The following is a 288358-nucleotide window of genomic DNA, read 5'->3' as shown; positions in this document are numbered from 1 at the left end:
AGGAATTATTCACTATTACACAAGAATACAGGGCTAGAAATCATATCCGTCCTCTTCCCTTCTCAATCAAGGTTCTGGAAAGTGGTTTGTTTTAGGACTCATCATCTGTATCTCCTCATTGTTTCACTGTTGCAATGAAGCAGCCCGTGTTCTGGTCTCCAGGGACATCGTTATTGCCCAATTCAATCGATTCTTTACATTTTCACATGGTGTTCCTCTGTATCATTTAATTTTAAGTGATTAACCATTCACTTCTTCATACTCTCATCATAGCTTCCATGACACCTGGTTCTCCTAATTCTCTCTGGCTCTATCTTCTCATTTGCTCCCCAGACTCCTCCTGCTCATGAGGGTATGTTAGAAAGAGTAGAACGGCTCAGGTAAGTCCCAGTGCAATGTCCTACTAGGTTTCAAAGTCTGGAAAACTAAGAAGCTACATATTCCGTGCTTCCACACAGCATTCTAGACATGTTTTAGATTCTGCCAATTAGATGGACTCACATGGAGACCTGGGGAGAGATGGGGGTGGTAGTGCAAGAAAGTTTGGAGAAGAATCTAATCGAGACATTTATTGGATTCTTAAGAAAGTCCATAATTTTAAAGTAGGTTAAGAGTTACTGCTTTACACAGTTTCCTTAGAAAATGCACCTACTCTCATATTTCAATTTCTTTGTGTATGTAGATGTGTTAGTAGTCAGTTATGGATGCAACACTGGTGCATAACAAAACACCACAAAGTTCAGTGACTTGTAACAACAGCTTTTATATTTTTTTGCTCACAGCTCTGCTTCAGGTTTCTGGTCACCTGCTTTTAAATGGGTCCAGATTTGTTCTGTGTGTCTTCACATTCTCCTTGATTGGCAGTTACCCAGGGTGTGTTCTTCTCATGGCAGATCACAGAAGCCTGGGAGAGAAGCCAGATCACACAAGCACATTCAAAGCTTCTGCTCTCATCACATCTGCACACATTTTGTTGGCCAAAGCAAGACACCTGGCCAAGCCCAGAGTCAGTCGGGTAGGGAAGTATACTTGTTCTCCAGGGGTAGAAAAAGGGGGATTCGTATTTTCTAAAGATGAATCAAATTGATTCCAACTTCCAATATAAATATTTAGCTTGGTCTCCAGGTGCTGCCTGCAGGACATCTCTGTGCTGATGCTGCTTCCCAGGCGGCCTGCAGAGATAACCATGGCCTATTGTTTAATCACTGCCAGGTCACAAAATAAAATGGAAAGGTTAAAGAGACTGAGCTGGCTTCTGCAGAGAAAGGATGTTCTAGAGAGAGTCTGGGCACCCATGTGTGAATGACTAGAGAGATTCCTTTCAGTGTAGATAGAAATTTAACATTTAAAGCCATAGGGAATGCAGCCTATATCTAATTTTTCAGTTTTCTCTCTCATAGATTCCCCTCTTGAACTTTCTACTTTACTCAAACTACAACGGATGAAAACAAAACCCCATTTAGAAAAGGAAAGAAAAGTCTTACGTGAATACTGATGTATTGCTGGAAAGACAAATTCAATCTCCTTTGCTACTTAAAAGATATAAAGTTAGCAAACAGCCTGATGTAACTCTTACTATGGTGATGGAAGGAGAACTGACTCTGGGTGGTGAACACACAATGGGATTTATAGATGATGTAATACAGAATTGTACACCTGAAATCTATGTAACTTTACTAACAATTCTCACCCCAATAAATTTTTAAAAAAATTTTCAAATTAATCTCCCATATTAAATATAAAAGTATCAATATTTTGATGAATTTTTCATCTGGAAATGCATCTGATTTTGAGCATTTTTTTTTTCTGAATAGGAAATAAAAAAGGAAGTTCAGCAGCCTCCCACTAACCTTTAACCATGGTTTCTGCTAATGTATATAATTGCTTCAGATGAAAATATGAAACCTTTGGAATAAGCTCTTTTTGGAAAATCTATTTAAAAATAGATGTATTCTTTTTTGCACAATTGGTTTCTCCCAATTGTTTCTCTTAAGCTGAGTCAGGAAAACAGCCGACTCAGGTGAGAGCAGCCTGCTGAACGCCAACAAGGAGCCGTGTCCCAGGACTTCCTGGGAACTGAGGGAAAGATGCAGGTTGAAGGCCCCTTAGTCTGCGCCCAAGTTTGTTTTTTTACCTTTTCAAGGCATCTAATGTGCCACCGATCAAATGGATGAATTTAATTCAGTCCTCTAGACACTACAACCATCAAAATTACCCCAGCTTCCCAGCTTCTTATCTAAGAGATCTAATCTTTTTAAAAACTTTGTATTATGGAAAATTTTCAAATACATACAAAAGTAAAGAAAAATGTTTTAAGGAACCCCATGTAGTCATCACCCAGCTTAAACAATGATCTACCCCTGGCCAGTCTTATACAATTTATATGTTTTTCCACTGGATGGTATCGAGGCAAGTCTGAAACACCCTATCATTTCAACTGTAAATATTTCAGTAGGCATCTCTAAAAGATACGATTCCTTTAAAAAATCCAATGTCATTGTCAGGATCAATATTATATATTAAATAAATGTAATCTTTACATTGCTATTAAAGAGAACATTCAATTGTTTTGTTTTGGTAAGACACAGTTTAACCACAACAAACCATCTTCTATGAGAATCAGAACCTGTAAACCATAGAAGCAATAATCTATAAAATTTGGCACTGAATATATCATTTCAGCTACTCACTTTAATTGCAACAGTTTGATTCTATTTATTTTAAAGAAATTCAAAACAAGAGGTTTCCACATTCTGCTCAGCTGCCAGTTTGTTAAATTCATCCTATTTCTGCTCTTGAATAATTTTCTAGGGAAATATCTATTTTAGAAAATTATGTTTCCCTCCCACATTATCTTAGTTACAATGTCCTTTCCTGCAAAATAACTCTTTTCTACTTGTACATTAAGGTGGATTTTTCAGTGTTTTCACTAGCCAGCCATCAAACTGTAAGTCTCCCACTGTGGCATTCTGTTGTTGCCTCGCCGACAAGTTTCAAATGTTTAAATTCCAAGACATTTAATACTTTTATCATCAGCATTTCCCAAGTGGCTTATTGAAAATGAGGTGGTGGTGGTGGTGTGTGTGTGGTGTGAGCATGTTGTTGGAGAGGTTCAGGCTGATAAACAGGATTTCCATTTTAGCCCTAAGCATTGGTGGCTTGTCCACTAATTAAAAAAAAAAAAAAAAATCATCACCACAGCAAATTTTCACTGCTATAGGACACTTCTTTCTTGGTTTTCTTTAAAATTATTTAACCTTTATTGCGATAGCCACTCAGAAATTATGAAGTTGACATGTTCCTTTATAAGGAAGAAATATATCTTTTAGAAGTTTTTTTAATTCTCTGCCTTGCTTGTCCACTTTAACGCCAAGCCTCTTGCTATACTTAATTCCTTATTTTAGTCTGTTCGGTCTTCTATAACAGAATAGACCAGGTGGCTCATAAACAGCAAACATTTATTTGCATAGTTCTGGAGGCTGGGAAGTCCAAGATCAAGGTGCTGGTAGATTCATTGTCTATTGAGAGCCTGCTTCAGGTTTCCTGAACCACTGACTCTCAAATGGTCCAGAAAAAAAAAAAACATTCTTCCTTCTGTACCTGCAAATTTCTGTAAATCTGTGATTGTTTCAGAAAATTGTAAAGTAAGAACACTGATCCTGGTCTCACCTGAAACTGTATTGTGTGTGATCAGTGGTTTGTGGCTAGTGCTTTGGTGAACTCTGGCCTGGATGGGCTCTGAGGTCCTTCCCAGCCATTAAGTCTTCAATTTCCCCATTTTTCTCTCTAGCATTCCAGCCCCCCAAACACCCCACTTTAGTAAACCACTGGTGTTTCTAGGAGTGGGTCCTGAGGAAGAAACAAGGTTTAGCATCACCCTCCTAGGGCTTTCTCAGAGGGCCTTCTGGAGACCACGGCACACAGTTGAAGCTTTCTAATCCTATTGGGGCAAGACAGCAGGAGAGCGTAAGCTTGAAGGGGCTGCTCCAGAAGGCAAGGTGAGATTCCGGGGCAGGACCAGCCTCACTGCCTCATGCCTGAAGCGTAGAGCAGGTCCTCTCCTTAGGCCAGAGAGTGGCAGAGACAAGTAGAGAGAAATGTGTGTTGGTGGCACAGAGCAGGTGATGGTGCAGTGGAGCAGGTGCAGTCACATCTGGCCGTATTTGGGTCCAGTTTGGCACTTTCCCACATAGATGGATTTCCACATTTTCCTAGAAAGCAACAGGGGTTCATACCTGCAGTCTCAGCTGCACCACAAATCCAGGCAGCACCCACTTCAGTAGTGGCTCTCAAACAGCAGGCTGGTGGGAGAACTCCCCTGGGACCCTCATGTTTGGCAGCCTCCACTCTGCATTCCTCAGGCTACTTCACACCATCCTGCCACCGGAGGAAGGACTTTATTCCAAACATGGCTTCAATTTTCATGCCTTTGTAATGGAAACTCTGCTGCTTAAACCAGCATTGTCACTAAGCCTGTCTCAGCATTTCCAGCCCTCAGTTTTTTCCTCTATAAAATTGATAGTTGTCAAATTGTTGGAGATTTGCTTTTTGTTAGATGGTTTTTTCTGTTTTTTCAAAGAAGCTATTTTTGGAACTCAGTTTAATGAGGGACCCCAGTATGGCTTGCGGTCATGACACCAGAGCTGTCATCATGTTACCTTTGATGTCCTGAATGTCACCTTGCCTTCTTGAGCAGCCCCTTCAAGCTTATCCTCTCCTGCTCTCTTGCCCCAGTAGGATTATAAAGTTTCAATTGTTTGCCGTGGTCTCCAGAAGGCCCTCTGAGAAAGCCATAGGAGGGTGATGCTAAACCTTGTTTCTTCCTCAGGACCCACTAAAGTGGGGTATTTTGGGGAGGGCAGAATCCTAGAGAGAAACTGTATGTATACTTAAAAACCTCCTGAATGTCATCAAAATGTCTTCCTTTCAATATTTCCTTTATCTTAGGCTAAAGAAAGAAGTCGTTGGGGGCCAGATCAGGTGTGTAGGGAGGGTGTTCCAATACAGTTATTTGTTTACTGGCTAAAAACTCCCTTACAGACAGTGCCGTGTGAGCTGGTGCATTGTCGTGATGCAAGAGCCATGAATTGTTGGCGAAAAGCTCAGGTCGTCTAACATTTTCATGCAGCCTTTTCAGCACTTGCAAACAGTCAACTTGGTTAACTGTTTGTCCAGTTGGTACAAATTCATAATGAATAATCCTTCTGATATCAAAAAATGTTAGCAACATCGTTGTAACAAGTTCACAAACTTAATTGTCCGACCTCACATATATGGAAGGGAGGGACTATTCCTTCTCATAAGAGGACGTGTAGAACTATTTGATTCTTGTCACCGGTTGAGTTGTCTGGAACTCATCTATTGGTGGAGTGCTGTTGAGATCAGTGCTTTTGGACGAGACCTGAATGAAGAGCAAAGGAGCCCATTCTCTATACACTTTAATAGACCAGCCCTTATGGAGAGGGGCAGGGTCCTTCCTGAGAACAAGCAGGCGCTAATCAGCACACAGAGCATGTTCACGCTCATTTTACAGGAGTTGGAGAATAGTATCTTCAGCTGTTTTAACTGTCATCCCAGTACATTTAATTATAATAATAAAGATATAGTATTGTCATACATATGCTTTAATTTGGTGGTGGTTCTGCACTCAAGTATCCTGCTCGTAGAAATCTCCCCTTCCTCCCTGCCCTGAAAAGATGTATGGGTCACATAGAAGGGATCTGAATATTCTTGCAGTGGCAGGGGTTGGGGATTAACTTTATTAAATCCAGTGTTTCCCAGATTTATTTATTCACAACCGCAGTTTCAAATCACATGATAGCTATCCTAAGGAATACACTTTAATAAACTTAATTAATTGTGGTTGGGCTTTCTTCAGGAATGCAGCCTCCACATATGGCATCATTCTTAGAAGGAAATATGATCCCCTTTATGATGAAAGATTCCAAGAACTGACTGATTGTGGCAAAAATAGGGTCTGCCTTTACATGTCTGAATGAGCACTATCAAATGCAAACAAAACAAAACACACCTAACTAGAAAGAGGAGAACCAGGGGGAAAAAAGAAGGGAGAGAGGGTGGAGGCTGTTTTGAACCAGGTTTGAAAAATACAGTAAGCATCCAGGGGAATTACAAGAGCCCAAATGGGGAGCAGTTTGTTTTTTAAAATGAAAAATAGAGTAGGAAGACTTTAATCCCCAGGACACTGGACGGAGGAAAGGAGGTACTTTGAAGAACCGGTCAGATAGAAGCCAGGAGAGGCAGGCAAAGGGACAGGTTCAGGGGCATTTGAGCGTTTGAACTCAACTGGCTGTGCGTGGGTCAGCTAGAAAGCAGTAGTTTGAGACCTGCCAGGGACTCTGCTTCCAGAGGAGCCAGCTAGCCTGGGGGAAAGGGATAAAAACTGTACAGAATGACTTAGGTGTTAGGCTGTCAGTAAAGGTCAAACGACTCTCAGTGTATCTGTAATGTCTCCATCTGCATCTCATTTGTTTGGTTAAGTTTTCTCCATCTGGGCTAACTTCACACTGTGAAACAGAAACTGTCCTAAGTTGTTACCCCGTTGCAAGTGGCCTGAGGTCCAGGGGAGCGGAAGGTTGGGAAGACAGGCTGGTCTTCTGATTCTAAGATGACCCTCTACAGAGGAGAAAAAGTGTACTTATCTTTCCCTCAGTCCCTTAGGAGGGGGTGAGGGAGGTAAGTTGGGGTGAACATGAAGTGTCTTGCAGTTCAGCAAGCCTGCAATTCAGCAATTCATCTCACAGGCTAAGGTGGGGATCACCTTTACGTGTACTAAGCCTTCTTCCCTTCCGAAACTGAGTTTTTTAAAAATATGAAATAGATACAAAAGAACATTAAAATATGTATAGGTCAACAAAATTATAGTGATAAAAACAGGCAAGTTGTTGCCAGGGAATAGGTTTGGGGGAGGGTATGACGATCCAGTTTTGTTGTGGTGATGGAATATTTCTGTATCTTGAACGTGGTGGTTATTACACAAATCTATACGTGGGATAAAACTTGATAGAACTACATGCATGCGTGTGCGTGCACACACACACACACACACACACACACACACAAATAGTACATGTAAAAACTAGCAAAATCTGAGTAAGTTCTGTACTTTATAGTATCGCACCAAGGTCAGTTTTCTGGTTTGGATTATTGGGCAAGCTAGGGGAAGGATACATAGGAACTCACTGTGCTCTTTTTGAAATTTCTATGAGTATAAAATTATTTGAAAATAAAAAAGTTTAAAAAGTTGAAGGAGTTTAAATAAAAAGAACACAACAGAGCTCCATTACCAACCACCCACTTTAAGAAAGAGCATTACCATTATTTTACAAGTCTTCAAAGCACTCCTTCCCTCTCTCTCTCCCATCAGAGATGACTACTACTTGAATTTTTGTTTACATCATCCCTTTGGTTTCCTTTATAGTTTTATTTCATATATTTATATCCCCAAAGATTATATTGTTTAGTTTTGCATGTTCCTGAATATTACATAAATGAAATCATTCTGCATCTATTCTTCCATTAGCTGTTTTCCTCAACATTTTCTTTCTGAATTCCATCTGTTGTGTGTAGCTTTTTGATTTGTTCATTGATGTATTCATTGTGAAAACACCACAATTTATCTATTGTTTATTAACATTTGTTCTGGTTTCAGTGTTTTTTTTTATAATTACAAACAAATCGTGCTGTTATAAACATTTTTCTACATGTCTCCTAGCACACAGGGCAAGAGTTTTTCTAGGAACTATCCCTTGGGCTGGCATTACTGGGTCAGAAAGTTTAGCTACTTTTCTCATTTACTAGCTGATGCCAAATTATTTTTCAAAGTGTGTAACTATTGCTGTGTATTCTCAGTACCATTGGCTATTGTCAGGATTCTTATTTTTTATGTGTATAAGTATAAAATGGTATATGATTATTGTGGTTTTAAATTGTAGTTTTTTTCATAAGTTCTAATAAGATTGAGCATTTACCATATATGTTTGTCCATTTCTTTCTCTTCTGTGTAATACACATTTAACACTTGGTCATTTATCAGTTGGCTTGTCTTTTTGTTATTGATTTATGGGAGTTCTTTACATATTCTGAAAATCAATTATTTGTGTGGCAAATACCGTCTCCCAGTTTCTAACTTTACTTTTTCTTTCATTATGGTGTCTTTTAAGGAACATAAACTCTAATTTGAATATAGTTGATCTCATTTTAAGAATCATTTTATTTATAAAACATTTTTTCAAAGAAATATTTATAAACCAGAAAAATCATAAAATTATTCCACTTATTAATCTTTAATACTTTTATAATTCTGCTTATACATTTAAGTGTTTAATACAGCAGAAATTGGCTTTTATGTGTGATGTGAAGGGTTCAATTTTGTTTTTAAACTATATGGGTAATTCATTTTCTCCATACCCATTTATTGAAAATAAATTCATATTTCCCCCAGTCATCTGCAATGTCAGCTCTAGAAAAAAACCCAGATTTCTATGCGTATGTAGACCTGTTTCTGAACTCTATATTGTGCTGCACTGGTTTGTCTATATGTTTTCTCACCAATACTGCACTTCTTAATTGCCTTAGCCCTAGAATAATATAGTATCTGAGAGATAACTTCTCCCATATGGTTCTTCTTTTTGAGTGTCTTGTCTATTCTTGGTCTTTTGCTCTTTCATATGCATTTTGAATCAGCTTGCCAAATTTCTCCAATGCCCAGGGGAATTTTGATTGGAATTATATTGAATCCACAAAGTCATGTATCTTCACATGTATGGGCATATATAGTTGACCACATTTTGCTGTCAAATAGATCATTTGTGCAGCGTTATACTTCATTAGATCATTGGTACATACCAGAGGCTGGGAGTTGGTTCAGTATGCAGGCACAGCAAGCCACTGGGTTTTTCCCAGCTCTCATATATCACTATCTGATAACAATATGCAAGGAGATGCTGTGCTCAAATTGCTACAAACAGAGTTTTCTCTTACAAAGAGCTGTTCCCTAAGTCATAAGATATCAGGGAATGAAATTGCTATTAGATAAATACATCACTATAAACCAATGAAAATTGTATTTCTGCGTCTGCGTAGTACAAAACATTGCAACTAGACCTGGAAGCAAATGCTATATCATATAGCAGTTAAAAAAGCCTTTTACATCTGTTCATGTCTTCCCATCTATAAAGAGTTAGTAAGAATTTTCCATCAAGGACTATTGATCCATTTCAGATGAGACTATGCAATATGGCTGCAGCATGAGCATAAAAAATAGAAAGAATGTAGACTACTCTGCTCTTAGGTTAAATTAATATTCATAATCTTCTCTTTTGCCGTTCAATTAGGACTTTAAATTTAAAAAAGCCACGTGAAGCCTAGAGATACTAGACATATGGAACTTGTCAAGTTGTTTTGCCTACCCCCAAAGCCTGAGCACAACCTCATTTATCTTGGTCAGTGAAACGCAAGGAAGCGTTGCACTTTGGCTTCACCTTTAAAAGTCTTGTATGTTGAGGCGCATCCCAAGTCTTCGAAGATAAAGTGCTGTTTCGCTGGCATTACTCATTGTGTCAAAGGCTTTCTGGTAAATTCTTCAGGCACTCACCTTGCGGGAAAAGACATCAGTTTGCCACTTCCTAAGAAATAGGCTGTTCCTAATGTTGTGTTGTAATTTGATTCTCATGGGACATTGACTGAAGATGATAATGGCCCAGAGTCAATGACAATGCACAGAGGCTGACCCTTAAGAGATGCTCCAAAAGTTAAGACTTGTTTTCATTTGACTATAATGTCAATCCAGTTGACTAATACTATCTGACTTTGAATCATATTAATATAATTCAGAAAAGGCATCCCTTTCCAAATTGTCTAGGTGTTTAATCCAAAATTACATAACAGTGTATAGTTGTTTGGGGGCATAGAGTAGCCCAGCAGGATCGTTGCACTCAAGGAACTTGCAATCTAATAAATAAAACATGAATGAAAGCCTTATTGCCATAGGACCAGTTGGGAAAGTTTAGTGGATCAACCTGAGATGACGCTGGGATTTGGAGAGTGATCATAATGGCAGATGAAAGGAAACCACAACCCCAAGTGTCAATCAGCTAATGGCATTAGTTGAGCATCCATTTAGATCAGTGGCCTTTAAACTTTTTTACATGGTCCCTCCTAAAAGAAGTTTTAAAAGCTGTATGCTTCCTTCTGTTACTGCTGCCAATGTGAGGATAGCCAAAGAAACTGTTACTGAGGGTAGCCCCACAGGCATAATTTGCTAGGCTAGTTAATGAAGATTGCTTCAGGTGGGAAGGAAAACCAAGCTTGGTTTATTAGAGTGCAAGGAAATTCGGGTTTGTTCCTTTAAAATTCTAGGATAATAAAACACTAGTTAATATTTATTAAGAACCTGCCATGTGCCAGGCCTTATCCTAAACACTTTATATGGTTTTTCTCACTTAACATTCACCAAAACCCTGTGAAATAGGTACTAGAATTATTCACGTTATGTAGAGACCTGAGGCAGGGCTTAAGTAACAGAAGCAGACATGGAACCCAGGCATTCGGCACCAGAATCCATGTCCACAACCTCCAGGCTCTCCTGACCCTTTAAAAGGCAAAGCCTGTCTCTTCCCAATGTGTTTATCCAAACAGCTTTTTGTCTGGAAGCTTAGATGCATCCCTGAGTCTCTGTTTTCCTCAGAGCTTTGTCCATCTCAGAGGGGAAGGGCTTCTCCGGCATTCTGGGCAGGGCCATGTCCATGTATAGTTAGGGTATACCTGGATTGCTTGATAAGCTGCAGTTCCATCATGGTGGCAAGAGTTTCCTCGTGGGCTGGGTTTGTGGGAATGGGAAGCTTCACCTCACTTTCTTCAACCCAAAGTCGCACACCGACATCGTAAAACTGTTAGATTTCCCTTGACTGAACTCTACCTAAGTTTGCCTATAGAGCCTGTCCCAGGTGAGCCTTTGTTCCCTTCAGGACTTTTTGGCATCATCCAGAGGTAAATCTGACCTGGGAGAGAAATGAAAAAAAGGAAAAGAAAAGAAAGCAGGAGAAATGATAGCTTTGTCAGTTTAAAAATCCGTAACTTTAGGCAGAATCAAGTTCTTCTTGAAGAAAAAAACTGCATAGTCTCAACTGTTAGGGAAAAAAAAAAAGCAAGTTTAAAGAACTAAACTCTTACCCTTGTAAGTTTTGATTACAATTGCCTTTGGGCCAGATTTTCTCATTAGATTTAATAAATGTTTTTCATTATGTGCAAGAAAGATTTTGTACAAATTCCATTTCCCAGAACTCTGTGAATGAAATGGAAACCCCCTTTTCTGGTTGTGGAAAAAAACAACAAAATACTCCAACAAAACCTCCCATCTCAGTGTTCCTAGAGTACCCTCTGGTTTTGCTAGGTGGCGCTGCAGACTAATGCACGAGCCTGCCTTCTGTGAGAGGAAGGGAGTGAAGAGCAGTTAGGAGCGTTCAGCTGCGGTTCTCCTCCAGAGATAGGGAGTTCACTGATACGAGGTGAGATCCGTTTGCCAAGGCTCTGGCCTCTGTCATTTTAGGAACTGTTCCCCTTCCCATCCCCTCACCCCCCCTGTTTCACCTTCCTGGTTGGTCATAATTGGCAGTGAGGGGGGTTCTAGGCCCTGGGTTTTGGCTATTCTTGAGGAAAATTCCGGGACATCTTAAACCTGATCCTAAATATTGTGCTCCTCTCTGTCTGAGTGTCCCAAAAGTTGTTCCAGAACTTGGGGAGGAAGGACCAAGAGCATGCTGAAGAATGAAAGGAGAGGACAATAACTCAAAGGTTTGCTCCAGCTCCCTCCCAATCTCCTGAGCGCAGTCGGCATGTGGGGAAATCCCCACCCTTGTCCTCCCCCGAGAGCCCCAGTGTTTCCAGCCTCCGTGGGGCCTGGGCCGACCTCTCTCCATCCCTGCAGCTCTCAGAGCCAGTTTGTTGCGGAGGAATAGAAGGCCCTGTTGGGTTGGGGTGAGATGGAGCACAGGTGCAAGAAGACCTGGATGGTCTGGAGGACACCAAAGGACCTTTGGCCTTAAAAGAGAATGTCTTCCCTCACCTCTCCCACCGGGGGCCTGAAACTCCCAAATTACTGACTCCTTTGCCTGAAAGCATTAAAGACTCTCCTTAAAACACAAATGTGATGGAAATGTTTTAATTGGAAAAGTTGGAGGAATAATCCATTGCACAATGGCACTGCTCACAGAGAACCTCCTGAGAAGCCCGTAATGGGTGGTGGGGGGCGAGGGGGCAGGGGCAGGTGGTCTGTGCAGAGGCCAGAGGAAAGAGCTACCGTGTTTCCCCGAAAATAAGACTAGGGTCTTATATTAATTTTTGCTCCAAAAGACACATTAGGGCTTATGTTCAGGGGATATCATCCTGAAAAATCATGCTAGGACTTGTTTTCTAGTTAGGTCTTATTTGGGGGAAACACGGTAGCATGAAGACAAACTTCACATACTTAGCATCTTTGTGGGGCCATAGCTTCCTCTCCACCTGCACCGTTTGTTACCTGGGAGTCGTGTATAGGCCTGTGTCCTCTAAGGTTTCCAAGAGAACCTGGGTTTCAAATACTGTCCCAACATCTCCATAAGCACACACATACTAGCCTGCGTATGTGTCCTGGTTTTGGTTCCCCCACATTCTTGCCCTACTTGCCCTCCCCTGAAACCTGATTTATGCTTAGGGGTACCCTAGTGGTCACAGGTTCTGGTTGAGGACCCAAGGCTGAAGAGAGGCCTCAGCCGGGTGAAAGGTCATCTGCATATATTCCAGGAAGGAAGCCTCATGGGAGAGGGAGAAAAGCTGAGAAAGAATTCCATTTTTCATATTTCACAGGAAGGTAAGAAGAAAGACCTAAAATTAGAGGGAGGAAAGCCAAGAATAAAAACATACACCTACGGATTTTTATGCCTGCATTGTGAGTTTACTTGTTCTGAAACTGCCCTAACAACATTTATTTGAGCAATTATAGGAACTCTTACAATTCCATGTCCATCTTGATACCTCTGTCTATTTCAGCCTTGAAGAATCTATCAGCCCTTCTTACATTTATCTCTGTCATAGCAATGATGCTTCTTTTGGCAGTAAACATCAGTAAACCTAAGTGCCATGAGTCATATTTTCAATTTTTAATTAACTCATGGTCTAGCTAGAGTTTGATTTATTTAGGCCTGAATTAATTTAGACTCTGGCCCACATAAATTTACATAGTTTATTTAACAAGCTCGTGATTGTATAAGTTTAAAATCCCTTAGATAGATAACAATATAGATTGTAAAATCATTCTCTTAGCTTATTAAGCAGAGTGGTAGAATATAATTTCTACGGGTGGCATTTACTTTATTCTTAAAACTAACATTACAAAGAAAAACTGTTGTATTCCTAAATAAAGACATTTATGAGATCATGTAAAGATATTTCATCCCATATGTTTTCACTCAGGGTTTTAGTGATATGGCAAAACCCCATTAAGAGCTAGTGGTGCTGATTTTTTTTTTCTTTCCCAGAATGGTTTCAGATGGTCGTAAACCCACACAGTAAGCATCTAGCAAAAAAACTCATCTGCCTCAATCAAATATAGTAAATACTGTTTTGAACTGCAGAAGTGTGAGTCATATATGGATGTCAGTTTCCTAGAATTCTAATTAAAAAAAAGCATCATGGCTAATTAATGTTCTCCAGAAAGGGTCACAGCTTACAGGAAATGAATCGGAAGGTGACAGACAGGAAGGCAGGATGAGGAATGCAGCACCTCTGGCTACGGATTGTTGGTGAGATCCTTATACCTGCAGCCAGAAAGTGATAACAGCCTCAACGAGGAGAGCAAATGGTGCTCACATATTTAAACTCAGATTTGACCAGACTGGAAATGCAGGGGCGGAGAGAGAGGGAAGGATGGAAAGGTGGGAAGAATGAGAGGAGCAGCTGGCTAGAGGGGCTGGCGGGGTTAAGGGAAGTGGTGGGATCCCCTTCACTCCTGATCCGGTCTGGGCCCTGCTGTCAAGTTGCTTTTGTGGATTTAGAGTTTCATAGAACTTCTGAGTGCTCAATGTGGGCACATCTGGCAATTCAGCACTTGTGACTCAGTTGAATTTGTGGCCTAGAGTAGGACATCATGTAACCCTCAGAAGGAAAAATGAGTCAGATTCATCCTCTGCAAAAAGCAAAGTGAACTTGGCCCAGTGGGAAGCAAGCAGGACACTCCCCGTGGCCGCGTGCATGCTGGAGTGGAGTATAGACCTTTGCCCTCGTGCCTTTGGTGACCTGGGGACTGGGGCCAAGGTGTGGGAGGAACCAGAGACCAGGCCTGTATGGAGGTGCTCAGCTGCTTTCTCATCTTCTAGTCCATTCTTTACACCTGGTTATACCCCCCACATTTCCAAGCGACCATCAGGATGAAAGATCCAACACACCCAGGATTATTTTTTCTGATGAATGGTTTGATGGACATGAAACCTTTACAAAGCTCTAAAAAATCAAAGCAAATTTCATTACATGCTTAATGAACTTATTTGTCAGAAAGAAATCAGGATTTTTCTGGGAAACTGGAAAGGGTGGGTGTCATACTTCTAGCAATTCCTGAAAATCCTTATGCATTATTCATTTTCCTGGCAGGAGGGGCTGTGAGGGCCTCTGCTAGTTTCCAGCATCAGAGGCATAGCTGCATTTGTCTCAAGGAGGTATGCTATGCTTCTTTTATAAAAAGTCATTTTCATGTGCCTGCTTGCACTTTTTAAAATTTATTTTGCATTTTATTTTATTTTTGACATTCAATATTATTCTATACCAATTTCAGGTGTACAGTGTAGTGGTTAGAAATTTATATAATTTACGAAGTGATACCCGTGACTAGTACCACCTGGCAATATACATAGTTACTGCCATATTATTGATTATATTCCCTATGCTTTATTTCACATCCCCATGACTGTTTTAAGGCTGTTGTAAGGTTTAGTCGCCAATAAAGCCTTGTGCATGTGGTACAGAGTTGGATGTGGCCCAGTCTCAGTGAATCACCAGGATGGAGCAAGTGGAGCTCACCAGACCAATTCAGATTGACATTTGGTCATAGGTGTGGGGGAGGGCTCAACATAGAAAAGATGGTGTCCATTGGCCGGCTGCTTGGAAGAAGGACCCCACACAGCAAAAATGGCGACTGTCCTCCAGCCCTTGCCTAAAGCCACACACCTCAGTCTGCCCCCTGTATGTCTCCGGCACCCCCCTCTGACCCCGAGTCACTGTCCCTTTGCTGAAGCCCAGGGTAAGTGCATGTGAGTGAGTTTGTGCAGGTCTTTTAAGAGGACATCTGGGTTTTCCGCCCCCTTCCATCCCAACCAGACGGCAGGAATCCCCACTGTTTTTCACAGCCAGATGTGTGGGGACTCCTCTTCCCAGCACCAGTACTCCAGGCTGTGGAGCCTGGTGTGGGGCTGGGGTCCCTGGCTCCTCCAGAGGGAACCTCTCTCTGGTGGCCGAGATATCCCTCCCAGTTTTCATCCACTACACAGAGGTATAGGACCAGCTCATTTTGCGTCTTCACCACTCCTACCAGTCTCGATGTGGCTTCTTTTTTATATCCTTAGTTATAAAACTTTTGTTCAGCTAGACTTCAGATGTTTCTCCAGGTTGATTATTCTATAGTTTAGTTGTAATTTTGATGTATTCACAGGATGAGTCAAGCACAGTGTTTATCTACTCTACCATGTTGGATGGTTCTTCAGTGAGTGGTCTCTTGAAGGGCCAGGCAGGAGGTGCATTTCCATATCACTACACCCGTGTCAAAGGCTGCTTGTTGTTTACCAATCCCCCCCCCCTTTTTAGGTACCTGATTTTTATCTAGACACTTAATAAAGTGTCTAAGAACAAAGACTGCATTTCCCAAGCTCTCTTGCAGCCAGGTGTGCCTTTTCACTTTCAGCCAATGTGGTATTAGCAGAAGTATGTGTGTGCAGCTTCCACCATGCATCCTTAAATGGAGGAGTAGGTGCTTCTCTTCTCTCCTTTTTCCTTCCTACTGCCTGGAAGGCAGATGCAATGACTGGGGATCCAGCAACCATTTTGATCATGAAGTTTCCTTGGAAATGGAGATGACATATGGCAGAATAGCACGGAGAAGGAGCCCGTTTCCCTACCCCCGTAGATTATTTACCAATCTTGCTTTAGCTACCTTCAGACTTCTTGAACATGAGAGAGAGGGAGAGAAAGAAACAACCTTTCTTATTTAAGTCATTCTTATTTGGAAGTTTTGTTTCTTAAAGATGAAACTAATTCTGATTTATACTCTCATATCTCTGTTTCTATACCCTTTTTCAAGGTAAAACACACAACTCCATAGCAAAATAATCAAGTCCTACACCATTTGGTACTTCCGTGTGTTTTGCATCTTCTATAATGACCTTTCTTCTTGGCCCAACTTCTGCTGGTTTAGCAGCGAAAAGTGTGAATTCTGCTCCTTGAGATGACTGGCTTCGAGGAAGGCAGTGCACATATTGGGGTGCGCTTTGCCAGTGGGAAAGAGTGCAAGGGCTCCCACTCTGGTGTATAGTTTACTCTCTCTTTGAATGTCCAAAATTAAACCCACCTCATTGTAACAAGGATTCATTTCCTTCGTAGTATAACCATTTGATTAGCCTGAAAAACTTGTATTTCTCCTATCACATGCATTTGACTCTGTGTCATGCAAACTAGTGCTGAGGCCTTTTTATGTTAAGGGGGGATTTGACCTCTTTTTGCTCGGGTTATATTGCCAAACTGTATTACTTTAGTTGACAATGAAGTTCTTCTGCCCAAATGCCTTTCCCTATCCTTAGTGTAAGGGTTGAGGGTGGAGGAAATTTTACTTACCTTGCACTCCAAATTTGGGGCAACTTGGGGAAAGAGTGGGAGGCGACCTTGACTGGGAGGTGGAAGTAGAGGTGGGGAAAGAAGAGGGAACAATTAGAAGTAGCAGCAGGGGAGGGGGTGCCCACAACCCATTGTGGAGGACAAGCTCTAAGCTTCATGATCTTTGCTTCCTGCTATTCATGCCCGTATCCCTTCCCCTGAGTGTAGGCAGGCCCGGTGGCTTACTTCTAATAAATATGACAGCAAAGATAACTAGATTATGATTATGTGTAGGTGATCACATTATATACGGTTGTAATTCCCATCTCGCAAGGAGACCGCCTCCTTTGCTGCCTTTGAAGAAGAAAGCTGCCATTGTTGTGAGCTGTTTGTGGAGGATGTGGTGTGACAGGAGCTGAGGGCAGCTTCTGGCCAATAGCCAATCGAACACTGAATTTCTGAATCCTATAACTGCAAATAATTGAATGTTGCCAGCAACCAGAATGAGCTCAGAGCAGATCCTTCTCTAGTCAAGCCTCAGATAAGGCTGCAACCCCAACCAACACCTGATTACAGCTTTTGAGACACTCGGCAGAGGAACGAAGTTGTTCCTGCACTGCTGACGCTTAGGGTCTGTGAGATGATGAATGTTTGTTGTTGTCTTAAGCTAGTAGATTTGTGGTACTTTGTTATATTACAAGAGATAATTAATATATCCATATGAGTTTGTCCTTAGAGAGGAAAAGAACACGCAAATTCCTTTGATGAAGACTCTTCAGAGCAAGGTAATCATGCTCTGGAAGACTGGGGATGGAAACACAGAAGATGAGGACAAAGGTTTGCCTTGTACTCTGCTGAATATTTTTAAGTGGAAGGAGGCTGGATGGCTATAAAGAAGGCTAGGAACTCAGCAGTTCAGGTACAAAACTAGCTAGAACCAGAAAGGAGATTAATAGTGGGAATTAGCAAGAAAAAGGCTATATCTAAAGACTTGTGACAGAGAAAGGGGACAGTTGGTTTCTTTTAGGGTGAGGGAATTGAAGCAAAAGCAAAAAAAGCTATATTTTACAAGAACGACCAGCACTGGGGTTTCGGTCACGGTGCTGGAGAAGGTAGAGGTGGTGATAGTGGTGATGGTGGTGAGAGGTTGGAAAGAGTTCTGCCTTCAGATTATGAGTGACAGGTGAGAGAAGCATTTCTGAGAAAGGCTGCTTCAGGGGGCAGAGCTGTGGGATGGACTCACGGTCTGACTCCATGGGCTCTGGGTCAGAAGGCCTGTGTCTGAGTCCTGGATCGTTTGTACCTTATCAATGTCACTTTGGCCAAATGACTTCATCTCTCCAGGCCTTAGCTTCCACGTCTGTAAAGGGGGGCTAATTATATGACTCGCCTCATGGAATTATTGTGTTGGGTCAATGATGTTAAGTGTCCTGGCTGGCACATAATATGGACCTAACCAATGATAGCTTTAAAAAAATAATGACTTGATGAGGAGTCATAAGATTTGGTCAAGTTAAGGTTTTCCAAAGTATTTGTAGTGATCAAAAGCAAATTGCATCACCTCTGTGAACTGAGATGGCCCTTTAAGGTGTCACAATTCCTCCAGACAGTGATTCCGCGCCCCCATCGCTGCATATTCAAATTGCCTGGGAGATTTAAAATATATTGATGCTTGCGCTCCACTCCTAGAGGTTCTGACTTAATTGGTTTGGGTTTCAGGATTTTGAAAAACCCTCCAGATGATGCTAATGTGTAGCCAAGCTTGAGAATCACTACCTTATCCCTCCAGCTATTCCTTAATGGTAGCCCCTGATTTTTTCAGGTGTAGTGCTTTTGTTTACCCAGCCAGATGCCAACGACTTGTGAATTTAACCCATGTGTTATCCTTTATTTTCTGGCAGCGTAACAGGCACAGGGAGGCCGAAAGGCTTGCATTCTCAATCTGGTTTTTCCTAACTGGCTGTGGGACCCTGGGTCATAATGAGATGGAGCCTGTACTATGTATAGACTACTCCAAGTACTTTGCATGCATTAGTTCATTTATCCTACCAGCCTAAGTGCTAATAATAACACAGAGAAAGAAGATGGCAACTTGCCAAAGGCCGCACCACTGAGCCTCTGTGTGTAAATCTGGGAGGCCCGAGAGCCCACCATGAACCACTGTACCCTCCAGAGCTGATATCGGGCTGCTTTTGAATGTATTCATCCCTCAGTGGAGGAGCTGGGCTGTCCTTGGGTCCCTTCCAGCTCTGATGTTCTGCTGCTCCCACCTGCACCTGGCGGGCGGTCTGGCACTACTCAGCCTTGGATGGTTAAACCAAGGAATTTACCTGAGACCAGAATGGGCACAGCAGAACAAGGAGGGCAGACACGTGGATTCATGACCTAGGAGGGTGACAGCTGAAAACAGTGACCAGCTAAAAAGAAAATGTTGCATTAACCACTGTTCGTCCCCTAGTGCTTTTGGCCCTCTGTTTAGCCACGCGAATGACAATAGGGATATATTAAAGTCCCCAGAGGCTAGTTTAGCCTAGAATGTTGAAAGGGGAATTTCCCTGCGTTATAACATGTGGTGCCAAAAAAATGTATACACATTTTAAGAAAGGAAAATAACTGTATTAAAATTATGCTGATGGTAACCACTTTGAGCACCTCTTGTAGTTGCAGAAGTCAAACATGACTTGTATTCATCTTTTGTTATTGGTGTATATTGAGTATTACAACTTTAATACAGTTTTTTCCTTTCTTAAAATGTGTATACATTTTTTTGGCACCCTCTGTATATGTGTATATATACCAGGAATTTGGAGGAGTAAAGCCTAATAGTGAGAGAGAAAAATGAAACATCTCTTGCGTGGCTGTGGCCCAAGAAGTAAAAAATAATTCCATGTGATTGGAATTTTCCATAGCTGCTGGATTTTAGGGTGGTGAAGTCTGATGTTCAATTTTAAGTTGATGCTTGCTGTTCTGTGTGGTAATACCCTTCATTAGCCCTCAACTATGCACAAAATTACACTCACAGTCTTTTGCTCATGGTGCTTTGAGGGAATGAAGGAACAAGGATGGTATCAATCATGGAGAAAAACAATGAGGAAGACAGATGGTGGTTGCAGGATATAATACAAAAAGGAGAGAGAAAAAGTTTAAGGGAAGCAAGAAGAGGTGACATGGAACCTCAGGTCCCCCAGGAGTCCTCAGATATATTGGCGAGCACTAGGCTTACAGAAATGTAGTTTAGCATGTTAAAGGGCAGGGAGATCCTGGAGTCTGAGGGACTGGACACCAGGAGGTATTCGAGGTATTGGAAGAGATTGTGATAGAAGAAGGTGCAAAGTATGGTTTCCGCAGTGAAACACAGAGTAATAATAACATGGAGACTCCCTAATCTACATAGATTTTGAGAAAAAGAAGAAAAGGGAGGTAGAGCAACTAATTCACCCAGGCAGGGGTTAGAAGATGCAGTGCCACCTGGGGCGCGCTGGGGGTCCTGCAGGCGTCCTAAACGGAGCCCTCGATTGATGAGGAAAACTGGGAACAGGAACACAAGGGTTTCCATAATACTGATGTCTCGCCCCACTTCAGGGAGAAAGGCTGATGTAAATGGCCCTGGGGGGACCTGGGCACAGGACTTTTAAAAGTTCTGCACAGGATTTAAAGTGCAGCCAAGGTTGGGAACCACTGTCCTGTCTGGAGAGCTGCGTGGGAAGTGCATACCTGGGGACAAAAAGGGGGCTGGCAGTTCCACAGAAAGGGATTTGGTTGGGGCTTAAAGCTTGTATGTTTCTACACTTTTTAGTTTTAAACTTATTTGTTGGTGGTCACCCTGCATTAGGTCGCACTAGGAAGTTAATATTAGGCATTTAAGGTGTGAATAGAAACCAAGAATAACGCATGTAGCTTTCCTTGCATAAAATTCTAGCAGGACCTTTCCCAGAGAGAAAATCTGCAGACATTGGATCTCAGTTGCTGGAAGGTGCTTTTGGATCTCTTGGCATCTAGATGAAGGAGACCGAATATGTTGTGATTGACTTAGCGACCTGGGGAGGCTCCAACTCTCCTCAAATATCCACCCTCTAATATTGGGAATTCACAGCTTTAAGAGAAGGAAGAGGCTTTAGAAATTATGTAGTTAAACCTCTGATGTTATAGAATTAAAAAAAAATTTTTTGACACTAAGAAGTGAAGTGCTTAGCACAGGATGCCCAGCCGTTTAGCACAAAGCCAAGACTAGAGCGGAGTCCTGAACTACCAGCCAACGGATCTTTCCCTGAGACCTTCCCACACTTCACATGCAAGGGTTCATACGTGGGAGCCCTTAGGAGAAGTAATCTGACTTAAATTCATGCTCAAATGTGCATGACTGATATCGAAGTATGTTCTTTTCGGCAGGTTATAACTGGGTGAAATACATGAGACAGGAACCTGAACATGGAGAGAGAGAGGAAAGTGTCCAGACTGATGGGGCAGGTCAGAGAAAGGGGACTGGGCAGGAGGCTGAGGGCAGACAGAGCCAGTTTCGGAACTTAGACTAACACTGGGCCTCCAGAGTTGAACAAGAGGTGGACCCTTCCGGGACACTGGAAGAGGAGAAGAATGACTTTATGTTGAATGTGTTTCTTGATGGACACATTTTAAATCAACAAATGCCCAAACCACCCGTCCACCCAGAACTCAAAGGACGCCCCTGACAGCTGACCTAAGTGACTCAATCCATTACTAAGAATCACTTGCATTAGGCTATTTCTGTTTTATCCAAAAGGTTTTCAGTTACCTTCAGAGTCAACAGGAAATTAATCAGCAAGTAGAAAATTGAAAGAAGATCTGCATCTCACTGCAGGAGTCATTAAAATAAAAGCAGATTTGGCGAAATGGCAAGGTGCTTTTTTTGAAAAAAATGTTTTAATCTCTCTCTACCCTTTTATTTAATAAGTCTAAGATTCCAAAATCAAAAGCTCAAGGAACAGATGCTCCTTGGAGGACGGGGTACACACTGTGCTGAGACCTGCACCCCTCTGCTGAGCGCGCCAGCCTGATCTCCATCCAAATAACTTTTCCTTTGCTCTCTCCAAAAGCCCCTGGAAACCTGACCACACTGCGACACGGTCTATTTAAAACTTCCTGAACTCATCTAAGGCCATATCTCTGTCCTGTGTTGTTTGACTTACCTCTCCACTCTAAGCTCTTGGGGGGAAAGAGGTTTTTTTTTCCTTCTTCTTGTTTTGGAATGATTTTATTTATTATTGTAAGCCTGGGTGGAGAATGTACTTCCTTGCTTATCGCACAGTTATGTAGAAATATTAAATAATAATAATACCTGGATGCGGTAGAGACCATAAAATCTGCCTATCATCTAACCTTTGCTCTGCCATCCTGAATATCTGGGGAAGCAGCTTCTCTCAGTCTTCCTTGTTGTGGAAACTAGAAGTCTAGAGACCCTAAATTTGAGAACTGATATGTGGAAGGATAGTGAGAAAAATGTTCTCATTCTCTTCCATTAGCTTCTGATCTATTGATCTTAAAATGTTCCCCTCCTCCCCCTGCCCCAAAGTGGTTGTGAAGAGAATGGGTACGGAGTCAGATGTATTTCATATGGAGTCTTAGTTATGACCCTTGGGGTTGCAAATAACAGAAACGAACTCCAGTTGGCACAAGCAACCAGGAAGTTTACTGGAGTGCCACTGGGGTTTCTCATAGAACCCACAGGCCATTCTCAGGGGCCTGCCAGGAACTCTGCCATGTTGTTTTCCTTTCTCTCTCTGCCTGTCATCTTTGTTTCCTGGCACCTACTAAATGCAAGTTTCGCTAAAGCAAGGATTTTGCCTGGTTTGTTTCTTGCAGGTTCGCCCATGCCTAGAACAGTGCCTGCCAAATAATCACTCAGTCAGTATTTATTTCTGTATTTCTCTGCAGAACAGCTTCCTGTGTTCCTCTATGAGCATTTCAGAAGGCGGTCACCCCACAATACCCAAATTCAGTGTTGTGTCATGTGTACACCCCGATCTGTCAACTCTGGCCAAGGGATGGGGTTTCGTGCAAATATAATGGAGGCAGAAGTGCTGTTTGCGTGGCAAGAGAGTCTCTTTGGAGTTAGGCAGACACCATCACACGTGTTTACAACAATTTGGCAGGTGGTTATCATCAGTTCAATAGCTTGTGGGAAGTGGGTACATGATACCTCCCAAATAGAGCCATCTTTGAAATAGAGCCAACAAGAGGGGAGTCCATCTGCTCCCATAGCATGAAACTTTCTCACAACTTTGCTGATATGTTGTCAGCCAGTCTGCTGAACTGGCCCAGACCAGTCTGATCTTGCTTGGGCTTGCTCATGTGTCCATCAGTGGCAGACTGGGGCTGGCTGGTCTTGGATGTCCTCGCTCACAGGCCGGCAATTCGCTGGCTGTCTGCTGCGTGTCGAGGTGATGTTTCTTATCATACATCAGGCTAGCCTGAGCTTGTTTATACACTGGGGGCAGAAAGAAAATGGAAACACGCATGGCTACTTAAGGCCTAGGTTTGGAACTGGCATTCAGTCACTTCTGCCCCGTTTTGTTAGCCATAGAAAGTCACCAGACCACTTCATTCAAGGGACAGGGACATCTCTTGATGGGAGATGGTGCAAGATCTTGATGCAGAAGAAATATATCTAGGAAAGGGTGAGTAGTTAAAACCATTTTTGCAATCAATTCAGCACAAGGAACTTAGATGATTGGAATTTCTCTTGACAAAGACGAGGAAACATCAAAATGATATTTTATTATTAAAGTTATATTATTTTAATGATTAAATTTATCATAAAATTACATAAAAATGTTTTATTATTAACATATTAAAATAATTTAAAGTTACTTTTTTATTTACATGTTATATTAAAGCATATTTTCCCTCAAAAAAAGGATATCTGGTAGGGCTAAAGTCTCCTGACAACCATGTCCTTGTTGAGTAGAAAGGTACGGACAATGTTTCCCTGGATACCACCTTCCAGGTCCCCTCCAGGTTGATGGGGACCATTCCTCAGCATCCTTTGACTCTGTTGGCCAACTAATTAAGAAACCACATGAATCTCTTTGCCCCCAGACTACGTTCTCTATTTCCCCACAAGGGTATTGTTAGAAACTTTATCAACTGCCTCATGACGTCCAGATCCAGTGTGTCTACAGCATTCCTTATTGATTCTTGGTCTAGCAAACCTGTCAGAAATGAGAATGAGGTAAATCGGGCCTTGGCTTTCTAAATCTCCTTTTTTAGTCACTCAAATCTCTAATAACTTATTCCAGAAAGTGGCTCAAATTCCATACTGAGGTGACTAGTCCATGTTTCCGTGCATCCATACTGATGCACTTTTTGAAATTTGGGATTCATTTCTCCTTCTATGGCCAAAGTTCCTTAAACACAATGAACAGTGTTTCCACCATTTCATCCACTGGTCCTCCCAGTTCCCTGACATAAATTCACCAAGGCCTGCCTGATATCGTTTAGTTCTGCCAGGCACCTAGGCCAACTCCTCTCTTGGCTGGATCTTCATTTCTCTCAGACCAGTGAGCTTCAGTCCTACTACTTGATACGGGGGAATGAAAAAGAAAGACAGGAAGAGGTGGGGAGAAGGGGGGAATAATTTAAAGATGAGGAAAGATGGCACAAAATAGTTCTGCAACTTGTCTAAGGCCACATGGCTACCAAGTGTCAATATCAGGGCTTACTCCCCGTTCTTTCTGACTCCATAGCAAGGTTTTATCCACCCTGTAATGATAACGCCTTCCATCTTTTAATATTCTTTTAAAATTTGGGGTCATCAGAGAGCATCTCAGGCAGTCACATGACTTCTTGTGGACACCCCTCCCAGTCCTGGGCCATTTGCTCTGAGTGGAAGTGTAGTCCACTCGGAAGAATGTCTTCGTGGGAACCTCCTAACTTTGAAAGCCCGTGTCTGACTGAGCTTGTGCTATTCCTCCCGCTTTCCCAAAGTTTAAACTGCTACTTTCTGCCTGGTTTTCTTCTTAACTCGTTTGTTGCAACTGTTCAAATTTCAGGGCAAAATAACGGTTCCCCTTATTACTCTTTTAACCTTCTGGGAGATGAAATGGACGTAAACCATGTGAAGAATTTATTGTGTATGTTGTTCTTAGCTGAACTTAACCCGTCTTGCCACATAATAAAATGCTCTGAGTTCTGCATTCTGCTGGTTACTTTGGGTTTTGTTTGTTTGTTCATTGTTAACCACAGCTGAACTTTAAGTCTGGGAATAGTTTCCAAGTTTCTGGAACTAGTAAGTGCCTCTCCATCTTTCTGTTGTTGCTATAGATCAATTTTAAGGAGAAATTCGACCTCAAAATCTTTTTGGTTCCTCCCTCTCATTTGCTCCCCCCCCCCCATATTCAATTAATGACTGTTCTCTCTTCAAAATATCTCTTACATCCTACTTTCATAACTATTTTTACCACAATAAATAAAACAAGTTCATGCTTTTGAAACCTCGCCACCTACACTATGGCAAAACCTCTTAAACTGGACCCTTCGCCATGCAGATTTTCTTGCCAGCATCCATCCCACCCTGAAAGGTTAATCTAAATCAGCCACCCTAATCCCATTCCCCTTTCCAGTGATAAGGAATGACTTAGGAATGGGCATATGTGAGGGGATGTCCACTATGGACCTTCTGGGAAAGGTTTTCTTGTTCCGCAAAAACAGAAGGGTTGGCTTCTTTGCTTCTTCTGGATGTGATAGCAGAATCTCCAGCAATCATTCCTTGTGTGCGGCACATGGACTCTGCCCTATGTACACACTTCCTGTTATATGTAATTTCAGCTGTCCATATTTTAAAGTATGAAACATCATACCTTATGAACCTGTTTGCCAAGTCAGTTAACTTTACAATTCCATCTTCAATTGAGAATTCCACAAGGACATTCTCATACTGTTGTGAAGTAAAGAGAGCAAGAACTCTACACAACTGAAATCGTTTTCAAATCCTTAAAAACATCAAACACACCATGGAATTAACTTCAGAATTAGAACAATATGTAGACTACTGATCAATCCAGTGAGAGTCAACCATTTACTTCCTAAAAAGAAGGAATTCTATTTTGGCTTCTTAGATTTAGTGTATGACAGCAGAGCCCTTTGATATCTACATTTATTGATCATGCCTTCAGTTACTACAAGAATTTCATGCGCACAATTCATGGTGTATGGGTGAAAGACACTTTGCACATTGAAATTAAAAAGCAGATCTTTCTATGAAACAGGTATTTACTGAGATACTTGAGCTATTAGTGTCAGAGTGAGATAGAGTTGTCAGCAATTATCTAGTGAATTTTTGATAAATTATGCCATTCCCAGGCCATATATATATATGTATATTAGCTAAATACAAAGCATCTCAACAGATACACTAGCCTCTTTGCCTATAAATTTCCCACTTTCTGTTTTACTCATTCCAGATTAACCACCCTAAAACATAAGACATCTTTTATGACTTCATTCCTCTCTTCAAGTTACCTTCCATGAAAAGATTTGAAAATTAGAGGCCAGGATCCAAGATTATAAGAATCTATACAATTCTGTAGCTTTGTTACTTCCTCATACTTAAGTTTTTAATATTATTCCATACTTGGTCTTTTTTATTCATTCAACAAACATTTTGAGCATCTATTCTCAGATGCTCTGTTATACCCTAGAGGTACAAAAAAATAAGTAAGAATCAATTTCTGCCACCAGGAATTTACAGTCCACTAGGGGAGTATGGCAGGCACTAATGCTGCCCACTCAGTAGATTGCCCTGGTTCTTTCTTCTTAACAGAATCCTGATCTTGTTCAGTCAGTGATGTGTCTGGCCAGAGGGGATGATTGTAATTTGTCTAGTAGTGAGCATATGAAACTTAATGGGAAGTCTACTGGGGATTCAGGGAAGAATATGCTTCCTAATAAAAGGCATGAGCCAACCACCTACTTCCCCCAGTCCCAGATTTTGGGAAACCAAATCTCAGGTGGCACGCCAGCTCAGGTGAAAGCCAGCAAGGAGCAGCTGAGTCCCTGGAGCTTGAGGCTAGGTGGAAGGGGATCCCAGGCCAGGGTGAGCGGCCTGAAGCTGAAGGCTGTGGTCTGCTTCTCGGGCACACCAGGCTCAAGATGATTGGCCAGCCCAGTCCCAGGTCCTCATTGCGTTCTGATTGTCAGCAACATAAAACTCTTCACAATACATAGTTTTTACAACACTATTGAGTACATTCCCCGCACTGTACTTTACATCCCCCTGACTATTTTGTAACCACCAATTTGTACTTCTTAATCCCTACACCTTTCTCACCCGGCCCCCCGACCCCCTCCCATGTAATAACCATCAGTTTGTTCCCTGTATCTATGAGTCTGTTTCTGTTTTGTTTGTTTATTTTGTTCTTTAAATTCCTTATGTAAGTGAGATCATATGGTATTTGTCTTTCTCAGTCGGACTTACCGGGAAGGGATCACTCCCTAAATTATATAAATGTCTAACTATGATGCTGTACACATGAAACTACTATAAAATAATATTGAATAGCAACTATAATTAAAATATGTAGTCATGGGAATATAAAGTACAGCATGGGGAATATAGTCAATAATATTGTAATAACTATGTACTGTGTCAGAAGGGTACTAGGCTTATTGTTATCACTTTGTGAGCTATATAAAAGTCTAATCACTATGTTGTGTAGACCTGAAACCAAAAAAAAAAAACCCCACCTTTTTCCAAGCCCTTGAATGTGCTGTTGCCTATTTCCATACCTTTGTGCACGTTCTTTGGTGTGCCTAGAATGCTCTACCCTGTGTTGGATGAGTTTCAATTTACACCCCACCCCCAAACCTGACATAATATCTTTTCTGGGAAGCTTTCCTGACAGACACAGCTCTACTTCCTCCAGTAATGCTGATTTCTCCTTTTCTGTAGATACTAGTTACAGTCCTGAAAATGAGCATTTTGATGATAGTAAACATTTATTAAGTGCTTCAATGTGCCCAGGATTGTGTTGAGTGCTTTGTATTAATTTCTTCCCTTAAGCCTCATGGCAGCCCTACGGAACAGATACCATTCTTAACCCCATTTTGCAGATGAGAAATGTAAGTAATTTGTCCAGGTCCAATAGCTGGTATGTGGCACATAGGAAATTGAAACCGGGCTCTGTCTGATGTCACAGCTGGCCATATTTACCACTCTACTGTATCACTTTTTGCCAATTATTTGTTTGCAGGATGTTTCCCTACTAGAATGTAAGTTCTTTGAAGGCAGTGACAAATTCTTGTTCTTCTTGCATTTCCAAATCCTAGAAAAGTGCATACAAGGTACATATTGTTGAATGAATGAATACATGAACAACTCAAACACTCACCATTCCCATCGCCTATAGGATGAGGTCCATTATTCAAGGCTTCTTACTGATTTATCTCCTACATTCCCCTAAATGGACTCTCCTGTATATAGAAGCCAGTGTCTACAGAGCACAGCTTGCATCATCAGAACGTCTGGTCTCTTATTTATGCTATTCTTTTTGTCACGAATACACCTGTTTTCTCTCTATATTTCCCAATTCAGTCTCATTTAAATAAGTGATCTGTCTCTCTCTGTAAAATCCAAACGCCCATATCACTGTGCATTCCTAATTTAGCATGTATATACGTGTATTAGGGTGCATCATATGTACTTTGGGGAGGTGATCACATATTACGTGTCTTAGGTTGTCACATTGCCTGTCACCTTGGAATCCTATGGCAATGCTATGCAAGTAGATGGAAATCAGTGCATGTTTGCAAAATGAATGAGTGAATGACAGGTAGTTATCAGTCCTGTGAGTGGAAGGTCCTTGGGAAGTCCTCTGTCATCCCAATCTCTCTACGCAGGTAAGTTAGGTTCAAAATCTTACTATTAAGCATTTATTCTTTTGGCTTCCTCTGCATTTATCTTCTTAGTCTAATTCTTAATTCTTATTCTCATTAATCTCCTCACTCTGAGATGATGGAGATGTTTTCCTCTTGGTTCTTTGGGACTTAATGGTAGGACCAAGTACCCCAACTATGAAAGACGTCGAGGGCTTCGAACACCGAGCAGACAGGCCCTGAAAGTCACGTCCAGAACCAGCAGGCAGAGGACAGACTTCATGTGGGCACTCAGACAGTCTTTCAGCCCCTATTACAGAGAGGAGCATTGTCATCTGTGACAGGACGAAAAGAAAAATATGCTCACCTCCGATGCTGTGTGTGGGTTTGAGCACAGTTAGTGTAGCAAACAGCCACGTCTGTCTTGTTACTTCTGCTCCCTCCTAATGGTTTATTCATCCAAAACAATTCTCCATTGACCTGTTTAGGGCTAGCTGAAAGGTGTTTGAAACACAAACCAACTATTATTAGTGTTGGGAGTAAAATCTACCATTCAAGCACAATTTACCCAGGACGTTTCTCAGGAAGTTTGGAAACTACAAATTACCAGTTGAGACTTTTGTAGGTTTTATCAGAAGTTTCACCTTCAAGGGCCCATCCTGTGTCACCAAAATGCCAATTCCAGCTCCTGGATCTGAAATCACCATCCCTGGGCTGCCTTGATGTCTTTCAGAAATCCAATGGCAATACCAAATATCAGTAAGATGAGCATTCCTTCCTCAAATTATTTTCTCTTGTAACTTAGCTCACCAATTTTCAGTCAATCATCTTTCCATTCCAGTGCATATATTTTATGTAAACTCTCTCCCCTTTGGAGAGTCAGGGAAGGGCTTTCTCCTCATTTCACTCCATTTCATCCCTGGCCTCTCAGGGTCTGCGGATCCCTGGAGCAAGGAGCATGTGGGCACTGCAGAGTACTTGCCCTGCCAAGCACAGTCAGCACATGCCAATGAGCTGGGGAGCAAGATACAGCTGAGACCCATGTAAGATCCATTGTACAGGGAGGTATGATTGTTGGCTGAGGCCAGCTGGGCACAGAGACTAGCAGTACTCATCTACTGATTCTGCAGAGAGGCTCCCCTCTCCTCTGTAGGATATTCTCACACGACTGAACTTTCTTTGCATCTTGTAAGGCTTCCCTTTACCAATCGCAGCCCACAGGGCTGTCAGTTAGTCAGCCCCGGCAGTCTCAAACTGTACCCTGTAGTCAAGCAAATCAGCTGCACCACAAACCCGGCTGATGTTCAGTCCAGCTTCACATCTTATCAAATTTTCCAACAAGCCCCATGAGGTTAAGCGATGTATCCCTAAGTTACAGAGTGAGTCAGTCGCTCAGCTATGTTGTAAAATGTGGGGCCATTCAGGCTTCTCTCTAACCAGCAGACCACGTGGTTGCCCTTCTGCCACAGGAGAGGCCAGTCTGCAGAGAAATGGAATTAAACTATTAGCAAGTGGTTTCTGACTCTTGCAGAAACACCAGCAACAATGGCCACTTTTACATAATGTTTAAAGAGAGCTGTTTGTTTTGGCAGCGCTTCACTATATTACACATTCCTGTCACTTAATTGTCCTTGTAAAGATAAACAGAGACCTTCTGGAGCAGGGCTGGAAGTTGTATAACTCAGCCAACCAAATGTTTGTTAAATGTTTGAGGAGGGAAAGGGGGTGAGCTCTATATATTCAGCTGTACTCTAAAATGACACCATTTTCTCTACCCAGCCATCCGTTCCCTAAACTTCTGTATCCCTTCCCTACTGCCTCCAGTTCTGAAAGGTTTAAAAATGTGTTCTAATTCTTGATCTCATTATGATCAAACTGCTTCCTCTGACCTTCAAAGTTGTTTGGCGAGTTCAAAGCTCACACAAGGCACAGTATCCGTATTTTTTTTCTTGCTTTTTAAATGTATCACATCATTAATATGAAGAAATACCTTCAAATGTCTTAGTAGGCATTGATAAAGGGCCCTCCTGAGCTAAGACCTGTTCAGAACGTGGACCTAAACCAGGGTCGTTTTGTCTCTCAATAAAGGCAAAAAAAAATGAAACACAGCTGTTGATACACATTTCTTTTTTCTTTGCCTTGTATGTCATTTCTGGCTGGAGAGAGAAGGCAGATGCAAGTGAGGTGGAGGGTCAATTCCTGCCCACAGCGAGTTAATGATCTAGCAGGATACAGAGGTCATGCCCATGTTAGAGATAGCTAAGACCTTTGCAACGGAAGCATAAAAATCATAGAGTGGCTTTTCCAAGTCTTTGGGAACATGGAAAATTAAGTCACTTTCTGAAGGTCATGTTTAGGGGTCGAGTGAGGGTAAGAGAAGTATCCATTTTGGCCACAACTTCTACTTCTGGAAACATGTTCATGTTGGTTCTGTCCTGTGTGTTCTATCAGGACACTCATGAACTGTGGAGAAACTACTTTATAAAAAAGGGCATGTGAGAAGTGGAAACGGGGACTAGGGCTCCCATCTCTAATCCTCAGCTGCTGATTCTTCTACTAAAGAACATTGTCAGAAGAGAAAGCAAAGAAACTGGTTATGCTAAAATTATGCTTTGCCCTTTGAATTACTAGTAAATATGTACAGAGCACTGCTAAGCACATGGTACAGAAGAAAAGACATTTTGTGCATCTCATCAGTTAGTTGAAGGAAAACAAGGGTGTTTTAAGTGCTAAGGACCTGAGAGGTGAACTAATTGCTGCCTTTGCTCCTGCCTGGGATACTACTCTGTCGTGCGAGGAGTCATGCGGGGTCTCTGCTCCTGCTCCCCACGTAAGAATGCAGGATATGGCCAGGCCCAAAAGGAACACCCATGGAGCCATAGGTAGGGGAGTCATACCACTGTGGTCTCACTGGAGTCTGGGTTCACAGGACGTGCGACCTGTTGTCTGCTTTTCTGCCAACCGACCGACGACTCTCCTCCACTCTCCTCAACTCTGCTCCTCCACTCTCCTCGACTCTCCTCCATAGCCTCAGCAGTTATATTAGTGGCTAATGGCTCAATGGCTACAGCTGATGGCCAACCAGCCACAGCTGATGGCCATCTACCACTCGAGCTAGCACCCCTCCATATGAGGCCGAGAGCCTGGAAACTGCTCTTTGGGGCTCTGTCCCCACATACTCCTTGCCTGGTTCACCCTTACTTTCCATGCAAGCCTCAGATTCTTCAAGCCTCCTTGAAGAAGCCAGGCTTTGTCCTCTCAAATTCATACCCCTCCTGTGTGATCTCATAGCCCTCTTTCTCGGTCTCATAATACATACTTTAATGTATTTTGTTCGAAATTACCCTGCCAAGCACTGTCCACCATTGAGCCAAGGTCTTCCAGAATAAAGACACTGTCCATTTGACATGTTTATCCCTAGAGCCTAACACACAGTGGGCTTATATCTAACATTTTTTAAATGAATGAATAAAATTATCTCTCTCCATGAAAGAGGGCAACAAGAAAAATGTTTTTTAACATTGTAGCTGAGAGAAGGGGTGTATTAGTTTCCTGTGGCTGCTGTAACAAATTACCACAAACTAGGTGGCTTAAAACAACAGAAATTTATTCTCTCATAGTTGTGGAGGCTGGAAGTCCAAAATCAGTATCACTAAGTAGAAATCAAGGTGTCAGCAGGGCTGTGCTTCCTTTGGAAGCACTAGGGGAGAACCTGTTTCTTGCTTTTCCCAGTTTCTCACCACTGCTGACATTCCTCAGCTTGTGGCTCCATCACTCCGGTCTTCTAGGCTGGCGTCGCCAATCCCTCTTTGCTGTGTCTTCACATGGCTTCCTCCTCTGTGTGTGTGTCAAATCTGCCTCTGCTCCTCTCTTAAGGATACATGAGATTCCACTTAGGGCCCACCCAGATAATCTAAATTAACCTTCCTATCTGAAGATCCTTAACTTAATCATATCTGCCAAGACTTTGCCACATAAAATAACACTCTCAGGTTCCACAGATTAGGACACGGAAATTTTCTTTCTTTCTTTCTTTTTTTGCCCATTTTTCAGTCTACCACAGAAGGCTTAGAAAGAAATTTTTTTCCATGATGGTAAAGGAGTTAACAAGAAGAAGTAATTTGATCAACAATAATGTAACTGAGAGAATGAGCAAAACCTTTGAAAATGAGGAAGTTGATAAGGAGGAAATAGAAGAGAAGTTATTATTAAAAAGTAACCAAAATATTTAATTTGGCCATCTAGGGGAGACTGACTTCGCAGCCCAGCAGTTAAGAGCATAGATGCTGGGACTCACTTGACTGGTTAGATGCGGGTTCCACCAGGTACTAGCTTTGTGGTCTGGGATAAGTTACTTAACTTTCCAGTGGCTTAATATCCTGATCAATAAAATGGGAATCATACTAGTATTTCTCCATAGGGTTGTGGCAAATGATTAAAAAACTGAATATATTTAGAGCATTTGGAAGTGTTTGCTATTATTTTATTATTTTAAGCAAACCAGAAATGTACAAGAAGAAATATGAATTTAGAACAAAACAAAAAGCAATCTGGGAAAGCAATACTTGATAGGAAAATGAAACTTTAAAATGGCTGACCAAGAAAAAAACAGAGTAAAAAACAAATGCTGCATAAATGATGTAAGATAAAATATAATTTTTAAAAGCAAATTCAAAACATTTGCAACCACAAATTTGAAGGAGAAATAGGGTAAATATGTTACATATCAGAAGAAAGACCAAGACTATAATTGAGGACATCAGGAAAATTGCAGAATGCAGAAAAGAATGTTCCAAGGCTAACAACAGCTCTTCTTTCCTTTATATGTGGTTTCCTTTATATGTGGTTGGTAGAGTTTTTTTTGTGGGTTTTTTTTTCTGATTTTCTATGTCTTTGCTGATTTTTTTTTTTTTTGTCTATCTTTATTCTATAATCACTGAGAGAAGACTGATAAAATATCTAAGATTGTGGAATTGTCAATTTCTCTCTTTAATTCTGTTTTTACCTCATGTATTTTGAAACTGTTTTATTGGTTGCATATATATTTATGATTATATTTTCCTCATGAATTGACCCTTTTATTATAATAAAATGTCCCTCTTTATCTCTGATAATATTTTTTCTTTTGTGTATTAGTTTCCTAGGGTTGCTATTTTAAAAAGTACCACAAACTTGGTGGTTTAAACAACAGAAATTTATTTTCTCTCAGTTCTTGAGGCTAAAAGTCCAAAATCAAGGTATCAGCAGGGCCATTCTCCCTCTGAAAGCTCTAGGCAAGAATTCTTTCTGGCCTCTTCCAGCTTCTGTTAGTTGCCTACAATAAATACTTGCTTGTTCTTGGCTTGTAGATGTATTAGTCCCATCTCTGCCTATATCATCACATAGCCTTCTTCTCCGCGTGTGTCTGTCTCAGTGTCCAAATTTCCCTCTTCTTGTAAGGACACTTGTCATTGGATTACAGCTCATCCTAATCCTCGAAGACCTTGATTACATCAGCAGAAACCTTATCTCCAAATAAAGTCACATTTACAGGTACCAGAGGTTAGGACTTCAACATATCTTTTGGAGAAATACAATTCAACACACATCTTGAAATTTATTTTGTCTGGTATTCATATAGCCACTTAGAATAGTACATATATTTTTCCATCCATTTACTTTGAGCTATTTGTGTCTTCAGATTTAAAATGTGTCTCTTGTAGACAGTAGTTTTTAAAATCCATTCTGACAATCTCTGTTGATTGAATTGTTAATCAATTAATATTTAATGTAATTATTGATATGTTTGGGTAGATCTACTTTTTTGTTTACCTGTCTCCTCTAATTTTTAGCCTATGTTTTTCATTTATTGCCTTTAAAAATATTTGAATATTTAAAGTTGCATTTAAATTTTCTTATTGGCTTTTTAGCTATACTTCTTGGTATTTTTTCCTTAGTGGCTGAGTAGTGATACCATTATATATCCTCTACGTTTACAGTTAACATGGTAACACATTGTGTAAAATATGGAAACTTTGCAAATATATACAGATATATCTGCCCCTGTTTTTGTGTGTGTGTGTTATAGTTGTTATATGAATTACGTATACCTATGTTATAAATCCTACAAAACAATGTCATACTCTTTTAAAACAGATTTATTTTCAAAGTTAAGAGGAAAAAAAATTGCATTTCCTCAGCTATTTATTTTCACCATTTCTGATTCCCTTCATTCTCTTCTGAGGATCCAAATTTTCATCTAGAATCTTTCCCCTCAGCCTAAGAAACTTCCCCTAGCATTTTTTATAGTATGGTTCTGCTGGAAACAAAGTCTCTTAGTTCTCTTTTATCTGAAATTGTTTCTATTTTGATTTTATCTTTAAAGGATATTTTTGCTGGATAAGATATCTTGGGTTGATAGTTTGTTTTTTTCATTTTTTACTTTCAGCACTTTAAAGACATTTTCCATTCTCTTCTGGCTTCTGATGGTTTCTGATGAAAATTCATTTCTTAATTCAATTCTGTTCCCCTGTATGTAATGTGTCACTTTTCTTTTGCTACTTCCAGGGTTTTTTCTTTATCTTTGGCTCAACAGTGTGATGTATTTCCATGCTAGAGTCTTCATGGCATTGACGAAGCATCTTGAGTATGTACATTTCTGTTTTTCAACAAATTTGGGAAACTTTTGGCCATTATTACTTCAAATATTTTTTCTTTCTCTATTCTTTCTCTCTTCTTCTAAGACTGCCTGTGTGCTGAACCATTTGGTATTATCTGAGAAGTACCTTGTTCATTTTTAAAATGTTTTTCTTGTGCATAGATAGATTTATTTATTTATATTCAAGTTCGCATACTTTTTTTTTACATCTCCATTTGGTTATAAAGTTCATCCAGTAATTTAAAAATTTTGGTTATTGTATTTCTCAGTTTTAAAATTTCCACGTGTGTTTTTGTTGCTTAAATATCTCTGCTGAGTTTGCCTATGTTTTCATTCGTCACATGCATATTTTGCTTTACTTTATTAAGGATAGTTAAAATAGCTGCCCTAACATTCTTACCTTTTAGTTTCAACATCTGGTTCATTTCAGGGTCAGATGTGATTCAGTCTCTTTTCTCTTGAAAATGTGCCCCATTTTCTTGATTCTTCACATGTCATTGTGGAATGCATCGTGTATATTATGAAAGTGAAGTTATGAAGATTCTGGTTTTTGTTATTTTTTTGTAGCGTGTGTTGTTTCCTTTGCTATAGCAGGCAATTTTCTTAGCAAGGTTTGAACTGCAAACTCTCTTTCTTTGGGCGGCAGCTCTCGTCTTGAGTCAAATCTTTTGCTGTAGTAGAGCTGCTTTATTCTATTCCACGAGTGCCTGGTTCATAGATCAGCCTGAGACTTGGGTAGACAGAATTTAGGGATCCTTTCTCTGTCTCCTTTCTCTTCTCTTCCAAAATTCCTCCACTCACTTCAGTAATCGTTTTCCAGCTTTACATTTCTGATTCTGCTAACCAGCATGCCTATGGGTTTTTCCATCAGTGCCCTTACCACTAGGTGCCAAATGCTAAATGAACCACCTTGATCCCAGACTGAAAGCTGCAGAAATGGGGAACTTACATCATAGAATAAGAATTAGTCTAACTACTAAAAGGATAAAAGAATAAGATTAGTCTAACTCCCAAAATGGAGAGATGTCTAGAACATACTCTGAGGTTTAAAAGCATGTTTCAGAAGTGTATTTGTTGTCTTTATAGTGGGTGCCGTGTTGTGCCTCCCAGGTCCTCCCTTCAGGATCACTGCACTCATTTCTCCAGCAGCAGGAGCGTTGGCTCTGACGGATCACAGGGGAGTCCCTCTTTAGGAATTGCCCTCAGTTAAAGGGAGCCATGTTTAATAAAGTACATTCTTTCTTCAGAGGCAGCTCTCCTTCAATGACTGGTCAAAGTAAGAGTACAGTGTCAGCATCCAATGGCCCTTTGTCTCAGTTTGTGTTCACCTGAAGGCCTGTGCTAGTCCTGGAGGACCCCATCACTGTGGCTGAGACGTTAACTGTACTTGCATCACAGTTCAACTTGTTTTTCTGCCCAGCCCTGCTCCCTCTCTCCCTTATAGGTGTTGTTCCAGCAATTCATTCCCCCACCCCCTCCCTTAAATCTCCTGCATACAGATCTCCATTTCAGAGTCTATTGCTGGAGAACCTGACCTAAGACAGCCATATACCTTTCAGGTAAACAAACAAACAACACATAGTTCTGTAAGTCCATCTATTTACGTTAAGACAGAGAAAAAGTTCTGGAAGAGTATCAGTGAAAGCGACAATAGCAGTTACCTTTAGGGAGAAACTAAGATGGGGGAGGGTATTCCAGAGATACTTTGATTTATGTGTGCTCTTTCAATTTGTTACAACTGAAATATATTTATGTTGTGGAATTAAAAACAAATGCAATCATGAAAACCAAAAGGTAACTGTTGCTCTATATCTTCATCCCAGCTCCTTCAAAACCTGAGCTCTTGGACCATATACCCAATTGTTTATTGTACACCTCTAAATGAGTATCGCTCAGAATCCTCACCGTCTCCCACCCCCAAGATGCACCATCCCCTCTCTCCAGGTTTTTTCTTGTATTTCCTCTCTTGGTGAAGGAGAGCATCAGCCACTTACCCGATCACACAGGCGAGGAACGTGGAAGTCATTTCTAACTTTCCTTTCTGTGTCCAGCTCCCCTTGTGATCCATGATCTAGTCCTGTTGGTTCCATCTCCTGTATATTTCTCAGACCCCTTCAATTCTTTCAATCCCTTCCCATTATCTTGCGTCTGGTTAGCATCCACTTTTGCCAGGATCATTGTTTCAGAATCCTGACTTTTCTCCTTGGCCCCACTCTTGCTCCTCTGTAATCCACTGTCCACATTCCAGCAAGGGCAATCTTTCTAAAACATTAAGCTGTTCAAATGTGACAGGGTAGGAGTTTGCATGGAATCATTTATATTCTTCCAGTTGCCACCCAACCCATTTTATGACCATTTCCATGCTGGGTCTGAGAGGCGGCCTGTAGCCTGGAAAGAACGGAATGCTCCTCTTTGGACTGGGAGACACAGACAGTGCCATTGGGCCTAACTGGTCATTGCCAGTAACATTTCTTATGGTTCCATGGAACCCCTGTGAATTATGCTGTGTCCATGGACTAACTGAAGGGGGTTCAAAAAGAGTAAGAATGATGAGTGGGATGGAAAAAAAGATATATGGAGAAAAGTGGGAGTTGAAAGTTAAACTATCTAAATCTATCTATATCTATAATTTTGGCAGTCTGACAATGAGCTAGGAGGTCATGTCCTTAAATGGAGATGGAGGCTGACAACTCACTTTGTCTTAAAGTAGAAAAGTGATTATAGAGAAAGGTAGAGAGGCTTAAAACCAAATTCTCAATGTACTGAATGGGCCAGTTACTCTGAGGTTTGAGATTCTTAATTAAGCAAATCTTTAAAATGCTGTTTAAAAAAAGGAAAAAAGAAAGAAATTTTTTTCTTGAATGGCAGAATTGTAGATATATCTTTTAAAATGTTTTGATTTCCATTAAAATCACTTTAACATTTTCAATGTATTAATAATAATAACAACATCAAGTTTAAAAGATTTTTTTAAAAATGACCATCACCTCTTTATTTAATCTTAATTCATATTATAGAAAGTTTCCAAACATATACAAAAGTAGAGAGAATTTTATATCAACCCTCATGTATGCTTCACCTAATTGTAACAATTAACCCCATTTGCCAACCTTGTTTTGTGTATCCCCCTCATGCCAGCTGTTAAGCTATTATGTCAGCTCCAAATCTACCCTTCTATGCTCTCTTTGAGATGCTAGGGGCTCTTCATGCCTCATTTCTGTTTTGCCAGCTGACTCCCTGTTGGACTCTGCCAATGGTGGGTGCTAGACGGAGACTGAGGCTGGAGGACGGAGAGGGACTTGCCTCTTCCTGCTGACTTCCTGTTAACACCACTCCTGCAGTGCTGCTTTCCCCTGGCAGTGGCAGTCCCTTTCCAGAGTAACGCCGTGTTTCCCCGAAAATAAGACCTAGCTAGATAATCAGCGCTAATGCGTCTTTTGGAGCAAAAATTAATATAAGACCTGGTCTTATTTTACTGTAATATAAGACCAGGTATAATATAATAAATATAATATAATAAACATAATATAATATAATACAATATAATATAATACTGGGTATAATATTATGTAATATAATACCAGGTCTTATATTAATTTTTGCTCCAAAAGACACATTAGAGCTGATGGTCCGGCCAGATCTTGTTTTTGGGGAAACATAGCAGTAGTATCCAGTTTACACTTTTTCTAACACGCAATCAGCCTCATCGCCCTCCTCAAAGACACCAGCCCCTGTCAGCCAGAGCACTGTCTGGAGTTACCCTGCGCCTTCAGAGGCTTCCGAACCTCTCCTCAAGCTCCGACACTAGCACTCTTCTCAGAGGTCTGTGTTCCAGCTGATGGGGCCTCAACTCCAAGCCTCTAAGTTTTGATAATTGCAGCCCCTTTCCTTTGTTCCCCAATACTAGGGGTGTCACTGCTTCCTGCAGTTGCTACTTCTGTGATATCATACATTCTCTCTCTGCCTTTCAGTGTCCTGGTTAATAATTCTTTGTTAAATTCTCTGTTACAATACATTGTGTGGCTTTTGTCTCCTGACTGGATCCTGACTAATATACCCCTCCTCTTTTTTTTTTTTTTCCTGAAGTATTTTAAGAGCAAATTCAAACATTATGCCATTTCATCTGTAAGTGCCTCAGGATATATCTCCAACTTACATGCATTGAAAAATTTACATAACCACTGTGGCATGAACAAACAACAAAATTAACAGTAATCCTTTAATGCCATTTAATAATTATTTTGTATACAAATTTCCTTGATCTTCCTAATGACTTCTGAGATCTTCAGAAGTGTGAGATCTTCAGTGACAGATGACCGAGAGCTGGAGGGAGGAAACAGGAACAAGAGACATGACAGGATGATTTGCTGCTCCAGGTGAGAATTCCCAAAGAACTAGAAAACCCCTTTAATTTTCACTTGTATTAGGGCTCTACCTGGGGGAGAAAGGAGTCCTGGGAAAGGGCAGGCACGTTAAGGGGAGAGCAGCGGTAGTGGGAACCGGAATCAAACAGCAGGAACTGGCTATGTGGGCCACAGCATATTGATCACCTTTGGGCGCTGCCTCCTCACCTCAGCCTGTTCAAAGAACACAACACACTGAAGGAAGTGTCTTCAGATTTACCAAGAGAAAAGTTGGAAAAGGCATCTGGGGAAAGGGAGAAGGTGACCGGCAGAGTTGAACTGGACATTTCACTCAGTTCATTCCATGACAGGAATGCTACTAAAGCACAGAATGCTCAATTGGCTGTACCCTTCCTCCTGACATAAATCTTCATTGCTTTCCCAGGAGAACCATCACAATCGCCAAATGGCGGTTTTCATAATGAAAGCTTCAGTGATTTATTTATCTTCCTAAGATTCTCCAAACATAAGAAACTTAATTGGACTTGTCTAAACACTGTCAGTCACCCGCACCCTTGAAGACCTCTTTACTCCATGTTTAGAACATAACTAAAATTAATGACACAATTAAGATGCCAAAACTCTGGTCTCTGGTAGAGGCAAAAGAAAAGGAGTGAAAAATGATTGCACATATTTCATAGCTGTGCTGCCGTGTATTCCAGCTTCAAGGGAGGAGGTGAAAGTGAACCCACAGAGGGTAACGACACGCTAGCATTGACCATTTTCTTATGAAGGCTTATTGATCCTCCAAGCCGTCCTCACACCAGGCTGGGAACATTTGGGTTACAAAGAAATTGAGGTAGTTTTAATTGACATTTGGAATTAATCGGTGCTGAACCATTAACTACAGTACTATATTTGCACATTACCATTTTCTGAACATACGAAATTAGCTGTTACTTTCACAGCTTGATCAAACCACTGCTGATATTTCTCTTGACCTTGGAATCCAGGCTGTGCCAGAATTTGTTTCTTGGTTATTTTCCATGAATTTTATAAGCTCAATAACAGCACAAGCCCCAACTTTTAAAGGTCAGGCTGCATTCTCCTTCATCTCAACCTACACAATTTCATCGAAAGACCGGGAGAGAGAAAACCAAGGTTCCACTTTTGCTCTGCTGCTTTTAGTGAAATGAACGGCTCATGTCAAGCTCCCTGGGATAGCAATGTCCTTACCTGAAAACGGAAATGAGTGCAAACACTTGCCTTGCTTTACTTACAGGGTTGTGCACGAATGAAAGGAGATAGAGTCCTTTAAAAAATGTAAACAACTATGTACTTGAGAGGTCTCCAGAATTATCTAGCAATTCGTGTAAGACTTAAGATTCCTTCTGCCTATGACCTTTAAATCCTTCAACCTTGTCACAGTTTAACCCAAGGAGAAATGAGATTATTAATTCCTTTCCCTTTCTCCCTCAGAAGAAAGGTGTGGGAGATACTAAGTGGAAAATACTTTGTAAATTCTAGATTTCTTTCTGAAATTGTCACCAAAAAGCCTGATAGAGTCAGAAGTAAGGAACTTATACACCATACAAATAACATAATCCTTTAGCTCCAGGGAGCAGCCACTGTCTACTGAACTTGGCACCTTCTCAGCTGTCTGTGTGACTTCTTGGATGCACAGTAGAAGCTAACCCAAGTCTAGTCACTGTTCTCTTATAAGTCTTACTTTTGCTTTTTTATCTCCATGGTCCGAAGCCCGTTGCGTTAGTTGGTTTCTGCATGCTTCCCTTTCAAACGTTCCTTCTGCCTATCTTCCTGCTCCATATTCAGCTCCCCTTGCAGCAAGAGGGGGTTAATGCAAACTGACATGTTTCATAACTTAATTGGGGAGTGTTATTTGAATTTAATGCAGATGATATTCTGGCGCTTCTTCATGGGTCATGTACAGATATGAAAGTCTAATGGAGAGTCACTCTGTAAACATCAATTTGGTAGCATTTGTTGTTACTGTAACTCCATACTGTCTTTTAAAAAGCATATTAGACAATTTGATTTGGGTTTGATGTCCTTGATAATCAGTACATTATTGGATAGTGTGTTCTTTAGAAGCAGAACTGAGGTACAGCTGTCATAAATGTATCACTAACAGGCCTGGAAACAGCCAAAAGCTCCAGAAAGATTCCTCAGTTTCACTTTCCAAATCTCAAGCAAATGCATCTAACTAGTGCAACCTCATTCGGATCTGTGAAACCCCTACTGCAAGAAATTCTGGAAAGGAGACTTCAGTTTTTCAATCTTTCCAAATAGATCTGTCCTCAACTCTCTCGATATCTCAGCAGCATTTGACACAATTGACCACATCTTTCTTGAAGCCCTTTCCCTTAGCATCAGTGACACAGAATTCACCTGTATCAAGTAGGGTTTCTACCTACATTTCTGGACTCTCTTCTCAGTCTCTCTCATGGTTGTTCTTCCTCTGCCCTTTCCTTAAATGAGGTGTTCCTCATATTGATTATGCCTCTGGCCCACTTCGTTTCTTATCCTATATGCTTTTTTAAAAAAGATAATCTCACTTGTGTTCATATTTTCCAGTTGCCATCTATTTGCTGTTGACTCCCAAGTCTATATATCTAATACATATTTCTCTTTAGAGTTTCAAACCTGTGTAGCCAACTCCCTACTAAAATTGTGTGTCCAAAAGGCAAAGCAAATTCAACATGTCCAAAGATGAATCTATCCTCTTTTCTCTCTTATGTATCCTTTCTGTGTGTTTTCATTATCTATGCAGTAATCCAATCCGAACCTTTATGTTTCAGAAGATTATTCTTTCTACCTGGTGACTGGCTTCCAAGAGACAGGAAGCAGAAACTGCCAGATCAGTTAAGGGCTATGTCTGTAAGTGGTGCATCATCATTTCTGATAAATTCTATTGCTCAAACCAATCACAGAGTTTACCCAGATTCAATGGAGTGGAGAAATTGACTCCTCCATGATGGGCAAGTGGCAAGTTCATATCGCAAAAGAGTGTTTGAATGAGCGATATCACTGTGACTGTCTTTGGAAAATGCAATCGCCACAATGGCAAGATTAGAAATCAAATTCAGACTCAAGTAATTGCAAACCAAAAGCAAACTTCACTTAACCGTGAAGTTATATTCCTTCATATGTTCAGAAAAACGGTTCCTTCACTTCTGGAAAGTAGCTGAATTAAGGAAATATAAGTGCTTCTCAATCATTAGTTAACTGCTCATTCATTTATTTATCCAATACCTTTAAGAAGCTGCAACAAACCCAGGCATTGTTTGAGTGCACACAATGACTAGAATAGACACATTACTGGTCTCCTAGGGCCAGAGTTCTTTCTTCTACCATTGCATTAGTAGTTTCATTTTGAATAAATGAAATCAGAATCAGTTGTTTTTAAGAGCAAGGAACAATCAATTTTTGATCCTAAGGAATGTTGGAATGAAGCCCTACAGGGAAGTAGAGGTCTGCACAGAGTTTAAAATTGAAGCTTGACCCAATAAAAGTTTATAGCATCATAAAATATTTAGACCTCTTGGTGTGGCATGTATACAGGGGAGATTGTACATTTTAAATATTTACAGCTGGTAAATACTTTTCATTATACGACAGTACTTGATACATAGCAGCTTGTAGGAAAAAAATGCTTGAATTCAGCATCCAAGTGAATGAATGTCACATCCTGTCCCAGGGTCAAGCTGTGGTGCTGGCTAAATGGCCAACAGTTGGCAGGCTAACTGCCAAAACAATCAATTGGCTCACTGTGCAATCCAATTCCCTCATTAAGACAACCGAAACAATAGCAACCAAATCAGATTCACTCTATGGAAATCTAATCAGTTGCTCCACAATCAGATATAACAGCTCTCCAATCAAATTAATTTTATTTGGTTTAGTTAAGTGACATCGGCACAACTTCATGGGTGCCTGTTCTCCTCTCATACATAGCATGACATAATATTAGCATTTGAAGGGATCCTAGAGACATCTGGTTCTGTGCTTCTCATGGGGGAAAATAGTGTAGACAGTAAGTATACAGAGTCACTAGATAAATGTGGTATGTCTCTCTGGAGTGCTAAGTGTATCCTCACCTTTGGAGGGGGATGCATTTTCATATTTAAACATGTACAGATGGACCATAGAATATGTACTAGTCACAAGAGATTCAATTATGCTGTGATAAAATGTTCCAATCTCAGTGATTTTAAAACCACAAAGCATAGTTTTCATTCATGTGACATGTCCACGAGGGTCAGCAGGGACCTGTGTTCCCTGCTGTCCTCATTCCAGGATCCAGAGTGATAGAGCAGATTCTGTACAACTTTGCGTATTGTCCTTGTGGTGGAAAAGTCAACTAGTGTAAACCATGGACTGGATTTTAATACATTCACCCAGAAGTGGCGTATGTCATTTCCACATACACGTCGTTGGCCAAAGCACATCATATAGACCCACCTGTCTTCAAAAAGGGCCAGGGAAGTGCGACCCTACTATGTGCCGAAAGAACTAGAAATATTTGGTCAATAGTATTAATGTCTACCACAGAATGGGGTGCAAAGTTCGTGTAAACTTTAGGATGAAACGAAAGACTTAGAAGAAGTTTCTTGGAATCTGTATATACCCACTTAAATGTTGATTAAACAGGAGTATCCTAGAAAATAATGCAAACTTGTCTGAAATGTTTTATCGTAAAATATAATATATATATATATATATATAAATATATGCATAATATAAACAGTATATAAATGTATATTAATTCCCTTACCTTTTGATGTCAGTCTTAGGGGATTTCTGTGAGAGTGAGTTCATTGATTGGAGTTTATTATTGTATAATATCCCTAAGTGCTTGGTCTATGTGAGAATCGAAAGCCACCAGAAAAGGCATCTGAGTGAAATGTCCTTCATGATGTTTTACAATTCTTTTACTATTGTCTCTTTCACACATTATTTGGAAGCAGTTTTCAAACGCAACTGACTTGCATTCCTTAATTATTTCCAAAGCTTTTAACTTACCTTTCCAGCATTCACTATATATTTTTAAAGATTTCAAACATATCAAGTATCCATCCTTGTATATCTACCACCTACTCTGTACAGTCCTCATAGAAACAACAGCTCTAGTTTTTGTAGTCAGATTCTGTGCACTTCAATAATATTGCATTGAATTCTGTGAGTATAATAAATACAAAAGTCACAAACAGGTTTGGAAATGATATAACTCAAGTGGCAGGAACAGAAATGCAAGGGCATACTAGAGTATGTGGGCCACTGGCCCCAGCCATTCCTATGTATCAGGTAGGACATTTTAAACAATGAATGGAGAGCATTTGATAATAATCTGGTGAGGTGATTGGGTAAGAACTTGTACTAAACTCTGGGGGAAAAGTTTTGGAGCACTGTCCAACGTGCTCATACTGCAATTAATAATCCTGAAACTCAGAGCCTGTGAGCTACTGAAATTCGCTTATTCATTCACCCATTCATGAACTCATTGATTTATTGATACATTCATAGGCAGTCTAGCATAGTGGATAAGAACATGGATTCCGGCACCAGACTGCCTGGATTTGAATTCGTTATGCTAAGTGACCTACGGCAAGTCTCTTCACTTCCCCTCATTGGGTTGTTGTGAAGACCAAATGAGACAATGGGATGCAAATACTATGTAAATGTTAACTTACAGTAAACTCATTCATTTGGTGAGTATTTGCTGATAAATACCATGTGCCATGTATTGGACCAGCTGATGCAGAAAGGTGAACAGTAGCATTCCCTTCTCTCGTGGAGTTTATAGTCTAATGTGGGGAGACAGATATTACATAGAGGTTTGAAAATAAGAGTCCAATTTGGGTACATTCTGTGAGGAAGTATAGGATGGTTAGGAATTAGCTTTTCCTCTCTATTTCCTGAGGGATTAGTAGAGTCTGGCGCATACTAAGTGCTCAATAAAGTATTTCTGGAATTGATGAATAAATACATGTATACTTACCCAAAGAATAATACCCATTTAATAGATGAGAAAGTACTAAAACTAAAGTCATCTAATGTATAGTTTTTCTAATTCACTAACATGAACTAGAAAAGCAGGTTTTCTAGGATTTGAACTTAGATTACTAGATTCAGAATTCTAACTTTTATATGATTATAAGCATGTCTATGTTTATAAGTTTAGGAAAAATGCACATAGAATATCATTATACATTTGAACCACTATTTAGATTTGCTTCAAAGTTAGTTTCTTTATTTGAAGAGGTTTAATATATTGAACTGTAGAAATCTTTTGACTAGCAAAGGACATTATTAAATGGTAAGTAAATGCTAAAAAGTGCTAAGTTCTGTTGCGCCCAAAACCTAATTAAACTGACCTACCGTTTAGCAGGTATCTGAAGCCTTCTATAACTTTAGTGACAAATACATATGGGAAAACTTGAGTTCTCTGGAACTCCTGGGGGAGAATAGATGGGGATGCACCATTCTGGGGAGCTGCGTTTTAACTGAAGGTTTATCCCTATAAATATTAGAATTTTTAAGCAGTTTAGATAGAACATTTTTCAAGATGCATTACATGTGCCTGATGATTATAAAAAGAAAAAAAGAGATGCATTACATGCTTTCCTGCCTTCTTAGATAGAATATTCTGAAAATGCAGTGTCCAGTTTTTTAGCATAATTCAGTACAGCTAAAGAAATCTCTCCAATTGAAGTTGTAAAGAAGAGAGTGGGCAGCCCTGAACTGTTTCTGTTTGCTCCTATTTCATCTGTTATAGTCTCTCAGATGTGTAAGTTGGACATGACTGACAAGGGTCAAATATATATCTATATATATATTTATATATATATGTGTATATGTATATACATTTATATATATGTATGTACACATATATAAACATATATATAGTTATCCCATTGTCTGTTATGTATAAATATATTTATAAACATGACAGAGCAAAATATTTTTAAAAATTTTTTTATGAAATTATAGTTGGCATATAATACTACATTAGTTTCAGATGTACAGCATAGCAATTCAACATTTATGTACCTTACAATGCAATCACCACAATAAGTCTGGTAACCATCTATCACCATGCAAAGTTATTACAATATTATTGACTATTCCCTGTGCTGTACATTACATCCCTATGGCTTGTCTACTTTATAACTGGAAGTTTGTACCTATTATTGCCCTTTACTTTTCATCCATCCTCCTATCCCCTCCCCTCTGGCAACCATCAATTTGTTCTCTGCCTCTAGAAATCTGTTTGTTTTGTTTGTTCATTTGTTTTGTTTTAGATTCCACAGCTAAGTGAAATCATATGGTATTTGTCTTTCTCTGTCTGACTTATTTCACTTAGCATAGTACCCTCTGGGTCCATTCATGTTGTCACAAATGGCAAGATTTCATTCCTTTTTATTGCTGAGTAACATTCCTGTGTGTGTGTGTGTGTGTGTGTATCACATCTTCTTTATTCATTCATCTATTGATGGGCATCTAGGTTGCTTCCATTTCTTGGTTATTGTAAATATTTCAATGATTATAGAAATGCATAGACATTTTTAAATCAGTGAGTTATTTTCCCCCTTCAGATACATACCCATAAGTGGAATTAATGAGTTGTATGGTAGTTCTATTTTTAATTTTTGAGGAACCTCCATACTGTTTTCTATAGTGGCTGCACTAATTTACATTCCCACTAGCAGTACATGAGGGCTCTCATTTCTCCACATCCTTGCCGACACTTGTTATTTGTTGACTTTTTGATAATAGCCATTCTACAGGTGTGAGATGACATCTCATTGTGTTTTTTTTATTTGCATTTTCCTGACGATTAGTGATGTTGAGCATCTTTTCATATGTCTGTTGGACATCTATATTGTTGGCCATCTATATGTCTTTTTTGAAGAAATGTCTATTCAGGTCTTCTGCCCATTTTTAAATCAGATTGCTTGTTTATTTTGTTGTTGAGGTGTATGAGTCCTTATATATTTTGAATATTAAGCTATAATTGAACATGAATTTTGCAAATATCTTCTCCCAATCAATGGATTGTCTTTTCATTTTGTTAATGGTTTCCTTCACTGTGCAGAAGCTTTTTAGTTTGATATAGTCCCATTTGTTTATTTTTGCTTTTGTTGCCTTTGCCTGAGGAGACATAATTTAGAAAGATATTGCTAAGACCGATGTCAAATATTTTACTAACTATGTTTTTTTTTTCCTAGGAGTTTTATGGTTTCATATCTTACATTTAAGTCTTTAATCCATTTTTAGTTTATTTTTAATTATAAGAAAGCGGTCCAGTTTCAGTCTTTTGCATGTATCTGTCCAGTTTTCCCAACACCACTTATTGAAGAGACTGTCATTTCCTTATTATAATTCTTGCTTCCTGTGTCATAGATTAGTTGACCACATAAGTGAGGATTTATATCTGGGATTCCTATTCTGTTTCATTGATCTATGTGTTTGTTTTAGTGCCAGTATCATACGTGTTTGATTATTATAGCTTCATAGTATAGTTTGAAATCAGGAAGCGTGATATCTCCAACTTTATTCTTCTTTCTCATAATTGTTTTGGCTATTCAGGGTCTTTTGTGTTTTCATATATATTTTAGAATTATTTGTTCTAGTTCCGAGAAGAATGCCATTGATATTTTGATAGGGATTACAATGAATCCATAGGTTACTTTGGGTAGTATGGACACTTCAATAATTATCCTTCCAATCTATGAGTATGATGTATCTTGCAATTTATTTGTATCCTCTTCAACTTTTTTCTTCAATGTCTTATAGTTTTCAGAGTACAAGGATTTTTTTTTTGTTGTTGTGTGTGTTTTCTTTTCCCTTGGTTAAATTTATTCCTAGGTATTTTATTATTTTTGATGCAATTGTAAATGGGATTGTTTTCTTAATTTCTCCTTCTGATAGTTTTTTTTAGTGATCACGGCAATACACAAGCTCATACGGCACTGTCTGTGAGGGAGTTTTTAGCCAGTATACAAATAACTATTGGAACACTCTCCCTACTCACCTGAGTGAGTAGGGTATGTAACTCGCAACTAGGTATGTAACATTTTTTCTGGGATGAGTTCACGTACTTGATTGTCTGACCTCGTATAATCCTTTTAATGTATTGTTGAATTCAGTTTGCTAATATTTTGTTGAGAATTTTTGCATCTGTGTTCTTCGGGGATATTGCCCTGTAATTTCCTTTTTTTTAAATAGTGTTTTTGTCTAGTTTTGATATCAGGTTAATGTGGTCTTGTAGAAGGAGTTTAGAAGCATTCTTTCCTCTTGAATTTTGGAATATTTTGAGACATATACATCTTAATTCTCCTTTAAATGTTTGGTATTAATTCTCCTTCACCAGTGAAGTTGTCTGGTCTTGGACTTTTATTTGCTGGGACTTTTTAAATTGTTATTATTGCTTCAATTTCATTGCTAGTAATTGGTCTGTTCAAATTTTCTGTTTCTTTCTGGTTCAGTCTTGGAAGGTTGTTTGTTTATAGAAATTTATCTATTTCTTCTAGGTTGTCTAATTTCTTGGCATATAATTGTTTGTACTATACTTTTATGATCTTTTTATTTCTGTGATGTCTGTTGTAACTTCTCCGCTTTCATTTCTGATTTTGTTTATCTGAGCTCTCTCTTTTTTTCGTGATGAATCTGGCTAAAGGTTTGTCAATTTAGTTTATCTTTTCAAAGAACTAGCTCTTAGTTTCATTGGTCTTTTCTATTTTTTTTTTTTTTTTTAGTCTCTATTTTGTTTGTTTCTGCTTTGATCTTTATTATCTCCTTCCTTCTATTTATTTGGGTTTTATTTGTTCTCCGTTTTTTAGTTCATTTAGGCATAAAGTTAGATTGTTTATTTGGAATTTTTCTGGTTACTTGAGGTACACATGTATTGTTATGACCTTCCTTTTAGAGCTGCCTTTGGTATATCCCATAGATGTTGGAATGTTATGTTTTCATTTTTATTTTTCTCAGAGTAGTTTCTGATTTATTCTTTGATCCATTGGTAGTCTAGTAGAATGTTGTTTAGTCTCCCCATGGTTGTGTTTCTTTTCCAGTTTTCTTCCTGTAATTGCTTTATAGTTTCATACCATTGGAAAAATAGTTTCATACCATTGGAAAAAATACCTGATATGATTTTAATCTTTTTTTAATTTGTTGAGCCTTGTTTTGTGGCCTAACATGCAATATATCTGGAGTATGTTCCATGTGCTCTTGGAAAGAATGTGTATTCTGCAGTTTTTTGGATGCAATGTTCTGTAAATATGTATTAAACCATCTGGTGTAATGTGATGATTAAGGTCATTATTTCCTTACTGATATTTTTTGTCTGGATGACCTACCCATTGATGTGAGTGGGATATTAAAGTCCCCTGCTATTACTGTAATACTTTCAATTTCTCCCTTTATGTTTTTCAATATTTGCTCTATATATTATGTGCTCCTGTGCTCCTATGTTGGTTGTATAGATATTTACAAATGTTACATTCTATTTTTGGATTGATCCCTTTATCATTACGTAGTGCCTTTCTTTGTCTCTTTTTACAGTCTCTGTTTTATAGTCTACTTTGTCTGATATCATTATTGCTACCCCACCTTTCTTTCTGTTTCTATTTGCATACAATATCTTTTCCATCCTGTGTATGTATTTCGATTTGAAATGAGTCTCTTGTAGGCACCATTTAGATGGCTGCATATGTATTTTGACCTGAAATGAGTCTCTTGTAGACAGTATTTAGATGGCTCTTGCTTTTTTTTTTTTGCTGGTTTGTTTTTGTTTGTTTGTCTGTTTGTTTGTTTTACCCATTCAGCCACCCTATAAAAACATAGAAGCATTTAGTTCATTTACATTTAAAGAAATTATTGATAGTATGTACTTACTGCCATTTTAGTGAATTGTTTTTTGGTTGTTTTCGTAGTTCTTTTCTGTTGCTTTCATTTTCTCTCAATTTCTTCCTTTGTGGTTTGCTGGTTTTCTTTAGTGTTTTGCTTTGGTTTCTTTCTTTTTTATTTTTTGTGTATCATATGTAGGGTTTTGGTTTGTGGTTATCATGACTTTCATATATATTGATCTATATCCATAACAGTCTCTTTTAAGCTGAGAAGTGTTTAAGTTCGAATGCATTCTGAAAGTACTACATTTTTATTCTCTCCCTTTACACTTTATGTTTTTGACATCATATTTTGGATCTTTTTGCCTTGTGTATCCCCTAACTATTTATTGTAGTTATAGTTGATTTTGTTGCTTTTGTGATTTAACCTTCATACCAGATTTTAAAGTGACTGCTTCACTGTGTTTCTTACATACTTGCTCTGCCAATGAGATTTTTTCTTTCATGTATATTTTTTAATTTACAGTATGGCCTTTTCTTTTCTGCTTAAAGAAAACCATTTAACATTTTTTGTAAAGCTGGGTTAGTGGTGATGAACTCCTTTAGTTTCTGCTTGTCTGGGAAACTCTATCTCCCTTCAATTTCGAATGATAACTTTGCCAAGTAGAGTATTCTGGGTTGTAGGTTCCTTTCTTTCTGCAATTAAAATGTATTGTGCCACTCCCTTCTGGCCTGTATACTTTCTGCTGAGAAATTAGCTGACAGCCTTGTGTGGGGGTTCCCTTTTATGTGACTAGTTGGTCTTCAAGATGGTCTCTTTATCTTTAAATTTTGCCATTTTAATTATAATATATCTTGGTGTAGGTCTCTTTGGGTTTATCTTGCTTGGAACTCTCTATGCTTTCTGGATGTGGATGTCTGTTTCCTTCCAGGTTAGGAAAGTTTTTAGCCATTATTTCTTCAAATAAGCTTTCTGCTACTTTCTTTTCTCTTCTGGATTCCGATAATGCAAATATTAGTGTGTATGATTGTTGTCCCAGAGGTCCCTTAAATTATCCTTGTTTTATTTATTCTTTTTTTTTTTCTGTTCTGAATGGGTGACTTCCACTATCCTGTCTTCCATGTCACTAATCTGTTCTTCTATACTATCTAATTTGTTGCTGATTCACTCTACTGTATTTTTCATTTTAGTTATTATATTCTTCAGTTTTTATTGGTCCTTTAGCTTAATTTCTATTTTTTATTGAAGTTCTCACTGAGTTCCCCTATTTTACTCAAATTTGGTGAATATCCTTATGATCACTGTTTTTAATTCTTTCTCAGGCAAATTACTTATGTCCATTTCATTAAGTTTTTTATTTGCTTTTTTTTTTCTTGTTCCTTCATTTGGGACAGATTCTTCTGTTTTCTCATTTTGTTTTGACTTTCCGTGTTTGTTTCGATGAATTAGACAAAACAGCTATCTCTCCTGATCTTAAAGGAGTGGCCTTGAGTATGAGCAATCTCTGTGTAGACTGTGTGTTGGGTGTTTTTGGCAGGCTAGCTGGAGCCAGAGCCAGTGCATGTGGCGCCTGGGGCACCCTGGGGAACTGGCTGGCTGGGTTGGAGCAGGCTCAGTGTGGGCGGCCCAGGGTATGTGGGTGTGGTGATGCCCTAAATGTCTGTCTGGAGCTGGAGTGGGCTTGGGTGGGGTGTCCAATGGCTTACTGAGGCAGCCTTGCGGGTCAGCCAGAGCACTTGGACAGAGCTCTGCCCTGAGCTATGCAGGTGGAGCATGAACATAAACAATGGTGCTTAATGGCACTCTGATCCTGGAGAGTGCCCACAGACCCCGAGATTTCCTGCAGTTCCCCAACATTATTTATGTGACTTCTCTCTTTTTCTCTTATTTGTTATGCAGAAACTGTTCAATCAGCCTTCAGGTGTTTTTCAGGAGGAATTGCTCTATATATAGGTGTATATTTGGTGTATTTATGGGAGGGTGTGAGTTCAGGGTCTTCCTATGCCATCATCTTAGATAACCCCTTCGCCATGCACATACACACAGTATTTAATATTTGCGATGTTTAGTGTCTATTTTTCTGTAAGCACTGAGGTGGATGTTTCGCAGTTTTTAGCTAATTAGTAATTGTTGACAGTTACCATAGATAATTAAGCTTTCAAAAGTCTATTTTGCTTGTCTTATAGACTACTGCGTTGTCCTCTGCAAGTCTGAACTACATCTGCTCACTCCTTCCTTGATTGATTCTATTTGTCTTCCTTTATTCTTCTCTTCTCTGCTTGTCTCACTGTTTCCCTCTTTCCCCCTATCATGCTCTTTTTTTCTATTTCATTCTTCTTTTCCCTTTCCATTCTTCCCATTTCTTCCCACGCTTCATTCTCCTTTTCCCCTTCCTCTCTCTTTCTTCAACTCCCCCTGCCACCTTTGCAAAATCTTACTTCTTTTTTCCCCCATCAGCAAAAACCTACATAGGTATCTTATAATCTTTGCAGTTGCCCTGCAATGTAAATCACAGGGTTTCCCTTAGGTGTGTCTCATAAGCTTGCCAACTATTTAGGACGTCAGATCTGGAGATAGAGTGATGCATAGTTAAAGAAGAACTGATAAGAACAATCAAGTACAAGCTGCCAGTCAACACTTGACAGCTTGCAGAAGAGTTCTCTGAAAAAGAATGGCAATTATGCTGTACAGAAGCCAGAGGAGGTAAGAAAATTTCAAACTATCATCCTGAACTGTAGGGCAGATGGAAAGACAATAAGAGAAGCTTAATTTAAATGTAGCAAAATAAAAACATAACATTGGATCTGGGCAGAACTGATGATAGCTCAACTAAAAATTAGTAAATGGGTTTGAAACTTCCTGTGGGAGCCCTGAGTTGGCCTGTTTTCTCACTCTGTGGACTCTGTGCCAGCAAACACATCTCTTTTTCATTTGTCAGTGTTCATTTTCTTGTTAAAGACTGGGATTCCCGGCAGTGGGAGAGACTAGCACTGCTTAAAATGCAGGACCTGTGTGCCTTGATCTCTGCACAGTTGCACCTTTATACTTTGGAGAGGCTGCTGGTTGTCCCAGCCACATAGGCAGTAGCTAGGTGTCTTGCAGGGTCTGGTGGCACCTGAGGACAAGCTTTTGTCTTTTCCCAGTGGTAGTTCCCTCATGTTGTCTCCCTACCTTTCTCCCCCACCCCCAATTTTTTTGTCTTGGACCACTTCCTTTCTCCCTGAGTTTACCTGGGCTACCACCTTTTTTCACATAGCCAAAGAGTTAAGCATTCGTGTTCTGTGCCCTTTGCAGAGGAGGGATGCTGGGAAATTGACTGGGAGAGGACACGAGAAGCTTCCTGGAGTGCTAGAAATATTGTCTATCTTAGTCTGAGTGGTGGTTGTATGAGGGTATGCATATGTAAACATTCATTGAGCTGTACTTTTAAGATTGTGCACTTTACTATGTGTAAGCTATAGTTTAACAGAGAGAGAGAGAGAGAGAGAGAATGAGAATGAATCTAATCAGCAGATGTGGGTTTGCATCTGCTTAGGGTTGTGTGACATCTGCTCTTGCCAACATAACATTTATTCCTGTAAACCGGAATAAATATAGGAGCTGCCACACAGGGGGTTGTGTGGAAGTAATGAAAAAGTGCTCAGCACTGTATCAAGTCCTTGGCACAGGGATAGTTCTCAATAATAGATTGCAAGTATCATCATTATTGTTTGAGAAAATTATTCCCTGAACATGGTAATAAATGCAAATGTTTTGATTCAAAATCCCTTTCTGCATATTGGAGCATCTGGAGACCATCTTTCAAGGCCTTAACTCAAAGGTGTAACTAATAGCAGAGATTTTTGGCAGGGCAGGCTAGGGTCCTGTGGGTGCTCTTTAAATTACACTAGCCAGGCAGCCCCAGTCTCCTGGCCGGTCTGTGCAGGCTGGCCTCACCTGTATGTCACACCCATTACAGCCACATTTCTTGAGTCCTGGAGGCAAATTTGTGATGAATTCATTCTTAGAAAATAAACGCCACTCATATGCAAAACGTAAACTCTTGATATATGCACTCTACCACCAATGCTGAGAAACACAGCAATGACTAATGGCATTATTTCAGCTCAGCAGTGAAAAATCCGAGCCTTCCTTATTCTTTTCCTGCCATCATTAAAATCTGTTTTACTATGCCCAGGGAATGGATGAGACCCCGGGTTTTTATTGCTGACCTCTACTTTGCACGTAACTACTTAGAAATCTATAGAGCTACAGAATTTCAGAGCTCTATGAGGTCATAAGGATTAGTTAAGTGAAAACTCCTCACTTAATAGATGAAGTCGGAGGAGACGTAACTTGTACAACATTCATCCATCTTCAACAAGTATTTATTCAGTGTCTGTGTACTGATTTGTGGTAGACCCTGGTTACATAACCTGTCATGGAAAATTTCTTCAAGCTCTCTTCTAGAGTTCTCTCAAGCCAGGCTCTTACTTGAATCTACTAACTGGCTGATGTGCATTGGTATCTTCAATGAGACAGTAATGCAGACTGTGTATGACGGCTGGAGTGTTGAGTTAAATAATCGAGGGAGAAGCAAGGGCTCTGCCAGCTGCCACTGCAAACCATGCAGGCTTATACGGTGTTTTCCCAAAAATAAGACCAGGTCTTATACAATTTTTACTCCATAAGACGCATTAAGGCTTAGGTTCAGGGGATATCCTCCTGAAAAATCATGCTAGGGCGTATTTTCCATTTAGGTCTTATTTTCGGGGAAACACGGTACACAGGTTAAGACCCTCGATTGTGACTCTAGGCTCCTGTGCTGAGCTGGGTGGGTAAGTGCAGCCTTTACCAGTCTCTCTACATTCCTCTTATAACCTCCTCTGTTGCATGAAGCTCTTTGGGGCATCACTTTTGTTTCCTGACTTTTGCTCTACTCTGGATAGTCATTCCATTCTGAATTCAACCCCCTAAATGTACTGGGAAAAGAAATGGAGTATGCCAGAGGACCGGCCCGTCTCCAAACCCTAAGCCCTGGGCCCTGACTGCATTTGCTATGGGGCATGAAACCACACTTCATTACCATCCAGGCAGATAACCTAAGCTAGTGAACTGGACCGGGTAGAAGGCACCAAAGAGTATTGAGAGCTGTCGCAAATTCGCGAGGCACATCCTGCAAAAAGGGACAGTCACTACTCAGCTCAGCGGGTTTTTCTGGGGAGATTACAGACCCAACATTGAAACATCTTCAGATTTTTCAAGCTAATCCAGAAATTTCAATTTTTAAAGATGATATTTTCCAGTTATTTGAAATCATTCTGTAGGTCAAATAAAGATATGTGTGGGCTCCTGAGCTGTTTTTTTTTTCTTTTTCTCCATCTGCTATTCTAAGTGATCGGCCAGAGATAGTCTTTCAAATTCAAGGTTAGCAGATGGATAGAGTATGAAGATGGGCAGGAAGGTGTTTGGATATTAGAGTCGGGTGCTCATTGGTTCAGGAAAGACAGTGCAGATATTATGAGAGGGAGTTGTGGTCACGAGGCAGCTCAAGTCCAGCCACGCTACGCACCTCTCCTTCTAGCAAAGCCATTAAAGTAACCTGACCCTCCTTTTCTCCCCTGGTGATATGGGCTCCTGCCATCTTCTCAGGGATTTGTCATTCAATCAAGAGAGTTCATGTTGTTGAGGTTCACCATCCACTCATTCAATCCTTCAAATATTTATGAAGAACGTACCAGGCCACAGACACTGTGCTAAGTGCTTGCATTCAGGAATGAACAGAATAAACACAATCCTGGGCCTCCAAGAGCATACAGTTGAGAGGGAAAGGCAAACAACTTAGGAAACAGTGTGACAAACATTGTGATGGGGTGGAGAGTACTATGGAAGCCACCATGTGATCTGGCTTCATCTTCCTCGCCTCTTCTTTGGCTTACCTTGTTCCCACCACAAATCTCCAAGCTACTTCGTGAACATAGCAAGCCTCTTCCTGCCAACCTCTTTCCTGTCTTAACATCTGTATCCTTGCTGTTCATTCACTGTTCCTGAAACTATCTTTCCCCTGAAATTATCTTTTTTTCCTCTGAGGAGAAGTGTCCTCCAACTGTCCTATCTAACTTAACAGTCCCACGTCCTCTTCTATTACCCATGGCTTTGCTTTATTATTATGTTTTTATAACACTTGACTTTCTAGTACATATTTGTTTTGTTGTTGTTATTGTTCATTGTCTGTCAGCTTCATGGGACCCTGGACTTTTGTCTCTTTCATTCACTGCTCTCTCCCCAGTACTTGGAACAGAGCCTAGACGCTGGCTGTTATTCATGAAATGTTTGTTGAGTGAATGAATGAGGGAAAAACATAGAGAGACCTAATTTGGGTCAGGGAAAGTTTCCTGGCAGAGGTGATATCTAAGCCAATTAGTTGGTCAGATAAACAAGTTGTTCAGGTAAAGAGGGGGAATGCACAAGTATTTGGGGCAGAAGACAACATGTGGAAGGTCCTAGAGATCAGTAAGAGCTTGTCACAACAGTGAAAGAAGTTGAGTGTGATTGAGGGATCAAGTGTGGGATAGTGGAGAGAGCTGTGGATGGAGAGACAGGCAGAGGCAGATGTAGAGGGCTCTGAAGACCTAATATGGAGCTTGGACTTGATCCCACAACATAGGGATGCAAAATGGTACAGCCACTTCGAAAACAGCTTGGCAGTGACTTATGAAGCTAAATATACACTTAGCATAGAACCCAGAAATACCAGTCCTAGGTATTTACCCAGGACTGAAATGAAAACTGACTTCCACACAAAAAACTCTGTGTGACTTTTCATAACAGCTTTAGTCTTATTAATCACCAAAAAGAACTGGTCTATATTTTTAATGCTGTGGTGGTTACATGGTTGGGTGTGTTTGTCAAAATCTGCATAATCATACATTCAAAAGAGTGATTTTTTTGTGCATGGAAATGACTCTTTAATTAAAAGAACTGTGGGAAACCACTGGAGGGTTTTCAGTGGAGGAATAACACTGAGCTCTGTGCTTCCAAAGGATCACTGTGGCAGGCGGACAGTGGAAAGGGAACCCAGTGAGTGGACCGGGCGAGAGATGATTGCAGCTTGGACTATGCTGGTAAAAGTGGGGATGGAACACAGTAGTAGATTTGAGACATACTTAGAAAGTAGAATCAGCAGGGCTTGGGAATTCATTAGATGTGGGATGAGAGAAAGAGAGAGGAGTCAAGAATGATGCTGAGGAATTTGGCTTAGGGGCAACTGAGTAGATAGTGGAGCCATTTGCCACAGGACATGCAGGAAGAGGAGAAGCCCTAGGAAAGCACGGGGAGAGGAGTGAGGATAACATGAGATAACTGGGTTGGTACCCATCGTGAGTGCACTTAGTGTTTTCATTGGTTTGATTGGTTTGTTTTGTTTTGTTTTAGCTACGTAGCACAGACCTGTTTTTAGGGGTTTCTTTGCAGCCATGATCAAAAACCCGCCTATCTTATAAATTACAATTGAGACTTCATGTTCTGTAGCATCAGAATCCTTTCATCCTCCAAACTTGGTGCTGCCACCATTTGACTGGTAAGCTGTTGTGTCTGCTCAGTTTACGTGGGTACAGCCATATCATCAAGAGAGCTACTAAGTCAGATGGTGGGCCGTTCCCCATGCCAACTACCATTTTCAAGGCACTTTAGAGGTATATCAAAAAACAAAAGAGAAAAAAACCAGGTCGGCCCAGTGGCTCAGGCGGTTGGAGCTCCGTGCTCCTAACCCCGAAGGTTGCCAGTTTGATTCCCACATGAACCAGTGCCTGATGGCTTAGTTGGTTGGAGCATGTCCTCTCAACCCCAGGTTGCCAGTTCGACTCCCACAAGGGATGATAGGCTTTGCCCCCTGCAACTAACAACGGCAACTGGACCTGGAGCTGAGCTGCACCCTCCACAACTAAAATTGAAAGGACAAAAACTTGACTTGGAAAAAGTCCTGGAAGAACACACTGTTCCCCAATAAAGTCCTGTTCCCCATCCCCATATAAAATAAAAAACAAAAGAAAACAAATAAATATAAAACACACACACACACACACACACACACAAAAGCAACAACAACACAGAAACAGATTTCAAAGAAGAGCCAATACAAATGCCCCAGAAAGAGAGCTGTCTGCCTCCCCAAACCTGTCGCACCTGCACATGGGTGTGGCTCGGTGGGTCTGACCGTGTGGAGGAGCAGTGAGCTGCCACATTCTCCGCTGTGTCATCAGCCCCTTTCATTCTCTGGCCTAGATAAAGCTGGAGTGAGAAGCTCTGGCCAAACCACCTTCTACTATTTTCATGGGGCCCAAATTCCATGTGGTCTGGCCTGGCGAGAAGAAACTCACAACTGAATGAATGTGATTCATGGCCTGGAGATTATATATTTCTTTCAGAACATTCAAAATTCCCAACGAATGTCATATCATTGATCCCAACAATATTCTTGTGAAGTGAATTGGAAACTCTTGCCTATACTGGGGAACAGGGAAGCTGAAGTAAAGAGACATTTATTCTAGACACATCAGCCTCGATTCTAAGAGAATAATGGCAGAATATTGGTGCCTTCATTTTTCCTAAAACATCTTACCCTTGCCTTCACGGCATGTTACAACTTTATGGGCTTTGTAAATGTCAGGTTCAATGACATGGCTTTTTAATGGTTCCTTCGTTGTGGGTGGGATTATGGGATGGTTTTGATGTTCTTTGTGATTGCTCACGTTTTCTGTTTTTTCTATAATAGGCATGTTATTATTTTTATAATTGTAAAGAAAGTGAAAGAAGCTTCATTAAAAATAGTATGCATAGTGTGAAACCAATTTTTGAAACAATCATACATATGAGATTATACATCCAGATGTTAATAGCAGTCATCAAGTGTGCCTGGGGACAAGGGTGATTTTTCTTTTCTTCCTAGTGCTTTGCGCATTTTTCTGACTTTTTTTTTTTTATAAGTACAAATTACTTCTGTAATCAGAAAATAATAAACCACTTTTTAGAAAATGCTATGTAGCATTCCTCCCCTCAGCTAAGGCCTCTGAGGGAGAGCAAACCAGGCTTTCAGTGCTGACCCTGAAAGTTATTAGCTATGTGACTTGGGGCAAATCCAATCCAGTGGAATGATCCATTTCCTTGGCCTTAAAGAGGGGTCTGAATAGTAGTGTAATTGCCCCCATCAGTGTCAGGCCCCAATAAGCCAACACATGCTAAGAGCAGTTGAAAGGAAGGGACTGAACTGGGTGCCACCACTAGAACTGCTGTTCCAAAATATTCTGTTCAATATTATTAGGAAACATGTCATTTGAAGGCACATTATTTTTATTTTGAGGGAAAAGGCTAAATCACTGTAATTAAACCAATCTCCTGTACTTTGGCACTTCTTGTGCCGACTGATGTCATGTGAGAGCAGAAGGGGAAAAGGTTTGTCTCTACATGCCTGGGCATCCTGCCATCATCCAGGCTCAGGCAAATGGATTTGACTCTGGGAGGGCCAAGAGCCTGTGGGGGTGCGAGAGACCAGGGCACTGCCAGCTCTGGGAAAGGGCTGCTCCCTGGGCCAGGCTGAAGCCCCATTTGAACAGGGATTCTGGGAATTTGCAGCGGGCTGCCCCTCTGCGTCTTGTTGCTTGCTGTGCCTAAATCTTCCACGAAGACAGACAGTCAGACCCTCTGACTAACAAAGCAAACTCTTGGCTACAATTGACAGAAAAATCTATGGCTGAGTAGAGTGACTCCAACAGGGAACTAAAGCCATTGTTCTCTTCCAGTTAAAAGTCTTATAATTATCAGTGTTCAGTCATATAGTTTTATGGCTATAATTATTCACACAGATTGTCTTAAGAGGGAAAAAAATGACACGGAAAGAATGGCTTATAGATCAACCTGTTCAAAAAGAGGAGATTTTATATATAAAATCAGAGAGAAAGAGATTTATATTTCTTTGAATTTAAAGTTTCACTAAGCATTTAAATATAGGTTCTCTTGATACTCCCCTCCCTCTCTCTCTCCAGGAATGGAGATGAAAATTATTTAGTCCTAGAGGTCAACTTAATTCAAGTATCTTCTGTGGCTAAGCACTAGTGGGGAAGGGAGGGCTGCTTTCAAAAGCTTATATTCTGATCACACTTTTGTTAAGACTTCCGTATTGTTAAATGATTGGTGTATTGGTAGAACTAAGGTTCTTTGAATTGTTTTTCTCCTTTATATGTGGCTTATTTTTCCATATGCCTAAAAGAAAGAAAAGCATTTTCCCCACTTTTCAAGCAATTGTAGGAATTGTCCTATGGTTAGAAAAAACAACAAACAAAGCTTACGTTGATGAATATTAAAACTGAATGTTGGAAGACATCTTGACGTAATTTGTTTACTCTCAGTGTGACTGCATTTAAGCCGGCCCAGAGAGGTGGCCAGAGAGAAGAAGATGGGCCTCTTGTCTCAGCTACAAAGCTGAGGGCAGTGGGTGCTAGACCATCGGCAGGACTAGTTCCATAAGAGGTGGGAACCAGTTGTGTTACTCACAGCACATCACCCACCTTCACCTACTCATAAAAAGGTTAACAACGATACTGAAAGAATAGGGTAGTGAGAGAGGATATCTGAACCCAGAATATTTCCTCTCCTCGTGGAATTGTTCCCAGTGGTAAAGAGAAAGGGATGAAGGAACAGCAAATAATACTTTCTTCAGTAGTGGCAAGGGTGGATATCACCCTGTCAGCCATGGGTCAAGGGAGACATGTCAGATGAAAGCCAGACTCTGGTTGCTTTCAAAGGACCCTGCCCAAGGGGTCTGCTCGCAGGAGCTAGGTAACCCAGCAGAAAGAGACTGATGTGTCACCTGCCATATAGGAGCATCTTGAGTGGTCATCCAGGAAACACTGCTTTCCTCAGGCAGATGCCCTCAGCAAGGATGTCACCAGAGAACCCACAAAAGGACAGATGAAAGAAAAAGCCAAGGTTTGCTATGTAGAGGGCAGCACCACCCTAGCTACAGTGCTGGTCAAGTAAGACTTTTTGCCCCTTTATTTCTCCTCTCTCCCTTTGCCCTGGTTCTGGAGGATTTAGAGGCAGCAGAGTAAGTTGGGGGGAAGATATTACAGGATGAATCAGGAACTGATCAATCCTTGCCTCCCTTTCTTAAAGCAAATATTTGAGCCCAGGTCAAGTCTGTACTGGGGGAGGAGAGGAGCTTTGAAATACATGAGAAATTAAAGTTATGGGTTAGATGAACCGGACTTTTTAGTACCTGAAAAGGAGACATCCTTGATCTTGACTGGAAAAGATAAGGGACCAGCCTGAGATACCATCAAGGTGTGAGGAAGGAAGATCCAGCAAAGAAGATTAGCGGTCAGTGGGTGGGAAAAACGAATTTGTTCCATGAGAGTCCAGCCTTTTGATATTTCAGTTGCCACAGGAAGGATTGCAGAGTGACGTGTCTTTGCATACTGTGGTTTCAGGAACAGTTTCGGACACAAGCAGTCTTGGTTCTTGACATATAAAAATACGTCTTCATTCCTATAACACACACATTCGCAAACCTCTATCTTTGATAACCTGATCCAGTCTACTTCTGGATTTGAAGAGCTTTTCCCTTCCACTTACTATGCATAGACTTTAAAAGCTGTGTAGATGGTCCAGAATATAAAACTGAGGTCTCGAAAGGCAAGTTTTCTATTGAAATATAAGATATAGTATTTGTAAAGCATGACTGGGAAGCCTTTCTCCGAAAGGCAGGTTTGATTTTAATAGAGGCCCTAGTATTTGATAACTAATTGCGCAATGATTAAAACATCAAACTCAGAGCCTGGCTCTGTCTCTTCCTTATTGTATGACCTTGATAAAAATCATGTAACCTCAATTTTCTTTCTTTTAAAAATGGGGGTGGTAATAGGCACCTACCTCACAGAATTGTGAGGATTAAGTGAGTTAATATGTGTAAAATGCTTAGAACAGTGTCTGGTACCGTGGTAAGCACTTCGGAATGTTCATCGTGTTTTTCAGACACTGTTAGAGTGAGCTCAAATCATAGCTCCTAGGCCTACTCCAGAATTCCCTGCGATAGCTCTCGTGCACACCCATAGCTTCCCGTCCCTTCCTCCTCTTCCTGAGGGTGTTCCCTGGCAGCAGGCGCCAGCTCAGCTCAAATGCACAGCAGGTCGGAAGTGCCAGGAGTTAAGGGTCTCTCCCAGAAGAGACCCATACTCAGGGAGGGCTGGGAATAGGAGGATAAACAGCCCAGCTCCCATGCCCCTCGGTGAGCAGATTCTGAAGCGTGTTCCACTCAGTCTCCCAGAGGGTCCCCCGTGGGACAGAGCCTCGGTTATCCGTGGCAATAACTGTTCATTTACGCATCCTGTGTTGGCTTGCTTCCCTTCTCTATCTCACTTCCCACATTCCCTTTTCATGTTTCCTAAGATCACCTCCAAAATAAATGACTTAACCTCAAATCCTTGTGTTACTGGGAAGCATTGGGGCGACCAACACTAAGACAGTTCTTTTGTATGTAAGTCTTCTAGACGCTTTCAATTCTCTTAGATATTTTTTGTATCACACACAGCCCATAGGCATTGCGGAACTCACAAGAGGACCTCAAATGCTTGTTGATTTTTAATTCTAGATTATCTCCATTATTCAGTATCTCTTGCTGCATCTCCATGAGTTCCTAATTAGAACTATATTCCCAGAATTTCAGATGGATGGCTCATTATCGTTTTCTTAAATCTCTCCATTGGGAGGATTCTGTGTTTGTTCACCCCTATGCTCCCAGAGCCAAACACAGCATCTGTCAATAATACTACTCAATCAAAACTCGATTGTCTTACCAACCGAAACCCTACCTTTCATGTTAAATCAGAATCCAGCTTGCTGTAAATCAAACTCCAAATAATGATAAAGCATCATCACACTAATTGTACATAGTAAGCACATCAGTCTAATCATTGTGTTGAGGTTTGCTAGACCTGCACTGGCCATACCGTAGCCACTAGCCTCGTGTGGCTCCTGAGCGTGTGCGCTGTATGAGATGTATGCCTGAAAACAGCCTGCACCTTTTCTAGTCTTTGAACTTAACCTTTCTAAGCTTCAGTTTCTAACTCTGTAAAATGGGGGTGGGGATACTTGATTGTGCATTTCATAGAATTATTATGAGGAGCAAAGAAGAAAGTGAGAAGGCTAGATTTATGTGGACCAGACTCTGAGATGAGTTCCTGAAGTCACCCCGTTTAGGGAGCTGCAGAAGCTTTGACTCTGAGCGACTGAATTATGGCAGAGGGCATCACGTGGCTAATGCACTATGCTTCTTCCCTTTGTCGAATATCTCAATATAAAGTCTATAATAGAATAGAGACTTAAATATAGATTATGACTTAATTCACTTAAGTTAGTCTGACATATTGGTTAGTATGATAATTATCCCTATGGGTTTGTTTGTTTTTATAGCTATGCACACATTTTCATTCTTGAGAACCCCAAGGAACAAAATGTTATTGGCGTCCTCTCCAGAAACAAAGAACAGCTGCATTTGTTTGGGACATTTCCGAGGCTGCTCCTTCCTCCATGTGTGAAGGATGCTGTTGCTCTGTCAACTCAGTATGGAAGAGGGAGACTGGGTGCTCACTACCCTCCTTGAGTCACTCTCATAGATGCTCCTCTGTATCTTATAACCCTATGGCAGTGGCTTGAGGCAAAGGGAACACTACCTGCTTTGGCCTTTCCCCGAAATACGCAGTGATGACCATGGAGCCCCAGTGGAGGAAAGGCCTGGAATATCCCTGCTTCTACCAGCACTGATCTATTCTGACTGTGCTGCTGCACATGGAAGGATCAGACTGTTAAGCCTAGAAGAGTCTCAAGCAGTGGCTCTCAACTCTGACTGCCCGTTACAGTCTCCTGGGGAGATTTAAAAAGTACTCAATGTCTAGGCAGACTTGATCCTGATATTCTGAGTTAATTGAATTAGAACAGGGTCCTGGCATTTGGTACTTTATAAAAAGCTTTTGAGGGTTGAGAACCACTGGTCTAAAATAGGGACTAGAACTACTGTCTCTCAATTTCTTATCCACATCATTGGAGAGACCATGGGTTTCAGACTCAGATACGCTTGAATTTTGAATTCTGCCCCATTTACTTACTCATTGAGGACTTGAACAGACTATTGAAATTCTCAATTTCCTTGCTTGTAAAATGGGAGAAATAACACTTATCTCAGAGTATTTGGGGAAAAATTAAGTGTAAAGATGTATGTCTGTTTTCTCTACTCATTACAAGCAACTTAAGGATAGGGACCATCTCATAATAAAAATAACATTTAATTGAGCAACTACTTTGTGTCAGACACTATACTAGACACAGCAATTGTAACATTTATATTGTCTCACTTAAACCTCACAAAACAGCTATATGTGCAATAAAGAACCATGCCATGCTGTGAAGTAAATAAGACATGGGTAAGTTAACCATGTCTGCCCAGAATCTCACAAGCTACAGGGAAGCCAGGGTGTGCATTAAGATCTTTCTGATTTCAGAGTTCATTACCTTATTCAGTGCACTACAGTGTCTCCCTAGCCTGTGCTAAATGCTGTTTCTCTAGCCCCTAGCATGATGCCAGCCACATGGAAGGTACTCAGTGAGTATCCAGTGAATGGATACAAATGAAAAGATGTAAGTGAATGAATGAATGAAGTGCCTACCTCAATGGTAGACAATCAGTTAATGTTAGGTCTCTATTTCATCGACCAGACCTCTCTACTAACACTATCTAATAAAAAGGGTTTATCTGCAATAAAGTCTGCACGCAATATGCAAAATTATAATGTGCCCTATATTGTTGCCATAGCAAAATGAGAAAGTAGACTAGCAACAGATCAATCCCATTCTTCCACATACTATTAGGCAGGATACGATTTTAACTTGGAGTATGTTAATAGCTCCGGATCAGAAAAGCAAATATGAATTCATGTCTTAGACTCCTGTTAATCTTCCAAATTATTATTTGAACACTAACTGTGAGCACATTTTATGTATTTCCCACATGTATTCTGAACACAGCTGGGCTAAAACTCCGAGGGCTTAATTTCACACATTAAAGCAGCTTGGAATAGTCGGAAATGCACGGTATGTGGAGTCGGCCAGTCTGAGTTCAGGTTTTGGCCATTCACCTACCAGCTGTGAAGGTTTAAGCCCAAACATCTCAGATGAAGTCCTTATGCCCTAGAGGTTTGGGACAGTGTGCTGCAAGGTCTGAGATGTAAGAGAAACACAATGTGTTCATTCATCCATTAAGCAAACATTTACTGAATACCAGGCATTGTGTTACAAGTGAAATGAACAAGACAAATCAGGTCCCTGTTCTCAGGGAGGCTTAGATTCTTCAAAGAGAAACATATGGATGAGATAATTTCAGATACAGGTTACTACTATTGAAAAAAAAAAAAAGGTTACATGACGTTATTTTTAAAAGGCAGGTAACAAGTTCATTTTAAAAGGCCTGGTAATGGATTATTTTTAGTGGCCTACGCCGAATCCATTTTCCCCTTTCCAATGGTGTGTTGTTTTCAATTAGATGTCTACTGTTGCCTCACACCACCCATGGGGTGGGCACTGGTTGGCTTATTTGAACATATTCAGTTTCCCATTGGTTTTGGGTAGTGATGTAACCTAAACAGTCCAATCAGGGTAAACCTTGGGACTCTGGCATACAATCTTGGCATCAAAGTTATTTTTTCTGCTCTTCCTCTCAGAATCAAAGAATGAATATGTAAAGACAGAACTGTTGGAGCATTTTGACCATTTGGCAAACACCACAGTAATAAGATGCATCATAAATGCTAAAATTTGTGGACCCAAGTATGATGAGAAACAGGATATTTACGTAATCTCAAAGTCTCTCCCCAAAAGTTTCTTTTATATTACAAAGGGGGAAATAACAACATTATAATAAGAACCATGGCTGGCACCACCTTAATTTAGTGATCACAGTTTTCATCACTGTAGTCATCCAGGACATCATCATACGTGTACGTCTCTGGTTGTGATGCACTCAGATGGATACTGCATCACTGTGGTATTTGGTCCATAACATAGATCGCCTGATGATAAATCATGAAAAAACGTCAGGCAAATCCAAATTAAGGGCCATGCAACTGACCAACTCACCAACACTCTGCAAAAGTGTCAAGATTATGAAAGACAAGGACAAATGATTCAGGTTAAAGGAAACTAAGGAGCCATAACCACATGCAAAGTAGGATCCGGGATTAGGTCTTGAACCCGAAAAAGAATATAAGTGAGAAACTTGGTGATATTTGAATAAGGTCTATAGATTAGAGGACAGTCTTGTATCAGAAAATGTCCTGATTTTGATCGTTTTACAGATGTTATATTAGATGTTAACCTTTGGAGAATATGGGTGAAGGGTACTCAGAAAGTCTTTGTACTTTATTTGTAACATATTTGCAAGTGAAATCATTTCAGTATAGAGTTTAAAATATTTTAAAATTAAATTTTTAAATGTGAAAATAAAATCCTCAGCCTTTAAAATGTTGCCGTGGTCACCCCTTCCTTAAAACCTTTCCTGACCCCTTAACTATTGTAATTCCATACTTATGTTTACTTCTATATTAAAATGGTTTCTACTGTGACTTAGATGTTCATATACTGGCAGCCTGTGGGCTACATTGACTTTCAATCCTTTTCACTTTTAGCTGGTGCAAAAGTTCCCCCAATCCCGCCCTGCATATTTGATTTGTCACAGCTTCCTACCACTTCTTATTGTCTCGGATATCAGGCTGGCTTTACTCATTTCTATTACCAGATTTTTTCTTTTCTTTTTTTTTTTTTTTGGTAGTAGTTTAAACATTTTTACCAAAATCTTGAAATCCTGTTTAACAAATGGAGGAAAATATCTTTTCATAGATAACTTGACTTCAGAGTCTGTTCAGATAATCACATTCACTGATTCATAGGGTCTGAGTTAATGTTCACTTGATTTTCATTACATCATGAAAATAAATGCTGTTTCATTTTTGAGTCAGAAATAGCCATTAGTCACCAAATTCCTAGCACTGCTTTTAGAGTTTAGTAAGCAGTTGAGATTATATATGAAAATGAGGAGGTTCAGAAAGATTTTGAATTTATTACTTATTTCTCAGAAACCTGATGGGCTCATGGTTTCCCCAACCCATAATCCAGTCACCTGGAAAGTTTTTTACAATATTGATGCCTAAACGTCATGTCCAGAGATTCAGATTGTACTCCAATGCAGTAGGGTCTAGGCATTCATATTACTTCTTTAGGTTTCCCAAATGGTTCTAACGTGCACGGAGGTTTGAGAGTCACTGATCTTCCTTGATTGTGTTTGAGGTGATCGAGCATCCGTTGTCCTGGGGAAAGGCTGTGACAGCAGCTTGGGAAACTTAACAAAGTTTACCCCTTCCAGCACCCCTTGCTATGTAGGGCGGGTCACTGAGAAGAAATTCTACAGTAAAAGTTCCTGGGTAGATTTCAGGGTCTGACCCTCATAGATTCCCAATCAGTATTTCTACTGCACATCTCGCCAATTACCTCTTAGCCACTTCATAGAAAGACCTACGTCTTTCTATTGTTCAAAGATTTTGAATCTCTTGTCCTGACCCATTTATTCCTCCCACCATTTTTCCTCGTCTTAATCCTGCAAACTTCCAAATTTATTGCTCATGCTCCAGTTTGCATCTTCAACTTTCCTATTGGTCTTCTGCCATTTTCTTCTACCTGACCCCTCGTTGACCATAGTATAGTCTCCCTCTGTGAATCTGCTTTAGGTTTCGTGGGAAGCTGCCCACACAGCTGGGTCCACTCTTCCCAGAATTTTTGTCGACCTCAGTGTCACCAGTCCCATCTTCCGTATGCTAGATTTATCCCTGTTTGAGCCTCCCTGTGTTAGCTGTTTAAAAGCCACATTAAAACTTAGTGGCTTAATACAACAAACATGATTCTATGGCATAACTGAATGTTTCTTCTAATTTGAATCAGCTGGGCCAAAGGGGGACTCACTCAAATCTTTGAGACCTCAGAGGGGATGGCTGAAAGAGCTTGGGGCCTCTCTCCATGTGGTCTCTCATCCATCAATTGGTCAGCCGGGACTTCTTCATATGGCAGTGGAAAGGCTCCATGGAAACAGCCAGAAAGAGCAAGCCCCAATGAGCAAGTGTTTCTTCAAGCCTCCGTTTGCATTATATTTCCATGATATGTCCCACGGGCCAAAATAAGTCACATGGCCAAGTCCAAAGTCAATGTGGGAAGTGGCTACCTGAAGGCATGCCATTACCACAAATGCAGACCACAGCCTTCCCCCATTCAGGTTATTCATGCCCTTTTCATATGCAGAATATACTCTTTCCTTCGAGGACCTCCATAGCCTCATTCAACTAGAACATTAAGCTGAATTCCCCAGTCCTGTGATTTCTATCAAGTCCAAATGGGGACTAGGCAGTTCCCAGGCTGTGGCTCCTCTGGAGCTAGAAAACTTTAAATGACACAAGTGATATGCTCTGCACACATTCAACAAGCAATGGGAGACAGGGGCAGGACAATTGCAGTAAATACTTCCATTCAAAAAGGGAACTAAAGGAATCCACATAGCAGGCATGGGTTCATGAGAATTCTGGAATCTTGCCAGGCGCGTGTTGCCAAGTCCCCTTGGATGCAGTTCAGCAGGACCCCCATCCATTGTTCTCCGGTGCTCTTGGCCCCTCCTTCCTGGCTCTTGGCTTTGCCTTCTGAGACAGCCTTCCTTTTCCATAAGAAATAGCTTGTGTTGGCCCCTGAGGAGCTTTGCCAGCCAGTTTCTTACTTCAAATGTTGGGGGCCCAAAGACCCTTTTGCAATTTGTGAAATCTCAGATCCTTTTACTCTAAGCTGCCTATGTTTTTTACTTGTTCATTTGTTTTTAATTAACACTTAATTTTTAACAGCAGTTTTATGTTCACAGCAAAATTGTGGGAAAGGTTCAGGGGTTTGCCAAATATTTCCTGCCTTCGCATTTGCACGGCCTCCCCCATCATCAGTACCCCCCACCAGAGGGGTACATTTACAACTGATGACCCTATACTGACACATCAGAATCACCCAAAGTTCACAGTGTATTTTGAGGTTTGTTATTGGCATTGTGAACTCTATGAATTTGGACAAATGTTTAATACTTTGGATCCATCATTATGGTATCTACCGTACAAGTACAGAGTAGTTCCACTCCCCTAAAAATCCTCTGTGCTCGGTCTATTCACCTCTTCCTGCCCTACCCCAATCCCTGGTGACCACTGATCTTTTACTGTCTCCATAGTGTTGCCTTTTCTAGATGTTGCTGTATTTTTTTATTTTCAGAACAACTCTCTTTCAAATGTGTAGGTGTTCTATTATTTTCACTTAAGTCCACTACGTGCTCCAAACCCACATTTGTAATTTTTGTGTGTGACTGGCCTCTCTCTACTTTGAGCATACCCTTAAGATTCTCAGAAACCCTTTGGTCTACCTGAGATGTTCCACTGGCAACCACCTTGTAAAACCCCAAACCCCAAATTCAAGCACCAGTAATGGTAAAAAAAATTAAAACAAAACCAAAACAACAACAACAAAAACAGGAAGGAAGGGGTTTCTTTCTACAAAGGTAGAAACCAAGAGAGAGACCAGCCATTTGCATTGGCCAGATCTGGGACACTCAGTTTTGCCTGATGATGTGGGGATGGGTTGAATCCTATTAAAGGTACAGAGCTGGGAAAACATCCAGAATTTGACAGCTGCCATCCCATCATATACTCAGTTTCCTGAACTTTTTTTCTTTTTCACTTAAATTATTTTGTAAGTACGTTTGTAGATTATTTCATGGTGTTTGTAATATATTATTTTAAATGGTTGGATGGTTCTTCATCAAGTTAATATGTTCTAATTTACCATTCCTCTATAGTACCTTACTTAAGCAGTTTTGGTTTTTTGCTGTTAAAATAACTGCTGTCATGATCTTCCTACATTTTTACTTTAGAGTTCATTGATTATGATATCGTTTTCAATCTTTCAAGAGTTGGATCACAGAATAATAGCACAGAACCATGTTTAACACAAGTGAGCTAAATATTGTCTAGAAGAGTTGTACCAATTTATAACACTGTTTTCCCTGAAGATTTGTCATCATTGAGTTTTATCATTTTTCTTTCTTTTCTAGAATTTAGCTGACAAATGGCATCTCTTGGTTTTCATTTTCATTTCTTTTACTTCTAAGTAGGGCAATTATGTTTCCTTTTGTTAATTCACCCAAATTAATTTTTCTTGTGTAAGATCTGTTCCAGTTGTAGAGTGTAAAATTAACATTAAACAAACAAAAAAATGCAAACAAATTTAACCATGGCTTATTTTCTTTCTCACATAAAAGAAGTCTGGGACAGTCCAGTGCTACCTGGGCTCTCCACGTTGTCAGGGATCCAGGCTTTGTAAATCTTTTTGCTCTATCATCTTCAGCAATGACTTCTACCATAGGATCTGCATTCCAGTTGGCAGGAAAGACATGGGGGGGTGGGGGTAGAACAAGCCACTGTCTTTTTAAGGACATTTTCCAGAAGATGTGCACCACTTCTGTTTATGTCCCATTGATCAGCACAAAGTTTTACTTACAGAAAAAAGGGAGGACAGGTGTCAGGTTGACGAGCTGTCTTTGCCACATACAGCAAATCTCCTTCTTCCATTAGGGCTGAGAAAGTGCCAGCACCGGGAGGAAAAGATGGTGCAGAGCAGCAGGGCGAGTACAAGTGAGAAGAGCAGCAAGCCTCGCTGCCCAAAGAGATGGTATGTGGTGGTGGGAAAACACCGCTCTGTGAAGTCAGGTGTTCTCTGACCCTGGACTCTTTCTGATGCTTCACACTTAGCCCTCTCTCATAGGCCTTGCATCTTCTCCCCTAGTTCTCAACATTTTCAAGGCCCTGCTGAGATCTCAAATCCTTCTGCAACCTTCCCTTAACAGCCCAAGCATTTGTGACTCATTTGAACTGAGACACCAAGATGGGTCTTTTAAGTTATCATTTCTATATGTATAGTCAACCCAAAGAAATTACAAGTTTATGGAAAGCAAGCATAGGACCTTACATTTTATCGGTGGCCAGCACTGCCTACCTATCTAGTCTTCCATATTGTCTTATCTCAATTTAAGAATCCCAGCATACTCCCAAATATCCTGTTTTTGGTAATCCAGAGTGTCTAATTTGCTCACGAAGGTATCAAGTGTTTCTTTACACAATTAGCTTTCATGTTCTTCCAGTTGGTAAACAAACATTATAACACTAGGAGAAGAACATTTGGGACTTCGGATGTTTTCATTTTGTGTTTTGATTGCCACAGACCTGCTTTATAGGTAACTCAGAGTTATCAAAGTGTGTATTCCTGAAAATTGTTACATGTGGCTTGAAACTATATATCAGGGATACATTAAGTATATGACAAATTGGAGGATGGTGCCTGATAATCAAGATGCAATAATCTGTTTCATAAAAGGGGAAAAACTGTCCATTTATTTACAAATGTGTAATATGTATCAAGTGCTTGCTACCTACAAGGCACAATGCCAGGTACTGTGGGAGAGTCCAGATGGCTCAGGATAGGAATCTGCCCTTAGCCTTAGCTTTCAGCCTTATAGGCAAGAAACACAGACATGCATGTTCGTATGTAACATTTTAGTTTCCCTTTTAACTGTTGGGGTGGAAAAAACTCCATTAGTAGAAAGAAAAATGTGCTGTGGGTTGACCAAGCACAAACAGGCAACCTGACAGCGGCTCAAAGCAGCCCTGGACTTTGCCCTGGAGAGAACTCTCAGTCCACGATAAGCCCCCTCTGGCTTGCTCAGGTGCAACCCTGCCCTCTGGACTCCTTCCCCAGGTTCTTCTCTGTCTTTTACCCTCACCTTGTGCCTTTCTATTATGATAGCTACTTGTCTTTCCTGGTTGAGCTTCAGAATGCATCACTTTGTCACTCAACAATCATCTGACCAAATACAAAAAAAAATGAAATCTCCAACTTGCTCTCGCTATTGTGGACAAATAGCATTACCCCAGTGTGTTATCATGCGAATAGAGATTCTGTCTTTTTTCCAAGCATCAGCTACATTATCTACTTTTATATCCTACCTTGATAGCAAACAGCTCTAAGAGAGAGGGTTTGGTCATTGAGAACCCCGTCCTGCCGTAGTGGGAAGCAATAGGCACATAAAGGAGAAGGTAATAAAGGGCCCGGGGAGTGAGGACAGCATGGACCCACATAGGATGGCAGACATGCATGGGCATGTGCAGGGCTGAACTTTGGGCCTTTGCAGTAGGTCTGTTGGGGGCAGCCATGTTGACTGGTATGTATTTTGGCTCTTACCCCATAAGAAGGGGTAGAAGGAAAAGAAGGCATGAAAGGTGGGAGAGGGCCAGATTGTTGAGCGCCTAGGCTAGGAAGTTAGGAGGCAGTGTGGAGCCATAAACAAGCGTGGTCTTGGAATCGGATAAAAGAAACACCCTAGTTCACATTTCCTCTCTGTTAGATAGCGACTGTGTGAATTTGGGCAAACTGCTTATTTCTCAGATGTAAAATCCGGATAATGCTGACATCACATTCAATACATAGTAACATCTTGTCACTCCGCAGACATCATTAAGTATTTTTTTTAAATATAGTATGCTGTAACATGGCTAATGGTTTTATTAGGCAGGCTGTAAACGACAACTTGACACAATTATAAATAAATTAGTTCTTTGATGGCTACAAAAGTATTCAACAGATCACTCATTCAGATCCAATGGCTCCAGTTCCAGAAAGTTCTTGACACTTCTTGACTTGTCAGGCTGAGGCTTGAAGAAGGAGGAACCCCAGGATTTCTGAGTCAAAGAAACCGCAGGGGATCCAGGTGCTTGGGCGTTCCTCTTCTCTGGTTGCCAGGCGGGACGCCCCCAGCCTAAAAATATCTGCACAGGGAGCTGGGGCAGGGAAGGGAAGAAACAGTATGGGACGCGCAGGGGGAAGATTTTGGCAAAGAAAGCGAGAGGATGCCAAGGAAAGCTTATTTTGCTTCGAGATATGGCTTAAGGCCAGTCTCTTTCCTTCTCCCTTTGCCGTGGAAAGTAGAACTCAACATTGAGCAGTCACCACCCTCTTCCTTTCCTCTTTCCAACTCTCATTCTGCTGCTCTACTCTGGCAGGAGAGAGGTGAACCCCAGCTGGGTTCCTCGGTTTTGATACGTGAGCTGCTCACCTGCTGAGGGATCCAGCGCCCTCAATTCTATGCTTATATCATGACCATAGTTGAGAAGCCCCATCCCTCATCCTATGTCGCTCCACCTAGAAATTGGGCTTTGGAGAGCCTTCTGAGCTAGGCGCCCAGGGCTAACTCTGCCCAGCAAACTGAGGTTATATTCGAGGGGGTGTTTCTGGTTGGTACCTTAGGCATTGTAGCTTGTTGGGTATAGAACCCCTGATATACTGAAGAGGCTCCAGGTGGAGGGAAAGAATGAACAAAGAATATAGAAGGAAAGAAGGTAGGCATGTCCTCAACCTACTTCACCAACCACAGGCAAGGCCTTTAAAAATTGTCTGCCTTTGGATTGCAAATAATATACCGGGATTATCTCAGCTCATCACATCTCATGCGCACTTTACTTTGTGACAATCCGAAACCAAGACCAGAGGTCCCTGGGAATGAGAACTGTGTCTGGAAGACTGAGGCTTGGGAGACAGGAAGAAGAAATGAGTAGAACTTGAAGGAAGACAGCTCTCACTGGCCTGTGGAAATGGGGACCTTAGGTCTTTGGCATGAAGGAAATGGATATTGGGGCAGGAGCAGTCAAGGGGTGGATGATGGGCCGAGGGTTAGAGGCACACAAAGTGCCATCAAGGAGCACACAGGCGTGGGTCATTTTAATGGAATCAGTTTCCAGAGTCTAGGTCCTGTATGTGGTGCTCTTTCCTAAAACTGATCCCTCTGAGGCACTTCCTGGGCTAGTTCTCATTACCCATCTTCCCTTTTGCAGTGGCCCCCCTGGCAGGAAGGTCTACCTGACATGCGGGCTGCCTCACTCTGAGGCTCTGCCTCCCTGAGGAAAATCCTCAAGGTGCCAAAGAAAGGGTCAGCTTGAAATATTGATGTCTGCATCACAAGTATATATTTTGCATTGATTTCAAGTAGGGGCAGGTGAGAGATTAAGATTATAGTTTCAGATTATATTATATGGAGAATTTTCTTAAACATTTACTCAAACTCATAAAGGAACAATTTCTTCTAGCTTTTGACAAAAGATTGTTGTGTGTTATAAGCCCATATTCATTTCGTAAATGTGGGGGAAAGTCTTCTACTTGCCTCAACTTTTCCGCACATTTAGTGCTGGTAATTTCAACAAAATACTGTCTTATTTTAGCAATAAGCAATATTCATCCATGATAGATAATATTTTTTTAAAAAAAGATAGTTTCCTTTTCTTTGTGTAATGATGACTATAAAATTTTATGTTGTAATTATTTTATTTCACCCAATTATGTACTGATATAAATTGTAATGGTAAATCAACCTAGAATATTGATTAACATGTAGAGTCTTATGGTGACAAAAAATGTTAACTTTTTCAATTTTGAATTAATAGTAATCACAATAAATCACAATGCCCATGTACATGGAAATATGAGTGCAAGGAGGAATAATAAATGATGGGAAATTTCTGGCTGTTAAAGAGCTTCTTCATGTGCTTTTGGAATAGATGAACGTGGGTATTTAACACATTTAATCAAATGATTTAATAATTTAAAAGTCAGTGTGTCAGAAATTATATATTTCCCAATTAGTTAAACTTGTAAGACAAATTTTATGTTAACTTAAAAATGTGTGAAGAGGATACATAGTTTTTCCAAAGATGTCAGGAGATCCCAGAACAAAGGATTTTGTAGACCTCTGCCCTATGAAGTCGGAAATGAATGCAGAAAGGGAAGGGGGTGGGGGAAGAGGTGTCAGCCCACTCGAGATTTGCCCGGAGGTGGGGTTGGGCACCTAGTCTTTTCTGGGCTGTCTCTGCCTTGCTGTAAGGTTGTCTTGACTGGCTTTCCAAGAGAATATAAAGCAGGGGGACGCTGAGTTGGAACGCTTCACTCTCCAGAGTGTTTGCTCAGGTGTGAACTGGAGTGATGAGGGACTACACTGGTGTATTCTGACTGTAGTGTGCCCTGCAGTTCATTCTGTGATGGTCTCAACTGTGCAAGAGAAACAGGTGGTGAAGTGGGACATGGCAGTGGAGTAGCTAATCAGACTTCCTGTAATGCTACCATCTGATGAAGCTGCCATTTAAGGGAGGAGATGTGGTACTTAAAAAGGCGTGATGGACCGTGCAGATTATCTCCTAGAGCCCTGGAAGACTCAGAGTATAGGATTTAGGCTTGCTCAGGCTCAGCTCCCAGGCAGAGATGGGGTTCTCCATCCCCCTGTTAGTGGCGATGGCTCGCCACTCTCCTTGACCTCGTTTACCCTCTGCTGGTGCTCACTGCGGATCCATTTCACCCTCCTCTCCTGTAGCTCTTCAGAGAGTCATCACTTGCTTAAGCTGTTTGCCAGCAAAGGCTGTTTGGGCAGAAGCTACACTGGGTTCTCAGGGTTTAAGGAAAAGCTAATCCCTTTAGAAGCCAGTTTCTCCGCGGCTCCAGTTGTTCTGTATGGTGTGCCCAGTTCTCACAAGGACAGGCTGTGTCCTGGAGTGTTGACTCTGGGGCTGGCCTGGCGGGAACAGTGCAGGTGGGAGGGACTATGTGAGGCCTGCTGAGACGCCCTGTTGGCAAGTGGAAATGAAGGGAGTTCTGAGGCAGCCACAGCCTGTGGTCCTCACAGCGCAGAAGGCCGGAGAGAAAGGCTGAGAGTGTGAAGCGGCATCTCCAGTTTAAAGTTAAAATAATAACCTTCTCAGTTTGCTTTTCCTTAACTAAACCTAATGTTGCCTTTATGATGGGAGGGTATCACCGTAGTCTTCAAGGTCGGGTGTGAGGTCCGTGAGGTCAAAACGATTTCCCTAATGATCTTTAGACCTTTTTTTGTTTTTTTCTTTTAATGTTTATTTTCTCATGAGTGTGTAGGAGAAGAAAAAGTTTTCCTCCGCCCTCTTAGGGTTCCTGGTTGGGTCTGAAAATTAAACTGACAAAGACAAATTAACAGGTGAAAAGCCTACATATTTATACTGCATTTTTACAACTACATGGAAGCCTTGACAGGAGAATAAAGCAGGAAGAAGTGACAAGAGCTGGAAGCTTTTATACCTTTCAAACAAAGAAACAGTGAATTTGCAAAGAATTGATAGGACAAAGAAGTTTGGGCTAGGAGTGGGAATGGTGAAGAAGTATCTAAAAAAGAAAAGAGTGAGTTTAACATTTGTTTCCAGAGCCCTGTCTCTGGGCTGATGAATCCATCTGCAGTAAAAGGAGATTTATATCCTTCCCGTAGGTGGGGGAAGAGAAGGGAGGAGGTTTTTTTCTATTTACTGCTTCTTAATTGCCTTCAGCTCAAAATAATTTTTAACTCAAAGAGGCATATTTTGAGGTGACATATTCTGGTTTCCTTCAAGTACATTGTGGAATTTTCCAGAAGCCTCGTGACATATGATGACATCTTTGCTCTGATGGCAAACAGAATGTGTGTTTTTGAATTCTCAAGTTTTAAGATTTCCCAGTTTTAATTTCTATTACAGTAAACATCCATACATATAACTGATAGATATAGCAAAAGCTCATTGGGGCTTTCAGTAATTTTTAAGAGTGCTAAAGAGACTTGAGACCAACATGTGTGAGAATCGTTGCCTTGGCACTTATATTTCAGCACCTGTTTTGTAGATTGGGTAAGAGGTCCCAAAGAGAGGGGATCGATTGCTAAAGATCACACAGAGTGTGAGGCAGAATCGGGAAGAAAACTGTACACACGGCACTGCCTAGGTCACTTTGTGATTAACCACTGGCCACAGCAGTGAAACATACAATTGCTTCTTTCCCTCCAGTATTTGGGGCATCAGCTTACCTGCCCCCTTTACCTCACTCAGGCCTCCCTTTCTACCACCCATGGGGAGGAGGGGGTCTTTCAGTATGAGAATGCAGCAAAACAACACTCCAGGAGGCCGGGAATATTAGCCAGATTGGCAAAGTAGGGTTGGTTTGTGCTCCTCCCTGAAGGATGTTAGGTTTTTCTGGATGGAGCCAGAAGCAGGTCAGTTTGGGACAGGAGCAAATGAGATTGAAGCAGCAGAGCAAGGCAGACTCTTCTGCAGCAGACTCAGTTTGGACTGAAAGGTGACCGGATGGGAACAGTCAAGGTCTGTTTTAGAATCCAATTGCGACCCTTATTTTGCTGTGACTAAGATGACCTTCTTTGTATTAATAGACTGTTCCCATGGCCCTTTCAGGTACATTGTGGGACATAACAGTTGGGGCACACATAAGAGGAGCTTTAGAATTATCTAGTTCATTTGCCCATGTATTCAACAGTGTTTGATGAGTAATTGCCTTGTGTCCCATGCAGGTCTGGGCTCTGGGCATGCAGTGACAAGACAGACACAGGCCCCACTCTCATGGAGACCACCTTCTAGCAGGATGGTCCAACCCATCCTTTTTAGATACCAGAGGCTCAGAGAGGTGCAGTAACTTGTCTAAAGTCACACAGCCAGGTGAGAAAAGAATTTACTGAGTATTTACCATGTGCCTGGTCTCCTGGGGGATACATCAGAAAAAAGTGACCCAGTCTATGTCATGAGTGAGCTTGTTAGAGAGATGAGACTTATAGCCAAGATAATATTATGAGGCTTTACAGGGCAAAGGCTAGGTGAGTATAAAGTAATTGTTTAAGTGCTTTAATGACTTAAGGGCAGTTTTTGTGCAAAGAAAGAAAAATCATTCAAGGGGGTTAGTTTTTGTGTTTGTTATTTTTTCTTTAGGGTTTAAATCATCAAGCTACACATTTAAAACTCAAGTTCTTAATCTTAAATTCTACTTAAAAATAGATTAAGATTTATAAATCTAGCAAATTTGAAAAATCATTTTTGAAAATCTTAGATTAATACGTTCTGTCACTTATAAATCCAGTTAAACTACTTTACACATTTTAAACTGCATGTACAAATTTAATACACTTAATTCCCTTTTTAAGTAACTCATTTGCCTGACTTAAAACATCCTGAGTATACAAATAACCTCTTAAAGAATGAATAAGTCACAATCTTATAAGTATGGCGAAGCTTAATTTTTCTTAGATATTTCAATACTATATAAAACTTAGTGAGACTTCTCCTTAAAATCAAAAGCCTTGCTTCGTTAATTAAATTTTAACTTGAAATTCCAACACTGACCTATTTATAACTTTAATATGCCAAATTATCCTAAATGTTCACATATCTAAAATACCGAATGTGCACAGATTTGTAAGGCAAAATATTGGTACTATTGTTTTGATACTCTTAAACATAACTATGCCGTTTTAAGTCTTTCTGAAATCAGACAAATTAGAGAATGATTTAGATCATCCAACCATATTCCGGGAATGACCTTCTCATAGAATTTTAGGGGTGCTTTCTCAGCTTGCTAGGGGTGGCACAGCCAGCCGAAATTTGGGCCAGACACTGACTAGACTCTCACCTGTTGCCTTGATGTCAAAACACTCAAGTCGTGTCCCTCTGCATGGTTTTTACATTCAAGTTAGACAATCACTAATTCTACTGCTGCTCAGGGAAAATTGTGACCTCCACTCTGGTCCTTGGATGGAATTTTGCTTTTCGTTGGATCTTAAGATGTGGAAAAGTATTTTATGTCAAACATAAAACACTGTCGAATTGAGAGAATCCTGCACTGTTCGATCCCCCCTACTTTTAGAACCTCACGACTCTTAGGAATAGTAAGATGTTGATGTGTGTTCTACTGCGGGTAGTGAGTCATTTCCATATGTGACAAAGGACTAGCCTTACCCCTCCTTTAAAATCACATTGTCAGAACAGGAGGCCCTGGCCTTCAGGGGATTTGCAGTTACGCATTCTTTCCTCTAAGTCTATCATGAGCTACTTAAGTAGTTACATATTGTCAAATATGTGTCTTGAAATCCCCTCACCCCTGAACCTAGCACAGGAAGCCCCATACATTTATTAGGAGTGTAACAAATGTTGGAGGAATTAAATAAGCAACCTATGATGAAAAGGTAGAATCAAGTGGAAAATTGATTTAGAGTTGATTGAGTAGGGACATACAGTGAAGGTTAGTTTTTGAAGAAGTTTAGCAGGGAAGAGGGTATAAGCTGATGGAAAGGCAAGGTCTAAGTAAGAATTCTGTAGGTTAATGGGAATGAGTGAGTTCAGAGAATGTAATAATAACAAATTTATTGAGTACTTACTATGTGCTTAGCTCCATTTTAAATGTTTTATAGGTATTAACTCATTTAATATTCCCAACACCCCTTATAAGGTAGATATCATTATTATCATTATTCTTGCCATTTGCCAGAATGAGGAAACTGAGGCACAGAGAGAAGTCATTTACTGTTATCCTGTTTGTGTGACGATTTACTTTAAGATATTTAACTTTGGTCCCCCTGGGTAGCTAGTTAGCAGTTGAAGTCTGCTAATCAGGAAGCCACACGCTAGAGGTGGTCCTGTCCCCCAACCTTCTCTCCCCAAGCTTTCTGTCTGGTTCTGCTGTCAGATTATTGTTCTGTTTATGTTGAAGTGAGTCTTCCATGCGAGGACCTTGTTGGAGTTTTTGAGCATAGAGCAGGGCCAAGCCAAGCTTACAAAAACAGATTTGGGCCAGCAGTTTTGTGTCTGCTTGCCAATAGATGTTTGCACCTTTAGCGGAATTTGATCCAAGACTTGTTGCCATGGTAACATGCACCTGTTGGTGAGGTTGACAGGGATTGCTGTACCCTCTGATCGCCAGGGGTTTCTGTGTCTGTCAGAAACCCAGACAATTGCTGAGGGCAGTGCAACAGCCTCTGGTTACACAGTGGGGAGGTGGCAGCCAGTGCTGAGCCCCTGTCCTCCGGCTCCCTAATTAGCACACCGTGCTGCCTGTCTGTAAGAGCAGACTGAACACAAGTGAACAGGGCATTAGTGAAGGGCAGGGCTTTGAGGCAAAAGTCATAGCTAGAGGCGGTAGTATTTTAAGAGGGAAGATTCCTTCAAGTCAGAAAAGGAAGAGGTGATGGGGTGAAGATGGTGGGTGCCTCTTTGGGTATGTTAAAGGGCAGAAGGAGGAAAGCAGCTTCTGCCTGGTGGACTCGATTTCTTTGGTAAAGTACGAATCAAGGACTTGGGTTGAAATGAAGGGGGTGGGGTTAGTACAAGGGTAAGTTCAGTGGTGATGGGGACAAAGTCCCTTTTGTTTCTCCTTCTTCTGTGCTTCGGGAAGCAGGGTGGTCCAGGACCAGGATGGTGGAGCTTCTCTGAAGGGAAGCGTTGTGTGGCCTGTCAAGGCAGGGCATTTGTCCCAACCCTGGTGCCTATCAAGATGTTAAGGTCTTCCAAGGGGAGGCCTATGGCCCTGCCTGTCCTTCTAATGATCAGTGAGAAGAGGAACAAAGAGCAGCCTGGAGGACCACGTAGGCAGAGACACCCACGCAGCAGGACTGGCCAGTCTGGAAGGGGAAGGGGCACTTTGCTGTCCCTTCCCAGAGTGCCTGGGAGCGTTCAGGATGGCTAGGGTGAATTTTAAAATTCCCTGAGGTCAAAGATTAGGACAGTCAGTTCTGGAGACGATGCAATGACTCTGCCTTTTGTTTCTCTGCAAGAGCTGATGAATAATTCAAGGCCATGGTAAAGAAGTGAGTTCTGTGAGACAGGCCAGCCCAGAGCAGGGACATCTTGGTGGGTTGCCATGGGACTGAGTTCTCTTTCATGCTGTACACTCCTTAGTGTCCTTGGCACTGATCCCACACGGCTCCCCTGGAGCCATGCTCCTTTTCAGCCAAGGGGATGAATGTCTGCTGCTAAAAGGCCCTGGAAGAACATTAAAACTCAGGCAGAGACAAGCTGGCAAGAAGAGGCCAGCTGACTCCTTCTCAGGCATTTGCATTGACCCACAAGGACAAATGACGGGCGCTGCCACGGGAAAAATGAGGGAGAATCCCAGGGACCTGCTGGACCTCACTCCTGCCTGTCCTGTGATGGCCGTGGGCGTCCTTCCCCACTCATAGGAGACAGTCTCTTCTCGAAGGACAATGCCTGCTGTATAAGCAGTCCTTCTCAGAGACTTGCCTTTGATCTAGATACTCTCATTTGAAGGAGTAGACGTCAAGAGTCCTCAAATGCAGCAGATGCTCACTTCCAGCTAGCAAAGCAGACACCTCAGTCAGAGAGATAATAATCAAAATGTCTGGACTTTGCCTACAAATCCAGCTGTCAGGATATTGTCATTGTGTCCCATAACCCTAAGAAAATACCTTTGAAGCACTTGAAATGCACAAAACACCACGCTGTTTCTCTTGTGAGAGCAGCTGTGCAAAGGTCCTGGTACCAATACCCAATTACCCAACGGGAGACCTGGCTTCTGATTTCCGCAGGCTTCTCTCTGCTTTCCTTACCATATGGAAGACTGTGTAAGGCTGCCACACAGGAAGCTAAAGAAAAGAATGTCTGTTGACTATAACTGAGCTTCAGAGTATAAAGTTTTCACATAGTTTTCAGTAAACACTATTCGGCTTTATACAAATGTGTTGTAGCAACTCAGTCACAAACTAATTTGAGAAATATTGGCAGCGAGATCACGGTCTTCTGTGGTGGGGTAAGGGAGTGGATGTTGATCTCAATAACGCTTCATTAATCTTTAGCAATATGTCCCCAAAATGCAGCGTAAGGAACAGCTGTGTGATTGCAAATCCTACTCAACAAACAGTCAACCCCTGGCAACTTAGACTCAGAATCAGTCATTCCCTGGGGTCAGTGTGGTCTGATAACTTTTTGGTCACTCAAGGAAAATTGAGCATCTTATTTCATTAAAACAGATGTCCTCACTTTTTTTGTAAAGTAGTGCTCCCTGTTATTTTCCCAAAAAACACGCACGTGGGGGTAGGCGGAATGATGCGAGCGAGGGAGGTCTTGAGAGAGAGAGAGAGAGAAAGGGAGAGAGAGACAATGTGCGTGCGAGTATTGGAGGGTGGGGGAAGGGAGCTGAGCGTAGGAGTTAGTTTATGAAGACAGAGCATTGGAAATCCACTCATTGGTTTAAAGCCGTGATCAAGCACCCACAGAACAGCTAGGAGTTATTAGGTTGGTGCAAAAGTAATTGCGGTTTTTGCAATTATTTTTAACCTTTTAAACCGCAATTACCAGCCTAATAGGAATGAGATAAATTGAGACAATAATAAGAATGATAACAGAACACTTTGTATGACTAAACTCTATTCCAAGCTGCTATGGTGTAAGGGAGCGTGTCCCCCCACAATTCATATGTTAAAACTTAACCCCAAAGTAATAGTATTAGGACGTGAGTCTCTTGGCAGATGATTAGGTCATGAGGGCAGAACCCTCATTAATGAAATTAGTGCCCTTATCAAAGCAACCCCAGAGAGTGCCCTTGTCCCTTCCTCCATGTGAGGACCCAGCGAGAAGACAGCTGTCAGTCGGCAAGCGGGCTCTATCAGACATCAGATCTGCCAGCGTCCGGCCTTGGCCTACCTGGGCTCCCGAACTGTGAGAAATAAGTTTCTGTTGTTTAGAAGCCACCCAGTTGGTGGTATTTTTACCACATGAATGGACTAAGACACACACCTTTACATGTTGTGGGCAACGTGTGATCTGGAGGAACCTCACGTCCCTATTTCACAATACAATGCAGGAGAATGGAATCAGTAAGGAAAGAAAAAAGCTGGGGACCCACACCGGAGGGAGACATGAATTCTGCCGCTGGCAGTGGGAGATGGGAAAGGCTTCCTGGAGAACATCTGTGTTGGCAGCCCCAGTGCATCTACCTTCCAACTCAAGGGGCTGGTCACCTGGCAGCGCTCTCACCTCTCAGCTTAGGATTCTGTGGTACATGTATGAGTGAGCACGCTCCACCCCCGTTTTGCTCTCTTTTTATGTGGAGGGGTTGGAAGGTTGCAAACGACTCTCCCAAGGCTTCCTTGCAGCTAGAACTTCTGCGTGAGAAGGAGAGTCTTCCCAGGAGCTGCCCTTGCCTGAGAGGTGGACGGCAGACGTGAAGCAGAGTCTGTCCTCCATGGTGGTGGCCGACGAGTCCTGTCCAGCAGACCTGAGTGTGGCAACAGCTGGCCTCCAGGTGCCAGCTTCACAGGGTGAGGCGGTGGGGGCAGCAGCTGCGGTCATCGCAGCAGCAGCAGCAGCCGCAGCAGCCTGTTCTCTGGATGCGACGAGTGGTTTGATCTCAAAACCAAAAGCCCGTTGGCAGCTCCCTGACTTCTGCTCCTGCAGCGTTTCCAGTCCAAAGTGCCTAGAGTAGCTTCTGTGTCCTGCGCTGAACCTTGAGGAATCGCGATGTAGTGAATGGCAATTAACAACCCCCACAGATAAATATTAATAGTAATACAGAGAGCGTTACTGCGACCTGGTCACGGTCACATTCACTTCACCCGTTTGTTAGCCTCCCACACGTTGGCTCTGTCCCACACCCACGGTTCTGTCATTGATATCCAGCAGCCCCATCCTGCGGAGACTCACCTTAGTTACCGCTCTGTTGGTTTGTTGCCTCCCTTCCCTTCCTTCACACTGTTTCCTTCTGCCTCTTCTTTCCACAGCTGTTCCTTCTCGGGCTTTCCCTCTGCCGTCGCTTTTCTTCTACCCACTATCAAACTGCATAAGCCCTCGGCCCTTTGCACTTCTATCTCGGTGCTCTCTCCCTTACAAAAAAAATGTATTTGTTCTTTCTTTGGTGACTTCCTGACTGTCAAGTGTGTGCTCAGTGCTGTGGCCAGTGTTAAGATGAGTGGCAAGCCTTATGCTCAAGGCATTTAGGTTAGTCAGAGAGGTAAGTCGGGTATGTAAAATGCACATGCTAGAATAATGAGCCTTATAGGAACGGTATCAAAAAGGGCTTTGAAATGGAAGGTAGGAAATGAAGGAGGTCTCATGAAGAAAGCAGCCTAGGAGCTGATCTTGCGAGCGCTTTGGTAGGTGAAAATAGACTTCAGAGAGAGGAAAGCATTTCAACAAGAGGAAAAGCCATGAGAAAAATTGCACAGAAGTGAGAAAGTACAAGATACATAGGAAAATTTTATACTCAAACGCTTAAAGCAGTCTGGTAGTTAGGCTGTAATCTCCATGAGCTCAGGAACCTTGTTCACCGCTGTCTCTATGTCCAGGACTCAGCGTTGCGCCTGGTACACAGCAGGCATGCAATATATATTTGTTGAATGAAAACCTAGAGTGATGAGTCTTCTCTCCCATCGTGCCAGTGGATGAGTCCAGGTTAGAACCCTGAAGCTCCCTCTGTCCACCTGCTACAGCTGGACAATAGGCCTGAATTAAGAACTCCCAATGTCCACATGTTCCATGCACCCCAGCCAAAGAGCTTCCTCCTTACTTCACTTTCTATTCTTCCATAGTTAACCAATCCACGTGGCTAAAGGCACCACCAACCATCAGCTAATTTGATGGTTCTACCTTCCAGATACATCCAGAATATGACCGCTTTTCACCACTTCCTCTGTTTCTCTCCAGTCCATTGCGCACTTTCCACTCTTGACCCCTGAAAAAGACGGCAGCCGGAGGGATCCTTTGCAGGATGTAAGCCAGCAGCACATCATTGTCCCCGTGTTCTCTAAGGCCTTACGTGAGCAGGCCCCCTGCTGACTAGGAGGAGCCCATAGGTTCAGGAGGAATAACTCGCCTACTTCTGTTAGTCCCATGCCAGCAAATTTCTTTCTCATCTGTGGTGAGACATGCACTTTAATCTTTTCCCCACTTTCTTCCAACTCTTGTCTATTACACTGAACTGTGTTTTTCCTTCTCCTTTCTTGGTTTCATTTGTGAGCCAAAAGACAAGCTCTACTAAGTCTCATAAACCTAAGAATAGATATACTGATTGAACTACCCTGGTGTTTGGAATGAAATGAGATTAAGCTAAGAACCAATGTTGGCATCCTCTGGTTTGCTAGAACTTCCTGTCTGCAGGGTCCTTTAAGCACCCCATAAGATGTTTCTATTGCCTCCTCCCCCTCTCCAAAGTAATCTGCTATTCTTTGATTTCTGGCCTCATTCAAGTTATAGAATTGTTCCAAAATAAGTTCTTCCTCTTTGTCTAGGGATTATTATTCTTGTATTATGTTTTGTTTAAGTATTAGTATTAAAAGAAGGTTTTCTTCGCTCTTTCCTTTGCAATAAACAGTTTTCACCAGTATTACTAATTAAATAGGCATTCGTGATGTTACCCTTAAGATATAATCACCACTTATTACACTGTTTCTGTGGAAAAACCAACTAATTTATTATAAAAGGAAGGAAGAAGCAAAGAAAGATTATTGCATAAAAAAATGGAAATTATTTAAAAAACACATTCATTAACTCCTTTTCCTTTTTTTTTTTTTTTTTTATTCATTGTTGGAGAGGAAGGCAGAGTGAGTGTTCGTCCCTAACATCTATCAATTCACAATATAAAAAGGGAGCAAAGCAACTACACACAGACACACACACACACACACACGAAACCGCCACAAATTTCAAACTAGAGCAGGGCCCAAGAAGTCCATCTTAATTAAGATAAATGGCTTTGCCAATGGAAAGCCCTCACCTCTCTGTCCAGCACTGTGCTCTCAGAAGCCGAGAAGACAAAAAACTTCAGAGAGCTTAAGTCAGACTTGCTCTGAGGAGGAAACACTCCGGGGAACTCACTGTTTCATTTCACAGCACACCTCCTTGTGCTGGGGCCGAGGGCCCCTAGGAATCTATAAAAAGGAGACAGGACATTCGTTTTGATTTTGTGAATCCTATACAGAGAATCCTGCCAGGCTAGGTAAGTGGAAATAAAGGGATGGGCGAGGGCCAGGATTTAGAACTTGAAAATATTTTGCTGCTTGAGAGAGTGTCTGTAAGCTGACCGTGATGACAGTTGGAGGAAGGCCTTAGCAGATGCATTTCCCAAGCATTTGCAGACTTAATTAACCCACAGAGCATCCCGTGGGGCAGGGCAATCACGTTATTACCAGATTACGGCAAGGAAGTGGGGAAATCTAAGGGTGTAAGTGAATGATGGGACATCAGGAGAGAGCATCTCAGTCTGAGTTTTCATAAACACTTTGGCTTCCAGGAGGGGCAGGGAAAAAGGATGGCTTCAAGTGTGAGTGCGGCGACAGGGAAGACGGAGGTGATGTTCCAGTGTACAGTTAGTCCCTTGCCTCTGTTTGCATGGGAATGCTGCCTGCTACCTCTTGCTGGACATCCATCTTTGCTGTGTCATGCCATTGGCTGCCCAGCACTTTCCAGGACCCTTCTTCAGTTTGAAAATGTTCAGATTTATGATCCCATTTCCCCAGGAAGGAGCCAGCAGTTCATTTTCCCTTTTTTTTTTTTTTTTTTTTTTTTTGCAACGGGCGAGAGGCATGGGACTGGCCTCCTCAGATGCACCCATGTAAGACTTTGATTAGGAGAAGAGTTTTCAGAGTCAGGGGTGTTGAGTGGAAGTCTTCTGACAAAGCTGACAGACATTCGGTCTGCAGAGGTAGAGGTTGTGGTGGTCCCAGTGGTCCCAGCAGCCGTTCCCGCAATGCTGTAACAGCAGAGTTTCTTCTGGAACAATAATTAGAGTGTTGGTCCTTGCTGAGTACCTCCAAGCCTAATCCTCTAGCCCCCCAGATATTCTTCGTAATAGCCAATAGAGTCCAGTGAATACAATTGAGGTAGCTGCAGTGAATTCTGCTGTTTGCAACCCGGAACCCTTACTCATATTCCTTGCTCATAAAAGGGATGCCAAAAAACTCAGCAGTCAAAATGAATATTTTAATAAGCATTTAGGTATTCCAACCTTGCAAAAAAAAAAAGTGTGCATGTGTTTACCCTGATGTTAAAGTCAAAGGAGCAGAGTCTCAGAGACGTCTAGAAATGTACTCGAGTGATTTAGTACACCCAGTTTAAAAACAGAACCAGTTATTTTGACTCCTAGTTCAGTGCTTTCTCCACAAAAACCTGCCTCATTAAGTGAGGAAACTTGAGTCACATTCTTGACTAAATTTAACTAGAAATTCTCAAAAACATTTTAAAAAATCTGCTAAATGGCTGTTGGCTTGGGGTATTGACACGGCCGTGAACAGGGCTGGGACTGGGAAAAGAAGGACAACATTTAAAAGGGTGTCGAAAAGTGCAGTGGTCAAGATAATACTTTAATGCAATGATTTTAAAAATCAAAATTAATGAAAAAACGTCTTTGAAGAATGAAATATCAAAATTTTAAATGAAAACAGGATCTGCATGACTGATTTTTCTCTTTATCTCAAGTTCTGACATTGTTACTGATCCTGTCTTTAGGGAATTTATAAATGCATTATTTTCAAATAAATTAATAGCACAGATTAAGCTACCCAGCTGCCTCCTCAGATATTCAAAGTTTGAATCTTTTACCACCTGGTTTGTGAATTTTCTCCAACAGAACACACAGCAGAATCTCTCTATGAGCATTCCTGAGCTCACAAATTTGGATTAGATCAGAATAGCCACGTCCAGACCTGTCTGGATCTTGCAGAAATATTAGCTCTGGCTGAATATCTAGAATAACAATGTAATGGAGACCAACTAAAACACAAAGAGACATAAGATTAAATTTTAATGACTCTCTGTGCTGTTGGCTGTCCGGCACCTCTAAATAGACGCCTTGATAAATCATAATGATGATGATGGTGATTAGCATTGATTTGACTCAAAGTGCCACAGACTGTGTTAGACACTTTAAACAGCTGATGCTTCTTGTAACAAAAAGTCTGAGGGCATCAGGACTGGATTTTCCCAGCAGGCCAATGGACACCGTGAGACTGATGGCCCGGGGAAAACTTTACTTTCTCTTGGATGAGTGATGGGAGCAGTGGAAAGAGAAAGCAGTGAACTTCAAACCTGCAATGTCTGTCCAGTGACCCGGCCCCACTGAGTTATCCCTGCCATGTTGTCAAGTTGGTCCAGTCCCAAAGGATAGCCTCACATACTTTTATGATCATTACATAAACCTAGAAGTTCTGATGTGGGAAGAACTTTTCCTTCCCCATTCTAAGACAGATGGGAAGACTGAGGCCCAGGTAACTAAAGCAATTTCAGTAGTAAAGCTGGGACTGGAGCCCAGTTTTTCTGGTCCCAGGTGGAACTCCATTCACTGCATCATACAGCCACTCAGTAAGTCCTCCAGTCTACATATCCCAAGGACATGCTTCATCAGCGAAGCTGATAGACTGCCCTTAAAAGATGTAGTCTGTAGAGCAGGGGTCAAAAACTGGCCTTTTGTGGGCTGAATCTAATTTGCAGATGTGGTTGTTTTCTGGGGTTTTTGTGTGTGTTTTCCTTGATTTGTAGTATTTTTCAAAAATTTGAACTAGTTGATATCATTTAAGAGTCAAGAGTTTTTACATACAAATCCAGATTTCTGGCTTCTTTTGAAAAATTCCAAGATCAGGACCCACTGGAACCATTTTCACAGATGGCAGCTATTGGCTAGAGCTGGTGGTGTGTTGGAGCCGGCTCAGACTGGCTCACAGGAGCCAATTATAAAGTGTCCAGAAATGTGGACCACTTGGTAAATAGTTGGGAGCCTGAAATGAGCGATAGTGGGATTATTTACACCATGGGTATTGGCTAAACTACAAATTAGGGCTTTTATTTCTCCTTCCCTTCCCTTCTCTTCTCTGCCCTGCCCTACCCTCCCATTCTCTCCCTCTCCTCTTTCCTTCCTCTCCACTCTCTCCCTCCATCTTTCCCTCCCTCCCTCTTTTGCTTGTGTACTCTCTCTCTCTTTTTTTTTTCTTTTTTTTTTTTTTTAAGTGCCAGTTTACTACCACATCATTGGCTAGAACTAGAGAACTCAGCCTGTTTAGAAAAACACAGTCCTGCTGGGCCATCTTCACTTATTAATGTTGCCCCCTGGCTAAGGGAAGGAAATGGAATTTGCATCTCTTAACAACAGACTGGATATAAATGTGCGCTTTCTAATGCAAATTTGCATATTGTTGTTGAAGAAGGGAAGCAGGTCAGTCATCACAGTCTTTTGGTTTCCAACTCTTTTAAAACATTTTTTTAATTCAAGTATAACACAAATGTACAAAACCTAAAAGCCCAGCTTAAGAAGTTCTCATAAAGTGAGCACCACTTAACAGTATCCAGTTCAGGAAAGAGAATATTCACAGACAATGATTTAGTGGTTACCAGAGGGTAAGGGGGTTGGGGGGTGGGAGATGAGGGTAAGGGGGATCAAATATATGGTGATGGAAGGAGAACTGACTCTGGGTGATGAACAATGGGATTTATAGATGATGTAATACAGAATTGTACACCTGAAATCTATGTAATTTTACTAACAATTGTCACCCCAATAAATTTAAAAAAAAAGAGAGAGAATATTGACAGTATAACCAGAAACCCCCTCATAACCTCTCCCAACTACAGCCCCCTTCCTCCTTCCCAAAGGAAACCACTCTTCCGACTTCTAACACTGTGATTTAGTTTTGCCTGGTTTTGAAATGTACATAAATGGAATCTAGAGTATATATTCTTTTATATCTAGCTTCTTTGATTCAACATTATATTTGTGAGAGCCATCTGTGTTTTGGAATGGATGAATTCAACAATTCTTTCTATAAATATACCACAACTTATTTATTCATTCTACTATTGGGTAGTTTCCAAATTGAGCTATCTTCGCCTGGGTTCCCCCAAAGGGAGATCCCAAGACAGAGGTTTGCCTGCCAACACTTCATTTGGAAGTGTTTGCCCTGGGAGCAGGTGTGCAGGCCAGAGAATATGAATAGGAGAAGGGAGGCCAATATACGGATGTGTTATTAAGTTAACCACCACTGCAGTTAGCTGGCGGTCAGTCTTCTAAAGGGCCAGCTGAAATGCATTTTAGAATTGTTCACCAGGGAGAACAGAAGGTGGAAACATTTTTCCATTGTCCGTGGGGTCCTGCGTCCCACTGGCCAAGGGTGGTCCCGCCAGCACAGATTCTCCTGTTCTCCTAAGTCACGCATACATAAGTTTTCCGGGGAAATCTCAGCTCAGAGAAGCTGCGATGCAAAAGTCAAATGTAGGTAGGATAGGCCCCAGGCAAGACTGATTGCACCTGCAAGAAGTCAAAGCCTTCAGGACATTAGTTGTGACAGCAAAGGTGAGACCAAGAGGATATTGAAGTTGTGCAAAAGAGGTGTCCCTATTTGGCTTTTTTGACTAGTGTGGCTGTGAACAATCTTGTGCATGTGCCACGGTGCACATGTGTACATATTTCTGTTAGGCACATTCATAGGAGTGAATACGGAGCGTAATGCAGTTACACATTCCACCTCAGGTGATACTGCCAAACAGTTTTCTAAAGTAGTCATATTTGTTTACATCTCCACCAGCAATATCTGAGAATTGAAGTTGCTTCAACATTCTGTGTTGTCATCTCTTTTAAAAATGTGACTTTAAAAAATATATATCACATTCTAATGGCTAAAGATTACTGCCAGATTGTGTCTCAATGGTTTGGTTCACTTAGCACCACGTTTTACATCTGGTCATCTGCGTGCAGTGTCCTAGGCTGCAGATGTGTTCATGTGTTCTGAGCTGTTGGAGTGAGATCAACAGCTTCGCACTTGACCTCAGTAGCTATCCAAAGTAAACAAAGAGAAAGGAACAAGACATGTAACATTCCCAAAAGAAGTTACCATAATTGATTACATTTCATTTATCAGGAAGCCCTTCCAAGACTTTGATTAATTTGAGACTCCCTGTTGTGATAGGGAATTTCTTCTTCAATGGGGTGTTATAATTCTTACCAGTAAAATCCAGGCGCCTGCCTGTTTTTTCCTGCTCAGAGTCTAGGCTGCCTGTAACATGTAATTTTGATGGAGAAATAGGAAGGAGAGACCACTTTTCAAGGTCTGACTCCAAACTCCGTTTGTCCTTAGTTCCAACCCCAGGTGAGCCCCCACCTGACTCCTCCATAATGCGACAAACCAGCCAGTGCTGTCATTCTAAAGTGCTCCTGGCTTCCACTGGTTACAACAAAGTTTCCTCCCTGTGGTCAACTTGGCCTGAGCTTCAGAGGAACACCTAGGAGATGCACCAAGTCTAGGGAAATCACACTTAAATCTCGCTAGTTTTTAAACATCCTCCTAAGACAGGGAAGTGGAGTTGAGTGAATTATAAAGAGTTTCTACTCAAGAAGCCTCCAGAACCTCCCCACGTTTCTCCCCCTCTGAGGCCTCTGTGACCATACCACTCTTTGACTGCTACGAGCAGAAACTCTCCAATCCTGCTTCTACCCTTTTGTGGGGGCCCAGCACTCCTGGCATCTGATACAGATGGCTCCTGGGTACACTGTGGCCTACCATGCTCTGCCAGGCCCTGGGGACCTGGGGAGACCTCTTCTCTAGAATGATGTTCACCCACTCAGGAAAATGGTCTCTTTCTTTACGATGGGCAAAGGGAGGTCAAACTGATCCCAACTTCTTGCACTGAGAAGCATCCAGGAGACGTCCTCAAGTATCTCAACACCCTCTCATCTCCTAAGAAAAAAGGCCCTAAGTTGCGGCATTTTCTTTCACACCTCTTCTCTCTGTTTCAGGGCAAAGCTGGCTTGCTCTTGAGTACTTCTACATTTCCTAGACTCAAACATGATGATCACCACACTTGTGAAGGGCAGGCTTCCATGAGGGTAATAGGGAGCCAGATTTCAGAGCTTTGTCCTACAATTCCTCTTCTGTAACAACAGCCAACTTTTATCGCAGGATGCACATGTATACTTACTAAGCACTTTCCGTGCATCTCCTTTAATTCCCATAGCTCTTTGAGGCAGCTACCAGAATTAACCAGTGTTATAACTGAGGAAACTGTGCCTTTGGATATAGTTAGTCTGTGGCTGAGGCAGGATTCAAACCCAGGCAGTCGGTCTCCAGAGCCCACACCCTCAGTAGATATGTTGTATCAGGATCTCTTGTCCAATCACCCAAATGTGGATTCTCAACTCCCAGCTACCCGCTTTAACCTACTTTCTTTGTGATCCCGTCTCCTAGCACTGTCTGCAAACGACACCAAGGAATTTGGTTGGGAATTTGGTTATCAGAAGTCTTCGTTTCCCCTTCTACATGACCGAGGTAAGTTTTATCAACCGTCTGAGCAGTGCTACCCAAGAGAGGTATAATGAGAGCCACAAAAGCAAGCCTCACATATGTAATTTTAAGTTTTCTAGTGGCAATGCATTTTAACAAGGTAAAAAGAAAGAGGTGAAATCATTTTAATATTTTATTTAACGTATTATCCAAAATAGCATATCAACAAATGTATATTTAACGTAAAGTTATTACTGAGATAATCTACATTCTTTTTATATGGACTAACCCTTTAAAATCTGGTATGTAGTTGACACTTACAGCACATCTTAATTTGCCCTGGGCACATTTCAGGAGCTCAGTAGCTACACGTGGCTACTGGCTATCATATTAGACAGAGTAGATGTAAGCCATTGGTCCCCACGATCTCAGCATCCTTAGACATTTCTTATGAAAGGTCTTTATTCTAACCGTGTGAGCACGTAACACAGTACCTGGCACATAGTAAGAAGGCAATGCATGCGTTACTCGTTCCTTCTAGATTTTACTTTTATTAAGTCATCCTCATATTGACTTATCCTTTTCTTCTTATCTTGTTATATTTGTTCTCCTTTTTTCAGGGGCTTGGAAGGGTGTTAGATGACATCCCTAAGGCCAAAAAAGCTCATTTGTCCAGAACTAAAACTAGATATCTGCTCAGCAGACTCTTCAGCCAGCCCTTTTGGAGTTTGTACTTCCTTAGTCCAGAGCTTGACTTTGAGCTAGGTAGCCCCACAGGCAATGGAAAACACTAATGAACAGTGTTAATGTACAGAAAATGTATAGACATTTTATCCAAAGAACATCTGTAAGCTATCCATTAGAGTTGGCTTCTGATCCCAGAAGTGCTCTGTTGCTCATGTCAAGGACACATTTTCTTGTCTCTTGTCAGTATATATAATTGTGGTTAAATCTCATACTTATACTAATGCAGTGGTTTTTAATCAGGCAGCATATCAGAATTACACATCTGAGGAGATTTCTCAAACATTTTTTTCTGCCCCAAGAGTTTAGCATAAATTAAAGTCACAGAATCAGGGATACGTATAATTTAATTCTGACACTGTCCCCCCCCACCCCCCTTCCAGATTCTGCTACCATCTTCCTAATCGAGAACCATCACCAGGTGGCTTTTCCGATAGATAGTATCCAAATGATCAGTTCTGAAATGAACCTTGAGAAAATCCAAATAGTCAAACTTCTGGCAAAAGCCATTCTATCTGCTCCTTGCTTCTCTGCCTTTTCAAAACAGCCTCTTTTTTCAGTTAACACAGAAAAGCTCTGGCTTAACTTTCTTTTCCTCATTGTCATCATGGTCTTCTCCAGCGTCAGTTCCTTCCTCCATATATTTCAGATGTGGCATATGAGACATAGCATAGCTAAGTACATGTAGCAAACTAAAGGATGGAGCCCAAATTGAATCGAGGTCTCCCATATCTTATCAATTTACCCAATAACATTGTCTTTCTCTGTAGAGGTTACTCTTTTATGCACATAAATGAGAATTAGAACATCTCTGCCCTGCTCCTTTCAGCAGTACAGCTCTGCAATGAGGCATGCTGCCGTCCATTTCACAGGAACATTTGCCATAAATTTGCTTTTAAAAGACATTCTCTTACAATACTGTCAATGGCCCTTGCATTAAAAATGAGGAAAATATGGAAACATGCATTAAAATATTCAGAAATAAATGGCTTCTTTATTACATAAAAGCTCTCATGTGTCTCAAAGGTACTGAGAATAGAATAATTTATCGTAAATGAGATTATTATTGCTGGGAAAAGGTCTATTTTAATGCCAGTTTTCTTGGGGATTAAACCAAACCCTAACAGTCCACTGGGGGTGTTCATAAATGTGTAAGTCAAAATACTTAAAAGCTTTAAGTGGAAAATATATGCCGATGCAGCAGTCTTAGGGAAGGCAGAACACATTCTGTTTGTTCTTATCTCTGGGGTTGAGGGGGAAAGGGAGGGTAGTCAGCTACAGTGTCCAGAAAAAAAAAGAAATTAAGATAATGACTTCTCTGAAACCAACATGAAGATCCACTGGGCTTTGGGGGTTTGAATTACAATGTCCGAAACTCAGACTGTCGGCCTCCAGGGTCCCCAGTACTGGGTGGTGTCCAGTAGCAGGGATACACTCTGCAAAACAAATATTGTCTTGAGAAAATTGTATCCTGTTGTCCTTTTGGACACATATTTTGCAAGAAGATAAACGGGGACTCAAAAGGAAAACTGCAGATCTGGAGTTAAGAGAGAGTGAATTGTATTTTTCTGATACGGACAGAAAATAGGGTGTTCTGGTTGATATGCACAAAAGACATGTGTATGGCTCATTTTCAGAGACTCAGATCAGATGTATTTCTCATGAAAATTATATGGACTATTACTTGGTGTGTCTTTTTTGAATCAGGGTCTTTACAAGCATTATCACTGTATAGTAACCGAGCAGAGTCAGTGATTGGAATGTCACTTAAACCAGCTTTTATGGAACATGGTTTGAATGGTCCTGGGGTGGGGGGTGGAAAAACAAACTTACACTGACCCAGGGTGTCTAATGACTTACGCAAGGTAAGAGAAAAGTGATGGGCATTCATTTTTGCTATCATGGTAACTTGTATGGAGGCCTGGCCCGCTGGTGATTGTATTTCACATTCCCTATACTTAGAATGGCTTAATTACATAATCCAGCATTGTGATAACAGATTGAGGGAATCCTATTCATAGCTGTACTTCCCTTCCCATTTTCATTTCCTTCCCAGTACCCTTTATCCCATGTCCTTTTGCAACTTCATTTCTGTTCTGTGCCTTGTTACCCCTCTGGAAAAATCTGTGGAGTCAAGTACTAAAATTGCCATGATTGTCTTTTGTTTGGCAAAGGGGAAGGGGGGGGGGTAGTTGGGGCAACCAGGGTCCAAAGCTGGAAGAGAGGAGCTGGCAGAGAGGAAGTTGCCTTAAGGACAGGCCCCCCAGGACTGAGGCCTTGGCAGTTTATTCAGCTCCTTGGATGTCTGCACTGGGGTTATAACAGAGCTGGCATTTATTAAGCATTTTGTACTTGCCAGGACCTGTGCATTATCTCCTTTAATCTTTATACAACCCCACGAGGTAGGCACTATTACCTCTGTTTTAAAGATGAGGGCTGAGGCTTAGCAAGGTTAGGTAAACTTCCAAGTCCACACAGTAACTGAGTGTCTGATCCATCTTGTGTCTTAGCTCAGAGCCTGCACTTAGACTACGCTGCTGCCCACCCCACTATGAGACATGGCTGCCTTTGTCACCGGTGTCCCCTTTGGCTCTCTCCTTTTTAAGAGGATGACAACTTCAGAAAATGTGTTCATATCATCTCTATTCTTTGTAAACTCTTAAAGAGCAACATGGCAGTTCCTGGATCAAGACTTATGGGGTCCAAATTCTTACCTCTGGCTAGCCACCCACTCACTGTATCGTAGTGACATGGACCGTTAAGCCTCAGTCTGCCCATCTTTAAAATGAAGGAGCTGGACTAGATGGTATCTGAGGATAATTTGGCCTCTGACATTGGGTGACTGACTCTCTGGAGTCTAAGAGGAGCTGTGGGGCATGCCTCACCTGGTTGTCCCCTCCTGGGCTCTGAGTACGGGGCGGACAGCACCTATGATTGCAATGACTGGATTTCCAAGTCTCAATCAAAACACGCATCCGAATCATTGAGTGACATAAGTTATAATAGTAGCATCTATCTTTTCCAGAAATTCAATAACATGGAAAATATGGCGGATAAATCCAGACCCACCCTCCTGTGAACAGTGAGACACCTCAGGAACTGCTCTGTTGACACTCGGGCCCTGAACTGGTCCCCTGCCCTGAGTTCCCGCAGGCAGAATAAAGCTCAGAGCAGGGTTTCTGTCCTGTTATGAAAACATTCCTAGGATTCTGGGTGGTATAGCTGATTTGCAGATTATTCACATGTGTTTGCATATTGTCTTCTGTTAAGTGGTTCCAAGACTGGTTTGGAAAATAAGAAATTGCAGCCAATCAATCAAAGCAGATAGGGCCACTGCATTCCCATTGGGAGCAAACACTCCCATTGGAAGTGTGTTTTTAAAACCAGGCCATGGAAACCCTTTCTACTTTAGAAAAAAACATAATCAAGCAGATCTGCCATGGTGAGAGGCCTGGCTTTCCTCACCATTAATGGGGATAGAGGCACTTGGAGATGAAAAGGGCCAAATGGTATGTGATTTCTAAAATCTTGTATTTAATAATTAATACGGTTTTCCTTCCATTCTTCCCCACTCCACAACTGCTACTCAAGTACAGACCTGTGATGCCCTCTCAGGAATTAGAGTATCTTTAGATGTTTGCATAACCAGAGATTTAAATCCACTTTTTAAGAAGAAAATTGGGCAAAGAAAAGAATTGTCATGATAAGAAAACCAGAAATGTTGTGTGCGTTGGGGTAACATTCTCAAATTCAGTCTTAGCAGCCTCAGAGAGGCATCTGGTAAAAGTGTTTTGGCGCACGCACGGGTTGCGGGCAGGAGCGCTTGACTAATATTTGCAAAGCTGGATTAATTGAAAGCAAATGGAAATGACACCTGGCCTCCACTCTGGAAGGGATCGGCTGTGCTTCTGAGATAAGATAAAGCTCTAATACAAATAATACTGATTTCGTTTCTCCTCTTTGATACTTGCTTGCTCTGCTGTATTCTCATTTTTGTAGGCTTGGTGCCAGTACAGTTTGAAATTTTCTAGTTGTTGCATCTTTGTGCACGGTGGGCCCTGCGCATGGAAGGGATGTAGCCTAACCCTCTTCTCCTCCTTCCCCCTTTCTACCTACCACCTTCTCTGATGAGCCTACCTGATTCTCAGGCAAAATGAGCCATTATTTCAATAAGCCATTATTCCAAGTGGATTGGAATGAAGAGTACACACAGTGAGCTGGCGTCAGCCTTGTATTGCTAATAGTGAAAAAGCAGATGGGGGTGTGCAGGGAGGGAGGAGATGCAGCAAGATAGATTTGGGGCACCTCCTGGGGGAGGATGGAGAGGGGAGGACTGAGCAGTAGCTGGTGCTACAGTTGTCAGTCTGGGTCAGTGGCTCTTGACCTCTGGTGGGATCAGGTGCAAAACAGTCAACTGGGCTGCTTGTGAAAATGCAGATTCCTGGGCCTTGGCTCCAGAATTCTGATTCAGTCCATTTGGGGCTAGTCTTACATAATTCTAATGCAGGCAGTGTAGGATCAGTGACACCTGAAGAGTAATGGGCTGCCTGCCAAGGGGGAAAGGTCCCAGAGGAGAAAGAACAGAGAGTATGGAAGTAAAAAGGTACCTGAAGGCAGCAAAAAGTAAGGTCGTTGGAGTCAAATTTAGGTTCCAATCTCAGTAACATTCCCATTTAATCTCCATCGGCATTCTTCCTTCATGTGTAAAATGAGGGGACATTATGGTAATAATAGGTAACATGCAGTGAGTTCTTACTTAGCACAGGGCTATGTGTTTTTGTGGATTAGCTTATTGAAAACTCACAATAACACTAAAAGTGGGGCGTATATCTTTACCCTCGTTTTACATGTAGGGAGACCAAGGATAAACTGATGATATAACTTGCCTAAAAGCCCTAACAAGTGTTGGAGCTGGGATTTGAACCCAGAAAGTTCGAATTGGGGGGATTCTGTGAGAAAGCGTAGAGGAAATATCTAGCCCCTGCCTGACACACGGTGGGGGTGGGGAGTATGGGGGTGCACTGGATCTGAAAACCATCTCTGCAGTTTAAGTGAGAACCTCCTCTTGGGGAGAGTCAACCCAGACCCACAGTTAGGAATGTGGCAAGAGCCACAGTTTCTAGACTGGACAATAAAAGCAAACTAAAAAAACATGATTACTTTGAGTGACTGTCTGCCTTTTCTAGCAGTCACCTCATCGTGGTTCTTAGAAAAACCTCAGAACTACCAAAGAGAAATACTGATAATTTTACCCATAATGAGAATTTGCAAATACATTCTGTGTGAAATCAACACCATCCCCCCACATAGACCCATACATACTTCCTTCTGGAAGAAAGAGGATAATTTTCTGTTGAGAAAAGTAGAAAGTAGACCTGGGAAGAGCCCAGAATTAAAAAAAAAAAAAAAAGAAAGAAAAAATCTCTCCCACTTTCTGACAATAGGTAGAAGTCACCTTTTTGAAATCTATGTCTCATCAGGTAAGACCCTCTAGTTAGGTCTTCTCTTTAAGGTAGACCAGAGTTTGGGGAGGGAAGGAGTGGAATTCGCATTTAAGGAATTCAATTTCATTCCTTCCCATTCTATTCTATTCTATTCTATTCTATTCTATTCTATTCTATTCTATTCTATTCTATTCTATTCTATTCTATTCTATTCTATTCCCTTCAGTACAACTTGATAAACACTAGGGAACTGCTGTAGGTCAGGGCTCTGTGTAGATGCTGGGAGGCAGAAATGGAAGGAATCAACTTGCGTTTCTGATTTTCTGGATCCAGACTGGAAATGGGCATTGCTGAGGCCAAGGGCTGCTCTTCTTTGAGCAGAATGGGATCAGAGAAGACAAAGGAACATAAAGAACCAGAATCAAAAAAATGGATTTAGACTTTGGTGGTTAGGCAGAAGGGACTAACGGAAGAGAACACAAAGACTTACTCTAAGCAGGCCATCTGGATGCAACTTTGCGACTGTTGTTTTTCAATGAGATAATAGAATGTGAGAGTTTATCATGTGCTTTCACATACGTTGCTTCATTGCATCCTTAAAAGAACCCATGTTATCACCTTGATTTCATAGATGAAAACACTAAAGTGCAGTCATGACTTGCCCAGAGTCTTGCCCAGGTTTCTACATGGCCAAGATGGGACATTGAACTCTGTCTCTGTCTCCAAATCTATCACCCTTTCTGCTCTATCACACTCTCTATGAATACCTTGAATTCATAGACCATCTTGCCCCACTAAAAGTACTTTAAGTTATATTGTCCTATGTGTATTTCATTTATATTTTGCTAAAACCCTCTACCAGGGATAAAGTAGCCTCCACGAATTGTGGTTTTTACAGTTGTTTTGTTACTTAGGAGGATAAGACAAGCCTTAGTTTCCTCAACTTTAAGACTTGGGTCTGGACTAGGTATGTCCAGCATTGTTTAAGTTCCAGTGTTCTGTGATCCTGAAATCTGTTATTACATTAGTTCACACTCCATTTTTCTCAGTCTTCCAAAAATCACATTTTGTGGAGTGGTGTTCATGCCAAATTCATTAGAGTTTGAAAACAGAGCTGTATTTCAGCTCTTTGGAGGCCAAAAATGAACTTTGATATTTTTGCAAATGTGAGAGTTCTTTCAGCCATGCCAAATTAACTCAAAACATCTGAATGGTTTGCCTCCAGGTATCATAAAATATTCTCTTTTAACCTTGGAATTCTATTTTAGAGAAATTCTATTCTCATAGATATTGTAGTCAGAGACTGAAAAGTTTCAGAGAACTCTGGTAGAATGATATTTGCTGGGTGGGCTGAGAGCCAACTATTGTTCTTGCTGATACTCAATAGAGAAGGAAAAAGTATTTACTAACTATCCCTGGAATCCCTGTCAATTAGCTTGGAATTTGTGGGATTTTCCTGATGTGTTTTGTGAAGGTCATTTAACTTGGAAGGACCCAGGTGACAATTCTTAACCCTGCAGTGGAAGGTAGGCTGGTTCGGAAGACCAGCTGAGAATGGAAATCCTACCTCATTTTAATCACTCAGCCAGTGGTTGTGTGGAGCAGCTGCCTTCCCAAGCTGAGCTCTGTCTGATGCTATGGATGACACGGAAGGAGTTTAAGACCTGGTCTACACAGATACACAGAGTAGCATCAGAGTGACTTTCTCAAGTGCCGTCCTCCAGCCTAGGTTCTCAGGCCCAAGTTCAGACCAAGGATCTTTTAAAATCTCTGTGGGTGGTGGCTAGAATCTATGTTGAACTCGGTGCCCAAGTGATTGTTATGCATGCTGTAGATCCACAGCCACTGCAGTCTAATGAGGGAAACACAATTTATACACACACAGAAAACAGAAAGCAATGATCACAACAAATCCCACACCTTATGGAGTGCCAGACAGCAAAGCAGCAGCTGGATGACCAGCTCCCAGGGAGGACCCTTCCACCTGCGAGAGCTTATGAGACAAGACGCACCAAAGAGGCAAAGAATAAGACGGCAGCAAAGGGAAAGATAGGCGCCTGGTGGTGGTGGGAGGAAAACACAGGGATGCAGCAGAACTCAGGCTTGGCCTTGGGAAAGGGAGAGGATATGGATGGGGAACATTCGATTGAGGAGGTATTCAACGTTTTAAAAGTTTTTGATACCTTATAGGCTGTGGCAAATATGTTAACAAGACATTCTGTTAAGTAGCTGCCTTCATAGACTTTTCATACTCGTTGTTGGGGGGCCTTGGGGTGTGGGGGAGAAGAGGGCAAAGTGTTATGAGCAAATCGCTGCAGGATGTAACTAACAAAGGAGACAACTAGAGATGCCAAGAGGTGATCTATAAAGGCTCAGACAAGAGCCAAGTCATTCAGAGTCTCAACCTGTGAAGTGAGTGAGAACATGAGGGGTTCACAGGGATGGTGAGAAAGTGGGGGAAGGCTAGAGGAAGCTGAGCTAAAAGCTTCGGAGGTTGGGGGGAAGTTACATAAAATAAACAGGAAAGAGAAGGGAATGAGAGGGCCCCCCCTTGGAGAGCAAAGGCTGGGAGGGGAAGCAAGGGTTCCGGAGGGGTATGCAATGCTCTCCTCCCAGTTCGGCTGTGGCTTATAATTCTGAGTTTCCACCATCTTACACAAGGAACAGTTTCTTCCAAGACTGCAGCCCCTTGCTTTCAGGCTTGGGTGGGCCGAGCGATGCTTTGTTCTGTGGAGAGCCAAGCCTTGCAGTCTCGGACCTGGGACCAACCCCAGCCTCAGTTTACACAGATTCAGCTTTGGAGGTGCGTGGGTGTGACACAGCAGCCCACAGCCGCCTTACAAGCTTTCCTTCACGAGACCCAGTGGACAATTTATCATTTATCTCTGGCTCCTACTCTGCAAAAGGGAGCCAAAATGTTAATTAACACAAAAGGTTAAGCAGTTGTTTGACCTCCTAGTTCTGCAGAGTCGGGGGAGGAGGTGTGGGGGGTGAAGGGGGGAGGAGGAAGGCCACAGGATCTCTGCTAGCCTTTGTTTATAGGAAGCGCCCTCCACTCACTGAGTTCCAGCCTGACTGTAAAAGACGAGAAGGGTGTGATTATCAGGCTGGCGGTAAATGGGAACACACTGTGGCTTTGTTTGGGCTTGTGGGGAGTTTTTGGTGAATTTTTTTGCTTTCAACCCCCCTATAAAAATATTTGGGGATTCAGTGATGCTGACTCTACATTTCTCACCTCAAGCCTACACTTTCTCTTCCTTAAATATATGTGTGGTGGTGTGTTTTTTCCTTCATGTGTCACTGAGAGTTTCTCAGTAGCCCTTGCTGCCCCACTGGGCCCCCTTCTGCTAACTTTACGCAGACCAGATGTGTCTAAACAAGTCACCACTATTGCACACAGGCGAGGCTTCCCTCCTGAAAATGAATGAGAGTTAGGGAATGTTGGTTCCTGGAAGTTCACAGGAATTCCTCTAAGCAAAAAGGACATGTTTATTTTATCATTAAAATTTTTTTCTTTATTGAAAAGGGGACACTGCTCATTTTCAGAGGCTCACTCATGTTTTCAAGTCAGTAGAGTTGAGCAGGGCTGGAACCGAGCTCCTGTGCAAAGCCCGTGGCCCTCGGCGTGCCTGCACGTGGCTGGAGCACTTGCCATTGCAACAGGTAGGGCCCGCGTGGGCCAGCCTTACCCTCAGACTCGGGGTGCAGTTGCCAGTTACTGATTCCCAGTGTCTATGTTCAGGGATGAAGAAGATAGGTATTTGAAGTCTTTCATTTAGATTTAGCTAAAACTTGGCTCTGGCTGAAACCAACTTGGGTCTTTGTCACCCAGCTCATGGGACATCCTGAGAGAACAGCTGCCCTCCGTGGGCACAGACCTCCCTCCTGCCCATACCCAGCAACTTCTCCCACTGCCCTTTCCCAGAGCCTGGCCCGTCGTGTGGCCCCACTCATCTCCTGGCTTCACAGCATGCACACGTGGGTTCCAGAGCGTCCTGCTTCTGAGCTTCTTTGAAGAAAATGTGCCTGTTGAGAGCAGGTCACTTTAAAGGTACATAGGCTTCCGGAAGTAATGCATTGAGTTCCCTTTACTGTGAGTCTACTGAGGGTTGCCCCTGCCTACGAGACATGTTGATGAATCAGTATGCTCTCCAAATTTTTGTTTTGCCTTTGTCTATGATCAGTTCAACACATCTGTATAATAAATGACTATAACATGCAAGGTGCCAGATGCTGACAACTATCCCTTAATTTGTATTTTACTTTATAATTTTCAATGCACTTTACTATCTGTGGTACCAGGGGATTTTCCTCTAATGTTCAGCAGATACTAAACCTCATTTTAAAATGAGCTTCTGGAGGCAAGTGATGGGTATCTGAAGTCACAGAACCAATAAAAGGTAGAGTGGGGTTGTGACCCATATGTTTTGACTGGGAGAACAGAGCATCTTTCACTAGACTACAGCCACTGAGAGGTCGAAGCCTGAAAGTGTATTAAGAGATTCATTGTGATGGACCCTTAGAAATTGAGGACAGTAAAGTTTGGAATAAACATGGGCCATGAGTCAGACCTGAGTGTCTGGCAATGCCCACTGCTCCCTCCGCGTGCCTAGAGCTGACAGCAAAGGCTTAGTGTACGGTTAAGAGCTGGCTTGGCTACTCACTGGCTGTGTGACTTGAGCCACTTACTCAACCTCTCTGTGCTTCAGTTTCCCACTTGTAAAATGGCAATAATAAAAACTGTCAATTCTTATAGTTATGAACATTAAATTAATTGATCTGTGTATAGTCTTAGAACAGTGTCTGGCATACTGTAACAGCCAGATACGTGCTGGTTAAATAAATCAAAAGCTTTGCTCCCAAGCTGAACTTGGCCAACAGCTGGGGATGAGGGTGTGAGTGGGGTCACAGCACTCTGTCAAGCGCTGGCCTGGAGGGCTGCAACGGAACACGTGCAAGCAAATCAGCCTACGTTATTGTCGACGCTGAGCAGGAGCCCCTCTTGAATTGGCAGTGTTTTCTGAGTAAAAATTGTGCTCACACTTTGAGAGTTAGAGAAAACGTTTGAAGACTTTGCTGTACTGGAAAATCCAGGATGGGCGTGAATGCCCAGGGGCACATGACTGGCCTGGCCTGGAAAGAACTACTTTGTAGAATCATAAAATCCTCATGATGGAAGAGATCTTAATGAGCAACTAATTAATTCAGTGTCCTCATAGATCCAGCCCTCTCCTCCACAGGTCAGGAAACCAAGGTCCAGAGAGGGTGATGACTTGCACAGTTAATATGCCCAGGTCCCCCAACTTTCAGAATTGTTCCTTTCCTGTCTTAATTGAAGACCTAGCATTCTGGTCCTTGGGAAATTGGCTGAAGGTACCTGTTGTCCTGGCTTTGTGCTTATTTTGGACCCAACTCTGAAGACTTTAATGGGTTGTGGGGTTCCCCTGGAAGTTAGAGATCTGTTTATTCTTGGAGGAATAGTAACACCTCAGTGGGAGAAGAGTTCTGGATCTTTCCACCCCATCCCAAATCCTGCTGCTTGTGGGCACTAAGGTAGCCTACTATATTCTTAGGGCATCTTAGCAAACCAGGCACAAATTCCAAAGGTACTTTGGGTGTCTTCATAGCTTATGGATAGGCCCAGAAACCTCACAGATCTCTGAGTCCTTGAGTCAAATGGTTCAAGACAGAGATGAATGTACAATCTACTGTTTTTTTCTTTGCCAGAGACCCCCTAGCAAACACATACACACCTGTTTTAAAAATGGTGGTGATGGGCGGTAGTTAAATAAGAGTCTGTATAGTTATGCAAGCTTTGGTAGAAAGATTCTGTTTCATAATCTAGCTGGAGCCAAAGAGTCGATGATAATAGCTGCTAATGTTGCTGTCATTATGGGCTGTTATCCCTGCTTTACAGATGAGGAAATTTGGGGCTCAGAGATGTTAAACAACTTGCTTGTGATTACACAAGTAGAAAGTGCCAGAGCAGAGCATTCACATTTCCGCTGGTGCCTCAGCCAGGACCCTTGGTCTCCGTGCTATACTCCCTCTGCAGACATATGGCAGTAAATGGACCACCCAGAATCTACAGTGAACATGCAGAGGAGAGACCTGAGACCATTCACATCATTGCAGACTGAGATATGCAAAGCAAAGGCAATTTGAATAGAAGGAGAGGGAAAGGAAGGCCCAATTAGAATCCAAGTGTAGAGGAAGCAAGATGCAGAGAAAATTGCAAAAAGTCAGGCAACAGAGGGACCTTCAGGAAGAAGAAGAGAGGACAAGAAAAGCACAGGAGAAACGTCCTCTACAATCCACCTCATCAAATATCTCGGGAACCAGTTTTTATCTTCATAAATTACAGCTGGCTGCAGCCAAATGTTTAAAAAAGTATGTGGCTTGAAATATTTTATTGCTTTATGGATGCTATAAAGTAAACGTGATTAAAGGCAGCAATGAGACCTGAGTTTTGGTGAAGGAAACTGTAATGCCAGAGTCTGCGCTTTATCTGAGCAAGGTTTTTTCATCAGAGAGGAGGAATCTGTTTTCTATTCTTGTGCTGGGAAGACAACATCAGAATAGATGGAGGTTAAGAATTTTTAAAGAGTCAGGATCTCAAAAAGAGCTGATGAATGTGTTCCATTGGGGGTGGAAGGCAGAAATGGAGAGGCATTAATGACTCAAAACACGAGGGCAGGTTACACAGGGTATGAGTGGCCTGTTAGAGGAAATAGATGTGGGGTCTGAGGCATACAGGGAAATGAGATGAAAAAATGCCTTGAGCATGCTAAAATAATAATATTTCCCAAAGGCATTAGGGTAGAATGTTTCTGTCCCAGCAAAGGGAAGTTCTGACAAAAGGAAATGAGAAGAATTTGGGGATTCAAGATGAGATAAGGCCAAGAGTCCACTGTGGGAAGAAAGGGAAAAGGAAGTGACTTTAGGAATTGGCATTCCCAGATGGAGGGAACAGTGAGTTCCAGGACCTGCAAGCTCTAGGAAAAGAGCAGCTTTCACTGAGAAAAATGCAAATTGAATCTGCAAATATTGATAGTGAAGCACTGTGCTGGGTGCTGAGGGCCAGAGGAGAGAGTAGGTGGGGATAATGCTACAAAAACAAATATGATAAACACTTTCCAGCTTCATTAAGGATTTTGTACCCTGGTGAGGGAGTGATAGCAACATCTCCCTTTATTACACAATTTAGGAAGCAGGCAAACAAGTTAGGCAATTGTGAGAAAATGGGAATAGCAAAGGGGACAAGCATGAGAAAGCATGAATAAGAGCAATCTGCACGAATGGTGATTGATCAGACCTGACAGAAGAGGAAGGAACATAGGAGGAGGCCAGGTTTCTGATCTGATGGAAGTGATTAATGTGGTATAATTCACAGAAGTAGAACTTGACCTAAGACAGGTTTGGAAGAGGGGTATGGCAGGCTGGAAGTCAGAGGTCATGGGTGCTGCTCCGAACCCAGTGAGGAGGAATTCTCTGCAAGTGATTTCTAGTAAACAGTGGGACACACAATTCTAAAGCCAAGACAAGAAGCCTTGACTGAAAGTGTGGAATTGGGAGTCATCCTCTTCTGTTGGTGGTTGAAGCCAGGAGGGTGAATCAGACCACTCAGCGTCATGTGAAGGGAGAAGAGGGCCAAAGACAAACACTTGGGCAACAGGCACATTTCAGGGCTGGGCAAAGGAAGAGGCAACTTTGAAGGAGACCAAGAAGTAATACTATTGGGGGGGGGGGGAGGGGTAGGGAGTTAACCAGGGTGGAGCTGTGCCTAGAAAAGGAAGGACTTTTTAATAAGGAGGGAGTGGTCAGCATCGCCTGGATTAGGCAAGAAGCTGGAGACAGACAAAAAAGAAGGCTCAGCCAAGCCCTCCAATGTGTGGGACTTTAGATTTCAGCAGTAAAGAAAGGAAACATATTCATATGTTGTGAATACTGTGTGAGGACAAAAATAAAAATGATTTAAAAAAAAGGAAGGTGCGATATTGTGATTTGTAACAAGAAATATGTTTTGGGTCTTTGTCCCATTTCTGGCACAGAGTTCCTAAAACTCTTGAAATTTCCTAAGAGCAATAAAGGTGTCTTCATATTCATAACAAACCCCTTTCAATCACACCTGGGTTTATGTAATCTGGTGACTTTTGGAAAGCACCTAAGGCTGGTTGCCAGGGAAATCAGCCATGTGATTGAGGGTTAGAACTTTTAATCCCACCCCCAGACCTGAGGATGTGGTGGGGTGAGAGGGGATGTAAGTTGCATCAAACACCAATTGCCAATGGTTTAATCAATTGTGCCTGTATAAAGAAGCCCCCATTAAAACCCGAAAGTACTGGGTTTGGGGAGATTCCAAATTGGTAAACCAGAATGCTTCCATGTACCACTGTGCTGGATCCACACTCCTCGGGAACAGAAACTCCTTTGTTTGGGACTTTGCCTTATGTATTTCTTCATCTGATTGTTGATTTGTATCCTTTCATATCCTTTGTAATAACTAGTAATCTAATGAGTAAATGGGTTTCTTTGAGTTCTGTGAGCCACTCTTGCAAATAAATAGAACCCAAGGAGGGGGTCTTGGAACCTTTGCTTTATAGTTAGTCCATTGATGCACAGGTGACAATCTAAAATTGGCCTCTGAAGTGGGGAAGGGGAGCAGTCTTGTGGGATCCAGCCCTTGACCTGTGGAATCTGATGCTTTCTGTAGGCAGATAGTGTCAGAAGTGAGGTGAATTGTAGGATAACCATCTGGTGTCAGAAAATGGCTTGGTGGTGTGGAGGAAAAAAAAACACCCATTGGAATTGGTGATCAGACTCTTAGAAGGCAAGTTTAATGGCCTAGAAAATAAGGCACTGTGAGAAACAGGCAGAGGAAAGTGCTGTAAAAACAAGACAACATTCTGAAAGAATTGTTATAAATCAAAACACACCATCAAGATATTCATATTCTCCTGCTAGGTGAAGTGGGGGTGGGCAGGAGGCAGAGGAAGGAAGAAGTGCAGCAAGAGTTAACACCTCATTGCAGAAGAAAGGACATACTAGCATGATTGATGGGAATTTTGGAAGCTGATGCCTAAAAGGAAGAATGTTGTGTAACTAATGGCATTGAAAGTGGGCTAAGACCACAGTAGAACTTGCAGGTATTTTAATGAATATTTAAAGATATCTGTAATATCACACCCCAAAATTTTGGGTGTAAAGAGTTTTTAAGAGTAAATGATGGCTGCTAACATTACAAAAAGAGAAATAATGATGTGCCTCCTGAAGACTGTACACAGCACCATCTATAAAGGATTTGCAACAAAAAAATGGAAGCTGGTAAGGATTAATAGTCTGCATGATGAAGTCACTTCTTGAGTTAAAACCGACCCATCGAAAAAAAAAAAAGGCACCAGAATCTCATGACACCTCTAGATCCAACTTTCAGTTTATAGGCAATAAGGGGACAGAGGAAAATTGTATACAACAGCATGGAAATAAAATTAGCAAAATCCAGACAGTAGAAAACTCTGCAGGATAAGTAACTTGGTGTCCTCAACAAATGAATTGTAAACACAAAAGAAAAGAGAAGAGGGGGCTACATAAACTATGAGACTTGAGACACATCAACCAAATGGGTAGAACTTTTTGGATCCCTATTTCAATAAAGCAATTATAGAAAGAATTTGATAAAACAATGGAGGAAAATTTGAACACGAATTGGATATTTTATGACTTAAGGAATTATTTCTAATGCTTTTATGTGTAATTTTTAAAAGAATACTTATATATATGTATATATGTATATATGTATATGTTTATATATGTATATGTTTATATATATATATATATATATATATATATATATATATATATATATGGTGCCAAAAAATGTATATACATTTTAAGAAAGGAAAACTGCATTAAAATTGTAATACTCACTATATACCAATAACAAAAGATGAGTACTAGTCACATTTGACTTCTGCAATTACAAGAGGTGCTCAAAGTGGTTACCATCAGCGTCCAGATACTTCTGATGATGGCGAACTGCTGTTTGAGCAACACTGACCAAAGTGTCCACTTGTATAGTTTTTTGGCACCCCTATATATAAATATTTAAGGATAAAGTGACATAATCTGGGATTTGCTTCAAAATAATCCAGTAAAAGTAGGATGGAAATGTGTAAGTGTTATAGATGAAACAGGATCGATTCTGACTTAGTAAATGTTGAAACTGTATGTTGGGTTCGTAAGGATTCAGTATACTAGTCTCTCTATTTTGTGTATGCTTGAAGATTACCATAATGAAGGGTTTTAAAAAGTCAAAGAGTAAGTGTGAACATACTCATGATTTCCTGTCACAACTGTGAAAGACTCCAATAAGCTTAAAGGGTTATTATTTCAAAATTGTCTCCATTTCCTTTTGATGTCGAATCTCTTCTGGTTTTAAATGTTCCTAATTAAAGAGCTTCCACCAATTCTTACAAGTTAGATTGCTGCTGGCCGCTGTCACACAATGAAATGTGTGAGGGGTGTTTGTGTGTGTGTGTGTGTGTGTATGTAATGTGTAATTATGACCAAAAAAGGGAGGTAATATTCTCATAAAATATGGAATCTACAAAAACAATAAATAGGACAGCTATCTGAAGACTTTAGGGAGCTTAACAAATGTGTCATTATTACTCCTTTGGCGGTCGCTGAGTTTCCTTATTTACAGAAGTCAACAAATAGTTGCTGATACCTTGCAAGTAGCAAGCCGTTTTCTAGGTTCTGAGGATATAGGAGTAGACCAAACAGACAAAATTCCTCCCTCTTGGAGCTTATATTCAGATGGAAAAGCATATCTAAACCTACAAAATGGTTATGCAGATCTGACCCAATCATGTGCAAAGAAAGAACTTGACAGCTGCAAACACTCTATACAATGTCTGGTATTGTTGTAGTGAGATGCCAGAGGTAGGAATGAGAAATTGATTTGAGATATCTAAAAAATGTCTGGCAGGACCCAGAGAAATGCTGTAGTGTGGACAAATGTAAATCGCTTTTTTTTGTTGTTGAATTTTCCTCTGGGTCAAATTCCTGGAAAAAGTTTCCTAAAACTTTTTATCTTAAATGTTTACATTTGGCACTATGCACTCTCTAGAGGTAATGGGAAATGTGACTTTAACGAGTATCATATTAGAACTAATGCATTTTAGTCTTCAAATAGTCAACTCAGCTTGAGTTAATCTAACCTTAAAATCAAATGTTCTTCTGATATCCAAATATGTAAAGTGCAATTTGTTTTCCTTCATTCCCTAATTTTAAAGTTCTGTCCAAAAGAATTAACAAATTTCTTTGGACTCATTTTCTCTTTTTAAATCCCCAAAGTAACTTATTTCTTAACTGGTTTGGGTTGCGTTATGTCTGCATCTATTGGCTCTTCCTATCCACTTGCAAGTTGGCTGCTTGACAACGTTTAAAGGGTCAGCTACTCTTACTTGGGAAATTATTGCTTTGGTGACTTTACTGAAAAAATACCCTAGTGGTTTGAAAGAGTTAACGTAAGATTTTAAAACAGCCTGATTTCCAAACAGGGAATAGCTTATGTGCTGGGATACTGTGTCAAAAAATGAATAGTGATGAATTCATAACAAAATAACTGTCCAGAAGACTAAAACCAGAATATGATATATAGAGAGAACGTAACATACTGGAGCCAAAACGTAAGAGGAAAGATGTATTAACCAGGCCTGCACATGAGACAAGGCCATATAACTTTAGCTTTCAGACCCTCTGCAAATGAGTAACTGGAGATGATGATTCATGACTTCTATATTGCATCGCGTGCTTGTCTGTCGTTCCATGTTTAGCTTTGTTCCTTGGGATGTTGGTTTCACTGCTTTACTAAAGAATCCACGTTTGAATATTCGTTTTACTTCATCAATTCTTGCTAAAGTACATAACAGGTTTGTAAATTGTGCTTCTGTTTACAGGGTTATTCTAAAGAAAAGAAAAAAGAAAGGAAAAGAAAAGAAAAGAGAAAAGAAAAGCTTTAGGATTTCTATTTTGATTAAATAGCAAGCAGATGAAATTACTTGCTAAACCTAACTACCTGGAATGAAATGCAAGGCTTTTATATTTCAAACATGGGGTAGGAATATAAAATGATTCTTAAAAATAAATCTCCCAGAACTTAGAACCCAAAGGAATGTTGTCTCTTTTCAGCACGTTCTCACTGGGAGGTCATATACTTACTCTAATTGTGTTGTTTTTCCTCTAAACATTTGGAACTCCTCTTGTGGAATTGTCTGGGGAGCCGGCAAAGCATTTTTCTGAGAGTCCTGCTGGTTGCCAAGTCTTCATCCTTTGGGGTGGGGTGGGGGATGGGAACTATGGACGGGAGTGGATTTAATGATTTTTGGAAAGAGCCAAAAGTCATCCAGAGGCCAATCTGGTAAATGGCGTTGAGTATAACCATTTGGGTTTTAAAGAGAAAAAGAAAAAAGTCTGTCTATAAAGTGCGGAGCCTGGCTCTGTCATTTGGCCCATGAACCGACTCTTTGAAAGCCGTCCTCAAAGAGGCGTGTTCCCAAGCAGCTTTGGCCCGTGACTGGCATTCTTGGAATAAATGTATAGTCTCCTAAAGTGGCTGCTTTTGAAGTAGCACTTCAAGCACTCATTTTCTTATATAAAACACAGGGCTTTTTGCACAAGCTAGCATGGTCATGTGTAGAGAAGAGCCATCATTTACTGAGGATCTGGAATCAAGATAGAGACTTGTTAGGTAAACATACTTTCTCAATAACACTGAGGAAAGAAAGAACTTGCTGTGAAAGTGTTGGTTGTTCTCCTCTCATAAACTTCAGTTAGGCTTTGGGCAGTTGTCTACATATCTACCGTATATGCCCTAGTATAAGGTGATGCAAATGTGAAACCCTCTGCCATTTTCCAGTAAGTCCTCCCTTTCCCTTCACCAAAAATTTTAGAGATGTAGCTAAAATTCACCAATCATTTACTTATAAATGCTTCATTTATTTAGTTATATATATTTAAATCATTTTATAAACTTATAAAATTGGTATATCAATATTTTACATATTATTTTATAGTGTATATATATTATTTTATATAAAAATATGACTATTGTCATATTTTTTCTACTATCATGCTTCAATTTTATCCCAAGCCCCAGCACAGCATTATGACAATTGTTTTCTTTCCTTCTTCCTGCAGTTGCATATTCTTAACATCCACTTACTGTAATCCTTTAAAAAGTGATATTTAAAAGGTTTGTTCACAGCAATACCCACTCTTGCAACTGTGAAGCCATTCACCCAAGTGAAAGAATAATTAAATATGTATTAAAATTTACCGATTCCACTTATAAACATCAGAATCTTGCATTGATTATGGGTGTTTCAGGATAATATGTCTTCTCTGAAAAACACTGTGTTATTTGAAATAAAATAGTGATGAGAACAGCCAGTAGTAGGAGACGATGAATATACGATGATTCTTTTTCTTTTTCCCCAAGGAATAATTTTGGAGCAAAACTTGCTTGGCGTTTAATTGTGCACAGAGTTAGTGATCTGCTCTCTGTTACCCCGCAAAGAATGAACACCTCTCTGAGTTGGTAAAATGGTAAAAACGGGTTACCAGCAAAAGTCTGAGGAAGATATTTGATAGAAAGACAGTGTAACGGACAGAAAACAGTACCGCTGATTTTCTCTTAGCATGCAAGCAGGGGAAAAACAAAATACGGTGCAATTATTTTTCCCTAGGGATGGGAGCATATGCACTGGATTACAAAGCAAGTACTAAGAAGCTCTACATTTTTGCATGTTAAAAAAAAATAATAGAAAATAGCTGAAGGAGAGAGGGATGAGAAAAGTAAGCAAGAAGGGCAGGAGTCCGTTTAGTTTAAATAATGTCACTTATATCAGGGCATCGTCAAGATTCTGGAGCTGGGCTTTCAAGCGTTGGTTTCTTGTAAACCATCTTGTTTTGATGTTAATTCCCGTATAAACTCTCACCGTTTTATTTAACATTGTGGCTGAAGCTGCTGCTCTAATCCTGGCTGGGCCCCCAGATTTTATATGGCCTTGGTGGCTCTTCTCATGTGTTTAAAATCGTTCATGGTTGACACCTTCACAGAGACAGCAGTTTTCTAGCAAAATGGCAGGCTTCTCATTGCTGGCAGAAGCATCTAGCCTCCACCTTTGATTTTGGAAACAAAGAAATAAAGACATTTTTCTGAAAGAAGAGGGGAGAGCCCTGGTTTTAAAATTTCTCTTCCTTTTCTACTTTGCTGGGTCTCGACACGATGGTCTTCAAGGTATGTCCACAGCCTGGAGACCTGGCCTTGGTACACCGGGCTAATGACCTGGTTCCTCATTTCCTCTTCCTAACGCTGTCGGCATCTTTCCTCCTAATTCTGGACTGTCACTGGCATGATTTAGAGGTTGCATTTGGAGATGCATTGGGAGAGGATATGGACAAATAGCTTTTTCTGTTTCTTATATTTTTTTTATTCCCTTCACACTGCTCCATTGGTCAGAAATATGGACACCATGTGGATTTAAACATGTCAGGAATAAAAATTCCTCTTAATCCCAGAACAGTGAGTTTGTATATATCTTTTTGTGGAAGCCTGAGGTGGCAATGACTGGTAGTGATGAATGAGTGAGTTGGCATCTAATTTCCATTGTACTCTTTATCTCCACACTGTGGACGAGTCACATAATTCCTCTGGTTGTCCAGTCTCACAATAATGATACAAGAGTTGACTCGTTCACCTCTCAGGTTTTGTCACGTTCTAACATTCTGCGCTTCCAAATGCTAGTGACTGCTGGGTACTGAGCACTCTCTCTGCACCACTGTTGGAGGATGAGCAATGCACAGCTCTTTTAATCCACCCGGTAAGCCTGGCAGAGGGGCACTGTTATTTACAGGGAGAGACACTGAGGCTTAAGAGTGAAGTGACTATCCCAGGAAAAACACCTTTTCTTTCACTGGGTCCTAGCTAATGGGTTTATTCTTTTCTGAAGAAGAGAGACGGACAAGACAAATGTTTCCGAACACCGAGACAGAGATTGGCCAGAAGGGTTTCCCAACACTTTTTTCCTTTCCTTTCTTTGCTTTGTCTTTCTTAGACCTCAGGTGGGCAGAATTGAGTTATTAAAACTCTTCTCTCCATGATCCGTTATCAACATCAGTCCATGTAAGGTCCTTCTTATTTTTATGCTTTTCCCTCTTCATCTCCTGTATCACTTCCTTCCTCTATGTGCACTCTCAGATTAAGTGTACTTAATCTGTTTTTGCAATCTGTCTTCCCTATGTTTATTTAGATATGTAGATCCTTAAAAAATGTTATTTTGTATCAGTGTTTTTGATTTACATAAATACTATCACGCTTTGAATCTTATCCTTTTTTATTCTTTTTTCACTCTATACTTTGTTTTGAGATCCATCCATGTTGTTAGATGTAAATCTTGTTCATTATGTCTGATGGTCACATAGGATCCCATCATATGAGATCACAGTTTCTTATCAATTTCCCTTATCAATGGACATTTAGATTGCCAACAAATCCTTGCTACCACAAACAACTTGGCATGAGCATCCTCTTTGTACCCACTTAGATGAGAGTTTCTTTGAATAATATACTCAGGAATGGGATTTTAGGGTCACTATGCGTATGCATTCTTAATTTCAATAAGTATTGCTAGGCTGCTTTCTAGAAAGGCTGCATTGCTTTGTACTGCCTCCAGTGGTATATGAAAATTACTGTTTCCCCACATCCTCACCAGCACTTGCTATTTTCTGGCTTTCTCATTTTTGCCAATCTCTATGTATTAAGTGGTATATTATTTTTGTTCTCATTTACATTCATCTGATTACTAGCGAAGTACCGCATTCTTCACATGATTGTTAGCCATTTGGGTTTTCTTCGTGTGATTTGTCTGTTTATGCCTTTGCTCGTTTTTTTCTTACTGTGTTTTCTAACTTGGCTGACTTTTATAATTATGGCTTTCTAATTCAATTTATTATATTATCTGATAGGGTGGGTTGTTCTCCCCATATTCTCTGCTTTGAACTTCATTTTCAATATTGATTTAACTGAACTGCAAGAGTTTCTTTATATATTTTCTTTATATTTTTTTAAAAGCTAATTATTTGTGGGTTTTACCTGATATTATTTTCTCAGAGTCTGTCACTTTGTTAGCTTTATTAATAATATGTCTTAATATCTGATATGTCTTTTTTTTTCAGTTTTCCCTTAACCTTTGAGAACTCCTATTTTCTCATATAAATTTTAGAATCTGTTTTATGTTTTAAAAAAATCCTTCTGGGAGTTTGATTGTAATTGCATTGAATTTAGAGATTAACCGAGGAAAAATTAACTCTCTATATAGATATTATATCGAGCTGTTAATTAATATGCTTTCAATGTTCCATTCATTTAGATTTTCTGGTATGTGCTTTAATAGTTTTAAATTCATTCTCTGTAAAGATCTTGTATTTTCTTTGGTCAATGTCTATATACTTTATAGTTTCTGTTGTTATGATGAATATTATTTCATATATATTCTATTATATTTTCTTTCGGATTGTTGCTTGTTTATAGGAATACTATTAATATATTGTTTTTAAGCCTAGCAAACTTGCCGAACTCCCTTTTAATTTTAGTAGTTTACTGATTTTCTTTGGTTTCCCATGCATTGGATCGTGGTATTGTAACTGCAAATAACAGTTTGGTCTCCTTCCTTCCTGGTTTTAATGCATTGACCAGAACTTCCTGGACTCTGTGAAAGAGTGGCAGCGATACCAAGGCATCATGTCTTTTTCTTAACTTTAAAGGACATTGCATCTAAATTTTTAAAATTGAATTTGATGATCGCAGTAGATCATTGATAGAAAGACTTCATCAGGTTAAAGAAATTCCCCTCTATTTCCAGTTTTCATTTTTTTAAAAAAGATGTAGAATTTTATCCAGTGCTTTTCATGCATTTGTTGAGATAATCATGTAATTTTGCTTCTTTAGTCCATTAATGTAATAAATTATTTTGATAGTTTTATATTTTCTTTTGTTAAACCATTTTTCTTGAATTAGCCCTATTTGATCATGCTTTATGTGTGAAATTCATTATTGAACTCTTACAGCTGGTCTCTTAATTAGGATTTTCATGTTCATGTTCATAAGTGAAATTGGTCTATAGACAATTTTGTGTTCTTGAACTGGATTTGGTATTAAGACCATACAAGTCCCACAAAATGAAGTAGACTCTCCTTTATTCCCTTATCTGTGTAACAACTTGTTTAAGGTAGGGATATTCGTGGTAAACAGCCCTTTTTTCCTGTTTTCTCTACATGAATAAATTGCAGCCAGTTATCACAACAAAAGCACTGACTCCCTCTTTCTGTTACACCCACTTTCGATTTCTGAGAAATCAGACTGGCTGTGCCTTCACAGTACCTCTCAACTCCAGCCACATCTCCCACCACCACTTCCACTCTCATCTATGTGAGATGATGAGCATGTCTGGATGATGCTACATCCCCCTATCTGGTCTTGTTTTTCTTTCAACCCCTTTGTAGTTCATTCTCAATACTAGCCAGCATCCGTTTAAAGCATAAATCTGTTCGAGTGACTGTTATAATTGTCTCTCATTGGTGAGGGAGATATTCCCGCCTAAGCTTCTGGGCGCAGCTAATGGTGAAACACATGACACCCAACACGGGACAGATGAGATTAACAACAGTTTATTAGTCATGTATACTGACAGTCTGGGGGAGGAGTACACTGCACACCATGTGTGACCACAAGGGACGAGTACTCAGAAACAGAGTGAACACCCAGAGGTGGAGGAAGGGGGCTCTGTAGCATCGGAGGGTGTGGTGCCCCCTGGGTCCCACAGGAAGAGGTGATTGCTTGTTTGAATAATTGAGGGATAATCAGGAACTGCACATTGTCCATTTGATAAGAGGGCTGTTTGGCTAGGGGAGCTTTTCTGCAGGAGGAGAAGGAGGAGAGGAACACGTGGGTAAGCCATTTGAGGCCTTCCTACTTTTCCCCAGATGTAAGTTCAGGTCATGATATTGGGCCTTAACTTTAGTTCTCACACCACAGGGTTCCTGGTCAAAACTTTCCAATGACAACAACAAGGCCATTCATGGTCTGCAGCTGGCTAGCTCTCTGCCTTTATTTCCTATACTCTCCCTTCCTCCAAATACTCTACTCCAGCCACACTGGCCTGTTTATTCTTACTAAAACCTATCAAACATGTTTTCACCTCAGGCCCTACGTGCATGCTTTTTCCTCCACTTGAGCCCTCTTTCCCCAAATATCCCCATGGCTTCTTGTCTCACTTTCTTTAGGTCTCTACTCACTTCTTCAATGTATAATAAAAAGCATTATTTTGCATGCTTTCAAATTTTATATAAATGGTATCCTGCTGTATATTGCTTTTCTTCTTCATTATTATATTTTTTGAAATATATCCAGGTTGCTACATTTATCCCTGTATCATTTATTTTATCTACTGTATTTATTCCCTTCTGTGAATGTAGCAACTTATAGTCATCTCATCTCCTATGGATAGATGTTTAAGTTGCTTCCAAGTTTTTTCCATTACAGACAATGCTTCAATGACTAGCCTTGTCAGGTCTCCTCGTGAACATTATGAGATTTTTCTCCAGGGTCTATATGAACATGTGGAATTGTTGGTCAAAGGGTACCAGGAACTCGCTGGGAGTTGGTCTCCAGAGTGGGGCTGAGAGAGTTGTATGCAGTCTTCCTCCTGCTAGCTAGCACAGAAACTACTGGAAGAGCTGAGAGACCCTGGGATCTAAAAATGGGACTGACATGAGGAAGCGTTGACAGTTGTCTCCGTGGTTCACTGTCTGTGAGAGACGTCATTGTTCCTGGATGCTCCAGAACCTAAGGGCCACCCTCTGTGAAGCATCTGCTGCCACTAAGGGAACTGTGGCAAGATGCTGCCACTGGCGGGAGTGGCTGCTATGAGAAATTGTTAGGCTGGGGCATCTTAGCTCTTAAAGATGTTGGACCTTCTCCCTCAGCCTTACATGAGTCACTCTTTGCCTACAAGGAAGAACAGAGAGACTTAGTCTTTGTCAATAATCCTCACTTCGTTGAGAGACTAACAATGTCCCCAAAGGAATTCTTGGTAAGAATCAGATGCCTCGAAATTATGAGATGAAACTCAAAACAGATTGAGAGCCCCTGAATTAGAGCCCAGCTTTTAGATTTCTGATGGAGGGCGTAACCCAGGAAAAAATGGCTTCATTGACATATGCAGCTATTTACTCTCTGCCTCCTCTAGTTTTTATTTTTTTGGATCTCCTCTCCTCTCCCTCCCTTCCTTTTCCTTCCCTCCCATCTTCCCTCTTTCCTTCCTTTTGTCCTTCCTTCCTTCCTTCCTTCCTTCCTTCCTTCCTTCCTTCCTTCCTTCCTTCCTTCCTCATTTTCTTGATCCCTTGTTTATGTGTTAGATTTGTCAGTAGTATTTCAAGACCCCTCTTTGCCTCTGTGGTGTTAATGTTTTCACCCCAAAGGAAGCCAGAAGAAATGTTTAATAATTTCAGTAGCAATAAAAGGTCCAGAAGAAATCCCTGCCTACTAAGCCAGTCCCTGCCCTAGAACTTGTCCTTTGGCTTGACTCTATGAGCCATGTTCTTGGCATGACTCTCTTGAGTACATTGTAAGAGTGATGCTTCCCTTCTAGGTTGTCATCATGGAAACTTCTTGGTCAAAGAACCTCACAGAGGCCCAGGAAGATGACTATAATGGCCTGGGTTTGATCCCAGACACAGAGATTGGCTAAACATTTCTTATGAGACACCATGATGTGTGTACACCCAGTTGCCGGAGAAAGAGCCAAAGGCAACATGGAGTGAAGGATAAAACAATCAATTGAAAGTCAGGATATTTGAATTCTAGTAGGGATCTTAGCTCTTAAAGATGTTGGACCTTCTCCCTCAGCCTTACATGAGTCACTCTTTGCCTACAAGGAAGAACAGAGAGACTTAGTCTTTGTCAATAATCCTCACTTAGTTGAGAGAATGTCCCCATAGGAATTCTTGGTAAGAATCATACTCTTTTACTATTTAGCTGGTGAAGTTGGGCCAATTACTTAACCCTCTGGGTTTGGTTACCTCATTTAAAACATGATGATGTTTGGGTAGATGATCTGTTCACTCAAGTTTTATTGAGCATCTACTCTAAGCACCTATTGGGAGGATAATCTAAGCAACTAGTAGGTATATTCCATGGTACATTTTAGGGTATTTTTGTTTTGTTCTTTTTGTAAAATCTTGCCAAAGCTGGCTAAGGTTTTATGGGTTTATTCATAAAACTATTTTAAAAAGAGAAACTTGTTAAGCATTTAGGCAAAACATTATGTTAATGTAAAAGTCGTAATTTTGTTTTCCATCTACTAAAGTGACAAATTACTCAGTCTGCTGTTAACAAGTGGTAGTAAAAGATGTTTCTTTACCTAGAGAATAGAGATTCCATACTTCACTTTCTGTGCTTTGTGCTAATTCTTTCATGTTTCTTTTTATTAGTTTCAAGTGCACAAAACAATGTAATAGACATTTATCATTTATATCCCTCACACAGTGACAACTCCCCTCCCCCCATCCACTACCCCTCTGACATCACACACAGCCATTACATTTCCACTGTCTCTATTCCTAATGCTGTACTCCGCTTCTTGTAACTATATATACATATAATTGTAGTTGACATTCATTATTGTTCAGCCTCAGCTTCAGGTGTACAGTGCGGTGATCAGGTATCTACGTCTTCCCTGAGGTGGTCTCCCTAACGAGACAAGTGTCCATCAGATACCCTACAAAATCTTTACAGCATTATTGATTACATCCCCCAAATTGACTTTCATAGCCCCATGGCCATCTTGTGGTTACCGACTGTGCTTTTTAATCCCCTCACCTTCCCCTTTATCCCCCCCATCTAGCAACCCTCAGATTTTCCTCTATGTCTCTGAGACTGTTTCTGATTAGTTCTTTCATTTATTCTTTTTTTTTTAGATTCCACATACAAGTGAGATCATATGGTATTTGTCTTTCTCTGTCTGACTTATTTCACTTAACATAATGTTCTCTAGGTCCATCCATGTTGTTGCAAATGGTAAGATTTCTTTCTTCTTTATGGCTGCGTAATACTCCATTGTATAAATGTACCACAGTTTCTTAATCCAGTCATCTACCGATGGGCATTTCAGTTGTTCCATGTCTTGGCTATTGTGTATAGTGCTGCAATAAACATAGGGGTGCATACATTTTTTCGAATTAGATTTTTGGATTTCTCCGGATAGATACCTAGGAGTGGATTTGCTGGATCATAAGGTAGTTCCATTTTCAGATTTTGGAGACACCTCCATACTGTTTTCCATAGTGGCTGCACCAATCTGCAATCCCAGCAACAGTGCACAAGGGTTCCCTTTTCTCTACATCCTCGCTAGCACTTGTTGTTTATTGATTTATTGATGATAGCCATTTTGACTAGGGTGAGGTGGTATCTCATTGTGGTTTTTATTTGCATTTCTCTAATGATTAGTGAGGTTGAGCATTTTTTCATATGTCTGTTTGCCATCTGTACGGTACATTTTAGTTCTAAAATGACTTGACATTGCAAGGAATTACAAATGTTTTTGTATATCTGAGGTCACTTGAAATTTGTAATCATTTGAGGTCTTGAGTGCTTGTACAGATGCCATGTTATTAAGAGGTCACATGATTTCTCAGCCCCAAACTCACAACTAGGCAGATTGGAAAACAGACTTTTGCTCTTTTCTCATCGATGCAATTATCACTTAGTTGTACTTTTTGGAGGACACAGTCATATTGGAGTTAGATCAGTTCTACTATGATCACTCATCTCAGACCTTCTCCCTATGACTTGGGGGGAGTATGTCCCAGACCTACCATACTGCTCCTATTAGGGAGATACACTCTACTTCTAAGCTTAACAGTGAAAGGCATTGTTTCAATTAAATATTTCCCACTAAATAAAGCCTTCAGTCTACTTCTGTGGCTTCCCAAGGGGCATTTTCCATGAAATTGGAAGGAACATTCTTTTAAAGAGGTTGGCAAAGCCATGCATCTCTTATTAACCATTGTGAGAATGACTTGCTTCTTGCACATGGCTGCCATATTTTTGCTAAAGCACCAAATTTCTCACATCACTTCCTATCTGAAAATTGCTATCAGTCCCTAGTTCCTGTAGCATTCAAGCTTGTTTACCTACCTCCCCCCTTTTAGTTTAAGGAAGACCTCTGTTCTCTGGGCCCATCTTACCTCTTTATCATTATTTCCCATTGCTCTAGTTTTGCACTTTCCCCCCTCTATTCTCAAATAAGCATATTGCTACCCACAGGGAATGGGGAGAGGGCAAAACTTAATTGTCTACCTATTCTGTGCTAGTCACTGTCCTGGATATATTTACATTTGTTTTCTGATTTTATAGCTGAGGAAATTAAGGCTCGGAGAGGTTATATACGTTGTCCCACTCATCCATGGAAAAGCTGGATTGTTACCAAGGGCTGTTTGACTTTGAGCTCATAATTATTTTGGTGTAACACTTGCCTCTAGCCTAGGGGTCCCACACATCCCAGGCAGCTAATCAGCAGGGTTGTTTCAGGAATTGTTCTTGGCAGACTAGCCTAGTACCTGCTCCGCCAGTCCTTCCAACCACCTTTGTGAGCACCTAAATCTCTGTATTAGATTTCTTTTGGCTTACATAACTAGAGTGACTTCTAAATCCTGATACAACCCATTATTGGAGAATATGTTTAGAGTGTAACTTCCCTTTAGCTCCGTCTGTTCATTTTACATTTTACAGCCGAGGAAACTGAAGCCCAGAAAAATAAAGAGAATTGTCCGACATCATACAGCTAGTTAGTGGCGGAGTTCAAACCGTGTCTTTGCCCAGAAGCAAGGGACGGAAATGGCAGACTAAATGAAGTGTTTTAGAGGTTCAGAAGTTTTTAACCTGGGTTCCAATCCTGACCAACACTCACCAGGTCTTTCTCCTTAGGAAAAGCACTGCAGTTCCTTCATTTGTAAAACGGGAATGATAATAACCTTTTGCACCGTTATTGTGAACATTGGGAGATTCTCCATGTAAAATGCTTAGTACAGCATCTAGCTCAGAATATGTGCTGAATAAATGGTATTTAAGGGCATTATTCTCTGCTATCCAAATCTGCAAGGCCAAGTTTCTCCATTTTAGGGACCAGCAGGAAAATATCCGTTAAAGACAATCACCCTTTAGCTCTCACTTCTGCCTAACCTAGTAAACACTATAAAAGCGAATCGGTGTCCCATGGGCTAAGACTAATGAATACCATATCTCATCCCAATAATTCATTTAGTTTTGCACACAGCAAAGAGTAAAAGAGTTTCTGTTCAAACAAGGAATCGTAAGTTTTGCTCCATAGCACATATAACGCAAAGTTCAAAAGGGCATGAAAACATTACATTTTTTTTCTTCTTGCTAAAGAACTGTTCAGTGTACGATTATATTTTAATACCATCTCATTTTTCTTCCATCTCTTCTTTTCTAGGAGGGAAGGTGGGGTTAAGAAAAGTCTCTGTTTTTCAAATATACATGAGTTCATCATAATACTGTTATTTTGTGTTTTCAATTGGTAGAGAGCAGAATGCAAAAGGCATTGTGAAATTGGCAATCACATGAATAACTTTTGTATCTCTGAATTTAGTGGGAGTTAAAGCCTTGTAGAATGTTAAAGGTTCTAACTCATGTGGAGTGGCAGGCATTGCTAATGCACCCATATTCACTCACATGCTGAAATGCTCCCCCTGTCTATTGACTGACTTGAGACAGCTGTGACCTGTGTCTACATGAAAAGCAGGACGTCCCAAAGAGGCACCTCTCTATTAGGCCACTGACTGCTGTACATGACAGGGCATATGTAAACATGGCCAAGAAGCTGGACTGAAATCCAGATCCACTAGGGGCAGGATAGTGTAGGACTCAGTCTCAACAGAGAACAGGGAAAGCATTCAAGCGGGTAATGGAAGAGAGTTAAAAGGGGGAGTGTGTGTAGAGATAGTACGGACAGGGGTGTGGAGTCGGAAGGGATGGTTAGACACGTAGGGGCTGATGGCAGCGAATGGCCATTACCACCCCTAGGCTTGAAGGCACAAGGAGTGTAGGTGGGGTTGTCGGAACCTAGTAAGAGCTGTAATGTGGGAGACGAGCCATCTGATAGGAGTTGGACAATCAGTAGATGAGCAGGGCCACCACAACCCAGCAGAGAGGGGGTCAGAAATACACTGATCTCTCTCCCCCACCCTCTGATCTCCTACGAGTGCTTCCCATTGCCTGAACCCAGCAGAAGCCCAGGGAAGCAATCCATGCAACCAGCCTCCTGGGGTGCAGGGCAGAGGGAAGAAGGTGGAAGTGGATTTGGAGGGGCACGTGGAAAACAACTCTGCGTGGACAGTCTGTGAGTACAGGGAAAGGTACAAAAACATTTTTGTTCCTCAGTGTTTCCTGCATTATAAAGACTCTATGACTATTCACACTTTTTGATGGGAAAAAATATCTATTATATACTTGCACCAGATCATATTAGACATGGCAATTGGAAGATGAAGCTCCATGCTCTCAAGGAGCTGAATTCTCTCAACTGGGAGGATTTTTTTTCTCTCACTTTTTTTTTCCTCTTACTTTTAAGCTATAGCAGGATCCCCAAGAGTTGATATTCTCACTCCTTCTGTGTGTCCTGGAGTTTTAAAAGGCCCAATTAGTGACACTCTCCTTTGTCCCTCAACATAGACAACATAGGAATTGGGCAGATGAAGATTTTTTTTTTTGTAAAGTCACCTTTAGTGTTGATAAAGCTGATATTAGAAGGCAGAAGCTTAGTAGGAACCCAAAGTGGTTTCCTAAGACTGCTGTAGAACAGAGCTTACCCACCCAGTCAGAGGCAAGTTAGGAAAACTACAGGTGTTGCCCACGGGGGCAGAACTTTCCTGCTAAACTTGCGAGCAGATGAAGATACATGCTTCGTGCGAGTAGACGTTCTCCAAAAGAGAAGAGGTAGAGCTGAGGCACTGTCTTTAGTTCCTTCCCCCAAATTCAGGGGATAACGCTATCCTCATCCCATGGTGGGAAGAGCTCCAACCACATTTAAAGAAGTTCATCCACCCATTGTTCCCTTTCTGATAGCAGCACTTGGGGGTAATCTATAAGAGAAGGGGGTCCAGGTGTCCCCCAGGCTCTCAGGGACTATAGCTGTGCCTATACCCACCTTCCAAGAGTGTTGGTTGGACCTGTTGACACTGCTTTGCACAACTTCTTCAGGAAACCAGGTCCTTAGCCCCACCCCACCCCCACCCCCCACCTCCACCCCACCAGAACCTCCACACACCTGCACTATGAGGGAGAAGCAGGAGTTCTGGGACCTGTCTCCACTTCTGTCCTGCAGGTGGCAGGAGTACCATGGGTTGTACTGCTGCTGAGGCAGCCTCCAGCCAAGCCAAAGATAACACGGCCTGTGCTTGGGGACACGGAGCTTTTTTAGATTCCCAGGAAACCCAGTCACAGTCAAGGTCAACAGTGTTGTTAGACTGTGGGTAGTTCACCCTTGGGGTCTGAAGGACAAACAGGAGGCCCAGAACTTCCTTCCGTCAAGGCTCAAGAGCCCCCTCTCAGTCCTCTCTGATCCTTTGCTAACTGGGTTCATTCAAGCTCTATTTTCTCAGCGTTAGAAATTCTAGACCAGCCTAACTAAGTACCCAGGTTATAATGCTGCTCGAGTTGCTTTGGTGAGAGTCACAAGGAGGTACAAAGACCCTCCCGCCCAGGCCCCATGGACTCCCTTCTCCAGGGTATCCCCCACTCCCACAGGCCCATCCTAAAAATAGAGCCACAGAATGCAATACAGGCGACTCTCTCACATACATAGTGCACAGAGTGTCAGAAACTAGCCCCGTGTATGCAACTGCCTACTTGATACTTCTTCCTGGATGTCTCAAAGGAACATTTCTCACCTCCATCCCAAGGCCGGTCCTTCTGCAGTGTCCTCCTTCTCTGTGAAGGCATCCCCACCCAGCCAGATGTGCAAGCCAGAAATCTCAGGGTCCCTCCTGCTTTCTCAGCCCATATCTAAGTCACTGCCAACTCATTCTGATTTTGTCCCTTAATTACCTCTTGGTTTGCTTGTTTTTTGAAGATGCTTATTAAAACAGAGTTAACATACAGTATTATATTAGTTTCAAGTGTACACCATAGTTATTCAACATTTATAAACCTAAAGAAGTGATCACCATGATAAGCTCAGCAACCATCTGACACCGTCACGCCACCACAATGTTGACTATAGTCCCTATGTTGTATGTTACATCCCATAACTTATTTATTTTACACCTGGAAATTTGAACCTCTTATTCCCCCTCACCTTCCCCCCCATCTTAAATTTTTCAATTACACTTGACATTCAATATTATTTTACATTAATTTCAGCATAGTGGTTAAACATTTATATAGTTTAAGAAGTGATCCCCTGGTCTAGTCTAGTACCCACCTGGGACTATGCATAGTTATTAACATATTACTGACTATATTCCGTATGCTTTACTTTTATATCCCCATGACTATTTTGCAACTACTGATTGTACTTAATGCCTTCACCTTTTTCACCCTGCTTCCCAGCCCCCCTCCCATCTATCACCCTGATAAATCTAGTGCCCATATGACACCACACATAGTTATTACAATATTATTGACAATATTCCTTATGCTGTACGCTACATCCACATGACTACTGTGTAACAACCAATTTGTGTTTCTTAATCGTTTCCTCTATTTTGCCCACCCCCACAAACCCCTTCTCATCTGAAAACTATCAAAATGTTCTCTGTATCTATGAGTTTGTTTGATTTGTTTGTTTATTTTATTCTTTATATTTCACATATAAGCAAAATCACATTGCATGAGTATTTCTCTGTCCGACATACTCCACACGGCACAATACCCTCCAGGTCCATCCACGCCACTGCAGATGGCAAGAACCCATTCCCATCCCTGGCCAAGCAATATTCCATTGTATATGTGTACCACCTCCTCTTTATCCATTCCTCCATCAACAAACACCCAGGCTGCCTACACATCTTGGCTATTTTAAGTAATACTGCAATGAACATATGAATGCACACATCCCCTCGGTAGCATTGGGTTTCTTCGGATAAATACCCTGAAATGAGATTACTAGGTCCTTCTTTGTCTCTTGTTATAGTCTTTGTTTTAAAGTCTATTTTGTCTGGTATTAAGGATTGCAACCTCCACTTTTCTGTTTGTTTGTTTTTATTTTCATTTTCATGAAATATCTTTTTCCATCCCTTTACTTTCAATCAGTGTGTGTCTTTCAATCTGAAGTGAGTCTCTTGTGGGCAGGATATGAATGGTCTTGTTTTTTTCTCCATTCAGCCACCCTATGTTTTGATAGATAGATACATAGTTTTACATTTAAAGTAATTGTTGATAGATTTACATTTAAAGTAATTGTTGATAGATACATAGTTTTTGCCATTTTACTATTCATATTTTTCATCTTTTTTTTCATCTTAAAGAAGTCCCTTTAACATTCCCTGTAATACTGGTTGGGTGGTGATGAACTCCTTCAGCTTTTTCTTGTCTGAGAAGCTCTTTATCTGTCCTTCAATTCTAAAAGATAGCTTTGTGGTGTAGAGTAATCTTAGTTGTAGGTCCTTGCTTTTCAATACTTCAAGTATTTTGTGCCAATCCCTTCTGGCCTGCAAAGTTTCTGTTGAGAAATCAGCTAATAGTCTTATGGAAATTCCCTTCTAGGTAACTACCTGCTTTTCTCTTGCTGCTTTTAAGATTCTTTCTTTGTGTTTAACCTTTGGATTTTAATTATGATATTTCTAGGTGTGGGCCTCTTTGGGTTCATCTTGTTTGGGACTCTCTGTGCTTCCTGAGGTTGTATGTCCATTTCCTTCACCAGGTTAGGGAAGTTTTTCATCATTATTTCTTCAAATGATTCCTTGCTCTCTCTCTCTTCTCCTTCTGGTACCCCTATGATGTGAATGTTGATATGCTTGATGTTATCCCAGAGGCCCTTTAAACTATCCTCATTTTGTGGGGGGGGAGGGAGAATTCTTTTTGCTGTTCTGATTGGGTATTTTCAGCTACCTTATCTTCTAAATTGCTGATTTGATCCTCTGCTTCATCTAATCTACTATTGATTCCCTCTAATATATTCTTCATTTTATTATTTCTGATTGGTGCTTTTTAATGTATTCCATCTCTATTTTTATGTTTTTTCTCTCTTTATTGAAGTTCTCCCTGAGATCAGCAAGCATCCCTATAACCAGTGTTTGGAACTCTGTCTCTGGTAGATTGCTTGTCTCCATTTTGTTTAGTTCTATTTCTGGAGCTTTGTTCTGTTCTTTTATTTGGAACATGTTTCTTTGTCTTCCTATTCTGGCTCTTCTGTGTGTTTTTGTCTATATATTAAGTAGAGCTACTATGTCTGCCAGTCTTAATAGAGTGATCTTATGTAATAGGTGTCCTATGGGGCCCAATGGCACATTCTCTCTGGTCACCTGAGTTGGGTGCTCCAGGTGTGTCCCTTATATGGGTGTGTGCCCTCCTGTTGTAGATGAGCCTTAGTTACTGTTTGCACGTCAGTGGGAGGGACTGGCCCTTGTGCTGATTGGTTGAGGAAGGGTCTGTCTACAGTGGAGAAGCTGCTCTGCACAGGCTGACCCTATGGAGCAGGATTCACTTGAGGGCTGTTGTGCTTGCCTAGCCCGCCTCCGGGTGTGTCATTCTCGGAGACTGCTGGGTGATGCCCTGGTGTGGTCTGAAGCTGGCTACCAGGTGTGCCAGCCCTGGGGCCTCCTGGGAGGGACCCCACCACAGGCCAAGTTCAGCCACAGCCTGTGCTCTGCCTGGAGCCACCTGGCAGCAAAATGCAGATGGGGTGAGGGTTAAGATTAGGCTAGGAGGTGCCTCAAAAGGCCAAGCTGCAAACTGAGGCCACCTGCCAATAGTGCTGGGCTTGAGGCTTCTCAGTAAGATGTACAGGAAAGACTGTTTATATGGGAAAATGGCTGGAAGTGGCTTGGGTGTGTCTGAAAGTTGGGGCATATGGGGAGAAACTGAGTTATCTGGGGTACGGTCTCAGGGAATCACTAGGGTGAAGCAGGTGAATGGTGTTAGCCAGGTTGATGGAGACTCAGCTATAGCGGCCACCTGCGTCTGCACACCAGAAGTGGGGAGGACTCAGCAAAGAAACAATGAGTTCTGTTAGAATTTCTGTCCAGGAGAAAGCTGCCCCTCCAGCCCTCACCCTGAAGCCAGATAACTCAGTTTCTCCCCGTATGTCCCTGGCACCTTTCAAACTGCTGCCCCAGCACTGGAGCTCAGAACGACTGAGTCCATCAGCAAGGAAATCTGTGTGTGCGCCCTTTAAGAAGAACGCCTAGGACTCCAGCTACCCTCCATCTCACTCAACCACAATCTCTGCTGGTTTTCACAGCCAGAAATTGTGGGGACTTCTCTCCAGTGCACTGGAGCCCTGGGCTGGGGAGCTTACTGTGATGCTGGGATCCCTTGCTCCTCTGGGTGAGAACTCCACAGCTGAGATATCCTTTCTGATTTTTAATGGTCACACGTGGGTGTGGGACCAACCCATTCCATATCTCTGCCCCTCCTACCAATCTCAAATTGGCTACTTCTTGATGTCCTTAGTTGTAGGACTTCGGTTAAGCTAGACTTCAGGTGATTCTCAATGATGGTTGTTCTGTAGTTTAGTTGTAATTTTGATGTGGTCATGAGAGGAGGCAAGCACAGCATTTACTTACTCTGCCATCTTGACCGGAAGTCCCCCCTAATTATTTTGAATCCCCTTCACTATCATTATGTTCAGTGTCACCATCATCTTTTGCCCTAATTATTGTGCCTGGATTCCCTCTTGCCCTGTCCCCAATTTAGGTCCACACTGTAGCTAGAATGATTTTTTTTTTTTTTTCAGAATGCAAATATTATCATTTCACTTCTCCACTTTAAAGCCTTTCAATAACCTCCTCTTGCTCCTGGGACATAAATGAAGACCCTAAAATGGCCCACTGGCCCTTAACTTTACCCTTGCTCATCTCCAGCCTCTTGTCTGGCTCTACTCCCATTAGCCCCCCTCTGTATTCCAGTCTCCCAGGCACCACTTCTCTTCCCACCAAAGGGCATGTACAAATGTGCTTTCTCTGCTTGCAACACTCTGCACTCTCTTCTGTGCAGGTTTAAAGCTGTCTGACACTTCAGAGCTCAGCTAGCAGTCACTTCCTTAGGGACCCCTTTCTGCCTGTCTGGAATACCAAATCTCTTGGTTATATCTTTTCATGGCACCAATGCACATCTCTCTTCAGAACACTTACCATAGTTAACAATTTGACACTTTTTTGTGGGTTATTTTATTGATACCTATCTCCCAATTAAAATGTATCCCCATATGTGCAAGGACTACCTCTGTTTCTGCTCAAATGAATTGCATCCACAGTGCCTGTCATAAAGATTAGTAGGTTGTCTATAACTGTTTGTTGAATGAATTGCAAGGTCCTCCTCAAACATCCACCAGAGCAGGGCATTGCCCGTGTGTTGTTACTTCCATTCTGGGCTGTTCCCCTCCAACTCACCCTGTCTCCTCAGTTTATCCAGCTTCTACCCCTGTGGAAGTCCTGTCCTTCCACTCTGATCTGTGCCTCCCATGAGGTGAAACCACCAGGGTGGGTTCCAGAACCTAAAGGACCCATCACATCACTGAAACTGTTCCACTAATACCCCATCAACCTCCCCAGGACCATTTCATTGACTTAACTATTTTAACTACTTTAGGAAGTTTCCTGCCGCCAAGCTGCCAATGTCACCCCATTTGGGGGAACCTGAGGGAGCTAACGAGGGCTTTCCTGGCTCTTTCTCTGCTTCAGGCAGAGCACCGAAATGAGGCCTGTAATGTAAATAAGAAACTCCCGGCTTTCTCTCACTCTCTGTCTCTGCCTTTTTCTCCTTTTCCTTCTCTTCTCTCTCTTCCCTAACTCCTCAACCAACCCTACTGCTAAGACATTCTTCCTGTTCAGGAGAAATACAAGCCAAAACCCCTGCTTAGGAGCTGTCTGTGAATAACCAGGTCAACATGACGAGTGGGCCCCATGCCAGTATATTAAGCCCACAGAACTGGGGGGGTTTGCTGCATACTGTTTTATAGAAAGATGTCTATCTGTGCTTTCCCGAATACGTGGATCTCCCATAGTGTGTGTGTGTGTGTGTGTCCATAGCATGTGTTTGCATGTGCATGTGTGTACGATTGACAATTAAGTTCGTGAATTTGTTGCAACGATGTTGCTAACTTTTTTTGATATCAGAGGGATTATTCATTATTAATTTGTACCAACTGGACAAACAGTTAACCAAGTTTATTATTTGGAAGTGCTGAAAAGGCTGCATGAAAAAGTTAGACAACCTGAACTTTTCGCCACCAATTCATGGCTCTTGCATCATGACAATGTACCAGCTCACACGGCACTGTCTGTGAGGGAGTTTTCAAATAACTGTATTGGAACACCCTCCCTATTCATCTGATCTGGCCCCCAATGACTTCTTTTTTTACCCAAAGATAAAGGAAATATTGAAAGGAAGGCATTTGATAACATTCAGGACATCAAGGGTAATATAATGACACCTCTGATGGCCATTCCCAGAAAAGAGTTCCAAAATTGCTTTGAAGGGTGGACTAGGCACTGGTGTCGGTGCATAGCTTCCCAAGGGGAGTACTTGGAAGGTGACCATAGTGATATTTAGCAATGAGGTATGGAGTACTTTTTCTAGGATGAGTTCACAAGCTTAATTATCAGACCGCACGCATGTATGTATGCATATGGGTAGGAGACCTGAAGAGGAATCAGCCTCTATTTTCCATAAGCAGCTTCTCTCACTTCTCTAGCTACCTGAGGTCTCTGACTGAGTAGCAACCATCTTTCCTGGGGTGACCATGAGTATCCACCTTGCAGAACTCCAACTACTGGAAACAAAACTGACACCACTGCTGTGATCTGAGATCCAGCTCCTGTTTTCACTGAGGTCATACTTTCTTCAGGCTGGTCCCAGACAACGACTATATACAGCAGGGATACCAAGGCAGGTCTGCTCCTGGGTGACACAGGACTCTATGACAGCTGACTGTCACTCAAGGCCTCCCTGACCATCTGGATGAACCTCTGTAGACTGCATGGCAATCCGGGATGTATACACCCAAAATTCTTCCCCCCTTTCCTCTATTCACGGTCAGGTTTGCTTTGCTACTCCCAGCCACAGCACTTCCCTACACATGGCCTCTCCCAGGTGTTTCCCTTCTTAAATCCTTGGATGTTCAATCCCATCTTAGCATCTGCTTCTCAGAGGACCCAGACTAACACGTCTTCTCACCCATCTCCTTTAAAAAAGCAATAATAGCAAAACCTTCTAACCATATTTTTCTAGAATGTACAGTTCTTGAGATAAGAAAGGATGGAAAAAAAAAACACATTAAAAACCACACATATATAGTGCATAGACCAATATAAATTAAGCAATGGCATGGTTTTTTTTTAATGCTCTTCAAAAGGAACAAAACAGCTCAACATGCTGGGGTTCATATATAATCCTTAGTCCTGCTGAATTTCTTCTTGATTTTGACAAGCATTCTAGATAGTGGTGAGTCCTTCAGCGACCTCAGCAAGGTCAAAGTGTTTGCACATAAAGGCCAGGGCCACTGCAGCATTTAACCCCAGGCTCTGCATACGCTTGGTCTTATGGGTCTTCTCCTCCTTCGAAGTGTCAGAAACCAACATGGGAAGTTTCATATTCCAAACAGAAAGGAGGAAACCAACGAGAGAATGAACAAAGCATCTATTTTGAAGTGGGGTTGCCAAGGAAAATGGAGATGAGGTTCATGGCTTCACCAACATTCTGGGATTAAACTGTGCATTGGAACAATGGTGCCATTTATAGGTATATGGCATTTGTTGTCATTTTTATATTCATATATGTACATATAAATGAAGTTCATTTAAATATAGGAAATGATTGATCTGTAATTCAAATCTGAAAGTATTTATTATTAAAAAATAAGTATAGCATTTATTGAATACTTATATTTCCACACATTATGTTAGGCACTTCACGTACACATACATTTCATTTCATTTCCAATTTACGAAAACGGAAATTATATAGTACGATAGGATTCTGTATACTAAAGACATAACTTTATTCCTTCAGAATTTTTTTCTAAATAGATGTATTTTTCAATCATTGAATCACTTCTGTAATAACCAAGGCAAGTAGAGTTTAAGGGCTTGCTCTGGGTTCCACAGCTAGTAAGGGCAGAAGCAAGATTCAAATTCAAAATTGTTAAACTCCAAAGATTTCTGTTCCTTAGAAAAGCAATAGTGGGCCCTTAACAACAGAGTCAAATTTGAAAAACAAATAATGACAAATTGCATGATTAAAGAGAGAGTTGGGGAATTCAATATGAGAAATGACTATAGATTTGAACCTGAGTTGTGGTTCAGTTATTAAATGACCTTGACAAACCAGCTTTCTTTGGGGAGAAAAGAGCCTATTTTCTTAAAAGTACAAAAGGGCTAATGGTATTGGAAAAATACTGCCTTCTCTCAGAAGCAATAGGAAGAATGACAAAAAAATGAAACACTCTATCAAATTGCATGCAATGTAATTGCTTCAATCAAGCTGACAGCATTTTAGCATTCTTATGGGTGTAGGAAACATATTATCATGGATGAGTTAACATTTTCCTCTTTCCTTATGGTTCCAGAAATTCCAAGTTGCAAAATGAACGAACTTTAAAAAAAAAAAAAAAGAAAAATCCTTAGTTCTTTGAAAATTATTCACTCTTTTCCGCCTGTTTTCTCCCTGAGAAATATTTTTGAACAGTGTTTGCAACCCCCTATTTATAGCTTTCCAGTTTTGGCAGGTATGGGAACGTTTATAAGTGGTTTGTTTTCTTTGCTATATCCAGTGTTGATTTAGGTCGCTTTAGCCACTGAAACAATTGGAAGCACTTTCAAGGAAGGTTGAAATCTGTTGATGACTGATAACATTGTGAAATCGAGAGAGTCTCAACCAAGATTTCTTGGGGGTGAGGGTTGGGGGTTCAAGTCAATTAGAAAATCTTAACAGTGCTGTAGTTTGAATAATTACCTTTTTTTCTGGTGACTGTTCTGTAGGAAGTTTACCCTTGCCATAGGTAGGAAGAGCATCTCCTGAATATTTTCCCGGGCGTTGGTAACTCTGAGCTGGACTCAGTTTGATAGCTACGAAAGCATGTGGCAGGCCTCCCTATCTGAGTTCTGGCCTCCTGTAAGGGACCTTCCTCAGGACCTATGTCTAACATTTGGATTTCAACCAAGTTTCACATGCTGACCAGAAGCAAACATTAGTGGTTCTTTTGTTTAGGAGAGATGCCTGGAATTTCTGGGTTTTGTTTCATAAATGACTGAACTAAATAAATACATTTGAAAGCCAGTAGAATTATAGGCATCGTCCCCTCCCATCTGGCATATTTTTATGGATGGTATGGTTGGGTTTCTTTCTTTCTTTTTTTCTGGATTTTTCCACCCTTTGCCTCCCTATAATTTGTGGGCCTTGAGAGAAGTCATGGTTTGCCCTGTAAATGTAGAGGGAGAGCTTGTTTGGGGTCATCTGACTTTTTCTTGTCGCCTGGTTCTTGTCTGCGGCACTACAGGGAGGGGGGCCACAAGGAACAATGATCCCCGACACAGAGAGATGGATTTCTAACTTCAAACAAGTCAGAGGAAACTGCTCTTTTCTGAGATTAAGTGGCTCCTACAAAGGCAGCCTCACTGGGGACAGGAGCAGAATGTGGGGGCTGCCCCTCTGTCATCTGACCCAGGAGCAGTTTTGAGAGGGTAGGACCATCCTAGCTTCTAAAGACACTTAGGAGAATTTGACGCCCTTGAGTAGTTTGATCCATTCACTGGGGCTGCAGAGAAGGCCATCGATCCTCACACACACCTGGCAGGCCAAGCACTCACCCCAGCTTTGCCTGAGTAAGGGACTTTCTCCAAGGTCACTCAGTCAGGCTAGGTTGATTCTGGAAATAGATCTGAGGCAGCTCCGCACTTTCCACCCACCTCCTCACCTTCCCACGCCCCATCTTCTAATTTGCAGGTCAGTTTCATTTCCTCTTTGTCATCACTGATTAATGACCCCTCTTCTTTTCAAAATGTGGTAAGTAGTTTTAAAAAGTCTTTAAATATTTTTTATTATGAAAAATTCAAATATGTAACAAAGTGAATAGTATCCTGAACCCTATTTACCATCCCCCAGGTTCAATTATTATCAAGAATTTTGCCACAATTGCCCTATGTCTCCCTCATATTTCTCTACTAAAGTATTTTACAGCAAATCCCAGACCTCAGTCATATCTTCTCTCATACTTCTGTACACGTCTCTAAGCACTGTAGATATTTTCACGTGTAGCCATGCCATCTTCCCACTCACACAATTCCATAATATCTTCTCCCATACACGTATAGCTAAAAGTTCCCCATTGTCCTGAAGAAGGATATTTGCAATTGATTTGATTGACAAGCATCCCACCAAGGGCCTCTCATTGCATTATGTATCTTGCATCTGTCTTTATATTCATTTTCTCTGGCACAAATTTTTTAGAGGAACAAAGTCAACTGTCTAGATGTGCCTTGTTTTCCCTCAAGTATATGTGTTATTTGAGGACTGAGAACAGGGAAAACCTCTCTCACCAAAACTCTTACCATAGCCAATCAAGAGCATTAAGTATCCAGAAAGGAGGTATTATTAAGGTGTAAGTGATGATGATATATGCAAAAAAATAAGAATTTCCTTAGACGTTGAAATAGGTTAGTAAGAAAAGTTATCATATAAACCACTTGTTGTCATTGAGGTATGATTCCTTTCTACAGATACAGATGAAAGCAGCCGGACACGAACTCAGTTTTGAAGCACTAGGTTAAAACTGGAGGGAAGTGTCCACCAATAAAAGTGTCTGGACTGCACTAGGTGAAATAGTCCATCTGTTGCCTTTTTTTCTCTTCTGGTCAATTCCCCCGTCCCGTTATCTGTTTTTTCTATCACTGAGTTTTAAAAACAGCTTTATTGAGGTAACATACAATAAAGCGCACATATTTAAAGTGTATAATTTGCTATCTCTTGAGGTATGACTATATCAGTGAAACCATCACCACAATTAATATAATGATCATATAATTCAACCCCACGTTCCCTCGTGTCCTACTGTAATGCAGTTCCTCCCTCCCTCCCGCCCCACTCTCATCTCTTCCCTGCCCCACACAACCAGTGAGCTGCTTTCTGTCACTATAGATTAGTTTGCATTTTCCAGAAATTTGTATCAATGGAATCATGCAGTATGTACTCTTGTCTGGCTTCTTTCATTGAGCGTGATTATTTTGTGACTCATCAGTGATGTACTGAGTATCAATAGTTCATTCCATTTTATTGTTGAGTAATAATCCGTTGTATTCTTTTCCTGTTTAACTATAGTAAGGGTTTAACTGGATCACTCTTGGATCTTTAATGGCTCCAGTACTTCTGATGACACATTGGCCTTTCAGTAGCCTGGGGCAAATGCTACTTGCTTCATAAGAAGAATACTCCCCAAAAGAATAAATTGTTGAACTGTCATTACATTCCTGAACTTCGCTGACCCCAGTTCAGCTAGATAGGGATCTACAGTCACTTTCCTCTTTCAATTCTATAATTATGTGAGTATGTAGGCGGTGGTGCTGGGTTGGACAGGGTCAGGGGAAGAATAACATGTATTTAATAAATCATAGTGACACCAAATTTCACTTTAAGAAAACACCCAAATCCCTTTACCTCCCAACCCGATGAATGCTGCCTTGAGCTGTGGGCTATTTGAAGGATCCTATTTCTTTAGCTACTATGACATAAATTCCTTTACCTTTTCTAAAGATTGAAACAATGATCGACCATAGTGAGAATTATTTTCTTTAAATATTATGCAGAGGATGCAGTTGTTGTTCATGACTCATTGTTATTTAAGATGCAGTAAGCATCCGCCAAATATGGTTTTTAAACACGAACTCAGAATGGTGATCTGATGATTGTGAGACATGTCCACAGAGAACAGTTCCAGAAAGGGAAGGTGAGCATGATCGTGGTGAGAAAAAGAATGAGAAACACTGTTTTTCGTCTTGTTCCTAAGCCAGATTATAGAATGAAAACGATGTCCCCACACTATCTCCCCTCCCCCGTCCTATGGTGACTCAGTAGGGACAGGATATCTTCTTACTTAGAAAAGCTTATCTTCCCCAAGAAAGCAGTTCTGATTTGCTTGGCACATACTGAGCGTGAGCATTCAGCCTTCTTCCTTAAGGAGTCAAAGGAGAGTGTCAGGAGGGCGTGGCAGGGGACTCAGGGTCACAAGTGCCATTTAATTTCTTCCTAGAATAACATTTTCTTTGCTGGTTGCCAGCATGCTTATTTTTATGTAGATTTGACCTTGGTTGCAACCTTGAACAACTAAAATAGAATAAAATAACTATAAGCTACTTCAAAGAGCTTGACCTTAAAAGTATATAAAAATATAAGACAAAGGCAGGAAAACAAACTAGGCCACAGCTTTGAGCACAGAATCAGTGAGCTTCTTGGGTCTAGTTAAAATGCCAGCTTTGTGCATATTAGATTTCATCCTGTGTTTGATTATTTCTGCAGTGAGTGCTGCCTTTATCGATTGTTAGAGTGGAATGTTCAAGAGCATTATGTTACAATCTGTCTCCAAATGGCTTTTCAGAAAGAAATTTCCTGTAACTCAGAGGCAGAAATTATGCATGGGACTGAAAGGGAAGAGACTAGACAGCTGAATTTCACCCAGACTTTTGCATATGGGAAAGTGATGGAACACATCCAGAGACAACTCGTATTGGTTTTCTTAGTAAAGAGGGTCAGTTTCAGCTCATTATTATTACATCACCAGAAACTAGGCTGAATACTACATAAAGCCAAACTGACAGGGGTTGTTGATTTGAAGGTCACAGTACTGTAAAGCTGCCTGAGAGTCCAGGGCCTCTTGGCTCACGTTGGCCCTCTTGCTTATCTCTCCTTCATCCATCTGCCTCCTACATGTCCTTGCCTAAATCTCACCTCCTCCAGGAAGCCTCTCATCCTCATTCACTGATCCTCTGAAAGTGCTACATTCTTTACTATTGGATGCCATCTGCATATTATTTGCTAGCAGTTACAGCTGCATGGATTTTATTTCACAGACTACCAAGTTACGGGTGTGTCTTGCACATTGTGTGTCCTCCAAAGAGAGCTGCAATGCACTGTGCAGAAATCAAGAGCTGTGTTCGTGTGTGCACGAGTGTGCATTTATCCCACCTCATTTATCATTGGTTCCCATAGGTTAGATAGGTTTATCTAAATTAATAACATTTCGGTCTCTCATACCAAAACCTTCAACTCTGCTTAAACAATAAAAGGAATTTATTGGTGCAACATAAACTGAAAACTCTAGTTGTTGGTCTGGTCTTAAATGAGGTTCAATCCAGTGACTCAAGGATGTCAAAACAGACCTGGTTTCCTTCTCTCTGCTTTATCTTCCATGAAACTGGCTGTGTCCTGTGAGTCTTTGGGTTGCAGAATGGCTATTCACAGCTCCTGGGACACTGTGTACGTCCTTGTTGACACAGAGGAAGAGGGTACCTTCGTCCCAGCTTGCCCAACCAAAGTCCTAAGAAGCACTGCCTAGACTAGCTTACGTTGCATATTCAGCCCTAATGATCCCCTGAACACACAAATTCCTTTAGCCTACCTTCTGGGGATGATGCGGATTCCCGGACTCAAATTGGGAAGGTTTACTTCCTATATGGGAGGTTGGGAAGCTACCAACGCACGCTATAAAACATCAGCACTTCATTCATCAACCTCCCACAATCAGTTGTTACCGCATCTCATGAAGAAGGAATCTGTTCTCTGCCTTTTAGGTATTTTTATCCCAGAGAAAATAAAAGGAACCAATCAATAACTTTGGCACCATCTGGCCTCCACCGCATTTGGCCAATTCTCACATTGACACATCACTAGTAGGGTTTTCCAGGGACTGTAGTTCCTTCCTAGTCACTGCCCGTCAGCACAATTTTCTCTTCACCAAAAAAGCGTACAGAGGGATAGCAAGAAAGAAGGAAAGAAGTCAGGGAAGTAACAAAGACAGGGGCCCCGTGGCTCTCGTTCCCACAAGCTGGGGAAAATTCCTGGACCAGGTCTGTCAGAAAATAGGATTAAGAAGATAAAATGAGTCCTTTGCTAGACTCACTTGCAATTGCTAGTTTATGGCCAGATGAGAACCAGATATTTCTGAGGAAGAGCTTGTGTTTCTGGAGGTGACATTGCTCTTAAGTATGAAGCCTGTTCCTTCTTGACTGCATTTAAAAACTCTGCAGAGGGAGGCCACATGATTTGAATTTTTATGTTTCTATTTTGGACAAGATCTGGGGTCATTCCTGCTGGCAGAAGTAAGCTATTGGTCTACGACAGAACTGAAATGTACTTTCAGTTCGTGAGTGACTGAGCAAAGCCTGGTTCTCAACATCTGCCGGCAGAAGCCGAGAACTGGAGAGAAGACTCATAATTAAAGTGATTATTCCTGCATTGATTTTGGAATATCAGTCTTGCCATCCGAGAAAGTCGATCTTCAATTTGAATTGAGTGTGGGAGGGGGTGGCAGGCAGGGAAGAAGACAAACCTCCTTAGAAGGAGAGCCTGTGTAGAAGAAAGAAATCCCTCCACATCCTTTGGCATATCGCCAATTATTTTTTAGTGTAAACTCCAGGCTTAGAAACAGTACAAATATTCTTCACTTTGCATAACTCTGAAATCTGAAAATATAATTTACAAAACATCAAAGAAAGAAAATAAAGGGGGTGGAGTAAGGAATTCTTTCCACAGGGATCATTTAAATAATAAACTCCACTTAACCTTGTAAGATAGTTCAACGCTCCTCAAACTTTTCTGAAACCCATCTACTCTGTAGAAAGATTCAATGTTTAGCTGCTTGTTGAAACTTGAATAAAAATGTGGAGTGCTGTTTTCATCTGCCTGCTTAACAGAAGACTTCAGTTTAAAGAGATCTTAAATGCACTTTTCTTTAGTGCCTTACTCAAATTACTGTGTTGAAAGAGATCTGGAAGGTAGGAATGGTTCTTGCTTTGGGGAAGGAATCCTATCAGATGAAAGAGGCACCGACTTTACTAAAACCAGAAACGATATTGGGATACGCATTTTTCCATCTCCTCAAAGATCTGTCTTGACGGGAAGAAGCTGCTGTCTAGTCCTGTCATTCATATGGTGAGGGGGTTGCATCTGCCCACATTGAGGGGCCCGTTGGGCCGTATCAGTCTAGGGCTCTGTGTGCCTGGGTCCACCAAACAAGAATCAAGAGCCGCACAATGCCTGCATGCAGCAGCCAGTTCTTGCCAAGTGTGCCTCCTGGGTATTGACTGTCCCAGAGCAAGGCGATTTCCACATTCTCCGTGAGGTTTGTGGGATTCGAGTGCCTGCTCACTACTTGCTTCACACCGAAACACCTGTGAAAGGAGCACTCCACAATCGCAAAATTGGAAAAGTCATTTATAGCTAATGTTCAGATAAGATAAGCTGGAGGTCTTTGTGGTAGCTTGCTACTAAACGATTATTTAAGAACAAGTAGGTGCTGTGTGGAAGAATCCAGCATGTTGGAGGCTTAGTAAGTGGCCCTGATGTGTTTTAAATTCTTAAAGGAATGTTTGTGGCTAGATGCTGACCAACTGTGACTGAGGACCTGTCTTTGCAATTTGGGATAACCTATGAAAAACGGTGCCTGATAGCGGAAGAAAGATTCCTAAAAGCCGCCTTCTCACCGTTGGAAGTTGTTGCTCTTTCCATGGACCTCGTGTTGCTAAAAACTATGTAAATCAATTCTACTTATTGAGTAATCATATACTCACGTATGGTTTTTCTAGGATAGTCCCAATGTATGCCTTGTAATTATTAAGAGCTTCTCCCTTTTAATCTCTAGGTATCCCATTTGGAAAATGAGGTCTATGATTATCCTAATAAGAACCAACATGGTTTGATTTTGGAACTATATATGGATCTCACAGTTTATCTCTATTAAAAGGTAACTCAAAACACGGTTATTAGGAAAATTGGCCTAGATAGATAATGTTTTAGCCTGCAAATATATGATTTGGCAGCAGTACTGGCATTATCCAAAACACCAATTTTCATCCTCTAAGAGTGACATGGACCCACCTACACTCCTTCAGCCTCATTTGGAACAAACAGGGATTATAACAAAGCACATAGCTTTTAGCCACGAGTCTCAAGGGAGAGAAAACCGCATTCTACCATCTAAGCGGGGATCTTCATGGTTTTCAGATGCTCAGGAATCAAAACGCTCACCCATCCTCATATTCTTCCCACCTCTGGGAACGTATGGTTGTGGAAAGGGAATCAACAACATAAGCTCTCTAAATCGAGTTTTCATGTAATTAATTCAGCAAATACTTATTGAGCATTTACATGTGCCAGGCACTGTTCTAGGGGCTGGGGAGACAGGAGTGAAGAAAAGAGCTAATCCCATCTTCTCGGTACTTACAGTGTCACAGGGAGACAGATAGTAAACCCAACAAATTACTAGGTAAATGAGATGAGGGCTGATCACTGGTATATCGTAAAATATTTGGAAAGAAGGTGAGCCTTGAACAATAAAACCCAAGTCACCAGAGGGAGAAAAGCAGAAAAGCCCATTCTCCAATCCCATCCTTAGGTTGCAGGCAGCACCATGGCTGCCCCGTGGGCTGCAAGATGCATGCTTCTTTCCTTAGTATAAATAAAATGAGTAAGTGCTGGTCGCACCAAGCACGCCAGGGGGTGGGGCTCCCCCAATGCAAGAATAAAGCTGTGGTGCTTCCCTGAGCTCTCAGAGGGAGTGGCTCATGCATCATGTCAAAGGAAACACCATCACTACCCAGGGATTCCATGTTTCCCAAAATAACAGCAAGGCGAGAGACACCCAAATAATTGTTTCTGAGAATTTGAGATTTGGGATTTGAGTTTATTATTTTCTTCTCCATTCCCCTGCATTGATTTCATCCCTCTCTCTATTTCGTTCCTTGCTGTGTTAGTCAGAGGGAGCGGTATTAGCTAGAAGAGGGCTTGGGTTGTTTTTTGTTTGTTTGTTTGTTTGTTTGTTGTTTGTTTTAAATCATAGAAGAATTGTGGAAGGGAAAATGGTCAAAAGTAAAATTTTAAGAATTATGCCGTGACTGTGCTTATAAATTGTTCACAAACGAGCTATAGAATGACACAGAGTTGTTATTTGTGTCCCAAACAAAACTGGAGGATTTTATCTAGATTTTACAAGACAGTTGTAGGTGCACAGATGGTGCTTCAGATGTACTTGCTGGATTGAATGGAACTATCTAATATATCCCCAAAATAAGCATTGCCTTGAGGGCCTCACCAGCACATTGCTCTGGAAACATTCCAAGAGTTGTTGTCACCAAAGGTTTAAATATATAAAGATGGTACAATAGACTCTATTTTCATGGAAGTAAACTGGACTCTAATTCGTACATCAGAAGTTGAATCACTTTGTTTTTTCAGGCACATAGAGAGGAAGTGCCATCTCCTTTCAGTTATGACACACTGCCAGTTAGTTGATGTATAGTTACTTTTTTAAAGGAGTAAGAAAAGAAACAGAATTGAGAGCAAAACCTCAGAGGCAATTCACACAAGGAAGAAGGAAGCTTAGGAAGTCAATTGCATTGCCCAGTGCCACAGAGCCTAGCAGCTTCGGACTTTCTCTTTCCTTCCCATGTCAGAGGAGAGGAGCCCTCATTTTAACACAACAATTCTTCCAAGCTTACCTGGACAACCTCTGTCTCCCATTCTCCACAGTGCCCATTCCAGATTTCCCTACGCGTCTCTATATCTGCAAGGACACCAACTCCTTCCCCTCCCCTCCCAGCAGACTTTATCTTCTACTTCATAGATAATAGCAGAGGCCTCCCGGGGACTCCTCCACCCAGCACCATCCATCTTCCCCTGGGCTCTTGTTACACAAGATATCTTTCCTCCAGGGCCAAGCAAAGCCCTCCAACACGTGCTCTAGATCCCATTTCTTCCCACATCTTCAGGAATTTGCTCCTTTACTCACCCACACTCTTTCCTGTATCTTCCACTCACATAGGAATGTGCTTAAATCTCCCCATCTTTAGAAAAAGAAAATAAAACCCCACAACTGCACATTCCTCTAACGAGGGACCTTAATTACTTCAGAGCCAGGATTTTAGAAAAGGTGGCCTCGCCATCTCCTCTTCTTCGCCCCATTTCCTCCTTACCCCACCTTCTAAGTCCCCCACTTCACAGACAGGACTCTCACTAAGGGCTCTGCTTCCTTTCCGGTTGCTACGCTAATGGATGTGCTTTAATCCTTGCCTTTTTTGACCTCCCTGTGGCACTGGGCACTCTTGTCTCTCCCTATTTCTTGAAACACTCTCTTTCTAGTCCACAAAACCACTCGCTCTTGGATTTCCTCTGAATTCTTTGGCTTCTCCTTCTCCGCCTTCCTCTTGGCTCTGCTTCCCTCATAAATGTGGGAGTTCCCTGGGGATCTATTCTGATCCATTCTTGTCCTTTGCTGCTCCCATAGTGAATTTTTTTTTTAAGGCAAATACAATCCTTAAGGTACTTGAGAAGCTCTCAACTCCGTTCAGCATAAACCCTGACTCCTAAGCAGGGCTTACCAAACCTCCCCGGTCACTCACGTCAGTTTCATCTCTTGTCCCTTCCTACGTACTCTCTAAACTCCAGCCAGAGTTAGCAATTAACTGAGTAAATAAAATACTGCTCCTTCTGGTTTCCGTGTTTTAGGAAACCTTGTTTCCTTTGCTTAGAGCACACTTTCCTTCCCCATCTTCACCTAACGAATTCTAAGGTTTCTCTCCCAACGCTCTGCACATGTCTGTCACAGAGTTCATTAATTTATATTGTTTTTGCTATTAAAGTTTGAGTTCCTTAAGAGGAGGACTCTTATTTATTTATTCTTTTACGCTCCAAAATCTCCTTACCTACCACAGTACCTGCATGAGTAATAAATTTGTCGCATGAATAAATGAAAGACATCATTCCTCTTGGTTTCAAGTCTGGCACAGAAACTTAAGTTCAGGTCACATAGGCTTGTCCTATCAGACCTGAGGACAGTGCTTCTAGACCAATTGCATATTCTTCACAAAAGGAAAGATATTGATTTTTCTACCTTCAAAATAAATGTACTTCCTGTTGGGAGAAGTGTGTTTGTTCTGGCCTTCCTGGTAGCCATGGAAATGAATTACAGCCTTGGGCAAAGGACATCCCTCAGTCAAGGGGATGTGGTGTGATCTGGTGGGCAGAGAGGGCGTCATGGAGGCAACATACTATTTATAGTTGGTGTTGACTCCTCCAAGCCACTAAGGTGATGGGCAGTAAGGACTGATCCCTCCTCTTCTCTCTTCCAGTCCGTCCCTGACATGATGCTAACAGAGGATTTGCTCTCCTATTTTCAAATCATGTTTTCCCCTCCCCCTAGGTAAGAAAAGCATTTGCTGAGAGATGGAGGCCAGAGACAACTTTACTAAGATTTTGTTCCCATGGAAATTTCGGGTTTGGTTGCTACATCTGTGTAGTTCTTATGGGCTCATTGTGTGTTTGTGCTCTTTTCCTCACAAGATACGAATGTCTTTAAGAGCAAGAGCCATGTATTTTTCTTTTTTGCAGTGTCCCTTAAGCCACATGGAGCTGTTTACTTCAGATTGCTAGGTAACAGACCTTAATAGTTGTTTGTGAATATAATTACTAATCATCAACGTAGATACCTTGTCTTGAATAAAATTGGAAAATAATTATAAAACCACCATTTAGTATTTAGAGCTCTAAGATGACATAGAGGCTTCTCTGTGGAATCCTGGAAAATAGGAGAAGACCTCAACTAGAAAATGCAGTTTAATGGCACAGGATTTTAAAGCATGATAACATTATTTTCCAACCTATTTCTAGAACAGTAAATAATATATGGAAATTGTGGCATAATCTGCTGTAATGGATTATTGCAGTGATGGATTGCTTTCTGAAGACATAGTTATATGTACTTTATTAAACAATGTAGCAGGGGAAGAAGTGATGGTCCTCGAGTACGATGAATTTCAACCACTCTCAAATTCTGGATAGTAATAGCTCCTTAACCCCCCTTTCCCCCTCCCCCACCACCCCTGCCATCACCCAAGACACTGAGTTAAATATTAAAATGACCTGAACATTTGATAGAAGGACCTTTGGTTCAAGATTTCTAGATCTGTGAAACCTCTTTGTGGTAGCTAGTCTCCAACTTGACCCCAATGGTCTTTGCCTTGTGGTATTTATGCCCTGTGTAGTCTCTTCCCACAATGAATGTGACTGGCATGCATAACCAACAGGATTTATAGAAATGACAGTGTGTAACTTTTGAGGTTGGGTCATAAAAGACATTGTGACTTCTGCTTTTTGGATCACTTAATCTGCTGCTCTGTAACGAGGACTGAAGAAATTTTCATGTGACCAGGCATTGAGGTTTCTTGCTTCCACAAACTTGCCCTCAATATGAGTGGGCCATCTCCAGCCCCAGCCAAGCCTTCAGATGATTACAGACTCAGGCAACATCTTCACCACAACCTGTGAGAGACCTTGAGCCAGGACCAACCAGTTAAGTTGCTCCTAAGTTCCTGATCCACAGAAACTGTGAGATAATAAATGTTTATTGTTGTTTTAAACTACTAAGTTTTGGGTAATTGCTTATACAGCAATAAATAAACCTCAAATCTGCATTAGAAAAAACTGATGGTCTAACCCTGTAATGGATACTGTGGGGCAGTGCCTAGGTTGCTTCTTCAGGACCGACATAACCACCTCCCATCTGCTGAAAATGTTGTTTCTTGACAACACATAGCTCTGTCCCTCACTGGAAATTGCTCTCAGCTGAAGGTATGTCTCATCCAAAATTATGGCCCCCTGCCTGGGGCAGCCTGGGGCCAATGACTAACTGATGTGGGGATGAAAATGTCTAGCTCCCTTGCTTCAAGCTGTCCCTCTCCCCAGTCTTGCTCCCTTCAGTTCCTTAAAGATGCATCTACTGAATGCACTCCAAAATAAATTTTCTACCTGCACCTCTTTACCTCACAGTGTAGTTTCCAGGGCACTCAAGCTAAAGCAATTGGTATCTGGAATGGCCCTTGGATGCAGAGCACGTGGCAGATGGTCTGGTTGGTTTGCCAGGGTCTGAGAAGAGAACAATTGAAAGGATGTCTGGGGAGGAAGCACTTGGATGGGCCTATGTGAGTCACTATCACTAGATAACATACTGCAGAAGAGGCATTAAATAACCAGTGACTCAGCTAGCAGACGTCAGTCAGCCTCTGTCCTCTTCAACCCACTGCTTGGACGATGGACTCACATACAGAGCAGCCATGATGGCAGAAATGAGGGCTTTTTCATGGACCTAACAGCATGCTCATGAAGGCTGATTTAGCTGATAATGCTATTCATCGTTCCTCCAATCTACCCCCAACAAAGAGTAACACTGGGTCTCCAATATGGCACCTTCACTTGAGGAGTCCAACCAGCCAGTTGGTAGCAAATCAATTCCTTTGAATCTTTTCAATCCCAGAAGAAGGAGCAATTTATCTTGATGGGATTGACACATATTCCAAAGATGGATTTGTTTTTCCTGCCTGCAGGGCTTTGGCTGGACGTCCTTTGGTACTCTCAGGCCTGGTTAATGCACAGACGCAACAGCCACAGCCTAAGGAGGACTTGGTAACTCAGGAAAGAGTGTCTAGGTTCCCCAAAAGGCCAGTAGACTTGCTGGCTAATGATGACAGAAACCTAGGTGAGTGGTGGAGGATAATAAGGGCAATGAACACCAATTATGAATGTGACATCAACTGTAGCAGTAAGACTATTGTTCAACCTATTAGATGAACATTAAGAAACAAGACTAACCAGAACCATGGAGAAATTGTTTCCAGGTGGGGCCAATTACCATTAGGTGTTAGTGGATTTCGGTGGCCTGTAGTGGGTGCTATAGTGTTCTATTAATGTCCCCTCTTCAGGAACAATGTACTCGTGCCCCAGCTGCTGATGGGTCATTGCTATGTTGTTCACTGGGGATTGACCTTGGCTGTAGGAAATCACTTCACCTAAGGGACAGCCAGTGGCCAATGATTGGTTGATATGAGAATGCAAAGGGGGTGCATTTGCCATAATTAGGACGGTCCGAAGGGCCATCCCAGCGCCAGACCTTCCCATAGGAATGTCTGAGGCCTCTTTTGCAGCTGCCTTATGGATCAGCTTCTACCTTTCCCCAGTCATGCCTTCCTCGGGTCCTTACAGGTGTATGTCCCAAGACACAACCCCATACCTTCTGCATGCAACTCTCTGTCTCAGAGTCTGTTTCCAGACAACCCAATTTAAGAGAAGCTTCCACACAGGTATTTTCAACTGCAATTGCAACAAAAAGAATAAAATACCTAGGAATAAACTTAACAAAGGATGTGAAGGACCTATACACTGAAAACTATAAGACATTTTTAAAAGAAATTGAAGACACAAGAAATGGAAAGACATTCCGTGTTCATGGACTGGAAGAATCAACATAGTTAAAATGGCCATATTACTTGAAGCAATATACAGATTTAATGCAATCCTCATCAAAATCTCAAGGGCATTTTTAAAGAAATTGAACAAAAAAATCATCAGATTTGTATGGAACCATAAAAGACTCCTAATAGCCAAAATAATCTTAAGAAAAAAGAACAATGCTGGAGGTATCACACTCCCTGACTTCAGTTTATACTACAAGGCACAATAATCAAAACAGCATGGTATTGGCAGAAAAATAACACACAGACCAATGGAATAGAATTGAGAACACAGAAATAAACTTGCATAGACACTGACAGATAATTTTCAACAAAGGAACCAAAAACATACAATGGAGAAAAGACAACCTTTTCAATAAATGGTGCTGGGAGAATTGGAAAGCCACGTGCAAAAGAATGAAACTAGACCCCTATCTGTCACTGTGTACCAAAATTAACTCAAAATGGATCAAAGACCTAAACATAAGACCTGAAACAATAAGCTGCATAGAAGAAAACATAGGTACTAAACTTATGCACGTTGGGTTCAAAGAGTATTTTATGAATTTGACCTCAAAGGTCAAGTAAAAGCTAAAATAAATGAATGGGACTATATCAAACTAAAAAGCTTCTGCACAGTGAAAGAAACCATCCTCAAAATAAAGAGGCAACCAACCAAATGGGAGAAGATTTTTGCAAATAATGCCTCTGATAAGGGAATAATATCCAAAATATATAAGGAACTCATATAACTCAGCAACAAAAAGCAAACAATCCAATTAAAAAATGGGCAGAGGCCCTGAAGAGACATTTCTACAAAGAAGACATACAAATGACCAACAGACATATGAAAAAATGTTCAACATCATTAATCATCAGAGAAATGCAAATAAAAACCACAATGAGATATCACCTCACCCAAGTTGAATGGTATTATCAACAAGACAAATAATAACAAATGTTGGAGAGGCTGTGGAGAAAAAGGAACCCTCATATACTGTTGGTGGGAATACAGATTGGTACAGCCGCTATGGAAGGCAGTGTGGAGGTTCCTCAAAAAATTAAGAATAGAATTAGCATATAACCCAGCAATCCCTCTCCTGGGTATTTACCCCAAAAATCTGGAAACATTTATCCATAAAGATATATGTGCTCCGATATTCATTGCAGCTTTATTTACGGTGGCCAAGACATGGAAACAACCAAAGTGTCTTTCGGTAGATGAATGGATAAAGAATATGTGGTATATATACACAATGGAATACTATTCTGCCATAAGAAAAGATGAAATAGTGCCATTTGTGACAACATGGATGGAGCTTGAGATTATTATGCTAAGCAAAATAAGTCAGACAGAAAGAATCGAGAACCATATGCTTTCCCCGATAATGTGGGATATAAAACTGAAAGCAACAAAGAAACAAGACAAACAAATAAAGAAACAAAAACTCATAGACACCGACAACAGTTTAGTGGTTACCAGAGGGTAAGGGCGGGGGGTGGTAGATGACAGTAAATGGGATCAAATATATGGCAATGGAAGGGGAACTGACTCAGGGTGGTGAACAAACAATATGATATATAGATGACGTATTACAGAATTGTAGGACTTGAAACCTATGTAATTTTACTAACAATTGTCACGCCAATAAACTTTAATTTAAAAAATATTTTAAAAAAATGAAAATAAACTTCAACACAGAAAAAAAATTGAGGCCAGAGGGAAGTCCGTGCTTTTCATCGTTAACCACATAGACAGAAAAACGAAAAGTTACAAGCTCTGGGAAGATAGGAAAAAAGTTTGAGTAAAGAAGATATTACAGAAAACAATATTGGATCTAAAATCTTGTTTACAGATTAGTAGTTTCCTAGAAGAACATGGTCTCTAAGGCGTGTGATTCAGGACAAATAACTATTTATGAAAGCAAAGAGAAAGAAAATGCTGGCATCAGTGAGTCTGATTGATTTGCTAGTGGCTGCAAAGAGAAAGTGAGCATGCCCTGAGCATTAAGTGCTGGGAACATTGTGTCTACTTCCTTCATAGATGGGACATTTAACAAAGTAAGGTGTTGGGATAGGTATACTTTATATAGCTCAGCCTTCCTGAGGGAGATGAGTGATATGGGAAAATATTATAGTAAGGCTCTTTGCAATCTGTATTGACAGTTTTGCCATATAGAGTTTTATTTGTTGTGACTACTCTAATATAATTATTTATGATTTGTAAGTTTCATTAATGTATTTCTAAAGAAGTTGTAGCTTCCTTAGAAGAAGAAATAGTTACATGGAAATTTGATGTTTTGCTAGACAGAGGGAGAAATTAGTAATAGTTAGTGAGTTATAGGTGGAGAGGAGGAGGGCTCGCTGATACGCTGATACGGGTATCCAAAGTTTACCCTTACCAAGACCAGTGAAATCCTTTTGTGGATTCATTTTGTGGATTTTCGCCCCAAACTTCTTTTCTTTGCCAGCTCCACCCTGCTCTCTGCCTGGGAGGGAAAGCTGACCGGTAGAGATGACAAGATGGGTCTCTTACCCTCCAGCTTCAGGTCAGATTCAGACCTTGGGGAGCTCAGCACCAGCACTAGATAGGAAGGAGGGAGGAGAGTGAGCTGGCTGGGGTCATATTCTCCTTGCTCTCCTCTTGTGAGGTTGCCTGGATGCATCCCTTTGCTGAAGGTCACCACTGCTGTCAAATAACCCCTTCTGTACAGCCCTTTGAATCCACATTCTGGTAATAGCCCCCTCACCTGACCTCCTTTGGCTTAGGGGTACTAACTACCGTTGTTTCCCCGAAAATAAGACCTAGCCAGACCATCAGCTCTAATGCATCTTTTGGAGCAAAAATTAATATTAAGACCCAGTGTTATGCTATGTTATGTTATGTTATGTTATGTTATGTTATGTTATGTTATGTTATGTTATGTTATGTTATGTTATGTTATGTTATGTTATATAAGACTTGGTCCTATATTATATTAAAATAAGATCGGGCCTTATATTAATTTTTGCTCCAAAGACGCATTAGAGCGGATGGTCCAGCTAGGTTTAATTTTCAGGGAAACACGGTATCCCTAATTGTTACTTGCTCTGGGGTCCTGAATTATCCCTTATGGTTCCCCTATACCCTGCCTAAATCTTTGTCAATAGTCCTTTCATCAGACCCTTGTATTAATCAACTCAGGCCACTGTCTACTGCCAGAGTCATGATAGAATTATTTTCCTTCTCTTTCTTTCATGGTTAGGAGACTAAAATCTAAACCTGGCTCTTACAGAACATGATAAGCACCCATGTGCAAATTGCCTCATTAATCTAGACTCGGAAATCCCTAGATCAGGCATTCAGAGATTTAAAATGTAACTCCGAAATGCATGAGGAAACTCTTGCCTCATTTCAGTGCTTCGGTATACAGCGTTCTTTTCTTGAGGAAAGTGACAAGGCCAGAGAGTGGAGGAGAGAAGGATTAAGGACACTAAACTGCCCACGAAGAAGCAGTGGTAACACTAAGACTTGGCATCAGAATGGCAGTGGGTAGTAGCAGGCCCAGGAGGATGGGAGATTGAAACCAGAGGCTTCAGCAAAAAAAAAGCCAGGAAAGAGATTTTAAATAAACTTAAATAAAGCCACAGACCGACAGACAGTGCAATGAATCGCCCTTCCTACCTATGTTTGCCCCTCTTGTGTCTAACTGCTAGTGACAGCCTCCACTGACCTAGTATCTGTCCTGTCCCAGACATGATACTTTACGTTCCTCCATTCATTTCAACTTCACTGAAAATGGGTGTGGGGAAACAGGCCGAGTGACTTGCCCAAGGACCCAGGGCTCGTAAATGACAGAGCCAGGATTCCAACCCTGGGATTTAATCATCTATTTAATTGCCCTCTTGTAGAACAGACTGGCCTGGCTCTAAAGATGCACACCCAGTCCAGAGTGGATAGGGGGATGGTTCAGCAGTACTGCCTCTCCTCTCTCAGAGATTGCTGAAGCAGACCCAAATTCATGTCTAGTCCAACACCAACTCTGTACGAGCACCAAATTGTGCAGAATGAGATGAGGCCCCCACCAGGCTAGTCAGTCCTGGATCAGAGAGCCCATTTCCTGCACTGCCGTCCTTCCACCTTGCTCTTCCTGTCCAGATGTGGCTCCTCACTTCCAGGGGGCCAGGTACACAGTGGGGCAAGCTCTGGGGAACAGAGAAATGGGACGTGGAAAGGTGTTTGTCTTCATGGATTCTCCTCTGTGTGTGGGATTGCACTGGGAGAGAAGGGTGGAGGGAAGGCATTCCTCATGCAGTAAACAACCCAGACCAATTTGCACCCCAGCCACTGAGCCGTAATCTTTTCATTATGCCTCCCATATTTATAACCAAGAGTTCTGCTCTGGTACAAACAAGGTTGCAATGAGCCTGCCAAAGGATTTTCTTTAAACATCAGTCTTTATGGCAGAAAAACCGGTTATACACATTGAATGCCCTTTCCGGGCGAGTCACCCTCCTAATTCTCTTTAGCTGGAAGATGGTGTGCATGCTTGGTCCTAAGAAAAGGGGAATTGTTCCTTTTTAACAATTCCCTAGGGAGAGCAGTATACAGAGCAGTAACACTGCTCTCCCTAGGTGTTCTTCAGTTTGGTTAGAGCAACCTCAGCTCCTTTTAAATGCTTTGCCTGGAGGGTATCAGCCTGCTGGAACTGCTCCTGAAAGTACCAATTTCAGCTGCCACCTTTAATTTGCACGTCCTGAGGGCCTCCTGTGCTTTTCTGATTCTCTTAAGTGAATAAAAATAACTAAGGAGCATAGAGCACGTGACCCCTATTCCAGTGTGCAATCTTTTGCTACAAATATATTTTCCCATGTCCAGGCCTATTTGCTTTAAACAAAAGATGGAACAGAAAGGGGAAAACACCTATGTCTGTTTCCCAGATCTTTGGGGCCTACAGAAGGCGGTGAGTTAGGATGGAGGAAGTTGGCTATCCAGAGGCCGCACACATGTACTGGAAGGAAGACAGACGCACATCTTCCTCCTGTTCCGCTGTGGACAGGAGCAATTGAAAGAAAAAAATCTAACTAATGTGGGCAGATTCCTTACCCAGCCTGGTGATGCAGGTCCCAGGGTCTCCAGCACAAGCTGTTGTGACGGGAGCATGAAAATAATGGGGACAGTGCTGCCACATTCTTTCCAGTGAAGGAGGCATCTGGAATTTTGAACTAGACTGGAAAGTCCTGGGCTCCAGGGCGTCTTTCTTAGGGTCAAAAATAAATGTTACTTAGAAGTAGGAGGGGCCCTGAGAATTCCTCTGTTACCCTAAGAAGACCCCAAAGGACACTCCTGGCTGGGCCAGCCCTGGCCCCAGCCCTCACAGATGCTTAGCCCAGCCACAAACATTGGGATCCTTTCTATGGTTCTTTTAGGACCTGTTTTGGGGAGAAGCAGAGTCAAAGAGTGCATTTCTGTGCTATTCTTGCTTCTTTACCCAGCCAACCCTTAGTTGCCAGCATTTTTCAAACCATAGTTTAGCTGTGAATACCCGAGATTTTCTTCCTGTGTTGACCACAGTCGCCCGGTGGTCATGCCACTTTCTGGCATAGCCAGGCAGAAGGCCAGCCGCCTCAGATCCTCTGAGAGGAGGGGAGAGGAAAGATGCCCCCCCTTCATGGTCCAAAGGGACTGTGGGTCCCAACCGCCTGGACACTCAGGGTAGAATCAAGCTGAACAAATTATAGGGAGTAATTTAGGGACAGGGTGGGGGTGGGGGTGCAGCATAAGCCTCGATCCAGACCAACGTTTTCAAAGGCCTTCATTTTGTGAAGGTGTTGTAGCCAAAACCTTGGCTTTCTCTTTGTAAATGAACCCATCTGTGGAAAAATTCTGGGAAAAAAAAAAAAAAGAACAATAAGAAGGAAAGAAAAAGGAAGATAGACAAATAGGTCTCTTCAATGCTAGCCATCAAGTGACACAATTTCAGAGCTTCAATCTCCCCCAAGGATTCTTTTATTGTCGTTAGCAACATTTTGGTCCCCCACCTTTTTTCTTCAGAAATTCCAGGATGAAACTCTTTGGTCCTCTGTGAGGCTTGCAGTGGAGGGAAACGCATGCAGTTGCAGCCGCTGGTTTGTTCCTGAACAGGCAGTCAGCCCTGAGCTGGGAACTCACAGGGTCTTCTGCTTTGCTTTGGAAGTTATGACTTTCATATGTGAAACATTAGCAACAAGTCTAGGTCCATGTATCAGTAAGGGTGGTGAAGACAAGACATAAAGAAAGAGGGATTTTGAAGTTAACAGAAGAGAATTGTGAGGTGGAGCTTGAGCGAGAAGGAAAATCGAGCAGAGGACTGAGTGAGATGTGGAGTGAGGGGAGATTTTGAGTGAATCATGTCCCTTACTTATCAGCACTTCCTTGCCTTTGAAACCCCCCGCTTCACATTATCACTTTCCAGTGTCTTTCCTTCGTTCCTGTACTGAAATCTTATTCATCCTTCACAACCTTGGTTAACCTCTTATCTTCTTTATGTAGACCTTTTCTGCATCATCTTCCCACATTGATTCCCTTTCCTGGAAACTCTTCTTCCACTTACAGTCAATATCACCCAGTTAAGTGCTTAGTTGATTTCTATTTATTTAACGTCTGTGTTTTGTTGGTCTGACAAATGATATGGTCCTTTAGCACAGGATCATATCTTCCAGTGGGATGAGATATAGCAGGATACAGTGGAGCCACTCTGCAAACACTGGTTTGATGGATTGAAAGTTCAAGGGCCAGCCCGGTGGCTCAGGTGGTTGGAGCGCCATGCTCCTAACACCGAGGTCGCCAGTTCGATTCCCACATGGGCCAGTGAGCTGCTCCCTTCACAGCTAAGATTCTGAACAACAGCTCTCCGTGGAGCTGGGCTGCTGTAAGCAGCCGGAGGTTGGTGTGAGGTGCCACGGGCTGCTGTGCACTGCCACTGGGCTACCATGTGCCGCCATGAGTTGCTGGTGGCCAGCGTGAGTGGCCGGCAACCAGTGAGAGCTGCCATGAGCGGCTGACTGGCGACTGACTGCCTCAGCCATGGGGAGTACAAGGCTCATAATACCAGGATGGACCAGGGAGCTGCGTCCTACACAACTAGACTGAGAAACAACGGCATGAACTGGAGTGGAGGGGTGGGGGGAGGCAGAAGAAAGAGGGTAAAAAAAAGAAAGTTCAGGACCTTGGTTCTCTGAGACTATTATCACACCGAGTGTCCTCATCTGGAGTAGCTTTCCATATCTTGGCCATGTCATCAGCACCTCTACACAGCCTGCCTCATTCTTCCTAACTGCTCTGCAGTACCCCCTTCCACAGCCCAGTGGGTGAGAGAGTGTTAGTTCCTTGCAAAATGTTTTAGAAGAAGAATTGTGTTATTCTTAGAAGACAGATAAGAGCAACTGGCTTTCTTTTTTGTACTTTATACATAAATATTTGTTTAAGCCAAATTTGCAGACTGCCACTACACACTCAGTGTGGAAAGGAGGGCAGGTCGGTTGGTGATCTTTTCAGCTAATATACAATAGAGTCAGCTGCCATTTCAAGAACAACCAACCTTAGTTAATCAGTGTGTGATCCCAGACCTTTGCTCTGGCTCAGATCCCTTCTGTCCTCTTTTTCATTTGAGTTTCTAAGATTTCTCTCCCAGGAGGCATAGAGGATAGGAAAGAAGAACAAGGAAAAGAAGACAATTAACAAAGGCAGTGTTGTTAGTGATCACACAGCCTTGCTTGGAGACTTGCTAGAGAGAAGGCTGAAGGTTTCTTGCTCAGAACAAAAGTTTGGGGTTTAGGATCACCTCAAGATTTAGGAGATAGATGTACGCTGGCCATGTCTCCATTGCCCCAGAAATATATAAGATGGTACTCTGAAAGCAAAGTGGGCCACGTGCAGTATTTGAAATGTGCCATGAAAAGCTTCACCCTTTGCTTTAATTTTATTCCAAAACGTAATTATAAATACTATCATTTAATGAATATCAATTCAATGCCAGACACTTTATGTACGAGATGAACTCATCCGCAAAATAACTCTTTGCAGTGGAAATAATTGTCTCATGTATACAGATAAGGAAACTGAGGCTCAGAGGAGTTAAGTAAACTTCATCTGGTCAACAGACAACTGACTGCGAGTCTTTCACGTGCCAGGATTCAGAACGAGAAAGTGGCAGAACTAAGGTCCAGGGGCAGGTGTATCTGGGTTCCAAGCCAGTGTTCTTTCTTCCCATGGAGTTGCATTGCTTCAATTTCATGCTTTTTAATTTAGGAGCAGATTTGGAAAAGAATAGGAGAGTCAATAGTTCCTAAAAGCAATATTTTGGCTGTGGAAGCCTCTGCAAGGTGATTAACTGAGCTGAAGGAATTAAGGTGGTTTTCTTAAAGGGACTTAGTTTGGCAGTTAAATTATATTCTCCTTCTTGTTCTCTAGACTCTGTCACAGGGAATCAGAGAATCGATCCACTTCCTCAAGCCACATACCCTGGAGTCCAGCTGGACTCCTTCACTGGGTCTCACTGAGGAGTCCACTACTCCACTATACCCACTTCCTCCAGCCACACTGCCATCCACAATTCAGACCATGATTTTCTCTTGCCTACATTTCTGCGATTCATTGATCTCCGTAGCTCCGGTTTTATAGCCCTCAAACCCATTTCCCACACAGCTGCCAGGGTAAATTTCCTGATATGTAAATATGTAACATGTAAATTTGATCCTGTTTCTTCCAATGCTCTTAGGATAAAGTGCAAACATTTCAGCAGAGCAAATAAGCTCCCTAATAATCTAGCCCGGCACTGTTTAATATGATGTGAGCCACATGTATTATTTAAAATGTTCTAGTAGCCATATTCAAAAAGTAAAAACAGGAGAAACTAATGTTCATATCTTTTATTTAACCCAATATGTTCAAAATGTTATCATTTCAACATGCAACCAGTATTTTTAAAGTATCAATCAGCTATTCTGCAGTCTATTTTTCTTGTATTTTATCTTCAAAATCTGAACACCAAATTTCTATCAGAAAGCCTTGATCCAAGAGTAGAATGGTGGTTACCAGGGGCTGGGGTGTGGGGGAATGGGGTGATGTCACTTAAGGTTACAAACTTGCAGCTAGTAGAGAAAGAAGTCCTGAGCATCTAATGCGCAGTACAGAGACATAAGCAACAATATTGTATTGTAATCATCAGACTTGCTAAGAGGTAGATTTTAATTATTCTCATCACAAAAAAAGAAATGATAATTATGCTACGCAATGGGGTGCTAACTATCCCTACAATGGCAATCATATTATAATATATAAATGTATCAAATTAACATATTGTACACCTTAAATTTATACAATATTGTATGTCAAATACATCTTATTTAACAAGAAAAGAATAATAGAAGCTAGCATGAATATATGTCAGGCCCTGGTCTAAGTGTTTCCATATATTAACTTATTTATATTGAAACATTACAGGACAACAATTATATGTAGATACTATTATGACTCCAACTTACAGAAGGCAAAATTGGAGCAGAGAAGTTGTGTAATTTGCCCAAGTTCATACAGCTAGAAAGTAGCAGAATTGAGACATGAACCAGGGAGTCATGCCTGTGAACTTGTGCTCCTAACCACCGCAATTTTGATTGCCCCAAGTTCCTGGAATTCCAAGGAGCTTCCTCAAAGCTGTCATATGTGTTTCTCCCTCCTGTTTTAGTGAGTCTCTAGTAGAGGCTTGGGGATGCACATTGGCTCTTTCAGATTGCGAGCATGCCATTCCCCACACTGCAGCATTTTTCTGGTAATTGCTTGGTGCTTATCTATGAGGATTGTGGAAGTCGGTGTATGACTAAGACAAATGTCAGGGTTCATAACAAATTCCAGGGCAGAAAACATATTTAATCTGATGGGTTTTCCAATGTTTCCTCCCTCCTTTAGAAATGTCCAAGCTGCTTTTAAGCTGATACTGTCCCTCGACCCCAACTAAACCATTTGATAAACCCTCTGGGTTACATAACTTGGTATGAACTCTCTTCATCTGGCTGTAGGAGATGATGGTTCTCATAATGCTGACATGAACATTTCCTGTCATTCCTGGCTAATGAAGAGAAGAGCAGCCTTTCCAGGAAACGTGTGCTTTGTAAAATCTGACATTAAGAGTACACTAAGTCAGCCTGAGAATGGGTGCAGTTGAGTATGATTAAAAGTAGAAGATTAAAAATATATCCAAAATACTACAACAGGAAATGAACAAGAATGACAATTATGGGCAAGACAGCCCTTGCTGCACTTTAACCTCAAAAAGAACTTACCTGGTTACATGAGAAGGTAAAGGAATGCTATTGTCATAAATCACTATTAAAATCCACATTAACAAAATTACATTTAAAAAATTAGATGAGAAGAGGAAAAGCTAATTGGATTCTGGTGTAGTCAAACTAATCAGTATTCCTTTTGCAGACAGAAGATAGGATTTATACAGTGATGCCACTGACATATTAATGGCCGTTGGTGAACAGCACCATAACGGTTCGGTATGCCTAATAGAGAAGAATCAGCTTCTTAATTTAACCTCATAGACATGAACCAAGAAAGATTATCTTCTAAAACACTAGTCAGAGTCTGGCCGTAACATAGCTCTGGGTTCTAAGCAAAACACCTGTGGGCCTCCAACCACAAATGACAGAAATCTAATGACAGCATGCATGACGAGTTTTAGAGAAACAATATATGGGTGGGGTTCTGAAAAGCAGCTTCTAAACTTGCAGAAAAACTAGTCCATCGTTTCCTTCTCCTCTCACCTGTTCCCATACACATCAAAGTTTCTCCTCTATCCCTGTCCACTGCAAAGAAAGAAAAGAAGAAATGTTTGGCATGCCACTTCAGCAAGGTTGCTAATGTCCACCCAAAACGTTTTGCCTGGAGACCAGACTTCTGCTTCCAGCCACAGTGGAGGACTAGAATTACTCTCCCTCTTGAAACAACTGAAACCAAACCAAACAAAACAAAACAAAATAAAAATGAAACAATGGTGTTCAAGACACTGATTATCAGGAAAGGACAGTGATCTATGTGAGACAGAAAAAAATCAAAGTGAGTCCTGCAATTGTCTCAACGCACTACTTGGAGATAATTTATAGGAACTGTGCAGGAAAAGGAAACCCAGAGAAGACCCTGAGTTGAGGAGATAGAGAGATGGAGATGGCCAAGGCCATTAGAGTTCTCAGGACAGAATCAAGAGGAGAGAGAGAGAGAGAGAGAGAGATAGAGAGAGAGAGCACCACCGAGAAAAAACTCTAGAGAGAATACTCCTTTGAATAAGTATTTAGCTGATAAGTTCAGGCATGTGAGGAACTACTGGAGACCAGAGAAAGAACCACCCAAAAGGATAAGGAGTGACAATGTGCAGCTGTCACATAGGCCGGAAATAATGCTTATTCTCCCATTATACACTAACACTATTATGATTCATGGGGCATTGGGTAGGGTACACAGATGAGCCTTGCTTCAGTAGTGGGGAACAGAACACTATTCCATTCCCACCTAAGAAATCCTAAAGGCATATCCAAAATGATCAAACTGTTTTCAATTAACTCTGCTCTAAAACAAACAAAAAATGTCTATAAGAATACAAAACTATCCAGAATCCAACAAGGTAAAATTCACAATATTTGACCTCCAATAAAAAAGTACCAAGAAGCAGGAAAATATGAGGGAAAAAAGCAATGAGTTGGAACTGACACAGGTGTTAGAATCACAGCGAAGGACATTAAAACAATTATCATAATTCTGTTCCATATGCTCTAAAAATTAAATCTGGACATGGAAGATATAATAAAGACCCAAATTTAGCTTTTAGAGATGAAAAGTAGAATGTCTGAGATGAAAAATGCACTGGATTAGACTAATAGCTACTTAGACTTTGTAGAACTTCAATGAACTTGAAGACATAGCAAGAGAAATTATCCAAAATGAAGTATAGAGAGAAATTAAAAAGAATAAAATTATACAGAGCATCAATGAGCTGTGACAACTTCAAGTGACCTAATGTATATGTAACTGCAGCTTCTGAAGGAAGAGTGGATATGCAGCCTCTAAGATGCCCCCCTCCCCATGATCTTTGACTCCTGATATTCTCCACTTTTCGAATATGGACGGAATTTATTAACTCACTTCTAATGAACAAAACATGGCAGAAGTGATGGTGTGTAAATTTCAATATTAGATTATAAAAAGATTTCTCGTTTCTATTTTGGGTGTTTTCTCTCTCACTCTTGGATCTCTTTTCTCTGGGGAAACCATATGCCATAGCATGAGACCATCCTGAGAGAGGTCTACCTGGCAAGGAATCAAGGATGCCTACAAGCATGTGAGTCAGTTTGGAAATGTATCTGAAATGGCTGCTGGCCAATATCTTGACTGTAACCTCATGAGAGCCAGAGGCACCCAGCGAGGCTGTGCCCAGATTCCTGACCCAGAGAAAGAGTGATATAATAAGTGTGTTGTTTTCAGCTGCTTAATTTTGGAGAAATTTGTTACACAGCAATAAATAACTAATACAGAAGTAATGTTTGTAGAGTTAGTGGCCGAAATGTTTTAAAATTTGATGAAAACCATAAAGCCACAGATCCAAGGAACACAATGAACTCCAAGCACAAGAATAATTATGAAAATCACAGTAAGGCACAGCAAAATCAAATTATTCTAAACAAATTTCAATGAGAATATCTTTAAAGCAAATACAAAAAATATATTATAAAAAATATACTCACTAACAAAGATACGGGTGCCAGCAAATTTCTTGTTAGAAAAAATGTAAGCAAGAAGACAGTAGAACAATACCTTAAAGTTCTGAAGAATAAAAGCTGTCAACAGCAAAATCATCCTTTTAAAACAGAGGTGACATAAAGGCTTTTCCAGACAAAAAAGTTGAAAACAATATGTCATTAGCAGACCAGAACTTCACTACAGGAAGTGTTAACTGAAGTCCTTCAGGCTGCAGAGAAATGATGCCAGATGGAAATATGCATCTGCACAAAGGAATGAAGAAAACTAGAAATTGTAACTTCATGAGGAAATTTTTAAGATTATAAAAAATACTTAAATCATACAAAAAGATTATTTACTATTTAAACAAGAAACTAACAATTTAGTGGAGTTTATAACATATGTAAAAGTAAAATGCATGACAACAATAGAACAAAAGATACAAGTGGAGAAATGAACTATTCATGAAGTGGTATTATATCTTTAAGTTGAACTGTGATAAATTAAAGATGCATACTATAAACCCTAAAGTAACCATTAAAATAACAAGAATTTTAGCTAATCAGCCAACAAAGGCGATAAGATAGGATAAAATGGAATCATAAAAAATATACAATACAAAAAAATAAGAAGGAGAAAAAAGTAAAGAACAGATAAGACAAATAGAAAACAAAAAATAAGATGAATTATTTAAACCTAACCATGTTAGTCATTGTGTAAAATATAAATGGTCTAAATCCCCCAATTAAGAAACAGAGATTGTCAGATTGCATTAAAAAAAATAAGATTCAACTATTTGTTGCCTACAAGAAACCGACTATAAATAGAAAGACACAAATTGGTTAAAAGTAAAAGAATGGAAAAAGATATACCATGTTAATGCTGATCAAAATAAAGCTGGGGTGGGTGACTATATTAATATCAGGCAAAGTAGACTTAAAGAAAAGAATATTACCTGGGACAAGAAGGGTCATTTCATAAATATAAAGAGAGCAATTCACCAAGAAGACACCAATCCTAAATTTTTATGCATCTAATAAGAGAGCGTCAAAATAGACTAAGCAAAAACTTATACAAGTGCAAGGAGAAATAGATCAATCTTCAATTAGCCAAAGATTTACGTATCACTCTCAATAGTTGGTAGAACAAGTAGTCAGAAGACTTCAAGAAGACATGAATAATTCCATCAACTAACTTGACCTAATTGATATTTATAGAACACTCCAACTAACAATAGAGCACACAGTTTTTTTCAAATGCATACAGAATATTTACCCATGATAGACTATATTCTGAGCCTTCAAACAAGTCTTGGCATATTCTTGTATACTCTATGACCATAATAATGGAGTTAGTTTCAATTAAAATTAAATATCAGTAGCAGAACACCTCTGGAAAATTTCCCAAATATTTGGAAACGATATAACATGCATCTAAATAACACATGGGAAGAAGAAATCAAAACTATTAGAAAGTACTTTGAAGGCAAATAAAATTTAAAACAGCATATCAAAATGCATGGGATACCTCTAAAGCAGTACTTAGGGGAATTTTTGTAGCACAAAAACACCTGTATTAGAAAAGGAGGAAGATCTCAAACCAATGATATGTGCTTCACCTTAGAAACTAGAAAAAGAACAAATTAAACCGAAAACCAAAATAACTTTGAAAAAGGACAAACTTGAAGAACTATCGACTGATTTCAAGACTTATTATACAGTAAGACTTCAGTAATCAAGACAGCGTGATGTTGGTGTAATGACAGGCAAACAGGTCAGTGGAATAGAGCAGAAGTCTAAAATAGATCCTCACAAAAATGGGCAACTAATTTTCAACAAAGGTAAAAAGACAATTCACTAGAGAAAGGACAGTGTTTTCAACAAAAGGTGCTGGAACAATTGGATATTCATTTACAAAAAACAATTGAACTATTGTAACCCATACCTCATATCACATACCAGTGAATCAGAGGCCTCAATAAAAACCCAACACACTAACATTTCTCAAAGAAAACATAAGAGAAATCCTTCATAGCTTTAGGTTATGCAGATTTTTTAAATACAACAAAGCCATGACCAATAAAAGGAAAGACTGATACATTGGAATTCATCAAAATTAAAAACTTCTGCTCTTCAAAAAATACAGTTAAGACAATGAAAAGATAAGTCATACATTGGGAGAAAATATTTACAAAGCATATATGTAACTTGTATACAGGATACATAAAGAACTCTTAAGACTCAACAATAAGAAAATAATGGACCCAATAAAAAAAAGTGAATATTAAAAAAACAAAAAAAAAACCCAAAGATATATGTGTGGCACATAAGCACATGAAAAGATGCTCAATTTGATTAGTCATTAGGGAAATGCAAATTTAAAACTTGAGGAGTTACTACAACACCTCATCTACTTGAATGGCTACAGTGAAAAAGACTGACTAAATCAAATAGTGACCAGGATGTGGAGAAACAGGAACTTCCATACATTCCCCAGGGAATGCAAAATGGTACAACCCTTCTGGGAAAGTCTGGCAGGTTCCTTTTTATTTTTTTTAGCGTATGTTATTTTTCTATTGTATTGGTATATAATCAACATGCAACATTGTGTAAGTTTAAAGTTTTTATTTGATAACTCAATGAGCTGACTTGATACATTTAAGTATTGCAAAATGATTACCACCATAGAGTTAACTAATAGCTCCTTTATGTCACATAACTACCATTTGTTTTTTTGTGGTGAAAACATTTATGATCTGCTCTCTTCCCAACTGTCAAATATGTAATACAGTATTGTTAACTATAGTCACTGTCTTGTATATTAGATTCCCAATACATATTCATCTTATAACAGGAAATTTGTGCCTTTGACCAATATCGCCCCATTTTCCCCACCTCTGAACCCCTGTTAACCAACATTCTAGTCTCTGTTTACTTGAGTTCAGCTTTTTTAGATTCCACATATAGTAAGTGATATCATACAGTATTTGTCTTTCTCTGTCTGATTTATTTCACTTAGCATAATATCCTGTCTCCTGTTCCCTGTACTTTATGCAGGACTGTTTCCTTATATTGAACAATTGAATTCGTAGGTTTGCCTGCTACTTTCATATAGAGTGAAAGAAAAGTTGCCAATTTCAGATGGGTGAAAGAAAAGTTGCCAATTTCCATCTCCTCCCTTCTCAGAAAAGGGACCAGAACCACAATCCTATAAATTCTCCTTTCAGTGAAAGCCCTGAGTTTCATGTGTGTAGATCAAAGTAAGTACCAAACCTGTTTCACCAGTTTCTAGGGCCACAGAGTTGGCACAGGTGCATTATGGGCTCAGGTCCAGTTCCTCATATTGATATGAAGCCATGACTCCTTGGTGATAACCATGTCAGCTCCACATGTACTTTAAAAATCACACATCTGTCATCTCGGGGATTCAGGCATATTCAGCTCCTACTGTCACTCTCCTTGCTAAAATATCATAAAGGCTAAGAACACCGACCGATGTTTGAAGACCACGTATAAGCACGTGTCTGTATGTTTGTACTCAAGTAATAAAGTAATTTTCCTTTCTATGAAAGGAATCTTAATTATGCCTTTTAGATGTGTGTAAATAGAGAAGCATGAGTGACAACAGGACAGTGTTCAGGTGACTCTGAAGACAGCGAAATACCTGACAATTTCAATTCCTTAATAGATGTGTTTGGCCTCCGTCTGTAATGTGGGTGCCCACAGTGCTCAAATTAACCAGATAAGTAGCAATTCTCCCACAACTTTGCATCTACTAAGGAACAACATTAAGCTTGTGTTTGATTGAGTTCAGTCTTGAATTTCAAGACTTCTTTTCATCCATTGAAGAGGCTAGGTAGAACTGTATCCTTTGAGCTGAGGAGGTATTTCTTGTCTCTGGTTTGGTTTGTTCGGATATTTTTGGCAGGGAACACTTGCGTTTGTGTGCATGTTTATACAGAGTCCTTTATTTCACCCTGTGTGAACTTGACCTTTCACTTTTAATATAAATAAATTGCAAATAAAGCAATCGTCATTTAACCCTATGCCAACCAGAGTAGCTAAATACAATAACCGAAAGCCTGGAAGCTTTCACAAAAGCAAAGGCGTCTGCTTTTGTTGGAATGACAACTCTTCACAGTAGCACAAAACCAAATGGTTCAAGGACATCGTAAAGGATGATGGTGTTTTCAATTTTCTATTTACTGCCTCAGTCATGGGTCGCAACAATCGTAATCAAGCCATTTTGACAACGTGGCTTGTTAAATGAGCTTAATGATAGAAGCCCGAATATTTCTGGTTCTAAATACTTGGGCAAGGACTTCCGGTCTCTTCTTTCCCTCCCCTTCAGCTCACACAAACATCCTACCTGCATGTGTTTGTGCAAATAACCCTTTCTGAGACTTTTTCTCAAATGCTGGTAATACATTTCTGAAATGTTGGCAATATTTCTCTCAGAGTTGTTGGGAAGATAACATGGATCGTGAATGTCTTGCCCTGTGTCCAGAATATAGTACCTGCCCAAAAATGTGACAACCCTGCCCATAACTTTTCTTCTCTCCCCAGGGCTGACTTCATGGGTGTGTGACCTGTGGAGCCCAATAGGGCCCACTGTTCAGAAGGCTCCCAGCCTCTTTCTTTTATGTTCTGCTGTCATTATCTTGCAATTTGCAATACTTTTTGAACAAGAGGTCCACCCGTATTTCCATTTTACACTGGGCTCTCCAGATTATGTAGCCAGCCTGCCTATCCATGTTTACTTTTTCTTCCCTTTTTCAAACTACCTGGGTTAGAAGAACTAAGCATTCTCTTGGTTGCCCAGGTTGGTCCACTCCGTTGGTTGCCCACAAGGTATTCCGGTGGCCAGAGTGGTGCTCATGGCTCAACTCCACTGTCCCAGCCCTGGCTTAGGCCTTATCCTTCTCCTGCCCGGTGCTGTCACCGTGCTTCTGCTGACGGTGCATGGGAATAGGTCAGGAAGTAGCTTTGAACATGAAAGCTTTCCTTCAAAGAATCCATCTGCCCACAACTTGTAGTTGTCCCAACCCAGAGGTAGTATTATAAAAAGACCCCATCAGCAACCATTGTCAGGTCCCTGGTGGTTTTTGATTGTCTGTTCTGTTCCTTAATTTTCCCCACCAGCGATAGAGTCAGACTTTGTGAGGCCGGAGCTTATATAATTTGGAGGCCCTCTAGAAAAACAAGTACTAAATTACGAATAAAAAATTATAGCCAGGGGCTTATAAGGGGCCCGTGCGAGTGAAGGAGTCTGACGCCTGTGTTTCCTTAGCTTCCCAGGAAATCTGCCATAGTTCCTCCCCTGTGTATCAAGCAGCTTTGTAACTTTCTCATCTTTCTCCTTATGAAATAAGAAAACTATTGATGCTATATCCTGACCAATTCCTTTATACCATGTTGCTTTTTATACACAGGTCATCTGTGTATAAACCCTTGAAGGGACCTTGAACATAGCACATTTTTTAGCTCCTATGAATGTTGGAATTACTCAAGACAGGGAGGGCTCCCTCTCTTTCTAATTCCATGAGGGATTAGAAATCTGTTGCTCTCCTTTGATAGCGTACAGATGTCAGAGGCTTGTTCATTTCTGTCCCCAGCCCTGTACTCTTCCCCAAGATGCAGGCTTGTGTGTGCAGCGGCCTCCTCGACACCTTCACAGGAGTCTTCTCTTTCCCTCACTCCCCCCGCATCTGTCACAATCCTATTGTTTCTTTCTCCAAAATAAACCTCAAATCCAACCATACTTGTTTTGCGTGCCTACTACCACCAGCCCAGTCCAGGTACCTCAACCTTTTACATGGTCGTCCCATAACCACAAATGTTCTACTCCAACATAGTCTCTGTTTAGCATCCAGAGTCATTTTCTCAAAACGAAATGGCTTATTGCCATCCCTAATTTAATATCTTCTGTTGGCTTTTCATTGGGCTTTAAATAAAATTCTTCACCGTGGTCCACACAGCCCTGCGTGGTCTGCCTCCAGCCCTATCTCCACCACTCTCCTCTTTAACACAGCATCCGGTTTGGTCTTCTGACACACTGTGTTCATTTCTGTCTCTGAGCCTTAGCCCACGCTGTGGCCTCTGATCTGGGGACTCTCGCCTCCGCTCTTTGTGTGATGGGCTCTTCTGTTTTTCAGGCCTCAGCTGAGATGTCTGAGAAACCTTTCTAGTCCACTTTGAGGGTGTAGGTCCACCTCTTCCATTATCACTGCGCCCTGTTTGTTTCTTCTATAGAACTTAGTACTTCTGGAAATTACACACTGTTTTTGCTATTCATGTGTTCACTTGTTTATTGTCTATTCTTCTGTTAATCTGTGGGCACCATTGGAGGTTAGAAACTATGTCTGGTCCCTCCCCCCCCCCCCCCCCAGTATATACAAAAGACTTGGATAGTGACTAGAGGAAATAGGCACTAAATACATATCTGTTAAATGAATGAATACATGAGCTACCTCTGAATATTGAACAGACCCATTGAACAGATAAACACACAGTGTACGTTTATCACTGTGGACCACAATTCAATTATTTCCCTGTATTTTTCCCTGCTTGACTATGAACTATATAGGCAAGTTATAAATAATATTTACTCTCTGTATCGCCGGCATTTTACACAATGCTTGAGATGCACACATCCTTCTAAATACTCAATGAATGCGTATTTAATTAAATTAGCTACCAAATTATTGATGACCATCAGCTCTCAACTTAGAAACATTCAAGGGACCAGCTCAGGTTGATTATCTCAGCCGGAGGAGCAGATGATTGGGAGAGAATTTTTACAATTACCCAAGAATCAGATAAATACGTGTTATTTCCACAGCATTAAGTTAGATACTTGAAAGATACTCAAGACAGTAGATAACACCATGCCACCAACTGAAGTGTTAATGTAGTGTTTTGCTGCAGTTTATACAAAGGAAGAAAAGTCACAACTTCTCCCTAAATGTATTAGCATTGTTATCTATGATCTAACTCACGCATTAGGTTTCCAATAAATGTTTGCTGATTTAATGAAATACCAATTGGTACTTCTAAATGTTTTTATCTGATGTAACTGTATGTCTCCTACTAAATTATAACTGCATTGATAGTAAAACCATGGAAATGTAATTACTGTTTCTCTGAATTCTCCATCGCAATGCCCCACATTTTTTTTTTTGTGGAGAGAGTACTCGGTACGCTTTTATTGATTGGTATAGACCATGTTTCCACACTGTATGCCAAGGCAATAAACCAGGCACTTCATTGTTCTTTAGTGTTGTCAAACTGGTAATCTGCCTTCTTGCTAATTCAAACTTGAAAAGAATTTTATGTATCACCTGGTGACACCAGCACATTCCTAACAAGGAAATCATCTGGAGAAGTTAAATGACTTACTAAAGTCATACCAAGACGTGAACTCAACTCCAGGCTTCCCAACTTGGGTCCAATGTTTATTCTTCTATAGAATGCTGAGTGTGTGGCTGAAGAAAAAGAAGAAAAAAACCCAAAGTTAGATATGATTCAGCTATGTTACAGATTATTTAATGAGGTTCCTGAGCATTGAGAAGTATTTTTATTTTATCAGTTTCATCAGTGAAAGCAGAGTAATGATCCCAAGGTTAATGCTAAATTAATTTGTCTTGTAAAGACTCCATTGTATTGAAATAGGAAGGAAATGTACAGAATTAGAGTGGTCATATTTCATAGAGACAATGTTTGTGATTTATGATACTATCCCATTATTTTTCATAAACCATACTTCATTGCAAAGCTTTCGTTTAGGATTATTTTATCATTCTATGAGAGGAAAGAAACATTTTTCCCCAAGACAAATAAATAGCTAGCAAACAGTGCTTAATTATGAAGATAGCTTTTAATCTTTGATTTGCCTTCATTTCCTGGTTTTGATAAATATTTAAAATTAGCGTAAGCCCCAGTTTGAGATTTAGAAAGACTCTGAACAAAGACCCTCAAATAATCTGAATTTGCCTTGATGAGCCAGGCTGACCTGACTATTAAAAGACTTCCCTCCTCCTGGAAGTTTGGATGCCCGATAATGCTAATGGTCCCAGAAGAGTACTTCCCTACAGCTCTTTGGGGAGGTCTCCCTCCATTGAGCAGGCTGCCAGTCCAGGGGGTTATTAACGCTGGCTGCACATTGGTATTATCTAGGGAGATTTTAACAAATATCGTCCTGACCCCATCCCAGACCAATTTAATTTGAATTTTGAGTGTCTGTATTATAAATATTTTTTAAAAATTGAAATGACATGAAACTGATGTACAGCTAGGGTTGCAAACCACTGATCGGAATGGGTTCTTCTGCCCAGATGGAGTCCCTCTGCTGCCGCCCCTGCCCAGGTGGGAGAGAAGGACCCACGTGGGGAATGGAAAGGCTGCTTCTCACAGACCCTGCTTGACTTCTCCAATCCTGAGCTGAGAAGTGAGGAAGAGAACAGCAGTTTTCAGGGATGTGCCTGGAGGACAGATTTTGTTTAGTCTTGTTTTTGTCTTTCTGTCAAAGGTACAAGGAAAGAAGAAGGGCCTGCAGTGTCTCCTAGAGCAGGGTGTTTCAACCTAGGCTCTACTGACGTCTCTGTTGTGAGGCGCTGTCCTGTGCATTACAGGATGTTTAGCAGCACCCTAGCCCTCTGCCCCCTAGATACCGATAGAGTACTCCTCTCCCCAGTTGTGACAACAAAAAATGTCTCCAGACATTGCCGAATGATCCAGAGCAGGGGTCCAAATGACCCCAGTTGACATGTTCTAGAGATAGCAGCAGAAGCCCTTATGGAGAATTTGATGGTGACTAGGAGGGCGTGGCTTTTGTGATGATTGGCAGAGGAAGGCAAGTATGGCCATGCTGGTGAAGACATTGGTGGAGATGGGAATTTTGGACAAGGCAGCAAGAAAAACCCTAAAAGTGGTCACAATGACAGTGACTCTGGGCCAGCTTGGGGTGGTGGGAGAGACCTCTGGGGTCACACTACAGCTCTGGACCAAGAGAGCAATTCCAGGCAGCTAGGCAGTGGGGAGCCGTTTCAGATGCTCCAAGAAGAGGAAAGATATTGGTTGGGGCTGGGAGAAGAACAGAGACATGTGGAAGGGTGGGGAGGGAACCGAACGCCCCTTTTGGAGGTTGAAAATGTCACATTTGGATTGGACGGTTGAGGACAGCGAATGAGAAGAAGCTATTCTTGATAGGGTAGAACTCCTGGATAGTGAGTTACTAGAATAAAAAGAAAAACAGACGGCTTGGAAATCTCCTCAAGATTTATGTAACACTATAATTAATGTTTCATTAGTCATAGGCATTAAAGTAGGACTTTAAGAGTTATACTGCGTTTCCTTCAACTCTCATAAATTTAGTCATATTTACCCACCTCACTCTCCCTCCTTAGATAAAAGAGAAAAGGGAGGCTAGAGAGGATGAGTGAGAGCAATTTCTAAAGCCTAAGAGATTAGTCCTAACTCCACAATTTAAATCACATAATTCTACCATTTAGGTTTGGAGGGGACCATCATTTCATCTGTGTTTTTTAATGATATTCTCATACAGAAAGATCACCGATTATGTCTACAATGGCAAAGGTAGTTATGGCTTCGGTAAAACAATGTGTGATATTAGGTTGGTGCAAAAGTAACTGAGGTTTCTGCAGTTATTTTTAACCTTTTAAACCGCAATTACTTTTGCACCAACCTAATACTATATATATATATATATATATATATATATATATATATATATATATATATATATATTACATATGTGCAGTAAATTCTTTGAAACAAACAAAAACAATTCAGAAACACTTTAAAGAATTGGTTTACATAATTCACCAGGGTTTTCAGGTTTAGGGAGCAAATGACTTTCTTTTAATAGAGAATCATAAATTTTAAAGCAGAAAGAGATGTTAAAGTTTATCTGGTCCGTCAATTACCAATCTTAAAAAAAACAACAAAAACGAAAAACTGTGGACTATGAGAATGTTGTATTATCCAATTCTACCCTTAAAAAGGCATTTGGCTAACTACAAGGAATGTTAAAATGTGCTTAAGCTTCAAAAGAAAAAAAGAAAAAAATCATTAGCTCTCTATTTCCCCTTCTGACATATGTAACTACCATTTACCACTGTTCATTCAATAGTTTAGGAAACATGCTGTTAATTCAGCATCTTCAAGTATTTCAATGGAAATAAACCAATTGCTACTTGGAAAAATGGTTGAAATGTGTTTGGAGAACCTTACACCAAGGTTTAGCTGGTTGCCGTCCAGGTCCCATATCATGTTACAAACAGGCTGCTTTTAGACTAGCTCAGCTTGTGCTTACTTTTTTTTTTTTTTTTTAAAGGTCATGGAAGCTGAAGGTTGAGAAAACAAACAGAAAAAACACGTCTTCTTCAACTTAGAGATAAGCGGGCAACCCAAAGAACATGTGCTTTACAGTAAGACCTCAGGAATAATACTGAATAGAAATTCAACCAAGTGGATCTGACAGAAGCCCAGGCAGACATCCAGGAGAATTTTGTGGTGAGCTGCTGAGTCACACCTGTGCCTCTCTTTCCTCATCTGTACATTGGGGATATAAGCAATGAAGTCTGTATCACTATGAAAGCATGATCTCATTTGTGTATTTTTAAAAAATGTTTATGAATACATTGATCATTTCTAAAAGAGACATCCTCTCAAGAGATAAAGGTAGAGTTAGTGCACAATAAACAACAAAATAACTATTAGTAAAATGATCTATGCATTTGTTTTTGAAATGTTGTCCAAGACTTTGGGGAATGAAAATGGTGAGGGTGGAAAAGGTAAAGGAGGAAAGAGGCTTGCTTTTCATTGTAGTGTGTGAAAGAAAAAAAAATCATGTGCAAGTACAACTTTTCCAATAAAAGTACTAATTAGTTCTAAACACCGTGTTTCCCCGAAAATAAGACCTAGCCGGACAATCAGCTCTAATGTGTCTTTTGGAGCAAAAAATAATATATAATATAATATAATATAATATAATATAATATAATATAATATAATGTAATATAATGTAATATAACGTAACATAATATAATATAATGTAATGTAATGTAATGCAATGTAATATATAATATAATGTAATATAACATAACGTAACGTAATATAATATAATGTAACATAATATAATATAACACCGGATCTTATATTATTTTTTGCTCCAAAAGACACATTGGAGATAATCGGTTGTCTGGCTAGGTCTTATTTTCAGGAAAACACCGCATATACGTGAGCTGACATGAATTGTGTGATTTAAGACGCTTATGAACCACGTCCCGACCAGTAAGTCATGGAGGTACTGGGTTGCCTCTAACCGAAACACCCCTATAAGAGAAAGTATCACTTGATAAGAAAGGATTGGGCTTGGCAGTGGGACAGGCATGAATTTGAGAACTGGTTCCATCACCGAGTGTGGAGCTATACAGCACTGAGAATGTTAGCCTCTGAGCCTGTTTCCTCTGTAAAACATGAAATAATACCCACTTTGTAGGTTGTTGGGAGAATGGAATCAGGCAATAGAAGTACTAGCTTTAATTACAATTTTTAAACAATGTGTATTGGCACTGCAGATAATTTTCACTCTCTGGTCACGATTTATTGTCTCATCCTGGATCTGCCCCCACTAATATTGATTGACTGATTTTACAAACATATACTGGTAGCACTTGCTACATGCCAGGCACTCTTCTTAATTCCACATGTATTGTAAATCTTTTAGTCCTCAGAAGAGTCCTAGGAGGTAGGTACTATGATTATCATCCACATTTTATAGATGAGAAAACTGAGGCACAGAGAGATCAAGTAATTTGCCCAGAGTCACACAGACAGCAAGTGGTGAGGCCAGGATTCCAGTATGTGCACTGAGCGCAATGCTTAGCATAAACCCGTATGCTGCACTGCCTCTGTGCAAAGCTGGAAATATAGCCTGATGTCTTTAAACCAATTGGCCTTCTTTCGGGGCATGTACTGGATAACCAAGTCAGAGGCGCTTCTCTGCTTCTTTCTGCCATCCAGGGTCTGGGAGTTAAATAGGAACCAATGAAAAGGGTCTGCTTCCTCAGCCTCAGCAGGTGCAGAAAATGCCCCCCCCCCCCGCCCCCCGGGCCTCCAGGTACCTGAACTCGGGCTGTGCGTCATCACATTTGTATCTCTGCTGCCTCAATGCAAATAGGAAATAATAAATTGTGCTTGTATTTCCTGCATTTGATAAACATTTGTTTGGTGCCCACTGTGTGCTTGGAACTTCCAGTCAAGAACAGAGTGAATGACCCGTGCCTGCCCCCCGGGAAGCCTAAAGTATTGTGATGGGAGACCACTAAGACAGTCACAGGAAAACACAACAACAATAGGATAATAGATGGAAGATGTTAAGTGAGTTGCGTTTAGAGATATGATTCAGCCTGGGGCAGGCCAGTTCAAAGCTGTAGTCTGACCACAGGAATGAATGTGAGAAGAGAACATGCTGGAAGACTTGATTTTCTTCACATAGTAAACTCTTCTGATGTTCACATCCAATCCAGAAGTTCAGTCTCGGGAGGTATTAGGATACCCGTGTTTCCCTTGCTGGGGATTGAATTGGTGACTGTCCTAGCGTCAGCGATGAAGATCACTTCCTCCAGCAGTGCTGCCTAAGCCCCTGAGCCTGGGCAGCGTCTCCTCTGTTCTCCCAGGTCACCCCGGGCCCCATTCCATCTTTGCTCTTTGCTCTTGTGTTGTAAGGACCTGCTTACGGCTCTTCCCCTGCCCTGAGGTTTGGAGGGACTGAGTTAAACCAGATCACAGGTCTCTGCTGAAAGATTTCCCTGAGCTCATGTGATTATCAAATATATAGCTTTTGTCAAACATATTTGACCATAGATTCTCATGTGAGGGATGCCTTTTATTTACTTGTGGGACTAGAACTCTGAAGAACACAGTTTTAGCAGTGCTATGCTAGCTAGGAAGGACAGAGAACCGTGAGACAAGAACATGTGCTCCAGGAGCTCAGATTTTAGTGGGGAAGACAAAAGCCTAAGCGAGGAATTCAGTCCACTAAGTACTAGATTACAGGTATGTACAGGGGTGTGGTAGCAGACGTGTACAGAGAAACAAGAAAAGGTCAGAAGAAGCTTCAAAGAGCAGCTGATACAAGAACTGAGTTTTCAAGGATGAGTTGGCCTCCCCCAGGATACAAGGAAAGGTCATTCCAGCTGGCAACAAGCATGAGTAAAGGCAAGGAATTACGAAACCATGGCTATTCAGGAGATTGCCACTAGTTGTAGATGAAGCATGAGGTACTTAGTACTCGGAAAGGGCTATAAATAAACTTAAAAGGAAGAGGGCAAATCAGGAAGGAGATTGTGTGCTAGGGATCGTGTTTAAATTTTATCTGGTGGTAGGAAATGAGAAGTCATTGAACCGTGGAGTATTATCATCAACTTTCTACTTTGAAAATTATAGAGTGGCATGGAGGTCAGATCGCAGGGGTTGTAAAACTGGACACAAATGACTGGTTAAAAAATGGCTGAAATATCCAGGTGAGACATGATGGGGGATAACCAAGAAATTTGCAATGGAGAAAGAAAAGTGTGACCAAATGAACAAATAATTAAGAGGCAAAATTGACTTACGGATGGATGAAGGAAGATGAGTCAAGGATGACTCTCCAGTTTCTGGCTGGGATGATTGGTGGCTGGCAGTATCATTATCAAGAGAAAGGACACAAGCAGAGGAACAGTCAGCTTGGAGAAGAAGAGAATGGCTTCAGTTTGGGGCATAATGATTTGTTTGGGGAATGTTGATTTTTAGGTTTTTATGGAATCTGTAGATAGAACTACAGTTCTGGAGTATAGGCTGGAGATACATATTTGGGAGGTGCCAACCTAAAAATAGTATCTCAAGCCATGGGAGTGGATATCAGCCAGCAAAATGAAAAAAGAAATGAAAAGAAGCAAGCCAAGTGCAGAGTGGTGGAGACCAAATGCCAAGTGAGCATGGAGGAAGGACGAAGAGAACCCAGGAGAGTGATGTGGCAAAGCCTTGTGGAAATATGGTCTGGAAGTCAGTACTCTATAAGGAGTGCACTACCCATGCAAGAGCTGTGTCATGATCAGAACTCGGGGTCGGTACGAGCCATCTTGAACTGACACCAGACTTTAAATCTCTCCCCCTTCCTATTTCTACTCCAGTCCTTCAAGTTTGTACCCTGGTTGACTGCCCCACCCCCAACGTCAATCTTCCTTCTGTGTTCCCCACTCTACCTCCATGCTGGTCTACTTCATCAGACCAGTGTGTGCTTCCAGCATCAACCCAGGGCTACTGGCCACTTTGTTCAAAGGTGCCTGCTCCTTCCCTCAATTCCAGAGGACCAGGCCCAAAAGGATCAGGGCTTGAGTCTTAGATTCCCAAGTCATCCTCAAAGAAGCCATAGTTGAGACCTTGGATGAGATTGTCATGGTAGAGTTTGAAAAAGGAGAGGAGAGAGACAAAAAGAAATTTGAGCAAGAATCTTCTTTCAGGGGACCAAGAGAGGAACAGGACCAGCAAGGGAGGCTGAAGAGTAATATTCAAGCAGATTGGAAAAACAAGCAAACAAACAAACAAAACCCCAAGAAAACGTAGTGATTTAGAAACTATGGGAGGCAGCTGGTAAGTGAAGGAAGGGTGTTCACAGTGCCGAATGCTCAGTTTGCAGAAGGATTCTCAGGAACAGACCAATGGATTTGGCAATGCAGAAGTCAGACAATTTGCTAAAGAGAGTTTTCAGTCCCGGGATGGGGGTGGAACTCAAATAGTTAAAAGTAAAGGGAATGGGAAAGGCTGGATTGTTCAGTTAGAGTGGGAGCTCTGAACAACAGGATTGCCGGTTCGATTCCCACAGGGGCCAGTGAGCTACGCCCTCCACAACTAGATTGAAAACTACGCGCTGCCGCTGAGCTGCCAGAGGGGCAACCAGATGACTTAGTTGGTTAGAGCATGAGCTCTCAACAACAGGGTTGCCAGTTTGACTCCTACATGGGATGGTGGGCTGTGCCCCCTGCAACTAAGATTGAAAACAACAACTGGACTTGGAGCTGAGCTGCACCCTCCACAGCTAGACTAAAGGACAACAACTTGGAGCTGATGGGCCCTGGAATAACACACTCTTCCCCAATATTCCCCAATAAAATTTAAAAAAAGAAAAAAAAAGTAAAGGGAATGGAGGCAAAAAGAAGGCTCTTTCCAGAAGTTTAATGATGGAGAATTTAATGATGGAGGTTTATTTAATTAATTCATTTACTACATTTAATTCTTAAGTATCTACTCTGTCCAAGCCATAAGAGGATTAAAAAAAAAAAAATTTAAGTGTCTAAACCTGCCCTTAATAGTACAGAACCTGCAGTAGAATGGAGAACATCAGCTACACATAAAAAGTTAAGTGACATTGCAGAATTGCTTGCCATTTTCCATGCTCAGACCTCTTCTCACTCTACCTTTGTCCCTTTGTAATTTCATCCACTCCCACAGCTTCAAAGACCACCTGTGACATAAGCCCTCTACACTAACGAAGACTCTGAGCTGTGCCTTAGGTCTCTACCTGCCCTCCAATCTCCAGATCCTTGCTTCTGCCTGCAAATGGAAGTCTTCCACATCTACTGGTATTCTTATACCCCATGGATTCTGTGACTGGGCTGGGTACCCTTTTAATATTGGTGCCAGAACACTTAAAGTCAAATTTGGGATCACTTTACCAAAAATGCTTCTCTTAGCTCTAGGATGTTAAGGCAGTGGTTTTCAACCTGTAGTTCCTGGAGACCTAGGCGTGGCCCCCAGTTTATTTTATAGAAAGGAGAATGGAAAAGTGTCGTATTTATACAACCTGTATCCCTGACTCACTTTCTGTCATTATTTTTTGTTTCTTCTGTGACCCATTTCTATGTCTAAGTCATGCTCTTTTATTGGAAGCACAGTTCTTGGGGAAGCCTGCTCATTCTCTGTCAGGGCCATAGGTCTGGGTGAGGTTTAGGACCCAGAAAAGGGTATTGTTGGGACGCTGTCCTGTGCATGGTAGGATGTCGAGCAGTATCCCTGGCCTCTGTCCCTAGATGCAAAGAGCACCCGCCTTCCCAGTTGTGACAACAAAAAATGTCTCCAGACATTGCCAACGTCCCTTGATTGAGACCCACTACTCTCGTGCTTTTGCTGCTGGTTCTTCTGCTCCTGCAAAGCAATATTTGTAATTACAGTGACTCATGTTTTAGCCCAGGAGAGATGGCATCCCTGGACCAGAGGGACCAGGAAGGGAAAGCCCTTACCCCTTGCTTTGTAATCCTCTCACTCTACAAACTGCTTCTGTGTCTTTTCTTTATGCAACATTGAACTCTCCAGCTGAGACCTCTAGGTCCTGGGTTGATAATCTCATTACAGCTAATCCTGTTTACAGCCATTCTCTTAGCAGAACAATCTTGTCAGGACCCGGGCTCTCTGAGGCTCTTTCCTTTCTACCTACTTTTCTTGCTGCTCCATTGTTCCTGGTGGCCTGGCTGAGTGTGAGCTTTCATTGATAGGGCTTATCCTGTTTACGGGGAGTCTGCAAAAGGGCCTCATCAAATATTTCCATCCTTTCCTTCAAGAAATGGCTCCCTTTGATCTGTGCAAGGCAAAATTGTGTTTATCAGAAGCTGAGCTTCCTTTAGCTGATGATGGGGACATCCTGTCCCAGAAAGCTCCCCAAAATAACACTTTCTGAATTTCAGCATATTTTCAGGTTTCTCTTTTATGGGTAAGCATTTTTTGCAGGGTATCTCTTTATGGCAAGTGAAGAACAGGGCTGGCTTTTGTTTTTGAGCCCAAGGTAACACAAAGCTGAATAGTTTTCTGCAAATCACCACCAAACAGGAGAAAAGGACACGTCTGGTGATACTATAAACTTGGAACTGGGACAATATATAAGATTAGGGCTGGCCAGGTGAGATCCCTTTTCATGTTGTCAATTTAAAACTCCAAGTTATTTAACAAGATGAAAAAAAAGGTCGTGGGTGTTAGTCATCTGGGCAATACGGTAGTGGAAGCCTGTGCATTTAGGTATGTGAATGTGTTGTGTCTGCTCGCTCACGGGCTGTGAAAGCATTCGTGAGTCAGGTAGAAACAGAGAAGAGTCCGCTGGGCAGAGTCTGTTGGAAACTACTGCGAACTCCTGTGTCGAGTCTTTGTTTGGTCTCAAGTTTTATATTTTCTAACCAGGATGTAAATTGTTTTGGCCTATAGTGGAATTTTTTACTGAGTTCGGCTTTGTCCGTTGGGATGGGGGAACGTTCAGTTAAACTGGTTACTGGTTAAACTGGTTATCAAAACCTTTGCATATGTTATGTAGATTTAAGTTGGAGCCAGGAGTGGATCCCATACAGATGCAAAACCTCTCCCCAGTCACAGGGCCAGCACTGGGCCGAGGTAAACAGAACCATTGAACCAGCACAGTAAATGTATAGGAAGCAGAATCATTAAGAGGCAAAGAAAAGAAAGCTTTCAAAAAGTCCCAAGCTAACTTACACTTGTTAAATTCTACCCAAGATCCAAATCTCAAAATAGAAGATCTAGTGCCACCATTACAATCCACTGTCTTAACAGAATGATAAGTGGATTTTATACTTGCTTAGTTTTTAAGACATTGCCGGGTGAAGAGAGATTCTCTGTCTATAGCAGTGGTTCTCAAAGTGTGGTCCTTAAGTCCAGCAGTGTCACCAAAGAACTTGTTACAGCCCCCCCCCCCCCCACCACCATCCCCAGATTCTGAACTGGCAACTCTGGAGGTGGGGCCAGCAATCTGTGTGCTAAGGAGCCCTCCAGGTGGTTCTGCTGCATGCTAGAGTCTGAGAACCCCCAGTCTACATCAATAACCCCCAAACTGCTGCATACATACAGAATCACTTAGGAAGCTGATTAACATACAGAGTCCCAGATCCCATCCCTAAAGATATAGAACATGGGTCATTTGGTCTAGGGTGGATCCTGGAAGGCTGTCTTGTTTTTTGTTTGTTTTATTAAAATATAGTTGACAAAAATATTATACTAGTTTCAGGTGTACCACATAGAGATTCTACACTTATATACCTTACCATGTGATCACCGTAAGTCTAGTAACCCGCTGTCACCATACAAAGTTATGAGATTATTGACTCTATGTGTCCTCTGCTGTGCATTATACCCCTTTGACCTATTTATTTTATAACTGCAAGTTTATACCGCTTGTTTCCCTTCACCTTTTTTATGTCCCTCCTCTCTGGCAGCAATCAGTTTGTTCTTTGTTTCTATGAGTCTGTTTCTGGTTTGTTTGGGTTGTTCATTAGTTTTGTTTTTTACATTTCACATATAAGTGAAATCATAAAGTATTTGTCTTTCTCTGACTTATTTCACTTAGCATTATGCCCTCTAGGTCCATCCATGTTGTCGCAAATAGAAAGATTTTATTTATTTTTATTGCTGAATAATAGTTCATATATATATATATATATATATATATATATATATATATATATCTCACTTCTGTATCCATTTGTCTATCAATGGACACCTAGGTTGCTTCCATATCACAGCTATTATAAATAATGCTGCAATGAACTTAGGGGTGCATGACTTTTTGAATTTGTGTTTTTGTTTTCCTTGGATAAATACCCAGAAATGGAATTGCTGGATAATATGGTAGTTCTATTTTTAATTTTTTGAGGTAACTCCATACTGTTTTCCACAGTAGCTGCACCAATTTGCAATCCCACCAACAGTGCACAGAGGGATCACTTTTCTTCACATCCTTGCCAACATTTTTAGATAATAGCCATTCTCACAGGTATGAGCTGATTATCTCAGGTGTTTGGTTTTGATTTACATTTCCCTGATGATATGTGATGTTCAGCGTCTTTCAGATGTCTACTGGCCATCTGTATGTCTCTCTTGGGGAAATGTCTATTCAGGTCCCCTGCCCATTTTTTAATTGAACTGTTTGCTTTTTTGATATTGAATTGTATGTGTTCTTCATATATTTTGGATATTAACCTCTTATCAGATATGTCATTTGCAAATATCTTCTCCCATTTAGTTGACTATCTTTTCATTTTGTTGATTGTTTCCTTCACTGTGCAGGAGCTTTTTAGTATGATGTAGTCCATTTATTTATTTTTGCTGTTGTTGCCCTTCCCCAGGGATATGTATTCAAAAAATATACTGTTTTATACTGCACTTATTTGTCAAAATAAAGATTCCCATATATAAAAATATATATATTGCTAAGAATGATGTTAAAGAGTTTTCGGTCTATGTCTTCTTTTGGGAGTTTTATGGGTTAAGGTAAGTCTTGGATCTATTTTGAGTTTATTTTTTTTACATGTGGTGTAAGAAAGTGGTCCAGCTTCATTTTTTTTTTTTTTTTTTTTTGTATGTATGTATCTATTCAGCTTTCCAAACACCGTTTATTGAAGAGACTGTCATTTCTCCCATTGTGTATTCTTCCCTCCTTTGTCATGGATTAATTCTGTATAACACTGGGTTTATTTCTGGACTCTCTATTTCTTTCCATTGATCTATGTGTCTGTTTTTGTGTCACTACCATACTGTTCTGATTACTATAGCTTTGTAGAATAGTTTGGTCAGGGAGTGTGATATCTCTAAGTTTGTTCTTCTTTCTCAGGATTGCTTTGGTAATTCAGTGTGTTTTGTGATTTCATGTAAACTTTAGGATTATTTGTTCTATTTCTGTGAAAAATACTATTGGTACTTTTTATAGGGATCACACTGAATTTGTAGATTTCTTTGGGTAGTATTTTTAATTATGTTAATTCTTCCTATCCATGAGCATAGTATAGTCTTCCAATTGTTTGTGTCATCTTTAATTTCTTTCATCAGTGTCTTACAGTTTTCAGAGGACAGGTCTTTCACCTCCTTGGTTAAATTTATTCCTAGGTATTTTATTCTTTTTTATGCAATTGAGATCATTTTCTTAATTTTTTCTTCCTGCAGTTCCCATTTGTTTGTCAGGTACCTAGGGATTACTATGGATTTTTTTTTTTTTTTCAAGTCTAGTCTAGTCTTTAAATCACTGACTTATCTCAATGCCTCATAGCAGGCTTGTATGCCCCCATGAGCCCCTGAGTGATATCCCTCCTACTGCAGACCATCCAGTTAGGGGTGGGGTTCCCACAATTACCCTGTCTCTGTCTTTCCTGACCCTTTTCTATGTGGTCCATCTCTCGTTTGTTGTGCAAAAGCTGTTCAATTAACCCTCAGTTGTTCTTCAGGAGGAATTGGTCTCTATATAGGTGCACATTTGGTGTGTCTGTGGAGGAGATTGAGTATTAGGGTCTTTCTACGCCACCGTCTGGGACTTGCCTCTGCCTTGTTAATAAGCACCTCAGGGTGACTTGGATGCAGAGGTCCAAGGTTCAAGTTCAGAGAAACACTGACCTGTATACATAGGGGCAGTGGAAAATTTCCACGGTACTCCAGCACTGTTCTGAAGAGACTCCCTTCATGGCTAAGAATGAGCAGGTATTACAGTTTAGCTTCCCTCCCAGTCATTCTGTGAAGCTGGCGGCTAGGGTTACCTATTGTGGCAGGTGGTTCTTTTCAGGATTACTCTAATACTAGAAGGTTAGACTGGCCCGATCAGTTCCTTTCACGCTGATATCTGAAGCAGTTTGCTAACTCCTAACCTGGGTTGGGCTCACCTGCTGTCCTGGAAGCAAAAGCTTTTTATCCCATTATCAGTTCCCTTGAGCCACAATCCACGATACAGCTTGGTTTTCCCAGGAGTTTTGTTTTGCACAACTGATGCATTCCAATCATTGTTGGGATGTATTTTCCTTCTCCTCTTTCCCTCCAGCCCCCGGACTTTGTATTTGGTGCATATATAGTCTCCTTGTTTTGACATCCTCAAATCTTAACCCTCTCTCCCAAATGCTGTCTCTCCCACCAGGTACCTGGCCCTTCACTCTGCAGAACTGTGCTCACTAAGACCACTATCAACTCTGAATCCCAGCCCAGAATGGAAGCTGTTGATTCTCAGATATCGGAAGCTGTTGCACCTTAGCTTTTAGGTACAGTATTGTTGTGGTTTGCCTCCTGCCTTCCTACCTTCATCACCCATGTCCCTGTAGGCTTGTTATCACCCCACTTTTATGTCAGTTCCGAGGGTCTCTTAGGACTCTGCCCTTAGCTCTCCACTAATGAAAAATAATACTTCTCAAAAGGTTGATTTTGATCTGTTTTCAACAGACTCTTTCTCCAGTCAGTCATTGGCATCTTACAGAGATGGTCATCCTTTGTTCCCAGTCATATAACCATGCCAGCCCCTGTTGGGAACCCCACAATAGTAAAGGATAGGGTCCCAGTAGAGCCACGGTATGCAGCTATGTAGTTTGTGTGCTGTACAAGCACATCTGAGGAAGGGGACAGTGTGAAGTAAAATACAGCTTGTGCTGTAGTCACCGAAATGAGTGCCTGACATTGTGCTGGGGATACCTGGAGGAAAGTGTACTAGCTTTTTGTTGTGGTTTTTTTTCGTGTGACAAATATTTATGTAAACACATAATTACACTAGATTATCAGCTGAGATTAGAATGATATGTTTTTGTTGTCATCTCATTGTTTATGTGAAAATGTACTCTTTTGGAGAGCTTGAAAATATTTTATGGGAAATAGTTAATTCATTAATTTTATTTCTTAGAGCAGTTTTAGGTTTACAGAGAGACTGAGTGGAAAGTACAGAGTTCCCTGATACTCCTACTGGCTCCCTCCCATTCCACCTCCAGCTTCCCCAGTTATTAGCTCCTTGCAGTAATGTGGTACATGTTATAATTGATGAACCAATATTGATACATTATTAGGAACTAAAGTCCATACTTGACAGTAGGGTTCTCTCCTGGTGTTGTGCATTCTCTTGGTATTGACAAATATGTAATGATGTGTAGTCACCATTTTTGTATTGTACAGAATAGTTTCACTGCTCTAAAAACACCCTGTGTGTTTTATGTATTCACCCTTCCCAACCTCCCTTCCCCTCCCTAGACCCTGGAAACCACTGGTCTTTTCACCCTTTCACAGTTTTGCAGAAAGTATGTTTTTTGCTTTGTATAAAGGAATATCTTCTAGCCACAGGGATATTTCTACCCAGTGGCACACCATTTTTAAAATTTAGCCAATGCCTTGAGTCTAAGATCACACCCAACGTAGGCTCTTTCCCTGGGTCACTTGACTGTATCCCATTTTTCTTGTTTCTCCTTATCTAACACGTCTTTTTCTTGGTAAATATTACCTTCTGCTCCCCTTTCTCCCACTCATCCATCCCTCTCCGTCTCTGATGCATTTCTATGTCAGTGCTGTCTAGAACTTTCTTCCATGATGGAAATATTCGATACCTCTGTAGGCCAGTACAGTAGCCACTAGCTTCATGTGGCTCTTGAGCACTTGAAAGGAGATTACTGTGATGGAGGAACTGATTTTTAAAATTCGATTTCATTTTAATGATCTCAACTTAGCCCCAGGTGGCTAGTGGCTATTTTACTGGACAGCACAGGTTTAAGTTTTTACCTATGTCAGATCACCCATTCTGATACCATTCTACCTTCATACTTTAAATTCTTCCCATCCCCTTGAATCTTCCCTAATCAGAAAAGAAGCAGAATTCCGCCTGAACTCGTTGCTGAAACGCATAGCTCCCATGTCTATGCCACTCGTCACCATCAGATACGTGCATATTCTTCTCTTCTACAGAACACTAAGATGTCTTGGAAAAGTTCTTTAATTTATGAGACTCTTCCATGTTCTTGGTCTATACGTGTTTATGTCTTCCTCTATAAAATGTTTTCTGTTCAAAACTCTAGAAGAAACTCCTAGAAAACATAGTAGAAGTACATAACTAACACTTTCATTGGCAATAACTATAAGCCATTGTCAGTGGGTTAACACATGCCATTTTAGATGATTGTGGCACAACATTAAAGGCATGAAAAAAGGAGAAAGGAAGAAACAATATCATCAAAAGAAAGTAAGGCTTTCTGTCCAGGAGTCAGCATGGAGTAAGGAGCTGTGGTTCTTAGGAGGCGGGAGTTCTAAAGCTACTTGTGCCACCCACCAGCGGACCCGTGATGTTGGTCATGTTACTTAATTGCTCAGGGACTCAGCTTTCTCCTTCATAGAACACAGGGTTTTGCCCAGATGCTCCCATGTAAGGTGTCTCTTAGATTAAAATGCTCCTTGTGTCAAAAGTAGTCTGGGAATAACTGGGCAAGTTGAAGCTCACTTTTGTCACCCAAAATATTTCACATGATCCCACCCCTACCACCCCTTTCCCCAACTGGCAGTGTTTGTGGTGAACACATCAAGTTTGCTAAGGATGAGTCCAAAACAATATTTTAAGAACCAACAAAACCTAGGTCCGAGTGAGTCATTGGTCCTTCTATAGTGGCTAAACTGACCACAAAAGTTTGTGAAGAGTGTATATGGCGTCCTTAAAACATCAGCCCAAACCTTTTATTTCTAGTGCTTTGAACAGAAATAAACACAGTCATTAAGCCCAATTCTGCATTCCACCAAACAGATGAAAAGTTAAAGTATAAGCATGGACTCCCTAGCTGAGTATGTGTTGTCTGCATGCCCGTGTGAGTGGTCAGTGAAATGCCTGGGCTTTGTTATAGAAGCGGTAGGAAGTCTCCTTATAAAAACAGGGTGAGTTTGTGCTAGAGTAAAGATCTGTGTTCTGGAACTCTTAATGTGCTCATAATTACCACTTAGGCTTCCAAGCTAAATGATTTGCTAATGGCAACTAAAACGGGATATGATCCAGAGTGAAATAATTGATTCATGACTTGGGAGGGTCTGAGTAGATTGCCCTCAGCCAAGGGCCTAAATGTTTTTTTCTTTCTCTCCTTCAACCTTGCTTCTGCGGCCCCCGCTGTGGAATGGGAGTAGCGTTGTAGTGATGACTAAGTGACACTGGGGCACAGCCTTGCAGACTCTTCCTCCCAAGTCCTTGGCTTCGTTGCAATTATACATTTGTTTACATCATCACTTTACTGTCTCTCTTTCCTCGACTGTAAATTTCAGGAGGGCATGGATTGTGTCATCTTTGGCTCTGAGCATGGAGTAAGGAGTCAGCAAAAATCTTTTGAATGTAACATATAAACCATTTGCAGCCACCGGAGTCAAATCTCTGGGCCTGGATCCTTTGTTCTTGGGCAAGTAACTGTCCTGCCTATGCCTTAATTTCCTCTTCTGTAAAGGAAGATTGTAATGGTGTCTAGTTGATTGGCTAATTGTGAAATTTAAGTGAGACAACACATGCAAAGAGCTTAGAATTGTGTCTGGCACATGGTGAGGACTCAGGACATGTTAGTGATTTTTAATGTTCATGATAATGTTAGTTGATATGTAATAAGCACTTTAAAAATGACAGTTCTTATTATTGTTTACTATCATTGAAAGAATATTTGCCTTTTGAAGTATCAGTTATATGGAGGTCCTCCATTGCATATACTATAAGAGGACCACTGCTTACCTTTATTTGCTGTGCCCGGTACATGGGCAGAGACTATGCCAAAGGAAACACCAAAATGATGTTCACAATGGTACATGGGTCTCTAGGGTCCAAGGGAAATTTACAGAGTGTTGTTCCACTCCCCTACATTCATCCCTGTCTTCCCTCCCAGGACCCTCCTCTCATCTCTGTTTGGCTAGTCCTCCCAGAACGTCCCCAGCTTGCAAGTCAGCCTCCCCTACAGGATCTGTCTTGACCCATAGTTAAAGGATGCTTTTCAGCAACCTGTTCTCTTGTGAAAATAATTTATTTCCAGAAGGTGAATGATAGAAGCCTATATTCTTATATTTAAGGCAGGAAGGGAAAACAAGAGAAAAGACTTGAGGCTAATTCTAAAGTCTCCATTTACTAACTGAGTCACCTCTGGTAAGTTACTTGATTAATTGAGTCTCAGAATATTATCAGTTAGGTGGAATAATGAATATGTGATCCACCTCCTGGGCTTATGAAAATTAAATGAGATAAATAGGTAAAGGACCTAGTTCCAATTAAGATAAGAGAGTTTCTAAGTTGTGAAAAGTAGAAATTTTGCCACCTCCCACCCTTCCAGCTCTAGCCCTAAGTTTCCAAATTGATGTGGGAGATTTAGCTAAGAGTGTTTTCCTTTCTCTAGGGATTCCTTTTTTAAATGGTGGGGCTACTTCCTGTCTGAGGACAAAAGAGAGAGTGGGGAAGGACACACACACACACACACACACACACACACACACACACACACACCTTTCTTTTCAAATTCTTCGCCTTCTGATTCTTCTCTAATTTGTAAATGAAATTTGAATAATGCTATAATTCCATTCCGGTATTTTTCATATACTGTTCTTTAATGGAATAAGGTTATCAAATTTTATCCTTACCTCCCTCCTTTAATTTTCTGAATTTAATGACACTAGATTTGAATTTTATGGCATTTGCAGAAACAAGATTTTGCCCATATAATTTGGGATTCAATTTCATTATTTGAGAACTGACAGTTGTTTAAATCAAATTATTTTTAATAAGCAAAATCACATTGACCCATTTTCTTTTCTTTTTTACAATTAAGAAACACTTTAATATTCATAGTTCTTGAAATTACAACACTATGCACTACTATTTCTTTTTTAGACATGATCTAGCAAGATCAATAGTTAACTTTTAGAAAAAAGTGGGGGAAAGAAGAGTTTGCATGACACTTAAAAAAGGCAGTACCCCAAGGAAAAAAATTGTAAAAGAATGATAAAAGTATAATAGATCTCCTCAATGTAAAATTACAATAAATACTAAGAAATACAGAGGGTGCCAAAAATGTATACACATTTTAAGAAAGGAAAAAACTGTATTAAAATTGTAATACTCGATATATAACGATAACAAAAGTTGAGTACATGTTTGACTTCTGCAATTACAAGAGGTGCTCAAAGTGGTTACCATCAATGCAATTTTAATATAGTTTTTTCCTTTCTTAAAATATGTATACTTTTTTTGGCATCCTCTGTATATACATAATCTGATCCATTTTATTCTGATGGGTAGGATATATAAAAATATTGCTAACCTATAAATATATGGTTTAGGTAGATGATTGAGTAAGTGATCTGGGGGAAAAAAAGAGAAAAACTGCTTGGCTGTACAGCCCTGAGAGTTTGATTTTTCAGAGGACAGATATTGATCTCCTAGTTTTAACTTTCTACCTGTGTGAGCTTGAATAGTGGCCTGACTTTCTGAACCTCAGTCTACTCACCTGCAACAGGGTACCCATTTCACAAGGTTGTTTTCAGAATTAAATTGGATAGTGGGGTTATTGCTACGTAGAAGGAAGAATGGTTTCCTTCACAGACCTGAATTCCAGTTAAACTTTTTCTTTGACATAATGTTACTATAATTAAAAAACAAAATCATCCTTGGGATATGTATGAATGGATGGGGTCAGAATACAGTTTCCAAATTTTCCTGTAGTTACCAAGAAGGAAGAGAAGTCAGGGTATAGAAGGTCTGGCAATTAAGTTCATGAACTTGTTACAATGATGCTAAGCTTTTTTGATATCAGAGGGATTATTCATTATTAATTTGTACCAACTGGACAAGCAGTTAACCAAATTTACTATTTGGAAGTGCTGAAAAGGCTGTGTGAAAAAGTTAGATGACCTGAACTTTTCGCCAACAATTCATGGCTCTTGCATCACGACAATGCACCAGCTCACACGGCACTGTCTGTGAGGGAGTTTTTAGCCAGTAAACAAATAACTATATTGGAACACCCTCTCTGCTCACCTGATCTGGCCCCCAATGCCTTCTTTTATATATATATATGTATTTTAATTTATTTTTTAAAATGACTTCTTTTTTTACCCGAAGATAAAGGAAATATGAAAGGAAGACATTTTGATGACATTCAGGACATCAAGGGTAATACAATGACAGTTCCGATGGCCATTCCAGAAAGAGTTCCAAAATTGCTTTGAAGGTGGAATAGGTGCTGGCATCAGTGCATAGCTTCCCAAGGGGAGTACCTCAAAGGTGACCATAGTGATATTCAGCAATGAGGTATGCAGCACTTTTTTTAGGATGAGTTCATGAGCTTAATTGTCTGACCTTCATATCTCCTGGCCAGGACCTTTGCATCCCTACACATATCATGTTCCCAGGTACATATTAAGCATGAGACACATGTGTTTTTGAATGGTCTTTTGGTGGGTGTGATAGAGATAAGGTACCCGGACTAGAATGAAGGTGGTAAAACTAGAAGATGTGGAAGAATGATGGATTAAGAACAAAAGATGGACGTCTATGACACTGGGTTTAAATTCCAGCTTTAGGGAGGAGGAACCTTCACTGGAAAAATGCTGACTGTCCTCCATTCCTTCCCCTGAAGCCACACACCTCAGTCTGACCCCCATATGTCTCCGAGGCCCCCCAAGTCACCATCCCTTCACTGGATCCCAAGAAATTATTCTGTTTCAATCACAGAGATTCCCTACTTGTGCATGTTGTTTGTACTTAAAAAAAAAAAAAAAAAAAAGAATGAAAAGTGGTGGCTTCAAATTGAGCATCCACAGGAAGAAGGCAGTGTGTGTGCTATGTGAGCAACCAACACCATCCTTCCATAAAGGAGAAACAGATAAGGTAGCTGAGTGCTCACAGCCAAGGGAGCAGAAGACCACGAGGAGCACAGCATGAAAAGGTGCAGAGTTGTTCTGATTAAGTCCAAGTACTACATCACTACATGCTCCTCAAACTGGAGGACACAAAACAAGAGCACCCAATACATCTTTCTGAAGCAACAAGTTTATTGCAAGATTTGTAAGAACCAACTACTTTAATAAGAACCATCTTCCTCTAAAAGATCAGGAGAGAAAGGCCGCAGGAAAAACAGTCCAGTCTCCGAAGTCCCACCCAGGTGGGGGCCGAGTGGTGGACCTGCAGTGAGGGCAGCCTTTCCTCTTGTCCCCCAGGAGGCTCCAGGCCATCCTCCAAGCTCACCAGCAATTTTGGTTATGATGCTTCTGAAAGCCACGGTGATGCCAAGTGCCCTCCCGGTATGAATCCCATACAGAGGACACCATGGCAGTTTGCACAACTCCATCGTCCTCTGGACCAAGTCCTCTTGCCCACGGCTCTGTGCACACACAAGTGTACTCCTTGCATTATTGCCAGCTGCAGTTTCTGTCCCGCCTCTGGCCAATCTCCCCCACCATGTGGCTGGGCTCCTTGGACCTCAGCATGTGCGAGTTCAGCATTTAAAATGCAGGGAGTCTGGCTTGACCTCCCCAGAGTCTGTTTGTAGCCCTGCCTTAGCTGTCACAATCTAAGTGGGCTTCACTTTATTGAGTTTGGACAGCTCCTTTTTGAACAGCCTAAGGCAGAGCTTTCTTAAGCAGTTGCAGTACCTCCTAGCCACGCCCATCCCCCCCATCCCCGCCATCCGTGCCTGGTTTCCTCTGGGGTTCCGCTGCTGCTGCTACTGCTAGGGCTGTGGCTGGCGAGGGAGACCCCAGAGCTATTCTGGGAGCATGGGCTAAGGGTGGGGGTCCTCCACCACGGCCTGGGTCCTAGAGTGGCAGTCCTGAGCTTCGGGCTGGGTCCAGGAGTGACGGTCCAGGCTTCGGGCTGGCTGGAGGACCGGCAGACTCTTTGGCCTTCTGTCCTGACTCGTGGTTGTCAGGCTGTTGCTCTGCCTGTTGGAAACTGGAGCACTCTGGCTGAACCTCCTGAGTTGGGGCAGGACTGTGGTCAGGGGAATGGAAGGGCCTTACACAGATGGTGCGACACTGGAATTTGGGCTTTTCTGTGTTGAGAATCAGGTATGTGGCCATGACATTGTTGAATGTCTTGTTAGTCGATGCATCCTGGATCCGGTCCCACTGAAAGCCAAGGTTCACCATCTCCTTTGTTACCCAGGGTCTGTGTCATCACGGGTGGCTCACTATAGGGCCTGAGTTCCTCCTCCGGGCCCATGTTTAGCCCTGGGTCCGGCATGATGTCTATTCAATTTTCCCTATCCTGGGGCTTGAGGGTTATCAGTTTGTTTGTTTTTTAGAAGTTTTCTACTTCAAGGATAAAAAGAATGGTATGGCGTATTTCCCCTTCAAGTCCCGCTGGCCCAGCTGCCTCCAGGTGCTTCCCTTGAAAGGGAGGGTCCTAGTGACCAGCCGGTACAGCATCACTCCCAGCCTCCAATTGTCCACTGCAGGACCATCATACTCTGGGTCCAGGAAGAGTTCTGGGGCAGTGTACAAGGCGCTGCCACAGATTGTGCTTAGTTTACTGGCATTGAACTGCATGCTGAATCCAAAGTCAGTGATTTTGGCATTCATTTTACTGTTGAACAGCACGTTCTGTGGCTTCAGGTCCCTGTGAACAATGCCCCTCTGGTGGCAGTAGTGCACAGCTGATACGGGCTGCCAGAAGAAGGCACCTCGGGCCTCGTTCTCTTTCATATGGCCGTGGGTCTTCAGGTAGTCCAGCATATTCCCTTTGCTCACATGTTCCATTATCAGGAAGAATGATTCCTCGGTGCCAATCACCTCATATAATTGCACTGTATTGGGACGATGCAAGGCTTTCATGCAGCTGACTTCTTGCAGGAGAAGCCTGTGGAGGCTGGCGAGCCCCTGCTGCTTTATGATTTTGATAGCCACCTCTGTCTCACTGGGAATGTGCTGGCCCAACTTCACCGTGGCATAGGTGCCCTGGCCAATGGTGTTCAGGAGCTTGTAATGGCCACTAAGGGGCTCCTGGTCAGCAGAGATGGTGCAAGGTCATGCAACATGGTGACCGGCTAACTACACTCACTGACAATGCTAACTATGCTCACTATGCTTACTAACTATGCTAATGAACAATAATAACTACACTAACTATGCCGACTAATATACTAACTATATCAACAATATTACTATGCTAATAAACAATAATAACTATACTAACTATGCTGACTAAATATACTAACTATATCAACAATGCTAACTATACTATTAACAATGTTAAGAAAAAAGAGAATACTAACTGAAAAATTTAAAGAAAAAAGTGAGAAAAAATAAAAAAATGAAAAAACCAAAAATTGAGAAAATTAAAATAAAAGAATGACAAAAAATAACAAAAGAAAAATGGGGAAAGAAAACAAAGAAAAAATAAGAAAAAGGAAAATAATAATAATAAAAGAAAAATGAGAAAAGAAAACAAGAGTGTAGAGGAAAAATAAAATGGAGGGGGGGGGAAAGGAGAAAACTAACAGGTCCAAGTCCAACAGGTCACCACAAATCAGCTTCCTGGGCTTATACGGACAAAAGCCTCAGCCCAGCCAGGGCCTTTTGTAGGAATTTTTTGTAGTTACACACTGGTGCTTTATGAGGTCAGAGCCAGAAACTGACCAATAACGGCCGAGGATAAATAACAGTGGTTTTTCTCAATTTTTGGTCTCAAGACCCCTTTACTCTGAAAAACAATGGGGAAGGACCCAAAGAGCTTTTTGTTTATGTGGGATATTGAAGACTGACACTCTATTAGAATTTAAAATCTGTAGGATGCTTTAAAAAAAAAAAAAAAGATGTATATTAGCATGTTCTTCCCAGGGTGGGGCGTAGGATAGTGAATAGTGTTGTGTTTTGAAAAGTCCCTAAAATATGATATGTTTTCACTCCCTCAGCCAAGAAATCATGCTGCCCTTTGAGAATCACTGCTTGGGTGTATAATGAATTAACTTTTTATGTAAAATGTTCATGTAAAATGTATCTACGAGCAATTGTTCTCAAAATTCATCTTCTGTTATTAATACCATGGATTAGCTAAGTAGTTCCCTCTGAAAATACTTTCAGATGTGTATTCATTTTGGATACTTTAAGTTTTATTGTTTTTTTGTTTTTAATACATGGGACTTTGTTGAAAGTGAAAAATAATGGAAAGTGGTAATAAAAGAAAAATATTGGGGGGAATCATTTCATAGATTATATAAATGCCTAATCCCTGTGCTGTATACCTGAAACCAATATAAAGTAATATTGAATGTCATATTCAATATATATCTCGTCACAGGATGTAAAGTACAGCATAGGGAATATAGTCAATGGTAATAGCTATGTATGATATTAGATAGGTAGTAGACTCGGTGGGGTTATCACTTTGTGAGGGGTGTAAATGTCTAATCAGTATGTTGTTTTGCACACCTGAAACTAATAAAAAATAAATAAATAATGGTACCACCACAAAAAAAAAAAAAAAATCCAGCTTTAGAGTGACTTGGTACAGAAGTGCTTAATTTTTCTCAATCTCAGTTTAAATCTGGTGTTTAATCTCCCTACCCACACTCCTGCGACCGACACATGCACACACACACAACAATGACAACAGCTACCGCTTTGAATGACTTTACACGGCCTTAGGATAAAGCCCCAAGTATGGCCTACAAGATCTGGTCCCTGCCTATCTTTCCACCCTTCTGGCTTCCTATTCTAGCCCCAGTTCTCTTAGTCCCAGCAGTAGACTTTCACCCCCAGTGTCAATACTGCCTCCCCCTTTACGTGAATAACCATGAATGTCTAGGCTTAAACATCATTCCTCAGTAAGATTTTCCCTCCCATTCCCAGCTGCTTAGAGTACCTGTTATATGCTCTTAGGTTCCCTCTTTCTTTACGCTCACTGCACTACGATGTCTCTTTCTACCCTTTCGACGATATGAGTTATCTGTGGAAGTGTTGAGGGTGAGGCCAGGGAGGGGTGGGGAGCATCAGGTCCACTTTTTTCACTATTGCAGCCCCAGAGTCTAGCCCAGTAGTTGCTCATAATTCTCAGTGACTGGATGTGTGAAGGACTTAATATCAGGAGACTGATTGTGGGGGCGGAGCCCCAGAGAGTAGTTTCCAGGCTCTCGGCCTCACATAGACAGGTGCTGGCTCAGGTAGTAAATGGCCAACTGTGATTGCATGGCCATCAGCTGTGGCTAGTTGGCCGTCAGCTGTAACCAGTGAGCCATTGGCCACAATATAACTGCTGTGGCTACGAGGAGGAAGAAGAGAGAGAAATGGGGGCTAGCAAGAAGATGGTGGCTGGGCTGGCAAGCGCGGATTGCAGTTAGGATGGCTGGTTGCGGACAGTGTGGATCCAGCCTCCAGTGAGAGTATAGTGCCGCCGGCGAGAATATACTAAGTATGACTCCCCTATCTATGGCTCCTTGTGTGTTCCTTTTTGGCCTCACCATATCCTGAGTTCTTGTATGGGGAGTGGAAGCAGAGACCCCGCAGGCCGTCCGGCATGACAAATGGCGCTGTGAGCAGGATCCCCCGCTGGACGCCCCGCATGACAAATGGCGCAGCGAGCAGGGTCTCCTGCATGACACTGATATCTACTCATAGACTTGTGAGGGCGAATGGAGATGATGTTTGTATAGAGTTTAGCACAACTCATGGCACATGATAAATGTCTGTGTCAGGGATGACTGTTGTCATTAATCAGAATGCTTAAGGGATGAATTTGTTTCATCGCTAAATTCTTTGGTGTGTACTTCTCCAAATGGTGGAGCTAAAGGAAAATAAGCATGCTGCCTTTTTGCACCTATTCTTTTGAATACTATTTGAGAGTTTTAGAGCAGAATGAGACGAAACAAAGTGCCAAACCTAAAATTGGAGCCAGGATAGACGACGGCCTTGATGTGATAGCTCTAGCGTAATTGTACGTTTGCATGGGCCTCAGGTCTGGCTTTTCTCCAGGTGCAAACATTTACAACCCAGTTCATCAACAAGATGTTACCAGCTTGGAGAGTTGCTTTTTTTTTTTTTTTAAACAAAAAAACAGAAATATAATCCATGCCTGTAGAAACCTACGTTAGTACTTGGAAAATGAGTGCAGTGAGTATCATATCAAAATACAGGTTCCAGAAGTATTTTTCAATACTTTTGGAATCAACTTATGGAATCCACATGAAAGTCAATACTTGAGTCTTATACCTGAGTAACACAAGGTGACTATGATTCCTACAACTGAAATTTTAAGGTAGGGTTTTCATAATGGAGAACAGATTAAGTAATATTTGGTGTGGTAGAGTTGCATTTTCTTTTATTGAACGATTATACATAATTGTGCGACTTCTTTAATTTTTAACTGACCAGGTCTCTTAAGTTACAAACTTTGCTGAAAATCTAATGTGAATAGGATAGAGGTAATGATTCTTAGTGCTGGGAGAAAGTTCGTGATTCAAAAGAATGAAGTCATAATGTTGGTATGTCATGTATCAGGACTGATGTTTTAAAATGGGAACTTTAATCCATCTTCTAAGAGTGGTCCAAAATTGCATGAGAAGGTGGTGGTGGACTGTAGGGGGTGGATATGAAGGGACATTTGGAAAGGGGAAAGGAAACCTAACTAGCTTCTACCTCTTCGAAACTATAATCTTTCTACTACTAGTAGCCTGAGACTGGCTTTTCTCTGCGGATCCCTGATGGAGCTTCTATTAACAGAGTTGGTGTGGGGGCAGAACCAGGAATGCAGTTTCCAGGCTCTGCCCTCACATGGAAAGGTGCTCACTCGGGTAGTAAATGGCCATCAACTGTGATTGGATGGCCGTCAGCTGTGGCTAGTTGGCTGTCAGCTGTAACCAGTGACCCATTGGCCACTAATGCAACTGCCGTGGCTACACTAGCAGGAAAAAATGGGGGCTAGCAAGAAGATGGTGGCTGAGCCTGCAAGCGGTGCAGTGAGGGTTGCGAACAGAGTGGCTGCTTGTGGGGGCAGAGCCCCAGAAAGTAGTTTACAGGCTCTCGGCCTCACGTGGAGGGGTGCTGGCTCGGGTAGTAGATGGCCGTCAGCTGGGGCTGGTTGGCCGTCAGCTGTAGCCATTGAGCCATTAGCCACTAATATAACTGCCGCGGCTACGGAGGAGAGCCGAGGAGAGTGGAGGAGAGTGAAAGAGAGTCGTCGGTGGGTTGCAGACAAAACGGACAGCAGGTCGCACGTCCAGTGAACCCAGCCTCCAGTGAGACCGTAGTGGTATGACTCCCCTACCTATGGCACCGTGGGTGTTCCTTTTTGGCCTCACCATATCCTGCGTTATGAGGGGAGCGGGACCAGAGACCCCACAGGCCTCCCAGCATGACACTGCTGCTTCCTGTTTCTCCAACCCAGTCGCCAGCGAGAATATAGTGGTATGACTCCCCTACCTATGGCTCTGTGGGTGTTCCTTTTTCACCTCACCATGTCCTACGTTGTTATGTGGGGAGCGGGAGCAGAGACCCCACAGGCCACCCCGCATGACACTTGGTGTATCAGGAATGTGTTTGGCCGCAAGTAACAGAAAACCCAAACAATAGTGGCTTCAACAAATAGGAGTTTATTTTTCACACGTTACAGAAATCCAGAGTTAGGTGGTTGCTGGGATTGTTTGAAACTCATAATGCCATGAGGGATCCCGTCATTCTGTCTTTCTGCTCTGCTATCCTTAGGTCCTCACATTCTAAGTTGTTTGCTATAGTTCACCTCTGCTTTGAAAGCTGGGTGAGAGTGGTGTCTCTGTCTCCTTTAAATAGGAAGTTAAAGGCTTTATCAGAATTCCCAGGTAAATGTCTACTTATGTTTCATTGGCTGGGAAAATGAATATTTAGTTGGACAATTATTTAGTGAGAAAAAAGAGGGAAGTGGGTATTGGATAAGCAATTAACGGTGGTGCCACACTTGGCTTAGTCAGGAAGGGAATGGATTGACTTACATATTCAGTCAGGCTTCTTGGTAGGGAGCGGGTGAATAAGTGAAGATTTGACAGGCCATTTCAGGTGGCTTCCAAACCCATAATAGCTCAGCTAGCAAGGAACTCACTAATGATATTTTGCTATTAACTGATACTTTGAAGATTGTGATGTTATGTGTAATAAGGTAGATAGCCACTGAGCTAAGCTAGATGTTTTTCTCCACAGAAGATGAGTGACTAAATCCCTCATCTATGCAAAGTCACTCTGCTCTGAGTATCTAGAAGATGAGTTCATAGGTGACTCGCTGTGACTGTGTGTCCCTGTACTTTAGAAATACCTGGGCCTTTCTGATATCCGGGCTGGCACACAGCCTTTTTGCCAAATTGGAAAGAGATCTGAAAATTCCCATTCCATTCCATTTGCAAAAGCCACCACAGCATTTCTTCTTCTGACCCTAATGGGAAGCACATGGAGATCATTGACTGTTGCGAGCCCTTCGATGCTCAAATTATGTTTTTCAAGCAAAGGCTATGATAAACTAACCTCCCAACATGACCCTGGCAAAAGTCAGTAGCCTTGCTTATTCTGGCCACAGTCCTGGTGCAATCCAGGGTTCTGGGAAGATTCACTTTAATTACAACCTCTTTCACCCTCTTGCACTCATAATCTCTTATATAACATGTTAGAAATACCGAAACTGAAAAAATGTCTTTCTTGAAATAATTAAATAGATCTGGTCAAATTAACATGTTGTACTGTTTTTCTAAGGCACACATAACTTAAATTCTCTTTGTTTCATTACTTTTTATGTCACAGTGAAACTTTCACTTTTGTTTTCTGTGGCAAAGACAATAAAGAGACATATGGTATCGTCTAAATTTTCTTTAGCCATCTGACATCCTATAAGGAATATTTCTTTTAAATACTTTTTTTTTTTTGTATACTAATAAGTTCTCATGAGAACGGGTTCTTTTCCAAAAAGTTTTGCATGGAGCTTATGTATGAAAGTTAAAATTCACACTAATTAAACTATGTTGGCTAATTCTAGAAACACTACATTCTCCATAAATCATGAAAATATTAGCCTATGTTTAAATGCCAGATCAAAAAAGCATTTTCAGTTGTTCGATATTACTTACTACAAAATGTATGTCCTGTTTTTGCCTTCAATTCAACAGCAACTCAAGGTAGCAAACACTAACTGAACATCTTAAGTATGTCAAAGGCGTTTTGCTCTGAGTATCTAGAGGAATTAGACACACCGGCACCTGCTCTCAAAAGGACTCTTATTCTGTTAAGAGGAAACAGACACATAAACAAGTAATTATAATGCAATGTAATAAGACACAATGATAGAAAGTTACACAGGGATAGGATTTAACTCTGCTGGAGGATGGTGAAGAGGGGGCGCCAGAGAGAGTTCTAGAAGGAAAGTGATGCCTGAGGAAAGCTTTTCTTGATTGGAGGTGGGCTGAGGGAGTGGCAGGAAGGCATTCTGGGCAGAAAGAGATCAAGTAGAGATGTGCAGTAGAATGCAAATTAGTAACCACTAAGCTGTTTATGGTTACAGTCTGTGAGGCTTTTTTTTTTTTTTAAACCACAGTTTAGTGGTTACCAGAGCATAAGGGAGGAGGTGGGATGGTAGAAGAGGGAAAAGGGGGTCAAATATATAGTGATGGAAGGAGAACTGACCCTGGGTGGTGAGCACACAATGTGATACATAGATGACCTATTATATAAATGTGCACTTGAAATCTATGTAATTTTACTAACCATAGTCACCCCAATAATTTAATTTTAAAAACTACAAAAAAAATGCAGATTAGAAGTGATGAGAATCTGAATTAAGACAGTGCTGGTGAGGAGATGGCAGGGGATGAATTTTCAATACTTTGAAGGAAAAACTGAACACCTTAGCAATTTAATTTAGTATCTTCTTAAAAGGCTACCAAAGATGAAACTTATTGGTGGTTCATCGAGGTGATTTCACTCGTTTTCTTTTCAACAGAGAACCTGATTTGAGGCAAAGTTTTGACAACTACTATGTGGACATAATCTGTTTTCATTTGAATATTATGTGTATATAAATGCCCAAGGCTATCTGCATAAACAAGGCATTTGTTCTGGGTACATAGCAATGGACTGAAGGCAAAATAAGAAAATGATCTCTGTATCTGGTGGGCATGGAGAACAAAACCAAGATGACTTTCTTACTGGTCTCTAAGTCTCCTTTCTTCCGGTATGAAAGAGTTACTTGGCTACCTACCGTTGCATGTAGACAGAAAAGCTTTCCCAATTTTGCCTACCAAATGGCGAAGCAGCAGACTGCCTCATTCATTCATTTTGTTGACATGTTCTGAGTACTAGAATGTTTGGAACTGGGGAATAGAGAAGTCAAGAAATTGTAGTCCTTGCCCACAAGAGAAAAGAGGATGTAAACAGATACTTAGCACAGTGCGATAAGCACTTTGTTAGAAATGGGGCCAGAGTCCTGAGAGAATGCAGAGAAGTGAGCTAATTGCTCAGTGGCGACAAAAGAACTTCACAAAGGTGGTGATAAGATAGCTTTGAACAGTTTGAAGAATGGGGAAAAGGAGGGACAAATGGTGGCATTTCAAATACAGGGAACCATGGGAAACAATATCATTGTTTTTAATTACTTGCTCCATCTCCCTGTGAAAGGTCGATGTTTCCCAGGCCCAGTTAAGGTCTGGTTTGGTCATGTGACTTGCTTTGACTAAGAAACTGTGACTGTTTTGTGCCATTTCTGAATAAAACCTTTAAGATCCATCATGATATTCCAACATTACTGTTATTCCTTCTGCCACCTGAGAAAATCATTTTCAGAAAAGGGCTGCTCAGTCAGTGTGAGTCTCAGAGTAAAGAAGACTCTTAGAGTAGAGCTGAAGCCAACCTGTAGAAAACATGTAATGTAAGAAAGAAATAAACCTGTGTTGTTGAAAACCATTGAGACATGAGGATGGTTGTTATAGCAGCAACTTAGAAAAGCTGTCTAAGTCAGAAGCAATATATGCAAAGGTGCAGAACTATGAATGGGTATGAGTGTTTGAGGAATGGTGAGTTTAGCATGGGCCAGGCTTTAGACTGAGTGTTTAGAGCCAGTGAAGCTGGAAAGGTAGCTTGGGAACCAACTGAAGTGTCTTAAATGTCCTGCTAAGAAAGTTGAACTTTATTCTTTAAATGGCAGAAAGCCAGTAGAAGCTAAGGAATGACATGATAAGATTCGTTTCTTAGGAAGATGATTCTAACGGGAGTGGAAAGAGACTAGTAGCAATGAAAGCAGCTAAAAAGGTATGATACTAGCAACTAATTTATTGTGCACTTACTATGTACCAGGCATTTTGTATATATTTATCAAAGTAATCCTCACAACAACCCATGTGGTAAGTATTATAATGGTTCATTTTTTTAATAGGCCAGGAAACAGAGGCATTGAGACGTTAAGTATCTTAGCTTGGTCACTGCACAAGAAGTGGTAGAGTCAGAATCCCATCCCAAGCCACCTGGGCCAGAGACCATACTCTTCACCACTACACTCCAGACACATGGTGCTCACCACCTGGACTAAGTGCATGAGACAGAGAAGAAGGTCTCAAGTCTCATATTTCTGAGATTGCACAGAATATGGGCATAAGTTGGAGGTGAGAGAAATGGAAGAGCCACAGACAATACCTCATTGTTTTACTTAGGAGACTAGCTAGGTGGTGAACCAATGACTGGAAACAGGGAATATGAAATCAAGTTTGGGCAAGAAAATGAAGAGTTTTGTTGGGGAAATGTTCATTTTGAGGCACATACACAACACCTGGTGGTGATTAGAATATGGTACCAAAGCTCGGGAGCGATGTGGCGTGAAGACAGATCCAGGTGGGCCAGAGAGCAGACTGATTACCCCTGGCAGATGTAATGAGCAAGCTGAAAAAAAGGGCCAAGGGCAGAAATCAGAAGAACCCCATTATTTAAGAAGTAGATCTAGAAGGAGGAGCCAGGGAAAGACTGAGAGGCAGTGATAAAGGCCAGAAAGGTGTCAGAGAACATATGGGTTTTCAAACAGGTGTTCACTGTCAGTGACTTAATTAAAAGTAGAAAAATCGGGAGGTGACCATGGCCACCTCTGTTTGTGGCATGCTTCAGCCACATAATGACTTTGAGAAACAAGAACCTCCACTTATACAGCAGCATAAACAGTGTAGATCACTAGCATCCCAGTGCAAGGATGCATCGGGTGGAGGTAGATAAAAAGTCAAAAACGTGCTTCCCCAATCATGACTTTGTAACTACAGAACTGCTTATGAACTTTTAAAATGATGGGTTCCCATAAATAAAAAAAGAAAGTGCATTACTTCAATTTACAGGAATTGCCTAATTCCAAACACAGTAGTGAATAAGATTTAAAAGTAAAATCTTTTCTGGAACACTCCCATACCTGGAAGAACCAGCTTATTAGATTCATTTCTTATGTGCTCTCCAGTAATACTATTAAATTTCAACAGCCTATAACTAGTTAGAATGATATTAAAGATATTTGCATAGACTTTCCCTAGCTTTTGATGACTTAATGGAAAACCAGAATTTTTTTACATACAAATAGCTTAAAGCTACACAGAATTTATTACACAATATTCTACTAGGAATATCCCACATGCATGCTTTGTAGTCAGGGAAGAAGAAAATATTATTTTGTCTACAACACAAATGACGTCCTTCTCTAGTGCACCTAAAATTGTTGAAGTATGTTGAGATGGTGTTTGAAAAGGGTTTCATGGAAACAAAATTTAGAAACATGGGGTTAAATTATATTACTATTTTTTTTCCATTGAAGGATTTCCAAGAGCCTTTAATTTAATATGCTGGTTTACTCCAGAGCTGGTATAGCCCCAGAGATGACTACAGTATGCAGAAGTCTTTAAACTTATGTGACTGTAAAGTCCCCACTTTTTTTCAAGAATGCATGACCTATTTTATCAAACGTCCTATATGGCAGATTATATTTCCATTTAAAATATTTGCTGTCTCTCCCTATACTATCCTTTTCAATAAGATTACCCTTCCCTACTCCAGTGAACATAGGAGTGGTCATGTGACCTGCTTTGGCCAGTGTAATGTGGCTGTAAGTAACCTGTGTCACTTCTGAGCAGACACTTTCAGAGCCAGCCTGTAGTCCACCTATCTTTTCACCCTCTGCTACAAAAGTCCAGCTACAGTCCAGAGAGAGTGTTCCCATAACCCAGAGTTCTGGAATGTCCTGTGATGGAAATGTAAATGCATAAGAAATAACCTTTAATGTTGTAAGCTGCCGTTAATATTTTGGGTTATTTGTTACCACAGCTAACTTCCCCTAAGCTGACTACATCCTACCTCTAAGCATTTCTAAATTACTTGAACCTTACTGCTTTTTGCACGTGTACTCATTCAGTCTCAATCTTATAAATGATGAGATGTTCTTAGAATTATTCTTTAGGTTCAGACAGTAGCACTTGAAGATGAACTGAAAAATATATATGAAACAGGACTTAAAACAATGGTACACAAACTCTTGTATGAGGTCTGACAATCAAGTTTGCGAACTCATCCTAGAAAAAGTGCTACATACCTCACTGCTGAATATCACTATGATCACCTTCCAAGCACTCCCTTTGGAAAGCTATGCACCAATGCCAGCACCTAGTCCACCCTTCAAAGCAATTTTAGAACTCTTTTTCTGGAACGGCCATCAGAGCTGTCATCATATTACCCTTGATGTCCTGAATGTCATCAAAATGTCTTCCTTTCAATATTTCCTTTGCCTTCAGGTAAAGGAAGAAGTAATTGGGGGCCAGATCAGGTGAGTAGGGAGGGTGTTCCAATACAGTTATTTGTTTACTGGCTAAAAACTCCCTCACAGACAGTGCCGTGTGAGCTGCTGCATTGTTGTGATGTAAGAACAATGAATTATTGGCGAAAAGTTCAGATCATGTAACTTTTTCATGCAGACTTTTCAGCACTTCCAAATAGTAAACTTGGTTAATTGTTTGTCCAGTTGGTACAAATTCATAATAAATTATCCCTCTGATATCAAAAAAGGTTAGCAACATCGTTGCAACAAGTTCTCAAACTTAATTGTCAGAACTCGTGTGTGTGTGTGTGTGTGTGTGTGTGTGTGTGTGTGTGTCTGTGTCTGTGTCTGTGTGTCTGTGTGTCTGTATTGGTTACAGAATTGAAATGTCCATGGTTTGAGGAAACAAAATTTAGTTGTTTGCTGAGCATGCAGGGCATGTTGGAACTGGAGACCAGATCTGCCTCTGGGAAGGTGTCAAGAGTGGGGGATGTTGTGGGTAGGAGGGTGAGAAGAGGATGGTGTACAGGTTCTATGGGAGGAAAACCCAGCAGGCAAGGCACTGCCTGGAGAATCTGGGGACAGTGATTTGCAACAGGAAAATTTGGCAAGGTGTCATCAGGTAACTGGGTAGGAAATGAACATAGTGCAGGGAATAGGGAGGTAGATAGAGTAAGGGTGTTATTCAGCTGAAATCAGGGCTTCACTTATAGTTGGATCTAGATGCTCAAAAGATGGTGTTAAGTATCTGTTTCTTTCCATCTCTCAACTCTACTTTCTTCCATGTTAGTTTCATTCTTGGGTGGATTCTCCCATGAGGAGCAAGATGGCAGCTCCCAGGTTAGTGATCCCCAAACTGGGTCTCATTGGTCTGGCATGGGAAGGCTAATCTATGGCCTGAGGTGCCCTGTTTGTCTAGGACTGGACCATGTGCCCATTTCTGGAGACAGGGATGAAGTTCCAGCTACCTGAATTACGAATGCTGCCCCAAAAGAAATTGGGCCACTGTTCCCAGCAGCAAGGGGGTAATGAGGACTGGGCAGGAAACATTCAATCTGTCTACTGTAGACTTGATGACACTTTTCCTATTGTGAACCAGCAATCTAACAGGGAAGGGAACTTACTGGATTTTTTCTCCCCAAAAGTGAGTTTTTTTTATCAGATGAATAAAGCAAGCAATTTTATTCCAAAGTGTTTGAAGTAAGCAAAGTATCTATTCCTTTTGGAGAAAATATCAGAGAATTCACTAAATAATTGTGAATTCACTAAATAATTGTGAATTCAAAGCAAGGTTAATAAGTATGTAGTTTTAACATATCTAGTGGAAAAATTTTATCAATGTTATAGACCTCAGCTCTAATTGCAGTCTTAGGAACCTGTGTTTTCTACTTCAATGTTGCCTGTTGATAAAATTTTTCCACTAGATATGTTAAACCTACATACTTATTAACCTTGCTTTGAATTCACAATTATTTAGTTTGCATGGAAGCCATGTTTTCTTCAGATACATAAAGTTTAATGAGAAAAATACTGGCAATCTCTTGTCCCTTTAAGTCAATTACTAAAAGTGGGAATCAGAGCCATTTGTTACAAAGAGTTCTCAAACTATCGCAGAGAAAAGCAGTTCAGTCTTCATTATGACTTCTGTTGACTCATGTGTGATTTTTACACCCACGATGCTGTAGATCAAGTCTCTGTATCGAAACAGGTTTTGGATTCTGCGTTATCTTTCTATTTATAGCTCATCTTTTCACTTATTTATTATCATAGCAAAATTTTAGAGTAAGGGAGTTTGTAAGTAAAGATATTTATTGACCTGTTTCCTTTACCTGAAGAAAGAAAGGTTCCTCTGCTTGTATTCCAAGTATAATTAGGCTCCTTTGCTCAATGTTTTGTTTCTGTACTGTGTTCGTCTGATGCCTTATATACAATGAGTGTTTAATAAATGTCACTAATTAATGACTCAGCACAGGATCCATGTTTTGCCTTATGCCAACATTCACTGAAGCACTTTGAATCATTGCTGAGATAACTTGGAACTTTGCCAAGATCTAGATATTTGGGGTGTTTCATCAGAAACTTGGGAAATTCCCAAAATGAGATTTTTTTAAAAATGTGGCTTCTTTTTAAAAATCAAAACATCACAGCCATATTTATTTGTTAATGCTCAAAATATAAAGTGGAGCACAATTAATAAAGTGAAGTTTATTTAGGAAGGCTATTAAACTCTTTCAAGTTGTTGACAGCCTCAGCCCTCAAGATTTCAACATCTGACTGCTCAGAGAAATATCTCTGATGTATATAATCCATAAGTAACTTGTGTGATCATGTAGATCAAGCAATTTATGCCCTTTCTCACTTCACATTTCCTTTTCTGCAGGGTTGATAAAATAACAAGTGTATTTGTTGTTTTCAGACCATTGCAGAAAATATAGAACCAGCCAGGAAGTTAGACTCTTGCCCCTGCAGCTTACTGACTATTGTGAAGGTGATTTATGACCACCATCCCACATAGCGTTCAGGAACTGAAAAAGTGAAGGACATGGAGGGCTTATCTGTGTCAGTCCCTTCCTGTGGTCGCTTGTAGAAAAACTGTTAGACGTCAGAATGGAAAGAGAGAGGAGGGAGGAGAGCAAGTTGGCTGAATACCATGGCCAGATGTCCAGAAACCAAATCATAATAGTCTTTTCAACTGGTGTCCTTGAATTCCTTGAGCTATTCATGAAATTCTTATAACCTCGAATATCTGTTTATGTCATCAGTGTCAGTTCAAATCATGGATTCCTCAGACAACTTGATAAATGATCTTCAATTTTATCTCAGACAAATGCTTTCTGGTTCAATCAATTGTTTTGGTTATGTGAGAACTTTGGGACTGTATCCATAGATCTATTTCTGGTTAAAGATTTAGTTTTCAAAGTGTTGTTTGACCAATTTTGACAAGTTTGTGCTTTGGATGTATCTGGATTTTGCCCAAAAATCTCCTTCCAACAGGCACACAAGCAAACCTGAGGTAAAAGTGTTATGTATTTGTTACTTGATCTTTTCTTATCACAGGCAACTAACTACTGTATCCAGATAAGTCTCTACCAGCATTAGTGTGAGGCCTGCCAAGGAGACTGTCTAATGTCACATTAGCACGGTAAAACGGATGACCAACCCAACTGAAAGTCCTCCTTCACTTGAGGTTCTAACAGCATGTTGACTCTTGGCATTTACAGTTGTTTGCTTATTGAACCGTGTCAGGTTTCTATGGCTCCGAGTGCTGGCTCGCGTTACAGTCAAGTGGAAGCAAGAAAATTCAGGCAAGCCTTTCATGGAAAGAGGCCTGCCACAATTTCAGGTTTCTTGGTAAATGAACAGAGAAAAGGGAGATGTAATCTCCTTTGACTTCTCCAAGATTTTGACAGAAGGAAGTTGTGGAGTTGGGGATGTGGGTAGGTCATGTTAGAACTGGAGATCAGACCTGCCTCTGCCTCTGGGAAGTCAGTGGGTGGGGTGCTGCTGGTAGAAGAGGAGGGAGGAGGATAGTGTGCAGGCCCTGTGGGGGGGGGGGGCGGGGGGGAAGGAGAAGTAGCAGAGGGGCACAGACCCTGGGACAGGAAGGTGGCAATCCAGACAAGTAATCTGCACTAGGAGGGTTAGGTAAGGTATGAGCAAGTGAATGTCCTCTCAGGGTTGGGCTAAGCCAGATTAGATGTGGTGGGAAGGAATGAGGTAGCCAAAGTCATGGCATCATCTGGGACTAAGGGGTAGACCCCAGTCTTGGGGGATGGAGAATATAAGGACAGCAGTAAGGCAGAAGAAGCACAGTGATTAAATCCTGAAGCAATCTGATTACAACAGTGACTTTGTCACGAAGAGTGAGGAAAAGGGAACTAATATTCATTGACTGCCTCCCATATGCATGTCAGACATTGAACTGGGCTATAGATTTCATTCATGTATCCATTCAGCAAGTTTTAATTTAGCACCTACTATGTACCAGTCACTGCTCTAGGCACAGGTGATAGAGCAGTGAAGAAAACGAAATCCTTGGCCCCTTGGATTTTACATCATCATAAGGGAGACAGACAACAGACAAAATAAATGAACTTTACACTACATTAGAGGGTAATAAGTATTCTGGAGAAAAACAAAGCAAGGTAGAGAGATGGGGAGTGGAGGATTAAAATTTTAAATGAGGCCAGGGAAAACCTCACTGGGAAGGTGACCTTTGAGCAAATCCTTGAGGGAGTGAGCAATACAGATTCCTGGAAGAAGAACATTCCAGGCAGAGGAAATAATAGAAGCAGAAGTTGTGTTGTGAGGTAAGAGCGTGCCTGGTATAGTCAAGAACAGACAAAAGACCAGAATGGCTGTATTCCTACAAGTGGAGGCAGAGCAGAAGGAAATGAGAGAAGAAGCATGCTAGGGTACAGGTAAAGATATCATCATTAGGCCAGTGGTTCTCCACTAGGGTCAATTTGCTTCCCAGGAGACTGGGCAGGAAAAATTCAATCTGTCTACTGTAGACTTGATGACACTTTTCCTATTGTGAACCAGCAATTTAACAGGGAAGGGAACTCACTGGACTTTTTTCTCCCAAAAGGAGATTTTTTTCCTCAGATGAATAAAGCGAGCAATTTTATTCCAAAGTCTTTGAAGTAAGCAAGGTATCTATTCCTTCTGGAGAAAATATCAGAGAGGAGCTCGATATCTAACTGCAGTCTTAGGAACCTGTGTTTTCTACTTCAACGTTGCCTGTTAATAAAATTTTTCCATTAGATATGTTTTCCACTAGATATTTGGCAGTGTCTGGAGACATTTTTGGTCATCACAGTTGGGGGCTGTTTGTTTCAATTTAGACTTTGAACAATTGAAATTGGGCTCTTTACATGCATAGGAAGCTCCCATCTGGGCAAATGCATGGCCAGCACATTGGACAGAGGCATTAGATTTCAGACTGGTCTCTGTCCATTGAAGTAGTCAGAAACAAACAGATATGAAGTTGTTTTGTAAAGCCTATTAATGAAGTATCATATACATAAAGAACAGTGGACATGTCAACAGTACACATTGGAGAATTTTCAAAAGTGGAACACCAGGTGACTAGACCAAGATTAAGCAACAGAACGTGATCCGTACCCTGAAAGCCCCGTGCTGCCCCCTCTAAACACTACTCTTCCCAGAGTAGCCACTCTTCTGATTTTTAAGACCGTAAATTCGTTTTACCAGTTCTTGAACTTCTTATGATGGAATCCCATAGCATGTACTTGGCTTCCTTCCCTCAACATTATGGTAGTGACATTCATCCATACTGTTGTGCAAAGTTGCAGACCTTTCATGCTCATTGTTATAGAATAGGCCATTGTGTAAATATAAAACAGTTGATCTCATCTGCTTGGATAGGCATTTGAATAGGTTCCAGTTTGGGGTTATGATTAGTGCTGCTATGAAAGTTCCAGTGCGTGCCTCTTTGTGACGACATGTACACATCTTCTTGCGTGTACATCTAGGAATGGAATTGCAGAGAGTAGGAAGAAAAGAAAGCATCCTAAAATGAAATGTAGCTTATTCTAGCTAGAGCAGTAAACAATTTGTATAGATGTAATAGCGAAGGTTTGGATAGGTTTAACAATGAAAGAAAAAATCCAGACCTTAAGATAGAAAAGGCTGCGATGGCAAGGATGTGTACTTTAAGCTAAGGAGAACAACATTTTATGTGGATAGGCAGCTTGCAGAAACCAAGTAGCAGCTGTGTGAGGTAGTAAAGGGCTTGGGTAGGTGTCAAAAAGTCCTGAGTTTGAATCTTGCTCTGGCAAATGTAACTGTGTGACTTGGATGCATAGCTCAAAGCTTTGGCTTTCCATTGCAGGCAATATAGGTTGTTGAGAAGATTAAATTTATTCATCCAACAACCACTGATGGAATACACACCCATGTGCAGGGTACTAGAGATACAGTGGTGAACAAAACAAAAGGATCTAGTCATTACTGATTTTACTGGGAAAGAATACAGTGAACAATGGTCATTTAGTCACAATTATGGTGAGTGCAATGAAGGGAAATCACCGAGGCTGGGGGTCCGGGAAGCTTCTCTGAGGCCAAGTAGACATGAGCCAAGCCAAGAGTTGGAGTGAGAAATCCCAGTCAGATAAAACAGCATGAGGGAAATCTAAGGAGGGGAAGGAGCTTGGCCTGTGTGAGGAAGAGACGGTGAGTGTGCAAAAAGAAAGCAAATGGAAGAGCAGCGGGGAGAGGAGATGGGAGGGGCAGGCGGGGCCTTTAAGTGATGAGCTTTACCTTAATTGACGTTTAAGCATTTTAAACTAACACAAAGAGAGAGCTGAGAATGGAGTAGGAGTGGTGACACAATCGGGTGAGTGCAAAAATACAGATTGATTTGTGAATTAGCATTTCAGTGTTCATCCATGAATACATTTACAGTTATGGGATGATGGACTACTAAGTGATTCTGGTAGTGTTTGAAATGATGTGGGTATCAGTGACTATTGACTGGATGGACACATAAATAGTAGTATATGAGGTTAACACAACCCGAAAAAATTCTGTTTAAGATTAATTCCCTTTGCTCTGATATTACGTTAACTTGGTTCTTTATGCAGACTTCATTCTAGGAACAGTACCTAATATTTGTTGTGTTACTATGCACCAACTTCCAATCTAAGCAGTAGGTAACAGGTGTAGTCTCTCATTTAATCCTCATCATAACCCAGGGAGGTAGGTTATATTATAGTCTCCCTTTCACTGATGGGGAAGTAAACACCGCAAGGCACACTGATCCACCCGCCCAAGATCACGCGGTTAGTAAGCATAGAGGCCGGATTCACACTCAGGCAGTCTGATTCCAACCCACAAGCTCTCAAGGACCATACTTCATAGCCTCCAGAAAGAGGTCAGAAACAAGTCAACAAAAACATCTGGTTGATTTGGTTGCTCCACTTCTCATTTTAAATTAATAAATTGACATCATGCATTACACATGAATCTTGTGAGTTGATTAGCATGAGTCGATTCCCTAGGGCTTCATCCCCTCACAGTGGATTAAGGCTGCGCTTCCAAACCTGCAAACCCAGCTGTGAGTCACTGACTGGACCTCAGGAGAATGACAGGCATAGAGATTGGGCAGGTACACAGGGTCCAAATTGCACAAGCCTTGTAGACCATGGAGGTGTTTTAGATTATTTTCTTGGTGCGGATCTGATTGGTTAGGAGGTGAACGCAATAGTCTGGGTGAGAGATGCTGGCCACTTAGACCAGGGTGATAGCAGTTAAAATAGAGATGAAATGAGAGTTTCTAAGTAAAAGTCCTCGCAGATTGCTTTGGATGTGATGAGAACATTGTGGCTATTGTTCAGAAAAAAGCCAAGTTCATTTCAATGTAGCAGGCTAAAATTCATGGACTGGAAACTTCTGCCTAAAACATGGTGTTGAGAAAGATTCCGAACCCCTTTCAGACCTGTGTGGAGTCTTGTGATGGATGAGAGATGTCTGCCATGAGCTCTGAATAAGCAGCTGGTAGCATGCATACTGAGGGGTGCTTTGATAATGATTTTCAAGGAAAGACAAGATTCTTATATAGATGGTTTTGTCATTTTTCTTAATATAAAATATTAAAATATCTGAAATATGATATAAAAGATAGGTAGGCTTAAACTTTAAAAGGATATTTTTATTAGGAAAAAGCAATATCTGATGGATGGTGGATTATAGAAACTTGCTGAATTGACCTTGGGTTTGTAAATATTCATGGACAATACATTGCCCGTGAAGTGTTCTTCGGGCAAGTTAGTTTGAGTTAGGTGAAATTTTTTGTTCCCCTTGTAGAGATCCATAATGCAGATTAGCATGTTAAACGTTCAGAAAAGCAAGCACACCAAAGAAACCTCTTTAACGTTGTTGCTCTCAGAGTTTTCCAAATTGACTTAACTCTGGAATTTTTTTCACCTGACACTTATTAATATCTCATAGAAGCACATGCATTCATATTGTGTTACAATAATATGATGCTGTGCTACAGAATTTGGTCAAGTCTTCATGTTTGGTGCTGGCTTTTGTAGAGTTCCATCAGTGGAAGAAAGAGCTAGAGGAAGGAGGAGACCAGGACATAGTATTTGTTTGTTTTTAGAGAATCATTCTCACTTAACAATAATTGATTGTTTCTATGGAAACTTTGCCCTGAATCCAATCGCTGACTGTGTGACTGACAGTATTTAACTTTTGGCTGATGAAGATCAATTCCAAGTCTGAACCCACGTTCTGAAGTTGCTTGAAGTTGGACTACCCAGCAGACACACAGATGGCACAGATGTGGACCAGTCACAGAACACTAGGGCTTATTCATTTTGAAACAATTTAAAATTCACTTCCAATTTTCAGTTCAGTGCTCAGTACGTGAAAATCACTCCACAAATATCTTTTGAGGAAATGAATGAATATATAACTGAATGAATAATTATGGTCACTGTTTGTTCTCACCACAGAAGGTAATTATGAAACCAGTATGTATTTGTGCCAAACCTCGGAGAAATTTTAGATAAGACAATGAGTCTGAGAAATAAACAAAATTTCCTTTAAAAAATTTTTTTTTGTTGTTCTGTGGAGATTTAGCAAGTTAGATCAACTTTTGTTTGAATTATACACACTGAAAAAATTAACGGCTTTGGGCAAAAACTGGCTAATGTTATTGAGTAACTTTGTCCTTTAATAACTTGGACAAGTTTGTGGGCATTAGACAAGTCACATAATCTCCTTGTTTTCTTGTCTCCTGGACTAGGTGATCTCTAAAATCCCTTTCAGTTCAAAAATGTCTGTGAATCTATTCACTTATAAATGCGATGCTTTGTGCTTGGTTTTTTTTCCTTGCCACATTGGAAAAGTGCATAATTTTCATCATAAAACCAGTCTGAGGCCAGATTGAAAAGGCCCCAGGAAAGCAAAGAATTCCAATGTTTTGCAAGAATGTCCTTTCATTAAGGGAATGCTCATAAGAGGAAAACAAGAGCTCTATTAACAGATGTCCCTACACAAGAGCTGTACAAAGTCCCCTTTGCTGAGTACCTGGATCTCAGAGAGAGCAGCAGTCTCCTCTGCAGCAGACTCGATGGGCATGGATGAGCACTGGTCAACACAGACACTGGTGACACACGCAGGTCCCCTCATCATTTCTACGAGCCAACACTTACATGTGCTTATTAAGTGGTAGCCACTGTTCTAAATGCTCTATTTATACTAATTAATTTAATCCTGACAATAATCCTATGAAGTAGGTGTTGTTACTGTCCCTATTTTACAGATGGGCAAACTGAGGCATAATATGTTGAATTTACCCATGAATAGGAACCTAGTAAGTGGTGGAGCCAAATTTAAATCCAGGTAGTATGGTTACAGAAGCTTCATCCTCGACCACTCTGCTATACTGCTGTCTCAGGATATTGCCTAGCTGTTGATGAAAGCTGAAACCAAGGCATCCAACATTTATGGGGAGCTCACTATGCTAAATGTGGTTAGGGAGTGAGGGGGGTGAAATGATGAGGACCTCATTGCTGCTCTTGCCCAGGTAACAAATAAGCGACTCACTCCAGACAAAATGAAATGAGTATTAGAATAGAGGTTCTGAGGAAAGAGGAAGACAGAATTTGAGCTAGCCTCCAAGAATGGATTTTGATATATACGATTTCTGAAGGAGAGCATTTCAGATGCAAGCAGCAGCATGGTGTGTGACATAGGTGTGTTTGCACAGATTGTGAGACGTGCAGTGGGGAGATGATGCTTGGCTCTTAGAAAGTTCTGGATTCTATGCTAAGGTGTCTAACTCTAATTCTATTGGCAATAAGGAGAAATCTGGCTTTTACTCTGTAGTATAATTCTTGCGGTAGCATGGTGGGCTGTAGTCTAAGCAGGAGGAATGAGAAATTAAATCAGGGCAGTTTCAGAGACAAATGGAAAAAGAGATGGTGTAGTGGGTGTCGTGCCCAGACTCTCTTCAAGAATAAAGGTCTTATTATCCAAGTCACTGGGGATGGATTTTGATAGACAGTCCTCAGCTGTCAAGCGCCTTTACCCATGGACATGCTCTCTTCCTGGGCTGGTTGGCATCCAGTGACTGATTATTGTGGGGATTTAAAGACCCCTACCTCTTACCACAGCTCAGGACAGCTCTGAAGGATCATCACAGCTTCAGAACACCCAGCATTGCCATTGAACTTCTTTTTCTGCTCAGGCCTGCTCCTTCCCTTCTCTTCAATAGGCTGTTGTCCCAGTAGCACGCCTTCATAAACCACCTCCGTGATAATCTGTCTTAAGAGTCTGCGTCCTAGGAAACTCAAAGGCTGTACGATGCATTGTGGAAATGAAACCCACATCTGGGTACCTGGACAGGAATGCAGCAGGTGAAAGAGAAGGATGAGTCAAAGAAGATGCCTATCCAAGGCAGCTAGAAAGATGATAGTTTAAGCTCGCGTGATCTCTACCCTGGACAACTGGAATGGGCCCCTCAGTGGTTTCCCCGATTCTCTTCTTGACCCAAATAAGCGACTGTTCACACCCTGGCCAGAGGGATCACATACGGAAGAAAATCCTAAGTCTTTATCATGCCTCCAGTACTTCACCTCATCTGGCCCCAGATACCTCTCCGACTCCCACGCTCACCATGCTCCAGTCACTCTGGCCTCCTTGAAGTTCTGGAACATGTCAGCCTTGCACCTGTTAGTCCTCCAGATATTCCCAAGGCTCCACCTCTCATTTCATTTAGGCTTCTCTGCTCAAAAACTCCTTCTCAGGGAGGGCTCCCCGCTTACCCCATTTAAAATAGCAACCCCGATTATTCTCAGTCCCTTAAGCCCTTTATTTTTTTCCAAAGCACTTATTTCAAGTTGACACGGACATTCTACGATTTACGTCCTTATTTGTTGATGTGTTCATTGTCTGTTTCTCTCTCTAGAATGAGAGGTCTGTGAGGGCAAGGACTGTACGTTCTTCACTGTCGTATCCCTGGTCAGGCACATCATTTGCGTATAAGTTAATGAAAATTGGGGACATAGATAGGAGTAGTGTACTTTCAGCAGAAAATACGAGTTTCATTTTGAAAATGTTGAATCTGAACAGCCTTTCGAACAGTCGTATCAGAGGTTGAGAAAACAGTTACCAGTTCAGATTTCTAGGTAAAGACAGAAAAGAGGAAGTTCCTCAGAATGTCCAGTCCCCTGGGAAGTTTATTGGGGAGAATGAGTAGAACCAGTTCCCAAGTTGCTCTGGGGAATATTGGTCTCATGAGGGGCTGTTTGGGAAAAAAAAAAAAAAGAAGCATGGCCATATTTTTTCAATGGAACAGAACCCAATTCAAATAGGTTTAATAAAAGAAAAATAAATAAATAAGCAAAGAAAGGAAGAATGACAGAGATAGAGACGAGAGATAGACAGGCAGCTAGAGATAGAGATCTATATATATATATATATATATATATATATATATATATATATATATATATATCTCATATATATATATATATATATATATATATATATGAGAGGCACACAGAGGGAGAAAGGAAAGGAAGGCTTTATATTGGCTCATGCATCTGCAAAGTCCAGAGTTTCAGGCTGGACTGGCTCCAGGGACTCAGACAGTGGTCCCAGAACTGGGTCTCTCTTCACCCCTCAGCTTTGCTCTTCTCTTCTCTGAGGCAACTGCTTTCTCAGCCAGGCTCTTTGGAAATGGATCACATGACAAATAGGTCACCAGAACTATTTCCAATTCCTTCCTATTAGCAAACCCAGCTAAAAACGTGACTCTTCCACAACAGTTCCAAAAATATTCAAGGATTTGGGTCTAAGGAGCTGGCCTGGCTTGAGTCAGACGCCTAGAGGGATAAATGGTCTGATTCACGTTGCCTGGAACATATTTGATACGCTAAGCTGGAGGCTCCCAGAAGCTGACTGTGTCTGTCACGTCCCAACTCTGCATTCTGTGATTTCACCTTGGTAGCTTGAAATTGGCCATGGTGGGAGTACTCTACCATGAAAATAGGCAAATGCTGTAAATCAGAGCTATTTTTCTCAGGAGAATTGGTTGTTAAACACTAACCAGCCCATCACTGGTCACATGATCGTTTCTAAAGCCAGGGAATGGGGGACAAACCCACCAGAACTCAAGAACTAAGAACGGGGGAAGGGTGGATCCTCAAAGGGCAATCAGGACGTTGTTACTGAAAGAATGAACGTTGGGCAGTGTCCTCTACACTGTATATTGTTATATTATCACATCCCGTGCCATCCCATCCCATCACAATTGGGGATCCACAATAAATTTACAGCTTTAAAATGGCCTGAAAACGTCAAAGCTGTTTGGGTTTATTGTCACCTAAAACCTACTATGATTAAGGAGCTCGTTTTTTTTATAAAACTCTGACTAACTTCCCAACATCTCTGGAAACCAGTGAACTAGAGTATAGCAACACAGAGAGGGGAACTGAGAACGGAAATATAATAAATATGAAGATCTGTTTCTGTGTTAGTGGCTGGGGAAAAAAATGGTTCTTTTATGTTCCCTTGCATAGTAATTAGAAAACATGTAAAATGAAGGAAGTGTTGATTTTAAAGCAACTGATATGGCTGCATATTTTAATTTTGACTTTTAGCCACTAGAAAGATTTTACAAACCAAAGAAACAAATTTTCTATATCTTTTCTGCTGATTATTACATGTTAATTTGTAATACTTTTATGAGCTGTAATTAACCTTGGGCTTTTGAGAAATCAAATGTTAAGGTTTTAAATATTTATGTCTAAACTTAATCTAGCGCCATGATAGGAACAAAAAATGAAAAACAGAGCAATAGAGGTTAGTTAATAGGAAATTAATTTTAAAGCAGTTTTTCTTTCTTTTTCTTTTCTTTTTTTTTTTTTTGGCAACTCAGGGTAATATAGGACATTCTAACCATGTTTTAAAAGGGTCTCACCAGGTAAACTTCATAAAGGCTCTGTTTGTTTTCCTCATTGTTGTATCCTTAGCATTTACGTGTAGTTAAGTACTCAATACATATTTGTTGAATATGAACTTAAAAATCTAATAATGATGACAGAGATACGTTCTTATGCCACTTGACGCTTCCTCATAAACCTGCCCATCACACCGCCCTTCAGGTAGGAATTGATCTTTTTCTCCACAGCCCCTGATCACAAATCTACAAAGCCATCTGAAAATGTTTATGCTTATTCATGATCTCTCCCACCCCCTTTATGCCCCGCATTGCAAAATTATTAGGGTTGCATTTTTACCGTTTGCAGGAAAGGAATCTTCATTGCACAATCTTCATTGGTATCTGTTATACTGAAAACTCTGCAGAATACTAACATTGTCTTTAACTGATGTTTTTTATTTTCTTAAGATGGACGAATGTATTGAAAATCTAGGGCTCATAAACTTAGTATACTTCTGAGAATGTCCTAACTAAGCTGCTGTGTGTGAAATAAAGATGTTATCATAAGGCATAAGCAAAAAGAACACGCTCTCTAAATCCAATGGAAATATCTAAGGGTGCTCCTGGCTGTTGGGGGCTTTGAATATAAAAAAACTTTCATACTGAAGTAAGCAGTCACCCCACACAGGTAAACGGTAGTGTGAAAATCTGATCATGGTGTCTCAATGCAGATGGGAGAAGCTTGGGGATAGTGTAGTGAGCCAGGTGTCACAAAGACACAGCGCTATACAATATGGCAGAACTCAAACAATACCCAGAAGAAACAGCATGTCATCTGTCTCAATAAACAATGAAATCTGAAACAGGAATGTGAAGAAAAAGAGTTGGATTCAAGCCAACAAAGGCAAAGCAGAGTAGCATAGTGGACTAAGGAGAGATTGGAGAGCATGCCTTTGGGTTGGGAAGGGCTTTGTGTAGCTCTTGGACAAAACCCAACTTTGTCAAAGCCTCGCCAACAGTGGTAGCGAGTAGTAGGCAAGATCCTCGTGAAGCTCCTGAAACTAGAAGTGGTGAAAGGTTTAGTGGCCAGTACTGACAGGGGAATGCAGAGTCCAGTCATTAGGAGAGTGGGTTTTGGACCCAGACTGAGATGGTTGGAATTGTGCTGTTGTCAATATCTATGTGGCTTCCTTTGTGAAATGGGGATGGCAACCCTCCCTGCAACTCACAGAGTTGCTGAGAGGATAGAATGAGTTGTTAGTACACAGTACCCAGCACACTGTACATGCTCAATAAGTGTTCATTGCTGTTACCTACCAACTAAGTATTCTGTACCCTACATCTAGTCAATGTCTTCTAAATCATCATAACGACTTTGGAATTAGATTGGTATGTTCACTGTTTGTTATTTTACTTCTTTGAGCTTTGATCTATTTCTCTGTAAAGTGGGACTAATACCTATAACACAAAAAAATGCCTTGCAGTGAGACTATTTATGTTAATTATTGATAATTAATATCAATATCCCCACTGGAGGGTCACATGTTCAATTGTCTCTCTTTCCTAGGGTTAAGAAAAAAAAATCTAGCATGCTTAGGTTAATTTGTATATCCCAGATTAGGCCTGCCTAGGTATGTAGGATGGGATTCTATGAACACTTGAGTTTGAATTGAACGGTACCTTAATTTAGGTAGTGTTAAGGTTTCTGTCAGCTCTTTGAGCATAAGCTTCTGTGATTAAACAAAAAGGCCAGAAACCCGGGATTTCTTGGGCATGTCTCAGAAAGAATCTCAGAGCTGCAGACTTTCTCTTTGAGAGCGATGTCCTCAGTTACTTTAAATTCCAGCAGGGAAATCATCAACAGAAATATGCCTATTGACCAGAACTGCCATAGTGATGACTACTTTTGTTTTCCGAGAGGAGACTCAGGCAATGTACCAGATTAGGTACCCAAAGGAAACCCTAGGGACATTGCTGTTTTTGAAATTATTTAACTGACTCATTATTTTTCAGCTACCTAATGTGTTCGAGACGTTGAATTAACCCTGTTGGCAAATGTGTAACCATTGAAAAATGTTCAATCAGAAGCTGGAAACATGAACTCAATCTCTTTTGCTGTTGTACAGGCCATTGAAGGCTGTGGATTAAGTGCATTAGTTAGGATAATATATTCAAAGATTTAAGGAATTTGGGTCCAATTTAGAACCACTCTACTACCTCTGGTTTGACCTCAGTTCAATTCCTTAATCTTTTGGCCTCTTTCTCCATCTGTGCAAAATGCCTCTGGCAACACACTGAGCACAGTAGCTGTAGGAATAAATTAAATAATGGGCTTAATATCACCGCTGAGAATGGAGTAAATTGCTCTTTTGTGGGATCCATTAGCTCAACTGAGAATATTAGCACAGGATTCTGGGTCTGTGATGGACTATACAGAATAAGGTAGCATCAATTTTAATGTCTTGCTTTGCCCCTAAATGACTCTAGATAACAGATAAAGAACACAGGGTAAGAAAGAGAAAACAGAGGCAAGGGCTCGGTAAGTCAAAAGAAGAGCTAAAAGGTGCAGGGATGGAGGACCCTACGATAAGATGGGAGGTATGAGTGGAGACATATGCAGAAAGATGAGATGAGAGTGGCAGGAAGAAAAACGAGAGGATTATTGAGTGAGAGGAAGAGCAAAGATGTAAATGAAGATTCTAATCAGACAGTAGTTTGTTGGGATCAAATGGGGGGTATGGAGAAGAGGGTGGAGCAGAGGGGCAGACAGGGTGTATTCCAGAAAGAGAGGGTTTGCTCGTGGTGTTCCCCTTGTCCTTTTAATGGCTCTCTCCACACTCCTGCTACTCCCCTAGGCTTCCGACTCTGAGAATTAGCTTTAACAGCTTAAGGTATTAACCTCTCAAAACTGTAAGAAATTTAACAAGAGTCTTGAGGTGACAGGTCTTAAAGACCCAAGGAGTTAAATAAATGGTAGTCTGTTGGGGGAAGGGCCCTTACTCGATGCTCCTCAAATCGAACTATTAAGTGTAGTCATGTAGGACAGGAAATGATAGGCAAACAACAAAAGGAATATAAGAGAACAAAGACAGTTTTATGGGCATCTTAGTGATACCAGTTTATTCCTCATAATCCTCTAAGCTTTACCCACTAAGGGTAACAGGATTTTATAACCACCTCACAACCTCATCTAGCCTCAAAGCAGGCTCATAGATCTGCTTTGATAGACTTAGAAGCGGTACCAGAAATCGCAATAATGATAACATTCATAGCTGATATTTATTGCTTACGTTGTATCAGGCGCATACACCATGAATTCTTCCAAAAGGGATTTGAGGTGGTTTGCAATAAAAGACAAACTATAAGAGGGGAGGAAAATATATACATACACACCTTGGCTGAGGAAAACTATAGCAAATTTAACACAGCAGTAAGTGGTTTTACAGAAATTAACTCCTTTGTTCTCTCCACCACCCTATGGAGTAGGCACTTTTAATAACCCCGTTTTATGGAGAAGAAAGCTGGGAAAACCAAGATTGGATTTTATATCCTTGTCTTGCCTTCAAAGGCGAGTATTAAAAACAAACAAATAACCAAATAAACAAACACTTGGTAGGAGTCTTGCTACTTACTTTTAACTTGAAAGCTGTTCACCATAAAAATATATATTAGCTCTGCCTGCTACCAAAAGATGGCCACAGCCGTTGTTGTATAGCATCTCTCTTAACTTAGACTTCTGAAAATCCTCATATAAAGACCCTTATGACACATTCCTCTCAGAGCCTGGGCCGGGAAAGACTTTCCTTTAAGTAAACTGTATGATTCCTTCCAGTTGGCAATGAGAATTATGAAAATCTTCATTTCTCCTATTTCACTTGGCTGTGAGGAAACTTGGAGCTAAGTTTTGTGCTCAAATGCTATTGTTAGTCTCAGTCTGAATTTTTCTTGACTTTTTTTTTTTTTTTTTACATTTGTCTTTCATTGCAAACCACCTGAGTCTCTTTGGAAGAAGGCATAATATAAACAAACAAAGACAAACAAAATACAGTCCTGTTGGGGCCATGCTAGGGATATAATAATTACCAAAATAGTTTACATAACACCCCTGAAATCTTTTTATCTGAAAGAGAGTAAACAGAATCATGTGCAGATACTATTATTCATGGTGTTTATCACATTTTTCATGCCCCTCAAGTAGCATTCCAACCACTTTGGGTAAGGAACATAACATGTAGAGAAAATTAGCTGATTGCTCTCATATGTCTTCTTGTTACAGGAATCTTATTAAAGTTTTGAATCTTGTCCAAAACTGTGCTCTAAAATAAACCAATTTAAATCTACATTTGTCAGTCAGGCTTAAAATGAAGAATAGTTTCACTCATTTCAACAATTCACTGGTTAATAACTATGCTTAATTTGTAGATTTTATTTGGTCCCAAAATTTCTTCCAAGAACAAAGCAGTATCTCGGCCCACTGATGCTCTATTACCCATCCTAAGAAGCCTGCTTAAGGGCCAAGATGTGAGTAATTTAATAGCAAAACCCCATCATCTCACCTTTGCTGCTTTTGTGATTCATCCTTTCAAAGAACAAAGCCTCTCATTTTCAGAACTTTCATTATAGGTGTGATTTCCTCTGCTTCTATCTACTTGATTTCAGTAATTTAGCAGCTTGACTATAGTGACTTCATTTTATTTCTTCACTCTATTCCTCAGAAGTATTTACTTCCGATGTTCAAAATATGCACATGGACAGAGTTGGTCATCAGGACACACAGGTAGGGACCATGTCTTACTGTGAAACATTTTCATCTGGTAGGATGCCCAATGTACTGGCTGGTGTTTTGCTGCCCATTTTACTTACTTTATCAACAGGGAAATGTTATTTCAGAAAATAAGCATCATTTAGCCAATTTAGAAATTGCTGTGGAATTTCATCCAAAGGTCTCTAAAAAACACATTGGCCTTGGTGCTGATGCAACAAATAAATCACAAATGAAACAAGATGGTTTCTCATTGAAGGTATGTCTGCAGAGCCCTGTGACTCTGCGTGCCAGGGGCTCTATCTGGCACATTTCTGAACTTTGCAAAATTAATTGTGCCGAAGAGAACATCATCAAACGCGTCCGGCATAGAGCGTAAACATCTTCAAATCATGATTCTGTGCCATCAAACGCTGTCCAGCTAATTTCATTTGGTGCATTACTCTGGAAGAAAATCGAGGCCAAGTGAAACTGCGGAAATGGGAACAATGCTGGGAGGAAAAATCTCACCCCATTAAGAGAGCCGTTTTTTTTCTCCGTACATGCCCACCACGCCTTGGAGGCACGACTATAAGGCTCCAGGATATTCTTAGAATGCCCCGCGGGCCCTCTCGGGGTGCGTGAGCCCTGCACCAGGGAGGAGGAAGGTAGTGAGCGGCAGCGACCCAGCCCTAGGGGCATTTTAGGTAACTCATAAAATCTTACGTAGCAATCGCTCACGGCCCCCTCCCCCGCACCCCGCCGCCCCACTCCAAGGCACAGAAGCTGGTTTTCATCTGTATTTACAGAGGAAGCTAAAACATGGCCCCACGTTTTCCTCCCCTCTATGCACTGTTTGCAAAGTGCATTGACAGCATTTTGGGTGCCATTCTCCTTCCCGCAGGGCCGCCGCGCACTAGGCCCGCCTAGCGTGAGGATTTGCACCGGCTCGGCAGCTTCGCTCTCCCTGGCTTTTCCATGACCTTCCGAGATTGGCCTCGGGACGGGACTCTCCGCGGAAGCACCCTCTTGGCGCAGGAGCCTCGCGCGCCGCCGCTCTCCTCCGACTCCCAGGGGCCGCCTCGCGGGCGAGCGCCGGACGCGCGCGACCGGGCCGGGGGGCGGTGGCGGGGGCGCGCGGGCGGCTTCCGGCAGGGGCGCGCGGGGAGCGCGGGGCGCGCGGGGCCGGGCGGCGGGGCGGGGCGGGGGGCGGGGCCAGGGCAGCAGCGCCCCCCGCCGAGTGGCGTGCAGGCGCCGCCCCCGCGCGCCGCAGACCCGGCTGGAGCGTCTCCGCCGTGGCGGTGGCGGTGGCCGTTACCTTTGCTTCTGCGCGGCTCTGGCGGCGGCCGGTGTTCTGCGGGCTCGCAGAGGGCAGCGGGCCGCCCCTCGCCCGTGGCCGCCTCGAGCAGTCACAGCTGGGACTGGGAGGCGAGGCGGCGGCGGGTTGTGCTCGGCCCTCCTCCTTGCCTCCAGCCCCGGGCGACTGCGGACTCCGGGCAGCCCCCGGGCGGCGGCCAAGGCAGCAGAGCCGACGGCGGGGGATGGCGAGATAGCGGCGCGGGAGCGGCCGGTGAGTACCGGGGGCGGGTGGGCGCGGCGCGGGGAGTGCGAGCCGCGGAGCCTGAAGCCCAGTTCCGTGGGCGCGTCGCCGCGAGCGCCTGGCGGCCCGGGCAGAGTGAGGGGCAGCGCTCCGGCCGGCTCCGGTCCCAGGATCTGGGTCGTGTCCCAGACGAGTGACCTGGGTGGGGGTGGGGGGGTGAAGCGCTCCGTGTCGTGCCGCTCTGCGCGCGCCCTTGGACCACTCCTGGGTCCCGGAGGGCGCCGACTGCGCGGCTGCGAACTTCTGCCCCTCCGAGGGCATGAGTTCTAAGACCAGAGGCTACCTGGGGGATGGAAAGCCGCTTTAATTTTTATTTTCCTTTGGAGATGTAATCAAGCAAATGAGTTCGTGACCCAGTGCCGCAACTCTTCCTTAAACTAGTTCTTCGTCCCTTCTGTATTGATAGTGTACTCTTTGATTTACCTGTATGTTTATATGCTGATATCCCGAGGTGCTATACTTATTAAATGCAGAATTAAAGTGTGGGCGATCACAGTTAGCCTTCATGAAAACATGCCACTACTGATGTGTTGTTAAAAGGACGGAGCTGGAGTCCTAAGTTCTGACCGACAGAAAACTGCACATCAAGTGTTGTGAATTTACATCTGGGCTTGAATAATGGGATTCTGGTCCTCACTGTCGGTTACCAAAAATATATGAGGTCTTACTTGAAGTTGGGTATCTTTGTGTTCCTTTTTGTATGGGTGTGTTTCATAGTTAAATATTGATACAACGTGTGGTGTGTTATGAGTGGCGATCGTATGGAAATAATTTCTTTTCATTTATTGTTGTGTTCAAGATACACATTCAACAGAAAAGTTTCAGTTTAAACTTTGCCTTCTTATTTGTTCGTTTTCCTTTTCAGATTTGTCTTTAAATCTTAAAAAAAAAAAAATGCTTGGAGCAAAATTAATGTCCCTTAATATCAGGGGTACGAAAATGATTCCTAACAAATTTAAAGCAAACTCCCCTCCCCCGCAAATGAAAACACTTTAATAAGCCTTTGTGTGGTGCAAGTGATGCTTGCCCCTCCCCTGAAAGATTATTTTGCCACAGATCTGAAATTCCACTAATACCATAGGGTTCCTTGTCTGAGTCTGGCAGAGGAGAGGAAACCTAAGTATGGTGTGTTTTTAAAAGCAGGAGACAGTCCTCTTGTTTCCTACTTTGACTTTATTTTATGGCCAGGTGGAAACTGTGTTGGTTTGGAGGCTTCATTAGGTAGTTACACGCTCAATTTAAATGTGAGGTATGTTTTTTAGGTGAACCGAACAGCTTTTTCCCTTCCAAGAATTGAATTGAGGCTTATTTGCTTTGTAATAGGTGAGATCACAAGCGCGCCTCTCTAATTAGTGGAGACTTGGATTCTCTTCTGGGAATTAAGGATTGGGAACTGTGCCATCAAAGAGGATAAACTTTTGTGATTTTTGAAGGCTTTTGCTTTTTGATGGTTATTCTTGAATAATATGTTGGTAATAGTATAAAGTATTCTAATATTAAAATATATCATATTAATTTGTGGGACAGGCGATTTTTATGCACACTGGAGAAGATTCAACAGATATAAAAAGCTGTAGAATGGAAAGTATACCTCTCTCCCCCATGCCCCACAGCAGCACTCTGTTCTCCCCAGGACCTGGGGTTACCAGCTCCTTGTGTATATCTTTCCAGATCTAGCCTATGCTAGTATAAACATTTAGTATGTGTTCTTTGTATTTGTCTTTCCGCAAATAAGGACACATTGTATACTCTGTTCTGCACCAGCTCCCCACCTTCCCTGTAGAGTACTGAATCTTGGCAGTGTCTCTATCAGTACCTAAGAGAGCTGTCTCACTCCCTAACAGCTGCTGAGTACTCCATTAAGGATAAACCATAATTGATTTAACCTGTTCTTTATTGAGACCTGTGTAGGTTGTTCCTAATATTTTGCTATAAAATTGTAAAACATTAGTTTTTGAGGTTTTTAAGTGTATTTCAATTATTCCCAAAAGCCCAGAGGCAATAGTAGCTTACTTGTTTGCATCCCATTCCAGGAAATAAATGCCCTTTCTCTCCAGTGTATGTCTTTTGCTTTTATATCATTTTAGAGCTATCCATAAGGATCTTTGGTGTCTTTGTGGTGAAACATGAGCCGCAATGACCAGTAACTAGAATCATATCCCTTAATTAACACCTTAGCTCTTTGTTGCAACACAAGGAATAAAAGAACAGATGTAAAATTTTAAGGATAAACTGTAAGAAAAATTCTCAATGAGTTTAAATATTTTTGAACATGGTGAAAGGCATGTATCTTTGATTAAATTGAAGGCAAAGGTGGTTTGTGTTTTATAAAACTTGTTTGCCAGTAGGCACTAAAATCCCTGCCTTCTATAGATTATCACCAATAGCTCATATTTTTATGTTGCTGAAATACAGTTACAAATTGTACAGTTTGGGAGAAGGTTATTAATAAGTCTTAAGGAGGAATATGCTTTTAGAAAATACTTGGCTCTTTTATTTTAAATTAAAATTGAGTGCTTTCAGAATAGAATAAATGGTAGAAGTAATGCTAATGCTAAAACAGCCTAATACATTATAAAATTTGAGTATTAGCCAATGTTGAGGTTTATATTTCCATTATGTTTATTTTTGAAAATGTTTTTAAGACTAGTGTAAGGTATAATGATCTTTTTGTTTTAACTGATCAAACAAATCTTTTGGCATTTAAAGTGTTTTCTTTTTCCTTTATTATTTGGTACCTGTTATTGTGATAGAAAACTGCTCATATTGCCTATATTTGCTCTTCTTAAATAAGAATTTATTGAGCGTCTGTTGTATTTCAGGCAACTTCTAGGAACTAAGAATACAGCTGTGCACAGGACTGGCAGGCTTCACTATGAGTTCACATTTTAAAGGGAGAGACGCAATGAAGGAGAGAATATCAGATAGTGACAAGTACTGGAAAAGTAACAGAATAGCGTTGCTGTAGTAAAGGGGGGCAGGGAGAGATGCCGCTGTTTTAGATTGAGTGGCTCTAGAAGCCTCTCTGAGATGGAGAGATTTGAGCTGAGAGTTGAAGGATGGGACGAAGCCTTTGTTTTTGGAGATTTGCAGGGAGAGTGGTTCAGGCAGAGGGAACAGCAAGTGCAAAGGACCTGGAGTGGGGCTGAGCCTCACATGCCAGAGCAACAGAGGGCTGCCTGTGTGGTGGAGTTTATGATGCAGGGGAAAGGGGAGGAGAGTGGCAAGCAGGAGAGAGCGGGTGCCGGGACTGGTGCCCTGTGTATTTGCCCACGTCAAGGACCGTTTACAGGAGTGGAGGAGAGACCTTGGCTGGTGGAGCTCCTCCACCTGCTGGAAGCCCCAGAGAGCAGGCACCCTCAGCTTTCTTTTGTTCCTCATTGCTTTCCCAACACCAGGAACAGCCTCTGTCACAATGGGCTGTGAATATTTGTTGAATTAACGAATAATCAAACTTGAAAAAATAATCTTGCCTAATTTGGGTCAAAATGCTTGGATTCAGAAGTCTTTTCTCTGAGCTTTCCATCTTGGTCTGGCCCTTGACATTACCAAATCTGTTATACTGTTAACACAGCCTCTAAATTATTGCTCTAGGTCAGTTGCATTTGATTGCTATTACATGAAATTAACGTATGAAGCCTTAAAAACATACCTGATTTTCCAGGACATGATAGTGATTTCTGAGTCATTTAGTCAGAAGTTTCCTCTTTGATTTCAGTGGATTAACCATTTGCTTAAGTGTGAAATTTTAAAAGATGCCTTTTTGTTTTTTGTTTTTCTTGTATACAGAATGTCTTAATTCTTTTGAGCTAGTGACAGACTAATGAACACATATGTGGATTTTATGCAGGTACTTTTTTTTTTTTCCTCTCAGGAAGAATGTGTGCATGTTCTATTTCAGGGAATATCAGGAACTGTGGTATTTCCTCTTCCGAACTTCTAATCTGTTTGTCCTTCTAAATATATGTTCCTTTATGTTAATTGAAAGCTCGGGAAATGAGTTTTGGGCCAAACAATTGTTATAAACATCTCATAGGGATCTGTTGTCTTTATCTTGCCTGTGACTTTTGGGCTCCCGTTCAACATCAGGAGTTCTGTGATCTTGTAGAATGAGCATTTTTAATTATTTCATTTCCAATTCTAATTGGTCGATACCAGAACCCAGTAAGTTGTTTCCATGTAAGATAAGTTTATCTTTCACCCCTCTCTTAGAAGCTCTGTGCAAACACTCGGTAAAGAATGGATCCTGTGACTCCTAAATCTTAAGCTAAGTCACTGTCATTGCAGCGAAGGCTCTTCATTCAGGCAAATAGCAGAAGCAGCACGTAAGCATCTGTTTTACATGGAACTGGTTGTGGTAAATCTGGAGACTTAGATGTTTGAGTTGAAGTACTTTTACTACTTCCTTTACATTTCCTTTGTGAACTGTAGACACGCAGGAATTCCCAATTCATTCTACATTGTCTGTATTCCAACACGTACCCTTCTCACCAGTTGATGCTGCTACTCCTGTGAGCGAAGGGTGTGTTGTATGTTTTATGTTGGAAGTTGAGAAAAACTTCTGGTGGGTGAATTTTTCCTGTACTTTTGCGCAGAGGTGAGAACCTCTTGGCTCTTACCCATTTTTCTCGTTTGTAGGGCAGGTACCGAGGAAGACTGGGAAGGTCTGCCTATAGATGAGAATACATGTGTTGGTAAGTGGCAGTACCCTGAGAGGCCACAAGGAGGCGCTACTACTTCCTGAAAGTGTGTGGCTCTTTCCTAGGCTGGGGAGTGGGGCGGCACTTGGGATACTGAGGCCCCTCGCTGTGCTGTCCTCTTAACTGCTGTCAGAAGCGGGCTTGTCCAAGGAGACTCTGATCTGAGGACAGTTGAAATGGTGGTGGCAGGAACATCAGGTGGAAAATAACAAGTGGTGGCAGTAGTGCCTCCCTTTTCTAACATTAGAAATGCTAATGGAGCAGTGAGTTGTAGACATTCTACAGACAGAATTGTGTGTGTCTGTTGCGTTGGGGTCTGGGGGTAAGCTGGAGAGAAGTAAGAATTCCCCACTAGAACGTCGGTGCTGCAGCCCCTGAGGGTGCCAGCCTTAAAGCTTGGGTGCCAGCCAATCCTATCCACCGCCATACCAGTGAGGTCCTGTTTCACATTTTATGTCTTGGTATTTATGATGCAGTACAAAAGTGAAGGGGGCAAGAACATTCTAGAAACCTCTTCTAAGGAACAGTTAAAGTTGGGAGCAAAAATCTTCATCTAACTAGAACCTTATCCTATGTTTATTCCTTGAACATACCTGAATCACCAAAGTTGTACTATAGACGTAAAATTATTTTTCTTCGAAAGCCTGGGTCTGATTTCATGGAAGAACTATATAGAACTTAGAATGCAAAGCTCTTATGAGTAATCGGAATTTAAACATTCAAACACAACCAAAGGACATCTAGAATTTGAAAGCCAGAAGAGACCTCAGATCATATGGCCAACTTCTTAAGTTTACTGATAAAGAAAACCAAGACCCAGCGGTGTTGTAATTTGCCCTAGTACCCAGTGGTTCCAGACTGGCGTCTTAACGGGTTTGCTGATTCCTCACTGCAGGATTCTGGAACAGCAGCTCCTCAAAGGCAGAACTTGGGCTTCACCACTGTGCCTTAGCATGGAGCAGTGCCCAGCCCATACTGGGCATGCAGAGATTTGTGGAATAAATGAATATCTGAAAGGATTCGAGAACTTCAGATTGCACAATAGCTATAAGATAGTATATATAAATTTTCAAAGAATATACAATTTCTTGAGTTTTTCATTAAAAAATAGAACATGTTGCTATTAAAGCCCAAACTAGTAAGCCTAGTATTATTAGCCAGACAGGCAAGTGAAGATACGGTCTTTCACTTACTAGCTTGGCATCTTTCTGAGCCTGGTGTCACTAGGTTTTCTAGTAGTCATTCTTTTAAATTCAGTCTGCTGGGATCTAGTGTCATTAAAATTTTATGTTTTGTATTTGAAAACATGTACTTTAAAATCTAGCATTTGTTTTCTGAATTGTTTGCTGTTTTGCTAGATATGTTTTATTAGTAGTTTCACTGTTTTTAGTACTTAGGGCTATGTAGGAATTTGATTGTTTAAAGACAAATCTAACCAACTGGAGGGTTTTGGAAATTGTCACTTTCAAATGCTACTGGTGGGTGTTTCGATTGTTACAACTTTCCAGGAGGGCAATTTTGTATTACTCATGGAAAGCCTCAAAAATGTGCCATGTCCCTTGGTCAGGCATTTCCACCACGAGGAATTTAAGGGAAAAAAAAAATAAAGCATGTTGTACAGAGACCAATCTATGGCAGTGGTTCTTGCCTACCTGTGTGTGTGGACGTCCTATTCCTGTTAGGAGCTTTTTCCTCCAGGGTGATTCTTAACTTGGTAGGAAGTGTGCTTAGTGGGGTGTCGCAAAATCAGGAGGAAGGTGCTCTCTGAAAGTTTGGGGAAAACTCATCTCTAGATTCTGCTGATCTCCTCAAAAAGTACATGCAAAAAACCCTCTGATTTTCGAAGATGATTTTTGTGGTTTTGTTTATCATGGTGTGTATAAATGAGAAACAACTTAAATGCTCAATAATAGGAAGATTGATTACACAGATTGTGGTATATACATGCAATGGAAAACCCTTTGTTCATTAACGATGAGGTAGGGGAGTATTTATTGATGTGGAAAGATACTCAAAATTTGTAAACTGAAAAAGCAGATTGCAAAACTGTGTGTAAGTTGATCTAAGTTTTTGTTTTTGTTTTTGGAGGGTGAATGTGTGTGAGAGAGGGCGTGTGAGTGTGTGTGTGTGTGTGTGTGTGTGTGTGTGTGTGTACAGTTTCCTGATTATGTAGGAAAATTATATACCAAATTTTAGGTGAGATTATCTTTGTTGAAATTACAGGTGACTATTATTCTTTTTATTTTCCTGATTTCCAACATGTAAAGCATATTACATAGTAAAAAGGATGAGATCAGATCCCATTTCCCATTTACTGGTTTTATGACCTTGGGCAGGTTCTGCGTCTGTTTCCTTATCTGTAAAAATGGGGATAGTAACGTCAAGCACACAGTGCCTGCATGTAGAGGTGGACAAGTGTTCCCTCCAGGTCACCAATCAGATACAATGATTGAGGTCAATATCATATTCCTATTAATACCGGATTTCAAGCAGAATAATTTTATTTTATAACTTACATCAAACTGTTGTGAAAAACACTTGGGGGCATTCTAACAAAATATTTCATTGCTGCTGGTCTCTGGGAAATATTTTGTTGAGTCTTTACATACTTAAAACAAATTCTTTCCGTTGACAAGAAATGATATTTTGAATCGAGACTTTTTTTTTTTTTATTGTTGTCTTCAGTAATCCTATATAAGTTCTTGGAGGTCAGGGTCTGATCTTTCAGAGTTGTTGGAATGCAATGTGATTCATTCATTCAATAGCTATTCCTTTTTCTTTTTTTCCTGCCAGGCAGTGGGTAGGCATCAGATATGCAGCCGTGCCCAGAACAGACATGCCCCGCCCCGTGAATGACATAGGACGTGACACGGCCAGGGCCAGGAGGCACACACACTCAGTGCATGGTGGTGGTACAGCTGACAGTCAATTAGGCCTCATTTCCTCTCCTTCAGTTTTAGAAGAAACTTTGTTGTTGTGTTCCTTTTCAGTGAACACAAACACGCCTCCTGCTTATTCCACAAACTACAGTAAGGAACAGACTAGGTTATTTCTCCTTGACATTCACCAATGATTTAGTGATGGCTTATATTATACATGTGTGAGAATATCCTAGGCTAATAGGCTTAAAATTGCTACTATATATATCTTCTGTGAAAGACTTGCCTTTTTGAGATTATCTTTTATAAAATTACTGAGATAGGTTCCTACTAATAAATTTAAGATGAATGGAATTCATGGATATTCTATTTGAAAAATTCCAGCACATAATCTTAACTGAGGATGAGGGCGTAAAGCATTCAGTGTAAAATAATGTTTCCATCTGACAGTCTACAGAACTACATTAATTGTGTAATTTGTTCCTTATGTAGGGACAATTTTATTTTTTGAGTTGGCAACCGTTGTAAATATTTTGATACAAAGTAGACTCTCATAAGTCACGAAAAATGTCTTGGAACTTTCATGACAAATACTCACCTTGCATTTTATTTTCTTTATTTGGCCTAATAAAAGAAGATGGTTTCACAAATCATTTTTTCTTGTTCTTGTGTTGAATGCATGGTAGCTTAAGTCATGTCACAGGTCGGAGCCATCAGCGAAGTCAACATTTGATTCTTTATTTATCACATATTTTTTTCTGTCTGCCCCACTGTTGTCCATAACCCAGTTTACTCCCCCTGCCCCCACTGGAACCAGCAGTTCGCTTTCTTTTTTTGGTTGGGGAGGGGGACAGTTTTCACAAAGAAACACTCTTAGTCCCTCTTAATAAGATGTACTGAATATGTAATGGCAAAGAGAGTGCAACCAAGCTGTGTTGACATGCAGACATTAGACTGTTGGCTAGACAGAATTTAGCCAACTCGCCCTTTCTCAGATGCCAGCGTCAATGAAATTACAGATGACTCTGTTTTGGAACATTCAGCTCACAAATAGTCAAGCTGTGATTGCTGTGCTCATGTGTTTCATGGACTATCCCTGGGATCAAAAACTCATGCATGCGGGGACAGTGGAAGTCTCTACTTGCTGAGTGGGGGTGATTTGCTTTTTGTCTTTATGCTTTTAATAGAGACAATAGGAACCGTTTCACTTTCTTCTCAGTTCTACTACAAGATAGACAACAGTGATACTCTGGATGGCAACTGACATTTGTCTCAGTGTTGGGGACCAACGAGGACAGACTGGGAAGGTTGCATGTGGAGCAGTGTGCATGCGCTGAGTGTTGAAGAACGAGTTGGTGTTTCTCAACGGCATAAGGACGAGTGGCGTGAGCAGGCCATTCCAAGGAGAGGGCACGGTGTGTGCAGTGACACAGGATGACAACCTGGCACGTTTGGTGGGACTCGAGCACAGGGGCAGTGTGGGGCAGTGGCAGAGATGGGATTGGGCCATTAGGCGGCACGAAACAGCAGAGCCTCAGGATATGCTAAGGTTGCCACCTTTTCTGGTCGACCAGGGAAAGCTGTGGAAAATTTCAAGCGTGCGAGACTGCCATTTCAGAAGGGTGACTCCAGGTTGTGCCCTGGAGGGTTTGGGAGTCCAGCGTCCAGTGAGGAACGCTGCAGTGGTGCAGGCCTGGGGGAGGGCCCCCAGCCAGGCTCCAACTAGGCCTGGCCCTGGAAGCTTGTCTGTATTTTCTTTATAATGTCGAGGCAGTGACACATGCAGTAGTAATGACTGCAAGCTCCTCTCATGCTCGATCTGCCATGCCCCTTTTTAAAGCTTCTGATTAAACTTAGTGAGAAAGCATTAGTGTGTTTAAAGCTCTCAAATACGTTGATGTCTTATCCTTAAGTTGCTAAACGGTCAAGGGGTCCCTAAGGGTGGGTGGTATTATAAAACTGGGAGCAGGTGAAGTCCAGAGTGACAAGGTAGCCGCTGGAGCGGAAGCTGTTGATCAGACAGTACCAGACGGTCATTTATACGACGCAGAAGTCCTGGGGACCTAACGTACAGCACGGTGACTGTAGGGAATTGTACTTACTGCCTTGTGTACGTGAAATCTGCTGGGAGAGGAGATCGCAGCATTTTCACCACACACACACAGAGGAAGGCAAGTGTGAGCTGACAGATGTGTTAATTAGCTTGGTGTGGTAATCATTCCATAATGTAGGTGTATGTCAAATCATCACATTGTGCACTTTAAACGTATACAGTTTTATTGGTCAGTTATAACTCCCTAAAGCTGGGAGAAAAAAATAGGAAGTAGGTTGCACTTATGGAGAGATGGGATAAGAATACTTAGAGTAAGGTTTATATCGGAGTGAGAATTAATGATAATTTGGGCAGTAATATAGACAATGATAATAGCTTATGTTTCATACTAATAATACCTTAAATGTTGGGTTATCTGCTTACGAATTTTTCAGACTAAAAATGAATCCTCCCATTTTAATACCACCGGAGGACAGCATTTTAGACATGTTTTGTGATAAAACGAGGAGACAAACACTTACTGCCCCTCTTCTCATTATTTTGGCAGTTATAGTACATTCTTGGCCCATTTCTTGAACCAGTCTTCCGTGTTTTTCCCACACATTGCTGCCAAATCATATTTCGTCGAACTTGTATCTATTCATTTTATGCATGTTGTTGTTGCTATCCTCCTCATTTGATTTTGCTCCCTGAAATTATCAACGCTAAATTGATCTTATTAGATTAGGTCGTTGGCTTAGTTTATCAGAATACTCATTATTACATCCAGTATTGGCTACTTTGCCCATTTTTTTTCATCCACAGATTTGATGAATGTGCTCTTTTTTTTTTTTTTTTTTAAATCTTCACCCAGTTCATTAATGAGAATGCCAAAGCACCCCAGAACTCGATCACGTCTGTGCGTAACCTTTGTCCAGATACCCGCATCCGTGCGTTCGCACCGTTTGCGTCCGGCTGATCACTGGCTGTTTTTTACAACCTGTATTTCTTCATCTTGCTCATAAGTGTCTTTCAAGCATCTGATAAGATTTTGTTCAGACTGAGGTGGTGGCTGGTTTTTTTTTGTTTCCTGAACATCCACTGCCTGACCTTTGTCACGATGTGATAAATGGAAGTGCTTGGTAAAGCAGGTGATATTTCCCCCCAAGAACAGCATTCATTTGGGCAGCGGGTGGGTGTGACCAGCATTCCAGGTCACATTCTTCTTCTCCAAGTTCATAGAGGTGACAAACACGCTGTCACATCTAAGCATAATACAACTATAAATTTTTGAATGACATTTAAAGTATGGAAAGTAGGCCCTGGATCATAGTTGTGTGATTTTAGAAATATTAGGGGATGTGTCCGATATTTCTGTCACCTAGTCACTAGGTGACTAGGAATAGGGACTGGAGCCCAGGACTTCGGACTCCGGTTCAGTGAACGCTTGCCCACATCTTTCAGTTTGGTATAATGGTCTAGAGATGAGATTTGTAGTCAGACCTGGATTCAAATCCACGTTCTGCCTCCAACTAGCTGTGTGACCTCAAGCAAGTTTCAGAAACCTCTCTGTGCCTCATTTTCCTTGTTATAAGAAAGGGGAGAATAACGATACTGACCTCATAGAATTGTCACAGGGATCAAATTCGATATGCATTTAAAGAATTTAACACAGTGCCTGCTTGTAATAAACAATGCATAAATAATGCATAATATCAGAAATATAATATCTGTGAATTCTATATCATCATGATTGACTCAGCTAAAACCAGCATTTCAACTACATAAAACTATTACATATTAATATTTTTTCCTTCTTAGAATTTAAAAAGGACTTAAGGGTAGTTTTACCCCATGTAGTTAAAAAGAAAACTCCTGCAATTTAAGCCGATGTTGTCTTTTGACTCACATAGTTTTCTCTAGCAGACCAGTGCGTTCTAAAGCATACTGTTCACCTTTCTCTTCAGAACATAAAGAACCAGTTGGGTCCTCACCGCAGGCCCATTGGAGTGGATTTGTTCGGTTCACTCAATAAATCCTGACTATGTAGCACATGTAAAACCTTCTTATGTGCAAGGTCAGTCTCTGCTCTTAGAGATCATAGTTAATGATTATGATAATTAATTATAAGAAAATATGGTGGGAGGTAGGGGAAGAAAACTCTCTGTAGCACCAGGGCTGATGTGATGTGCCCCAGGTGCGACTTAAAGGAAGCGCAGTGGGAGCATCCAGCGAGCGCTGGGATCTGGAGGTGATGGTCTGCAGGAGGCCCCGGCGGCAGACAGGCCCCAAGGCTGGGGAGTCGATGAGGAGGGCAGATTGTGGAGTCCTCGTTTGAATCGAGTCTGTTCCCTCTATAGTCTGAGCACTTCGTGGGCAGCCTCCTGACCGTTGGCCTGGAGCTTGAATGGATGATGAGGGTTAGAGAGAGAGAGAGGCGATTTGAAGCCAGGAGAGTCATTGTGGGAGATGGATTGTGGGAGGCCGTTGCTGGAGGCCATGAGATGAAATGAACTAAGTAGTGATTTAAATTACCTGTGCCTCTGGAGGCCTGAGCCAGAGCAGTGGCAATGAAAATTAGAGGGAGAGGTGAGTGGAAAGAATCAAGGTGTGTTTTGGAGGTAAAACTGGTAAGTAAGTAGGTGGAAGGGATGAGGAAGGAGGGGGAGTCAGGAGAGGCTAGTTCACGAAGCGGGACAGGAGCATAAGAGAGCCAGTCTGGAAGGGAAAGTGAGTTCAATTGTGTGCATGTGGAGCTTGGAAGGAGTCTATGAAGTATCCCAGTGGATACGTAGTAGCTCAATGTTTTGTTATTCCTGTCCTGAAGGACCTCAGCTGAGTGGATTTGTATAGATAAACAAGAAATTGGCCAGCAGATGGTTAATCTGTAACAGGGAAGGGGCCAATACTGGAAATACAGATTTGGGAGTCATTGGTTATGAGTGGAGGGTAAAGCCACGGGAATAGGTGGTGCTGTTCCCCGAGGGCTGTGCGGTGAAGAAGCAGTGGGCTCTGAAAGCATTCCCACCAGGAAGCTGAGAAGGAATGGTACGCTGCGGCATCGCGTGGCGGTGGGGGAGGAAGTGGGGGAGGAAATGGGTTATTTAATTAATAGTGTTGGGATAAGTGGTAACCATTTTGGGGGGGGGGATGGTTCCTCTTGGCATGAGAAAGAAGTTTTGATCAGAAACCATAAAGGACAAAATTGAGAAATCTGACTTAATGAAGAATTAAACAAAAACCTCATTGGAAAGTAAGAAAGCAAACCAGGAAATACATTTGCAATGTATATAATAACAGAGTTAATATGCATCTTATGATATTTCTTTCTTACCAAGTAGTGAGGAAAAGATTAATGCCTAATTAGAAAAATGGGCAGAAGAATAAGCAGTTTATAAAGTGTTGCAAATTATCAATAAACATATGAAAAACTATTTTGACTACACAACCAAGAAAATGCCATTTATGGCCAAACAGTTGAAAGAGATTAAAAAAAGAGAGAGATAATCCTTGACCTTGGTGAGTGTGGAGACGCAGGTACTGGGAAGTGGAGCTGTTTCTAATTCTTTTTGAAGGTAAGCTTTTTATCATGCTTTCTTGCATGTTAAAGGTCTCTTGGATATTTTTGAACAGGAAGGGATGTTTTTCAGATTGTTTCTTTAATAGTAGAGGGTTCCCCCTTGTGATAGAGGAAAGAAACAAGTGTATTTGTTTGATAGACATTTGTTAACATTTTTTAAAGGCTGTTGCGTGCCAGTCACTTACAGCCTAGCTGAGGTGGGAGATGAGTATATTATATAAGCCACTGTTCCATGTGGTAGAGCTTCAGAGGACCCTGCAGGGTGAGAAGGACTGGAGTACGGAGAACATTGCCTACGGGAGAACATAGACGCAGTGGTTTGAGGGGAAGCCCCAAAGCCAGTGGGAGTATGGGGTGCTTGGGGAGCTGCAAATGGTTAGCCCTGCTCTGGTTTGGAGTGGGGCGGAAAAAGGGGAGGCCACTTGAAGGGCTTTTTCTACCAGGCTGACCAGGAGCTTGATGTTGGAGCAGGGGGAGCCTTGGAAAGGCGATGAACTGGAGTGACGTGCTCAAATCTGTTCTGACGAACTGAAGTTGGTAGTGAACAGGCTCTTGAATTAACAGAAGTCCTCACTGGAGCGCCGATTACCAAAACCCACACAGAGCGTTGCAAGGATCCTAAAAACAAGAAGTCCAGATGACTGTGGATAAAAAATTCCCAGGAAATGCAGACAAACTTAAAAATTGACAAGAATATTCTATTTGAATCACAGACCAAGAAATAACTGGTTATTTTGGAGAAACAATATCCTGCATAATCCACAAAGGTATATTCTTAAAAACATAGCAAAACTTAAATTTCAGTTTTAAATTATTTTCCTGCATGCAGAATGCAAATTAAAATATGGTAATGGAAACTGTAAGCAGTCGAGCTGTCCTCTGACTTAGATTGCCAAACTTCCTGGTTGGCAGTGCCCGTAGTGTTTCATTAATGTTTTTACCCAGGTGCCCCCAGGTCAAAAGAAATACCTCACAGTTCTTTTTATGAAGTAGTTAGGTGCAAACAACCTAAGGAGTATTTATGACCTGACACTTTAACAGCAGTTTGAAAAATAATGCATATCAACTTAAAAATAACATTTTTATTTCATTCTGAAAAAGCCCCACGTGTGAACCTGTTGGGTACTGTGTAACTTCTCAAACCTTGGAGATTGAGTGGACATGCCACACTCGTTTCCATTTCTACATTGAGTTTTGGGTGGTACTTGTGTTTCATCACAGCAACCAGTGACCCTCTCCTTCCCCTGTCACAAAGACATGACGTCATTGAAAGGCATGTAGCGTGACCTAGCATTGAACCTGAACTACCTTGAGCTAAAGGTCCTGACAGTGTTGAACAGATGTCATTTTCTTTCCTTTGAAAATTTAATACACACTATAATACCCAGTTGGTTTGCTTCTGTGGCTTGGGGCACCTCTGTGCATGGTTTGGGAACCGCAGCCCTGACTTACGTTCCCGGTGTTGGCAGTACTGGGGTTAGTTAGCATGAAGCCTGAAAATCAACGCGTGCTTCGTGGACATACATTCATTTTTCTTGCTATGCATTCATCCCTCAGCCGGCTGCGAGTTTCGAGTGTCTGCTCCATGCCAGGCACGTGCTGGACACTGTGGCTAGCAGTGCACGCCTCCTAAGGAGCTTACGGCCTCTGGGAAGAATTACAAAATTGGGAAGTGATGCATTCGGGCAGCGGCCAGCAAAGTTAACATAAGGGGCCAGGGAGTAAATATTTTAGGCTTTGTAGGCCATGCAGCCTCTGGAAGTTACTCAGCCCTAACACTGTAGTGGGAAAGCAGCCATGGGCAATACATAAACAGTGGGTATGACTGTGTTCTAGTAAAACTATTTACAAACGTAGAGGTGGATCGAATTTGGCTCATGGGTCATAGTTTGTGCAACCCCTGTAACAGGGATGTAATGAAAGTGTCCTGGGAGCAGAAAAAGGAGCAGCTAACCTTTGGGGGAATCCCAGAAGATATTGCAGAGGTGATGCTGAGCTCTTCCACCTCCTACCAGAGCTTCCCAGGTGACTCAAGGGCAGTGGCAGAAAGGAGTACAGAGGAAATTCCAGGCACAAGGAAAAACGTGCAAATAAACTCATGGAGGGCTCCCGCAGCTTGGAGAAGTATTGATTTTAATGGGACCTGGAATGAGATTGGGGCAGGGGGGTGTGGGGTGGGTACACAGTGCTTCCCTGCGTTCAAACTCAAGTTTCGTGGACCGTTTTACTCATTTATTTGTTTTCTACCTCATTTTGGGGGGTGAATTACATCCTCTAGTAATAGCCCCTAGAGAATGGGCGAACTGTGCCTTGCACCTGCCTGGGGAGTTTACGTGCTCCGCCCCTCCAGGCATTCGCACGGGCGCTCTGCTGCTGCCTCAAGAGACAGCTATCCTATTTTTGAAAATTAGCTCCTGAAATTCTATAAAAATGTGTTCTCCTTTAAGAATAAAGCCTTGGTGGGGGGAAAAAGCAAGTTCTGATAATGCTGCTATCAGAAAGGAGCAGAGACAAGTTCCACCTGTGCCTGATTTCCCCTAGAAGTACACGTACCTTGGCAGGCTCTGTCCCTGTCCTGGCCACAAATAAGTCCATCTGAAAGTTTTGCTTGGTACAAAGCCCAGATCTATTACAAGCATCATATTATATCACCTAAATGAGTTACTCAAAGTTTTCTATGTAAATGTGACGGCAAAACCAAGTCTTCCTTATCATCCTGCCTGTTTTCCGTTAAGCAGGCCTTGGTGACGCTGCCTGTGGTTCTTCTGTTCCCGAGCACCCGCCCTGGGCTCGCCGGCCTCCTGAGGGGTGGCCCTGACCTGGTGCTCCTCCGTCTGCCTGCTTGCCGCCTGCCAACAGGAGCGGACTCTTGCAGCTTAACTTTGGGAAGTTTCTCATGGGGACCCTGAAAGGCGCCGGGCTCTGTGCTGCAGGGCTGGCGGCCAAAGCAGGGAAGGATTAAGTGATTTGCCTTCAGTCACACCACCCAGTAAATGGAGCCAGGATGAGAGTCTGAGTCCACCTGGCCCAGAGCTCGTCCTTGGCTGCCTCCGGCCCCCTCTTGCCACTTCGGGGACACACTTCTCTTTTCTGGAATAACTGTGACTTTGTAGTGAGGGTCTGTCTCATTTCAAGATAACGTTTAGCCAGTCCGTGAATATGGTTTGTGACCACTTTTGTCTGCTTTGTTGAGTTATTCCTGCACACGCTATGTAATTCTATAACATTAGCAACTGGCATTTTAGACATTCCACGAATGCATTTTCATTCTAATGAGTAAGCTTGATGATAATGGAATTGACTAGGAAGTTGTTCATCCAGAAAATAATTGAACACTTAAAATGTGTGCTCGTGCCTTGTGCATGCTTTGGTTATATTTATTTAAGCTATTTGGCATTCATTTCCTCGTTTTTTGACAGTACTCAGCCATAATCAAGAAGAGATATTGCCATTTCCTTTCTCTAAGAAGAATGTTTTTTAATTCTCTTATTAGGCTTCGGTTATTTAGATGTTGGATTTCCTTTCCTTTATCAAGTCTGTTTCTCATATTTCCTCTCTCATGTTTTCTATTTTTGTCTTCTTTTTTCTGAGATTGCTCAATGCTTTTATCTGTCGTTTTAGAAATTTTAATATTAGGCAATGTATTTAACTTAGAAGAGCTATTTTCATTTCTGATTATTCCTTTTTCATTGCATCCTTTTCTTGTTTCTATGGCTGTGCCATGTTTGCTCAGAGAATACTATTTAGAGGTGGTTATCTGTCATCTGTTGTTTTTTTGTTTGTTTTTGTTTTTAGTTTTCCTGTTTTCCACATTATCCCTATTTTCTCTGGGAATAATTTTTATTTTCCTTTTGGTTATCTAATTTAGCCTGAATTTCTCTTTAACGTTGTAGGCTTTGTGATCCTTGGTTGTCTGTTCCAGTATAGGAATGAGACAACATTAGGCCTGACAAGGAGAACATTGGAGGGACTTGTTGCCTGGCGGCCTTTGTTCAACAACAGGGGACAGGGACATCTTTACTCTGAAGACTCCCTCAGTGTCAGATGTGGAAAGCTTTCCTGTTTGGCACTTCTGTCTTTGCTAGCTGCTCTGATTTCCTCACCTGTTCTCTTACATTCTGTGTGGAGTGGGGAGCAGGAGCATATCAATGTTGGCTTTGAATCCTTTAGTTTCAGCCCCAATAAGTCACTGCCTTCTCCTTCATGTACCCCTAGAGAATTTAAATGGCACCGCCCTTCCTCCATCATTCTATTTCCACCAAATCTAGTAGCCATCTTTGTTCTTATGAGGTCTCCCCTATACCTCACACAATACACAGAATACACTTATAGCACTTACTGTGTGCTCGGCATTACTCCAAGTGCTTTACATATATTTACTCATATAATCTTCACAACAAACTTATGAGGAAAATACAGTTATCCCTACTTTACAGATAAGAAACCGAGGCACGCAGAGGTCAAGATCGCCCGGTAGGTGGCAAAGCTGGGGTTCAGACCCCATCTGTGATTTTAACCCCCGTGCTGCCCTGCCTGGAATGCACCGATCGGTGAGACCCCACCTCTGGAACAGCCTGATTCTGACCGCCTCGTGCCATCTACACTCTTAGAACCCCTGTCCTTGGCGCTGACATTTTCATTTGGACTGTGGTTTCCCTGCCTCTGCTCTCCTCCCCTAGAATCTGTCTTCCAAGTGGCAGCTGGAGAAATCTTCCTAAAGTGTAAATCGGATCGTGATCTTCCCTGATTAAAACACTATGGTGGTTTCTCATCTCAACCTCAGTAAACTCCATTTCCTTTCGATGGCCATGAGGCCCTCTGTGGCCTGCCCAGCCCACGTCTCCGACTTGTCATCCGCCTCCCGTCCTGGGAAGCTTGTTCTTGTCTTAGGGTCTGTGTATTCGCTCCTCTTTCCTCTGATCGTATCATGCCAGTCTTGTCATCAGTCAGATGTCAGCTCAGGCAGCAGACTTCACTCACACGTTCTCACATACGTTGACTTACTCTAGTTTTTCAAGTGCGTACCAGGATCTGAAATTTCTTACTTATTTGTATATGTGTCTCTGTGTGCCAGAGCCTAAGCCCCATTGAGGGCAGGGGTTTTGTCTAGTTCAGTGTTGTGCCTTCTGTGCCTGTATGAGGGAAGGCCTGGCACTCAGCGTTTGCTGGCAAGTACCCAGGAGCTCTCGGCTGAGCAGCACCTGCCACTGTCCCCGCCCCTCCCTACCACCCACCAGACCCAGGCGCTGCTCCTTTACAGGCGTTCAGTTTGCAAGAGCTCCGTCTTGCAATCTCTTCTCGCAACGTCCCTGTCCTGTTACATTTGTTGTGATGTTAAACTTTAGTCATTTGTGTGTTATTATCAGTATTTTTGTCACATCTACAAACACCCTGTATTATTATTTACTCCAGTTTTTGCTCTTTAAACTATTCAAATGTATATGAAATAGAAACTTTATGTCACAGTGTAAATGGAAAAGAAAACCGATATTGTCATAAATAAGTGACTATAAAAATTAATATATCCTAATTAAAATTTAAAATGTCATTCTACATATCACTTAAAATTGTCAAAACTTCAGTTTTATGCACCATTTTTCTTTACCTTAGTAACATTTGCGTGGGGAGTTGATAAACATGTATTCAGTTATAATCTTGAACTTGAATCCTATCACTTGAAAATTGACCCTATAATAGATCCCTGAAGCAACAGCTGTGTCTGATTTTAAATGTCTCCTAAAGCCAAGTCAGCTTGAGTCCAGTATCCCCAAAGTTAGTAATGTACAGTATGTTTCAGTAGTTGTCAGGATCCACTTTCAGCGTTCGTGTGCACAGCGTAAGGCCCATGTTTGCAGCAATCTGAATACCATTTGAACTTCTCATCTAGGACTGAAGACATTGCACGGATGGTGGACATTTCCTTATGTTTGAGACAACCATCCTGGATGGTGGACAGTAAAAGAATGAGGATAACTTCAAATTCCCGGTGGCTCTTATCAGCATTTATTCTTCTATGCTTAATGAATCAAGTAAATAGCCAGAAAAGGGGTAAGTGCATCAGAGTCATGGAGAATGAACCGATTACATTGCCATCTTGTGCTTTTATTGAAACCTTTAGGTTTTCAGTGGTTAAAATCCATTTCTTTGTCTTCTTTTTTCTATGTTCTTTTGGTTTCTTTTAAAAGGGCCCTTAAAATGTCATGTACAATGAAATCAAGTATCTTTCTTTAATAACATTTATTTTCATCTTATTTAAATACTTTAAGAATGTTTGTGTAGAGGTTAACCTGGCTTATTTCTAGAAAGACTATTATCATCCTTCTGCCCTGGGTTCAGTTGTTATATTATTTCCGTAATTAAACTGCTCTTCTCTTTTCCCCGAGATCACCATGGAATAAGTTGATTACGATTACTGATGGTTTCTAATGGGAACGCTTGTAATGTTTTTGTTTTCTATCTTATATAAATAGCTTTATAATAATTTATTGCTATCATGAATATCATGCCAACTGTACATAAAAATTAAAGAAAAAACTTTTTTCATAGACACTTATATAGAGGATCTGAGATAGAATACCTTTTATACACTATAATTACGTTTTTCCCTTCCCTCCCTCTCTTCCTTCTTTTTTCCTTTTGTCCTCCTTCTTTCCCTCCTTCTTGTACCCTCCATTTTTCTTTCTTTTCATTTCCCGTTTAGAGTGACATGTTTTTCATTGTGTAGTGCTTACGTATTCCGTGACATAATGTTATTTTACAGATATCGGTACTATTAGGATTGTAATCTTCTGAATTATTTGTTACTTTTCAGTTGTTGACACCCACATGAAATGTATATTTTTGAGTCCTGTGTGAGTTCATTACTGTATAAATTTAATATGCTTCATAAAAACCTAAAGGTTGTTAGTGGGATTTCTATGTAGGTGGTATTCTGGTAGCGAGCGGTAAAGCAGTAGGGCCTGGGAGTGTTTAGAAGCTGTGTTTGTGGGCATGGGAAAGACATTATTTTTACCTAGAGCTACTTTTTTTTTTTTTTTTTTTTTTGGCAAATAGGGCTATGGAGATTAAAGTTATCCCAGGCCCTCTCGTGGTCTCATCGCTGAATCTACACAGGCACTCCCTCTACTTAGCTTAGTTGCCTGGAAGTGGAATTTTTGATAGAAGCCTAACCTCTAAGTGGTTTAGTGGTTGGCCCACTTTCATCAGGTTACTCTCGAGCTTTTTTAAGCCAGAGCTACAGAAAGAAATATAAAACCAGTCACCTCCTGTGACAGCAGGTTCAGCTCAGCACAGAGAACATGGACCCTTTGCAGACATACATGCTTGTGCTTACGATCGAAAACTGCTTAACTTACTGACATTTTGCAATGTAGTTAAATCATTAAGCATGGTGTGTGTGTGTGTGTGTGTGTGTGTGTGCGTGTGTGCGTGTGTGCGTGTGTGTGTGTGTGTGTGTGGTTTCTCCTTCTCCAGGGGCTCCTCATGACTTGAAGTGTATAACTAACAATTTACAAGTGTGGGACTGTTCTTGGAAAGCACCCTCTGGAGCGGGCCGTGGTTCTGTTTATGAAGTTTGCATTCACAACAGGTAATAGAAACACATTGATTACTTTACAGGTACAACCCCAAAATGTTAGAGCATAAGATTTTGTTGTGTAAATTTGTAAATGAAATTTCAAGTCTTAATTCTCTATTTCCTAAAAATTGTGAATCTTACATTAATCAAGATGTAAACAAACCTTTCTCCTGGCCAAACCTGTGTTTCTCTTACGAGTAGGGAGCACACTTCTCCTGTGCTGTGGGTTCTCATCTGCTGTGGAAGGTTCACTGGTCTATCCCAAACCATCATCTACCTGTATAAGTTAGGCTGATGTTTTAACTATGCCTAACAGGGGATGTCGGTAATAGTGGCTTAACAGGTCGGCATTTACTCTCACGTACATGGTCTGGAGTAGGCAGTTCAAGGCTGACGTGGTGTGTATGGCTGGGAGAGACCCAGGTTCCTCTGTATCATGCTACTCTGCCATCTTTAGCATGTGATCTCATGGTTCAAGACGATGCTTGAGGAGAGGCTATCATGTCTACATTCCAGAAAGCAGGAAGGAAAAGAAGGTGTTTTTTTTCTTTAAGGAGACTTCTAAGAAGTCCCACACACCTCTGCTTCCATCTCATTGGCAGAACTTAGGTGGGTAAACCTAGTTGCACAGAGGCCGGGGCATGCCCTCTAGCTGAATGGCAGTGTGCCCAGATAAACAGTGGGTTAATGCTATTAAGGAAAGGGGGGAAGTGGATGTGAGGAGGCAAGTGGCAGGTTCTGTCACACCACCTGACCCTCTCAGGTAATGTTGGAGTGGGCTAGAAGCTCCGGAGCCTGGACTTGAGGCCTTTGGGCTGCCTGCAAGCCAGAGTGATTCCTCTCGCTTTCCCCTGATCCCAGCAGGGCACTGGATTATTTCGGGGTAATTTATCAGCCTGGATGAGTTCAGGTGTGTTGCAGAAACAACTCGCACATCTTATTTTCTGCTGTGAAAATAAAGGATGATTTCCTGCTTGTGTTTTGTGTGTTCTTGGGTCAGCTGACATCTCTGGCCCCTGTCTCTTCCTTAGGGCCTCGAACCGAGGGGCCCTCACCCTCCAGCGCTCAGGCAGTGTGGCCAGGGAAGGAGGGAGGGGAAGGAGGGAGCACAGCCTGTGCTGGCTTTTAGAGCTTCCTTCCTGAAGTGATAGGTGTGACTTTCACTCCAGTTTCTCTGCAAATAAAGTCACATCACCATGCTTTGCTTCAGAGGAGCAGGGAAGTGCAATCCTACTGTGAGTCCAGAAGGGAAGAACCTGAAAAATTCAATACGTAGTACTAAGGAGCCACAGGCCGCACAGAGGGGAAGTTAGTTCCGGCTTCCCACGAGTGCACAGTGAACAGATCCTAAGAAGCTTCTGTCGAGAGCTGACAGAACTATATGTGAAGGGCCAGGGGGCTTTGGCTAAGGAGTCCAGCGGCCCAGAGGGTTCTCGGAGGAAGTGTGCTTGTGGAGCAGGAATGCTCAGCGTTCTCAGCAGAAAAGGACAGAAGGACATTCCAGGCTGAAAGAATATTGGGTATAATGGCATGAACATATGAGATGGCACAGTTTAGAGAATTCAGGTGGCTTTGTGTTACTGGCACCAAAAGAAGCCTCGCTCCTATGAATTGACTTTCAAGCCCTCAGTCCTAAGTGGTAAACAGTGTGAAGAGGCCCGGGCTAGCTGCTGGGGCGGGGGCAAGGAGAGGGAGCCACCAAAAGTCCCTGTGCGTGAATTAAAGTGTTTCAAGAACTTAGAAATGTATATGAATAACAGTAAAAAGAATGTAAGTGTGTTCTATAAAGATACAAAGAGCCATAGAACCACAGAGGAAAAAAACACTTTTGTCTGAGAGATAATGGATGGGGAACTAGACACATTTTAAAAGCAGAACTGACGAGAAAGTTCTGTTCAATGAACCGTGAGCCAAGACAGAGCAGACAAATTGAAGGCATGATTTTAGAGGTGACAAGGAGCCAGTTTGCTTTCTGTGACCTGTGTCGTTGAGCACCACCTTAGTGTACATCTGATCTTGAAGTATGGGGTGTTCAGGGAGGTAGGGGGTAAGGCTGCAAAGGGAAGTGGGGTGACCATTTGAAGAGCATGCTAAAATCCGAAATTTCTTGAAAAAATCATCTAGTCAGCTTTCAGTTTACTCAACCTTCTAGTACAATCTGGTTATTTTTCCTACACCCACATTGATGTACTTACCGTTAACCTCTCTTTTTTTCGTTCTTAAAATGCAGTGTAACCTGTCATGTTTTTCTATATAAAAGAGCATAAAGTATTTTCCAGTGCATTTTGTGTTAATCAACTTTTAATGAAAATTATACTGTTAATTTTATCTGCTGATTAAAATTTGATTTCTTATATTGCAGGTCCCATTCTTGCTATAAATTGGGGAAAACAAATACTAAAATCCCAACGCTTTTACCTGGTGATCATGAAATAACAATAAACCCTCTACATGATTTTGGAAGCTCTATAAGTAAATTCATACTAAATGAAAAAAATGTTTGTAAGTATTCGAAAATAACTCAGAACAGTGCTTTTGTTAGTGTTGTGTTTTGTAATTGGCAGAAATTGACTGTTCTTTTGAATTTCAGTTGTTATGCTAATACATTCACTTACCCAGCAGCCATAGTGTGGGTTGTGGAACATAACCACCATCAAGAGGAAACACACTTGTCCTCTAGGCAATCAGAATAGATGTCACAACATTCAAGATCCTTCTCAAAGTTGAACACTTTTTTTTAGTTGCTTTACCTCGTTTCCTGCATACCTTTAGAATTTCTCAGCTGCCCCTTGCTCTAGGAAGTAGACTTTGACCAACCCCTCCCAGAGGAGACCCCATTGCTGTCTTACCTTTCCCCTTAGGCAGTCTGTATTTCTCCTTTGTGACGTTTCTCACAATTCCATTAGTAATTTATTATGTCATTAGGTGCTTACTGTGTGTCGCCTTCCCAAGAAAACAAGTCCCATGTGGGCAGGACTTTGATTCTACACCTAGCACCTAGCCCAGTGCCTTGCACACAGCAGGCATCTTTTACAAATGTACTGATTGAATGCCGTAGTACCTATGCTGCAAGCTGAGTGGAAGCATGAAATAACCCCAGGCTGACAGAGATGGAGATTTTGCTATGCAATGAGACTCTCTTAATGGTGGGGTAAGCATGTTTGTTGGCTCCTGACAACTGTTATGTAATGGCATCATAATGATATTATAATAAGTCTTATGAGTATGGCTTACTTTGAAGCCAGGGAAAGAAAATAGAATTAACGTGGTGATCTGTCCAATTTTACGGGCAGGATGCATGTTTGCAGTGGTCTTTGTCTGAGACAGCATAGATTTTGAAAGGATAATAACAAAGCATGCTCTCCAGAAACTTAGAATCTGTCCTATCTTCTGGCCAAAGTGTTGTCTGCGTAATGCTACTTAGGGTCGTCTTTCAAGGTAAAGAGAGAAGAGCATGTTTGTTGTTTTCTTGTTTTCTTTCTAAGGTTGTATGTAAGGTCCATGTGAGATTGTTTTATCCAGACCAGCCATGATCCCAGTACCCACAGAGAATACTGTGAACCATGAAATACATTTTCTATTCATATACATATAAGCAGTAAGGTTCATATTATTTTATAACCTGCTTCACAGAAGACATAGATTTTCCAGTTGTTATCTAAATAAATCTGTATTATTTTTACCAGCTGCATAGTATTCCATTGAATGGAGGTACCATAATGACTTCAAGTGATTATTAACATCGAGGTTTTTCTTTCCAATTTTTCAGTAGTATAACTACTGCTTTAATGAACATCTTTTGCACATATATGTTTCTGAATTTGTGTGATAATTTCCTTGGGCTAACTTTCTAGAACTGGGAATGCTGCATTAAAGGCATTCCTCTTTTATGACTTTTGGTATCCATTGCCAATTGTTCTCCAAAAATTTTGAATCTCTTTGCATTCCTACAAACATCGTATTAGAGGGTGACTGTTCTTCCACATCTTTCCAGAACTGGGTATTGTCATCTCAGTTTTGCCATTTCAATCTGATGGCCCCAAAATTATTATGCTGCTGCTTTTGCATTTCTATGATTACTTTTTAAAAGAAAAATACCAGTCATTTTTATTCTTTTCTGAGCTTTTTGTACCCTTTGTAAATGTTTTCATGTTGAAATTTATCTTTTTCCTCATCAGTTCACAAGAGCTCTCTCTGTATTATGGTTATTAATTCTGTCATAATTGCTGCAAATATTTTTCCAAATTTAAACTTTGTGGTATTTTTTTATACCACAGATTTTCACTTTATATAAATAGAATCTCTTGCTGTTTTTCTTTATGAGTTTATTGTTTTGTTTCCATGCTTGATTTAAATCTTTCATTCACATGGAATTATTTTGTAGTAAGGCATGAGGAGTTTAACTTAATTTTATTCACATTTTAAATAAAGTTCCCTAGGAGTCTGTCAGAGAGCCTGTTTGTTTTGTCTGATTTTTCAGTAAGTATTCAGAAGGTTCTGTCTGGAAAGGTACTTTAAGATGACAGTGCTAGAAAAAATTAGAAAGGCAAATCAAGACAGACCTTCGGTGACTTACGTGATTAACATTAATAGTTAATTGTTTTTGCATATCATGTGATTCGTTGATAACATTTTTAATAATGGCCTGATTGTGATTTGAATATTAGGTTAACAGTATCCCAATACTAAGATATTACTATGACTGCTAAGATAACACTGATAAGAAAATTGAAAAGCAAATTAGATGAATATAGAGAGGTGGATGTATCAGCAAATCTTTGAGCACCTACTATGCAAGAGAAGCTTTGAAATGATAAGTAGCTGTGCATTAGAGAATCTGGGGTTTTCTATTTTGGGCAATTTGCTGCTAAATAAAAGTATGAGAAATTAAGTTTTCTCTAACATCTTAAGATGCTTTCAAAAGTGTACGTATAAAGCAAACAAGATACACACGCACATGTAATACGCTTCTAATTGACAAGGGCAGACATAAAAATAAGTCTTTCTAAGAATTTTAATGTCTAAGTTTCTAAAACTAACCTGAAAATTTGGATCTGTCTGAGGCAGAATAAATTCTGTCGATCCTGTAAATGAGCTGGGACAGCTCCCATTTTCTAATGTTCTAAGGCAAAAACAACATGACGGTAATGGGTAAAGATGTACTAGCTTTAAAAAATAAATAAGACTGATGAAATTTCTTTCCTAGCTGGAATGTTCCTAGTTTCTAGAAGGCAAGTTAAAATGGTCCTCACGTGTCTGTATTTTAGCTGGAGAGAAATGCAGATGATAGTTCATGGGAATTTAGGAGGACGTCCCATGTAGACTGTAAAGAAAGGAGTAAAACAGGTGTGCGTGTGTGTTTAATCCTTTTATTTGTAATTACTGGCTTTAGTTTGAAATATTGGTTATGACTTGTGTTTTGAAGAGCAGCCTACTGCTGTTTAGATAAAATGTAAATTATATGGGCTTTTCAGGGAGGAAAGCATTTAATAGAGGAGTGTTGCCTTAGTAAAATACTCCCATGTTTCATTTTTAGGTTACTGTATCTTGATATCTTGAAACATTTGAGAGAACCACGTTCTTGGAAGCCTCTGCTCTGTGTGTTCACACTGGCACCTTGAACTTTCCCTCTCCTGGCACTAAATCAACTTCTTTCTCCATGTTTGCTCCTTTTTTAAAAGCAGCGTCCCACTTAATACTGTGAAGCATCCTCTACGGTCCTTATATAGCTGTGTAACTGTTGACTTTGCTGTGTAGTTTAGACTTTAAATGTACTATTTCCTGTACAGCCCTCAACATTCCACATAAATCCAGTGTAGAGCCCTGTGATCAGCAGATTTTAGTTAAATTTATCAAGTACTTACTTTTAAGGTCCAGGACTAATTTATGTTGGTCTGCTCTGCCATTTTTGTTGTTTAGCACAGTCAGCTGCCCTACTCCTGTAAACTCCTGCAGTGTGTGCTTGCCATGACTTTATTTAATTGCCCCTTGAGCTTCGTGGGGAAGCACTAGGATAGATAGATCTGAGCCCTGAGAGTGTGCTTCTCTGGATTTCTTTGAACTCATCTTCCTCATCTTACTGTCATTTGAAGAGGGAACATGCAAAAGACAGAGTCCCAAGTTTCTCTGGCCTTCGTACAGAAAGCCTACGTTTTATAGAACGGAACAGGCTCATATCTTGTGTGTTTTCCAATGATCTAAAAAATTTTCAATGGTGCGGCCGGATGGCTCAGTTGGTTAGAGCATGAGCTCTGAACAACAGGGTTGCCGGTTTGATTCCCACATGGTCCAGTGAGTTGCGCCCTCCACAACTAGATTGAAGACAGTGAGCTGCCGCTGAGCTGTCAGAAGGGCGACCGGATGGCTCAGTTGGTTAGAGCACGAGCTCTGAACAACAGGGTTGCCGGTTCGATTCCCACATGGTTCAGTGAGCTGCGCCCTCCACAACTAGATTGAAGACAGTGAGCTGCCGCTGAGCTGTCAGAGGGGTGGCCGGATGGCTCAGTTGGTTAGAGCACGAGCTGTCAACAAGGTTGCTGGTTCAATTCCCGCAATGGGATGGGGGCTGAGCCCCCAGCAACTAAAGATTTAAAATGGAGACTAGACTTGGAGCTGAGCTGCACCCTCCACAACTAGATTGAAGGACAACGACTCAGAGCTGATGGGGCCTGAAGAAACACACTGTCCCCCAATATTCTCCAATAAAATTAAAAAAAAAATAAATTAAGTAACTTAACTCATCCCTTTTAAGTAGGGAGACTTGAAGATTTTGAAGGATGGCCTACTTTTTTCTGCAACCTTTTTTTTTTAGTTTACCAGTTTCTCCCTGTGACAGGCCCATATCCTTGAGCAGGATTTTTCTCTTTACCTTTTGTAATGCAGCTTCAGAGCCCACTGCCCTCCCAGGCTTCTTTCTCAAATATTGATTGTCCCCTCACCAGTGTCAGTGGTCGTTTCTGTCTTCCTCTATGAGTTCTATTTTACTTGGTCTACATGACAACCCATTTCTTTTGGTCTCAGTCATCCTGGATTTTCTATGGCTTCCTTCTGCTTCCGTGTCATTCCTTCTCACCATACTCGCTCTGGTTCCTTGAAGGTATTACTGTCTATCCATTGACCCCAAACAAGCTTTGGCCATTTTATGTCTGTGTGTTCACATTCATATCTTCAGCTACACTCAGTGAGTTCCTCTTGAATCTGTGTCCACGGTTCTTACTCAGCTGTCTGCAGACCCCTCCATTGATCACCTCTTGTTCCCCTGACACTTAGTTATCCACAGCCAGTCTCCTGCATCTCTTCACAGTCGTTCCTCATTCCTTTTGCCTTTTTTGCTGCCTTCTGGGCTAGAAATGTGAGGAGATCTTAAATGTTTGCCTTTCTCATTGTACTAATCCTTCATTTCTTTGAAATGTCCATGAGATTTTGTCCTTTCTTATCCACATGTGGTATCGTGATCCAAGCCTTATTGCTCTAGCCAGTCCTTCTCCAGGGGTCTCCTACTTGATCACCTTACCTCTTTCTCAGTCCCCTGTGTACCACTGCTGACATAGCCTTTCTGGACTTCTAGATCCTGCTAAGTACTTCCAGATCTGCACAGTAACCCATTGGCTTCCTCCCCTAGAGCCTTGGTCGTTACTATGGTCTTGCTCCTATTTAGTGATAACCTTAACCAGGAACAGCCCATGGCATCCTCACGTAGGGAATTCCCACAGCTCTGACAGTGGGAGACGAGTTGGAAGGCTCAGAGAAAACAGATAGAAAGCGTTACCAAAGCAAGCTTTCCATATTCTGTCGTTTGCTTAGGCCCAACCTACAGCCATACAAAAGGCCTTTTTCACTTCTCTCTGAGGTTGCCTACTTGTAGGTCCCAGAGCAGATGACACCAGAGTGTGGTGGGAACCCAGTTTCCATTTGTATTAGAACAGATATTACGGATTTGAAACAACCAACTGATAAATAATTTTCTCAAATGTGGCTGATGAATCATCGGAGCTGCTTATACAAATAATATATTTGTTCTCTTTCTTCATTAATAGGTTCAAGAGTTTGCTTTTAATTCTTGACTATTTTTCGAACCAGAAGGGAGTTTAAAATTAGTTGATTAATTGAATTACAATATGTAAAATCATTACTTAACTGAGTTTTATCTTTGGTTTCCTTTTTTTAAGCCTTCATCCCTGACACTCCAGAGATCTTGAATTTGTCTGCTGATTTCCCAACTTCTACATTACACCTAACGTGGAATGATAAGGGTTCTGTTTTTCTACACCACTCAAATGTCATTTGGGAAATTAAAATTCTACGTAAAGAGAATGTGGAAGTCATAAAATTAGTAAGTCTGAATAAAACAGATTTTTTTTCCTATGATTTTAAAGAAACTGAGTACTCTGTAAAAAGATTTTTAAGGAGACATCAATGAACCTTTGGATTATTAAGTAGATCAGATATCCTTTCAGGGTTCGTTAAAAACTATACACTTTGACTCAAAATCACTTAATGATTAAAATAATGTATAACCATTATAAGAAGTTTTGGAAATGAAGGGAGAAATAATTCATGATTCTACCATTTGAACACAGTAAACATTATCTTTGTGTATTAGCCGGTTTTATATGCATGTTTTTACATAAATGAAATAAAAGTGTACATGTAATTTAGTCTTATTTTTTGTCTAATATTCCAAGTATAAAAATAAATGTTTTGAAACATTTAATCATAGTAATTGTTGAGAAATTTTGTATAAATCTATAAGTTCGGATTTATTTTAATCTGCAATAACATTCTTATATTTAGTAGTACATACTTTTTCTTCTCTTATTTTTTAAAATCCTGTTTGTGAATGGTTTTCTTATGATCTGCCTTTAGTTCTTAATCTAAAGGATAATGAGAAATAATAATGAAAAGTTTTGACAGCTGGTACATGGTAATTCCCCCTTTTATCCTTTTTCTCTTTTCTTCTGTAATGGATTTGAAATATGTTTCGTTATAAATTTAAGAATTAAAAAGACCATCTCATGATTGTACAATTTATTTGCTTAATTACATAGATAAGGTAGTAAAGATAACAAATGGGATTATTCTGTATGTCTTAGTTACTGTCTCATTTTTCCTTTTTGACAAGGAAGTATTATATTTCTAAAATAGTAGCAGTCATATTTGCTGTTTACACGGATCTTAATGCTTCTGGTATTCCTGACACTGTCATAAAAGCTCCCTGTATGTTAAGTCTTTGCGTCCTCACAACAGGCCGCTGAGGGAGGCACTACTAGCATCATCCCCATTTTACAAATGAAGATGCAGTGCCCCAGGAAGACATTAAGTGGGGGAGTCAGGACTCAGACCTAGGCAGTTTGGTTCCACAGTCTGCTCCTAACCACTACAGTTTATTTTACATAATAAGTGTGTGTGTGTGTGTGTGTGTGTGTGTGTGTGTGTGTGTGTATTCATCTCAGATGCCTTCTTTTTTAACCTGTCCAAATTGAACCTACATTCAAGCCCAAGGTCAAATTCTACCCCTTATTTTAAAGCCCATCCTAATTATCTCAGTCTAAAATGCTCTTTCTTTTCTTGACTTTAAATGGCAGTTCTTGCCTGTCAGTCTCATTTGCAGCTAAATTATATGGAGCTCTAGCATTGTCTTAAAATTGTTCCTTATTCAAAATTGTGTGGACTAGCTTTTTATTATGGCTTAACATACTGTATTCTGAGTTACTACTTAACTGGCTTAGAGTGACTTTTCATTTGTAAAGTGCTAATGTTTGCTGTAGTTAATGACATGATATTTATAAAGCTGCTGAACAACTATTTGTTGTTATTACTTCCTTTGTGGGCTAGATTTTTAAAAACTAATTTCAGGATGCTAGAATAGGAGGGATGCTCTGAATCGTGAGTGAAAGCGAACATGAATATACGGAAATATTGTTCTAAGGTTATATGACTCATTGCCACAAGATGCATAACAAGACAAATAAAGGAAAGGTAGTAATTTCCTACTTTTGGGAATATGATCTTTGAAAAAAAATCTTTGTGTGGGGCGATATAGCAAGAGGTAATAAAAATAGAATTAGAACAGATTAATTTTATAAAGTGAAATATCCAAGGATAAATGATCCAGGTCCATAAAAATGTGATATTTTCATTTATAATTTTATGTTTTTAATGTTAGTATTTAAGTTAGAATTGCTTGTAGTCAGTCATTTTGTGAGAGGTTATAATGCTGTTATTTTATAGTAGTTTAAAGATCAAGAATCCTATACATCAGTGTTTCATTTATAAGTTTCATTTATAGTTTGTTATTTATGACTTGACAATTTCTGCTGATGGCCTCACATGCAGCTGTGGAAGCTGCATTGCACAGATGAGGATGTGAACACACCTGGGATTTACACAGTACCCTTTCCCCTCCCATTTTTCTCTCCTTGTAAACAGCCAATTTTAATTCAATTTTAGCTGATTTTCTTATCTCTGTTTTTCCAAATAGCATGCTAATATTGCTTTTTCTTTTTCTTTTTTTTCTTTTCTTTTTTTCAATTTTGAGCAATGTTTTGCACAATGAACGATGAAAATTTAATTCCCTCTCATCTCCCAACCTAGGCAGACACACTCACGTGCTTGTGTGTTTGCTTTTGTGCTCTCACATTTTCTGTCTTTTCCCACTATCATTATGTTACAATTTTTGGTAGACCAATATTCATTGTTTGTATTGTAGTTATAGAAACACTATTCACAACTGAACCAAGTAGTATGTACTATTCTACTGTTCTTTTCCTTTTTTGGGGTGGGTGTATAATTTCTCATATTGTATTTTTAGTTTTTGTCTGCTTCATTGATTCAATCCTTAATTCTATCCAGGTTGTGTAAATCTCCTGTTGAAATTTTCAACATACTAGTATTTTATCAGTTGAATATTTGTGAATAAATCTCTCTGAGAGCCTCTAACTTACTTCCCAACCCTTTTGATTTAAGGGCTCACACAGACACTGACAATATTTATGTAGCACAGAGTCTGGTAAATAGCTGAGGATTCTTGTGGCCAGAAGTGTCTCAGGAGCTCCAGTGGCCTCAACTTCCACCAGCCAACCCTAGGTTTGCAGGTTCAAACCTAGGTATACCCATAACCCATCCAAGACAAACCTCAGTGTCTTTTGGCACATTCATTAGGAAGCTGTGGTCCAGGGCGTCTCCATGATCATTCAGGGGATTCCTTTTACCTTTTTCTTTTGATGGGTTTTCTTTTTCTTGAATTCTGTTTTCCTTTTATTTCTTCATTTTGGGTGGATGCATATATTCTAGTAGTTATTTGCTATTTATTGTAGATATCCTCTGCTATCTATAACTGCCTTTCAGATATATTTTATTTTTTGAAATTTAAATTAGTTGCCAACAAAATTTAAAAGAATGTCTATTTCAGATATTGAGAAGATGCAGAACAATTGGAACTTTTCATACACTTCTAGTGGTAATGTAAAGTACTACTTGGTGAATACATTGAGACAAGACATTTATGAAAAATGTCTTTATTCCTCACTCATGACTGCTAGTTTAGCTGGGTATGGAATTCTAGGTTGGGAAATTTTCTCAAGATTTTGAAGACGTTGTTCAATTTTTTTTTTTTTTTTAATTGTTATGGCTCTATCTTTGTTATGCTGGACACTCATTTTGACTGAAAACACAGGTTTGTCCACTTGGGAAATTTTCTTATTTTATGTCTTTGATTTCCTCATCTCTATTTTCTTCTTTTTTTTCCTTAGAACCTCGGATTTTTAGAAATTGGACCTTCCAGACTGATCCTCTAATTGTTTTATCATTCCTCCTTTCCATCTACATGTTGCTCTATTTTCTGAGCAGTTTTTCCTAAGCTTTATCTTACAGTCCTGATATTAAATTTCTATTAATATATATTTTTTAATTTATAAGAGATCCCCTCCTTTTTTTAGAAAAAATCTTTGTTTTTAAAAATTTATTTTAAGTGTGATTTTCCAGGACCCATCAGCTCCAAGTCAAGTAGTTGTTTCAGTCTAGTTGTGGAGGGCGCAGCTCACACTGGCCCATGTGGGAATCGAACCGGCAACCCTGGCGTTATGAGCATCATGCTCTAACCAACTGCCCCTCCCCCCATGTATCTTGTTCTTGTTTCATGGATACAGTATCTTATCTCTGAGAGTATCAGTGATTTTTAAAGAAATGTTTTTGTTTTTTTCTTTCTATGAAATCTATTTCTTCAAGTTGCTTTTTTTCTTTATTTTGATCTTTGACTTTTATATTAGAACTTTTTCTCCACTTTCTGGTCATCTTGGTTGCTGCTCATATTTAAATGAATCACTCTTAAAAATGAGAAAAATCTAGTTGGAACTTCTGTTTGCCTACATGAGACTTGTTGACTGGGGGCTCATCACAGGTAATGAGGACGGGCTGTCTAGTTATTAATATTATTTTAGGCAAAAATCTTAATATTATTTTAGTTCTTTATCTTGATCTGTTCATATGCCCCAGAAAAGTTTGTTTAGAGTCCTATCTGGCAATTACAACTTGGCCATCACTATCCCAGGAGCAGAGTAGGAAAGAAGGCAGGAGTCTTACCCCAACCTTCAGAATGCATAGGTTAGCAATCTCCTTGTTTTTGGTATAGTATTCCCCATTCACAAATCTTCTTGAGGCTCTTCAATCCAGAGGTATTCTGCTTTACTTTTCCAGAGCATAAATCTCTATTGTTCTGCCAAGGTGAAGAAGGGTAGTCCTTTGGTAGCATAGAATGTGGGAGAGTATCTGGGTGCCTAACATATCCAAATAACTTTCAAGCAATCCTCCTGTTTTTCACCTCACCTTCACTATTCACTATGCATTTCCAGGGGAACTTGGTATAGCTACTTCCTGAACCCCTTGGCATTTCTGTGATAGAATTCAGGTTGTTTCTGGCTTTCCCATTGGAGTCTTGAGATTCAGCTTTCTCAGGTCTTCTGACTCAGTTATCATTATTCATCTACTCTTTAGCATCCAAAATTTTATTGGTGGTGTTTCTTTTCTTTTTTGCCCTTGTGCATTTACACCTAAAAAAAAAAAAAAAAATCCTGTATACTCTTGTTTTAGAGGGATTTCAGGAGGTAAGAGAGAAGGAAATGCATTTATTTAATCTGTTGTCTTTAACTGGAAGTCCCAAGGTCTCTTTTAGTAAATCCTCAATATTTGATTGAAATCTTGCCTTTTTTTTTTTCACAATTGAGGTTAATGCATTTTACTACTATAAGTTGCATATTTAAAAATAAAATTTAAAATTTGTAATGCTTATGTAAAAAGTAAATCCAGTCTAAAGCAATAATTTATCTTGTTGAAATGCTTTTCCTCTCTTGACTTTAATTCTTGGAGGTGTAAACCCATTATTTTTTCTCCATGACAAATGAAGATCATTTTAGGCAGTGGTATATTTTCTTCTGAACTGTGTTGAATATTTTGGAATATCAATATCTTGAATAATGCAGTAGGGCCTAAAATTGTAGAAGTAAACATAAATGAATCATGATTATTCATTACTATTGACTCTGCTGTTATTCCTTATAGAAAACTGAGATAGTTTTACAAACGGACAAACCTTTAACTTACTTAGCTGGTGATTATATACAGTCTATTGTGTTTTTTAATCCTAAAGGAAAGGAGAATGTATCAGTATTGAGCAGTACAATTTTGTGTTTGTGTTCATTTTTTAGCTGACCTACAACACAACTCTGAACGGTAAGGATACAGTTCATCGTTGGAGCTGGACCTCCGACATGCCCTTGGAGTGCACCACTCACTATGTGGGAATTAGATGCTACATTGATGATTCTCATTTCTCTGGTCGCAAAGAGTGGAGTGACTGGAGCCCACTGAAGAACATTTCTTGTAAGCTTATATTTAAAGAATTTTTGTTTCAAGTGCATTAGATTAATCTTGCTTAAGGGTAAGTTTTAGTTGAAGCTTTCAGTTCTCTGAGCTCCATTTGGCAGCAGGAAGGTCACCTGGGGATCTCCCAGTCCCCCATCCCAGAAACTTTTGATTCAGAAAGTCTGAGGTCGGCTTCAGGAAACTGTATTTTTAAAGAACTTGTTGAGTGATTGGATTGGATAAACATCCGGATTGGAAAATCACGGTGGTAGACATTGAAGAACATTTAAAAATTTTATATACATGGTAATGAGATCAAGTCTATACTTTTAAAAATGGCTCCTAATTTCTCATCTACACAGCGGACCCATGTGAACCAGAGTTATTGCAGAGAACATGAGAATCTACAAGTATGCCAAAAATCATCAATACACTTAGTGAAAGTTCCATACAGGTGGAATGCTGGCAGTATGGGGGAGGACCTACAGTTGACAATAAAATGAAGTCCTTTAAAAGGCTGGTAATCATTGGAGATTATTCACTTTAGTGGCAATTTGGATAAATGAATCAGAGGAAGGAAGGCCTAAAAGTGGATAGATAAGGAGAATCTTGCTGCAGTTTACCAAGGGACAATGAAAGCATAACCGGGACACTTGGTTTAGGAATGAAAAGGGGGAAACCTGTGAAAATGCTGAAGAAACAGAATTAGAATTAGTAACTGTGCATCTTTCAGGTAAGGGAGAAATAGAGCCAAAGATGACTATCATCAGTGTATATGTAATGCGAAAATTTTTAAATCCTAAAGGTTACCGTAAGTTAGGGAAAGAGGAATGGAGACCAATGACCCATCCCTTAGAAGTTTGTATGTCTAAGGGGAGGTTGAAAGAAAAAGAGGCCAGAAAAGCAAACAGCATCCAGAGGGTTAAGAGTAGCCCGGGAGGGTACAGTGGAATGGAACCCAAGAGAGAAGGACGACTTTCGGCAGCACACCAGATGCTGTGCAAGTCAAGGGGAAAATTACTCAGAAGTGGCCATTGGACTGAGCAATTAGGCCAGCCCGCCACTTCAGAAGAATGGTCAGTGTAGAAGTCAGATCGCAGTCTATCAAAGAGTAAGTAGGTAGAAAGGAGACTAGAGGCTATTGGCTATTTAGGAAAATAAAAACATTGGCTATTAGATTGGCTATTTAGGAAAATAAAAACAAAGTGTGGCTTTAACCTGCAGACAGTTAGGAATAAAGAAAAAGCAATTTTTAGGATGTGGAGTACTCAAATATATTTAGAGTGATGGAAAGTAAGAAGACTGCCCTAAATATATAGAATCATTTTAGAGGAATGTAATTATTTAATAAGTGACTTATTCTTGGTGTTGATTTTTCACATGTGGATATAAACCCATTTATTGACTCAATAAATGGGTTTAGAACTTCTTAGACATTAACTCTGACCTGAGACATTGGCCTACAATCACCTTCGGCTCCCCCACCATAAGTAAACGAAACCACACACACTTTCGTTTCTTGTTATTTGTCTTGCTCCTTTGACACCTGGGGGACATACCTTATCTTTGGGCCACCATTATTACAAAGCACCTAACAGTATGTTTTATATATACCGGCCTATTTTATGGTAAAAGATGTCTAAAGTATTTGTAATTCCTTTTGTTCTTTCTAGGGTCTATTGATCCTGATTCTCAGGGTAACGTTTTTCCTCAAGACAAAGTGATACTTGTGGGCTCAGCTATAACAGTTTGTTGTGTGACTCAAGAAAAAGTGTTGTCAGCACAGATCGGCAATACACAATGTCCCCTTATTCATCTTGATGGGGAAAATGTTGCAATCAAGATCTATAATATTTCTGTTTCTGCAAGTAGTGGAACAAATGTGGTTTTCGCAACAAAAGAAAGCATGTTGGGAACAGTTATTTTTGCGGGATGTAAGTATAAAGTCGTTGTTTTTAAACAGCTTCTATTAATCTGTTTTTGTCCTCTCTGAAAGCTTTAATGCTTTTTCAGGGTGGGGTGATTCTGTTTCTTTCTTATTTTTTTATTCTTTAATATAACTGATATGTGAAGGCACCAGAATTTTTGCTTCTTTAAAGATGAGTTCTAAGCTTATTTTCTACATATCTGTATCTATGTAACTTGTAGTTTTGGAATAAGATTGAAAATGTTCAGCTACTTACTTTTAGTTTAAATTCTTAGTTAACATATTTGTTGAGTCAAGAGTAGTTAGTATATAATATTTCTAAATCCTACATTGTTTAGGAACTATTTTATATAAGTTAATTTGCCACCTAATTATAGCATACCTTTTCTAAAATAAGTGCCCAAATTAAAGAAATAGAAATAATTTTACACAAACTATTTCAATCGCATAACATATGCTTCTCCAACTTGTAAATACTATATTTGAGAAGAGGGTAGCCGGATGACCTTGGGTGAGAAGACTTCCTCTCTCGCCGTGTTCTGTGTGTAATGTAGTCGCATGCTACAAAATGCAGGGCATCTTTATTATTAACTTGGCAGTCCTACAGTTCTAAAATTCCATGGCATTTCCAAAAGTTATTGTGGGGACTGCCCTACCTATATGACTTACGTTGAATGTCCAGAGATAATTTTGCATCTTGAGTTCTCCTCCCCTGTGGTTACTGTAATGTGGTGCCCTGCGTGGTGCCCTGCCTCCAGCAGTGCTTCCTGTCTGTCCTCCCTGCTCTGCGTTTGGTCTAAGGGGCTCTCTCATGAGTAAAAGTGTGTGAGATGTAGTGAGTGGGTCTTGTGATTTTCTTTTGATTGCTTAAGTGATTTTCTTATGCTTTTTTATGATTCTTAGCTGAGCTCTAGATCAGCAGTTTTCAGTCTCTTTCTTACTTCCGTAGAAACTGAATGATGAGTTACATTCAGTTGCTGGTCTACTTCCAAGGCAATAACCAGGATTAGGTGCACTTCTCAGCTTGATGGCTGTAACCTTACTCTCCTTTTGCCTTCCCAGTAATACATTGTGGGATTCAAGGGAGGGTGAGGCTGTGTTCAAAATTAAATTTTAGAAAATTAAATTTTCTTTCCTAATGGAATTTTAGGAAGTGACTTGCAACATTCCACACAAATGATCTTCGCATCTCAGTTGAAAACCAGTGTTATATGTAGTGAAGCTGCCTGATAGGTGATAACCAGAAAGTAAGATATCCACTGAAAAGTACAAAAGAAAAAAGAAAAACACTTAAAAGATGAGAATATTCAGTTTTTATTATTTCAAATAGTGTTCTAATCTCCTGTCATAGTTCTAGATAAAATAAACCCATTTAATTCATTATTTAACCATTTGTAACATTTTGAGGTTGAAATATTGCGCTGTATTGATCAACTCAGGAGCAGCTGGAGAATTTCCCTTCGGAGGGAGCTCTTTAGAAATTTACAACAAGGGCAGTTTATGGTGTGAGTTAGGAATCAAGATTCATCTATTTCCTTTCCCCTATGAATATCCTGTTAACCCACAATTTATGGAAAAGGTTGAAAATAATTTTAGAATCAGCTAGTCAGTTTCCCCTCTACACACACGTACATAATCAAAACCTGCCAGGATTTTGATTTGGATTACATTAAATCTATCAATTTAGGAGATCACTGTAGGAAATTTTCATTCTTATAATATTGAGTCACCTAAACCATGAACATGGTACATCTCTCCATTTAGTTAGGTCTTCTTTAATTTATCTTAGTGATATAAGATCTTGTATATCTTTTAGTAAATTACCCCTACATGTTTGATGTTTGTGCTAATAAAAATGGCTTTTTTTCTCTCTAGTTTATTAAAATAAATCTGTTATCTAGCAGACAGAAGGATAGTTATTTACCAATACTTGTCAGTGTTCATGCATGCGCTAATTTAGTCATAAGCAAAATAGATACTTTATAAACATTACTTGTTCTGTAATCATTCAAATTAGTTATTTTATTACCTAAAGTTAATCTTTCATTATACTTAATATATTTTAAAATAATACACTGTAACAGGATTAGAGCCTGTAAATGTTTATATCACATGTCAAATTTTATACTTTCTCATTTGAAAATATTTTCATAAAAACTGACTTCATTTTTTACATTGCATTTTTCATTTGCTGGTACATAGAAATGCAGTTGATTTATATGTAGCTTTTGACTAGCTTCAGTTGATTTTTTTATGAATTCATTTCTTTGGGAAAAAAAGGAAAATCCTTGCATTACCTTTTAAATACTGCTCTCTCTTATTTTTTCTCCTCTGTCTTTGCTTCCTCTTCTTTCTAGTTTGCTCCTATTGTTTGGATTTTAAGTATTTCAACTTAATATATCTGCCAAAAACTAAAACAATCAGCATTTTAAATATAATAAAAACGTTGGTACGTCATTTTAATAAAATGACTGAAAGTTTGGGCTTAGATTTAAAACAATTTTCAAAACAAATATGTCAATGTTAGTTTCATTATCCAGACTTTCATATAAATACTCATTTTTCCTCCTGGTATTACCTAAAATATCACTGAAAGACATTATTTTTATCTCTGGGGAAGGTGTGTGAAATTTTCTAAGTCTTAGTTGATAAAGTAAAAACTGTTTTAAGAATTTAGTTTCTTTTTAAATATTATTTTACAAAATTTTTCAACAAGTGGATAATTGTTTTTTAGGAAACTTACCTTCAGTGACAGATAGTTTGGATCAATATGATAGTAGGAAGTATCAGTTTCTATATATGCCTGGTTAAACTTAATTATAGAAATATCAATTCCTATACTCAGTGTCAGACTGCAGAATTTTCCCTTATTACTTTAAAAGTCTCAGACATACTTAGCAAACACTTTTTTCTCTGTTCATGCCTGAACAAAGCCAGAAAGAATAGTTTCAATAAAGAACAAAAACAACAGAAGAGCAGTAGCCACTTTGAATATAGGGAGATGTAGAATTTTACCAAGAGTTAGTTAGTTCGTTAATAATAGTCCTTGTAACTTATTTAAGAACTCTGAAACTTGCAACATGCAACTTATGTTGACTTTTAATATGATTTGATATTCTTTTCAAATCACAATATATAGATGATAGATAATACTTTTAATCTATAGATGTTTTGACTTGTTGGACACAACTTCCTTTGATAGATTTGGTAGACTTAAATAGGATGTAAGGGAAAAAAATGATAGTCGGTATCTTCAGGATGCTATTGGAGAGTTTTCAAATGAGCTAATAGTCACGCTTTAGAATATTTTAATCTGTCATTTCTATGTAATATGAATTTCAAAAAAACATGCTATAGAAAAAATAATTCCTGCATTGTACAAGAAGTAAAATAATAAATTTTTTTTAAACTAAAATTTATTGGGGTGACAATAGTTGGTAAATTACATAGGTTTCAAGTGTACAATCCTGTAATACATCATCTGTATATCATAGTTATTTCATTTTTTAAGGAAATTCTACAAAATATAATTAACATTTATGGAACATAACATTTTCTGGGAAAATATATGTAATAATAAGAGTGAAATGGCATCTTAAGATGTTTAACCATAGGAGCTGGGAGGACCATGGGTGGAGTTGGGCTCCTTGTTTACTCTCTAGTCCTGATTTCCTGTTAAAATTTTGTGGTAACTTTCCGGGGGAAGGATGCTAATAAATAGAATAGCCATCTTGGAATTGGGGCTTTTTCTTCTTCATGTAGGCAGCTGGTTGGAGTGCCGGTCTGAGGTGTGCATTCGCACGCTCCTGAGGTGACCTCGTTTCTTTTTCTTTTCCCGAATAAACTGTTTTTTTGGTGGATTTTCTGGAGAGTTATTATTTGTCCAGGTGACAGTAACAATAAATAATTACAATTTTTTTCTTTTTCCTTTTAGATCCACCTGATATTCCTCAAAAACTGAATTGTGAGACATATGATTTAAAAGAGATCATATGTACGTGGGATCCAGGAAGACCGACAGCATTGGTGGGCCCACGCAATACAATTTACACTTTATTTGAAAGGTAAACATCACAAGTCAAGGATGTCAAACTTAACTAGCAAAGAGTCCATTAGAGGGATGTTACATGACACAGGGAAATGTTCTATCACATTTATATAATGAAGTTATAAAACCAAATATGCAGTATAAAATTGGATATATTATTAATACTGCAATTAAATGCATGTAGACTCGATTTGTCTCCTTTTTTAAAAAGCCTAGAAAAAAGAACGCTCAAATAGGACTAGAGACTGTTTCTTGGTAATGGGCTTATGGCAGATTATTTTATTCTATTTGTTCAGTTGTATACATTTTCTTCCCTGAGTATGTAGTAACCTATAATTAGAAATGTAAGCACTGAAAATATTAATTATTAGAAACTTACCCATTTATTTTTTTCCTGCATTATTTATCTCTTGTCATTTTGATACTATTTTAATATTCTTTATTCCTCTCTTAATTTGCAGTTTTTCAGGGAAATATGTTAGGTTTAAAAGAGTTGAAGTGCCCACGAATGAAAGCTATCAGTTATTCTTTCAAATGTTTCCAAATCAAGAAATATATAATTTTACTTTGAATGCTCGCAATCCTCTGGGTCAATCAGAATCAACAATTTTAGTTAACATCACTGAAAAAGGTAAGCTGCTACATAAACCCGTATCTTAAAAGTAACTTTAGAAGTGCTGAAATATGTTGAGATTAACGAAAAGTGCTTCTAGGGATTACTTTTTACTAATTATTTTCTTTATAATCAATATTAATCTTGTAAATTTAATCTTAAAAGCTTTAAAATGTATAATTTCAAGTTTCACCATTTTATTGAATCCAAATATAATTTTGAATTAGTCATTTACCGTCAGTGACCTGATCTAATAATTTCTGATTGATTTCTGAAAAAGATTTTGCCCAATTTTTAAAGACTTTTTATTTTGAAATAACTGTAGACTCATAGGGGGTTACAAAAATAATGAGAGCCCTGTGACCCCTTCAGTTGGCTTTCCCCAATGGTGACATCTTATGTAACTCTAGCAGTATCCAAACTAGGCAGCTGACCCTGGTATAGTACCGTGATCCATACTGCTGAACTAGACTATGACCTTGCTCAGCTTTCACTGGTTTGTATATGCTTTCAAGTGTGTGTGTATAGTTCTATGCAGTCAGATTCATGTACTGATTCACGGAACCAATACAGTCAAGATACAGACCTGTTCTGTCACCACAAAGGAACTTCTTCATGCTGCTCCTTTAGCAACACCCCCACCGCGCGCGCCCGCCCACCCACACACACACTCACATCCCTGTCCCCAGAAACAACTAATATGATTTTCATCCTATTGTCTTGTCATTTTGAGAATGTTATATAAATGGAATCATACAATATATAACTTTTGGAGATTTACATTTTTTACTAAGGATAATGCCCGTGAGCTCCATCCAAGTGTAACAGTAAATAGTCCCTTTTTATTGCTGATTTCTTAATTTTTACCAATCCTATTAATATATAGTTCAAAACAGAAGTCAAATATGGTATATCTTTTTGACATTCCTGTGATCATTCCATGTGTATCAACTCCATGTCAGGCTCTGCAACACACAGCGCTGGCGTGGAGGCGTCTCTTACAGACTCACAGTCATGGGAGAAAGGGCTGAAACCAAATGCATTCTAATACAGCCTGGCAAGTGATTAGTACATGACCCTGCTGCCTTGTTTGTAAATGTGTCACTTTTATCAATTATTTCTTCCCATCTTTTTTATTTCCTGATTTTTCCTAAGGACAAAATGGCTACATTATGTACTGAAGTGATAGTGTCCATCTGTATTTGTCTGCCCTCTGCCATTTTAACCTTATTTACTGCACTGATTCTTCCTCACCACTCCAGTTGGTATATGCGTATCACCAGCCTAACGTGCACTTTGCTTCCCTGTGTCTTTGCGTTTGCCCTGTCCCCAACCTGAAACATTTCTGTATTCATCTGGCCAACTTGAGTCTGATTCTTCCTTCACAACTCATCTTACGTCCCATCTTCACTATAGGACTCTCCTTACCATGCTTACATCTAAATTCCTATAGCAGTTAATATCTGTACCACACATTGAGAACAACAAAAATCCTCTTATTTTCTTCCTTTTTGTTTGTCATTCCCCAAGTAAATTAGGGGTTCCTTAAAGGTAGAAATTACGATCAGACTACCTTTTAGTATTCCTGACACCAGTTGAGGAACCTGGGCATGCTTGGTTCTTAAAAAATGTTGGCATGTTGTCAGCAGTAAAGGGGGTGTTGTGTATTCCACAAGTACTGGTCAGCACTAACAATACCTCTTACTCTTTTTAAAAAATTGTCTTTGATTGTCATTTGTCATATTAGAAAATAGCTTGTAAAGTAATTAATCTTTAAAAATTATATTTACAGTTTATCCCCATACTCCTACTTCAATCAAAGTGAAGGATATTAATTCAACAGCTGTTACACTTTCCTGGCATTTACCAGGCAACTTTGCAAACATTAAATTGTTGTGTCAAATTGAAATTAACAAAACTAATTCCATACGAGAAGTGGTGAGTAAGGTTCTTCTATAAACTTCCTTAGAGCTTATTTTGGATAAAATACTTAGTTTTCAAAAAGAATTAAGTAAATTTATGTGTATAAGCTCTGATTATTTATTATAGAGATATACTAAGAACCGATATATATATATATATATATATATATATATATATATATATATATATATATATATATATATGTGTGTGTGTATGTATATATATATATCAATGTAATCACAGCACCGTATTTAGCACTTGAAAACATTTATACTGGAGATTATAGACCTAAGCTTGACTTTACTACTCAGATTGTTTCTAGGTCTAGTATAGAACCTGGCATGTAGCTGCTGCTCAGTGCAGTTGTGAGTGAATGAGTAGGTTTTGCTGTAACCTCTAGCATTAGATAATGGACTAATTGGCACCAGAGAGAAGATTTGATTTTTAAAACCGCTTAGTGCGGCAACAGGAGCAAGTTATAATTGGTCATTATAAGTCAAAACATGACTTTTTAATACATTTTAAATACTTAGGTTGACTTTTATACTGCACCATCTTGTAATTTGTGGTAAGTCCAAAATAAATGATACTGTACTTAAATATTCATTTGGAAACTTACTGATGATTTCTAGAAAATTAGGCACACTGCAGAATGTAACCCCAAAAGCTCCTTTGTATTAAGTAATTGGGAGCTCAGAGGCTTTCTTGAGGTATGCAAATCCTCAAATTTTTGAATTGCTTTATTTTAATTTTATTTAAACATTTGTTGAACATTCTACATGTTTAGCACAATACTAGAGGTAGTAAGTGTCATATAAAAAAGATGTAAAAGATGATGCCTGTCTCCGGTAAACTTCCAAACATCATCTGAATAATATATGTAGTCCTCAAGGTCATCTTAGATTACTAAAATATATTAAGGTTTAGTGCATCACCATTAGCCATTGACAGATTATCAAAATTATATCCTCCTCTCTGCATAACTTAATTGACCATTTTTTGGATTAAAAATGTGTGTGTGTGTGTGTGTGTACTCACACACAGGGCATTTCATATACATTTATATATACACATATTTGTTTGTTTTCTAATAGCGAAATGTCACAATCAAAGGAGTAGGAAATTCAAATTATCCTGTTGCTGTGGACAAGTTAAATCCATATACTATGTATAGCTTTCGGATTCGTTGTTCTAGTGAAACTTTCTGGAAATGGAGTAAATGGAGCAATGGAAAACAATATTTAACCACAGAAGCCAGTAAGTTAACTAAATGATTTATGGCTAATTATTACTATGGATCCTGAAATTCTACAACTATTTTTAAAGAAAACTTCACCAAACTGACTAAAAATAGGAGAATGCTTAGATAAATTGTGTAACTGTATAATGTCTGCTAGTAAAATATCCAGACGTTTTAAAGGATGGTTTTTAAAGTTTCGTTTTCATATGGAAAAATGCTTGGCATGTGTTACGTGAAAATACTAGGCTACCTTATCTACAGTGTGATTGCATCTATATTAAAATGATGCATAAGAAACCAAACTTAAAACTGTGATAAGATTATGGGGTAATTTTTTTTTTAAAACTTTTTCTTCCTTTTTCTAGAATTTTCATAATCTGTTTAGTTTGCCTTTTTATTTAAAACAATTATTAGTAAAGATAATTTCTTGGAACTTTTATTTCTGACCTAAGCCTGAGAAATAGGGCTAGAAGTTCTTGAACTTTAGTTTCTACAGTACACCAAGGTCAAAATAGGTGTAAAATCAGGTAACTGGTTTTCCTAGTATGATGATTTCCAAAGACAGAATGAGATTCTATCCTTGATTAATCAGATGTCATCTTTAAAACAAAAAACTTAAAATTAGGTGTGAGTTTCAGGAATCATTCATCAAAAGATAGCAAAAGCTTTATTTGTATTATATAGGGAATACAAAATTTCTTCCAAAGAATTTAACAAACAAGAAAACAAAAAATGATAGATGTTAATTCAGATTTTTGTCTCTCTATGTGAAGACTAGAGAATAAAGGAACTTTGCAAAATGTGTAAGAATTATTTGGGTCATCAGAAATGCATCCTATGCATGAGTCCAGCAAAAGAGTATATTAGTTATCTATTGCTATGTGACAAATTACCCCAAAACTCAGTGCCTTAAAACAGCAAACATTTGTTATCTCACAGTGTCTATGCATCAGAAATTCAAGGGCAGCTTAGCTGAGTGGCCCTGGCTGAGAGTCTCTCATGAGTCTGCAGTCAGTATGTGGGTGGGGGCTGCAGGCTCCATTGGAGCTAGAGGATCTGCTTTTAGGATGGTTGGTTCACTCACGTGGCTGCAGGCAGGAGGCCTCGATTACTGACCATGCAGTCTTCTCCGTAGGGCTGCTGGAGTGTCATACCATCGCAGCCAGCTCCGCCTAGACTACAGGTCGTACAGGCCAGCCCCGATACAGTGTGGTGGGGACCACCTAAGGACATGCATGTCAGGAGGCATGACCAAGATCATTGGTCCTTTTGGAGACGCTACCACAGGCACTTTTGCCTTCAGTTGATAAGTTATTGTTGCCAAAAGGAAAGAAACATTTTGTTTATGCTTCATTAAGATGAAGGCATTTATTCACTTAACAAATATTTACTGAATACCCACCATGTGTGTTGTGGGGGTGGGGGTGGGGGTTGCAATTTTAAATAGGGTAGTTGGAAAAGACCTCCCTACTAAGGTAACACTTGAGTTGAGATATAAAGTTTTGGGAGCAAGCCACATGGTCTATTCAGGAGAAGAGAGTTCTGTGCAGAGGAAGAGAGGGCACAGAAGGTACAGAAAGCCTGACGGGTGTTTGAGGACCAGTCAGGAAGCCAGTGTGTGGCCAGAGCCGACTTCAGTAAGGGGAGATGAGAGGCTGTGAGATGAGGTTCCCTGCACCTCACTTACAGCATTGACGGTGATTTTAACCGTTCTCAGGGGCCTTGTCTTTTGCAGACGTTGAGGGCTTTCCTTACTTCATTTTCTAAGTGGAAGCCACTTAACTGCTTCTCGTTTTCAGGGGAAATTCCAAAAACCTAGAAAAAATATTCAGGCACCACCATCTTAATTGCTGATATTATAAACTGGCATAGTACACATCTTAAATACTAACTTTTAAATTTCTTTCCCAGTTCCTTCTAAGGGACCAGATACTTGGAGAGAGTGGAGTTCTGATGGGAAAAACTTAATAATATATTGGAAGGTAAATAGCTTAATTTTTCCATAAATATTGACATAACTTTATTATGCTAAACTACCTAACTTACATACGGTACTTGGGTTGTCACAGAGCCAGGATTTCCTAGACGGCTTTGTTGGCAGTATTGCTGGGACAGTAACCTGGCTCCTAAAACCCCCAGATTCCTCATCACTTCTGATACACCACAGTCGTTTTAGTGAGGATCTTCTCAGTTCTGAGCATTCTTTAGTTTGATTTTATGAGGCTCCTAAAGGACCCGAGCATTGCATGAGTTCCATCTCTCTCACTTTAGTCAGATACCCAGCTGGAAGCTCTAAGTTAGAATACTGAGTGTTTACGTTTGCATTTTTTCTTCAATGAATAGGAAACCAACTTTTTATATATTTTACATGTAGTTTGTTTCTCTTAAGTAAATTGCATTATAATATGACAAAATTTTAGATAAAATACGAATTACAATGTTTTACTACTTTTTCCCTAGTAGAGCAAACATTTTTGTTGCTATATTTTTATCTGATATATGAATATTTAAAACATAATTGTTTTCCACATCAAATTTCATAAGAGCAGTTATAATCAGATTCCTTTAAATAGTGACTTTTGTTATTGAAAGTAAAACAATGTTACTTCTATAAAAATTTGACCTCAGTACAGCTTTGAGTAAAGTGAAGCCTGTGTGCAAGTTCCGTATGGGCTCCACTGCTGTATGTGACTGTTGCACCCGTTACTCTTGCTTGGAAATTCCCCTGGCTGCACTCAGTTTTCTGTCACATTTCACAATAATGGAGTAATGATTACACAGATTACTTCAATGTAGAGAAAGCTTGGGATATTGTTCAAACTAGATGAATGTTTTACCAAGGATTAAACATAGTGAAGTGATTCTGAGTCTAATGTCAGTGATGAGGTTAATTGTTCTGCCATATTTGGATAGAAAATGAAGTTGATTTTGACATGGGGAGAGATCAGAGCTAAAGACAAAGCTTTGAGTAGCATATAAATGGGATCACTTCGGTGAGTGTACAGGGTGGAAAGAGGCCAAGTGTGGAACCCTAGGTGATGGCAGCATATAAGGGACCAGCAAAGGAGGAAGATACAACAGAGGAGATTGGAAAGGTCAGAGGGGCCGGAAGACCAGAAGAAAGTAACACACATTTTCTGTAATGAGCATGTACCACTTTAAAATGGTAAGCATTTAGAAAACAATATGATGCCGTATTTTATTTTTATGTAGAGCAATGCTTCTCATAACCTTTTTTGGTTTGCTTCTGAATAAATGAGGCTAAATATTGTTTTGTAGCTACGTAATTGTTATTTTTTGTATTTAAGGGGGCTTATAGCATGTATCATTTTTCTTCAGTGTCACTTTCCTTGATTCATCCAGGTTTGTTAACGTCACCTTTTCTCATATTACCTTGTTATGATTAGTATAGTGTCCAATTGAGGCTTGATGGCTTTGGCTCATCACATAGTTATTTTTTGCAGGTTTTTATAATATAATTTATCTTTCTCTTTTTCATAGCCTTTACCCATTAATGAAGCTAATGGAAAAATACTCTTCTATAATGTGTCATGTTCATCAGATGAGAAAACACAGTCCCTTTCTGAGATCCCTGATCCTCAACACAAGGCAGAAATACAGCTTGATAAAAATGACTACATTATCAGTGTGGTGGCAAAAAACTCTGTTGGCTCATCACCACCTTCTAAAATAGCTAGTATGGAAATTCCACATGGTGAGTAACGAAGATAATGTAATTTATAACGGGAAATTAAAGTGAAACATTTTGAAGGTGTTGCTTACTCTCAGATACATCAGCTTCTCGTATCCTCCTGCTGCTATATATATGTAAGGAGGAATTGCTCAGTGAAAGACAGCAGGCATTAGTGTTCATTTGAAGCGTGTACACTGATGGATCGTATCATTACTGTACCCAATTACTTTAACGTGCAATGTTGGAGAGTTATGGTGGAGGATATCACTCTTAGGAAGAAACGTTTTAACAGTTTATCAGACACCATTTTCACATGTCTTCACAAGACCATGAGAGTTGATGTTTATATCAGCCTGACTGTTTTCAAACTGGGAAAAAACACTCATTTTAAATGGCAGCTCTGTTGATAATACATTCTTTGTTAATAGGAATCCTTTATTGATCAATTCTTCTTAAAGTCTGAATTAGATCTTTAATATAAACTTTTAAAAATTGTGGTGTGATTTTAAAATTACTTAGCGTCTTCCTTTATAGTTTATGTATCACCAGTAACTAAGTCCATTCCTCTTTAGCGGCCTTGACAGCTTCTTGACTCTTGAGTGTTAAATGGCGACTTCTGCCTCTTCTCCCTATTAACTCCTCTTCTGAGTTATTTCCTGACCCTCCCTTTGCTGTCCTGCCCCAATATGGGGCGCCTTTCTTTGACCACCCATCCTAGAGGAAGACAAATTGGTCCAGTTAGGGTCCTCTAAGTATCTTTGCAGCTCTTGCTTGAAGCAGTGTTTTATCACTTGTTACTGAACTGGTTCTTTGCTTTATTTCAGTGGGACTTGGGGGAATTAGAAGGAAGGAATGGGGGACCACAGTACATTTCAGAGTCGTAGAACGCTGACCAGAACCAGACAGTAGTGCACGTCTAGCAGCACACACCAGAGAAGGTGGAGGTAAAAAAGAAAGAGAGATGTGTGAACAGCGCATGAGAAGATAACCTCCTGATTTAGATTACACATTTCATTGCTCTCACAATGATAGGCAAGAGCTGTGTTATTTTTTAAGGCAGAACTATGTTTTTACCTGTTCCGTGTGTCCCTCAGAAGATAGTAACTTAACAGAACTCATAATGGCTAGTCATCTAGCTCTCAGTGACTGAAGCCCCGGAATAAGTCATTGTTTCTGGAGGATTTGTCGGGTTAGGGGCCTTGCAGCCTCAGCACAGGTTTACATTGTGGGTTTGTAATCACACTGAGCCAAAAAGTTGTTATAGCCAAGACTTCTGTATTCTAAGCCAGACTGTTGTCTTGTGTTCAGTAGTATTAATAGTTTATGCAAATTAATTTATGCAAATTTTGTTCAAAAAGTCTATATGCCTGTTTACTAAACCCTTAAACATGCGTCGTTATAGGAATTACCCAAATCCGTGGATGTTCAAGTCCTTATATAAAGTGGTGTATACAGTTGCATACACTGGCCCTCCGTCTCCTCAGATTCCTAACCATGGATTGAAAACACTGTCAAAGGGTCCACGGTTGATTGAATCAGCAGATGCAAGATGTGCGGATATGGAGGGCTGAGTGTACTGCTTGCTCCTGTTACCAGGGAAAACTTTCCTCTCCCTTTGGGCCACATTGCCCTAGTCACCTTAATTCCTCCCTCCCAACGTGGGGTCTCCCGCATCCCCTGGGCTGGGATGGGGAAACCAAACCCCACCATGGCCCCTTCCCCCTCCTCTCTCTGCATCTCACGCCTCCGGCCCCCACGGGCCCTGTTTAGGCTTTTCCCTTTCTGTGCCCGCACTAGCCATCCCATCCCACAGCTTTTCCAGAGCATTTCAGCAGACTCCTCCCCTCTCTCTGCCCTGTCTCCAGAATCCCTCCAGAAGCCCACGTGTGGGGGAGCCATCTTCCTGGAAAGAAGAGAAGGGCTGGTTCATCCATAGTACATTACTGTGCTCCCACTCTGTGCTGGGGCTAGGGTTGCAGGCAGGGCCCCATCTGCTCTCACGGAGCTCACATCCATGGTGGTGATGAGGGGAGGGACTCACACCACCCACGCGTGCTCCACACCAGCCTCTGGCCTGCCACATCCCCTCTGGTGCCCCATCCTTCCAGGCCTTTGACCGTGTCCTGCCCCACTACGTCACCACCTGATCCTAGGTGCCCTTTTATTACTTTGTTTCAGCTGCTGAATTAATCTATATGTACTGGTAACTACCATAGTTAACAACAAAAATAACAGCAACACTGAAAGGATGAGAACTGTTTTAAAATTTCTGTACAGTGAAGTAATTTTTATAACTCTTGCCCATTTTCATAAGATTTACCTTATTATTATTAACATCAGTGAAATATATTTTTGTCTTGTTGAAGATGATCTCAAAATAGAGCAAGCTGTTGGAATGGGAAATGGGATTCTCCTCACCTGGAATTACGATCCCAACATGACTTGCGACTATGTTATTAAATGGTGTAACTCATCTCAATCTAAGCCCTGCCTTATGGACTGGAAAAAAGTCCCTTCAAACAGCACCCAAACCGTAATAGAATCTGGTAAGTATGTCTCAGAGTTCTTTAAAAATATTTTTAAAAAGAGCAACACATGGTGTGACTTGTTGCAGTGAAGTGACCGTTCTCCCTTACCACTGGGCCAGGTGTGGATTGGTTTAACTTCTGGAAGGTGGTTTGTGGCCTTATGTATGTGAGGGAGTTCACATCCTTTGACTTAGTAATTACTTGTCTAGGAATTTATTCTAAGAAATAATCAGAGAACAACACAGGTTTACATCTAAGAATTTCACCACAGCATTATTTATGATCGTAAAAATTGGAAACCAACAAAATATCAGTAGAAGAATGAGTCAGTTATGGTACCTCTATAAAATGGAATGTCAAGTAGCACTAAACTTTGTGTTGAAGATTATTTAACAACCTGGGGAAATGCTCATGAAAAGAAGGGTACAAAACTGGAAGGAAAAACTGGAAGGAGTGTGACCTCACTCATGGTGCTTTTGCCCTTGTTTGCCCAGGGCCCAGGTTACCGAGGTCAGGGACTTGCACCCGTTACCACTCTGCCTCGTGTCAATCAAGGGGCATGAATGTGGCAGTGGGCACAGTGTGGGTGGGGGCCAGTTCCCAGGCCTGACCGCTAACGAGCCCGAGCCCTGGGCCACTTGGATACGATGCAGCCTGAAGCTTAGCCACAGGGGCACTTGGTAACCTACCTGGTAAACCATCCTGATCCTTTGGGATTGTCATCCTCTTTCCACTGTCACTGTGCCTTCTGAGTACTTGATGAAGGGATTGTGTCTCTGCCCCTGGGAATTCTGGGACCGGCAGCCTGTGGGTAGTGACATCCTTTCCCGCTCATGGCTTCCCTTATGTGTTAATGAAGTTCAGGTGAGCAAGCAGCTGCTGCTGATTCTCTCCCAGGGAGCAAGTTCTACTGGTTTCCTTTTTTTACTGTCAAATGGTAAGGGTGAGTCCCATTCATTAGGTTACCATATGTGGGCTTGGAGTATTTTCCAGTCCTACTTGGCGTAATTGGCCGAGGCAGTGAAGGCTCTCTTTCCCCTTTCCTCCAACATCCGGCACTTACCAGTGGGCCGGCCGCCCCTTCCCCTTTCTTGCGCCTTCCCTTGCGTTTCCCGCACAGCTAGCCCCCTGGGCCTTAACACTGGTCCAGTGTCCTCTGTGTACTTTCTAACCCCTCTTCCATTTGTTCTCCTGGGCTTTGAGCGTAATCAGGTGGCCTGGGACTGGGTGGGCGGAGTGATGTGGAGCCGCATCTCCTTAGATACAGTCTCTGAATAGAAGGTCAAGATGCCACCTGTAGGTTGAGAGGGAAAACTTTCTATGCCAAGGCACATGAGCAGAGGCCCTCCAGTGGTCCGGAGAAGTCAGGTAACCTGCTCAAGGTCACAAAACTAGTATGTGCTAGAACTAGGACTCAACTTCAAAGCAATGCAAAACTTTAAGAGGCTGGGGATTTTGTCTTTTATTTATTGCTGCTAGAATAGCGTGTGGCCATGGGAGGCACTTCTCCTGTTTTGCCCTCATCCAGTCATTGACTCTTTCAACTCTCCTCTCTTATGACATCAAAACATGTCCCTGTTGCTCTAACCCACTGAGGCTCTTTCTCTTTTTAGGCATCAGAACCCTATAGAATATTGATATACATAATTGAAACATTCAGTGTAGATTTACTAATGTACATGCGGTATAAAGTCATAACCTCAAGAGCACCTGTCTCCAAAGGAAAAGGTTCCAAACTGATACTAGAGGTTGACCATCTCACTTGTGAGCCTGTAGGTCACTGGTGTTCTGTGGGCACATGATGGGAGAGCTAGTGCTTTAACCACACTAGGAGAATGGCATTCCACAAGTTAAATGCCGTCGCGTATACTGCCTCCCCCCCCCCCCCCCCCGCACACCCTGCACAGTATGTTCTTCCTAGACCACCACTGGTGAGCTCCTAATTGTCTTTCAAGGCCCTGTTTAGTTGTCACTTTTTGGTGGCTTTTTTTCCTTCTTTGTGGTGCCACTGTCAATAACACGCCCCTCTAGTCTAACACACTGTGTTATGCTTACCCCTATTTGTCTTCCCACTTTTCTGCCAGCTTCCCCAGGCCACAGCCTTGTTATATCCACCTCTGTGTTCCCCCTTTTCACACACAGCATTGTATTGAGGAGGCATTTTAAAGGGGCTTTTTGAATTGAAGTTACACAGCTTCTCTTGTATGTCTTGTGACATTTATTAAATGGCGATTCTGTATAGAGGAACAGATTCTAAGACCTGGTTCCTTTAATACTGAAGTGTCAAAGTAGAGTGGAAATTTTAGTATCTGCTTTTTGGAGCAAGGAGAGAGCAGTGGTTGCTTTCCAATCCCCAACTAACACTAGTTAGGAAAGGACTTTTCAGAGGCATGATGTGGACCTGGATGTATCGTTAGTAAACTGACTCTGGACCAAATCTGAGGCGAAGTCGTCATCATTGCTTGATTTTTAAGGAACAAAATCAAAGCCTTGATCAGCATTTTTCCATCTTCAAAGTGATATCATGTTATAATGCTAAACTTTTTATTACGATAGAAGTGAATTTGTTTAATTTTTTAGTCAATATTCAATCTGCATATTTACCAATTTTGCAAATACGGATGTATTTTTTAATAATATGTATGTTTAAAATTAGCTTTGGAAATTTCAGACTAAGTTATAAATTTGATATTTCTAAAACAGATATTCATAGTAATGTGTACTTACAAAAGTTCACTGATTGTGTGCATCCTGTAGATCAGTTTCAACCAGGTGTAAGATACAATATTTTCCTGTATGGGTGCAGAAATCAAGGATATCAATTATTACGTTCTGTAATTGGATATATAGAAGAATTGGGTAAGTTAAATGGGTAAGTTTTCTTAGAGTTCAGGGTAACATGAGAAATTATAAATGGACAACAATTAGGATCTAAAAATAGATTACATGGGATGTTTAGTTCAAGGAAGTAAAAATAATTTGTATAATAAATTTAAAATTATTTGTGATTACTTATTCATTTGTTTAATGTTTCTATTTCTTACTGAAAAATTAAATCTTAATTTGGATGTCAAAAATGCTCAATTTGCACTTATGCAAATCTAAGCAACTATTAACTTATTCCAGACTTCAATAAAGATGGGAAAGACAAATGAAGTCTGTTTGAGTAGCAACTTAGAGATTTTTGCATAGGTTGCTTCCCTAGATTGGTATTATGTTCAAAAGTTGTAAGTTCTACATTTGTGTGTCTGGTTATTAGCTTCACAGCAAAAGTGTTTGTGACAATATCTGTGAAAGTTTGTGATTAAGTAGAGAATAAAGTTTTAATTCCAAGTTTAGCTATTTTTGAAGCCAGAAACATTAATGTTTTAACTCTGTATTAGTAAACTCTCCTTTGGCTATTGACGTTTTTTCCTTTTACAGCTCCAATCGTTGCACCAGATTTTACTGTTGAGGATACATCTGCAGATTCCATATTAGTGAAATGGGAAGACATTCCTGTGGAAGAGCTTAGAGGCTTTTTAAGAGGATATTTATTTTACTTTGAAAAAGGAGAGAGAGACACATCTAAGATGAGGGGTTTGGAATCTGGTAAGTAAATTACTAGAGTGAGTATAGTGCTTCTTAGACATTCTTCATTAATCACAAAAGAACCGGAAAGGAAAGAAAGTGCTGCTGATTACTTTAATACTGGTTCCCAAAACTGTCTGAAAAATAGGGAAATGAAAATGCAGTCATTTTATGAATATGAGAATTTTAAGATTTTAAGTATGTGCTAAATGATGTGGAGTCATTCGGAAATCATTTATTCTGAAGCCTTTGATTGTAAGCCCTATAGGACAGAAACCATCTCTTACTAGTCTCGCATGATCCATAACATAGCATCTTATGACGGTTACTTAAAAAAAAAAGTCTTCCTGTATTTAATGGAGAAGAAAAACTCAGGAACCCAAAGAATGGCTTCAGAGCTTTCTTTGTTATCTGACAAAAAGCTGCCCTCACAGTTAGCCACAGCCTTAAAGAGCTGGGAAACTTAATTGACTTGATGGGTCGAGTGCATCCATTAGATCTTAAAAAGTACAGTCAATCCTTGACAACTGGTAAGTGTATGTCCAAAGAATTTAGAGAATTCTTAAATTTACAAATACAGAAATGTTTATGCAGACTTCTGGCTTTTCCCTAAATTATGTTTCTGTTGGAGTTAGTGCTTTCTTATTCATAGCTGCATAACACAAATATATCATCTTTTCAATCTGAGAGCTTTCATTCCCCTTAATGACCTTTCCTCAGAAAGAAACCGTTTTAATTATTTAATGCTGGTCTGACAAGTAGAGAGCCGCATCGCTGCACCAAGATGCTGACCAGGCATTAGCTAAGTCACTTCCAGAGAGCCGCTGCATTAAATGTGCACCGTCCCCAGATCACTAAGTTCTGCATTTCCTGAACCTTCAATGTTGCCTGTGGAGGAGGGAAACCCTAAATATGAAATTCTACAAACATCCGGAGTCTAGTGTAATTTTCCTCCAATGCTCAAATTTTACACTTGAGCCAGTTAAAATTCTGGACTTCCAGCATCTAGACTTCCATTTAGACATGGTGGATCGGTCACTAAAATCAGAGTAAAAGAGAAAAAAATAAAAAACACACGTATAAAGGCACAAAGAGAACTAGAGAGGCAACAGTACCCCCCAAAAGTGGATTTAGACATTTGGGGGCTATTGGAAGTGGGGCAAATGACCCAGAGGAGTGGAGGATGGTAAAATCTGGGTGGACAGTCAGTTATCAGTGAGAAGTAATTTAATTCATTCTTCAGGGCCAGGATTGGAGGAAAATGGTTAGGATGGATCTGGGCTGAACGTTGGAGGTGATTGAAAGGCTGTAAGGAGCAGTCCTACACCAGCTTCATATAGCTAATGTGAATGCCCTCTCCCCTGCTTGAAGACAAGAGGTTTATTCTTTGGAGAAACTGAACCAGAGAGCCTCCAGACAGGGGGACGCCTGAAGCAGTATAACCTTCCCTTTTCCTCCTTTTCACCCAGCTGTTTGGACATCTTCAGCTACGCCTATTTCCCCGGTCAAGAGACTATAGGATCTTTCTTTGGGAAAAGTAAATGGTTCCTGAGGAAAGACGTAAAAGATGCTGATGTTTGGGGGATTGTCCCAGTGAAAAGCTAGGAACCCACCTGATCATTCCCCACCAGGCATAAGTGAAGCCCACAAACCAATAAATCTCACGCACGCATAGCCAGCCTCTGTGGGCCTTTGTGCTCTGAAGCATCACTAGCAGCCAGGGATAACCAGATGGTTGAGAAAGCTTCTAACGTGAAAGACAGAAATCAGAGGAGACAGATTCAATGGGGAAAAACAGAAATTTAAAACAAAAACCAAGACTATTCTTGGAATATTGAGATAAACTGTATTTATTGAAACAACATGGCACTTATAAAAAGTAAAAATCAGAAGACATCAAAATTAAAAATGTGATCGGAAATTTTTTTAAGGAATTAGAAGACAGAGAAATTAAATGGAAAAACTGAGAAATTCTTCCCAAAATTAGACAAAGGCAGAGGAGAAAACTGGGAGTTAAAAGAAAGTTGGAGCATCAAAAACCTGCAGTATCCTGCTTTACAGGAGTTCTGGCAAGAGAAGAGTGAAATGGAGAGAAGAAAAATTTTAAAGACATAGCATTAGAAAATTTCCCAGAACTGGAAGACCTCAGTATATAGAGTAACAGTTTCCATTAAGTACACAGTAAAATAAATAGAAAAATAAGATCTATGCGAAGGCATGTCATCGTGAATTTTCGAGCACCTGATGTATAAAGAAAAAATCCTAGAGACAATCAGAGAAAAGCAGCTCATGTGCAAGGGGTCAGGAATAAGAAGGATAGCAGCCTTCTCAACAACACACCAGATACTAGAAGGGACCACAGATGTGTCTTCAAAATACTGAGTGAAAATTATTTTTAACCTATGATTTTATTCTTGGCCAATCTATCGACCAATTTGAGAGTGGGAGACATTTTTAGGCATGTAAGCCTGCGCATATTTCTTCCTCCCTGTACCCTTTCTCAGGAAGCTGCCAGAGGAATGCATCAACCTGAGGAAATCAGTGGGGAGGCAGCAGTCTCGAAGGTTTCCAGTCTAGAGGAGATGCTCCAAGAAGGAGGCCCTGGGAGGGAAGTGGGCAGGGGCTGGGGGAGGGCAGTGGCACTAGGACTTGGTGTGTTGGCCCACATGGAAAACTGTATTGAATATTCATTCGAGAATGTGGGAAGAATTAGGAATTGAAACATTAAGCAAATGAGGATAAACATCAGTTATAACAACAGAAAAACAGGAAAGAAAACATAATTCCAAGCATTTTGCCTTAGCAGTAATCCGTATTTATATGATCACAGTAATATAAACACTGAATTTACCAAATGTTTTGATGTTTCTGTATGACCCATGTGGGGTTGGGGGAGAAGTGGTAGTGGTAGGGGTGAGAGAGCTAAATCTTCATCTACCTCGTAGGACATGAGTAGATCGTGTCTAAAATTTAAAACTCAAGCATGACCAGTTTAGGTTTATTTTGAAAGTTGGAAGTAAATACCCAAAGAATTTGATTTTTAAAGGGGTTGTACACGGCGGGGGAAGGTGCTAGCAAGGAACTGCTCCTTTTTGGTTATTAACCATTTAGTATGGTTTAAGTTTTTAAACTATGGTCTTGTATTATGTTGGTTAAAATTTTTAGAAGTAATCATTTAAACAGTTCTTTATGCTTCTTTTTGAAATGACTCAAAGGCTTGCTCGTTAGTATCTCATTTGAGAACTCAGATGCACTGCCTCTTTTCCTGAGTGGTTGGGAGTAATCTCCATTGATGTGTACTTTTGCTCCCTCGAGTCTCTCACTGGACTTCTACCGTGTTTCCCCGAAAATAAGACCTAGCCGGACAATCAGCTCTAATGCGTCTTTTGGGGCAAAAATTAATATAAGACCCGGTCTTATATTATAGTATATTGTATCATACCCAGTCTTATATTAAAATACGACCGGGTCTTATATTAATTTTTGCTCCAAAAGACGCATTAGAGCTGATTGTCCGGCTAGGTCTTATTTTTGGGGAAACACAGTAGGCAGGATCAGTCTGAGTGACAGCATCCCCACCTCAGTGAATTTTGGTTGTAGTGGTTTTTCATGCTCTGAATAACAGAAAGAAAAACGACCTGTAGTGATTGTCTGTTGTATGCCAGGCAATATTTTAGAGAATGGTTATGAAAACTTCACCAGTGAGGTAGGGTCGTGATATTCTATTTCATAGTTAGAGACTCTCAGTTTCAGGGTGATTTAAATAATAGGTCCAGATCACATAGCTGCGTACTAACTGGCAGAGGTAGAACTTGACAATGGCACTGGCTGGCTCCACGGGCCTTGGCCCTGGAGCTGGCCAGCAACTGGACTCATCTGAAAAGCATATGGGTGTGACAGCTATGAGTAACCATGTGTTTAAAATGATACAGAGATCTGTAATAATACTCTTCACTTTAAAAATAGGTCGTTCTGATGTAAAGATAAAAAATATTACTGACATATCCCAGAAGACACTGAGAATTGCTGATCTTCAAGGGAAAACAAGTTACCATCTTGTCTTGCGAGCCTATACAAATGGTGGAATGGGCCCAGAGAAGAGCATGTTTGTGGTGACAAAGGAAAATTGTGAGTTAAATATTGCCATTGAGATGCTTTCCAAATGCATAGTGATTCTAGTGATTTTCATTTATGAAGAAACCCCCTCTTTTTTAAATTTCACATTTTGTTGTAGTTTTATAGTGGGTAGAGGGCAGTGTTAAAAGGCCATGAGATGACTTCATATGTATTCTTTTCAGTTATTTGAAGCTATTTCCTAATGAGTACCTAGGAAATTAGTGAATTAAGGATACATCTGAAGTCTATAGAGTTCTAAAGTCATGTTGAATTTATGTAATGGTCAATTGGTTTAAAATTTTTTGCCCTACGTATTCTTGATTTCTAACATATCCAAGGAAAAGTGAAAGAAACTATTCTAAAAAAAAATGTGTTAAGCACAACACTTACAAATTTGAGATGGAAAGTGGAGAAGAATGATGGACTTGACCATCTTGTCAACAACAAAGGACTTTAATTTGGTCCTGACTTATCTCAATCCCTGAGTTGGTGTTCACGCACACTCTTAAATAAAGGACCATGAGAATATATATGGTTCTCAGCTGGGGGTGATTTTGCCTCCTCAGGAACACTTGGCAATGTCTGGTGACACTTTTGGTTGTCCTAACTGCAGGTGCTACTGGGATCTAGTGGTTAGAAGCTCAGGGATGCTGCTAAACTTCCTACAATGTACGTTGTAGCCCTCCCCCCACCACACATACAATGAGAAAATATCTGGCCTACAATGTCAATAGTGCTGAGATTGAGAAACCCTGCTCTAAAGAATTTAAGTATTAGTATAAAAATTATTAAAATACTTGAGGTTATATTTTAATAATTTCCAGTGTCCCTGGAGCAGTTAGGATTTTTTTTCTTTTCATCTACCAACTTAAATACCTTCTAATATAAATTTATTCTATACTTCATACCAAAAATGGGGGTTTTAATATTTGCAATATTCTCTTTTCAGCTGTGGGATTGATCATTGCCATCCTCATCCCAGTGGCAGTGGCTGTCATTGTTGGAGTGGTAACCAGTATTCTTTGCTATCGGAAACGAGAATGGTAATGCTACCTGTGTTTACTTTTGCTGTTCTGTTCTTACGGGCCTGGTTATTCAGTTTATCTTTAACAAGCAAGGACATTTTTTTGGTTGAAGCTAGTTAGTAAAAAAAAAAGAAAAAGATTTGTTTTAGTTACAATTAATGTTAGGCAAGAACATGGTATATTATTTAAAGGTTTAAAAATTAAAGTATAAACTTTTTCCCTACTGTATTTACTATAAAGTAGTAACAGTTGTACTAAAAAATAATAATAATAAAAATTACAAGCTTAAATATGACAATAGCTAGGTTAAATGTAGCAAGATTAAATGTAGTTTAATAATTAAAATCTCAATTGTAGTTTAATAATTAAAATTTCTATTCAGAAAATCTGGTCATTTATTCATATATTCAACAAATGTGAATGACTCCTCCCAGGTAAAGAGGGATACAGTGGTGAACTGAATAAGCATGGTCCTTAAGACTTACAGCATCCTGGTGAAGACGGGCATTGTACCCATAATCATGCAATAAATACATGCTCACAGAGTGTGAGTGGGTACTAGGAAAGGTACTGGGTGCCATGAGAATAACAAGGGAACCCTGTCACTGGAGGTGGTCAGCCATGGCTTCACTGTGGGAGTTCCACCCGAACAGAGTCCCAAAAGGTAAGGAGAGGAGAAAGGATGTTCCAGGAAGAGAGAATAATTCTCTGAGGACTCAGAAATTGGAAAAAAGTTGATTTTCTAGAGAAAGTGAGAACTGTGTGTCCGGGTGAAACCAGAGCGTGAGTAGCATGAGGTGAGGTGAGGTGAGCAGAGCAGAGACTCAGCGGGAGAGAGCGCCTCGTGATCAACTGGCAGGAGCGGTCCTGGGCTGAGCTTCAGGCACATGGCTGTGTTCATGCATAGCCAGTCCTCGCTGGCCTTAAAAATGTAATCATTTATGACAAAGACAAGAATGTATTCGAGCAATCCTGGCTTAGAAATCAAAATAGCAATAATTAAGAACTATAGAATACCCTGTTTTGATATATTCTCACTACCATATTCTCACTAGCAAAAGTCACATCTTAAAAATGATTGGAATACAAAAAAAAAAAAAAGGTAAAATAAGAGAATTTGAAGTTAGCGCATTTCAAAATTACATTAACAAAGCTTTTGTTCGCATGATAGGAATTTCAAATAATAAAGTTCTTTTGAACAGTTGTAAATACATGACACTGAGAAATCTGCTCTTTGTTTGTTTAGTTTCTGTTCAAGATGACTAACTTGCCTTTTTGTAAGAGTCCAGAGCCTGTTAGCAGTTGGAGAACCGCACAATGCGAATGTGTTCCCTGAGTGATCCCATTTGCATCATGAACGTGTTGTGTGTGTGAGAGCAATGCTTGTATTTTACTTTGCCCGGATAACACAGACACCATTTTAATTCTTTGCTTTCTATTTTCATAAGATATTGTAGTTCTAGAAATAGAAGTAGTGTTTATCATTTTCAAATTGGAACACATTGTATAGAAAGCTCTTGCGAATGATTACACTAAAAATGATCTTCCATTTTTCTCTCATGTTTATTAAAACATTCTTATGAAATGTCAAAGTAAGCCTCACGATTTATTGTTATCTAATTGCTAATCTTAAAATTATTAAATGTACTTAATCATTCTTTATTTAAAGGATTAAAGAAACCTTCTACCCTGATATTCCAAATCCAGAAAATTGTAAAGCATTACAGTTTCAAAAAAGTGTCTGTGAGGTAATCCTTTATTTTTTTATATTTATCTTTGAAGTACTGGCTTTTTTTTTTTTAAGTCTTTTGTGAAAAGTTTTTAACATGCAAATGTCATCCTAAGTAAAATACATTGAAAAAAATAAGTGCTTTGATATCTGCTGAATTCTTAAAATTATTAATTTTACATCACTTGTACCATGCTCTTTTTTCCACTACTATTAATAGCAAGAAAACTTAATATGAAGACAAAAGTAGCTTTGCACTAGTGTGCACTGCAGAATAGTAGAGACAAGTTTTTACAAGCAGATGCAAAAAATTATACAACTTAATGCCCCTTGTTGTAGGAGGGGCATTGCGGCAGCTTTTAGTGCTATCCTTAATCTCTGTTTTACGATTGATTTCTAGGGAAACAGTGCTCTTAAAACACTGGAAATGAATCCATGTACCCCAAATACTGTCGAGGTTCTGGAAACTCGAACCACAGTTCCTAAAATAGAAGATACAGAAATAATTTCCCCAGTAGCTGAGCGTCCAGAAGATCGCTGTGATGCAGAACCCGAAAACCACGTGGTTGTGTCCTATTGTCCACCGGTCATTGAGGAAGAAATACCGAACCCGGGAGCAGATGATACCGCAGGGACCTCTCAAGTCATTTACATCGATATCCAGTCCATGTATCAGCCCCAGGCAAAGCCCGAGGAAGAACAAGAACCTGATACTGTGGGAGGGGCAGGCTATAAGCCACAGATGCACCTGCCCGTTACTTCCACTGTGGAAGACGCAGCTGCAGAAGATGACTTAGACAAAACTGCAGGTTACCGACCGCAGGCCAATGTCAATACGTGGAACTTGGTATCTCCAGACTCTCCCAGATCCACAGACAGCAACAGTGAAATTGTGTCTTTTGGAAGCCCATGCTCCATTAACTCCCGACAGTTTTTGATTCCTCCTAAGGATGAAGACTCTCCTAAATCTAATGGAGGGGGGTGGTCCTTTACAAACTTTTTCCAGAACAAACCCAACGATTAACAGTGTCACCTGTCACTTCCGTCTGCCATCTCAATAAGCTCTCATTGCTAGTGTTGCCGCATCAGCACTGGGCGTCTCGGAGGGATCCTGTGAAGTACTGTTAGTGAGGTGGACTTCACTACATGCAAGTTACACTACAAGTGTTAATGTGCTTTTAATGTAGTCTAAAAGCCAAAGTGTAGTCACGCAGAAATTCAGTCCACACGACTCAAGATTTGGAGCTGTTGGTGATTCGAGCCAAAGAATTCTCACGTCCTCTACCTTCAAGAAGCACTTCGAGCCTAATTCTGTCCAGTCCATACGTGCAGAGCAAATCCCCCAGGCGCTGTGTTCTGTTCTGTCATTAATGGTTTTCTCATATGTATACTTTACGGAATTGCAAGCAGATTTGCAGGCAAGGGCGAAAAATGTCAAAGTAACATGATGATGTTGATTTGCCTGACATTTGCTCCATTGGATGAAAACCAAGCACAGATTTTAAAACTTTTAACACTATTCTCTTCTGTCCACAGCATTTATAAAAGTTAATATAATTTTTAATGTAGTGACAGCTATTTAGTGTTTTGTTTGATAAAGTATGCTGATTTCTGGGCCTACTGTACAATGGTTATCCAGCAGTTCTCAGGGGTGCAAACTTGGAAAACGAGCGTGACACTGAGCAGCCCAAATCACAGTCGTCTTTTCTGGCTTTGGTAGGTTTTTCAAACCTCTCTGTTATTTTTTAACTTTTATGCCAGCTTCTCATATCACAGTTGGTTGCCCTAATATTTAAAACTTAAATTTCTAAGACTCTAGATCTAAGTTGTTTTTAAAAAGTCTGGGTTATTTTTTGTTCCACAGTGTCAGTTTTATAAATCCATGAACAAATTCAATATTATTCATAAACATGTAATTCCAGTGACTTACTGTTTGAGACGACCACTAAGCAATGTCTAGCTGCATTAGCTATCTGTGTAGCTCTCACTGCTTTCGGTTCTTCCTGAGAGGGCCGTGCCATTGAGCTCCGGTCACCCAGGCAGTGCCCGCCTTGACACCTGGCAGCAGATGTCCCTCCTGACCGTTCATCTTAGCTGTTCCTCTCTGAAATACTCATCAGTCCAGACTGTCTGGTCCAGGCCTCAACATTTTAAATATAAATGAAACAGACAATGCTTCTTACAGGAACAATTATTCAAGGGCTATTTTATATGAAATGTCGTAAAGTCGGTGTAAGCCAGTGGGCGGACTGTGGAAAGGTGGAGCAGTTGCTCTGTGAGCTGTCCAGAGCCGTGTCTCACAGCCTCCGCTGCCCGCCCTTGCTTCTGAGAGGTGATGTCAAGAATGAATGCGGTTCTTAGAAAAGCAGATAAAAAAACTACAAAGTGGATCTTACATTGTCCTTGCCCTCAGGTTGTCTATGCATTTTGTGCTTTTGATAGTTACGGCAAGAGAACTTAAAAATTTGAGATACCTGAGTAAGTCAAGATACACCTGTTTTGTTATCAGTTCTGTAATTGTACATAATGGATCAGGTATTTTTTTTTCTTTTCCTAGCTCATAACGGTCTTTATAAAAACCATGTTGTAGATAAAAGCCACAGGGTGACAAAGGACAAAATCTATATAGGTACTTTGCTTATGAATCCATATTTTTACTGCTAGAATTCAGCTAAATTCCTGAGCTTCATCATGCATGGAAATGTGGAATGAAAATAGGAATTTTCAACAGTAAAACATGTATCAAACCAGAGCCATCACTAGCAGAGTTTTCTCTGTCATCTAATTTCTCCTCTTGGGCTCCTTTCTTAGCTTCCTTCCACCCGACACACTCAGACCTGGGGCTGCCTTCTCTCCCTGCCGAAGCGTGTCCTCACAGCACCCCTCTTGCCCCCAGCCCACGCTTTGTTACCATATAGGCTCTTGACTTCATCTCTCTAAGATAAGGATACATGTTGGCTAAGGTAAAGATGAGTTGGTTTAAATTACACTAAACTGAGATCATGGGAAAAGATCAAAAAGACTGTGTGATCTCTGTCAACACTGTATATTTCAACTGTGACCATCTGGATCCTGTGCCCTTCTAACCTATGTGACGACTCATTTCTTTGGCTAATTGTGACTGTCACTGGGGCTCTTGAGTCTTCTCACTCTGTCCAAGACTTCACTGCTTGTTCTGTATGGAAAAGGTTGAGTGCTGTTCACCTGTCCCCTGCTTCTGAAGGTCCATCCACAACAATCACTAGGTTAATGAGAAGCAGAGTAACGTTCTTAGTCTGGCAAGCTTCTTATAACTCGCTGTACGCTTGGAAGAATGTGGTTTAGGTCTGAGTCCAAAGCAGGTTCCTTATTGTTCCCCGCTGAACTGAAGACAGCCAAGACCCACTGCGCTGATCAGAAGTTACTGCCTCCCAACCCCTGCCCCAACTGGGCATATGGTGGCAGCCTAAAAGGGCAAAGAAGAGGGAGAGGTAGAGAGAGAAGACAGCCTTTGTCACATACCCGGTTGTTTGCGGCACTGGAGACACTGTCAGTGTGAAAGGCGGTCTCATATGGTCAGGAGTAACTAAGGCTTGTTGGAAGGGGCGGCTAGATGGGTTCCCTCCATCCCTTCCTGCCTGGGAAGAGGACTGGGAAATCTTTCTTTCCTCAACTAAAGCCCAATCATTGGCTAGAAAATCCTAAATGTCTGAACTGGAATTATGTTCCACTATGTATGTTGAGTAGTATTACATACAGAACACATTTACACATCCCTTATAAACCAATTTCAAGTCAAGCTTCCCTTGTGAGGAATGGAGATTCTGGTAGTCATTACGACTATTTCTCTTGTGAGTGGCCCTCTTAAAGAAATAACATTTCATATAAAAATATTCTTAGAAGATTTAGCTAGGTTTTTAACATTAGATAGTCCTTTTACATTATGTATTGCATGGATTAGTACCCATATACAATTGAAGTCTTCATGTGTTGAACCTGTAGAAGCCTGGATCTGAGATTGTGGCCCTGGCTCTCTGGAGAGTTGAATTGTGTGTTTATGTGCTTAAGTGGTAGTGGGGCTGTGATCCTGCAGCTCAGACCCAGAAGCAGCCGTTTCGCAGAGAAGTTGAAGGGCAAAGTATCATTTTCCATACCAGCATTGCTTGCATGGCTCATGGAGCTGAAGGATTACGTTTAGAACATCGAGTCCTAAAAACTGTGGCCAAAGTCACATTCTTCAGACTTCATGCAGCTTGTATTCTTGTGGGAAATTAGTCCTATAATTTCTTGATTGTCTTCATACCATCCATATTTAAAGAACATCACTGTCCTTTCAGTATTTGAATAATGTAGTTTAGTAAAGGAGACCAAAGAATTTTCTTCCAAAGGGAATTTGAAATCAATTTTATGGTATTTTGAAGTTAAAGTACTCCATAACATGTCAACATGCAGAAAATGTTATCTTAAAGTTTCTACTGCTCAGGCATAAGATCTTTTTACTTACTTACTTTCAAGTAATTTTTGTTGTTTTCTGTTTTGATCCATGTTAAAATTTGTATATCTTTTCTGAAACCTTTTTTCTTATTTTGAAAGTATAAAATTGGGCATCTCAAGAGTAAAATGCAGGATCATTAGCTAATTACAAAGACTAGGCATATAGGGGAAGTTCGGTAATTTTGTATTGACGGAGTCCCATCCAAGGCTGCAGATTCAAGAGCATGCTATCTGCAGGGTGGGATATATGAAGATGTAGCTTGTGTAGATCTGAGACTATTGGCTTGAAGCTTCATTACTCTAAAAGTGGCTCCACAGTTGGAGTGAAAACTTCAGGAAGACTCATGCAAAAGCATCACTAGATACCGTATTTCTCCCTGATTTTAAGTGTTCATAGTTTCTTTGTATTTGGTGGGTATACAGATTGGGACATGTTTGTACCAATCAGCCTGTGTTCTAGCAAACCAACAATTCATCAGTGTGTGAATTTCATTGATTAAGCACTCATTCTTTTAATAAACTTTCTTCGAAGCATTTATTTTAAAATGGAACTTCCTGGTAAAACAAAGTTTCATGATACCATGCCCATCTTATTTTTTGTATCCAGAAGAAAATTTTTCACACAAGAAATGATTTGTGGCCAAACTTAGGGGAAATGCATCTGAAGACATGACATTAGAATATCACTGGAAATTACTTGGTTTGAATTTGGTCTGTGTCTGTCTTCATCGATTATGTACCAGGGTTATCAGTGCCAGTATGGAGGATTAAGAACAACATTCAATTAGTATGTCAGGCTTTCTTGTGTGTGGTAAAAATTTAGGGGATGTAGTTTGATGTAGAATAAATCCAAATCTGTATAATTATGATATTGACTTATGACGAGATTCTATTATTTTTAACCATGAGTAGTGCTTATTTCTCCCTATGTTGGCAATATTAATACTTTGGATTGTAAGTGCCCTACCATGTTTCCCCAAAAATAAGAACAGGTCTTATACCATATTTCCCTGAAAATAAGATCGGGTCTTATATTAATTTTTGCTCCAAAAGACACATTAGAGTGTATTTTCAGGGGATGTCTTATTTTTTCATGTACAACAATCTATTCAAGTACAGTCACGTCATCTTCTTGTGGAACATTGTCATAACGTACTAAATGTGTCCATCTGGCTGACGATCTTAACTGAGGCTTATTTTCTGGGTAAGTCTTATTTTTGGGGAAACAGTAGTTATAATCAGAATTTACCTATGCAAGACAAATTCTAACTGCAACATTTTTATGAAAATTAAAAGTAGTATTTTAAGAGGGAATCCCTCTGAATGTTTTTCTGTGCAAGTGCCTAGCTGAAGAACCATAGAAACAGTAAATTCAAAAACTTTTAAATAAATAAACCCTAACTAATTGAATATTAACCAAATACAAAGCAGTAATAACTTGTGTTGCTTTTTGGTGGTTATAACTGAATACCCTAAAAACTAAGATGTGAATAGAGAAAAATTAATATTTAATCAATAAGGAAACTGATTTTATTACATTTATATATATATATCTCCTAAGATTTATATAAATGTAAATCTTTGCTGTAGCCAATTAGAACTAGAAAAAAAAAAAAGCAATATAGACCTTATGTTGCACTTAAGCCAAAAATACTTTGTACACCTTTGAATGGCTCACTTAAAAGTACTGAATTCTCTTATATACTTTAAAATGTATATTAGAATTATTCCATTTTAAATGGGTAACTTTCAATTTCTGAACTTACTATTTTTCCTAAGCATTCCAGTGGTGTATTCTAAAAAATCAAAAGATTTCTATGTGGTAATACAATTTTCATTAAGACATGGATAAGTTAATTGTTAGGTTTAATTAACATTAGTATTTTTGCAATTAATCAAAGAAAACTACTGAATAATGATTTTCATAAATTTTTTTTAAATATTCTGCCCCCAGTTTGATTCCAAATACTTTCCCCCATTACTTATGATATATCCTATTTAATTTCTTCCAACATATGTTTAGGAAAAAGTTGAACACATTATGAATAGTTGGAGACAACACACAGAAAGAAACCCTATTCAGTTTATTGTTGTGGAAGGGTAGTTATATGATACCCTGGGATTTGTTTTATCCTATTATTAACCCCCACCAAAAAAAAACACAAACTGTGGATTTTTCTTAAAAACATTTCAGTTCAGAAAATGCTTGAAAAAGATTGGCTTGGATAGCAAGACATCCTAAATTTGAGATGTCACCACCTTAAAAGGTATGTCCAAAGGTCAAAAATCATTTTCAAATACTCATCGTTTTTAGCGGGAATGTGTTACTTTTTATTCTCTTTCATTAGCTGGCAATAAGTTCTTGTAATGCTAGGAAATTACCATTTTTTACTTTCAAAATTGCATTAAAGTGAATTACTGTTTACAAAATACACATACTGTGAACAGATACAAGTTTTTGTCTTCTATAAGGTTGTTTGTAGAATGAGTGTTTTTTTTTTTAAAGGGGATGTTATATGTTAAATATTTTCAGTTTTTTAATAAATGCTAACTGTTTACTAATGTTTTTTTGGTCAGGTTTGTGCAAATGTAGCTGAAAGATAGGGAGAAACTGCAGATCTAAAACTTCCCTTTTTCATTTCTTGAAATATTACCACTACAGACCTTTTTCTGAACCTGAATGATCAGTTGTGATGTTCTATATCTAAAATCATGCTTAATCATATAAGGAAATATTTAAATACTATACACATACAGGAAGCAAACTTTAGGTTGTAGTATATTTGTGTGGTTCAGTCTAATTCACAGAATTCTGAGTTATGGAATAAAACAACTCCACTTAAAGAGATAACAACTGAAGTATTTTTTGCCTTTTGAAAATTTGGAGATTATGTTGCTGTTAGAATGGAAAATTTGGCCATTTTATATCATTGTATAATTTCACAATTTAGTTTCCATATCTTTTGGAAAACATGGTTATAGTAAGAACATAGAATATAAGTAACCTATTACTAAGATACCTTAAATGTAAAACTAGTATGCTTAGCTGTTAACTCTTAAAGATGTTACTTATGTCTGTTTTTAAAATATGCATGTATTTAACAATTTTATCATAGTATTGTCGGAGAAAAATAAATATATTTTCTTACAACTTACACTGACAGATATGGGCATTATTGTTTGTTTTTCTTCCTGTTTTAGGCACTTAGGAAAAGTGGCTTCTGCTTTGTTGTTAATACTTTTGATTCTATCGCATAAGAATCGCACTGGTTATATGGCGCTCACATAGGGTTGTAACTAAATATTTAATGTTTTAATGCGTTGCTATGCCATTGACACAATCGTGTTTCATTAAATCTATATTTACTAGAAAAGTTAGCATAAAAATAATCAAATAATGGGAATCTAACATTATAAGATAAATACTAAATAAATAAATACTGGTCCTTAAAGTATGTTTTTTAATTTATTTCCTATGAAGATACCCTAAACATTTCTGGAAATTCTAGGAATAGATCAAAATTTTATTGCA

General features: G+C 40.6%; 1 protein-coding gene and 1 long non-coding RNA gene across 3 annotated transcripts; both read left to right on the top strand.

Annotated features, from left to right (window-relative positions):
* Positions 1 to 86292: 86292 nt before the first annotated feature.
* Positions 86293 to 180563, top strand: LOC141570717 (uncharacterized). The gene is made up of 3 exons (XR_012495160.2): positions 86293 to 86499; positions 169850 to 170028; positions 180449 to 180563. It is a non-coding gene; the product is annotated as an uncharacterized LOC141570717 (long non-coding RNA).
* Positions 180564 to 218992: 38429 nt separating this feature from the next.
* Positions 218993 to 287981, top strand: LIFR (LIF receptor subunit alpha). Of its 2 annotated transcripts, XM_074328981.2 has the most exons (21): positions 218997 to 219286; positions 223955 to 224010; positions 238395 to 238555; positions 239981 to 240095; positions 242446 to 242585; positions 248252 to 248415; positions 253784 to 253958; positions 255614 to 255874; positions 259802 to 259931; positions 260377 to 260546; positions 262321 to 262466; positions 263546 to 263708; positions 265603 to 265673; positions 267193 to 267406; positions 269752 to 269931; positions 272671 to 272772; positions 273337 to 273504; positions 277450 to 277611; positions 278549 to 278642; positions 280294 to 280372; positions 280754 to 287981. In XM_074328981.2, the coding sequence occupies exons 2-21, from the start codon at positions 224003 to 224005 to the stop codon at positions 281375 to 281377; spliced, it is 3327 nt and encodes a 1108-aa protein (XP_074185082.1). In that variant the 5' UTR covers positions 218997 to 219286; positions 223955 to 224002; the 3' UTR covers positions 281378 to 287981. The 2 variants fall into 2 exon arrangements, with proteins under 2 accessions (XP_074185083.1, XP_074185082.1); XM_074328982.2 differs by lacking the exon at positions 223955 to 224010 and having other exon boundaries at positions 218993 to 219286.
* Positions 287982 to 288358: the final 377 nt, after the last annotated feature.

This window comes from Rhinolophus sinicus, chromosome 3 (assembly GCF_057876585.1).
Source record: "Rhinolophus sinicus isolate RSI-liver-muscle chromosome 3, RSI-T2T, whole genome shotgun sequence".
NCBI classification, from domain to species: Eukaryota; Metazoa; Chordata; class Mammalia; order Chiroptera; family Rhinolophidae; genus Rhinolophus; species Rhinolophus sinicus.
Note: the sequence above shows the minus strand (reverse complement) of the source record. Positions and strands in the feature narration are given on the sequence as shown.

Excerpts from the sequence above, each read along its gene's own strand:
- LIFR (XM_074328981.2), top strand. Across the intron at positions 255,875-259,801 it reads AACAGTTATTTTTGCGGGAT|ATCCACCTGATATTCCTCAA; the intron begins GTAAGTATAAAG and ends TTTTCCTTTTAG. Across the intron at positions 269,932-272,670 it reads CCAAACCGTAATAGAATCTG|ATCAGTTTCAACCAGGTGTA; the intron begins GTAAGTATGTCT and ends TGCATCCTGTAG.